The 288,358-nt window shown below is 43.4% G+C and overlaps 5 protein-coding genes and 2 long non-coding RNA genes across 14 annotated transcripts; 4 read left to right on the top strand and 3 right to left on the bottom strand.

Annotated features, from left to right (window-relative positions):
• Window positions 1-74,100: 74,100 nt before the first annotated feature.
• NPAS2 (neuronal PAS domain protein 2) lies at window positions 74,101-173,290 on the top strand. Of its 5 annotated transcripts, XM_084526787.1 has the most exons (22): window positions 74,951-75,080; window positions 104,622-104,720; window positions 122,257-122,310; window positions 127,030-127,178; window positions 130,388-130,479; window positions 133,642-133,731; window positions 139,844-139,964; window positions 140,957-141,070; window positions 149,630-149,748; window positions 151,006-151,088; window positions 151,794-151,900; window positions 153,134-153,281; window positions 153,877-153,958; window positions 154,650-154,791; window positions 155,492-155,598; window positions 155,774-155,866; window positions 161,133-161,279; window positions 167,246-167,440; window positions 168,302-168,474; window positions 169,244-169,336; window positions 170,581-170,767; window positions 171,969-173,290. In XM_084526787.1, the coding sequence occupies exons 3-22, from the start codon at window positions 122,279-122,281 to the stop codon at window positions 172,143-172,145; spliced, it is 2,451 nt and encodes an 816-aa protein (XP_084382913.1). In that variant the 5' UTR covers window positions 74,951-75,080; window positions 104,622-104,720; window positions 122,257-122,278; the 3' UTR covers window positions 172,146-173,290. The 5 variants fall into 5 exon arrangements, with proteins under 5 accessions (XP_084382910.1, XP_084382911.1, XP_084382909.1 ...); XM_084526784.1 differs by lacking the exon at window positions 104,622-104,720 and having other exon boundaries at window positions 74,101-75,080; window positions 130,391-130,479; XM_084526785.1 differs by lacking the exon at window positions 104,622-104,720 and having other exon boundaries at window positions 74,102-75,080; window positions 155,792-155,866.
• Window positions 119,728-120,518, top strand: LOC311440257. Its single transcript, XR_014695285.1, has 2 exons — window positions 119,728-119,786; window positions 119,872-120,518. It is a non-coding gene; the product is annotated as an uncharacterized lncRNA (long non-coding RNA).
• LOC311440256 lies at window positions 138,599-139,595 on the bottom strand. The gene is made up of 2 exons (XR_014695284.1): window positions 139,511-139,595; window positions 138,599-139,336 (listed from the first exon to the last, which is right to left on the bottom strand). It is a non-coding gene; the product is annotated as an uncharacterized lncRNA (long non-coding RNA).
• Window positions 173,291-176,383: 3,093 nt separating the features above from the next.
• Window positions 176,384-180,894, top strand: RPL31 (ribosomal protein L31). The gene is made up of 5 exons (XM_084526880.1): window positions 176,384-176,460; window positions 176,844-176,960; window positions 178,367-178,492; window positions 180,200-180,312; window positions 180,833-180,894. The coding sequence occupies exons 2-5, from the start codon at window positions 176,854-176,856 to the stop codon at window positions 180,862-180,864; spliced, it is 378 nt and encodes a 125-aa protein (XP_084383006.1). The 5' UTR covers window positions 176,384-176,460; window positions 176,844-176,853; the 3' UTR covers window positions 180,865-180,894.
• A 460-nt stretch (window positions 180,895-181,354) lies between these two features.
• TBC1D8 (TBC1 domain family member 8) lies at window positions 181,355-227,707 on the bottom strand. Of its 3 annotated transcripts, none has more exons than XM_084526755.1 (20): window positions 227,551-227,707; window positions 215,603-215,758; window positions 211,540-211,658; window positions 209,269-209,497; window positions 205,598-205,838; window positions 198,082-198,289; window positions 196,684-196,878; window positions 196,211-196,393; window positions 195,636-195,786; window positions 194,528-194,742; window positions 193,533-193,650; window positions 188,019-188,304; window positions 187,381-187,510; window positions 186,964-187,062; window positions 186,358-186,426; window positions 184,728-184,968; window positions 183,640-183,705; window positions 182,930-183,019; window positions 182,665-182,765; window positions 181,355-182,326 (listed from the first exon to the last, which is right to left on the bottom strand). In XM_084526755.1, exons 1-20 carry the CDS (start codon window positions 227,675-227,677, stop codon window positions 181,868-181,870), a joined length of 3,483 nt encoding a protein of 1,160 aa, XP_084382881.1. In that variant the 5' UTR covers window positions 227,678-227,707; the 3' UTR covers window positions 181,355-181,867. The 3 variants fall into 3 exon arrangements, with proteins under 3 accessions (XP_084382881.1, XP_084382882.1, XP_084382883.1); XM_084526756.1 differs by having other exon boundaries at window positions 215,648-215,758; XM_084526757.1 differs by lacking the exons at window positions 211,540-211,658; window positions 215,603-215,758; window positions 227,551-227,707 and having other exon boundaries at window positions 205,598-205,812; window positions 209,269-209,386.
• Window positions 227,708-248,539: 20,832 nt separating this feature from the next.
• On the top strand, window positions 248,540-260,400 carry CNOT11 (CCR4-NOT transcription complex subunit 11). Its single transcript, XM_084526831.1, has 7 exons — window positions 248,540-249,048; window positions 249,327-249,491; window positions 253,874-254,026; window positions 254,579-254,781; window positions 255,540-255,742; window positions 258,064-258,160; window positions 260,058-260,400. Exons 1-7 carry the CDS (start codon window positions 248,571-248,573, stop codon window positions 260,253-260,255), a joined length of 1,497 nt encoding a protein of 498 aa, XP_084382957.1. The 5' UTR covers window positions 248,540-248,570; the 3' UTR covers window positions 260,256-260,400.
• A 1,572-nt stretch (window positions 260,401-261,972) lies between these two features.
• RNF149 (ring finger protein 149) lies at window positions 261,973-283,983 on the bottom strand. Of its 2 annotated transcripts, XM_084526840.1 has the most exons (9): window positions 283,440-283,983; window positions 276,701-276,951; window positions 274,252-274,320; window positions 271,284-271,366; window positions 270,718-270,814; window positions 270,159-270,188; window positions 267,870-268,065; window positions 265,458-267,507; window positions 261,973-262,559 (listed from the first exon to the last, which is right to left on the bottom strand). In XM_084526840.1, exons 1-8 carry the CDS (start codon window positions 283,897-283,899, stop codon window positions 267,449-267,451), a joined length of 1,245 nt encoding a protein of 414 aa, XP_084382966.1. In that variant the 5' UTR covers window positions 283,900-283,983; the 3' UTR covers window positions 261,973-262,559; window positions 265,458-267,448. The 2 variants fall into 2 exon arrangements, with proteins under 2 accessions (XP_084382966.1, XP_084382967.1); XM_084526841.1 differs by lacking the exon at window positions 270,159-270,188 and having other exon boundaries at window positions 283,440-283,979.
• Between the last annotated feature and the right edge of the window lie 4,375 nt (window positions 283,984-288,358).

The following is a 288,358-nucleotide window of genomic DNA, read 5'->3' as shown; positions in this document are numbered from 1 at the left end:
GACTCTCAGGGATGGATCCACGTGTGGCGAAAATGGTCCTGTCCCAGCAAAGCCAACAGTGACTTACAGCAGCTGTCCTCAACTCGGTGCATACTGTACTCGGCAGCCAGAACGCATAGGTTACACGGGGAGAGTAATCTTTGAAAACGAATTCCAAAACAATGCGTTTAACATATGAAAGGCTGGGAATCCTAAATGAAAGTTTTTACATACTTGGCATTCATTTGTAAGTTGGCAGTGACAGCTTTCATCCTACAGAAAACATTTTTTATCTCATGAAAGTTGAAAATAGCTTTGTGCAACATTGGTGCCTCTTGCTAAGATGGGGCTTTTCATCCGTGACCTACTTTGCTTTCTGCACAATATACCTAATGAGTAATAATGACTTCGGAAAGGGCAGCGCTGAAGAAGGAGCTGAAGTTAACGCCTTAAGATGCTGTCTGCGTAAACATCAAACAGAATATTTTTCAGCAGGCTGAATAAGAGAACCCAGTTAAAGCACACACGCCTTTAAGAATTAAATAACGCCGGGCTGTCAGGTGAAGGCTTGTCGTGCTGGCAGCATGGGGCAGGTGGTTGTGCTGCAGCAGCACGGGGTTAGCACTGTTGGGTGCCCCAGGGGCCAAACAGACACAGGCAGCACCATGTCTTACCCACCTTCTATTTCCTCAGCAGTGGGGCTGATGCACTGCTCTGGCTTCTCCTGCCCTCATCCATATCCTTTGCATCCATACCCCTCGAACCCTAGCCCATCAGCCACCCCCTCGCCTGGGAAAAGGATCTGTCCCTTCTCACACCCTGCCCTATTCATCCTACAGCACCCTAGCCCATGTTTAGTTTCATTGCTGCAATCTTGGTTAGACCATACAAGTAATGTTTTACATTTAAAAAAAAATATTATTATTACTACTGTCGTTCTCCTTATCTTTTTTAGACTGGCGTACTTTGATTTTGCTGGAGTAGAAGAAATATGCTTTTCTCTTCTTGGGTTGCTAAAATTTTTCTACTTTGCAAGACTATTTTATTCCTCTCAGGTGAGCTGAGAATATTCTTGGCTGCAAGAGTATTCCTTGCCAAACTGTGTAGGATGTTACGTACCAAAAAATCCGTGTGAGCTGCCATTTCATGCAAGCCACAACCACCTCATTTTTATTTCCTTCTTTCAGCAGGTGCCTGTGAGTTTTCATACCTGCCCCAACTTTGAATTGTGTTTTGCTTCTTTGCTTGTTCAGAATAATCAGAAACCAGGGGGATGATTTTATGGAAAGCACAAAATGCCTCCCCAAGCAATGAGGAGTAAACCAAGATGAATTGTGCGTTACTGCTGGCAGGTGAGGAGAGGACACAGAGGGGAGTTGTTCCTTGCCTCAGACTCAACCCCTGCCTTCAGAAAGAGCTTCCTGCTTCAGGCTTGGCTACGGGTGAAGGTTGATCCAGAGGATTTAATGTAGGGCTGATCAGCAGGTCCAGGCTTGAACATGAATTAAATCCCATACCAATTAGTGTAAATAGGTCCTAAGGAAAAGTGAAAGCCATAAAAGCCATGTAAAGCAGAGAACAACAACTGACTTCCGTCACAATATATCCAGCAACATAAAGCAGTATTAAGATACTGATATTCTCAATGTTCACAGTAGCTGCGAGGCCCCCTTTTAATACTGACATGATCTGAAGGGGTGTTTGTTTAAGTGAAAACCATATCCAGTGTTTTAAGTAGGTCAGGTTCAAAGCCTAGTCAATATTTGAAAAATCTGTGCATGTTAAAGAGGCAATGAGAAAAATTAGCATGTGAGTCAATGAGAGCTTTTCTTCCCAATTGTACTTTGCATAGGGAAAATGAGGACAGTACACAATGAATCGGTATTTGTGTCCCAAATACCCAACTCCTTCTCTGACTCCCATTGGAAAAAAAAAGAATTCTGAAACACTTTTTTTCTGAGCTCTTCCTTGATCAACCCTTTTTCTAAATTGAGAAATGGAAACTTTGATTTCCTATTGTAACTTTGCCAGAAAAATCAAGAGCTAAAAGTGAGTTTTATTTAACCTAAATCCCAAACATACACCCTAATTACAGTATATCACTGTGACTCGGGAAAGCTAGATACCAGAAATATGCATCACAAAATATAGGTTGTGGATGACAGAAGAAGACTTTCAGACCAACAACTAATTCTTTTTTTTTTTTTCTTCATTTACAAAAAGCTGAGATGGAAGAATTATCTAAGCTCTTGGGAAGTTGTAGGGCAGGGCAGGAAGGGAAAAAAATGAAGACAGCTCTTGCCAGCCCTGGCCAGTGACATTTCAGTAGTTTCCCTTACATCCTTCTGTAGCCAGTGGGCTTCCAGAGAGTAGCTCAGAGCAGATGCTATGAGTCATTTTTTTTTGGCAGAGCCACCAGGTGTTTCTGTTCAGATCAGGAGTGTGCTTTATGAGTGATTATCCTGGTCGTCCCCACGTATGGCTGGTTTTCATGGCAGAGCAGCTCTTGGCTTCCTTCGGGGTGAAACCAAGCTGGAGGAGGCACTCCAGGGGCACGCAAACATCTGGAGAGCATAAGGAGCCTTGTCACTGGTTTAGGTATTTTTTCAGAGTTCAATAGCCAAAGACGGGTTGGATAAAGATCCCTCAGTGTACCTGCAGCCCCTCTAAAAGCCAACACCAACTTCTCTGCAGCACCAGAGAAGGACACAGAGCACTGAGAAGGACACATTGCTGAGGGGATGTGTCCACATGTGCAAGCAGAGACTGCATGTGAGCTCTGCCACACTCACGAGGTGCATCAGGAGCCACAGACACTTCACACCTTGGGCACTATTTAAACTTTGACTTGATGTACAGTCACAGCCATGGGCCATCTCTAGGACAAGATGATGGAAATTAATTCATGGTATTAGTTTAAGACCTTGTGGGTTGGTCTTCCATGATTCACCCAGGTACTAAACTCTCACTGAGACACAGCAGCCGAGGTCAGGAAGGGTTTTTGACCTGGTTTTTGAATGCAGATTTATGATTTTCAGACCAGCTGATGGAGAGAAAGATTGAAAAGAACAGTACAGCAGGTGGAAAGACAGCACCTTTACTGTCTGGGTGCTCTTTTGCAAAGCTACATGGAATCTGGATTTTGTGAAGCTAAATGACAAAATTCCCACTGATGTTGATGGGGTCAGAATCTGATTCTTGTCAGTGTGGGATCTGTTAGCCTGGAGCTTTTCATCAGTATTTGATCCAAGTAAACCAGTGGACTGAAAACTGAAACCAGATTGCAGTAAAATTCCACGTTTCTGTGAGCAGTGAGTCAATCAAGTGAACGTAAAAGTCAAACAATATCAATTTATTTAAGATTTGCTTTATTTTATTCTTACAGGAACATAACAGGACTTGACGAGACATTTCTGTGTTCAGCTGTAATTCCAGCAAGTTTCTACCCGAGTTCAGCTGAGAAAAGGAACCAATGAACCCGCCACAAAGTGGAACAGCAGTTTTAAGCTAATGCTATTGGTTACGATTCTAAAAATACTCTGGATATGAGGCCTGTGAAATAGTTTTTTGTTATGTTAAACACTTGCAGTTCAAAAAAAAAAAAAAAAGAGAGTGATACAGAGACAAATTATTTTTCTTGTATTTTATATTAACTTCAGGGACATAAGGACTTTGTCAGTGTCACAGCACAAACAATGGATTATAGTAAAAGCAGGGACAAGGGTGGCAGCCTTTATATAAATTTGAGACACATTTCCTTCTTTCAAAAGAAAAACATGGTGTCAGTACAGTTAAATAATGGCAGTGTTTTGAAAAGTTCATTGTAGTCTTTCATACACAAATCCAGACAAATTCTTGTAAGGGAAGAAGTGAATGCTAACAAATTGTCTTAGCTGCCTCATACTAATTCCTAGGCAACACTGATGTGCTTCAGTTTTGCACTCCACAAAGGATAAACAATGTAAGCAATGCAAACATGGTTTCAGGATTTCATCCACGAGATTTTTGAAAACAATATATATATATATATATATATATATATATATATATATATATATATATATATATATATATTGTTACCTAATGCCCTCGCAAGAGTAAATTTCTCATTACTTTCCTGCCAGCTGGAGAATATCAGTCAAGTGAGAAGAAATAATGAGCTCCATTACAGTGACCAGAAAAAAGAAGATATGAGTAATGCGAAGCATGTCCCACTAACCGGGGTGCAGAAATATTCACCTTCCAGGGAGACAAAAAAAGGTAGCAAGGATGTTTACCCTGCACACACCTGCTCTGACCACACAGCCAAGATTTAAAGACACTTGAGTGCACAACTGCCTGTTGCTTGTAAGCCACTCTCAGATGGTGATGGTAATGTAATGGCTTAATGCTTGTTAAATGAGAAGGAGGGTCTGAAGACAAGGGTAATCCTTTGGCCTCTGGAGAACATGAGTATGTGAGTGGTCTGCCTCCTCTTAAGGAGACCATGGTGTCCTGTGAGCTACTCTTACCTTTGGAGCACCTATAAACCATCCCTAAGCACTTCAAAGACGCGGAGTGCGAGCAGGGCATCATCTCTTGAGCAATTTTCCCTAGCAGGTAAAACCTCCACATTTGTTTTAATCTGCTTGAAAGGAGACTACACATTACTTGGTCTTTCCCGTGCCACAGAGTAGGAATATCCTACTTGTCCTCAGAGTTACACTTACCATGTCCCTGTCTGAAACACCTCTGTGATTGATCTATTCAGGCTACAAAGCCTTAAGCAAGTGCTAAGTCACAAATTTGACTCTGTTCAAGTTATTTAAGTTATATACAGTACAAACAATGCATACCTCTCATTGCAAATTTTCTTGATTCTTAGTGTCATTGCTAGGTAAGAATATTTGGTCTAGGTTGAATAAACAGCCGTGGGAGAGACTTTCATATTCATCTGAGTAAATTTTCAGGCTGTATTATCTCAGGTAGTTTTGATTAAAGAAGGACCCAAGAAACCAGCTAGATTAGAACTGTTTGAGTATTTGGGCAGTTCAGAGAAGGGCTTATAAGATGGGGAGTCTGAAAGGCACACCTAAACATAATCAGTGGGACTCAGATCTGCAAAGATAAGTCAAATTTGGTTGCTGCTGTAAGATTTTAATTGCAAAACTCAGAAGTAGAGAAAAAAGGACACTGAAATGGAGTTAAATATTCACATAAAAACCCAAATCAAGTTTATTTTTTTTTTTTTTCAGCTAGCACATGTTTTTTTCACAATTCTTCTTGCAGCCAGTTTGACAGTGTACCAGTGCAGAACTAACGCTGTCAGAGCCAACTACGTGTACAGCAGCATACAACAAAGTAAGGCACTACTGTGAGAAAGTTTGCCTCAAGGCTGTGTTTCTAATAGACATTAAGGCCATAAGATGGAAACAAAAATCTATGAAAAAAGCATTAAAGAAAAGTATTCAGAGGAGGAAAAAAAATAAACTGAGGGCAACATTTTCAGTGCAAGCAAGGGAGAATACCAAATGCGCTGCACTGAATCAGGTTTCTGGTGTTCCTTAGCTTTAGCTATTAGTCTCTTAGCTATAATGTCTTTCTGCGAGCTCATTTTCTAAAGCTACCCTTTCCTCCTCCCCATTGCAGGGCAGAGCTAAGAGCTTCTTATTTTTTTCTCTTCTCACCCTTTCCCTCATGTCCATATGGGAGCAGGCTTCATCACTATGATGCACCATTGCAGAATAACTAGTTTATGGTAACATTATGCTTCTCCAGATACGGAATAAAGTCCCTGCCCCAAGGAAATGCCAGACTGTGGAAATACAATGTGGGGAATCACTGGGGAGAGAAGGAAAGCTGCATGAATGTGCATATAAGGGGACAGGAGAAGAAGAAAGCTCCCCAGGGCGCAGCTAATAGGGCTATATTTTGGTAGGACAGATGTGTCTTTCTCTCACTTTCACGCAAACACACTGATTTAATGATTGCGGGCAAAGACAAGCACAGCCCTTCTTGCAGGACCAGACAGAAAGAAGAGACTGATTATGAGGATGCTATTGCTACACCTTCGGCTATAGCAAAGGGAATAGTGAAAGCTGCTGGCAAAATAAATTGCTTTTTTGCATCAAAGTTCCCGTATATTAAAAATGTCCCACTGTGCAAATTCCTCTTTGAAAAGGAAGCAAGAAAGACTGAGGTTGGAATTAGCTCTGGTAAACTGTAAAGAACTGAGGCTTTCCAGAATTCAAGTGCTGAGGCGGATGGCAGTGTGAGAAGGATTATGTTTAAAAAAAAAAAAAAAAAAGCAAAGAAACCCACTTTCAATCTAGCACATTTCAATTACTGAAATTATTTAATATTGAACCTAATTTATTTAAGCTTCTTACTTTGACAAGAAGTTACTATACACCAAAAGATTTTGAGCGTACAGTGTTCCTCATGCAACGACTTTGTGTTCGTTGGTATGTGATATGAGGAGCTTCCCATGCTCCCTTATCACTGGGAAATCCACTGGAAAAGAATCATTTTTCAGACATAACTCTCCACAGCAGAAGTGAGATCAGACTCTATGTATTTTGGGGCTGTAGTTAACGAGTAGAATTAATTGCATTACTCTTGTAAAGACCTCATCTTTCCCAACCTTGTATTCACAGTTTAATGATGTTTTATGATGTGAAGTCTTCTGATCTTGAATAGCACCACAGTTTAAAAAAAAAAATACTCCTATTATCACTCTAGCTGTCAGATAACTGGATGCTCAAGACACTTTCACTGGGGAGAAGAAATTGGGGAAGTGATGATAGAAATAAATTATCTGTATGGGTGTCACTTTGCTCGATTAGGTAACTAATAAAAGAGATGTTGGGGAGTCTGTGCTCATACAAATCCAGGCAACTTCACGCGTCCTTAGGAAGTAGAGCTGAATTTCCAGGGTCAGGATACTCTGCATGGGTTCAAGGCACAAGCCCAATCAGGACAGTGCTCATTTGTGGCTGGGTCCCCAGCTGTGAGGGTTTTCCCTGCAGCAGTGGGCTGGGGCTGAGCATCAGGCTGACGTCAGGCTGGTGGGATCTGCCCTCTGTGTGAGCCTCTGCTCAGCCCTTTTCCTCCTCCTGCTTATAAACAGACAACAAAACCACCATGCTCTGCGAAAACAGCTAGCAAGGAAGATCCAAATTGATTGCTCCCAGATTTCGGCCTGAGAGGAATATGTTTTCTATTATCATAAAAAAAATCCAGTCTTTTTGAATTCCAGTTCTTGAATGGTAAAGTGCTTCCAGCTCAGATCCTTCCTTTGTGGCCTTTTTTGGAGGTTTCCCATCTAAGTGGTGTTTCCCAGGGCTCAGTACTGGGGCTGTTTTTGCTTAACTTTTTTATCAGTGACCCTGATGAGGGGATTGAGTGCACCCTCGGTAAATTTGCAGATGACACCAAGTTGGATGGGAGTGTTGGTCTGCTTGAGGCTAGGGAAACTCTGCAGGGGGATCTGTATTGGCTGGACTGATAGGCCACATGCAGCTGTATGGCATTCAATAAGGCTAAATTCTAGGCAGCCCTGTCAGTCTGGATTGGATATTGTGACAGTTCAGTGCATTATTTTTAAAATTCAGCATATATATGGCTTTATATACCTAAGTGCTTGACTAAATCAGGGTACCTTTTCACAGCTCTCACATTCAAGGCAAGGTGAGCCTCAGAGCCCCAGGAAAAGCCCCAGAAGGTGAATGCACTGGTGACTAAGAGACAAATGCTTTCTGAGGCTCCCTGCTTTCCCTGGTGATCTTGCAAGACTGATAAACACTTTTTTTCTTTTTTTCTTTTTTTTTTTTTTTTTTTTCCCCAACGTGGTGGTATGCAGCCTCTCCAGCCAGCTGGCAATTCACTGGGGACAGCTGCATGTGGCAGCCCTTCACCCCACACCACAAGGAGGTAGAAGAATGTGCCAGGTATTCTGCCCACATACAGATGAGAGATGGTGGATGAAGGTAACCTGCAAGCAGGCTGGGAGGGGCACACATGCAGAGAGGTGTCCCAGCAGGCTCCTGTTCTCATGACTGCCTTGTGCTCTCCACTTCTTAACAGGTCTCATCAGCCAACTGTAGCCTGAAGCTGGGGGGATTTCCATTATCTTTCTGCTTACAAACCTCTAATTTGCTGCTATAAAGGGATATTACAGGCTTAGGCGACAGTCCAGACAAAACATGATTTGTTGGACATCATGATTTAAGATACAGAACACCCAAAACAGAGAACAACATATGATGGCCAGGGATGTGGTGGATGGGGAGTGCTGGCAGAGAGTGAGGATCCAACTACAGCTTGGGCAAAATCTAAGAGGAAAAGCACAGCAGGCTGCTGCCATCCATGGCTGCAAAGCCTCTACCTCTTGCAAAACCAGCAGAAGGAGAGGATGTGTACAAGGACAGAGGCATGGCTAGCATCCCTGGCACTGCCAGCCACCAGTGCAGGAGCAAGATGTGGCCCCTGAAATTCAGGTGATCTCTTTCTGCAGTAGGGGAGCAGGGATCCCCTTGTCCCAGCACTGGTTGCCCCTTTCAGTATGCAAGCAACAGCTCTTGCTAAGTGTGAAAAGCCACAAGCCTCTCCCATCTGCAAATATCAGTGTACCTCCTGGCTACAGCACAGAGGTCACTTTCAGAGAGATTTCCCAACATCTCTCAGTATCAAGGTTCATTTGTATGCTTTTTTTTTTTTTTTCTTTTCCCTTTTTAAAGAAGATTGGAACAGTTAAGAGCTTCATCTGAGCTCAAAATGAGCTGGAAACAGAGGAAACAACCAAGCAAAGTTCAAGCTGTGTTTTATTCTTTATCTAGAAGCAATGTTTTCCAAGGAAAATTAAGATGTGTGGAAAGCTCATCTCACTATTGACAGCAGAAGCCTCTGAGGCATTTCAGGAGCTTTATAGTTTTCAGTTAACTCAAACAGGGGAAGTTAACAATAAAACTGTGGCACAGAAATGTTAAGAGTGCCAAACTCCCCCACAGAAATGAAAAGAAGAGAAGTTAACACAGCAGGACATACAGGTAGTTCACAGAAGCTTGCTGTTGCTGTAATGCTTGTTCTAACCAGATGAAGGGACACAAATATTCCTTGAATCTGTGAACTGGAGAGGTGAAATTTCTCTGTACTTGAATCACTTAAATCAGTAATCTTCATAAAGATGTCCAATACGCATGAAGTATATTAAGATACGGGAGATGTCAATGACAGCACTGGCTGCTCTGAGGCATCAATGAGAGCAAAGCCTCATGGACTGTGGCTGCACTTCAGCATGGGAGCATGGTGCAGGCTGGTGTGTAACTTCACAGCAAGTGGGAGGTGAGATGTCAGAGCACGCCGCTCTGACACCCCCAAGTCCCCTCTGGCTCTTTCAGTAACAGGGAGAGCAAAGAAATGGCAACGTTTCAAGCTCAAGATGTGCTACTTCTCAGGAAAAGCAGTGGAGGTACTGATTTGGTAAATACGCACCTTGTGATCTGCTGGGGAACCAAGGAATGGGAGATCTTTAGTCTCCACGAATGAGGTGTTTCTGACAGGTAAATTACATCCTCCTCCAAAAGACAACATATTCAGTTTAGAAAAGAGAAACAGGGGTGTAAAACAATGCCTGCCTTTATTTATGGAGAAAGTCAGCTGAAAATGAGCACATGTCTTTAATAGAAACCAGGCAAAATCAGTTCCAGAAAGCACAGAATATTATTTTTTTTTTCAAGTACAAATGCAGGATTTGGAAATTGAATGCAACCCTGGAAGAAACAGGGTAGCTGCAAACATGCTGTCCAGAACATCATTATCTGTAGTTTTGAAGAGTACAAAACTGCATGTTGCCTTTCCTGCCTACCTAAAAACAGCCCCCAAGAGCCTCAGAGGAACACCTTGACCTAGCCCCTGGACAATGACTATGGAGTATTTGATAAAGTTGCTTCAGAACAGTCCAGAGTTAAAAGTTGTGAATGTGAAATATAACCTAAGAAGACACAGAAGAGCCACAGGCCAACACTACTGTGAGGAAGAAGAAAGTCATAAAGTACTTGGACATCCTGCCAGGATGTGTATGGCATTCTTCTGCCCTCCAAAAGAAAGCTTTTAGCTCTTGAGAGAGCTCTACTTAGAGACGCCAGGATGTTAATCCCCTAAGTATCACAGGAAAAAATGTTTTAAAAAAAATGTTAGGGGTTAATTTAGAGACTTAAAAATCTAAGATACAGTTCTAGTGCATAGTAACACTTAAAAAATCCACTGTTCCCTTGGAAAATGTTAAGCATAGATTATTATTTTTGTATTTGCCTGGAAAAAAAAATACTTATTCTAAACTATTTTGCTCACTCCTTTGATATGATTTTATTAATGGATATTAGAGTCCAAAGACTTCTTTACATGCCAAGTTCATTGTCATTCGACATGTCTGATATGTTGTTTAACAATGGGTTACAATATAATGGCATGAGTTCAAGTGGTTTGCAGTGGAGCAATGGTTTGGACATGAAACCTATGGTCTGTATCACATCAGCCCAGGGAGGCGGTGAATATGGAGTAAAAATAAAGCACCCGGTAAAAGATGGCAGAATCAACCAGTGATCCATATTTTATGTAGTAGAATTACAGGATGTTGCCAATGAAACAGACACTGCCATAAGCTGATGATTTATTTAACAGAAAACTCAGAATCAGAATGCCTATAACATCAGAAATTCATGTCAGTGGAACTGGTATTTGCAAGTGTACAAAGAAACAGATTAGGTCATTCAAGGGAAATCATGAGTGGGGGGTCAATAAATTTGGGCAACTGTCCAGGTGTAACTGGGCATGGACATTAACGTTTGCAAAGAGAGACGTGTCTGTTCGGAGACTGTAAGAAATTGTCAGCCTGCTGGGACATTCAACAGCAGAGGACACTTCTCCTTCTGGAGAGGGTCTCTCTGGATGGCACTGGGCCTACCCTTCTGTCTGGAGGCTCAGACAAGAGCTGTTGGATATGGCTAAGGACAAGAAGCCCTTGGACAAAGTGCTGGGTTGACTGCCTTCAGCCCATAATGTATGAAGAAAGACCCAAAGGTTCACTTGACTATGTAAGCCACCTCCAAGGTTAATCTGACCCTGACATTGATTTTGGTGAGGAGTTTGTCTCTGAGAACTTAGCAGGAGTTGTTATAAACCTTGTTGCCATTAGTATCTTGCTGGGAATGGCAGATGTAGTGTTGCAAACAGCAACTTCAGAGGATGAAAACTGGAGATGAGAAGGGGAAGGGCACAAGATGTCTGGGATGTGCGGAGGCAGGCAGAGGGACATATGCAGAAGAACCCCAGGAAAAGACACCCTTCAGGGCAAATGACTCCTTTCTTCTTCTCAACTAACAGTGATTCTTCTTCTCACGTAACATTATGTTACCGTACAGTTTTTTTTTTTTTTTTTACTGTTTGTCTGGCATGGGGTCAGATGGGTTGAACAAAACCTGGGAGGTCACCCCAGGTTTCTGGTCCCTTTTCTGCCCGAGACTTACATTACTAGTGCTGCCATGCAAGGTGTACCAGCACAAGTCAGAAGGCTGCTTGTACTTTCAAAACCTTAAAATCTTTGGAAGAGTATTCATTTCTTGTGGGTTTACCAATAAGATAAAATACCAAGGACAAGTCAAACAGCAAAGCATGATCTATTTTATTTCTCCCCACTTTCTATTGCTAAAAGAGCATGAGAAACACTCGAGGGCAGTTTGTGGAGTGCATCTACCATCCAATATGACAAGTAGGTTAATTGGAATGAAGTAAAATGTGACCCTTGACTACAACTGCCCCTTAAGGGTATTGAGTTTAATGTTGTTGTTATTGTGTTCTGAAACATTGTGAGGCAAAACACAGTGACGGGCTCTTCTCCGCGTAGGAGCCCTTCTTAACAAATAGAGCTGCACCGAGTGACTCGGATTAAATTTGACTAAATCTTGCCCCGAGAAATCTTTCCCTCGAAAATCCTGTAGCACTCACAAATATTTTAGGAGTGACAATGCTGGTTGTCCAGCTCAGCGGAAAAGCAACGCAATATGCATCTCCTAGGCATGAGAATGCATGGATCACCTGCCGGTTCTGTTGCTGGCTCTGCGTGCAAAGGAATCAGCCCTGTGACTGCATGTTGAGGGGGAAAATAGCTTTTTTTTTTTTTTTTTTTTTAAGAGGGAGAAGGCATTGAAAGAAAATGTGTGCAAATTAATGTTAAAGAATAGTGATTTTTAGTCTAATTCACTTGAATGTTCTGCTCTGTTGAATGCAGACAGTCTCTATGGAAATTCAGACAGTAAGAGTTGGGGCTACATGCATTCAAATTTGAATTGGCCTCATTACAGCTCTGTGTTAAAAGCTGCTACTAATATGGTTGGAGCTTATTCACATAAATTGGCCCTCCAGTTTCTATGGGACTCGTCCTTGGAACCGGATTTTGAAGAAGGAAATAAGTTGCACTCACAGAGCTGGAGGCTGCTGCAAGCCTCACTGGGAAGCATGCAGAAATGCCAGTAAGCACAGGGCAGATTTTGCTCACTGGCTGAGGACCCTGCAGGCTGATGCCACTTCTTCTCCAGTCTTGTCCCCATGCAGCATTGGCACAAGGAGAGCTGCACTGGCCTGGTGCTTGGTGGAGGAGGATGGTGGAAGGTGGGGTACCACTGCTTTTTCCTCCAGGCCTGAGCAACTTCACTTGGTCAGGCTTGTAATTGAGGTCTGTTCTTTGCTGTGTGCTGAACACCACTGGGAGACAGATCTCAGCTCTGGCAGGAGACCCTGCCTGGAAATGCCTTTCTGTGGCAAAGGGTCTGGGTGAGGGCACAGCTGTGGATAGAAAAGCCTCATGCAGGGATTTAGTATTCCTGGCAGAAAAAAAAAAAAAAAAAGAAAGAAAGAAAGAAAAAAAAAAAAAAAGGTTAAATGTCAATAAAAGCAGTATTAACAAAAGGAAGAGAAAAGACCATGGTCTGAGGATGTCCTGAGATCAGCTGGGCTGCGTATACACAGATCTAGCCAGATTGGGCCTGCTCTGGAACTGCTAGTGGGAATTTATTTTTTTTCCAGACAAAGGCTATTTTTAATTGGGGCTTGTGAATACTAATAGAATATAAACATTAAAAAAAAAAAAAAAAAAAAAAAAAAAAAAAAGGCCTCAAGAGCAAGTCATGGGCAAAACTGAAAAGTAAGTTTGTAAACAGAAATCAGTCTAGTTATGTTAGCATTTGCATATTAGCTGTATTATTTCACCTTATACAAAATCTGTTCCACATGTTCAGTCCTACAGGTGCCACTGGCTTCACTGGGAGCAGGATTAGTTTCCTGTCTCGGACTATCTGAACAACAAATAACAAAACTATAAGTGTGTCCTAGACCCAAATCTGTTCTACAGCAGCAGAGAGAGGTTTCAAAAGCCTTCAAGAGGTGAATTATTAAGTGAGAGGAAAGCATTTTTCAAACCATGGTAGAAGTTGACCTGTGACCTGGCGAATGGTGATTTGAATATTTCAAATGATATGAACATTTTTTACATCCTTCTTGGGTTTCTTTGGGATTCATAAACCACTTTGCTGAAGGGTGCAATTGCAGAGGAATGTTAGCAAAAGCACAAAAAGCAATCAGGCACTAGCCACCTGTTGAAATATTACAGGAGGTGCCTGCTTTTCCTCGATGTAGGCTTTAAGGAAACAGACCAGGGATGCTTATTTTTCACACCTCCATAGAGAGCAGTCTGACAGCACAGTCTGATAACCTGTTTATGTTGATGTGGGTTACCTCTTCTGCCCCACTTTAGCTGTATGTTACTCCTTTACTTTCCTGGCCGCACAACACCTCAGTTTTGCTGCTGTAGCTTTGCCCAGTCACTCTCTAAGCCTGTTCTGTTGAATTATCCTGTTTATCAAAAACAAAATAAAAGCCCTTTATATATATAATATATAAATTTATATATAGGAGGCGGCTTTTAAACTTGAGTGTTAATGACACCATCAGAGGAATAATTAAACCAGAACTAATTTGGCAGCCATATCGGATGGTGAGTGGAGTAAAATAATGACTGAACTCATATCACCAGTACTCCACTCTGTCTATACGGGATCCCAAATATTGTGGATGCTACAAGCGAACATGTTCTTGAACTGGTTTCTGCTTGCTCCTTAGCATCTGTCTGACAATACATCTCTGTGAACTTTTCTACCTAGCTGTTGCAAGAATGAGTTTTTGGTTTGATATTTGCAGCATACAAACTGACTGGAAAAAAGAGTGCAAAATAAACTGATTTTTGCTGGTACATGAAGAAAGCAGAAAGGAAAGAAATGTTATTGTTCTTAGATAGACCTGAAAGTAATAGCTTTGTACAGATAAAGAAATATTTGGAAACACATTAGTACTGCAGTATTCCAGCTGGGACATGGAAATAACTTGTCTTGTTGGTGCTCATTTTCAGACAACAGAAATGAAATCATGTCTCCAGCACGGAAAGGTCAGCCAACAAGATTTTGCTAAATTCATCAAACTGTGCTCCCCACTGAGTAGATATCACTGGTGTGCACTAAAGTAACAGAGGGGCTGATGGTGTGTTCACCCAAACAGCACAATGTGTCCAGAATAGAAGCTGAAAAAAAATGCATTGATCTTTTCATTTCCTGTGTACTGAGAAGTAGGATTCCCTAGCTGAAACTTAGCATATATCTTTCTTTCCTCCCCCATCTTCTGTCTGGCAAAAAAACACATAATGGCTTCAGAGAGAAACCATTGTCCCAGCCAGCATCACCTGGCAGTAACAAGATGGAAGAAAGTTCTCCAAGATTTCAGTTTAGTATTTTTTATTGAGCAATAAAAGTCCAACCTGCCTCTTCTCATGAAACAAAGAAGAAAAAAAATCATTCAGTATAAAATTGTGTAAGGATATCTTTACATGTTTTGAAATTGGTTCAAAGCTACAGCCATAATTGTCACAGCATCCACAGATTAGATGACATTTACATCAGTTTTTAATTAAATTTACTTAATTTAGATATTTATCAGCCAGAATCCATTGGCATACTTTCTTCAAGCTTTTTTAAAGGTTAAATGAGCAATATGTGTAATGAGGTCTTTAAGGGAATACAAATTGTGTCAGTCTGAAATTATCCCGAAACCCGGTACTGTACTGAAGGATTTGTAGAGACAAATCCTGGCAGAGTGGAGAGTGTCTCCTGTTAACTCTGCTCACTCTGTTGACACCAGAGTGCAGTGTCTGACCTTCACACTGGCTGCTCCTGTCCAGGTCGGAGCGTGTGATGTGAATGCACTTGTGTGTGGTGGCTCCAGGATTATAACACACCCATGGTTCCAGGTTCTTGTGAATGGCTCTCATATTGCTGCTTCCAGGGATCTTGAAGGTGCTGCAAGGTAGTGGTTTTGTTAAACACTTCTCAGGAGGCACTGAGCTGGGACAGGGCCTTCTGAAGCATGGCAGCGTGGCAACAGTGAAAGAGAAGTGCAAGCCTGGCTGGCTGAGGACGTCCCTTGCGTCTCTGGAATAGCTGAAGTGCTTTGGTGAGGTCAACTTCACGGGGAGAGCAAGGAAAGGAATGTGCTCTCTTCATCCCCAAGCTAAACACCAATCCTCCTCTTCCTTTACATCATAACTGAGCCTTCTATATGCATCTACTGCACCATTCAGCATGGCACTGCTGCACCTTTTAAGGAGTATATGGTGAAGCATGTCTTGGAAAGAACATTATCACAAGCCGGCACAAAGCAGAATGAAATGCACTGCTCTGAAAAGGGCAATTACAGTGAAACTACATATGAGAGCTGCAGATGGACGCAATATGTAGTTGAATGACTAACAAGGAAACACAGTAGATGGCCTCCTAACAGCACATGGACCATATGGTATAGCAAAACTTGGGGAATCATTCTCATCAATGTGGCAGTTTTATAAACGCCAAGGTAAAAAAAAAAAAAAAAAACACATAAGCTCTTTTGAAAATCCCACTGAGTATCTCATCTCAAGCTGACAGATTTTTTTCAAAGCTATCCTTATGGGTTCAGACATCACAGCACTGAATACAATAACAGTAAGATAGGGAAGACCAGAAGACTCCCAGTGAAAGTCCACACAGGATGGTAGACTTCCACTGAATTCAGCATCACTGAGTTTACTAAATCCAGCATCAGCACTGTTTAGATTTTGGTCAAGTTATTTTCAAATTAGCTTTTACTTCTTCACACAATTTGGTGATAAATTGCATCTCAAAACACAGGATACTTAATTACACTATATGCAAAAAATAATCAACCCTGATTCTTTCTGCCTGGCAGCGTATTGCAATTGTGGGGATGATTGAACTGACCTTGGGAGAATTAGTGGTGAAGAATGACTGGGGAAAAGTGAACTTCTTTTTGCAACAACCATCCGTGGGTAAAATCAGAATTACAGGTTTCTGGGCTTTTTAAAGAAAACTTGCAGGCACTATGGATAAAATATAGATGACATATCCTTGTTTTGGTCCCAACTGTAATGAGTGCTAAGCAGCTTTCCTTCCACTCCATCTGCAGAAAGTCCCTGGAACAAGAGAGAAGCATTCGTTCATTCCTTAAGACTGGTGTCAGTAGGATATGATTAAACAAGCAACACACACTAAAAACTAACTTCTGCATTGCTTTTGCTGGGATTTTTCAGAACTCGTGGTAGATCTGGGTCTTCCATCTCATGACACCAGGCTGATTTACGTGCCTCTGCTTGGGCATGCGGGCTGATTGTTGTTGCTCCTGACCATATCTCTGTGACAGTCTGTAGGTGTTATTGCCTGATAGCAGAGTTCTCAGGTGATATTGGGAGCTTCTTGTCAAAAGCTGTGGCTGAAAGATATGAACCGGATCCTTGTGATGGTTTCAGCAGTGCTACCAAGCATCTAAGTCTTTGCTCAGCTTGTCACTTGTCTTTGGCAGTGTCAAACCCACCGCGCTGAGATCTGAGGTCCTGAGCACACCGTGTGTGTCTTATTTGATCCTGATTATCTTAAACAGTCTGACAAGACAGTGGGAAATGGAAACATGACATTTATTATTCTGCAGAATGAAGGATTTTATGTTCTAGCATATTTTTGGCAAAATGCAGCAAAAGAGTCACATTTAGGGATATAGCAGACAGCTCTTAAGCAATATGCTAACTTATTTCTTTCTGTCCAAACCGTAAGCTATATGACAGCTGCCTTTCTAATGAGAAAAATGCAGTAATCATTACTCGTGTGTAGTGGTTGGCAACAGTTGTTTGAATTTCTGGTGAGCATAACTCTCTGATCTGTTTTTCTTGTGGTAGTTTACATACAGCTTCTAAAGTTTGCATTGTTAGTCATACCTATATTTAGAACTTTCATTAGTGATGACTCAATACAAGCAGAAGCAAAAAAAAAATAAGGAGAAAAGATATGACTGTAAAACTCAGTAGTGATGAGAAAAAAAATTGTATCCTAAATTTCACTCTGTGGTAGTGTGCATCTTGATTTCCAATTGGAATTAATTTCAGCAGTCAAAAATGTTTTTAAAATAATTGGCAACGCAGAGAAACTCATTTATAAGCTGATTTTTATACACTGATTTTTGCTTTAATTACTGTAAGTGCTTTCTTTCCCTGATTAAAAAGGAGGTAGGGTAGCTTAAGGCAAATGTATTCAGTTATTTACTTTAAGTAAAGAGATCGGATTTGTCAGGTAGAAGGGGAGATGGGATGTTGGTTCAACTTTTCTTCAGAGAAGAAACAGTAAGTAAAGTTGGGTTGTGCTGAATTGTTAGTGTTTTTGTTGTTGGTGGTGGTGTTTTGTTTTGTTTTGTTTTGTTTGTTTTTGCGAATATCTAACACGCATAGAAAAGAAAATGTATGTTCTTCTCCCCTGCTCTCCTGAATACTCCTGAGAGTGGCCTTTTCACATTGGCTTTGGAAGGCCAGGAAGGTTCATGCTAACAGGTCTTTTCCATTGCTGTCCCAAATATCCCAGCAGCATTCAATCTGAATGAGCCAACACGTATGGATTGAGATCACTGAGACCATAACGAAACTGCAGGTGGGATGACATGTCTGGGACTGTTTGGCCTTAGACCTAGTTCATTGCTAGAAATTGGGTGCCCTGTCCAGAAAACTACCTGTGATCATTTTTGCTTTCCCTTTCCTTGCTAGAAAAGCACCACAGTCCTCCCTGTGGTTGCACTCTCTTGACTCTCCTGTCAAGAGCTGTGACCTCCAACAAATAAATGAAACATAAATGGCTTAAGAAAAGGTTGCAAAGATCTCTCTTGCAGACTCCCAGTCTTTATGTAGCCACCTGGATCTTTGATCTTCTGCATTTCATATTAATCATCAATAAATTATACAGAGTGGTTATTTTATTTTTTATTTTATCCAGAAAGAAATCATCTTTGAAGGGAAGAAAAAAGTTACTGTGATAAGAAGGGAACAGGCAAGGAGAGGAAAGACAGATACTGCCAAAAATACTGTGTCTCCCTCATCTGTATCTTGAAAGCACTGTGGATAAATTATAGTTAGCATGTGGATGATGTAAGACACTGACCTAATTCTGCCCTCATCTTTATTCCAGTTATGCCCTTTGACTTACTCTGTGAGGGCGGAAATGTGAAGTTTCAGCCAATTTCCTAAAAAAGGAGTTCCCCAATTTCTGCATTATTTTGAGGGTGAGATGCTGCCTGGAATAAATTCAATTGGTTGGGTAGTGCAAGGTCACTCCTGGACATATTTCACAAGAAAAGATGAATTTATAGTTGGTCTAAATTAGTGCAGCTTCAGTGAAGTCAATTGAATTACTCTAGCTCCGTTCGGGTCTTGTAGTCGGATTGCCTCTGGAATATGAAGTATATCTCATCTACTATCAGTAGCAAAGCAAATTTAATCTTTCTGGGTGATAAAGAAGAGAGGCCAAGCCTTTCTTTCAAAAGGTAGGAAAAATGAACATGCATTTGGAGGTGCACTGGGGAATATTTAAAAGAGAAAATCCTGCAGAAAACACCGTGACACCGATGTAAGGGAAAATAAAAATGCATCTACTCAGATATCCCAGGGCAGACAATGGGGACTGGAGGTTTTCGCTAGCTGGAGGGCAACAATACCTGGCGCTGGGCTCTGTTACCATCAGGAGTTGCAATGGGGGCAATTGACCACTTCTCTGGGCAGAAAGCTCCCCAGGAGAGGGAAGGGGGAGTACATGGTCACAAACATGCTGGTGCAGAGCAGTGCAAGACCCCGTGGCCTTTTTTTGACCCAGGCAAATATATTTAGAAGGACGTGCTCTCAGGCTCCCCAGTGATTTGTTCATGCAGCTAGCTCAGTTTTCAAGCACTCTTCTCATAGCTGAGGACACACAGTAGACTTGCAAAAACTCACAACTTACGTGAGGTGTCCGAACATTGCCCTTTGCAGACTATTTCTTTTAATGAAATGTATCTGTAGCACAAATATCAAAGTACACAGAGATAGAAGCTGTCATTATCCATCTACCCATCAACAACTTCAGCATTAAAGAGGGACTAAAGGGCTGCATATGTATGCGCACGCAAATCCAGACACAGATGTGAGTGGTGCCTAGCCGAAAGGTCCCAGCTTTACATGTATTTTGTTATCTTAACAGAGGAACAAACACTCTGGGGCACATGAGTGTACTTTCCTGAATATTTTCCTGATCAACTCAGTTTCCTTGAGTGCTAGGCTTTAGTGAAATATCAGTTACTCACCAAGTGCTCTTTGGGAGGGCTGTGTGGCAGAGAGGGAAAACATTTTCCCTTGCATTTATGTATAACAACATTTTCTGGAGATTATGAATGACTTCTGATACTTTTATGCTTATTTCCCTGAGATGGATGAGTGGAATGTGAAATAGTTCCTCATTATAATGTAGTATGTCGCTCCACAAAGCAAGCCAAAAAAAAAGTTTGCCTCACTTTTGAATAGGCTTTAAGACCACCACAGTACACTGTGTTTGCCAGCAAAGGGTACACAAAATAAAAAAGCAAGAAGAATATGCTAGAAATTATTTCACAACATCCAAACCAACTGCAGAAAGCACAAAATGGGCCAAGGGGGTGCCCTGTTTCGTCATGAAGTAAACCTCGCTGTTGGGAATTAAATCCAAATGCCTGTGTTTTCATATGATACATTGCAATTAAACAAAGGAAGAGGTTTTGTGAAATGCTGCACCCAAGGAAATAACTCTGAACAGGAATTTAATGCAAATATCAAAGCTGCATCAGAATGTGTTTCGTCCAAAGTATTTATTTCTTGTGGAAGCACTGTAGGATTTTGACAATGTTGGCAAATCTCAGATTTTGATTTTGAGATCCAAGAAGTGACTAATGAAATTGATAACAGCTGTACATTTGAGTACGCAGACTACCATTACCATTCATTTGTATATTCAAGGTGGACGTATTTGCCCAATGAGTTTCAAATCTCTTTAAAATAGAGTTCATATTAAAAAAAATGGACTTCTATGCTGTTATTCTGGAGCTTCTGCCATGTGATTAACATCTAGATCAAATATATTTTATTTACCTTCAAGAGAAAAAGGTTTCTAGCTACCAGCCTAGACTGGGAGCAAAGTGGTGGCAATGGCAGCGTGCTTGGGTCACCCCTGGGGTCGGTGGCATGTGACAGCTCTAAAACAAACTTTTGCCCCAGGGTAAAGGAAGAAGGTAAAATTCTCAGTTCGTGTAGTTACCAACTTCTCTGATTCCTGCCCTTTGTTTTATGCCGTTTCCATGCAACATAGGATTCAACAAGCTAGAAAGATGTTGCTATCAAAGCACCAGCCCTTTTTTTCAGCAAAGCCACTGGGTGAAGGTCTGTTGCTCAGCTAGCGGTGACTGTGTTTTTTTTTCACAGACATTAAGAAAGAGATTCTTCAAAAGAATAACACTGTTTCTCATTTAGTATTTCTTTAAAAAAAAAAAAAATATTCACATTTACCTCTATTTCTTTGTCACATCACTTGGCTTAACCACACTCCATGTGCCACAATGTCACCTTGCACTGCTCTGCTGAAAAAAAGGGTGAAAAACCAAACTACTCTCTGCTGAGAGAGTCCAAGTGTATCTTTCTCAGCAACAGGGAGAAGGTCCTATCGAAGTAAATCACATCAAACACCAGCAGTGCTACCCCTGCTGGATTTACAAGGTCCTTTTAATCCCAGTTGATGAGACCACCTTGGAGTACATACTGATATGTGCCTGGATACCAACAATGGACTTAAAAGCCAGAAGACTAAATTGTCAAAAAAAAAAAAAAAAAACACAAAAAACACAAACCATAGCACAAAAATAGGGTAAATCTCCCAAGAGGTATTAAATTATTAAATGCCTCTGCAGGTTTGAAGAGGCTGTGTCAACCCATGTGGGCTCCTGGGAGCACCCAGCACTGACTGCTCCTCCTGGGGATTGCTCTGGGATTGGAGCTGTTTTTCTCTTTTTCAGCAAATAATCAATTAATATCTGATTTTGGTAGAAAGTGGGATGCCTTGACATGACTCCAGCCCCATGTATCCTCCCCATGGCCCTGGCGCAAGGCTCCCATTTTCAGCACTGAGCTGGATGCAGCGGCCAGGACCACCGCCACAGAGCTATACACTGTTGTAAGCCCCCAAAACAGCACCACCAGACACCATCATGGCAGAACCACAAGTACTTTCCACGTCTGGTATAAGTTGGCAAGAAGGGGGATGAGAAATTGGGACTTATATTTTAGCCAGCTCAGGCATGCAGCTACCCTGTGTTGCAATTAGCCTTTCCCTTTAAAATCCTTCCAGGCTCCACTGGGGCAAGAGGCAAGCCACTGTGCTGCAGCACGCAGCCGCTGGGGTGGTTTTGGCACATGGCATGTCCCAGAGCTGAGGTTTGCGGGCAACTCCTTCAAAACCATGCATTTTTTAACACAGCAGAGCTGAGACTTCTGGCTCCCCTGGTTGAACCACAGCAGCAAGGACGTGCTGTCGCTGCTCACGCAGCGCTGCGGCCCCGCTCGGTGCAGGCAGGACCGCATTCCTCGCTTGTGCTCCCAGACAGGGTGCCTGTCTTTGAGTGCATAATCTTTGCTCAGTGCCTGGCACCGCTGAATCAAACTGCAATCATGTCTTCCCACTGCGTCGCCGCAGGTTGGTAGCCACAGACCTCGATGCAACGAGGCGTTGCTAATTAGGATGGCTTTCTCCTCTTCGGGCTTAATAAAAATACGCTCCATCCGCGAGTGGAGCTGAGAGAAGCACAATTTGGGTGGGGAGGGGGAAATCTCCTCCCCATTTGACTACCGTCATTGAAAAAAAAAAAAAAAAAAGCAGAACAAAGCCTAGGTAATTAAAAATTGCAAATTATAATACTTTGAAAAGTGTTCATTTCTTATGGACTTGAACCCTCTTCAGCAAGCCAAGAGGATAATATCTCCTCTTCCCAAACTTCTATACATTTGGCGTGTGTCACTGCATATCCAGGAGTGGGCTAATTAAAATTGTTTTGTTGCTAATGATAGTGCATCTTCTTTCACTAAAGAGTTCAAACTACAGCATTCCTCTTGATCTGCTGTGAGATTTTTTAATCTCTAAATTAGAAAAAAAAAAAAAAAAAAGCATATGCCCTTTTAATGCCTATAAGAATTTGAGCTCGTTAATGCAAGAGAAAAAAAAAAAAAAAAAAAGAAAGTAGGATTTCTATTATAGCTGTTCTTTAATTATGGAACAGCATGTGCGAGAAGACTCTTTACTCATAACTGTGTCCTCAATTCTATTACACATTTTAGTGGAGAATGCATGTAATAGAAAAACAGCAATAGACTGTGGAAACTGTCCAGAGCCCTGCTCTCCTAGGGAAAAGATGCCAATGGTATTTTTGTGCTGCTACTCCTCAGCAGCCTCTTTGCACTTTCCTCCAGGTTACATGCACAGCATGACTCACTGCCTGATGGTTTCATTGAAACAGAAAAATATAGACACAGTAATGATTGCATTCAATCATAAACTACAATCAATACAGCAGAGTTTAAATGTTCTGTGCCCTGGCGAGCCACTACAGGGTCCCCCCCTTTCCCAATCTTATTCCCCGAAGAAATGATTTTTCATTTCTAAAGGATAACAGTTGTTCCAAGTGATCTAGCAGATGTAGCCGAGTCTCTCAGAATGAAATATGTAGGTCAGAGCAGAAGGCATTCATTGTTTTCTTTGATGTACCTTCATGTCAGCCTTTCTTTGGGTGGAAAAGCCACTTCGCAATACTTACGGAGTGCCTCGCGGGAGTCCGACTGGAGGAATCTTGCAGTCCCCCCCCACAAGGTTCATCTGAGGGCAGCGGGTGGGCAGGGATGTTTGTGTTCAAACCAGAGACTCCGTGGCCCTTTATTTATGGACACTGGGGCGTAAATCTCAATCTAGTTCTTGAGTGAACACAATTATCTCAACAAAATTGTTTGTGTGTGTGTGTGTGTGTGTGTGTGTACATCTCAGCACCAGTGCAGAGTTTGGCAAGCCCACAGTCTCCGATGAGAAACTGCTCCCAGGAGACCCCGGCGGGACTGAAAGTAGCATGGGGAAGAGGGGGGAGACACAGCCAGGTCAGGATGCAGGGAGCCTCTCCTGGAGAAATAACAAACCTGACTTTTGGCCTGTAGAGCCATCACACATCCCATTGCCAATCACGATTCCCTGGAGGCAATACCCTCTTTTCAATGCCAGTAAAAAAAAATCTGGGTTAGTGTTCAGGATTACCTGCTCTTTTGCAGCATCTTCAAACAAGGGGAGTCCAAAGTAGTCACTTCTTCCCCACAATTCTGGTGCTGTAACGAAAAGGCATGGCGGCAGCATCCCCTTCCCATCGCGGACCGGGAAGCATCTCCCACAACGCTCTGATTCGCACCCCAGCAGGCTCGAATTCCACCTTCCTTAATAACCACGCTGCACTAGGAGCTAACAAAAAGAGGCTTTCCCTTTTCCTGTTAGCAGTGGTAACTGCCTAAAGATGAAAAATAACTCCCAGAAGGCCAGTATAAAATGAAATCATGCCAACAAACCCTAAATAAAGGTTGCACTTCCAACATGTCTTCTGTTACACTTGGGATGTGCGGTAAGTGACAGCTGAATAAATCAAACCCCTGGAGTTCCATCATAACGATCAGGTTAAAAGTGTTATTATCTCATTTTAGCTAAAAGTTCTGATTCACTTTTTTTTTTTTTTTTTTCTTTCCTCAAACCTGGGAGATCTTGGATTGTATGCCACTCATATTAGAGCAGGAAAAGGACTAGTGTAACTTTCTAAAAAACAGCCCTTTTTTTTTTTTTTTCTTTTTCTTTTTTTTTTCTTTTCTTTTTTTTTTTTTTGGTCATAAATCAATGTTCCTACTTTCATTCGGCTGCCTGTCTCCCTTTCTTCCTCTCCCCCTGTTTCCTCCTCCCACTCGTTAGTCTGTTCAGCACCTTCGGTGAGTCACACAGAGCCGGCTGACAAGTGAAGTCAAGTTCGACTCCACATAAAGTTACTGCAGAGCCCTTCTGCCGCGAGGTCTGCTGAGAGCAGCTCAGGCTCCTGCTCCCTCCTCTGAAGCCAGGCTGGGATGGACCTTCACCTCTGAGGATGTTCATTTGGGACCACGAGTCCCCGGCCACACCTGGAAATCTGAACTGTGGGCACCGGTGTGAGTCAGCTAGCTCACAAAGAAGATTGTACGTGGAAAACTGTAATTTACTCCCCTTGCCAAAAGGCTGCGAGTATGGATTGAATTATGTCAGGCTAATTTAAGCTTGAGGGAATGAAGAAAGAGCCCCAGTACTGGTTAACTCTCAGCTCCTGTCTCTCCCCCCCCTACACCCTAGCTGAATTATATACCCTTAAAACTTGCAGAATGGGTCTTCCCCTTGTTACATGGAGTGTCAGAACAGGGCACGATATTTAGGTCATGATAGCTCACTGTACAACAGGTCCTGAAGCAAGGACTAGGAGCCACATTCAGCAACCCCGCTTCAACAAGGTCTCTAAGTGTGTGCCTAACCTTAAGCACACAGTGATCCTTAAAAAAGAAAAACAAAAGGCTATGCCAATCCGTGTGCTAATAGACGAGAGGTTTATGGCAGCCTTACCAGCTGTGTAGAGCTGTCCTAAACTAGATTTTAGTGCATGAGGCAGACTCCGTAATTCTAAGTGTCTGGCTTAGATTTTGTGGCATTTCGACAATAGTTGCCTGGCCTCAGGAGAGGCACCTAGACCACCCAGTTTGGTAACTGGGAATCTGATTCTGTCAGTGGGGTGGGTAACTGGTGCAGAGGAGCACTTCAGAAGTCTTCTATATTGAGCAGGGAGCTGCCACGATGCAGGCAATGGTCTAGAGACCTCCTCTATAGCATGGGGACATGATTCCTGACCACCCTTACCAGCCCCTTTGCCTTGGAGTCCTCTTTTACATCCAAGGCACTGATGTAGGAGCTGGGGAGGTGCTACCCCCTTCGTGGTGGTCATGGGTCTCATCTGGGAAGGTCTTGCTCATTGCATCTCACATGTTTTTTTTCATGTGATGGTTAGTGGGAAAAAATCTTGGGAGCCACTCTGGGGCCTCCCTTCTGCCCCTTTTTCAATGCAGAAGCCCTTACACAAGAGTTACCCACCACAGCATTTTCCTATTGTATTTGCTCTGTTTCCTCTTTAGCCTGGTGCTAAGCCAGAGCTAGTGGATTCAGACCTTTATCCTGGTAATGAAGCAGTCTGGATCTTGCCTTTAGTGCTCAAGCCTTAAACAAATCCAAGTCTATTCTTTCTGCTGCAGAAATGGCAGTTAATCTTCATTTCACTGTTAGCAATGATGTAATTTTATGACTCCTATAGGTACAGCTATTAACAAGGCTTAGAGAAGTCTTAAATACACTCCTTTTTCCACAGACTGGGTAAAGGCTGGTTTGTTACCAGGAAAATAATCTTTTAAGTCTGGGATTGATTACTGCTTGCTCTTTTATGTACATTTAAGTATTAGGTCAGTTCTGAAAGATGCATAAATTACCGAAACCAAACTGTTGAGTTAATAAGAATGATATTTTCAAACTCTTATGGTTCCATTTTAAGTTCCCATGCTATTAATGCCAGCTGAATAGCTTACTGCAACTGAAATGCACCGCATTCAGGGCTAAATTATGCTAAAATAGGTCAAGCAGCAGAGAAGGCAGTTATTTTGACTGAACCAGGGTTAACAAGATGCATGTAACAAATGCCTCAGGAGAACAATCACATGCGCTTGCTGCACATGATACCACAGCAGGATACCCATAGCTTCAGGTTCCAGCTAAATGGCATCATGGTGTGCTCTTTCGGGCAAGAAAATAGTTTTACAATTGTTTGAATATGATCCCCTCCGTTTATGTGATGTAACCTGACAGTTTAAAGGGTCCCGTAAGTACGTTTTCACTGAAGCCTATGCAACTTCTACATACCCAACTAGGCTGTTTTTAACATAAAGCAGAGGGAGAACAAAGAAGTAATTAATGAAAGAGCTGATACCTTCTGAGACTCCTGGCATGACAGCATGCCCAGCTGTCTTTCCACTTCCTTCTGAATAAAGAAAGAAGAAGTCAGAAGGCAGAAATTATCCTGAGGTATTAAAATTGGACACAAGCTGAAGTAGTGCATGTGAACATCCTTGGATTTTATGGTGAAAGTAATGAAATACACATCTAGTATTAGTGAGGAGAGGAGAGGAGAGGAGAGGAGAGGAGAGGAGAGGAGAGGAGAGGAGAGGAGAGGAGAGGAGAGGAGAGGAGAGGAGAGGAGAGGAGAGGAGAGGAGAGGAGAGGAGAGGAGAGGAGAGGAGAGGAGAGGAGAGGAGAGGAGAGGAGAGGAGAGGAGAGGAGAGGAGAGGAGAGGAGAGGAGAGGAGAGGAGAGGAGGTCTTTTCCTGTAATTTCTTTGATTTTTCAGTAGTCAGTTCTATACAACACATATGGAACAATCTACAATGTATATATTCCCTCCCCTCCCCTCCCCCCCTCCCCTCCCCTCCCCTCCCCTCCCCTCCCCTCCCCTCCCCTCCCCTCCCCTCCCCTCCCCTCCCCTCCCCTCCCCTCCCCTCCCCTCCCCTCCCCTCCCCTCCCCTCCCCTCCCCTCCCCTCCCCTCCCCTCCCCTCCCCTCCCCTCCCCTCCCCTCCCCTCCCCTCCCCTCCCCTCCCCTCCCCTCCCCTCCCCTCCCCTCCCCTCCCCTCCCCTCCCCTCCCCTCCCCTCCCCTCCCCTCCCCTTCCCTTCCCTTCCCTTCCCTTCCCTTCCCTTCCCTTCCCTTCCCTTCCCTTCCCTTCCCTTCCCTTCCCTTCCCTTCCCTTCCCTTCCCTTCCCTTCCCTTCCCTTCCCTTCCCTTCCCTTCCCTTCCCTTCCCTTCCCTTCCCTTCCCTTCCCTTCCCTTCCCTTCCCTTCCCTTCCCTTCCCTTCCCTTCCCTTCCCTTCCCTCTCATTCCTTTTTCCTTTTCAAAAAGCCTCTATTATGAATAGCTGCACTTGCATTTTGAATACTTTCACCACATCTCTATGTTAGGGAACAAATACCTTACAGTGGAAAAATGAAGCAGAGAAAAACACACAGACATATTGATTGAGTCTGCTCTCACCAAGCACCTGGGCCTGCATACTTGTATGTATACACTCTGTGCATAAACAAATGCTGCATCTAATATGCCAGATGCACATCCTTTTTCAGAAAGTTGACATGTACACTGAATATTAAATTTAGGAACGTTTATGAATGTGTACTGGAATTTGCTTATCCAAGAGCACTGGATGTTTTTCTGTAAAGCTATTTGCTGATACTAAGTGCCAAAATGTTAAAAATTTCCAGTCTTTACAGCTGTGTCCATTTTTATGAGGGGTTCTGAATTTATTATTTCTCTGAACAGAGAGACAGAAGAGACAGAGGGAACAAACACATGCTCTAGGAAAGTCTCTTAAAGAAACTGATTATACAAAGAAATAAGCTTTCTACTGTAACCATAAAACTGTTTTAATCTGTTTTCTTCACTGAGAGTTTCTGTAGCTTTTTCACATCTGGCCAGGCTGCTTTTAATACAATGTATAGAGAGAGCAAAGAAGGCGTTGATGAACAATCCTTCCAACTCCAGCTTCAAGTGATGAAAATCAATTTCTGAAATCCAACAGAACTGTTTTCCAAACAGAAATGATGACTTTCGGACAAGAGGGGAACTCCAGGGTTTGGACACGGGAAATTCAGGAGGGTGGTTACTGCCTGTGACAGCTTTGTTTAATTTTATTGTTGAAAATAGTTCAGAATGAGGGTTTCAACATTGTCTTCCTATTTCATTCTAGGATCTCACAAAAGACCTTTTTTCTTTCAGTTTAGAAGTTATCTCAGTCTGTCTTTGATGAACCAAACTGGATTCACCTACCTTGAGAAAAAATTCACTTTACCATAAATGAAACATGCAAATTATCTATGATAATTAGACTTGACCCAGTTACTGGATTTGGGAACATCCTTCTACCTTGCCTGGAGATGAATGTCCCTACAGAAAGCAAACCTCACTGTTAAGACAGGGTATAATCAGGGTTAAAAACCTTTCATCGGAGACACAAGAAAAGACGTAACTGAACTAGCACTGTTCCGTTGCCTGACATTGTCTGTTGCTTTTTTTTTCTGCACAGCGAATTATTCATTACTAATGATTTCGTTATCTACATGATGACAACTCCTCACCCCTCCTGCCCCATACACACCCTACCATAACAAGAACATTTATGACAAATAGTGATGTCACATCCTTAAACTTATTTAATAAGTATCAGCTGTGAATCAAAGGGCTCAAGAAATTCTTTCTCACCCATCCTACAACTTCAGTGAGTTGCAGGGTATCAATGGCCGAGTGTTACCACCTTCGCTCGGAGATAAGCCCCGAGTACACTGCAGTGTAATAACGCCTGATGGGAACCACATGCCCAGGAAAACCCCCACAGCAAGATTGCATTGTACTAAGAAATTCCGTTTGTTGGCTGGCTGGCTTCAGAGATGTTATTTATCCCTTTTGAGCTTCCAAGTCAAAATGCAGGGGCTTATCTGCTGGGAGCATAATCTTGTACCGAACCAGTGAGACGCTGAGATTCTGTTGAACTCTCTGAGAGTTTCCATCGTGTTCTTAGCACAGACTTTGGGATTAGCAGACATATGCTCCCTGAACTTTCATTTTAGAGGGTCAGTAGAGGAAAGAAAGCAAATGTTGCTGTGCTACAAAAGAAGGTTTTTTTGCTGTTTTGTTTTACTTTGTAAGAAAACGTCTAATAAATGATAAAATGCAGTTTCTTTCAGTGCAGTATTCTCTGGGAGTTGCAGCAAAATACTAGGATTCTGTCAAAAGCTACAATATTAATGGCCATTGGTATAAAGTGCAGGTTAGGGACATCCTTGTGATAAAATATAAATATTAGTAAATCTCCTACTCTATCTACAGCTTTGCTGTAGATAATGTGAAGAAAATGTGCTTTTACCAATAGAGCTTGTATCAAATTTGTGTTCAAAACCAAATGGCACATCTTCCAAGACAAAAACTGTGGCTATGGAGTGAGATTGTGTTGGCACATGGATGTACCCATACCGGCAAACCCTCTCTGGTGTGGACTAGACTTGACCCCAGAACAGTGTAATGCACACAGGCTTTTATTTACCTATTAATACGACTTTACAATAAGGAGAAAGTGAAATAACTCACATGAATTGGAAATATAATAGTTAGCCTGAAGGAGGGAAAAAAGAAGTGTGTGGTGAAGCTCCTCCAGGCTGGGATGGGTGCTGGGAAGCTGAGACAACCCGCTTTGTTCAGCCAGCTCTTACACCAGATGCTTGGCATTAGTATGCTCTCAAAAGTACAGTTTCAAGCTAAAACTCTATTTTGAGGCCATTGAAGTAAGGAAGCCTCTCAACATTTTTTTTTCATTTATGATTTATGAGGGCAGTTGAGCCCTTGGTACAAAATTAAAGGCTGAATAAGAGAAACTGGAAAGAGGCAGGACAAATGAACTAAGTTCATGATTAAGTGCCAGAAACCTCCTGAAGCCTAATTCCCCTTCTATATTAACATGTCACTTGACCTTGGGCAAGTTTTTTACCTTGTAAAAGTTTGTTTTTATCTGCTGACAAAATTTGCAACACTAAATATGCCCAGGGATGAGGATGCATTCATTTCAATGTGTAAACCATTTTGAAAGCCAAGACCACTTTTTATGTGTATTACACAAGTATTTCAGTCCAATTCTTTATATAGTATTTGAAGAATCATGGGCTTATATTGACTAACCCAGCCATAGTGCCACACTGCAGTAAATTAAACCAAGGCAGCAGTTTGGATCTCCTTTTCAGCTACCTGACGTCCTCACAATCAAATGAAAATGCCACGAACTAATTCATTTACCAGCTGGAGAGATTAATGTAGGAACAGTGATGTCTTTACGCATTAAATCAGGCTGGAGTTTGTCTGTAGGGTCTGAAAAATCTGCGGTCACTGCTTCCACTCCTGGTTTTAGGAAGCTGGAAAAAAAAAATCGAGGTAAATTAACAATACTTCTCCCTTAAAAACATGTCTCTAGGTCGCTTCCTTTGAGGAGACGTTCTTGGAAATTAACTAAATGGAGCAAGATTGCTGGAGATACGTGTTTTTTCCATGAGCAATTAGACTGCAAGCCACACATGAGGCTGGCTCTGCAGCTAGCCAGGCCTCGCCTTTGGGACTCTTGTTTTTCCCAGTCTCCCCGAGCAGCAACCAGCACACAGGGGTGACAAACCATGCCACTCAGGTGCTGGTTGGCAGGGTCAGGATCAGGACCAGCTCCCTTCCAGACGGATGCCCTGGTGTTTGGACTGCGCTGCTGCATGGCCAGCTGGTGGAAGAGAAGCCAGGCCCCGCCATCAGGCGAAGGCTCGAGCCTCTGTCACTGCAGGCTTTTTTGTGATGAATGCAGTCACTTGGGCTTTTCAGCTCCTGGGCTTTCCTTCTTTGAAATAACCAGAGCACCTCGGTTCTTTAAATATTGGTATTTATTCCACCAGCTGATTTGAACACCTCAGGAAGGTGCTTCCCTGGGACAGTCTGGGCACTCGGCTCCCAGGAAGGCATCCTCAGCTGTAATATTACTCTGTGCTTTACATGGTCAGGCTCTCTTTCCAGCCCTCCTGCAAGGCTTAGCACATGGCAGAATCCTCCTGCAACCCCTGTTTCCCCCCACCCCAACGAGGGACCATATAGCAGCTTCCTCCTGCCCTCAGGACCCCTTGGGTGAAGCTTCACTCCTCTGACTGTCCAGGAATGACAGATGAACAGAGAGTGCTTAAACCAAAAGAAAAGAAGCACAAAGCAAAAAAGCATTTACATTTTTTTCATTCAAAATGCAATTTTTTTTTAAAAAAAAAGCCTCATAGAAAACACCTAAGAGTTAACTGCATCAAACCCACTGGCAGGAGAAAAATGATTATATAATCTATATTCTACTATTTAACAGACACTAAATATAGTGCAGCAACTCAGAACAGTACAAAACATAATAATGTGAGAAATGGTGCTGAAGAAGAGAATGCTGCCACTCTACATAGAGGCATTTTTAGTGTTATGTTCCTCAGGAAGAACATCAAATATTTTTCTGAGTGACCTAATTTTCTTTGTCTGATCAAATGTGCCAGATGCTTCCTTATTCAGAGTTGCCACTCTAAGTGAAAAACTGTTTTCTGGCAGCCACTTGAAATCTCGTCTTCAGTTTTCTGTTAGGGATTATTATACAATCATTGCCCGGGCAGACTGAAAGCATATGGTAACGGGGCTGACATTATCTCTGCTATTTCAAAGTTCCCTAAGGATGTGTGGGCACAGCTACAGTCTCAGGTATAAACCAGCCTCCCCAGTGCATTCAAAATGCCACCCAGACTCAGCAGTGACCACACAAGCTGGAATGGAGAGCTCGGCAGCCTGGTTTCCATCCCCCTCTCAGAGGTGGAAGGTTTTTTCTTCCTTTTGCAGGTATGTCCATGACTCCACCAGGAGAAAAGGATAAGGGTGGCTCAGTGCCATTTACCATGCAGGTCCCATGTACAATTATAAATTATACCCTTTGCAACCTGGTTGGAGGTTGAAAACATAGCCTGGTTGAAAGGCTATAGCCACCCAGGTCTTACATACTGTATTTAATTCTTGCTTTACTGATTAACATTTATTGTCTTCTTTCTTGAGGGGCTGTGATGATTATGATGGTTGATTTAGCCTTTCCCAACATTCCTGATGCCTGTGACGGGGAATGAATGTTTGTAGGAATACAGAGCCAAAAGGCTGTGAGCTAGCCACACACATCCTGACTCATGCTGATGAATTTTCCTGACACCCAGGTTACCTGTGGTGGCTTCCAGCATGCTCTGGACCTTCCTGAGCCCTTCTGGTCCTCAGAGGGGGTGTCTGCACCACTAAATAAGATGTACGCAGGCTGAGCTCAGATACTGAGTTTCAGTCTAGATGCTCAACAAATACCTTCAGCTTGTTGCCCAATGGGAAGGCTACATCCATGCGTGTAGATGAATGAGCTTGCACATACCCATACATCAAAAGGTGAAAATTTTGATTTTGCTGTTGTTGTTGTAATTTATTTTGTGCTACCTTGTCCCTGGAGACCCCAAACCCCCACTGCTCAAAAGGCAGCCGCTAAAGTTATATCTACTATGACCAAGAGGGGACCAAGGGCAATGGGCAGCAGCAGAGGGGCATACGGGAGTTCTTAGAAGGGTTGGGCAGGGTAGAGAAGGTAAAACCTGGTGTTTTCTTATTCATACTGATTTTGGGGAGCAGACCTTGGGCTGGCTGGTCCCCCATTTGCAACAGCTCAGCACCAGGCCATGAAGCAACCTAGCAATCAAGCATCCTCCATGACTGGGACGCTCCAACAGGAGGCACGTGGCTACATACATCTCTGGAGTAGTTTAACTACATGTGTAGATTTAAACCAGCATTGGCAAGGGACTAGAACTGTGGATGTTCAATAAACACTTAAGTACTTAAAGCTACTTTATTTCTGCATGGCTAAGTTGATTAGAAATTGATCTAAGATAAAAGAAAATGAGTTGCTTTTAAATTGTAGTATCTACATAGCCAATACATTCCTCTAAGAAAATAAGTAAAAGGTTGTGCATTGACAAAGCCATCATGGAAATTATGTTTCCAAGCCATTTAGATGTTAGTTTCTTTAACTTACTCTGAAGTAACAGCTATTAGTAGTATCTACTGTCTCAACAAAAACAAGTGGATCAAAATCCAATCTCGTTTTGTGAATTCTATGCACAAATATAATTCAACATACATCCTTTTTTTTTTTTTTTCCCTTTCTGACTTAAATTAGCACCTATATACAGCTCAAGGAACCCTGCAGAATTTTAAACAGGCAGTATTGAAATAAATAAATCTGTGAGATAATGCATTCTACAATATTCACAGCTGAGATTGCTCATTTTCTTCTAGACAGTCTGTAATTTTACTGTAACTTAATCATGACCCAGACTGTAGTACCGTTTCTTAACACATCACTACAAGTTGTCCTATTCACACCCCAAATGAAAAGAAAATTCATGCTGAAATGCCAACAACTTGGAACAGAGACGTCATCTCAGTCATACCTGTAGCATCACCAGGCTCTATGAGACAAAGAGAAGAGGTACAGGAAGAAATTTAAAATCTAAGAAGTTCCAACAGTGCTGGTTTTAACAAACTCTATCCTAGGGTAGAAACCCTGGGAGCGTAATGATTTTAATTGCCTAGAAGCATATTAATGGAATTATATTAATAATTCCACTCAGCCCACCAGGTATAATATGAAAATCCTAATAAATGACTCCCGACTGTGAATTTGCCATTTTGCTGTGCCAAATTCCTTACTGGTGTAGGCAATTGGTTTTCCATGTCTCCCCTCAGATCTGTCACCTACTCCTGAGACCCTGGGACCCTACTCAGTGCCTCAACCACCCTTCTTCAGGACCAAGCAAGCAAAGAAAAAGAATCAAGCTGCTCCCAAATGTCACTGCTAAACATCACTCCAGAACTTTAACAAAGTCATTTTCTTTAAAATTACCCATCATTAAAAGTGGCTGTTGGGGTTTATCCTGATTAGCCAGCTGTGCTGCAGAAGCCTGGTGCTACCCCAGCCTACTCCCAGCTGCCTCCTCCCCAAGATAACATTAACTACATGAAAGTCTTCGCCAGACTTTTTGTAACTGTTAGTAATTTGCAGTGCTTTTCTCCACCCAGGGTTTGTCTGAGCAAAGGACGGCAGGGAGGTCTTGGAAGACTTTTTCCCTTTTCAGTTCATTTATTTGTCCAAGTTCAAATCCTTGTTCAAATAGCTTAGTGTCTTTTTTTGTTTGTTTGTTTATTTGTTTTTTGTTTGTTTTTAACATTGGTGTGTAAAATGTAATTTTAGAGAGGAAGCTGGGACCTGCACAGATTCTTCTCCCCTTGCTCACCCCAACCCTGTAGTTGTGGAAAGCTGATATCTTTGTTCTACCCACTGCTTTCCTTTCCATGTGTTAGGCATTCCCTGTAAAATCTAGTATTGTCTTTTTGCTATGTGCTCTGCCCTGTGTTTCATCCCTACTACCTGCTCTTTCCAGCTCCCCTATCAGCTGTGAATCCTCTGTCATCAATAATCCACTACTTTAACTGGCTTAGAGTTTCCTTCTCTCTCTCTCTCCCTGTCCCGGTCAGATGCCAGATTAGAGCCAGCAGAAGCCTGCTACTATCCCTGTTGTATGCATTAATCTTCTTACAAGTGTGGTCTGTTCTGTATTTAACCTCTCCACTCCGCATAGCCAGGTGATACCAAGAGCTCTAGCAAAGTTATTTTCCTTTGCATATTAATGAGTGAAGAACCCATTAGTAACACACAACTGTAATTTTATATAATAGGGTTATCTGAAATTGCTCAAGCCACTAATCCCAGACTACCACTTGGTCTGTTCTTCTCCCAGCAAGCATTGATGCTGTAGGGATTTGAATGATTTGTTTGGTGCTGTGAAGCCAAAATCCATCAGGTGAGCGATTCTTTTGAAATCAGTGAGTTATCTTGCTTAGCCAGGGCAGTAACATTTGACTCTGTGTCTGTGCTGCAGAGCAGTATGAAGCTGCATTAAAAGTGAGATAAATCTTTGATTTTGGATTTTCTTCCCCACATGGATTTCAGCGTACAGCTGGGGATGTGCCTAGTGGTAAGAGAGCAAGACCAGCAACTGGGAGCCCGGTCTTCTATTCCTGGCTCAGCCCCAATTCGCTCTGTGACTGTGCGCAAATCGCTTAAGCTGTCTCTGGGATAATAATCGACACAGCGATTCTAGGACGCTTAATTTTTAAAGTGTCAACTCATATATTTTCTCTGATGTGCCTCAGGAGATGTCCTTTTCCCTTCACTGGGAGCAGGAGCAGGGCCTTAGTACTGACAGCAAGATTTGCAACCCCTGACCCCTTCTTCCTCAGTCTGCCATAACTACTTCATACAAAATGTTTAATAATAATAGTAATGCCAGAAATGCTGTCCCAGAGCTCTGAAAGCCTCTTATTTTCTCTGATCCTAAAGTACAGTGTACAGGATCCTGTGTGATGGTTTTCTTTTCACTACTTTCAGCATTAATTCTTCTTTATAGTTATGTCAACAGATGTGTAATTCTGCTGCTGATGTTTTTGGCTTTGGTCTTGCTGATTGCATGGCATAGTCACAGACCAAAAAAAGTTGGATTTTGTTTTTGTTTTTTTTTTTTCCATTGTATTTCTTTGTGCCTGAAATCCTAAACTTGCAGAAGTGGCAAGTGATGGACTGTAGCTTTTTATGGGGTAGGGATTGCAGTTTACATGCTCTTCTTTGGGGAAGAGCTCACACTGCATGTCCATCTTTTAAAAATCTACTGTCTCAAAGTGGAAGCCCAGGAAAGACTAATCACCTCTGAATATCCAGCACATGGTAGACTCCTTTGAGTTTTTTTTTTACAGGCTGATTCAAATTCAACAGCAAGATATGTAATGGACCATCTCCCCCCATATGGGCTATATTTCCTTCTAGTCATGATGGCAGTGGATCCCTGTGGTAACTATGATGAAGCAATTATTATCACGGGTAAAGAGCAGTTGGAAAGTATTTGGTACGTTTCTCTTACTGTGATTTAACAGCTGGAGATAAGCGAGGGGAGTGGGAACTCATCTCTCTGCAGTTTCAGCAGCAGTGACCAGTGGAGCACAATTTGGAAGTTGTCCTTCTGAGCACCTAGAGCAGGACAGATGCCAACAAAGTCAATGGAAAAGCAGTCATTCAGACTTTGTCAAGCTTTGAGTCAGATCCCTGGCTTCAGCAGCAAAGATTTGTATTTATGTAGTTTGCTACATCACAATATGGTGTCTCAAAATGTCTGCTACCACTCACTTTTAAAGCGTACATATAGCACATACAGTCTTGTCACAGCTGACACCTTTTTTTTTGATTTTGCTACATGAGAGTACTCTGTTGCTGATGAATCAAGCTGTTTTCAAGATTGGTTTACTTCTGAATATTTTGGGGGAGGAAAGCAAAGGAAGAAGACTATTTTTCAAGGAACTATCCCCATCCCTATCTTCTGAGCAATTTTTCTATTGGAGACTTTTCTAATAGTTATAAATGCAGTGTAAGCATCCATTCTTCTGATTACTTATGAAGTAGAAAAAATTTACAGCCAAATGGCTTGGCTCAGGAAAGCATCCTTCTTTAGGACAGCATTTAGTATAGGCCAAGTTCATCAGGTCTCAGCTCAAGGGAAGAGATGCAGTGCTTTATCACCCAGAGTTGGAATGAGCAACAAGTGGTCACCCCTGCCATCACCCCTGACCTACGGCAGTCCCAGTGACATCTCTGTCACTCTTTTCAGAAACATGCTGAGCCCATTTGTCCGGGCTCCAATATGCTCATCTGCAAGAGACATCCCCTTCTTTGCAGGATCCATCTGCAAAAGCATCAATTTAAGCTATTAGAAGAATTGCAGTTTCACTCTTTACCAAAAAAAAGGAAGGAAAAAACTCTGCAGGTCGTCAACTTGCTAAATAATTTAGGCATGGGTTCCTCTCTTGTTGCACAGCACTGCTGTTAGCAGCAGCAAGTGCAATATGCACGCTGCAAGAAGAGAAGAGGCAGGCTAGGCCAAATTCTGCCCTCAGAGGCATACGCACAGTTTCCAATGACATCAGTGGGAATTGTGCGTGTGGATTGAGGGCACAATCTGGCCCTTTATTTTCAGCTGCTGTATTATGATCATGACATGCTAATTTCTAATTCCTTTAGCAAAAATAACACAGGAAGGCTTAAATATTAATGTTGCCAAATGTCAGAAACACCTCTGAATAGTCTTGAGCAAATTCATGAAAACAGATTTCAGGAACCATGGCCATGCTCATTATTGGAACCTGACATCTTCAATCAGTTAAAACTCTCCTTATCTTCACTGGGGTTTTGCCAAGCTAAGAACTGAATAAGGTCTGTGGGATTTATCTCGGTGGTAGCTGCTTTGGACATCGGTCTCCTGACAGCCATGGTCACAGCTTCCCACTCAGAGGGACGGATGTGAAAGCACAGATGTCATTGTGGGATGCTAGACATCGAAGTAGGGCACCTACCTCCTCAAAAGCATAAGCAGAAATCTACCAAATGCAAACCGATAAGATGAAAAGTGCCGGTGGAGATTTACTGGAGCAGGGAAAAAAGAAGAGCTTAGCCCCACAGCAATCCCCAGCACCATTTTCCTGGCCACTGCTCACTTTCATGGGGAGAGAGAGGAGGTGCTGGAGTTAATGGGAAAGGTTGAAACATCTGCTGTGAGCCTGCTGTGTGGAGGACTCACTGATACCCCAGAGGGCTGTGCTGCCATTCAGGGGGCCTGGACAGGCCAGAGGGCTGGGCCGAGAGGAACCTCATGAAGTTCAACAAAGGCAAATGCAAGGTCCTGCACCTAGGGAGGAATAACCCTGTGCACCAGTACAGGATGGGGACTGTCCTGCTGGTCCTGGTGGACAGCAGGTGAACCATGAGCCAGCAATGGGCCCTTGTGGCCGAGTAGGGCAATGGTGTCCTGGGGTGCATTAGGTTGTTGCCAGCAGGTCAAGGGAGGTGATCCTGCCCCTCTACTCAGCCCTGGTGAGGCCACACCTGGAGCATCGTGTCCAGTTCTGGGCTCCCCAGTACAACAGGGATATGGAGCTACTGGGGTGAGTCCAGAGGAGGGCTGTGAAGGTGACTGGGGGACTGGAGCATCTGTCATAGGAAGAGAGGCTGAGAGAGCTGGGACAGTTCAGCCCAGCAACCTGGAGAGGAGAAGGCTGAGAGGGGATCTTATCAGTGTATGTAAATATCCTGAGTGGAGGTGTCAAGAGGATGGAGCCAGACTCTTTTTGGTGGTACTCAGTGATAGGATGAGAAGCAACAAGCACAAACTGAAGCACAAGATGTTGCGGCTGAGTATGAGAGGGCATTTCTTTACTGTGAGGGTGACAGAGCACTGGCACAGGTTGCCCAGAGAGGCTATGGAGTTTCCTTCCATGGAGATATTCAAAACCCGCCTGGATGTGATCCTGCACAATGTGCTCTAGGTGACCCTGCTTGTCAGGGGGTCTGGACCAGATGATCTCCAGAGGTCCCTTCCCACCTCGGCCATTCTGTGATTCTGTAATTATGCTGATTGAATGTGCTGCAGAAATGTGCAGAAAACTATAGAATGCAGCCCAGCAAGCTGGATTACACACAACAGAAAAGGGGCAATAAACCAAAAAGGTCGAGGAAAACAAAGTGGTGGTGGGGGGGGGGGGGTGCAAAATGAGGGATACCACAAGACCCTGCTTTTGAATATTGGTCTAAGTCCTGTGAGCCCTGCTTGCAACCTGGAAGGAAGGGAGGGCTGTCAGCTCTGCACTGCCCACGTCACTCAGCTCCAGCCTGCCCTCGTTTTGCTCTTGACATCCTGTTTCATAAAGGCAACGAGCTGCCGCAGCACGGCACGGCCAGGAGCCCTGCGCCTCCAGCACGAGCTCACAACAGCACTGCCAGCCTGCCATCGTCCTCCAGGACCACGCAGCCTGTCCCCGCTCCTTGCTGGATGCTAAACTGCTTGTTATAAATAAACATGGTCCTAATAATAGCTTGCCTGACCTGGCTCGCTGTAGGAAACGGCCCCAGAAAAGAAGAGGATGACTTTCAAGCACAAGAGTTGTAATTTTGCATGAATAAAAAATGAAAAGGGCAGCTCGGGATAGGCTGGGGGAAAATCTTATCACGGAGAGTTAGAGGTACAATCCCAGGGTGTTAACAGGCTTGTTTGGTTGCTAAATCTGATGCTGTCTCCCCTTGTAAGTTGGCTAGAGTTTGATGGATGGATGTGGAGAAATATTACTTGAATTGTCAGATAACTGTTAGTCACCCAGATTAAAAACAAATTCCATTGACATTGTGTCATACCTTGGGAGCCCAAAACAGATATTGATGTTTTCATCTTGTTGCAGGGAGGAGGGAGATGGGAGTGGGTAAAGTAAGAAATCAAAATTGCCCAGATAGAGCAAGTCTTTCAGCTTTGGTTGAAAAATGACACTGCAGCTAAGTGCACCAAGCTGAGGGTGAGAGAGAACGCAATCCAACCTCTCTCACTTTCTGATGAAGGAGAGACAAAGACAGCATTATCATAAAAAAAAAAAAAATCAATACCTGTGCAGAATTATAAGCAAAAGAGTAGAAAACAGTGGATGTTGCAAGATCCATCCTTCAAAAACACCCTGATGCAAGTGGGATGCATGAGGGCTCAGTCCCCCACTCCCAGAGGGGGAACAGGGTGCTTTTGCTCACCTTCAGGAGATGAAGCAGTGTATTGGCACATGGGGCATAAGGAGCAGGAGGGAGCTGGACTTGCTCAGCCTGGAGAATTGGTTCAGGGGGACCTAATGGCCCACATCAGCAACATCAGCTAGCAGGGGTCGTCAAGAAATGGAGCTAGGCTCCTCAAAAGATTGCACTACAAGAAGGTGAGAGATAATGGGTGTACACAGAAAAAGAGAGGTTCAGGTTGGATATAAGGAGAAGATTTTGCCCATGAGGACAGCCAGGCAGTGGACCTGGTTGCTCCAAGAGGATGTGCCATCTTGGCTATCTTTGTTTTCAAAACCCAACTGGACAAAGCCCTGAGCAACCAGGTCTGAGCTCAGGGCTGGCCCTGCTTTGAGCAGGAGGTTGGACCTGAGACCTCCTGAGGTCCCATCCAATGTGAATTTTCCTATTATTCCTATGATAAATCCACAGGCTGTTTCTGCTCAGTTGACCTCAACAGTGGCTATGCTGATTTACATCCACTGAAGATCTGGTCTTGAGTCTGTAGTTAACTTTCCCAGAATCAAAAATAACACAGGGATGTATTTTGCATGAATTATTAAGTGGTATGAAAATATCCTGAAAGGCCCCTTCACGGTATACTTCTAACAGCAATGAAATGATAAAATACGCCATATACGTCTTGAGACAAGAGAGATTTGAAATGATCTTGTCATTGGTCAGTGTTATGTGTATGTACAATCCTGACTAAGTCTATACAAGCTATAAAGTTCTGGGACACAGACTGAGCCTTTCTTGGCATAGAATTTGGCATCCAAAATTATATATATACATGTCTGGGTGTGTTATTTATGTATCCATGCATACTGTACGTACATTGTAGATGTAGATATAGGTAACATGCACGTAAATGCACTTTTTACACAACTTATAAACAATGTCACACCACCATTACTGGATTTGCAAAATTGGGCAGTCCAAATTTAGGCAATACCTGGTCAATCTCAATATATCTCGCTTAAAAGTGATATGAAAAAGTTGTATACTAAAAAGTCATTGCGCTCTACCAAATGTAATATTGTGTTATAAATGTTTGCATACCTTTTTGTTTTCTCCCCATAGATCACAAGGTAGCTGAGCAGATAACACCTACTCAATTAATGAGAAGCTGTTCTGAACCCTTATAGTCTTCTTGTTCAGTCAGTAGCTCTTTTTCTGATTTAGTCAAAATTTTTCAAACTTCAATATGCATGTGATGTAGGAACAAGTTAAAATTCACAGTGTCCTCATGAAGTGATAACAGACATACCAACAAATGTACAAAGAGGTAACAGTGACAGCTAATTGGAGGGGGGGTGATGTGGGGTGCTCAGTTTCTTTAGCACAGCCCCATAACTTTGGTGCCATCTGATGCTGCTAGTGCTCAGTGTTCCTGGAGGTAAGACCCCAAGGTCTCAAATCAGGGACTTGGTGACCAGACAGCAGGGACTTGCTTGACTTCTCCAGCCATCAGGAGGCTCTCTGAAGAGGCAGGGAGAGAATCCCTGTCCCAGGCAGGATGCAGTTCTCTCACTCATGACAATCTTCCTGTACACCACTGATTTTCCCTGGAGTGGGTTGAATGTATACTAACTGGTGTAGGGACCAGAGAAAACAAACAGTGGCTGATCACATAATTACAGACATTACTGCTGTTCATACTTACAACGAGTCCAAATTAAGTTTGCACAGGGGACCATAATTCTAGTACTAACGTTTGTTTGTTAGATGCTACACCTTACTAATGTTCTTTCTCTATAGTGTGTGTAGGTATGTGTTTTTAATTTCACAAGTTTATAAAAAAGTCAAAGAGGAAGACTGAAATTCCATCCTGGGACATCATATTGATTACAACATGGTTCAGCGCCGCAGTTTGAGCCGATACCCCACACAGACACTCATCATTTGAGATGGCAGAGAAAAAGATATCGGGAGTGACCTGTCATCCAAACCAGGTCCTCATTGACAGATTCACCACATCCTTGGGGAAAGAATGACTTGTTGTTATCCAGTTACCTGAAATCACACTCAGCTCAACCCAGGTTAAGCTAAAAGGCAAATACAGTCACTTATTCATAGCATCCCAAACAGGCAGCACAGTTACAGGTGCATGTAGAAGAGGCAGCCAAGGAAATGAAAGAGGAAGGTGTGCAGCTGTACTGGGAAGTTGCCCCTTGGCCAGCAGACACAGCAAATTTGGCTGGGGCTCCAGGTGCTGTGCATGTCGCTGTTGGGTGCCTCTTCTGGGAGGCCTCTGAAGGATCTTGTCTCAGGGACACCACAGAATGGTTTGGGTTGGAAGGGCCCTGGGATGATTTTTAGGGAAGGGGTGATTTTTAAATCATCTAACTCCAACACCCCCACCATGGGCAGGGACACCTCCCACCAGCCCAGGTTGCCCAAAGCCCCATCCAGCCTGGCCTTGAATACCCCCAGGGATGGGGCACCCACAGCTTCTCTGGGCAGCCTGCTCCAGTGCCTCACCATGCTCTGAGTGAGGGATTTATTCCTAACATCTTATCTAAATCTCCCATCTTTTAGTTTAAAGCCATTTCCCCTTATCCTTTCCCTATGTGTCTGTGTAAAAAGTCACTCTCCAAGAGCCTCCCTTCACCTCAATTCACCTTTCCTTCACCATCAAGTCACTTATTGTTCGCAGTCACATTAGCTTGTCTGTTCAGACTTCACTTTGAGATCTTCCAGGGTCCAGGCAGGTTTAATCGTTCATCCTGAAGCTCACATTATTCCTTCCTTTAGCAAGCTGCATTCTGGACACCTTATAAGTTAAATAACAGATTCTCCTCTCTTAGATATGGAAATGCCTCTCTGTTAGCTGAGAATGATCCCCTGCATTTAACTGGCTAGTGAGCAATGTTGTGTCAGCAGAGTCCCCTTCCCTGAGTGGTTGCTTGGCATTTCTCTGGCTATTATATCCTGTGGCACGCTGTTTGTGTGGCAGGAGCACACGACACAAACACCTCAACAGGATAGCTGCGTACAGCTCTCTGCAGGCTCTTGACTGAAACCAGACATGAACAGTAGTTCATTTTGTTGGGATGCTGACAAATTTCCCTCTGTTAGTCTGGGATGACTTTTGAGCAACACAGAGTTTGATTTTCTCACTAGGCTCTGCCAGGGCTGGGGAAGGGTGACAAGAAAATACAAAGTCTCTCCACACAGAAGAGAGCAGCAAAGGCTCTTCTCAAGGTGGGGTTCAGGTGGCTGTCTCGTGCTATCAAACAGCCAAGAGACAGCCAAAAACACAGAGGCTGGTAGGTGAATACAAAGCAGAAAAAGGCAGTAGGTGTGAAAATAGAATAACTTGTTAAATAATTGAATAGTTCCGTTAAATTAGGTGGAAGAAAGATGTGAACATTTATCTTTCATGTTACCAAAGACAACAGTTCTCATTTTCTGTTGGGGCACAAGGCAAACAGCAGCAGCAGCAGCAGCACTGTGACATACCACATACACCTTCAGCTGCAATGCGAAGCCCAACAAATTCAAAACTGTTATGTGGCTCCGATGTGTGTGCTTGAAATGCCTGCCTACACCATGACAACTGCTTTTCAGGCTAACTCCCTGCCTCCTTTTTGTCTTGGTTTCCTGTTGGAGCAAGATTGCAAATTAAAAGGCAGGCAGGCTACTTTGCCAGATAGCCTTGACTAAGTAACACACAGAGCAGAGAAGTTTTTCCTTGCTTTCTTCTCAAAGCAAATCTGCAGCATCCCCATAAAGGCTTTGCATTGCTGAAACTAATCAGACGTCAAGAAGTTTGGCACCCATTAGTGCCTTTGAAGTCTCAACGAGACCCAAGCAAATATCATAGAACAGAGAAATCACTCCTATATATCTCATGCACATCACACGTCTTATCTTTTTATTTTTATTTTTATTTTTATTTTTATTTTTATTTTTATTTTTATTTTTATTTTTATTTTTATTTTTATTTTTATTTTTATTTTTATTTTTATTTTTATTTTTATTTATTTTTTAATGGGAACCAGGTAGAAATCTACTCTGTAAGTGGACATGAGTATTCTGGCATCAGCAGCGTTACGGAGATATTTCTCTTTGAGCATGGGCTCATCACACTGAACTTGGGGTGTCGGAGAGATCTGAGATGGAGCTAGTCCCTGGGGGGCTTTCTTTATTGTCAGTGGCGAGAGCTGGGCACTCCCCCAGGGCAGCAGCTCTGACCTTGCATTAAACACAGACATGGGGATGAGCAGAACTGCCCTCTGCAGGTGTCGGCCCCTTCCTTTGACTATAAAGGGAGCCTGGGTGACTAAGTCAAACTTAGATGTTTGACTTTCAGATGCCTGAGCTACAGCAGATGTATCCTGCCTAGACAGGGCACGGCTGGAGGGAACCGTATAAAATATGTTGGAAGCTTAATAAGGTTTAGTTCATTTCCAAATTTGGAGCTTAAAAAGCCACAGTGGTGTGTGTCTCCCTGCCCCGGTAGCAATTCATCTTGAGGTAACGCAACTCTCTCTCTTTTCCATGTTTATGTATCTTGTCATTCTATATTCAGGGAGAAGCGCCTTGGGTTTCTTCCACAGTTAGAAGAATTTATGAAAAATAATCATATTTTTCCTAGTAGCTGAAGTAAAACAGGCTTTTTGGAAAAACAATACCTGACTGCTGGCAAGTTCACCTCCTCCTCAGGAATTTCAAGGATCATGGTCCATGTTAGGTGGAGATTGCTTGGTCAATCAAGGAATAACACAGGATGTTCTTTGCTGTGCCATGGGTATAAATATTAATTGTCAGAGCATACATTCTAAACGCTGACTGCAATGGTAAATAAATATCACCTGAGGGCCACAGGAAAGGCCTTGGGACATGACAAAATGTTCCAAGTAAAAAAAAATGAGGACAAATATTAATAATCTCCAAATCACTATTATTTTTGTACCTCTGGCAATATGTTATCCAGCTGTATCCGAAGAAAACAGTCATCTCTTTTTATTAAACTGCACCACTGTTAAACACGAGCACTGTAAATCTTATTTGAAGAGTTCTCCAGAAGGAAAATTTTGAGCTGCTCTGGGGCATCTGTAAACTATGTCGTTTTTAAGCCAGACAATAACATGGTTTTGTAACAGGTCACATGAGCCTGCTCCAGTCACAGGAGCAATGCAGGCGTACAGGAGATGCTCGGGCACCGACCACGGGTGGCTGTAGGCAGGAGCAAGGCTTGGTATGCGGTGATGTGGCAGAGGAAGGAGCAGCAAGGCAGTACATGGAGGGATGGAGAGAGGTGAAATTGCACTGCCCGCATCCCGTCACCAGCACCCTCCCTGCCATAAGATCCACCCCCCTCCGTGTCTGCCTGCACCGCCTGGTGAGCAAGGTCCTCATTCAGGGATAACAGGATGCGTTTGCATCCTTTCCATGCATCCTCGGATTAGCTATGTTAATACATGTCCCAGGAGCATTAACAGAGTGTGCTTGTCGGTCCCTAGAAATACCATCGGGGCCACAGGAAGGAATTATAAGCAGTTTCAGGGCTTTAAATCCAAGCTTACAATCACAGTTTGATGGAACAGAAGTTCTGTGACTGCCAGCCGGAGAGGTAAGCATCCCTCACAACTCAAAAATCATTAATTCAACCAAGAGTAAAGATAGCACCATCTTCCCTTCATTATCCCCTAATTTAATTGTCACAGATTAAAGCCTGGCATAAATCTGGGCACAGATTCCTGTTGTCAGACTTCAAAGAGAGCTCCTGAAGTCTTCTGCCAGAATCAATGATCATCGCTATATCCTTTTCTCATGCAGCATCTGTATCTTCCCTAACATTAATGAACATTATTTTTGCATGCTTCTGAGCAGACTGAAAAATACACTCTTGAATCACATTTCCCATGTGAGGGGAAAAAATGAACCCTTCTACATTTGTTATTCTCCTCTAACAAGGATTAAACCACAGTATGGTTACTAATGAGTGACTTGCAGTTGCCCGCCTCTCACTTTAGTTCAGTCCTCAGGAATATTGAAGATGAAATTTCTCAGCTGAAATCATAATGTGCTCTATGGATTAAATGTTTCAGACCTGTTCTTATAACAAATAATCAAGTTGTTGAGCCTGCTTGCTATGCAGACTTGCAGACCTCTCAGGTCACTGTTGCCAAGGAGTAATTTTCTTTAAAGTAGACTCGCTTGTCCATTTTACGGAAAGGGAAAACAGAAATAGTGGGTTTCAAGGAACTTGGTGCAAATGATACACATTAATTTCACACCAATTTGCCTCCTCTATGTGCTTTTTCAATATGCACTGTAATTGCTAATTACAAAGAGAATTAGGCTCCGGAGCTGAATTAAGGTAGAAAATACCTGGAAGAATTTCTGATGGAGCTGTAACTGATGATAACCTTGCTTCTAAAAGTACGTCTATTGCTGTTCTCATGGCTATACAACAGTGAAAAGTCAATTACTGCCATATTATCATTGTCAAGCAGAGGTCACAGAGATGATTTTCCAGTGTGTATACGTGTATGCATATCAGTGTCAAGGAAGTACAAGATAAATTAATATCTTGTCTTTTTACTGCCCTGTTGATATTCCCCTCAGTACTACGGCAAAGCTCATGCATCTTTATTCCTTTTTCATCCAGTACAGCTTTATTTATGGGGTGGTATATCTACTTCAGTGCCAAACTGGTTGGCCGCAAGGCAGAGGCTATAAACTAAGAGATGTGATTCATTAGATAAGATGTTTTATGCCCCTTTCCAAAAAAATAAAAAATAATGATTTCCAAACCTGCAACTGGCTAGTTAAAGGATCTATTCGTTCAGTATGGAATAACCAAAAGATCCATTGGGTGCAGGTCACCCATTTCTCAGCAGTCCGCCCACTAAATGGGAGAAGCATGGTTCCTATGGTACCAAGTCATCTTGCTTTTGAGGCTCCAAACACCAAAACAACGAAACCTCACTTTTCCAGCAATTAGCCAACAGGACCTAGGAAAATTCTCCAGAAACTTTTTCAATTTTTTCAGGAGGACATTTAAAGCAGCAACAGTGCTACTGGAGGAAACCAGCCACCGTGTTGCCATCAGAACAGAGATCGCCAGGCTCCTTTAAAGTCATGGCTTCTGGGAAAAGTGGCTCTTCAAGAGGATATCAGGAGATCACGAGATCAGCTGATTTGCTCCCTAGGGTGTACCAGAATTGTTTTCCCATCAAGGCACGGTTAAAGGACAGCTGAGGTCAGATAAGGTCGGGCAGGCATCCCTGGCAACTATCTATGAGGGACAGATATATATCTGGTATACGGGCATGCCATTTCCCCTCAGAGCTTGCCAAAAGCTAGAAACACCTCTGGAATAAGACAGCTTCTTCCTGCTTCAAAACCTGTGGTTCATTTCTGGAAAAAGGACTTTGGATCAAATTATAATTCTGGTTTCATTTAATCTCCCTACCGGGGTTATCTACATGTTGGTTTATGACTACCTAAGAACTTGTTTGCAAGCCACAGCACACTGTTAGCATTCGGTCGACCCGTGACTTTGTCATAAACTTGCAGAGGTGCTGCCATGGGCACAGGTCTGTTGGAGCAGAGGTGTTTGGGCAAATAGGTAAAAGGGGCAGGATCCTGGTTACAGAATTCATAAGGAACTCGAGGAGCCCAGCACCAGGGACTGCCGCAGGCACTGGGAACCTAGCACAATGTAAAAAGAGCAGAAAATACAAACATGTATGTTTCAAAAGGAGTTTAAAGCACACACAGACAGTGAAAATGCCAGCAATAGAAAGAGATAAACTATAGGAGGAACAGACACCCTCAAAGTTTAGCATATAAGATAAACACCCAAGCCCTGGAAGAGAGAGTTTCCCTATGGTAGGTCTTTCCATAGTGATCTATTATGTGGTTGCTTACATGTATGCTTTCTTCTGAGGTTCATGTTACCATCAGCATGATCCTCTGTCATTTTTACACGTGAACAAGCAATTGTGTGCAGATTTCAAATGTTCCCAATGGGAGAATTCATTAAGCTCAGGATCCATCTTTAGTTTTTATTCTTCCTCAGGTGTTGCACGAAATAGATGAAAATAAATGGCAATCTCATAACGATACTGCAAAAGTGAACTAAAAATGCTTACAGCTGGACAGGGTATTTGGAAGTGTTAAAAAAGCTAGATAATGATAAAAGACAAGAAACCAACAGGTCTTCCCTGTGTCTTAGCTTCTAATGTCCATGTAACAGTGTTCACATCCAACCATTTCTACAAGTAAATATAGTCACTTTGCATTTTAGCACCAAAATAGACATATCCAGAAACTACAGGAAGTCTGTGTATAATTCAGTTAGATAAGGCAGTCGGTCAAGGTCACAGGAAGCCAAACATTCAATAGAATTACTCATAAAACTGCTCGATAAGGTGGAATGCACAAATAAACTGCCCCTGATAACCCACAGCAGCTGAAAAAGATCTTTGCCCTTACCTCAAAATTATCACAATTAAATCACTAGTTCATCAGAAAAATAATAAAAAAAAAACACCGTATTTTTTAAATGAGGAGACCACAGAGAGAGGATTCTTACAGCAAAATCTAAAGGGGATACTGAAGAAAAATTATAGTTGTTTTTTTGTTTTGTTTTGTTTCTTGTTTGTTGTTTTTTTTTTTCTTCCCCAAAAGCTTTCATACTTTCCCACTGCAACCTGATGAAATGATGTGAGACTTAGGGCTGGTTATCTCAAATTCGGTATTCAGCCCCATAGAAGAGCGCATTGTAGGAGCTGCCTACAATGCTCAATTGCCTTGAATACTATTAATGTTATCCTTAGGGTTAAGTTGTGCTACACGGTTCGTACCAAAAGAGAAGGACTGAGCCATTGCACATTGGGGTGTCTTGGTAAAGGGACCCTGCAAGCTCCAAGAGCAAGTTTCTCTCTGTGGCTCCCTGGCTTTCCTCCCCAGCAGTCTACTTTGTAGTTTTCTGTCTCCTTTACAACTCAGACTGGTGGATGCCTGTGTGGGGGTCACTCCCTACCCACTGATACGGGGATGAGCCGTGCGACATTCGGTATCTGTTACTTTATGCAAGAATAATAAGGAGGAAATGACCAAGCCTCCAGTAACACAGTATGATTAAACCTTAAATATCAGTGGAAACAGTACAAAAATTGTAGTGCTCCAGAGCTGCTTAGTTGTGGGCTCACTGGGAAGAGCAGAGGGCTCAGACTTTCATGCTGCTGAGGGTCTCCTCTAGGAAGCCCAGGGCCTTGACTTCCCTTGCTTGGCTGCTCCCATCCCAACAGCCCAGCGGTGAGCACAGTGCTCGGCTGAGCTCTGAGCCACGTTATGGGAACCATCACCAGGAAAAGGTTTCTGCTCCCATGGCCATCAGGAGGCTGAGCGCATTTTGCCATGGGAGAGGGAAGATTTATCTCTGGGCAACCAGAAATACTCATGCTGGACTACAGACTTCACCCACCGGGATTTAGAGATGCAAGGAGTGCTGCTCAGGGACCGGAGGGTGTGCCAGCACACACGGCACAGGCTCCGTGCACTGGCCTGGGGCTGCCACATCTGCTCCTGCAAATGCTCGGGAGGAAGAGGCTGGCACTGAGCGAAGGACAGCTTCAGCAGACTCAGGGAGGAAGGGGTGGAGGAGAAGAGGTGTGTTTCTATTGCTGTGCTGCACGTTAATGTGACCTGATGGCAGGCACCATTCCTGCTAACTCGGCGGTGGCGGGCAGGGGCAAGTACGTTGTGCAGCACTTCACCAAAGTACTTGATTGCTGCTGTCCTCCTTCATGTCAGCCAGGGTGTTAGGATTCCAGTGACATGACTTCAGGTCCGGGATCTGGCCCAGCTGCTCCTTCAGTTCATAATACAGCATCTGCTGGCTTCAAGTGGCTGCAATATCGTGCTCCAGATAACACAGCGATTAAGTAAAACTTTGCCACCCAAAAGTAACAACTTTCCTTTCTGGATGATCCATTCCTTTCTGGAGTTAGTAAGGAGATAAAAACCATTTTAGTAATCCTTTCTCTCTGTATTCATCTAGTTCTTTTCTTTTTCCTTCTTTTTGCAAGCAGAGATGGACTCTCCAGGTCCTGGTGATCATGGAGGAAACAAACAACCTCCTCGAGAAGAGAAGGTGCAGGTTTGCATAACAAACGTGGTTTGGCTTGTGGCATAGCATGGTGCCTGCCAGACCTCCATCAGATGAGGTTGCAAACCTGCCTTCGATGTGTTTTCCAGAGTCCCTTAGGCAGTCTTTGTAAACAGCTGTAGCTGCTATCTAGATCTGAGGCTGCAGGCAGCTGACGTGGATGATTCCTGCCTCCTTAGGACCGATTATCTCTTCTCTCCTATCCAGCACCATTTACAGATTTGGGGGCTGCTGGAAGGCTGGGAGCCAAAGGTTGCATCCAATGTTGGCTGCTAAAAGGTGGTGGAGAGGGAGGGGATACAAGTCACTGAGCACTTCTGCTCTCTTTTCCCATGGCACCTCCTTGGAGAGGTTTCTCTGACTCTGGGCAGCCCCTTGTGCAGAGAGCGAGCAGCCACGAGCACCAGGCTTTCCTTATCAAAAGAGTTATTTCCGACCCAGAAAGATGAGCATTTTCTGCTGTAGCATATCTCAGTGAGTTCACAGTGCTTCCTGAAATCTTTTTTTCTGGGTAGAGTCCTGTGGGAAGAATGTGCAAGTTCCTCCGCCTCAGCTCTGCAGTTTTATTACAGCTCAGTCAAAACACCGCGGTGCCAATTCTCTTCCATTTTCTTGCTAATTGTTAAAGGAAATATCTTAATTGTGTAGAAGAACGTGCAAGTGTAACATATGACTTATTATCGAGAACCCATTTTTTTATGCACCGTAAAACTCCATCTGTCCTGTCATCTGGAGTTGGCTACTTCTCCTGTAGCACACAAATGCAGATCAAGAATAATAAGTTTTAAATATCCAGTGCATTAACCAAAGCGGGCTCTGATTTTATTTAACAGAAAGTGTTGGAATAGCAGTTTCATTGCTCTGCTGTGAGGGTAGCACGTAGGAGATTCTGTTCCTGACATCAAGTAATTTAACCCCCAAATTTGTGAAACTGTGGACAGTTCTTATGGGATACACGAGCTCCTTTGATTGCTGGCCGGGCACTTCAGGTCCTCACGGTCCCACGTCTGCGCTGCTTGCTGTCCTGGCCCATATTCTGCCATGGGAAGGACCACCTTGACTATGTTATTCTTAACACTTTCTAAGGCTGTGTTTTTAGCCATGCAAGCTCTTTTGTTGCATGCGGGTTTTGATTAGCTGCTAAGGGTTAGAGTGACTTAGATGTTCACGAAGGAGCCAAAATAGTGTCCCACCAGGAAGATCTGCTTAGTCTTGTTACACCATATATCCTCTGATAGGAATCTGAGAGAGAAACAGTGGGAAATGTTTAAGAATAAAAAAAAAAAAACAAGAAAAAAGAACAAACAAACGTTTTATTTATTTTTTTTTTCCTGAGGCTGCACATGTAACACACCTGAAAGACAGCTAATTCTTCTGGTATAAGAAAAAAATAGAAAACAAAACAAGAACACAAAACCTAACTATAGCAACAACAAAACCATAAATAGTTCTGAGCAGTAGAGTACATCGAAGGAAATGTGAGCTCCCTTCAAAGCCAATGTGGGTTTTGCCACTGGCTTGCCCTTACCCGTCTGCTGCTACCCCCCATGCATGGTTGATTTGACCAAGGCTATTTGGGGACAGGCACAGGCGAGGGGACATCCTCCTGGTGCCACCTTGCTTTCACGGGACAGCTCTGGGCATGCACGGCAGCAGTGCTGGGGGCTCCCAGGGGAAGAAGTGACAATGGTAGGAGATCAGATGTATGTCTGTACATATAACAATGAGCAGAAAAACAAACTATTGAGAGAGAAGTGGTGTAGATGGTATAAATACTTTTTTTTTTTTTTTTTTTTTTTTTTTTCCTAGAAGGCTAAATATAGAAGACAAAGATACCAGGGCTAGCAAGGAGAAACGCACCCTCTTTCTCCAAAATGAAGCAAGGATGCGTTCTGCTCAAGGGGCGTGAATTCTCAGACAGACTCAGAAAAGAAAAGTGCTGAGGTCCCAGCCACCACCAGGCGATTCACGCCAGCTGACAGTCGCTCCAACCATTGGAAACCAGCCTGGTGTCTGGGCAGGCTGGCTGGGCTAGTGCTGTCCCAGCTTTTGCTGTGCACCGGTTTGTACCAAAGGACGCAGGGAGGACCCTCTAAGGAAGGAGAGGACTTGCAGGGATAAAAGAAAGGCAAACAGAACCGGAGAGGAGTGTATAAATAAGCACCCAGCGCGATGAAACCATGAATGCAGGCAGTCCCCGGTGTGGAGGTTGTGGAGGGGGCCGGTGAACGCCGGCTGCCCCCGGATTAAGAGCAGCGGGGATCCGTAATCCCGCGTAACTCTCGCAGTCCCTGCCTGCCGGGGTCAGCTGAGGACTGCAGCGGCAGGGAAGCACGGCCGGCATCGCCAGGGTAATTCCACCTTCCTCCTTCCTGCCGTCGCTCTGGGGGCCAGGCGGGTCTGCACGCCTCCAGCCCTGCACATTTTGGGAGGTTCGCCCAGGAAGAGGGGAATTCGGAGGGGATGCATGGGGATGCGAGCCGCGTGAGAGCGGTGACCTGCCACGACCCCTTCCTTTTGCTGCTGTCAGCTTACCGAGCACGGCTTGTCCCCTCGGCTGAACTGACACTGTTCTGTCAGATTTGGGGCTGTTTGATCACGCAGATGTGTGTCCTCGGGATGCGCCCAAAGATCACTCTTCGCTCGTGACTCAAAGGCTTTCAGGAGGAAAAAGTGAGCATTTGAGGCACTGCGGTGCCTAGCTCCAGCTCTTAAATCTGGGTTATTTGTGCTGGAGTGAAACGCTTGCTATAAACTCCAGCAGAAGCTGGATTTGGTCAGCTGGCCCGCACCACACATGCACATGTGTATGTGGAGGTTCCCAAATGCCACAGGATCACTATACAGGGAAATACAAGCAGCAGAGAAGCGTTCATGTGGGGGGGAGTAGCAATCATGGAAAAGAAACAAAATGCAGCTTCCTAGTTCATAAGCTAGCACTAATATATAAATTGGCCATAGCAGGGATTTTTTCTTCTTATTGAGAATAAACAGTGCCAGATCCCATCGTTCCCCCTAGGGGTAGCACCCAGCTCTTGTAGGACTGCCACAATGCAGAGGGTGAGTTTGCAGCTGAAAACCTGCCTCTGCTCATTTCATTTGCTTTGGCGTTTCCTCCTTTCTGCCCATCCCGCCGTGCTGCGTGGAAAGAAAGAGCTAATTTAACATGGCGCTCAGCCGCCCGCCGCCCGCGGAGCCTGGGGGAACGCTTTCCTGGGGGGGTTCTGGGGAGGTGAGCCAAAATTAAGGCGAAATGGTGTGTGCTGCAGCACAGATTCAGCAGGGTTTTCTGCCTCCTAGCAGCCACTCGCAGGGTTCAGCTGCCGGAATTGCACAGGTGAGGGGGATGGAGCTGCCTCTGGTGTTCTGGAATAAATTCTCGGGTGTTATTTTCCCAGCCTGCCCTTTCTCCCCTCTGAAAAGGAATCAGCAAACACCACGCTCACAGTGCTCAGCTGTCAGGAGTGGTTTTCCTGCGGGCTCAGGGATGCAGGCAGCGCTTTCATTTGAAGAAAAACAGAGGTGTTTAGGTGGTAGAGAGACCTTGGCACTGGCTGCCCAGCTCGTCCCTTTGCAGGGAGATGATCCCGCTCTGCTCGGAAGGAAGAAAAGCATAAATTCTCATCATGTTGGGGCCTGCTACATGCATTCTAGTTTTTAGTCCCCCACGGCTGTCCCAGCTCTTATCTTGGGTATGTCTCCTTTGCAAAAGGAAAAAGCATCAGGAACAACTGTCAAAACAAGGCAGAGTTTTGCCTGCAGGAAGATGAGTGATGTTGCTGCAACCCACGGTCTGAATGCCATGTGAAATACCAGTTAAAATAGAATTGTTTGCATAAAATAAAGCACAAAGTTTTCCTAAAGCCTGATGTTATTTACAAATAAACATTCCCTGAATGAAAAACCCTGGGCACATATGATTTGTAAAATGACAAAAAAGTCAAATGATCACACAAGCTTATTTTTCACAGAGGATTTTTGGCTTGCTCACTGTCCCAAGTATTAAATAGCACCTCTGTGCTTCTGAATGTTATCAACTACTGTTTCCTTGACAAAACCATAAGAGAGAAATAAATCTCATAAAGAGATTGCTAGGCAGCTGTTCACCAATGGCTAAATGCTTGCAAGAGTTACGCAGTATTATCTCTGTGTTCGTGCAGCTCAGCACTTGACTAGGAATCAGGGGATCTGAGCTCAGCTTCTGCAGACCACCTGGCTGCCTAGCAAATTTTGGTGCATTTGCCAGCATTAGATCCCTTTTTGAATGATTTACATCACCTGCACCAGCATACAAAACCCAAATCCTTCTGTATCAGGGCAGGAAAGAAAAAGAAAAAAGAACACAGCTAGTAAAATGCAAGTGCCTTTCTGTGCAATAAATGAATAAATTTTATTTGGCGTAAAACTCTCTGTGCCTACCATGGAAAGATGCTACACACTTTCTGCTGTCATGAAGCTGATCTTCCCTCCTACTACCCAGAAAAGACATAGAAACGAGTATAATAGGGCATCTTTTGGTGTGTTTTGTGGTGTTTTGTTTTTTTTTGGTAGCACTCACGAATAATGCCCGCAGAGCTTTAACAATGCTGGCAGTCTGGTGGGACTGGAGAGCCATGCAGATGTAGACACACCTGTGCTGATGGGCTGCAGTGCCCTACAAACGTATGGGGACAGCAGGGCACTCAGCCCACCTCTGGCAGGGAAGGTATCCCTGCTAGCACCAGAGCTGCTGGCAGCAGATCAGCCTCACCATGCACCACGGAACAGACCCACACCTGAAGGGGAGGTCACACCTCTGGGCACACCAGTGCAGCCCCCTGGTGCTGGTGAGGGGACCCAGGAAGAGCACATGGCCAGCAAAACAGCACATTCTTGTGTGGTCATGAAATTGCCCCCACTAAATGAGGGTGCCAGCTCTCATTGTTAATCCAGTGATGGTTGTGAGAGGCCTGGATCTACAGCGTCAGATTGGGATGCTCTGCATGGGGATGCTGTGAATCCCTCTCTCCAGAAAATGTTAAGAGCAGACTACATAAACCTCCATTAAGCTCTGATAAATGGTTAAAACGCTGAGCTGCAGGGTCTGCCTAAGGTGGAGCTACTCCATCCCGGGACTAGAGGTGAAGCTGGATGTCTCCTACAGCCATTCCTTCTGCACTGGAGTCCAACAAAATGTTCATAGAAACAGACAGGGAATGAAAGCACTGTACAAATAATTGTGGTGTGTTACTGTTCCCTTAAAAGCATAGCTGCAAGAGGAGACTTCAAGCAGATTTGGGTTAATCAAGTGAAGCTATGCCAGTCTCATGCTTGACATATGCATGCACTCAGGCATGACTCACCTTTCAAACAATGATTCATCATTAGTTTTTCCTGTGGGTTTGTATGTCTTTTGTCCATCCTCGTTACAGTCTCTTGCCATCATCTCACAAATGCAGTGATGGTTAAAACAACATTAAAATTAGACCTCTAATTGGGGCCGTCTCTGCCGCACACGCAGTGAGGGCAGAGAGGTCGCATGCCTGTTGTTCTGATGAGAAAGGGGGAAGCGGGCTGCCAGTGATTGTTAAAAATGGGGAAAAGGGAGAAGGAAAGGCACTGGGGAGGCTGTAAAAGTGTTGATTCTGGAAGGACAATGTTGCCAAGCAATGTGATCGTACATTCAGTTACTGCATAAGGAGCTGCAGCAGTTGTGTGAGCCTGTGAGGCGTAATCCTGGTTAAAAGCATCAGGGTTTTGCATGAGCATGAGTTTGAAGAGCTGAGGGTCACACCCTCTGCCCCTGCGGTGCTCAAGTGCATGCCTGGTAAGACAGCATTAGAGATGTTGAAGTGTTTGGCTTATTCCTTCCTCAGCACAGCACGGTGTACAGCCTCCTGTGCTGTGCATGGCAGGTAGGAGCATGGAGCCTTCCAGGGAGCTGGAAAGAGGCTGTGCTGCCAACAAGCAGATCTTTCGGGCCACCTTACCACCTGAAGAAGAACTTACCCTCTGCCAAATTGTTCAGTAGTCTTCCACATGCCACTCTGTGGTAGTAAACAGAATAAAATTCTGCATCACAAATAGAGAAGATAAAGGAAAACTATTTTCCTTTTAGGTAGACTTTGCAGCTCGGTGTTTTAGCCCTTTTTACTTTGGGAATTGAAATTTGGCCAGAAGATTGAGGATCTCTGCATGGAAAGAAAGAAAATACAAGTCTGCTTTCATTTCAAGCACCCAGGTCTGTTTGTGTAAGCAGAGGGTAAGAGTTTACAGTGGATTACAGGTCATCATTTGTAATGGCATTTGCTCTTAAACGGTTACCAGCTTTATTATCTGTACCCATTAAAAGCGGATTTGAAGGAAGGGATATTAACAGCAATGCCAGACTGTACATATGTTTCGTTTCATACCGTAGAGGTCTAAGGGGAGAAATGAGCTTGGCAATAAGAATTTTTTTAATCCAACTTTTACTTTTAATGATATTTTAAAACTACATTACTTGACCTGTCTCCCTTTGTTCTACCTGCTTCCTTTTTCTACTTCATTTTCTTTCTCTCTCTATAGTTTATGCCTCTTCTTTTGTATGTCAAGCTTGTAATGTATTTAACGTATTTCTTCAGAATCCAGTACTTTTCTCCCTTTTCAGTCAGTCTGCTCTCATCTCTCTTTCTCTGCAAGGAAGTCTCCTCTTTCTGATTATGTCTTTCTTTAGCTGCTTGTTCCCTATTTCTTCCCTATTTAAAACATTGCTAAGACTTCCTTTTTCTTCCCTTTGTTAAATGTCTTTCTTAAGGCACTGCTCCTCTTCCCGTGCCTATCTGAGCTCGTTCCCTCATTTACCTGCTCTTTCAAATGCTCAGAGCTTCTCCCCTTTGTTCTCGGTTTTCCATCCCTTCCACTCCTCACCTCTCCTTGTTCTCTCCTCACCCAAGCCCCTCCTTCCCCTCTTTTCACCCTTCTCTTGTCTCTTCAGCATTGCATACACTTTTCTGCCCGTTTCTCTACTTTTTTTTTTTTACTTTTTTTTTCTTTCTTTCACTCAAGGGGATGATCAAAGCCTGAAGACTCTTTTTCTGACTCCCTGGGGACTGTTGGGGAATAAATCTCTCTTTCCAGGAGACCCCAGAAAAGAAAAACCGGGAGAGATGGTGGGATCTTCATTGTATTGCCTGAGACCCCAGAAGAGGATAAAAACTTTCGTGCCTTGCAGGGAAATTTTCTTCTCTAGGTCTGTGGTTTGTCAGTGCGAACAAGGTCACGAGCTTCACTGGGCTGGCCCCCTACCCTGTGAGAGCATCCCTCTCCACCAGCTTTGGCCATCCCCTCCATGCTTCCCAGCCAGTGAGGCCAGATCCTAATACCTCCCCTCCAGTGGTGTTGGCACCCCACAGACATCCCTTGGCTCTATCGCTCTTTCTCCTGGAGAAAAGGAGGCTCAGGAGTGACCTTATTGCTCTTTACAGATACCTTAAAGGAGGCTGTAGCGAGGTGGGGGTTGGTCTGTTCTCCCACGTGCCTGGTGACAGGACGAGGGGGAATGGGCTAAAGTTGCACCAGGGGAGTTTTAGGTTGGATCTTAGGAAGAACTTCTTTACTGAAAGGGTTGTGAGGCATTGGAACAGGCTGCCCAGGGAAGTGGTGGAGTCACCATCCCTGGAAGTCTTTAAAAGACGTTTAGATGTAGAGCTTAGGGATATGGTTTAGTGGGGACTGTTAGCGTTAGGTCAGAGGTTGGACTTGATGATCTTGAGGTCTCTTCCAACCTAGAAATTCTGTGATTCTGTGATTCTGTGAATACCACAGCAGGTGTACACCAACACCTGTCATGCCCTGAGCCCTCCTGTGGGGACCAAGCCACTCGAGGCCCATCAGCTTGCCCACTCCCAATGTCTCTTCCAGACTCTGGTCTATGTCTGTAGGCTGCTGGGAGGAAATCTGATTCCCACAGGCCTAGGTCCTTTCTTCAGGGCAGAGATAAGGAGAGGAAGACCTCAGGTTGCCTTGTGTTTATGCATGGGTTGGAACGGACCTTAAAGCTCATCCAGTTCCAACCCCCCGCCATGGGCAGGGACACCTCCCACCAGACCAGGTTGCCCAAGGCCCCATCCAGCCTGGCTTTGAACACCTCCAGGGATGGGGCATCCACAGCTTCTCTGGGCAGCCTGTGCCAGGGACTCAGCACCCTCATAGTAAAGAATTTCTTCCTAATACCTAATCTAACTCCACCCTGTTTTAGTTTAAAGCCATTACCCCCTGTCCTGTCACTACCCTCCCTCATAAAGAGTCTCTTTCCAGAGAGCTGAGGTCTCAAAACAAAGCTGGCAGGCGTTTGGGTGGTAAGGCCCTGGGAAGTGGACACTGGCTCTTGCTCTGTGCTGTGCAGCACACGGGGCATAAACAAGTCTTGGAAGTGTTTCTGTAGTGGTAGTAAGCAGTAATAATTGGGAAAGCAATTGTTTATCACTGCCACGCTGCTAAAGAAATTCACCACACTGAAAGCTCCAGAAGGGACCAAAGAGCAGGAGGGGAGGACTAAAGGAGGGCATGGAGAAGAGAGGCACGTGAGGAGGAGATGCACAGGGCACCACCAGCAGAAGGGCACCTGGCCCTGTACTGCCTGGCCTAGGAGAGACAACACGTGTTAAGACCAAGCAATTGCTGCAGGGCTGAGCCAAGCATGATATGGCATTTAGTTAAGGCCAGCGGTCTCTGGTGCCTGGTGGGGCCTGGAGAGAGCCCTGTCACTGTCTGTGCAAACTGGCCATTCATCACTGGTGTCCTGGTGCATTCAGCCCTTTGGGAGTGGCTGGGAACAGCCCCGTCCCCTCAGCGTTTTTCTGTCAGGCCTGGTGTGAATATTACAAATTAAGCAGAAACACGCAATGAGGTTCCCTGCAGACTCCTAATTAGCCGTTGAGTGGTGGCATTTCTCATCTGACTGCTCGATGCAGTGAACGTGCTGCAACAGGGCTTGCCCTTGACAGGCCATTTGTGGGGTACTACCGGTGCCATCGGGGCTGCCCTTACCTGTGGTCCCCTTCCCGTGCCACCACCTGCTCCCAGGACTGGCTGACGGGTAGAGGGTGGCCCACAGGTGGCTGAAGGAGAAAAGCCAGGTTCTTCAGAGTCTTTTTGACTTACAGGATCAATATTTGTATAATATTCCTGTCAAAGGACTAAATGTTTGTTATGGGATTAAATATTTCGGTGCTGCTGTAGTGACTTCACTAGCCTTCAGCGCCCAGGGCTGCTGGTAATGAGCTGGAGTTGCACACCATGCTGAATTATTATTGCTAACACGTTTAGATGCAGCCTCGTACCTGATGAATGACACCTGCTGTGAAAACTGAGTGATGCTATTTTGGGAAGGTATTTATCTGGTATTTGGAGGGTAGCTTTAGACGTATGCAATTCAAACACATTTCTTTAGGTAGGATAGTGATCCTTACATTATCATATTCGATGAAAGTGTGTCTGCAAGTATGTCTTCTGTATGTGCCGTATGTGTGCAAAATGTGTATCCTAGATACCTAATGGCAATGGCAGATCCAAGCTGTAAATAAACTGATAAGTCAAATGTGTATTATTGGGCCCAGATCAGTAAAATCGGTAGAAGCTGAATCTGGAAAGGAGTGCAAGATTGGATCACCCATAGTAAAGAAAAACACTATTATTTCCTTTTTGGAGATTAAAGCAATATTACAGATTTAAAATTGGATGACATTTTGAGCACCATTTGGAAAATCATGTTACAGATTTGCCAAGGCACTTTCAGCTTAAAAATGCCTTCTGGAAAAGTTCTTGGTATTTCTTCTGAAATCTGCAGGTACTTTCTGCCTCTCCATTCTCCCTTCTTCTATTGCCCTTGCTTTTTCTAATTGTACTCCATGAGAAAAACAAAAGAAACTGATAAAATATTTATGGACAATATTTACACCAGCAGGAGCAGATTTTTTTATTGTTTTTGTTAGCCTGCTTGCTTGTTTGTTTTTACTTTTCCTGACTTGCAGATGAAAGTAGGAATTTATAGAGGGTACAAGTGTGTTTGCACATCTGTCTTGCTTGATCCTTATTGATGTAGACATTACCTGGACAATATTTAGAGAAGGCTTGAAGTTGGATGATGCACATGGCTTTGGGGATTTCTTTTGTCATGAGACACCACCTTTTTTCCCAGTAGTGTCATTTACACATTCAAAACAAACCAATGTAAAAAAAAAAAAAAAAAAAAAAAAAAAAAAAAAAAAAAAACACCTTTCTCTCTCCCATGAAAAACAACTGAAGTTTCCAAACAGCGAGGCTTGGTGTGTCCCAGGGCTTTGTGGCAGGTACATTGCTGCCACTGAAAAGGCGACTGGCACTGTAGTCAGCAGTGTCCTGCTCCAGGACAAGTCAAGGAAGAACCTCGGACCTGCAGCATGCAAGGGACACCACCAGGACTGCATGCTGGCAGGACTATGAACTAAAGGCAAAACAAAGCCAAAGACTAGCCTGGTTCTGAAACTTCAGTTCCTTGTGGTTGCATTCATGATTCTTCTGCCGGTGTCCTGCAGCACATTTCCCAGGCAGGTGCCCAGCTCCTAGGCTGGCTCCCGGCAGCAGTGGAGCTGAGACAGCCAGGTCTGGGTAAAGCTCTTGGGCTCCTCTGTCCCTCTGTCACCAGACACACCAGAGCCACCCAGACTGGGCAAGATGAGAGTGCAGGGGGTGGGAGGGATGTACCTGTGCTGTGCAAGAGCATCTCCCTGGCTTTTGACTGGGGCTGCCTCTCTGCTGCACTCCCAAGAGCAGGCAGAGCCCCTTTGCCTGCAGTGTGATGTATAGGTGCATGTTTAAACCAGCTGTCCAAGGCCATAGTGCTGGCATCCCAATCAGAGCCCATACTCACACTTCTATGCCTAGCAGACCACAGGGTTGTTCTCAGTATTTTACTTGGTAGCACACCTCCAACACTTCTAACTCAACTCATGAGATAGAGTTGCTCATGGGCTAAAATTCATCAGCATGCTTTTGAGATGCACATGGTGCTTTTGCAAACCTCATTTCCTTTTTTCCCTCCAAAAGGCAGCTAGACTTTTAGTCCCTTATAAAAAAAAAAAAAAAAAATCCCATCAGCATAGCTCATGATAATCACTTTCCTCTTCTTAATTAGTAAATTACTTACTAGTAAAGTAAAAATGATTTTACCCAATTCTGTTGCACAATTTCTTCTTCTTAACTTCCAAACTAAGTACCTTGCTTCACAGAACTCTTTTTTACAATACTGTAATGGTGTATTATGGGATCTCAAATTCTCTAAACAGCCTTAGGTGCTTAACACATATATTCTTTAAACAGTGTAATTTTACTCCTCACAGTGGGAAGCAGACATCATTCATAACGTTCCTGTTTCCTCAGGAGATCAGCACTGACTAATGCTCTGCACAATTAAGCATTTTAATTGTATATATGAAATGTTGAACCTGGAGCTTTTTCCAGACCAGGTCATGATTTGAAAAACTATAAGGAAGGCAGGTGCTTCAGGAAGCTAATTTGTTTAAAATGGTTCATTTCCCCATCCCACTTAAAATGTATTGGATAATATAGCATGTCCCAAAAGAAAGGGTTCAGCAAAAAGCTGTGATTCACTGATAGACTGAACATATGCACTGCGCTAGGAGTCATGTGGGAAAAGCAGGGCTTTCGCATTAGCACCCAGAGTTTGAGATCCCAAGTTTTGCTTCAGACATGATAAGGAATCTGTTCTATAGCAAATTGAGTTCTCTGTAATTTATGTTACATTTATTGGTACTAATTTCTCATGCTCATCTATCAGTTTCCAATCTTCCTCTCAGTAATCTGCACTCAATTTTTCAGTCCATATTCCTGTTGATGGTTGAAATTATCTCTCATAAGTACTATTCAGCAGATCTATTAAATACATAAAGAGTATTTACTGTGAAATTCATCTGAAATTCTTCTAGTTAATTTCCCCAGGTTGCGTTAAGCAATGTGTGAATAATGCAACAATAGAAGCAGAGTATCTTCTCCTTATTTTATCACTAAATAACACAATTACCTACTAAAATGACCTAAAATAAGTATACTTCCATCAACATATTAAAAAAGACATGTATACCCTCTATCTAGAACTGCAAGGTAATGACCATTAGGGTTGTGCATTTTATTATGGCTGTATTAAAAACTGCTGTTAAACATGATATTCTGTGGTGACTGAAATATTTATTAATGCTTTAAGATAATGCGAAATATATAGATAAGCTTTATCTAAGCTAGGGGTTCACAATATACATTTGCAAATATTTGTATTTTAAGATGTAAAAATTTCATTCCTAAGTAATGAAAACTGAAGATACCCCTAACAATGCATTTGGCTTGAGGGGTTTTGTGAATGGTAAGGATTTCAAACTTTGGATCTCATGTGAGAATTCAAACAAATGGCGAAAGAGATTCTGCTCATCCTACATCTTATTGTTTTACAGGAACCGACAAACTCATGTACTAAGAATGTCTGGCCAATTCAAAGGACTCTGTTGGGCGAATAGCCAGTATTAGATCTCTAAAGATTTTTTTCTTTTTTTTTCCCAGATATTTTATATTCGTTAGGGACATCTTCCCACACTGAGCTCTCACTCAGGTTCCTGCAGCTGATTCTCGTATACACTAATGTCTCCTCAAACATTTGCAACTCATTATAAATAACATTTGTTCTGGCAGAAATAGAATACAATAGAAAGCTATAAAATCAGAAAAGTGGTGGAGAAATGAGTCCTGAAAGACACTTTACTATTTCTCATGATGCTAGAACAAGGAGACACCTCTGAGAAACACATTTGAAGCAAACCAAAGGAATATCTATTTTTCACAGTTTAAATTGAAATTGTGGAGCTTACTGTCACAGCAGGAGGTCCTGAATTTCACATCTTGAAGAAACACATGTTGAGACCATCCAAAGGATGGACAAATTCCAAAAGGTTTTGAGTAGCTTCATCAAGGAGGGATCCCATAGGGACACAACAAAGAGTTGCCGGGATGTGCCCAGACTTTTGATTGCTGGAAGTTGTAAAGGGCACAGAAAGGGAAGGATCACTTCCTCTTGAACTATTTCCTAATCATCTGTGTTGAAAACTGGGTGTGAGGTTAGATGGACCTTGACCCTGGCCTAATTCAGTCTTCTTGAGCCCCTATGATACATGACGGTGCCAATCAGCCCCACTATTTAAGGCAGGCTATTTCAGGATCATTTTCTTTGGATGGTGCATTCGGGTATTCTGTAGCACATTTAATTTTAGTTCTCGGGAGTCTGAAAGATCAAATACATTTCATCTATATGAAGCATATTCTGAAGCAATTTATTCTGTTTTGAGACCTGTCACTTCAATGTTCAATCCTGACGGAATGAGAAATTCTGCACTGAAGTAACCCACACAGAACAGAAGGCCAGGCACCTGCCCAGATGAGTTTGACCTAATAAGCCTTATAGAGAGGGATTTAATTACTGATACAGACATCTAAATTTCAGGGACTGGAGTAAAGATATCTGTACACAATCTAGGCAGCTAGGCTCCCATTGTAGTCAAGAGAAATTAATCAATAGGTAATGGAGTTCAGAGACACAATTCTTTAAGGGTCATATAAGGCATTATAAGATAAACTCCCACATTTTCCTAGCTGGGTTGCCTCAGGCTCAGCTGACCTTATACATTAGATGTCCAGTGACTATACCAGAAACTCAGACACCCAGCTGACATGTAGACAGCGAAATTTAGAGCTGTTACTGGGAAGACGGACTCATTCATAATTTCAGTTAAACCCTGTGGAGTTATAAATAATTAATCCGTGCTGAATGGATTTGGTATATTCAGGAGCCCCAGATCTCCCTCATACCAGTCAATGGCTCTTTTTTTCCATGGAAAGGAATGGTTATTTCAGGAGAACATGGTGCTTTAAGATGCATACCGTTCATTGGATTTCTTCTGTAACACCAGCTAGGAGCTGGGGTTAAACTCGCCCTTCTTGGTAGATAGAGGGGCTGTACCTTGGCAGCTGGAAGCACCAAATGAGTTCTTGAGATTTGCAGGTAAGTCTCTTTTTCTGACTTTTTAGATGATTTTCAAAGCAATGGATACTTTCTGAAAGATGATACATTATGACTGTGACTACATAGACAGCTTGCAATTTCCAAAGGGCTTGGAGTCATTGTCTCAATGTCTCCAAAACTACTTAAAACTAGACTGACAGCCTTGATATCCACCTCTGAGGGGATGTGGGTGAAGCAAGCTGGACAGGAGTGCCACTTTGTGGGGCCATTTGAGTGGAGACAGTGGTCACGACTCAAGGCTGGGGCTGCAGCACTTCCCCTCTGGGCTGTGCTTATTCCACACTCAGCCTCTGCAGCCACACTTGTGCAAACAAAATAACCCCCTGGTGCGTGATAAGCTGCATCGTCACAGACATGAGAAGTGAAAACAAGTGTGAGTATATCCGTGAGGACACAGCCTATCTGATTTTGATTATTAAAACAAAAAATACTCATTGAGCAGCTCTGGCATGCGTTGCTCCTAGAGCACTCCTACAGAGGCCATTTGGCTCCCTGTGCTCTGCCCCATCACACGGGAGGGGTGGCTGAACACCCTGCCTTTCTTTAGCAGCCAAAGACCAGGAGAACTGAGCTTTATGTAATTCAGCTGTCCTACATTTATCTCTACCTGGCAACGACTTTGCCGTGCTGGCTGCGTGCTGCACGTTCTGTACCTCATCCGTAGCAGCTTTCTCTTTGCATTTAGAGCTGAGAACATAACGATGTCAGATCTTCTGCTTAAGATCTAGCTGAAGGGAGCTGACGTCATCTCTTCTCTTTCCCCTAAACAGCACAGACTCATCTCGCCTTTGTCTCAGACTTGGGCTCTCTGTCCTCATCTTTCAGTACCAGCACAATTTATCTTTCCTCACCCATCTCTTGACTCTTCATCATTGATGGTGATTTGGCAAGCAATGTTTGAAAGAGATGGGCTGAATATTTGAGACGTGGGGAGGTGAAGTGACTTGCCAGAGGCAATAAGGCAGCTCCCTGAATGTCAGACTTATCCTCAAGTCTCCAGGGTCTCATGAAAGTGCCCACATCACTAGGGCACACCAAGTCCCTGCAAGTCTTCGTCCATACCTCCCACCAGCCCTCTGCATCTCATCCTGACTGGTCTCCTTCTCTCCATGCCCCATTCCAGGCATCTGCTGGTGGATTCTTCACCCTCACCTCATGCCTTGCCAATATAGCATCCATACCCTTCTCTCTACCTGCCTTTTCAAGAATTTCCTTCTCTGCCAGGTAAGAAGAAGTGGCTCCATGCCATCTTTCCATGTCCACCTTGCACTGTTGCAATTCTACAACAGGCACAGATTTCTGTTTGAATAGCAAACTGCTACTCAGCTTCCACTGTGAATAGTAGCTGCCTAGGGCAGGCAAGCTCACAGAAAAGATCTTTGCTTTCTCTCTTGCTAAAAATAATCAAAGAAAAGGAAAAGTCAAAAGCTCATCGTGCCCCAAAGAAATGTCTGCATCACCATGGAAAACTTTCAAATATCTAAACCAAGATAGAGTGGCAGGGTAGGAAATTTACAGATCAAAGGTTTAGAAAAATGCAAAGTTCTGTTTGTGTGATGTAGAACCAGAGCTGTTTGCTCTCCTCAGAAGTAGTGAACAGGCCAGTACACTCCTGCCAATATCATGTTGCCATCAGCATTTGAAAGCTGAATGCCTCTCCTGCTTGTTGCAAGCAGAGCTAGGGCAAGGATTATTTTAATTGAAATGAAGCTTTCTGGCTATTTCACTCACTCCCATAAAGCAGCTGGGGATACTTAGGCATAACTTTGGAGAGGCATTCTGAGGTACATGCTAAATATTTGGCCCTGCATACAGCAGCGTGGGACCCCTTGGATCAAATCCTCATCAATGCATCTCCATCACTTTTTTGCAGGCTTTGGCAGGCTCCATCACACTGCCAGACATGTGCTGTGTGTCATGCACAGCGTACGCTCCACAGCGTTTTGGTAGTTTGTTTGGTAAAGCCCAGTGAGAAATATGTTTCCCCGGAAGGAGAAGAGGTCAGTCTGAGACAGCTCAGGCCATTGCTGCTGGTTTTCTGTAGCACCATATCAATCTTACTCAATAGCACCAGCGCAGATTTGTAGGACATAAAGTCATATACCTAGCAAGGATTGCGAAATTAAAAGGAACTGGGTAATTATGATATTTACAACAGTTTTCAAGTAATACAAACATCTGACTACATCTTTAAGGGCAAGGAGGATATTTTTAAATAAACATGCTTCCTTCCTGCAACTAATAGATTGCAATAGCAACTGGCAGAAGGACTCATCTGTTATTTTAATTGTCTTCATGGTTTCATGGGTTTTAGCTCTAACAAAAATATTTAAAAGAAGGTAGTACCTTCTGTTGTAGGGAAATTGTCAGTGCTATTTTTTTATTATTATTACTATTATTTTTCTGGCATACATTTATTTTCAGAAGCCTAGAACGTTTTGAAACATTTCCCTTTTCTATTCAAGTGTTCAGTGATGGATTCCCCTTTCCCCTTCAGAATGGCTATTCTTTTTGTGTACATAACTTAACATAGCCCCTCCAGAAATTTTGGAAGTCACAATGAATAAGAACATATTTTCTCCTTAACAATTTTAGCCATTCCTTTCTTTCCATAAAGCTAAATATGTAGATAAGTTATAACAAATTCTTATTATTTTGGGTTGGATTTAACAGGGTTATTGAAATAAAAATATCTTGAGCTTATGTGGCTGAAATGTACCGTGGATCTGAGATCTTAAAAACACAAGAGCCATTGAACCACATTAGCAATTATTAGGGAAGGAAAAGAAAGTAAAACGGAGGAGAAAAGCAGTGAGGATGATCAAACACATGGAGGAGTTTCCATATGAGGAGCAAAGAAGGGGAGTTTTGGCTCTTCAGCTTGGAAAAGAGATGATGGAGAAGGGATATAGCATGGGTTTATAAAACTGTGAGCAGCGTAATGAGGGTGAAGAGGGACTGAGTATTCCCCTTCCCTTCCAGCACAAGAATGAAGGGATGCCACATAAAACTAGCAGATTCGAAACGAGCAAAACCAGATGGCTCTTCATAAAGTGTATAGTTAAGCTGTGGGGTTCCCTGCAGGAAGATGATGCCCATGGTGGTTACATGGGCATAAGGGGAGCTCCTGAGCATAAACGATTGATGGCTGAGAGAGCACCCCAGGGAAGTGCATTCTTGTGCTGTTCTTACTCACTCCCTCACACATTTCTTTCTGGCCACAGATAGAGGCAGCATACTTTGCTCTGGCCCTGCATAGCTGATCTTATTTTCATAATTGTTTCCTGATAGAGCTATCTAAGTCCCTTTCTTTTCCCCAGCTGCATACACAATCTTAGGTAGAGATAGGGCTGTTGTTGCAGATATGTTTGTAAAGAGGTGCTGATGTCAATGATTTACTCAAATACACACAGCAAATCTAATCAGCAAACTGCTTTGGCATTAAGAACAGGGAAAGATGATAAGAGTGTCAAGAATGAGGGAACAATTCAGTTATTTTAGGGTCTTGCAACAACTGGTACTGCAATAACACACTCTGTGAAACTCTTGTTTTGGAAAGAAAAAGTCTTTTTCCATGTGAAGCTCGGGCCTTGGCAATGTAGATGATGGGCTGCTGTCTTCTTCAGCCCATGCTGGCAGAAATATGTACTTGACCAATGTCAGCATTAAGAAGAGTGAGACTCACTCCTCATCCAGACCACAAAGGAGTAGACTTCCCTGCAGTGACCTGCCTCCGACACGGAGCCTGTACATAGCCCTTCAGAAAATATTTTGCTGTATTTAGCATCTCATTAAGTGCATTGTGTAAAATGAATTCTCCATTACGCCGTGCTGTTCATCTGCATGTAATACCGATGGTAATTGATTTTCTGATGATGCGTGAACTGCTAATGTAAAACCTCGGCGGAAGACTTACAGGTGAAATCTCTTTTCCCTGCAGACAGCCTACTTAATCTGGTTTTATACAGGAGAAGGATGTTTAAAGGAAGTGGAGGGGGCTAAAGGTGAGGCAAGATGGTTCCCCATACCTGTGGGGTGAGTTAGGGCCCTCTGCACAGGATGCAGCCCCAGCCAGGCACTGGTACCAGTTCACCTGTGGCCCTGTCTTCATGCCAGCATGTCTGATGTCATCAGTCAGATTGATGATATCAGAGTGAACCTGTGTCCCACCAAGGGGGAGCAGTGCATGACCTGGCTCCCAGACGTGTGGTACCCACAGCACCACCCGGCCGCAGCTGGGCCGTGAGCTAGAACCCGCCTCGAAGCCTCTTTTCAAGGCCTCTTTTCAACACATTTTTTCAATACGGAGTTGCTAACACAAGCTCGCGGGCAGCTCCGTTAGCTGCATATTCTTCCACTTAGGCAAGAGAAACAAAAGGCGCTGTGTGTTTGTGTCCACACACAGCTGTGTTTTTGTCTCTCCGCCTGCCGCTTCCCCGGCCTGGAAGCCGCCAGGCCTGACGCTGCTCCCGCTTCCAGTCGCATCGACGGCGGGGCGGTGGGCTCACATCTGGGTGTAATTACTGCAGCAGTGTCAGGATCAGGCCCTGCGTGCTGAAACAACTTCGCCTGCTTCGCTGCGAACGCAGCTGAGGGCAAATATTGCCTACAGTATCTGCTGATGCTGGAACACTGCAATTACTTCTGAAATCTAACCTAATTACAGTTGCTGAAGAATTTTCTCCATCCTCTCTGGCTCATTTGCAGCTCTCCCACATTCTCCTTTATGTCTCCTTTCTTTGAGTCAATATTTACCTCCTCAGCGCTCTCTTCCTCTGCTTCCTCCCCTCCCATAAGGCTCTGTGCGAGCAGAACAGCCCAGCCTCTCCCACCAGCCCGCACTGACAGCCGCCGTCAGACACGTACTCCAAGGTTTAAGAGTCAAAGCTTTTGACTTTGCAAAAAAACAACAGAACACCTCACCGGCTTTCACATTGGTGAAGTTGTTTTCTAAGGTTTTTTGTTTGCATTTCAGCACTGTCCCGGAGTACTCACAGTGAAAGCAGAACTGCGTGTTGCATGAGTGTCATGGAGAAGAGCTGACAGTGACAAAAATGAAGGAACCGTCCATGAAGAAGCTTGTTGCCATTGACACAATAAAAAGGAAATGAACTAGTCCAAAGGAAAAAAATAAGTTTTGTAATTTGTATATATATATATTTATATATATACTGATGACAATGCTCAAACCAAGTTTAAAAAAGCAAGGCAATTAGTTTTTAACTGCATGATTAAATTCAATGTACTTGTTTTCTTTGTTTGTTTGTTTTATTACTACCAAGAATTTAGCCTCTCTTTGGGCAGGGGCGAATACCTTGAGGAACATTTCTGTTGTCTCATTGACAGCTAGTACCTACTGGCCTCTGCAGTACAGGCAAAACCAGTCAAAATATTGAAAGAGATGATGAAGAAATGATGCTCGCTTCAGGTAAACAATACGTAATACCTGAACGGATGAATTCAGGGGAAATTCTGTGCCCTGGAGGTGTAGGAGATCAAAATCAATGGCCAAAGTAGTCCTTTCTCACATGTAGGGCCTGTATAAGAGAACATAATGAGAAAGATCTCAGTGTGTATGCTATAAGCATCCTGAAGCAAAATCTTCTGAGATAATTTTTTTCAAGTTAAGCATCTAAATTCAGGCTTACACATTCTCTTGGTACTGATAGCTTCTTAATCCTTTGAAAATCATAGACGGCAGCATTTACATACAAGGGCAGGTCCATATGCCCCTAAGTCTGAAGATTTTTTTACTACTTCTGTTATTTACTTAACTTTCACATTTGAATTTTCCATAGTTTTACTAATTTGCGCTAAATATTTTGAGCTGAAGTTAAGTGCAAGATCAGAGTGTTGCACAGAATCAAAGAAAGCTGAGAAGAATTTGAAAGAACGAGCGTGGCGGTAAGCAGCGTGCCAACAAGGTTGTGAGAAGTACAGTACTCAGAAAAAAGAAAAAGGAAAAAAAAAAAAAAAAGAGAGAGAGAGAGAGCAATTAAGAAAGAATTTGGGGAAATGTGCAGAATCCTGTAAGTGATGATGAGCTACAGGCCTAATCCATCTCCTCCTGAAGTCAGCTGAGAGGGGAACGAGCCTGCAGTTGCAAGGAGAGGGGCAATGGTTTGCTGCACCTTCCTGCTGCTGATCGAGAGCTTCTGGAAGTGGTAGAAGGTCTCTTGAAACCTGCCAGGAATTAAAATATTTGTACAGATCCATAGATCCATTAATGCGGTTACTTTCCTTAGTCAAGGTAAAACTGAAGATGCTGCGTTTGCATTGAGGCTTTGCCCAGCTGTTCTTAATTCAGTTGTGGCACTACAACCCTTTATTATCTTCCGTCTCACTGAGACTTCCAGCGAAAAATAGCCGATCCTTTACTGCTGGCTTTGAGCTTGAACTTCATTTTCTTGAACAGCTCTCAAAGCTAAACAAGCTTGATCAGCCTGATTTCAGACCAAAGCCTTTCTTCCAGGTACAGCTGTGGGGTAATTTCTTGCTCATATGAACCAGCACAGGAACAGGATTTGCTGCAAGATGTGCTCCCAGCCCAGCGTGAGAGCCTTGTATGGGCCAGGAGGAACCAAGGCCACTGCCAACCAGAGGATAAATGGATCATCTTGTCTTTCCCACGCGAGGAAGAATTATTTCCACAGCCTTGAGCTTGGGCTCTCCAGGCTGACACACACATGCCGTTTGCTCTGCAGCAATTGAGTGCATGTGTTCAGCTCACACCGCAGAACAGTTTTGCTTCACAAGAAGGCTGCAAATGCTCAGCCTCAACATTGCCAGGCAGTGCTAGGCTTTAGGGCTTTCTGTACATCCAGCCGCATTTTCAGCCCTTCCAGACATGAAATCTACTCAATGTATAGTCATGTTTTTCAACCCATGCCTTTTTCCTCCCTCCTCCTTGCATTAACCACTTCAAGAAAACCTGCACACCCTCCTTCGAATAAGCTGGAAAAAATCAAACCCTCAGGTAGGTTGTACACGAGGCTGAGCTCTTCCATGAAAACCCTGGGAATGGATCCAGTAGGGTGCATTTGAAGTCCTTTTCTCTGTGGCATCTCTCTGCCTTGCTCTGCTTCAGCAGCAGTGCTGCTGGTTGATAAGTATGCACCACCTCTCCCTCCCTCAGGAAGTTGTAAGCTGCAGAATGAAAAATAATGCTGATGCTCTAAAGACCATTCCTCTCTGCAAGAAATTTCTGCCAAAATTGGTTACAGAGGTGTATTACACAGAGAAGCAGCTCCCCACATCTGCCCCCATGCTCCCACTAGGTTTAGCTGCTGTGCAGTTTTCCCTGGTGCCGTCTCTTTCAGCACAGAGGGCAGGGAGATAAGTGGCCCAAGGTCCATCCTGCCCCTGAATAAATACAAGGGTAGAATTAATTAAATTAATCCTTGCCCATCTCCTTCTTACTGGAAAGCTTAAGAGAATAGCTTCATATTCAGTGTAACTTGGTCTGCTCTTTGAGGGCCCTTCATTCTTTTCCATCATGCCCCCTCTCCCACCATGCCACCCAGGACTGTAGCATCACTTCTGCCATTTATGTTGATAAGAGGATGATTATTTGGGGGATGATTATTTTGGGACCGCTTTTTCCTCCTCCACAAACGCTGATCCAAATCTAGGCTTCACGCATAAGTTATTGGCTGCAGATTGCATCCTACTTCCCCACAACATGTACTGGCACCCACTAGAGGTTAAAAGCAGTGGCACTGCAGAGGCGATGCTTGTGCTTCTGGGGTGTGGTGGCCAGGCTGTGGCTCTGGAGCTTCTACTCCTGCCTTGAGGGTTACACCACGTGGCGGTGGTGGCACTGCATAACCCAAATCCCTGGCAGTGAGAGAAAGCAAAGCCAGCGGGGTTAAGCCCAGCATGCCCCAGCTGAACTCGCACCCAGCCCCACAGCCCTCCCACCGGCTCACCACAATGGAGCAGCAGGGTCCCGGGGGAGCCGCTGTCCTCTCCTGCAGCCCTCCACCCTGGGAGGCACCTATCTTGTGGTCGGCGGCCCATTGAAAACCCCGGCGTGGCATTTCTGGGCCGCGAAGGTTGGCCAGCCCATTCTAGTCGAAACAAAAGGCATTGCGACTCCTGGTGCCTGAGAAGTCATTTACCAATATTTTGCGATTATAAAATGATTTCATTTTCAGAATTGAATGCTGGGCTCTTTCCCCAGAGCCCTTGCGCGTGGCACCCAGCGTAGTCCTTTGGTTAACTGCCAAGCCAAGCACGACACTGATAGCATTCAGTTATTTTCCATTTGCCACTGGACTGGAGGAAGGTCTGCACGCCTCGAGAGGTTGGTGTTTCACAACGGGGCTCAGGTATGCACTGGGAAAACCCTGCCTCACCCTCAGCCAGCCTGCTGGTTGGTGCCCTAATTAAAGTTTACGCTGGTAACCTAGGGAATGAATGAAGAAACACACCTCAGCCAGCTTCACTTGCCCACTTGTGCAATGGAGTCCTTGCACATTCACAGGGAGGGCGTGAAAACACGGTACAGATGTGGTTTTCCACACGCGTCCCAGAGCCTCGCTGATTGCCCCTCATCTCAGTGTTGTCCTCAAGGCAGTCCTCTCCCCAGCTTTTGAGCCTGTGCAACTGTTTCAGGGCAGGGTTTTGGTCCATTTTCAAACGGGCTGGACTATCAAATCCTGTGGTATGTAATCATGGGAAGTTCCTTTTCTCTAACCTTACAAGGCTTGAAGATTTGATGTTATACTTCATTGTGCAACACAAGAAAAATACCTCAGGAACAGAAATGTCTTTTATTCCACTCCCCATGTATCTGATGCTTTATTCCCTCGGGCACTACTTGTTTGCCAGAGGATTGTTTAACCACTGTTTGACAATTTCCAAATGGGAAAAAAAAATAAAAAAAAATCACGCTGGGTTTCATCCAAAGGAAGGGAGGAGCTTTGCAAAGTTTTGTATTTAATCTTGCTTAAAAGTAAACAACTTTACCCTTTCAACATTAGTCACGCCTGCTGGATAGAGCGCGGCGTAAAGGCGCTCGGCAGAAGAGCGCGGCGCTTTTCCGTAGCCTGTAATTGTGAATTAATTATTCGCAGTCGGGACTGAGTGCTCCCAAATAAGCGGCTGCCTGGGCCACAGTGCCCTGCCGGGATGGAGCAGCGGGGATGGAGCAGAGGGGATGGAGCAGAGGGGATGGAGCAGAGGGGATGCCCACAGCAGCCTTCAGCCCACTCCCCGCGAGCCCTCTTTTGTCAGGGCTTTAGAAAGGAAGCAGGACAGCTGGGAAAACCCCACCGCAGGTGGCAAAGGAGCCTGCTCCCGGCATAGCAATGGGACAGGGGGATTTGGGGCCGGGGGCAGTCCCCGTTTCTTGCCTCCTCCCGGGAGCAGGGAGCCCCCAGACCGCTCTCCGAAGCCAGCAGCAGCGAGGCGAAAGCAGCAAAGGGCTGCAGCGCGCTGCCTCCTCTCCCAGTGGCTACTCTTCGGGAGGAGAATTAGGGGAGAAAAATAAAATAAAATAACGTAAAGTGGGGAATAAAAGGCATGACCTACTTTGCAAAAAGGGAAAAAGAGAGAGAGAGCGAGCGAGCTGTGTGTCGAGGCTCTGCTCTAGTTGCCGGTGTGGCGTTGCATAACCGAGCCGGGAGGTACCGCCGGTGCCCGGCGAGGCCGGGAGCCAGCCCGGGGGTCGCCGGGGGTCCCGCTGTCCCCTCACTGTCCCCGCGGGCTGTCGGGCGAGGCCGGGCCGGGCCGGGCCGTGCCGGGCTCCTCCTGGGCGCTGCCCGGCCCGGGTGAACCCTGGTGGCTCCCGGGGTGGCCCCGTGCAAAGCCCCCGCTGCCGGCTGGGGTCGTTGTGCAAGCAGCCCCGATTTCGGGGCTGGGTTTTTCGGTCGAGGTTTTATTTGATTTTTTTTTTTTTTTTTTGGATTTTTTTTTTTTTTTTCCCCTGCTTCCCCTTTCGTTCTCTTTCCAGCTTCTCCTTTTCTTGGATCCTCGCCTGTCTCCTCCCACAGAACGAGAGAGAGAGAGAGAGAGAGAGAGAGAGGAAAAAAAAAAAAAAAAAAAAGGTCACGTATGTTTGGAAAAATATGTAGGTCAGTGGAACATTCCCTGCACTTGTGCAAACGGAGCCGGGGAGGGAGAGCTCCTCCGCAGCCCTCTCGCTCCCCACCTCCCAGCCCGGCCCTCCCCGAAGCCCGGGCGCTCGGCGGCGCGGCGGGGAGGGGGGACCCGGCGGCGGGGGGTCCCCGGTACCCCCCCGGCTCCGCTCCTCGGCGAGCGGCGGAGGGAAACCGGAGCGGGCGAGGAGCCGGGGCCGGGGCCGGGGCCGCCCATGGGCGCGGGGCTCGGGGCTCGCCCCCCCAGCTCCGGCGGCTGAGCGGCTCCGGGGCGGCGGCGGCGGCGGGGGCGGCGATGCGGGGCCGCCGGGGAGGATGCCCCCGCCTCGGCCGCCGGCCTCCAACTTCGCGGCCAACTCCCGGCCCCGCAGCCCCCGCCGCCGCGCGGCCAACTTGATGCCCCAGCGGCAGCCCGAGCCGGCAGCCCCCCCGGCCCCCGGCCTCCTCGCCCCCCCGCGGCAGCCCGGGCTCCCGGCGGCCTCCCGCTGCCGGCGGAGCCCCTGGCCCCGGAGCGCCCGGGTCCCGAGGCGCCCGGGGCGGCGGCAGCAGCGCGGCATGCGGCGGCCCCGCGCACCATGAGACGCGGCACCGGCACCGGCACCGGCACCGGCACCGGCAGCGGCTCCCCGGCGGCGGCGGCGAAGAGTTTGCCGGCTCCCGAGGCCGGCCTCCTGCGCGGCTGGAGCAGCGGCGGCCGCTGCCGCAGCGGCACCGGCAGGCACCGGAGAAGCGGCGGCAGCCAGCCCACCGGCACCGGCACCGGTACCAGCACCGGCAGCGGCTCCGGCGGCGGCTCCCGAGCCCAGGTGGCCACCGCGGACAGCAGCAGCGGCAGCACCGGCAGCGGCACCGGCGGCGGCACCGGCGGCGGCGGCTGGGGCATCCCCGCCGCGCTCCCGCAGCAGCGGCAGCTCAGGTAACGCTGCGGCCCCGGCCCTCCCTCCGCCCACCCGCGACCCCACATCCCACAGCCATAGGTCCCCGTCCCCACGCGTGTCCCCTCCCCGCTCCCAAAGTTTCCACGGGGAGGTAATGCGGGGCTGGCTGTCCCGGTCCCCCCACCTCGACGGGGGTGTCCCCTTTGGGGACACGCGAATGTCCCTCGCCGTGATGTGGGGTCTGGGGATGGGGAAGGTCCCCGGGGGGAGCAGGGGTCGTGACACCCGCTGGAAGAGCCCTGCTGCTGCTGCCGCAGCCCCGAGCCCGGCTCCCGCTTGCTCCCCGTGCTCCCACGAGGGGAGAGGCTCGGATGCGCTGCCCAGAGGCAGCTCAGGACGTCCCCGGCGAGGAGCTGTGCCTCCCCACGGTCACCTTGCTCGGCTGTCAATTAGCAGGCACGCTCGCCCATAATAAACTTTCCTCCGTACTCCTCGGCTGCCTGCAGGATGGCAGTTTACTTTCACTCGAGTGACTCAGAAATAATTAGCGGTTATGAGCGCTGCAGCCAGCAGAGGAACTTTTCATCCTTTCGCCCTGCTAAATCTCCGCGAGTGCTGCAGGGCTCCCCGGGACGGCCACGGCTCACCCCAGCTTTCCGTGCCCACTCAACAAGTGGGCATATTTCACCCTGCCTTTTCTCAAAGCGGAAAACGATCGCCCTCTCCCACGCTGAGCAAACTGTTCCTCTGTGTCCCCTGGTTTTAGTTTGTTCGGTGGTACCGAATAATTACTGTTCACGCTTCCCAGACGTAGCCGGCTCGTGTGCTCAGCCGTGGCTGATTTCCGAAAGCCGGTGGCTGGCGAAGGGCCCGATCCTGCACACACTTCTCTAGGTGAATGTTGACATGGAGGCACCCCACAGGGATGGCCTGGGAACAGGGAATCTCCAGGGGATGTATCTCCACTGAACACGTGAAAGGAAATTAAGGTTTATCCCGATCCAGGTATCTGACTCCAGGGTGATTCCCCAAGCTAGCCACGCTTCTGTGCCCTGCCCCAGATTGTGGAGGCGGTAGGCTTGCCTAAAATTGCTTTCCCTCACAACTAAAGACTCACAGGATCGAACCCATAGACTGCACTTGACAGAATTGCAACTGTTGTCCCATTTTCTAGCCCAGCACTTGAAGGCGTTGCTATTTTATCCTTGGCAGAAATGTTATCTACAGTTAAAATTACCTAGTGCTTTTGAATACAATGCTCCGCTTTCAGGTGCTTATGCATTTGCTAAGCTTAAAACTAGGCTGACATTTTCCGGGTTGAGTATTTGCTGAAGACAGAATCTCTTTGGGAAGTTTCAGATAAAATGGTTCAGCTGTTCCCGAGAATGTGGTGAGAGGAAAATGTGCTCTTTGGCCACGTATCTGACAAAGATGGTTTAGGTATATTTCATCCTACACAGGGAGACCTCAATCTTTGTTTTTCTGTGAATCTGCATTTTTTGGCTCCGTTGAAAACACTTTCATTGAGACTGCTGAATTCTTGTGGCTTTGTGCTTTGGAGCAGGAAAAAGATACTTGGCTTGGGATCAACCTTGTGGCGGGGGTGTGCGTTACGTTGAGCCTACGAAAGCCTTCCAGAATTTGCCTCAGTTATCATTTCATCACGATGCTCAGGTTGCACGCTCGTGGTGGTTGGGTGCTGAGGGTTTGACCATCGCACTCGTACAGAGGATGCTGAATGCCCCCCACTGCTACACATTGAGCTACTGCTCATCCTCCTGGGATGAGTGGACTTTCCACCACAGATCCTCTTTCGACACATTACTGCTGCGGTGAGCGCTGTAGGCAGTGAAGACTGTTTTGGCTGTGTCCTTGGTGGCTGGGTGTGCCTGCTGGCATGGGGACAGTGTGGAGAAGGAAGAGGAAATGGCTTAATTCGCATGCGTCGGGACAAGAAATGGTGGGACTGGAAGGGAGAAGCAGCAGCACTGGTGATGGAGAGGTGGTAAAAGTGAAGAGCAGGGATGTTGGGTTAAGTGAGAGGACTTGAAGGGGTCATTACTTGACAAAGCTTGGGAACAATGTGCAGGGGAAGGGCTGGAACTGTAAACAGAGGTGGAAAACCCAGACCAAGAGAAAGAATGGTTGGCAGAAAAATGTGGTGGGAGCCTTGTGGTGGGTAGGGGCAGGAGATCTGAGCCTGCAAAAACGGCAGTTTCCAAGCTTTCAGCAGTTGAATCGTGGCACTACTGCTTCTTCATCCTTCTCATCTCCCCCCTCACACTGCCCTCCACGGTCCTCAACCCCTTCCTCCCCTTCTTCACCCTTCTCTCCACTCCCCCATAACAACTGTCTTCATCTCCTTGCCATGAGGGGCAATGTTGATGCTTCAGTTGTGCACCTTGAACCTGGAGAAGGGCAAGCTCAGTTGTGGAGCCCAGGAGTCACGCTGAGCCCACGGGGCTGTTCACCTCCTCATTCTCTACCCTGTGATCAGACAGCACCCCAGGGACCCAGCCTGCTGCCTGCCAGCCTTTTTCTGGCACTAGCTTTGCCACAGAGAGGTGGTCACTTCCTATGCCCCACTTAAGTAACACAAGACTTTTGTGCTGTGGACCTCAAGGAGTCAACTGGTGACTCCTGCCAGAAGCTTATATGGGTTTTCCACTTTTTTAACTGGAGGGGGGAATTTATAGCTCACTATATAAAGAATAAATCCAAATAACAAAGTCCTGTGGAAACAAAAAAGTAAATAATCATGTAGCCGGTGTTGCATCATAACTCACTCGCCTAATATAGGAAAATTAAGATCAGCAACTGATTGTTTGTAGCTCTAGCATTTTTTAAGGATAGGACGTTTTGCATAGCAAACATAATAATTTAAACAGTTGCCTATGTTCAGCCTTAAGTTTTGAGCAAACAAATTTCATCACTATACAATTGATAATTGGTAAATATAAAACGATCGAAAATGTTTATTTCAACTGTTTATTTTATGAGTACTTCATTTCTTTCCTTCCTAAGCTGGATGGTATAGAATTTAAGTAACTTTCATTTGTTTATAGTTCTGCTTTCAGGCTCTTAGGGCAGATGCACTTGAGTTGCAAATTTCATAGAGATTGTTATTTGTATAAAAACCAGTCATCTTCCTGAACTTGGCTTAGCTTTCTGTTGATCCTTGGTCTTATTAAGACTTGTTTTTGAAAAACTAGGCTGAGGCCGTGCAAATATTTGTATCTTAGCTAACTTAATTCAGGCTGGAAGTTTAACAGAAATCAGCATCAGCTGAGACTGGCTTTTTTGTTATGAGACTGATACCAAAGTTTGAAAAGGAAATGCCATGCAATACTATTTAAGCAGAACATATAGATGTTTATATAGCAATGCTTTTGACATTACAGAGTGTGGGTTTTTTTTCTGTTTGTTTATTTGTTTGTTTGTTTGGGGATGGGTGGAGGCAGGGGTAAGATCTGCTATGTGCCACATAGGGTATATATCCTAATATATCACTATCTGAATTCAGAAATGCAAGAGTCGTGGTGCAGGAAGGACACTGATGTGATGTGACCCTGTAGGTTTGTGTTAGAAGCATCTGAGAAAGTGCAAGCATGGTTCACTCTCTGCTCCTTGCATTTATCTTGTGGTGGCTCAGGGATCTTGGCAGATGAGGCTGAGGGGTTTGGGGGGACACCTTTATTGGACTCGTACACATAAATTCCATATGCATTTTTGGGGGGCAGGGTTAAGTGCTGTTTTTTATGCTTTACTTCTTGTGTCTCTTGCCCTGAAGGCAAACCATGATGCACACCTCAGTCCAACCCAAATGTTGTGTTTAATAGCACTTTGGTAAAGACACTTCTGTTCCTTTATCCGGGGACCATGGCAGAGACCAGTGTTTCTTGCATGCTGGGGGGAATATCCTTAGGCACCCCTGAAGCTAGGCTGAAAAGCATCAGCCTGACAATTCACTTGTGGCTTCAGAAGAATAAAACTCTCACAACAGTTAGGTCACCAGTGAGCTTGGACCTTTGTCACTAGGAAATAGCATTGCCACAAACTTCGCTCTCTGCTCTCTCGGTACCTGCCTGTTGTTCCTTGTCCTGTTCTTCATCTGCAAGCTCTTTGAGGCAATGCCACTGCTTTCCTCTGTGCATGTACAGCAGGTGCATGCCCAACTCTATGCCAGGTGCTTCAGGATACTCCAGAAATGACCATGCATGTGGTGGGTACAGGGAGGTTCACTCATCTTCTCCTGCTTGGGCACAAGTCTGTAAAACAGGTGGTCTTTTGCTAGCCTGATAATGATAGAAAGTGTATTTCATCTCCGTTACCACTATTCTTAGGGATCTGTGCCTCAAAACCAAAATTGCTAGACAAGTGAAATGATGATATGGAAAAAAAAAAAATCTAAGGATGTTTATATGTGTTTGAGATCAGAATGGAAATTTGGAAGTTCAGGTATGAACCCTCTTTGTTATTTCAAAACGTGGAAGGAGTGCCAGCATGACAAAGCATCATCTACCTGGACATTTCAACCAGCCTTTCTCTCTGAGCATCTTCCTGTCAGGTGAATGTAATATGCATTACATTCATACATAAAGTGTCACGCTGGAAATTAATAAAGTGTGTGTTACTTGAGGCAAAATCATAGAAATTCGTTGCTACAAGTCACTGAAGATGCAAAAAGTTAGATTAAATCTTCCATAAACAACTCAGAAAATATCAATACAATGTTCAGATGTGGGTTTAGGGAAAAAAGCGGGGGGGCAAATAGAACATTAGGAGTTTCTAAGAAAAGAATTGAAATAATAAAAGAAGGAAAATCATTATTTCAATGTATAAACTATGATGTACTCATATCTTCAATACCGTGTGTTGTTGATCCACCCGTTTCAAAAGTGTATGGAGGGAGGAGATTCAGGGAGGGGCAGCAAAGGTGATCAGAGGAACAGCAAGGCTTCTGCACAACTAGTGACAAGGCTGATAAAGCAATGAGAAGCAGGAAAGGCAACAGAAATCTATAAAATTATGCACTGCATGGAGAAGGCAAGCTGGGGATGACTGCTCTCAGAGGGGACATCGGGTGAAGTAGGCAGTTGTTGGGACTGAAACAAAAGGAGGTGGCTCTTCATGCAGCGTGGCCAGGCTGCCGAGCTCCTCGCCACAGGATGTGAATGCTCAGAGGTTACATCAGCTAATGAGGTGACTGGATGAGTTCATGGAAGAGAAATCCATCACGGGCTATTAAACACAAAACCACTGCCTCTGGCTTAGGAAGTTTTGAGCTGCAAATTCTTGGAAGCTTGGTGAGTCTCCTGAGGAAATATCGCTGTTGGTTTGCCTTGTTCTTGTACGCACTCCTTGGCACCCATGGCTGGGCAAGAAGGTCCCCATGGTTGCGTGTGCTCTGCTAAATGAAGTCTGTCGGAGCCTGGCCCCTGTAGGATCCCCAGTCCAAAAGACTTGTGGTGGCATGCATCTTCCTGCTCAGGGCTGGCCCCGTTATAGCATATTTGCCGTGGAAAGAGCTGGTTTGAAGAAACTAGTTGAAGGGCTCCAAAACAGAGCCAGGGGATGAGCTAAAGCTTACGCAGTGATGGAAAAAGCAGGGTACAGGGCTCAAGCTCGCTCCCTGGTGTCCTATTATTTAGCCATGCAGACATGCCAAGCATAGACAGTCTTATCTTCTTGGGTTCAAGTAGGTTCAGAAAGCAATTACATTCACAGAAGCAATCCCACCAAGAGGCATTGAACACTGAGCCACAATGCCTGGCTGAAGAAGTCTCTGCTGGGAGACTGAAATATTGCCACATGCCTGCCCCCTTTGCAAAACCTTCCCAGGCCTTTGCTGCTGCCTGGAGTCAGAGAGAGGATCTGGGGCAAGATGGTTGTTTTTCCTGAGCTGGCAATGTTGTAGCTATAGTTTTATCTGTCTGTATGAGTAGGCTTTGAAATTCCAAATAGAGAATGGGAGCATGTCTTGGAAATTAAATTCTTAACCTATCCACAGTACTTAAAGCACTGGTTCAAACAATAACATCTTGTTGGCTGCTAGTTACTAAACCAGACAATTTTATTAATCATCTGAAAAGCAGATTTGAACGCCCTAGATCAGGAACACCATGGCTGTTCTAAAGCAAAAAACTGTGTATTGCTGATCACTTAATCAACGGTCAAAGTATAATGCATTCACATGTACGTGTATTTCCTTGCTAGCTTTTATGAGATCTAGTGATGTTAAAACAGCAGCAACAATCTGAAACTCAGCAATGTGCAAGTCTTTATGATAATTTTTTAAAAATTTCTGCATGCTAGCTGGTAAGAAACTCAAATGCAGCACATAATTGAACTGCATGAATGCCTATATGTATTTTAGGTCTATCTTATGCAATCAAATGGCAGGCCCTTACACTGAGTGTGTGAGTGGTGTTGCATAAGCAACATACGCCCAGGGAACCAACAGGAGCTCCAAGAGCACTCCTGAATCCTGCATTTCCTGCTGGATCTCATTTAACATTATTTATTAAGCAATATTAACCTCTCTCCCCAAGAGTTATCTTGGAGCAGTGTTACTGATTTCATTTCCCAACAAGCCTTGCTTTTTAGAAACGTCATCAAACTTTTCAGTCAATTGAGCAGTCTAATGTCCTGATAGCCTTGAATTTTCTGTAATCAGCACTCAATCAAGTTAAAAATAAAAACACATTAAAACGAAAACCTTGAGCAGGAAAACACTTGTTTTTCATTCTCATTTCTAATTCGGTACCCATTCTTAAAGCCCATCACTATGATTTGTTCTATCTTGGGAAAAACAAGTTATTATTCAAGCGGCTTTTATTTTCTTTAAAAATAGACAATGCTGTTCCATCGTTAGGAAGAAAACCAGAACAAGAAAATCAACTTTAACAAGCTTACAGATGGCAGTGAATTTCTTTAGCATAATTTTAGTCCTGCAGAAAACAATAATTGAGTTTGATTATTTTTTATCGTTCTGTCATTGATGAACCAAACCAACCATTTTTCTCTTGATTCACTCTTAGGTGTGTCAAATTGTTAAGACGGAGGGCTCTTTTAAGAAGGAAGCTCCCACCCTCCCACCTGTAATCTCTAAATCAACAGGTGAATGTGACTGTGCAATACCTGAGAATTGCTGGCTGGCTGTCCAGTCAGCAGCTGAATGAATCCAGCTTTGAACATGTCCTGGACTTATTGGTTGGGGTGGGATGATTCTTATTAATATGTCAGGGAGAATTGATGCAATATTTCCCATACTGTGGATAAGATTGGTATTCTTGCAAACTCTTGCAGATAATAAGTATTATTACTGTGTGCAATGTGATCAAGTGGAGTCAGGATATCTTTTCTGCTATTCGTAGTTCTCACACAAAATATCTGCTTTGTTGTTTTTATTGGTGATTCTACAGATTTTACTTGTGGTATTTTGTCTGTTCCTGGTTTTGACATCTAAAACAGTAAAAGGTTTTAAATTGGAGGCTTTGCATTTGACATACCCACAGTCCAATTATACTTCCAGTGAAAGCTCCTTTAATTTATGATTTATAAATGGGAAAACAGTTATGTGATTTCTACATGGACCATTAAGGCCACTACTTAGACAAAATCTTCATCCTGTTCACCAGATGAACATCTAGCTTTTAAAATTGGCTTTATTTTTGTTACCAAGGTCGGAAGAATATTTTCAATCTGGTTATTTTATGCTTTGTTTTCAATATTTTAATACAATATCTGTGTAAGATACTTTCTCTGTCTTTCTGCCTGAAAACAGCCTAATCAAAGAATACTTCTGTGAACCACGAGTGCATTTCCAACAATTTCAGCAAGAGCAATACAGATACAGAATAAATAGGTCACTCATATTCACTGTTGTAGTGATAGTATTTTTTTAATAAGAAAGACTGAAGAATCTTATTTGTTTTCTGAGCCATCGTTGAAGTCGATGGAAACTTTCCTGGAATAATTCTGGACCTTTAATTTGATTATTTGCAAGGTGGCATGAGTCTGTTTTTTCATCTTTTCTCTTTCTTTCCAGCACAAAGGGCCTCATTGTCAGCTGATGCACACTGATGTATCTCAGCTGGTTGTGGCAATTACATTTATACTGCCTGGCCCCTAATATCCATATTCCTTCAAAAATGCAGTCTTTCTCAACAACAGAATATCTTGCTATACCTTGCTGTTATTCAAGTATAGGAAATAAAGCTGCATTTGGTGTCTATCCTGCTGTCCTCATTAAGGCAAAACTCCTACTGAAATCAAGAGGAGTTTGGCTTGACAAAGAACTACTGGCTTGAGCTTTTGAAAGAACTAAACTTTCTCCATCCTTTTTTTTTTTTCTTTTTTTTTTTTTTTCTTTTTATTATTTTGTGTCTCACCTTGCATTTTAGCTGTTCCTTCTCCTTCTTTTATAGCTTTTCATCTGTAACTTTCTTCATGAGGATCTTTTTATTTTTATTTTTTTCTTCAGCCAGACCTTAGGACCTTTTGGTTATCACCTTTCCCCCTCTTCCTTTCTTTTTCCCTCTCATTATCTCATTCTCTCTTTCAGGTGTTCTGTTATCGCCACCTTCACTGACTAGGGTACCATAAAAAGTTGGTATACACCACGCACGTGTCACAGAATTTCATTGGCTTCTTTAGGCTACTTCTACATAGAGTTGCCTATATCAGGCACCCTTTTAGGGTGAAATAGCAGACTGGTGATTTAGGCAGAGGTTTATTTGCACAAAATTAATCTCCGTAATCTTTCCTTGTATTCTGGGCAGGATCTTAAAAGTTTCCCTGAAGCATTTGTGCAGGGTTTTAGCCGTAAATTGGGTTTTGAAGTGATAAAGTAAATATTTGGCACAGTACTGCAGTCAGAAGAAAATACTTTATGATTTTAAAGTCCGTGTAAAAAGGGTTTTGTTGATGGCAACAAAACTGGAAATCTAAAAAGAGATAGATTTTGTTCATAATTCTTCTACTGTGCAAATATAAGAGCTTAGACCACATATACAATGTCATTGTGCATCACTTCTCTGATTTACAAACTAGGGCAGCTTTACAGTGTAATGTAAGCTCTGATCAGCTATGGGTGTCATTCAGAGCCAGGTATTTGAGGAGGACACTGAGCAGGAGACTCTGACATGCTAAATACATCACTGGCAGAAAGAGGAGTCACAGTGAAGCCTTTCCTGGGTGTTGATCCATCTTGGAGGTTAGGCTACATTCGGCACATCCTTGTGCACTGCAGGGATGTTGCTTCCAGCTGCACTTGGGCTTCCCTTGGATGCCCAGTCCCCACTGGTTACCTGTCCAATCTCAAGCTTTCCCCCTGCTACCTATTAATTGTTCTCCTTTTTAAGATGGAAAGCATTTTGAAAGTGCCAAGTATTGTTATTTTCTGGCAAGTTTGACTAAAATTAAATTCTTTTCCAGAAAACCTTGTTCATATTTGTGAAGTAAATAGTAAGCATGTGCCTTAATGGATAGCATAGAATTTCAAAATAATGTCACCAGCTTACAGATTCTTAGCATCTGGATCCCTCCAGACATATTTCTTAACGTAAAGGCATAACACTAACGTTGCTTTATTCTTTCTTAAATTAGCAAACACATCTTCTCTTTTTGCAGTAGCTACAAACATTGTTTCATGGTGTCCAAACGTATAAAAAACTACAGGGTATATACAGAGTGTAATGCCAATTAAAAAGACATTATTTCTTTAATGCAATTTCTATTTGTTTTGTTCAATACTGCTTTCTTCCAAAGAACAATTTACACTACATCTGAACAACAGATTTGTTGTTGCTTACCAAATGGGGAATTCAAAAGTTTTTTCCACATCCATTCATATTTTTCAGAGGATCCAAGGATATAAGTTTAGTTTTTAACTTTGAAATACACTTTTTTTTTTTTTCCTGGTCTGTATTATGTATATATTCAAAGTCATAATTGGCATTAGACTTGCCATAGTTCTCTGCAGATTTTTTCCCGCTGTGAAACTACTAGAGGGTCATCATGCTGGTTAATGAAAGAGCGATGACATTCTTTGTAGGTTGTATTTAAATATTCTTCTATGCAAATTTTTCCTTTTCATGAAAAAGTTTAAAGAGACATCTTAAAAGAAATCCCTCCGAGTTTTGAAAAATGCAGGTTAGATTCATTCAAAATCTAGATATCCAGCGGTGGGAGGTAATGAGACATTTCAAAATTGCTACTGTGTAATTGAGAGGGGATTCCAGATATGAGATGCAAGCATAAAAATTGGGTATAGCTCTTCACAATGCCACTCGTTTTGCAGCTGAATTCCTCAGTACTGTTCTTAGAGTGTATAATCAGTTACGCTTGTGCTGATTTAATCAATTATTCTTGTGCACAAACAAACAAACACAAAATCTGGCTAATTTCAGGCTCTCTTTGAAACACCAGACCTAGAGATTTAACTTACAAAGAAAGAAATATTATTTTCAAGCTTCTAGAGTGATTTTAAAAATGGCAAAGTTATATTTGGGAAGTACCATACTTTTTGGTACCGGCAGCTGTGTATCCTTATGCAGAAGTGGATTTGGCTGCAAGACCAATTCATAAATATTGTATCCAAAGACTGCAGCAAGCTTTCATATTTGCAAGAGATAATGTAAAATGTGCAACATTTTTTCTTCACCCGAAGAAGTCTCAGCTTAAACAGCCTGGTCTCCCAAGTATAGTGAGTAATGGCCAACTAACAAAAGTATCCATGGCTTCTTGAATCACATAGACTGGAGAAAATTCTGCCTGCCTCCTCGGTGAGCCAGCACATGCAGGAGAAAAGGTCAGCCTGCAGCGGTTAGTCTGAAATCCCTCCTGCACACTGGGAATCTGTGAAGAGGCTTGGAGGGTGGAGATGTCAATAAATAACTTGACTCCTGCACTCGGCGACTTCCCATCTCTCAGTCTATGAGCTTCCAAGCAAGCAGCACTCGCTGTGTTATGGGCTGCTCGGGGAAAACAAATGGGAGATGGGGTAACCTCTCATGGCTCCTTTAGAAAAAGTCCCTTTTTTCCCCCCTTGTTTCTAGACCTTCGCTTTAATCTGTGGCCTGAGGAAGCGAGGGGTATGGCAGGAGGCAGACGTTATCTTTGGTCTTATGGCTTCTCTCATTTAGGGCTGCTCTCCAGGAAGAAGTTTTCCCCCTTGGGAACACAACAGTTTTCATGGCAGGGGCTCTGTGTGAAAGAATGCCAGGGAAGAGTCTGAGCGTGCCTGATGTATGCTTGACATCTTAGCACAGATTCAGCAGAGCAGCTTTATTCAGGTAAACACTTAGGCACATGCTTTTCATTACCCATTTGCTCAGAACTTCATCCGTCTTCTCCTGAATATGGAAAGACTTAAGCACATATTTAAGGGCTGACTAGGTCCCCGGTTCTGACTCAGACATATACTGCAGCAAGGATGGGCTGGATGGAAAGGAAACAATCACCACAGTGGCACGGCAGCTCAGAAGTGAGGTGTACTGTCTGAAAATCAGCACGCTACCAAATGGCCTCACTTTGGGAGGCATCTTTGTATCTGGATATGGCCCCAAAGAGACAACCTAGCCTGGATTTAATCTCATCTATCCATTTGTTTCCCATTTGTTTCAAATTCCTCTGCATATGGCTTGGACGATCTGAAGTAGGTTTATAATTAAAACTAGTTTGTTCTGCAACCTCACATTCAGTAGTTTTAAAACTCACCCATCCAGCAACCCAAAAAGAGGACAGTGGTCTTCTGCAGAATACTTTGGGTCATCTGTGCATAAAGTTTCCCAGGAGAAGGTGAGGATTTAAGATAAGGATTACTTAGACCGCATGAGCCATGGATGCTTTGTGAAAATTATTAAGTATTTGTCAGCACTGAACACGTACCAAATGCTTTTGGCTCTTTCTAGTTACTGTATTCATGAAAAGCTATGGTTCACAGTTTTGCCTGCAAAATTTAAACTGATTCAGGCACTGATGTAACCTTTTTGCTTCTTTCGAAGGTTCTTTTGAGAATTATGAATCTACATTAACATTTTGCAACACAGAGAGGGAAGGAAAAAGGCACTGAAGAGCTAGTTCACAAATGCTTCTGCAGGTGGATCACTTTTGACTAGGCGGGCATTGTCTGCTGTTAAAGATCTTTGCTGAAAATAATACATGCAGAGGCACAGTGGTAACTTTCTCTAGCAGAGATTGCTAGCAGAATTTATTACAATTTGTATGCAGTTCCTTTACTGGCAGAACTAACAAAGAGGATAAGCTATCCCAGCAAAAAAGATATTCGAGGGGGAGCGTAGTAGTGTCAGCACCAATGTTTTCCACGTAGGGTTCATTAAAGTTTTTCTATATTCCTCACTGACAATGTCCCTTGAAATCTGTAATACAGGCAACACCTAAATCGAAAAGGGATAATCAGTTCCAAAACCTGGTCTGATTAATAGTCTTAATTGTTATTTCTATTCGCCCTTGAATCAGGAGTGTGTCTACAGTAGAAGTAGCATGTGTTTTTCCAAGATTATAATGAATCCAGAGTAGGAAGAAGTTCAGCTCTGGCCAGCCTTTTTTCTGCATTTTAATCTGGAGTTAATAACTTGTTGGATGTTTCTCTCTAGTCTTGTTTCCCAGCTAGTCTCTAGGTTTCTTTTGGAGAAGTCTGTTTCATGCAAAACTCCTCTTACTCTGCCAGAATGCAACACCTCCTGCAAGACAATTGTCTTAGAGAACAAAGTAATAACTGGGGATTTGTGAAATGTTTCTGGAATGAACTCAGGCAGCACGCCAGCATAGCATATTCTTCCATTTAAGACTGATTTTCCATTTCTTTATCAAATGTTACCCATTAGTACTAAAGCCATGGTTGCAAGATTGCTTTAATCCATGTAAGGCTCTGCTGCTACTGCAAAAGATGCTCCTGCCTTACTCCCATGTCTGGACACTCATTTCTGTTATTTCCCTTGTCCTGGAGCATTGGACCAGACCAGGAAGCTGACCTTGCTGAAATTTAACCTTTTCTGTATATGGATGGGTTAATTTTTGGCTGTTCTGTTTTCCTACGTTGGTTGATGGTGCAGCCATACAAATGGTAGTGGTGGGGTTAAAGGAGGAAAGCAGGATTTTCTTTGGAGCTGCTGTGGGTTTAAGCCACTTTACAGTGTTCAAAGAATGTTTTTCATGTGAATGTCCTGGAGGACAAGGGAAATAAGCTGGGTTTTGTCTTGCAGGGAGCTGGTGAGTGAAGAGATGAAGACAATAAGAATATGATAACCAGCAGGAGAGGGAGCACAGAGCGTGAATGAGGAGCAAAGGAGACCAGGAAATTTGAGTTGCAAAGTGTGTCGGTGGGGAGGAGTGTGAGAGAAGGGGTGGAGAAAAAGCCCCCAGTATGAGATGGGTTGAAGAGAGGGTTTGTGGCTAACTGGAAGAAGATAGTGTTGGAAAGGGGATGAGCATGGAGCTGAGCCTGGGAGTAGGAATATCAGGGTGGCAATCTGGATGCAGCAGAGTGGAGAGAAAGAGGCTGGAGGATAAGTCAAGGAGGTCTTTGGGCTGAGCAAAGACTGGAAGTGAGGTTGGAAAGCAGAGTTGCTTGGGAAGTACTTGGGATTTGGAAAGCCAAAACCAGAGATGAACATGTGCTTATCCTGAAGTGCAAGGCTGGACTGGGGGGTCTGAGGTGTGCAAAGACCAGTCAGGATCAGATCAGAGGGACAGGCGGGATGATTGCTCACATAGGCACCTGGGAGGAAAACCTGATGCTGGCAAATTTAGCACACCTCCATTGCCAGCAAATGCCCACAAAGCCCACAGGAGAGCATCTCATCCCTGCATCTCACTGCTTCCCTTGTTCCTACATGCAGCAGAACCCTATGACCACTTCAGAGCTTGTTAGCTGAAGTGACTGGAAGTCTGCTGATATTTTGGAAATGCCAGAACAATGCCAATAATGAAGATTTTCACTTTGTGAAAGACCTAGCAAAATCACATACTCACAGAAGCTGTATTAAATGCTACGGATGCAAAGTCGAGCACTCAGAAATTAGGAAATAGTATAATTAAGTCTGTCTGTGTAATTTTAATTTATTCACTTCCTGCATATTCATTATGATTCACTACTTAATGATTTAATGATCACACTACGCTCAAATAATTTTTTTGTTTCTTGTTACCGGTCATTTTAAGTTAGGTTAATTTGCTGGCAGTTCCCAATCAGTTCCCTGAGGCACTGCTGGCATAAGCTGGGGGACAGGGAGAGGACGGGAACCACTTTTGTGACGGCAATGCTGACTTGTCCTGGCCTAAAATAATTCTGAAATGATGACATTAATCTACATGTAGTAGGGTAAAAAGTTCAGTTTTATTAAATGTCGGCTGTTCCAGGCTGATTTGTAAGTTGGATATCCGTGCTGCGAAGACCATTCTCCTGCAAAGCTGGATGGTCAAACTTTTCTAGAGAAGATAACACCTCTCCTTTTTAAATCTTTTGGCTGATATCAGGAATAATTATAACAATTCCAAGGCAGACACCATATTGGAAACTTTCAGCCCAAGAGGTTTGATTATGGAAGTGTTCTGCGTGACTCTCATAACTGGAGAAATCAAGCAAGGCTGCTTGGACAATGCTGTCCCCAAGTCATTCCCTAGAAAAGGCAAGAAGTAAGGGAGGTCTGACAAGGCTAGCCCTGAATAAAATTTGTATTTCCTGCAGCCAGATACATGAGCCTTAATAAAACCCTCAAGACTTCAGAAGTTCTTGATCATTCTCTAGATGCATTTACTGAGCAAAGCTTTTCTTAGATGAGTTTCTCCCTTTTCTCTTAAAATTATTGCTTCTGTATTTGGGGGAGTGAAAGGAAAAAATGAAAAATTAAGCTCATGCATTGTTCTCAGTTGCAAAATCCACTGGCTACAAGTGGTTATTGTACAAAAATGGGGCTAATGTTGTTTATGCACAACACAGCCAGACTGTGAAGGGTAGTGGCAGTGGCAGCGTACCTAACACAGGTAGGGAGAGGGCAACATCAACAGCCACCACTGCTAGTAGTACTGTCCTGTTCAATTATTTTGGCTGCTGACAGGCCCAGAGATTATTTGGAAGAACAGGATGCGTTCCAGATAAAGATATGAGGCATGACCAGTTCCCTTATATCCTCAGTGCAGTAGCAGGAAGGGAAAGTGGCACATGGTGGCTGGCTGAGCTCTTCACACCGGAGCATTTCGAGTGAATGTCTACTAGGTTCAGATCTACTTTGTACCAAGCAGGCAGCGAAAAGCACATTTCAGATGAAATGCTGACTCCCTTGAGCTCCAACGTGGCCAAAATTTTGCCTTTGTCACCCAGAGTTTTGGGGCTGCAATGAGGCCATTAGATATTGTTGCCTGTCACACTCTGTTCTCTTCAAAACTTTCCACTACTTTGACTCAGTGCACATAATATTTTGGACTCTTTATCTGCTTCAAAATGAGGGCCTTTATGGTTCAGCAAGCTTGCAGTAGGTCAAAAGAGAAAAAAAAATGCATTTTGTTTAATTGAAAATATTTCCCTGGAAACTTTTTTTTTTTTTTTTTTTTTTTTCTAACAGGTGATACAGCTAAAAAGGTAGTTTAAAAGATTAAATTTGACATAGGATTTGTCATTTATACTTTGAAATGTGTGCAACTGAGAAATGATAAATATTGAGCCCACGATGCTACTTTCTTGCTCATTTTCAGATGTTTCTGATGCTGTGATGTGTTGTGGTATGGTTAAGTCAGCCTTTCAAGATTTTAAATTAAAAATGTTAACTGGTTTAAATCGACTAATAAAGATTTTTTCTTACTAATAGCTAAAGTCATCTTTATGACTACCATAATGATACAGTTCTCATTTTAAAGAATTATGCACTATTTTTATATCTGAGAAAATATCAGTTGTACATGTTCAGAGCTATATAAAGCTTCAAAAATTCTTCTGATATGAATTATTTCCAAAATTGTCAGTATGCAACCAAACTCTTGAGATCAAACAGGCTTTTTAATTAGTTTTCTGATCTTCTAATTGCATCTTTTAGGAGCAGATTGACAGGCATTATTGAAGCTTTTTATGTATATTTATAATTTAATCTCTACAAAACCTTGTGCAAAAGGAATTTTATTGTCTATTCACAAACTCCTTAAGGTAAGAAAACACAAACTTTAAGACTCTTGCTGTAACGAAGTTGCTTCTTGCTTGCTGAGCTGGAGTTACATGTGCTGCTTTGTATTGTGTCTGTAATTCGATAAGGTATAAAGCTTGTGCTTCGCTTGGAGGTTATTTTTATTGTTGAAGTGACTTGATTACTCTCATGTGTCAATGTCTTCAGAAGCGCAATAAGCCTTGTTTCTATCATATATTTTTATGCTCCAAACCTATATACATGCAAAATATCATCCTTTAGTTGTGAACTGTTTAAGAACAAAGCCTTACACAATTTTTTTAATATATATATATATTTCTTTTCAAGGCTGGAAAGCTCTGAAAAGAATAATAACATAAACAGTAAGAATAAACACCTTCATGGTGTCCATGCGTCACATCCTGTCAGATTGATGCATTAACTTGTTGGATTAAGGGCTTCAGTCAGCAAAGCACAAAGCGAGCTGATAAATAGAAGTTTGGCCTGTTTTTCCATGTAATTAAAAGAGTCAGTGAATTTAAAACTGATGGAAGGCAGTGGGCATTGCTGAAAGAACAGGTGAAATTTGAAAGCAAATGCAAGTTACCTGTTAGCTCTTCAGTCAAGAGAATCATTCTTTCATTTACTGTGGTATACGGTGAGCAAAAGCACCCCCACGGACTTCCAAGGGACCCAGTTGACATCTGAAGTCCATCCATTATAGCTACAGTAAATACATTGTTGTCATGGTAATGCAGTGATCAAAGTCTGAGGGAAAAACTCGGGCATTTCTCTGGTTCATAGTGTGAGATGAAAGGGAAGCCTGACAAGAAATAAAATAGAATTGATAAGTGTTTGCTTTAGGTTGGCTTCGCAACCCTCCAGAAAGATACTATGATTTTTAATTTAAAATTAGGCCATTTCAATGTATTGATTTTGTATAGCTATTAGGATATTGTTAGTACTGCGAATAATGCTGTGACAGTCATCTGGGTAAAGCGGCTGTATTTGTCCTCAAATCCATTTCCAGTGATATGGGGCAAAATTGACAACTGCCCCTTCTGAAGCCATGCAGAGAAGTAGCTGTGAGCAGCTGGGACACTTCACAGCAGATTTACTGAGGGGTGGGAGGTGGGGTTTCACAACAGACTAAAGCTCATTTAAGCGCACTCTACTACCACATGCCCTTAAACAGTGAAGGACTGCTCCTATTTGCACCCTTAGTTACAAATGGCCTTGAGCCAACTTAGTAGTTGGCTTTGAGCACCCAAGATGCAGAGCCTGGATTTCTTACCGACTGGGCAGGAGAAAGGCATATCCCTGAGGAGCATAGAGGAGAAGGGTGGCTTGAAACCATACCTTACTTAGGGCCATGCGTGAGATAGCAATACAAAGTGCCAACGTCTTCTGCATTTAGGCAGCAAATATTTCACTCTGGGTTGTGAATCCTCCCCCAAGGCGGCCTGCTTCCCCCTTTATATTGCCTGGGAAATTGGGACACCACTTTCAGGTTTCTGATTTCCACTCCAGAAAGAGCTGCTTGAACATCAGGCCTGGCTGCACATAATATTACCCAGCTCTGATCCCATTTCAGAGGAATCATCTCCTTTGCCAACATGCTCACAATGTGTTTCTAGCCCAAGTCTAATATTACTTGCTCACAGTGAATATCTCGTTATTCCAACACTGCGTCCTTCACTTCAGTAGTGTAGCTTAATGGGGTATACGCATGCATGCCCATAAATCTTGACGGATCAAGCTGTGCAAGCTTTAGACCCAGTGAAAGGGGATGACTCACCTGATGAAGTGCTCACTAGTCAAAGCAAAAGCTGCACAAAAGAAATCTTAAGTGTTAAAATAATCTTTTGTCAACAGGGACAGATTCTGACCTTCTTAATCACAGTGACTGCATCTCACAAGTAGTCCCAGTGAATGAACTGAAACTACTTACAGAGTAATAAAGCAGCTCGCCTGGGAGAAAGGGTACCGAATTCCAGCTATAGGTCATCCACCTTGTGTTAAAGTCTCGATCCATTTAGTTGATGTCTCACGGTTAATGTTCCATGACGGCCCTTTAATACACAAGAAAACAGCTTAATCTGAGAGAGCCCTCCTGGCATGTTATAAATTTCATCAGTATTGAAGGGACCATTGAAATTACAATTACAAAAGAAGATGTGAAATGTCATGTGACATGGTGATGATAAAATGCTGATCGCTCTCCTAATTTATTTCCTCAGCACTGGAGGAGGTCCACAGCCCACAGCCCAACAGGCTCAGCTAAAGGCATAAATATGGAAGGAAAGGCAAACACAAGAGGAGATTCAAGGGAAAATGTGCAAAGCTAAAAAGGACAGTAATCAAGAATTTCTCTTCCAAAGCATGTGGTTATCTGAACAGAATTGATAAGAGTGTTGAAATCACAATGGTGGCCTCCATGCAGGATCAAAACTGCTTTCACTGTGTTTTTTTAAACATAAGTAATACAAAAATTGAATGCATGAGAGCCATCATAGATCAAGCAAAAGACCTGTATAAACACCATGACTACAAAAACAGAGCCCTCCCTGTCTTTTTAAGAAAATCCCATCCAGGAAAGAATGGCAAACTTTATATTATTTTATTCAACAATTACAGTGTCAAGAAACAATTTAACTTTGCAAACCTAAATAATAAGAAACTCTTTGTTTTGAGAATATTACTGTCTCATGCAATCTTTAACCTAAACAAAGTAAACAGAAAAATAGTTTTCTCTGAGTAAGGGCTTTATGATATGCCCCAGAGGAATTAAAACTCCAGGAAAGGAAATGGAAAAATCCAGAAAATGAAGAAAAGCAAGTACTACAGTTTAATAGCATGTTTAAACCATACACTTATTTTAGAACATGTGCTCAACAGCTTCCCTTATTGGGTTTTCAGTAAGTACAAGTAAGTAGCAGCTGATGTATATTACTAAATCACAATGGAAGGGTCAATAAACGAATCCGCAAAACTTGCATTTTTTCTTGGGCTGCTGCCTGGATATACACACAAAAAAAAAAAAAAAAAAGAGAGAGCAAACAATGAAATGAAAGTAATAAATGCACTTTTTCACCTCCAAATAGACTGTAAATCAAGCATACAGAAGTTTTCATCAGTCTTAAGGAAGCTCTTGGCTGTATGGAATATCAAGTATCCAAAGGAAAGACCATAACTTCCGAGATGCACTCACTGTTCTCGTTTGTAATCTATCCTGTAAAAGCACAGCAGCAGAATGCTAATGCTCTTTGGTTAGGATTTTAAAACTAGAGAAATACGGAAGCCAAAGGGACATTCTCAATCTGGCAGCCTGCTATTTTTTTAAGAATGAACTCAAAGTGACTTCAGAGACTCCTCATACTCCTGAATGCCCATCTTGTGCTTGTACAATTCTGCTTCTGAGTATTTCACACTTTTTTTTTTTTTTTTTTTTTTTCTGTCTGTTAGGCCCATCCAAGCAGAGAGCAAGCTGAGAAGCCATATATATGAAGGAACAATAAAATAAAGATTAACCAGATATACAAAGTAAATTTTAAAAAGACAATTTTTTCCCTATCAGGGGACCGTCATTGTATATTTTGGAGGTGAAGAGAAGACCTGCTAGCCTGGACAAAGTGGCTGAGGGGAAAGAGGATAGAAGAGGAGTTCAACAAGGCAAATAAAGAAGCATGCACGTGAAAAAGGCTGAGCAAAATAAAGCCTGAGAGTGAACATGATTGCTCTTCAGAGATACATGAGATGATAAGAAAACATGAGGAAGAAAAGTTATTTAAGCTAAAGCACATTACCCACAGAGCAAAATGGTTTAAACTTTCAATGCTTAGATGAAGAAAGTTTAGGCTACCAGGCAGAGGAGGTCCTCTAGCCATCAGTGGAAAATACTGGAGCAGTTTCTTCCATAGGATTCAGGGTGGAGAAACCCAGATACTTATAGGATGGCACCCGTGAGGTTTCTGACAGAGATGCAGTTATGTAGTCTCCTGAGATAGTAGGGGACTAGAGAGAGAGAACAGGGTTAGCTTGAACCTGCTCCTTTGCTCAGGAGCACTTCTCAAGCATGATATATCTGATTGATTTTGATAACCCTCTTAAAAATTGGTTACTCATACCCTAAGAGTTGCTGCACCTCTCCACTGACTACAAAGGTAGTTTTGACAGTTATCTCTGCTGTCAGCATCTGTACTGCGAATACCTCAAGTTAGGTGAGACGAATCACAACCCAGACAACTAAAAGTTAGATGTTGTAACCTCTAATTTTTTTTTGGTTTGTAAATCCTTGCAGGATCCAGTCCTGAAAACTTGCCTGGATTGGGTATTGAGTTAACAACAGTGCTTTTTCTGGCTCATTTTCTTAAGGGAATAAGGATTATTTGGTCATGTTTTTTGTGTGTGTGCATATGTGTGGTTGTGTGTGTGCCTGTCTGGCTATATTTTAAACCTTCTGGCCAATTTCAGTTAAGTTTGAGAGAAAGGTAAGGATCTCAAAGCTATGGAGTATCTTTTTGTGACAATACATATCTGGCCCTACAGACACTGGATAAACTATGCAAGAGCTTTCTGACAAAAAACAGTAAGACATTGGCTGGTATTGGCTTTACTGCCCACAAAACTTCTTTTATTATGTCCTTTTGGATCTAGATTACGTAGCTCACATCTGCAGTGAGTTGTTCTGCACCTGTAAAATTGCTCTGTATGTCAGATTTAGGAATAAAATAAAATGTAAATGCTTGTTGCTAGTGCCTGCGTAAGACCAAGAGTGGCTTTTACCCTGGTGTTGCCACCATGTGGGCTAACTCTTGGACTTGTGCAGGACTTGTCCGAGTCAGACTGCAGGCCAGTCTGCACCTACGGATGCCATGCCTAGCAACACCATGTTTTCTTGTATTTAATTTTAAAAGATAAACATTTTAAATATAAAAAGCAACCAGGAAAGAAATTAAATAGGAGCCATTCAGATATTGGGAAAGGTGGATGGGCTTGGGGCCAGGTTTCCTGAATTCATGGTGGTTGCTCCGGAGAGCTCTTTGTGTGGTGGCTGCACACTTTGTCTCCCCTGGCCACAAAGAAAAGAAATCACAAATGGGAGGGATTACTAATGGGAAATACTGTATTATTTTCATAGGTCTGATAGATGATGTGAAAGGGTGAATTGTCAGGGGAAGCCAAGATCACTCTGAACACTGCAGCATTTAGACCTATCCTTGGCTAATTGCTGTACTAGAGACCTACAAAAAAAAAAAAAAAAATAGAAACACGGTGCTGTTGATTACATCAGCAGGATCCACTGATGTGGGGGCTCTCACACAGCCAGCTGGCTTCTTTTTGAACTTCCTGAGGCCAGCTTTGCCCCTGGCATGTGAGCTGGGTGCAACAGGAGAGAAAGGAAATCGCCATGGAAAGGGAGGAGATAAAGAAACTGCCCGCTGAGCACCAGGACTGCTTCTTGCAGATGAATATCACAGATTTTATCTGGGAGGGCTGAGGTCTTCCCTGCCATGTTTTTGTAATTTCTCTCCTCCTCCACTGCTCAACATTTCAGTGCCTCTCAGAGCAAGCAGGAGCCGGCTACTCGGATTGCCCTAGATGAGTCACTCCTCCAGATAAGCCTGACTGGCTTCAAAACTAAAGTTACTCTGCATCAGGTGTAAAACATTGAGACAGAAGAAAGCAGATTGTAAATGAGGAATTGCTCCTGCCAAATCCCAGTCCCTGTCACATAAAGCCATACTACTTCATGTGTGAGGTGAAGTGCTGTTTTGAACTGACTTCAGCTGATCATAAAACAAAAATTATGTTGTAATTGTCACATAAAGGCTCCTGACATAGCAGGGGAGAAGACTTCAATCTGTCACAACCTGTTCTCTTTGAGGAAGAAAAGGTGACTGAGAGACTGTTATTTGGCACAGAACAGTGAATCAGAAGCAGAAATATAGTCCTCTTTCATTTTTTGGATGCATTTACACTTGCTAATATGCCACTCGGTGCTCTTAAAAACTCAACTCTTCTATCCTACCTGGCAGCAAACTGAGAATCTACTTTCCTAGAAACGTGCCAGAAAAATGCAGCTTCTTCACAACCAAAGATTTCAGTCAAATGTGCAATACATAGGTTGAGACAGTGATTCTTTCACTGCCCTGCAGGCGGGCTGTTCTCCACATGGGATGTTCCAGTCAGGGAATTCCTGCACAGCCCCAGAGCAGAAATATCACCTTTGCATTTTCCCATCTCTGCACTCCTAAAAGTATCCAGTCTGTTGCCAGGAAGCTAGTTTATGTGGCAAACAGGGCTCAAGCAAGGCATAAAGGTGGCTATTCAGACCCTCAGACTTTGGCTGTAACACCTACTTTATCTTTAGGGAGGCTGGGGAATGGCCATGTAGGACTGAGAGTGAATCTCCATAGGAGCTTCTTGTCACAGAGCAAGAGTGCAGTGTAGCCCCCGTAGTCAGACAGCACCAGGCAGCCACCTCGCCATGAAGGATTTTAAAAAGAATTCTCCAATGGGACAATAACTGAGTGGCATTTATTTGATATTTTTGCAGACGAGGAAGAGAAATGAGTTGTATAAAAATCTCTTTCACATTCTAAGCATGGCCATAACCAGACAACAGTATATCATTCTGGATCAGAAGGACGTGCAAGACATAGTAGTAAATTTAGCTCTTCAGTCTCTGTCTTTACTAATCCTGAGCACAGGCCTATCCATAGCTATGTGGCCTTCACCCTCACCATGAACGTCTTACAGCATCTGTCAGTGAACATAACCCACTGAACCCAAATGCTAAAGGCAAGGGGGGCCCAAGTCAACAGAGCATACCATAGAGAAGCTATCAGCCATTTTCTCCACCTGGACCACATCCTTCTGCTCAGCCTTGGGGTAGAGAAACTTAAATCTAGGATTAACATTCAGGCTCTCAGCAATCAGAGAGGCAAAAGAGTTCTGTTTATTGCTACAAGAGATCACTGGTATGTTCTGTAATGCTGGGTGAGGAGAGCAATGATTCCTTACTGACTGAAGCCCATCTTCAGGTGCTGTAGGTGCAGAGCCAGCTGTAGGGGAAAGGAGGAGATACCAGGCAACTTTTACCCAGTATTTGCGGTAAGAGTTACAATTAAATGTTAGATGTGGAAAGGCCAAGTGAGGACAAATATTCCTGGGTTGCACAAGGCCAGCAGGCTGCTATGAAGGAGGACTGGCAGGACCAAAGGCTTTAAGCTGAGTTTTCGCTCCAGGGAAGCTGCTGCAGGACAGATAAAGAAGGCTAGGGGTGCATGTGGAGTGGGGCTGAGTGGTAAGAATTACAGAGATAGACAGTTCAGTTTTCTGCTGGATCCCACAACATCTGTGGGGGCACTGACAGTTGAGGTAAATAGTTTCCATTGGATATTTTATGGGCTAGAAGTTTTCAGGTGATACTTAAAGATAGGCTTAGGATGAGGGTTAGGGTTAAAAACAGCTGGACCTGAGGTGCTTGATCTGAAGCTACCTTCGTATGAATCCTCATTATCTTCCACACGCACACAGCCAGTGCTTGATAGGCCTCACCAGAACACGTATACTTGGCAAGACAGGGAATCCATACTTTTTTCAGGTCACTTTGTCCTGATTTTGTATTGAAGCTTTTCATATCAACAGCAGTTTCGTTTCAGTAAGCTAATAATAGCCCTTAAAAACCCTGTGTATCAGCAAAAAGACTCCCCGCAGCTGCAAATTGAATTGAAGAGTTTATGCTGCACCAGGGTGAGTAAGGAGGAAGCCTGTGTGTTGGCCCAGGCTAAGGCATAGTCCTGGCTTTGCATAAGGAGGCCAACAGCAAATTTTCACCATTGTCTGTAATTGGGATTGCAGTAAGTCCTGTGAGATCCAGTAATAAATTCAGCTCTCTGGATCCGAACTCCATGACATTAAACCTGAGACTAACATAAACCAAAGGGTATTATTCCCTTCTAGCCCTCAAGCTGGTCATGCTTTACTGCACTTCTACTCTCTGAGCTTCCTTAGTCTTGCTCTTCCTGGCAGTACCATTTGCTTTTTATCTCCAGCAGTCCCCTGCCTTAACCTCAGCTCTGGCTGTGTCATCAGCAGACTGGAGCTAAATCTGTAGATTTAGTGAATGTCAACCTAGACCAAATCACAGCCCTGCAGGCCTGGAGGAGCTGTAAATATAAGCCAAGAATGCACCCCTGAATTATAAAAATCCTGTATTATTTTCTAGTTCTTTTTATGCAGCATCAACTGTATGTATGAACCATGAAACATTTGTGGATATAGATTTTTTTCTCAATGTCCCATTGTAAAATGGACACTTCACAGCACAAACAAACTTCATGATATTGTTGGTATTTTGGCACTGAGTCTGAGAAGGTGAGAATACAGTGAGTTTAGTCAAGGTCATTATAGTGGTTCCATTAAGATGATGCACATTTTCCTGGGCGAATAATTGTAGTACTACTTATCTCTAAGCTATGTTTTCACAACAGAGCTGAATCAATGTATCTGATTCCAGTTCACGGGCATTCATTTTACTTACCAGTGGAAACTGATATTACCAGTCTTTGATAAGCACTTAAATTAATTCCTTCCAGACATTTCATTTAATGCCTTTCATCCTGATGGAGTTAAATTAGCAGCACTAACTACTTAAGAGCACAGAAAAAAAGAAAGTAACACATTTTAGGATTAGATATTTGAGACAGCCTTACCCATTAGCATATTAAATCCATACAATACAGGTGTTAGAAAGGACTTCGGTTACCCCTTAATTAGAAGCAAACCTTTGGTATGAGTAGAGCCTACACATTTCAAGACACAGGCTCCCCAGATGGGTGGGAGAAAGTTATGTTACCATTATTTATTTTAAATAGCACCATAATACTATTTGTTGTTGTTGTTTTTTTGGACAAAAGGGTGCATTCTCAATGTAAGTGAAAGTGTAGCAGTATTGTATTCCTCACCTCAGTTTGTTAAGAGCAGTATTCACAGCCTCTTTGCCACTCTCCCTTGGCAGGACCATTTCCCCATGTGAGGCTGGGATGTGGCACCACAGACATGGTGCTGGAAGGTCTCCAGTCACGCCAGGGAGGTCAGGTGTGAAGCATCAACACTATGTGGCTTTACCAGGGCTCTCTTACCAGAAATTATGGGTCTGGTTGGCACCTCAGCATCTCCTGCCAGTACAGGAGAGAAAGCCCAAGAAAGATTTCTGATTAAAAGGTGTGAGCAACCACTCAAGGTCTCTCCATCCTTTGCTGGTCTCCAGAACCAGGAATCTGTGTGAGCAGATAACAGGGGATAACAATCCTTGTTATATTTAAGCATCTCACTGGTAGTTACTTTTTTACAGAAAAAAAAAAAAAGACAGAAAATCTGAATTATTCCAGTAAAGAAAAGTTGAGTTCTGGTTTTCCATAAAGCCAATGTCCCAAAGAATTTTTTAAAAGATTCAAAAAGTGTCTCTGTTTTCTTTAAAAATCAAAATACACAATTTTTCAGGAAAAAAAAAAAAAAAAAAAAAAAAACAAAAAAAAAAACTTATCACATGATTGGCAGTACTTTCCTTAATCCATGATTTATAAATAACACTTCATGCTAATCTTTTTTTTAAATGTGCAAGGCCTAGAGTTATGAAGATTGGGGTACAGGTAATGAAATTTTAACAAAAAGATTTATCTCTGCTCTCCATTCTGTCTTCCTTTTTTTTTTTTTTTTTTTTTCAATGCAAAGTAGGAAAAACAAAATTGGAAATCATGAGAAAAGCTTGAATGTATTTGAGAGATATCTTTTGTCAGAATGAGCAAAAAAAAAGTGCAGCGTTTGAAATAATTGCTGAAACTTTACCCTTCAAAGTACTTTCCACATAATAAAGTATTTCCAGTTAGGTTACTATGAAGTCACTATGCTGTGTTAGCTATATCCTGCATACAAATGTTTAGTTTGCAAACATTTCTTCTAGAAAGATGGGTTTGTGCTTGTATGGCTTTGTGCATTTTGACCTTAAATCTGCTTACGTAGTATCTCTGAAATCTTTGGAACCCTCTTGCTAATGGGCTGGTAATGGTGGTAGTCTCTATTTCTGTCTTACTAGTTATTTACTTATTCATTTTACTACTTTAGAGATTTGTCAACTAGCCAGAAATGTCAAGAAGTACTTTGTGTGCATTACAGCCCTGTCTTTAATACCAGCCCTTTTTGATGGTGTTCAAAAGCCAGGATTTTTTTATTATTTTTTTTTTCAGAGATATGTCTTGAGAATTTTATATGTGCAAACAAAACTAGGCATAATACTTTTCTTATTCATAAAGAGGTAAATAAAATTTAGTTTTAATATGAAAACCATAGATATTTCAGTTTTCCCTTAAAGGGAAAAAATGCCCAGGAAAATCTGATATGTTTTCTTTGTGCAGGTGTTTCCAGAGAATTTAAATCTCTGGTTAGGTTACACTTCTGTAGCAGAAGTCAGAGAGTGCATGGGGCTGGACATGCTGTGGTGGGAGTGTGCATTTGGTCTGGGGAACTTTGTATCCAGCTGTACAAGATCACATCCCTTAAAATATATATATATTTGTATGTGTTCCCCTAAGCATGCATCTATGCTGTCCTGCAGAAACAAAATGCACATATTTGAGCTCTTTGTCATGTTCCCACTTTTCTTTCATGTCTGTTGAGAGTCATCCTCTCTAATTTTCTAAAACATGACAAATGCACACCAGCATGCATGGTGCATGGAAAGGCTCGAGGCAATTTAGGGGTAAAGGAAAAAGAACCACTTCCATGGCATCTTTGTCCTGCAGGAACCCCATATTAAAAATGAGGATAAAACACCAGGAGAAAGTGGTATGATGTCACAGAACTTACTCTTCTATTCCTTTCTGAGCTTTTTGCCTTTCTGCTCTTTCTGGTGAGGAAGAACTCATCACTCAGATTTGTTTCTTTCCAAAAAGGGTCAGAATCGTGCCTGTGTTTGCAGCTAAGGAGCATCCAGCATGCCTTAGTGAGAGGATCTTAGAGCAATTCGGATGCTGATTGATCTCTGGTGCATACAGCAGCTATTCCAAACAGGCTTTGATTTACACCGGAGACGACAGCCAGAAGCATCCCAGGTCCAATTGCTTCTGCCCTGGCTTTGCTCTCTGCCCATGCCCTCAGCAGCCAACACACACAAGAGCCACAGGCTGCTCTGCTTCCCTACGCACTCTGCTGCAGCAGTCTTATGCCTTTCCTCTATAAGGTCCCCAAGGAGTCAGTCTCTGCCTCCCCATCCCTAAACAACAAGCCTCAGAAAGCAGGACGGGCAGAGGGGGCTCCCCCACTGCTTGTGCTATCCTCTTGTTTTGTTTAAAACTTAGCATTCCTCTGAAATGGGGCAAAATGCCTAATTATTTCTCAGCTCTCCTGAGGCTGCATGTTTCAGTGATGGCATTTGCCACCCACCTGGCAGGAGATAAGACAGGGGCAAGGGAGGCAGTGCTTGAATTAGATATTGCATCAACTGAGGTGCTAAAGTTGCTTGTGCATGCTTAAGTAATGACAATGCTGAGGATAGTGGAGAAGAGTCCCCCAGGAACAGAACATGAACATTAATTATAGGGGGGAAAATATATTATTAACATCAGACCGCACACTACAGGAGATCCCAGTGTGACTATTAAGGGAAATTAATTACCACCTCTCTTTACCTTTCAGATCAACTCTTCTTTATAATGAGAATAATTCCTTCATTGTTACCACTAGCATTATCAGCTGTGTGAGAATAGTTTTTCCTGGTACTCCATTCACTGGCATTGTGTATCTGTGTAGTTTGAAAACAAATACTTGCAGCAGATGCATTGCATCCCCTCAGAGGGGAAATCCCAAAGGCTCAGGCTCTGCAAAACAGAGCCACATGCTGAAATCCTGCTTCATCTGCACTGGTAAGTGTGAAATAGCATCAAAGTCATGCTGTGTGGTAAAACCAGGAGCAGGCTTCAGGAGGTAGCATGTCAGCACAGTGCCAGAAACCTCTTTCCCCTACCTGCTCCTCTCTTTCCATCAGCCACATGTGGCTGTCATTTTGGGTTTGTGAATTCTGGGACTGAGGATCCCTAGAAATAAACATCCTTTCAAAAACAGTTAGACTTTGGTTCCTTGGAGACCAAGTTAAAACAATGAATCTAAAGATCCTCAGTCTAAATTATTTATGATGTAGCCTGCTGCCCCAAAATAGAGCAGTTAAAAGCAAGGATATACTCTTTTAAACTAATCGTGCTTCGCAACCCCTTTTACAGATCCCAGTGTATTTTCCAAATACATCTTGCGTAATCTCATACGAGAAATTTTTGCTGGTAAAGTCAGAATTGAGGTCAAAACTGGCCTAAAAGAAAGCTCATTACAACTTCAACATCCGTAATCCACCCTGAGGAGAGAGATGAATGCAGTGAGCAGGCTACGCATGCATTGTTTCCATTGTACTCTTGATTAACTTATAATTCACAAGTGAGGGAGTGTGAAGGAAATTACTGAGTGATGGAAGGTCACCAATTCCAAGAGGAAATAAATGATATATAGGCATCCCATTCATCAATGTATTTGTGTAACAGCATTTTGGAATCTGTCTCTCTGGGGCAAAGCCCATTTAAAATCTTTTAATATTTTGCAAAGACCGGGATGGAAAGCTTGTGTAATCTTAGGGACAAAAGAACCATATACAAAATCCACATCATCCCAGAGCAGCCAGTGCCTTTTTCTTTGAAGAGGGCACTAATTCCCTAAATTCTTCATGGTTTTCCTTGGACAGGGGACAGTAATGATCATGATTCTTACAACCCCATGCGAAGATCTGCCATCATCCTCTTATTTCTAGTACAATAACAATCCTATGCCTTGCTGTAAGGTTCACTTTGCATTCCAAGGAGTGGAATCCTGAAAAAAAAAAAAAAAACTGATTACAGCCATGGCTCTGATTAGTGTCAGGTTCCCAAATTCTGGTATCAAGAAATATTTGAATGTGTATGATCTCCTCATCATATACATTATCACACCCTCATATTTTATGGGAATATATTTATTAATGAACAAAATGATGCAAAGAGTTTGCATCAATTGCTCCCTTTATTTGTAGAAAAGCAGGTACCCTTCAAATATGCAACCAGTTCCTGAACCATTATTTCATTTTATAACATTGAAATGGAAGCAGTGTAGCAGTAGCTGATCTAAATGTGGAAGTAGTAGAAAGAAATCAACATAGTCCATTTGTAAAGGCTATAGAGGGTTTGGCTAAAATTAGAATTAAAAACAAATAGTGGTTCGTAAAACAGGCATCTGCGCCAGACAGAGAAAAGACCTGTGCATATATTCCTATATTTGTTTCTGCTGTTAAAGCAATACGATAGCAATAGGACAGCTGGAAGTGAATGAAATGCTCTCACACTTTATTTTCTTCCACAGTTTATTGCAGAAATAATAAACACACTGTGCTGCACAGAGTCAAATTGACGCATGTGATCGTCTGCATTATTGGTGGCTAATACGGTTGCTCTGGAGCAGGTCAGTGCGCATTCTCACTTTCAGTTACTTTGGACAAATGCAAACTAAGTGTACCATGAAAAATTTCATCACATAACATGGCGCCCAAAAGATGATGTATGTCACTACTGTGATATTTTTATTATGCCTCGGAGAAAACCCATTTTAATGCACGGTTGCAAAAAAAATCACAGGTCTTAGAGCAAAAAAGATACGGAGTAACTGATGTGGGCTAGCATTTTCTTTCACATATATCAGCAGAGCTGCAAAAATGTATGAGACAGGACATCAGCTGCTTCTTTCCACATGTAATTATTTTTTTCTTTTTTTTTTTTTTTTTTTTTTCAGTAGGATACAGGCAAATTTGGGTTGAATTAAATGCTATTGCTAGATTTTGTAATAATGCCTGTTGGGACGGTAGTGAATTGCTAGACAGAGAAACGGGGAAAGCTATGGCATGCATACAGGCTCTTGAGACATGGAGGAATCAAAACATGATATTTAAATAAATTCTTAAACTCTGCAGAGAGCTTCTTTGTTCAGCCCACAAGTACAAGCCATGGTATGGCATAAAATCTCCAGTCAAATTATCACATCTACAACATGCAGGACGGCTGGAGCTGTGTGAGTGGGCAGGCTCCTCATCCGAAACATTGCTCCTCATCAGCAGGAAACCTGTTCGTGGAAGGACAGCAGCTGGTGTGCTGTCTTGTTCCAGCTCTGTTTTAGTGTCTCGGTGTATAGCGCTGGTTTGTAACTCCAGGACAGGTTTGCAGGGTTTTGACCCCACTGGTTTCAAGGGACTTACTGCTGCTCCTCACCGATGGGAGCGAGAGCAGAGAGTGACCTCGTGTCTGCATCCCAGCTGTGTGCTGGAGGGGGCCACATCTGGATGGGGCCATGCCACGGAAGGAGGAGGAGGAAGAGGAAGAAGAAGAGAAAGGGAAGAAGGAGAAGGAGAAAGAGGAGGAGGAGGAAGAGGGGGAAGAAGAGGAGGAGGAGGCGGTGGCTCCCCGGTGAAGAGAGCGGAGGAGAGGGCAGGCTGAATAGCTTCATGCGCACTGGAGTGGGACAAAATCCAGGCTGAGGCATAGATAATTGGTTTGATAGTCTAAGAATAAGGAAGCAGCAGATGTCTTTGAATGCATGATAAGAGCAACAGGTCAGAGACTTGGCTCCTGGTGATTAGGTTTTGAGAGAGCAGGAGAAGAAGCCTGTCTTCTGAAACTTGGCACAAAGCTTGAGTCTTTTTTTGAACATCTCTCTGGGATGACAACCTATGATCCCCCCCTTTTTTTTTTTTTTTCTTCCTCCTATGGTTTCCACATTACAGTGACTGCTTCGGTCTGCAGTTAAGTTCCTCAGGAGCAGACTAGAGAGGGCAAAGCACCTGCGTCTATGAAAAGTATAATATAGGGGAAGGGGTCAGAGAGCCTCTGTTTCCCAGGGAGTCTTCTAAATGTGCCTTACCATTGACTCAAAGATAGATTCCTGTCCGTGGCATAATCAGTGTAATTCCTAGCAGCACCTGCATTTTCTTTCAGGGTTTCCGATACAAGCTTTGCCCAGCCATTTTTACTTATCCTGTATGACTGAAAACCATCCTAGCAGACAGGGAACTGGAATAAAACAAAAAATAACTGAAAGCTAGCCATGAATTTAGGAGCTGTGCTAGCCATTCAGAGATTTCTTCTCTTTTTTTTTTTTTTTTTCTTTTTTTTTTTTTTTTTTCTGGGTAATGGGCAAGTTAGAACCTTTCAATATTTCAAGAAGAGAGCAGTAGAAAATATCCCTGGGGACAGGCTGCATAAGCTCTGATCCTGTATCCGAAGTCCAGTACCAATACTTTTTCTAATGAAAAAAGTAATTCATTCAGCTAAAAGAGAGCAAGTTTGACTTTGAAAATTAAAATCAATGCTTTAATTCAATACACATACAATTACCAGCTGTCAAATAACATGTAATGCACTTTTACTAGGGAAAAAGAAAAAAAAAAAAAATCACACCACCGCCACAAAAGACCAGAAAGGAGGCTTTGACAAATGTTAGTATTCTCATAATGAACATTTTCGGTGGTTTTGAAAGCAACATTGCAAAGTTAAGCACCGCAGATGATAGGGCATTATGCAGAGGGCATAAAAGGACCGATGGTGTTTTTCAGAACACATATCACTGCTTCCTGTAATGCTCTGTTGTCACAAATATATGGTGATTAGCTATTTATCAGAGTGAAAGCACATCGTAAAACATTCCACATATCATTGAGTTTCTAATAATCTGTGTCACTGTAAAGATTAATACATTAAGTCAGTCCACATAACTTCACGAAATACCTTCCTTTGCCAAGATTTGTGTTGATTTTGGCAAACAGCGGATGAAACACTGATGAAATGGGAACATCTACATTTGTTGACTGGTCTGTGAAATAATAGACTTGCTTTTTTGCTCTGGGGCAACACTTTTTTTTTTGAGATGGCAATAAAAATATCCCTGGTAACATTGTCAGCATCTGAATACCTCACCTGCCTGCTTTACTACAGTAAAGCAGTCCTCAATCTATGTTTTGGGATGTGACTTGTCTGCATTGGACCCTTGCAGATCTTTTTGCCATGTTAAGACACACTGAAGACCAGTACTGTGTATCAAGGCCAATATTTTCAATTTTGGGTGCTGAGAGTTCAGCACTGAAATCCATATTTGGTCACATAACTATACTTTCAGGCACCCAGATGTCCTTCAATTCTTGTGATTTATTTCTACCTGCATTTCCACCAATGCTTCCCCAGAGCCCCATGGAGTCTAAGAAGACAGTAGGAGTTGTATTTTAGCAGAAAGATAACTAGTGTCATTATTGATTCTGGGAAGGAAGGAAGGAAGGAAGGAAGGAAGGAAGGAAGGAAGGAAGGAAGGAAGGAAGGAAGGAAGGAAGGAAGGAAGGAAGGAAGGAAGGAAGGAAGGAAGGAAGGAAGGAAGGAAGGAAGGAAGGAAGGAATTCAACCCAAGACCTCTGAAAATCCATCTGCATATCCAAGCAGCTAAACATACTCCCATCACTAGCTTAAAAACCCCATGTTTGAAAATGTTGTCCTGAACCCACTCAGAAATACATGATTTGAAATGAGATTAGTGATGAATCCAAGGGAAATATAACCTTCTCAGGTTGGAGTGTGACTGATGACATGCAGCCCCAGTTCATGGGGGAAAGTGGGAGTTCATTTAGATTGATTCATTAATGTTTTTCACAGAGTCAGTAAAATACTTGATAATTAATAGAAAGAAATATGAGTTCAGCTAAAATCCTCCATAAATTAAAAGTATTTAATTTAATAGTAATTTAGAGGATTTTGCAAAGTGCCAGAGCCAGATAACTGCATTTGCAGAGGAAGCAAGATTGAGAGAACTGCCTGCTGGACTGATGCACATAATATATCTTTACAGCGACGCGGGTCAGAATTCAGCAGCAATATTACTATCCTTCCCATCAATATTTCCATGAAGAGAGAGAAAAAAATATATCAGGCAAAACATTATCTCGCATTTCATTCCTCGCTCTTTAGCTGACTAAAAATTTACTGCATGCCTCACAGTGTAGTTTAAGACTCGGCATTATTTCTCAGGCTAATGTCAGTTTTAAAACAGCCTGGAATTAGACAGTGGATAAACCGAAGCTGCTCATTCCAGTAAAAGGTTTCCAAGTTATGAAGAGATGGGAGCAGATCAAAGGGATCCCAGCCTTTTATTGGCTTTTCTCTTGGGGTTCCCTTCACCAACACCAGCTCAGACCCAGGCAGCCAACCTCCAGCTCCCCATGGCAATGTGTACATCCAGCTTGGAGTGGTGTAGCAGCACTCACGGGCTCCCAGATACCCATCTCCAACACCTGCAATGTGTTATTTATGGCAGTGCTGGTGCACAGCCTCAGACCCACTTAATGGTCCCAGAATAGGGAAGGGGAGTGGGGACAGCGCTGCTTGTGAAGGGGAGAAGGTGCTGGCCAGGGGTGCTGGGTCCCAGATGTGCATCTCAGCCCTTTCAGCTGCCAGGGGTTGGACCAGACAACAGGTTGGTTAGGCATTAATGGAGCAACATGTAAAAAGGTGTGCTCATTAACATTTCTGCGCCATCTTCCCAGGAACCAAGGGAATAGGAAATAAGGGAATAGGGGGTGTTTCACTCAGCAGAGGTAGGTTTCCTCTTTTCTTGCCCCGTGTCCTTGAGAGTGTGGACATTAAAAGCAAAAGATGAGGATTTTCAAAGGAGAGAGCTACAGGGTTGGGACTGAGATTTGGATGAGGATCTCCCCCTTTCTCTCATACCCATTTGAAAAAACCCTGCTCTGCTCTGGGGGATTTGAGAGACTCCCTGCTGCCAATTTTAGGAGTACTGGAACATGTTCAATCATGGACAGAGAGGATAAAGTGTACTTAATTCTCTGCACTTTAGGTGGTTTACATTGGCACAGTCTGAAAGGTTTGGAGTTCTGAAGTTTACACATTCACAAAGTCTTGGTGTTCAGATTTAACATCATGTACTTTTTCTTTAACTTGAAGTAGGAAATAATAGGAACCAGCAGAAAAGTTTTTTCAGGAGCTTGCCTTTTGAATTATCCAAAAGCAGGCAGACGAAGGGGGAAAAAAAACACCCAAGGGGAACCAAATGTTGTTCTGTTTAAAAGAAAAAAATCCCCATACTCAAATACCCCTATAATGGTGTGGCAGTAAAATGTATGATAATAAAGTGAAGTGCTGTGGCATTGGAGTTTATGACATTTTTGTCACAATTTCTATAAATTCTCTTTTCTGCAGACACTAAAGTTGCTGTAGTTTCTATAGACGCCCTTGAGACTGCTTGAAACCCACCAGGCAAGCAGCAGCAATAGCAACTCTCTGACCAAACAGCCTAATCCATCCCATGACAAAAGCTTCTCCTGCCTTCAAGATACATTTTTTTTTTTTTTTTGTGGATTTTAGGAGCTTTCCCTTTTCTCCCCATCTCAAGCCACAGCCCTGCAATTGCCTCTCCTGGGTGTTTCACATGAGGCTGTGAGCCAGAGGGCCTGACCCAGCACCAGCCACAGCACAGGACCCAGCCAGGGCTCTCTGCCAGATGCTTCCTTCTCTTTTCCTCTTTTTTTTGGTGGTACTGGGTAAATATGTAAGCTAGCAGACCTACACTGAACCACATTCCGGTCTCACTGCTTGTTCAAAGCCAGATCAGGTAGGCTGACAAGAGCTGAAGTCACAGCAGAATAGATACACTGTAAAGTATCTTCCTTTCTGTAGAGTAGATAATTTTGATATATATGTATATATGTATATATGTATATATATATATATATATATATATATATATATATATATATTAGATTACCTGCAAAACTCATGGTGTATCAAAGATTCAAGTCCTATTTTTTCCATCTGCGGTGCTCCAGTAATGGCCATGGCACTGTGTTTGAAACAAAATGTGATACAGCATGAGTAGAGATCTAGAATTGTGTCATTTCCCCCCCTCCCTCATGTTTTTTTACCCCTGGTAATTAAGAATGATGTGTAGCAGTGTGCAACAACTCAGGCTTTTTGGGACACGCTCTTAGTGTGTCTGTATGAATATTTGACACAGATGACAAATAAAGTAGTACATCATCCTATCATTCTGACAGCAGATTTTCTTGCAAGTGGAAAGGGTAAATGTACATTCAGAATAGGAAGAAGAAAAAAAAATAAAGCACCCATTGTAGCCAAAACATGCTTTCCTACCATTTGGCACAGAAAAGATAGATTATTTTGCAATTCTAACTTTCACAGTACATGAGCATGAGGTGAATCAGCATATTGCTATTTCACTATGCTTTTCAGAGTGCCTTTATTCTTTCTTTTCAAAGTTAATATCTGGCAGAGGCATAATTTGATGCTTTGTTATGGGGCTTTTAATGACTTCTGTGTTCCTGAAACACAGTAGTTGAGTGAATATGCTAAAATTTAAATGAACTTTACACTCTCTGGACTATGTCCTGCATTTAGCCTGTGTTCAAGAGGACATTAGGCTTGAGACATTTTGAAACCTCGATTCCATTTTAGTCAATAGTGAGAGTTTAATATACAATATGAAGTAGGGAGATGCTTGAGTATGAATAAAAATATAAACAAAAGCAGTTATAGTTTGCTCTCATTCCCCCATTTCATCAATTTAAAGCTGTTTTTATGCTAAGCAGCACCGGGACACTGGAATGCAAAATCAAATCTTCCAAGATATTTCCATGTATAGGATCCACAGGAGGATGTCGCAGTTTCTGAAGCTAGATCCTTTTTGACTGATACTAAATAACCTGATTCAGGACCAGCTATATATTTAAATTAAGTATGTCGGGCTCTGCATGTATATTCAATATACAACTTGACCCATACACAACTTGAGTTGTGTATTCGAGTCTTGAGTGTTGTTCAGGACCCCCCTTTCCCAAATCGCACCCCTCAGAAGAGCTGCCTGGAAGGGGGCTATGCCCTGAGCACCCCGGGAGAGCAGCACTGGCTGCCTTGCGAGCTCCCCATGCAGCACTGCAATGCCACGTCACGCAAGGCAGAGCTGTTCCACCACAAAAATAGAACATCTATCAATTACGGTTGAGGAGACAAAACCTCCCAACGAAATTCAGACAAAATCCCCTGCCAGTGGTGAAGCCGGTAGCAGGAAAAGAGACGCAAGGTGCAGTAAGGTTTGATGAATTAGAAAATTTCCCATGCAGGAAGGCAATGTTGCCCAATAAAGCTGGACTTCCACTGATTATGCAGATATTTTTGTGGTTCTGTACAGGCTTCAGTCCTTTCTCTTCATTGTGTTGTTTGTGTTTGGTTAGAGGGGCTTTTTGTGATTGTTGTTGTTTGTCATGCTGACCCATAAGAGTTATCACTACCCCCCTCCCCCAAAATTAAAAAAGAACAGGAAATGTGATATGCTCAGTACAGAGAAGATTTGAATTTTTCATCTCTTAACATTTTGTTTTTCAAATCACTGTATTCCCAGTAGCACAGCAAAAATCATTTGCTTTAATGCAATTGCTAATAACGATGATATCAACACAAACCTCTGTTTGTTCATATGTTGAGCTCATTGAATAAAGAAGCTTATCATTTATCTGTGTAGAAGATTTTAATTAGTTTTCTGAATTTACTCCAGAGATTAATGGGCAGATAATATTTAATACATGCTTTATTGTTTTCATTTCTTTATTGAGATATCCGAATTTGCATGCTGTTCCACCTTTGATCTTTTACTCTGTGTCAGTAACTGTAAAACACTTGGCTGCAATCGGACATGAAAAAAATCCGCTAGTCCACTGCAACTGGGTGGTAGTAGGTGGTTTATAATGTAGGACGCAGCAAATTCTCCTCTATCAGGGATTATAAACTGCGCTCAGAAAAGGCCATTTATACTGGTGTCACTTGCTGGCACCTTGCAAGATTTCCAGCAGCTGGGTGGGTAGGTGCCTCTTCCAGCTCACGCACTGGATGAATGGTTTGTGGTCTTAGGCATTCCTATTTTATTGAGATTTCTTTTGACCCTTCCCCTCCAGCTGCCACCTTTTCCCCCGGCTCTGAGCATCAATTAAGACCCACAGCTTAATGAAAAAAGAGGAAATAGGTGTATCGGACTTCAGTATTAAATCACACCCCTGCAGTGCATCTGCCTCGCTGATGCTGGCCAATGCCAGATGTTTTCATGGAAGAGGTGAAGCATTTCAGAGCATGCTGGTTGAAGAACTTGACCCAGGGCAGGCACAGGCAGGGCTCCACTGGCTCCTAGCTGCAGCACCACAGAAAGTGATGGGCAGTGGGATGGATGTGGGTGCCGGCAAGGTGCAGGTGGGCTCCCCATGGTTTCTGAACTCCTCTGATTTTTCATTCAGAGGGTGGTGAGACACTGGAACAGGTTGCCCAGAGAAGCTGTGGATGCTCCATCCGTGGAGGTTCACCTGCCCTCTCATTGCCAGGAAGAGAAACTGGGCCCAAGCTGCTGAGTTCATCTTTGCTGCTCTCCTTTATTCCTTGTGTCCTGGGAGAAGGCGTGTGTTCAAAGTGCAGATAAAAGGGAATGGAAGCCCTAAATAAACAGTGCATCATTTTTATTAAAAAGTGCCCTGTGTAAATATAGAGTTCAACATTATGGTTTTGTTGGCCCAGTAGGAGAAGGATTAAAAATGCTTATTAATGGGATTTAAAAGCAGGAGTTCGGTTATATTAGCTACAAAAATATAATTATCATAATTAAGATTGCAAAGCACTAATGAAGCTCTTTAATAATTATCCCTTTTCCTCAGAGATTCATTTTGTAAAACCTGATTTGAATTTTGCATCACGCTAGAGAAACTTTATTGGTGTAAAAACGGGAACCGCTGGTAGCAGGAGCAGGCTGAGAGCAGCGGCGCTTGGCACGTCGGTGGGGACATGCTGGCACTGGGGCTGGAGCTTAGCTCAGCCCATGGTAGGAGAAGCTTAAGGTCACAAAGGCAGGTGACAGTGCAGAACATGGATGCAACCTTGGTCTGATGCCGTGTCTGAACTCTCAGCTGGCTTACGGACTTGGGCATGAAACTATGGGACTGCAACCGGGGTGTATCCAGCTACAGGGTCCATGCAACCAGACAGAGCATGTGTCTCTGGCCTCTTTGTATCTCTACGCTTAGCGGTGCCCAGCCAGACTGAGCCTGGTCTTGTCAGAGATGACCTTAAAACTCGTTAGATTACATGGATCATCTGCAAGGGAGACAGCAGGCGGTACAGGGCAATAGCCTGTATGGTCACAGGCTTACAAGGTCCCTCCTGAGAGAAGAGAGAGACAGCAAGTTTTCAAAATTAAATTACAACAAATCGTCCATTTAAAAATATCTCCCCAAAACAGCTTTTCATGATTCATCTCCCCAGATGATTAAATATTTAGTTCTGCTGACAGGAATATGATAGTTACTACAGAGCAGAAAATTTAGTGCAGCGTGTGAGTTATAAGCAGATATGTTATCAAGCTGTTAACACAAAAGTGGTGGGATTATTGGTGTTGATATCTGTATTTATTTCTTTATATTGTGTAGGGATTTTTTTTCTCCTGTGCAGCAGCAGATTTAGGCCACAGCTTTGCATTGGCACAGGGCAGGGAAGCTGTTGCTTCCTGCATGCTCTCTGCAGTGGTGGTTTTGCCACATGCCTCCCACCTCCAGCCCCTGCAGCTGAGTCCCCGTGGGTGTCACCAGGCTGGGATGTCCATGAAGGTGAGGCCAAGGAGAACACTCACTGCCTGCCTTGAGTCCTAGTCTCCACCTCATGGAGATGGCTCCACTGGTTCTTGATGGTTTGGAAAGCAACCAAGGTGCTACCAAGGCAGGGAGAAGGCAAGGCCACCAACAGAAGATAATATTTCACCACAAGTCCTGCTCAATGGAGAGGGAGCTGCCACATGAGGGTAAACATCTAAGCCTAGAAAGAAATTGGATTTCAAGTTTAATTTCTGGTGTATTTTCCCCTTTCCTTCTGAAATCTCCACAGAAACCTGTGGTTCAACATCTTGTGTGCAGAGAGGACACCATCGTAGCCAGTGTAAATTTTGACAATGCTGTCACAGGTTCAGAATTCCCTTCTAGAGTAAATTTATCCGCTGTTAGTTAGATTTCACCTAGACCCAGAGCCTTTAGCAGAAGAGTAATTTGGTTCTTTGAGAGCCATCCCTAAATAGTTAACAAACAAACAAAAAAACGGGGGGGATAAGACCATCCTATTTCAGCTCCTGGATATTTTGCTTTACACTGTACTGCAACTGTAGCCTGTTTAATTGGATGGAAAAGATTAAAAAGATCTTGTCAAGGCTATTGCTGCTGGGAAAAAAAAACAATTTTTTTTTTTTTTTAAAGAAAAGACTGCAACTTTGACAACAGTCCCATCGAAAAAGGCTGACTTTCTGCTTGTGTTAGTTTTTCTCAGGTAGTTTGTGCCAAACAAAACAACAGTCTTTGAGATTTTGACGAATAAATCTTTGGAGTGTTATCCCCATATATTCTGCCAGTTTGACTGCTTTGGCTGAGCATTTGACCATCAGAAGATCATAGGTCAAATGTTATATTATTCTACTTAAATATTTGCAGAAGCAAATAAACTTTAACAGATTTTTACAACTGAGAATATTTTATAACTGAGTCCATTTTCAAGGGAAGGTCTCAGGGATTTATTTCTTTATTTTTCTAGTTTTATTTATTGCAAAATAATCTGTGCAGATCTACCTCTACATTTAGGCCTGGATTTTGCAAAGATACACTTCCATGAGGGACTTCTTATAGCAGTGTAGAGTTAAGTACATGCTGAAGTCTTTGTACATTTGGGACTTTTGATACTGTGAGGATTAAAGTTTTATAAATACCTAAAACAGATTAAGAACATGAGAAGTAGAGAGAGAGAGAAATAATTTTTTTTCAGTCAAGGGCTGTTCTCATGAGAGGCCTTTTTCTTCTTTTTTTTTTTTCTTTTGTAATTCTATTATAAAGTGAATATTCTTTTAAATCGATGTCTAAAAATGACATGACAGACACATGGCATACAGACATGCAATGTTAAGATGTGTATCTCACATTTTTTTTCTCCTAGATGCCAGGTTTATGAAGCAGGAGAGATGTCAGTGTAGGGGAGACAGTGCACAAGCTATTTGTAGCACAGAAGAGCAAAAACATATTAAAATAGATTTCTGAAACATATGTTTTATAGGAACTTATTCAGGGGGACTGATGTTCCAGATGGTAGCCAGCTCAGTAGATCCAGAATTGCAAGACAGTTCAGGTTGGAAGGGACCTCAGGTAGTGTCCAGTCCGACCTCCTGCTCAAAGCAGACAGCCCTGAGGTCAGGACAGATTGCACAGGGCTGTCCCATTGGGTCTTGACAACCTCCAAGGACTGGAACAGCACAGCCTCTCTGGGCAGCCTGCTCCACTGCCGGGTTGTCCTCATGAGGAGAAGTTTCTCTTCTCTTCTTTCAATTTATGCTCATTATTTCTTGCTCTCCCACCCTGTACCACCATGAAGAGCCTGGCTGTAGCTCCTCATTGACTCCTTGTAGGAACTAGGGGCCTGTTAGATGCCCCAAAGCCATCTCTTCTCCAGACTGAATCAGCCCAACTCCCCCATCCTCTCCTCATGGGGCAAGTGCTTCAGGGCCTACCATCCTGTGTCCCCCGACAGCATCCCTGCCTTTGAGCATGAGGCCAACATAAATGACATCGACTGCTCTCTCTTCATCTTCAGATCCTGTCAGTTATAGCAGGCAATCAAGTTGCTCAGGCTTCTTTTACTCTTGGTAAATCCATTAGTGTGTGTTTGTTTGTTTGAAGGATGGGCATATTTGCTTTTCTCCAGTCATCAGGGACCTCTCCCAGTCTCCACAGCTTCTCAAAGATGAGAGAAATCAGCCCAGTAAGGACACCACCAGCTCTCCCAGCACCAGTGGAGGGTGACCACCAGGCCCCCTGACTTGTATGGGTCAAATTTCCTCAAGCTCCCTCAAGGTCCCTCATCACTTCTGGTCCTTCTGCTCTTCCATGGCCCTGCCTCCAACACAGAGGCCTGGCTGACCTTGCTGGTGCAGGCAAGGACAAAGAAGGGATAGGTACCTCAGACATACCTGTTTGCTTTCACTAATCCACCCACCACTCCAGTTCTGTAGCCGTCTTTCCTTGTTCAGCCTTTTACTACTGGTGTAGCAAAACAAGCTCTTCTTGTTGCCATCGATGTTCCCTGCAAGCGTTAAGGTGAGTTTTGGCTCCTGACACCATCCCTACACACCCAATAAAGTCAACATAGAAAGACAATACCTCCACTCGATGATTTACCATCCTTTGCCACTTTGCCTGAGCACAATCTTTGACAAATATTTGACTGTGCACCCCGGTTTTCTAAAAAATGTCCCATTTTTTCCTACACTTATGGTAGTAACACACTGCCTGACTTTGCACAGTTCTGTAAGAAAAGGGAAATATGCATATGCCAAACTAATAATAATTTAGCCTTTAACTTCCCCGTGCCTTGGTTTCCTTGTTGAAACACACCCATCAAATCCAATGCACCGTCCATGTTTTGCAAAGCCTCCGTTTCTATAAATGTGTTGTCCTTCTGTAAGGGTGCATTCCTCCTCCCCAGGCAAACAGGCTGTCCCTCCTGAGGACTGTGTACCCTGTGATGAGCCCAGGTCCCACTCTGCAGGAGAGTGGGGCTGCGAGCAGACCATTACGATCACGTCCTCCGCTCATCGCACGCAGCAATGTTACCAAACTGACCTACTTTTCCCATCCGCCCACGGAAGGCTAATCCTGTTTAGCATTGCTGGAAGGGGACAGGCACGCAGAGAAATGCTTGGAGTTATACAGATGGCAGTCTTTGCTGATTAATGTTAGTTTAATTTTGTTTGCCTTTCTGTTTGCAGCCGTGTGAGGGGAGAGCAGAGCAGGGTTGAACCCAGGGATTCACTTAGCCTGCTCAGTGAAGTCTGAGTGGCTTTTGCCATTCAGTAACGATCATAACAAGGAAGATAACGAGCATGCATGTACTGATCTCTGTCAGAGACGTCAGGCTCTGCACAAACTTTACGCCTTGCTCACAAGCTAGAGATAAAGGGCGCTTTGCGCTCACCCCAGCTGCCCTCCTTGCATCCTTTGCTGCTGGCATTGGCTGTGTTACTCCTGGCTCAAACAGATGTGAGTCATGCCATGGCCATAGGGATTCACGTGCTGCACACCCCAAAATCTAACCACCACCAGGGTAGTGGGGGGAAGCTCACAGAAATAGGTGCAATGCTTCTGACATTCAGAAAGGAATACCTTTTCCCTCTAAATGGGAAAAATATAATAGATAAAAACAGAGTGCATTATGAGCTTTTACTTCTCATTATAATCTTGTAACACTCAGCTGCATTACCTGTGAGCAGTCTCCTGCCAACCCCGGCTCAGAAGAGCACAGCATTAATTTCTGTCAAATTACATCATTTTCATTGTCTACGTTTGGACTATTTTTTTAATGTCTGTTTTGCTTTAAGCCAGGCACCAGCTAAAGCTACAGTGAAAATGTGTATGAAAAATGGAGAAGCCCATGAGTTTCATGAAGTCCTATCTTTTCTCAAAAAGTTTTCTTCTTTTTTTCTTTCTGTCCTGTACCTTTTTGGGAAACTTATAAACAACCTCTTCTCTAGTGTAAACAAAATGTAGTAAACCACTGAAGGCATGAAGACTGAGCTGCACACTGTCAGACAAAAGCAATCATAACTCTAAAGGTAGACACAATGCTACTGGATTTCTCCTTCGCTCATAAAAACAGCGATTCCCGTAACAATTGCAGCATAACATGACCTCTTGTAACTGCAGACTGCCTTTCTCCCTCTCAAAAGGCACAGTTCCTTCTCAAATAGCAACGTATATCACAAGGAGAGAGGGTTTTTTATTATTATTTTCTTAAGTTTTCTTAAGGCTATTCTGTTTACATTTTCATAAATTTGTTTGGATTGGCAGGGGTGGGATTGTGCTGTACTTAGCTATGGGCCCTAGCACGTTCTTGTAACAGTTCAGAGGTTTACATCTGAAAAATAAATTTGGAGGGGTGCAGATAAGTTCGATGTGCCTGTGAATGTCTCGATTTATTCTGATTTGATACAAATCCTTCCTGTGTGTGTACCCACCATAACCCTCATGGTGGGATGTCTGAGGGCTTCATCCATGTCAAAGAAATGTAGAACAAGACATTTAAAATGTTTAGATTGCCTCTTCTTGCCTGTCTCTCTTTCCTTCCCATGTGCTAGGGGCTCTTTGCCCCCCCAGCACAGGTTGGAAGGGAAATACTCTACTTTTCAGTCCACTTTAGTGCTGTGTAGCCCCCATGGGACAACACTACCATGTGTCCACAGTCAGACCTTGAAGCCATCATCCCGGGCAGGGGACCCAGCAGTGATGCCAGCACAGCAGTGTGGCTGTGCATGCCTGTGATTGCTCACCAGGCTTCCCCAGGCACATCCCAGGGCCTGTAAAGGAGATTTACGTCTCTGTCTTTGTCATCATCAACAGAGAGATTGCCTTCAGCTGAGTTAAACAAAGGTGATTGAAAATTCTTGTTAAATGTCAGGCTGATTTGCAGGAGCTGAGATTAGCTGGCCACGTGGCAACTTATTGGGAAATCAACAGCTGCTTACTTGCATTTGAGTGTCAGTCATTTTACGGTGTATTCTCTTGAGCAGTAGGACAGTAAGGAGGGAAAGCAACCTCCCCAACACAGGAGAGTGATGGTTTAACTCACTAAAAGCCATGTTTCCAGTGCAGCATGAGGTGATTGGGGCCAGAAGAATTTTACAGTGCAAGTTCTGCGTCCACTGGGAATAGGCTGTATCAAAACAAACACATGCAGCCTTTCTTCTGGGGAGTCCCCAAAGTGAGCTGGCACCATGCTTGAATTAATCCTTCCCCAAGCAACTCTTCATAGTATGAATGGGGGGGGAGGAAGATGTTTGTGTTGTGATTCCCCATCTGATAACTAAGCCAGGGGTACATGGTTTAGGAGTTTTAGCCATTCTTTTGTTTCCAGAATGCTGCATTTCTCCACTAGCTGAAGAAGCATTCATCTTGAAAAATAGAGAAAACCTATCCCAAAAAGGAAAACATATGAAATAAAGTATTTCTATACAAGTTTCTATACAGAAGGGGCCCAGCCATCAGCCCATCCAGATGTCCCAGATGTGATGATGGCCTTTATTGCTTGCCTTGCTTCTTATGCTGTACTTTCCCACTTCTTAAAATTAAGCACTTTTGAAGGTAGGAACTTGTCTGAGGAGCACTTCAGGCAACAGCTGAAAAACTTGCCGTTGGTTTGGTTTGCTCTGCTTGTGGGTGTGTCTTTCTGTGTGTCTGTTTGTCTGAGTGCTGTCATGGTAGGAGCATGTGAGCTTTCTCCTCCTTGTTCCAGGTGTTTCCCATCTTCAGGAGTGATAGCTCCTTGATAATGATGGTACTGATGAAGCCCCAAACATAAATGCCACTGTTAAACACTCTGTTGGCAGGAGTTAGATCGTGTAGTGCCATTACCCGTAGGTTTTCCAATTCTCTGTTCGCATGAAAGGACTGTTTTATGAAATCCTGGTGCTACTTGTTTTTTATGTCATGCCTTTGCAGGGGAAGCATGGCAGCGAGCCCTGGAATTCGCTGCCTCCTCCGTCACTGCAGGGAGCCTGCACTGCCTCCTCAGCCAGGCACTGACAGGGATGAAAGAGGAGATTCCCAGTTTGCCACTTGGGACCCTGCTGGCTCCAGGACTGGGAGGATAATGTGAAGCAAGCAGGCTGCCCAAAGCGCATTCCTGAGCCCTATGGCATGGGTTCCTCCTCCTGGTGTTAGCCAGCATCTTATCAGGCTCAGGAGAGGTGTGACAGCACTGGTTAGCAGCAGTTGTACATTCTGCCGGATCCATTTTATTGAGAGCAGTTTTAATTTCATATGGTACATATGTACTGGCAAACACTGATAGCGATGCTTACAATGCTCTGGAGATTTTGCCGTGTGAGCAAACAGAAGCGAAATGACAATTAGATATTGTCTAACACTAGCAACAGCACAGCAGGTCCAGAACTTCATGTCAGTCAGAGAGAAACCTTGTTTACTGGAAGCCGGCCACGCATTGCTGTATAGATCTAGCCAAATCCCTGGCAGAACAGACCAGCTAGACCTGTTGCTCCCTGGTAAGGATAGAGGCTTCCCCGCAGTGCAATTCCTTGACAGTTTGTGGAGTGCAGCTGCAGGAAGCCTCTTCCCATAGGTCTGTCATGCCTGGTGGAAACAGATGGGGCTGAGCAGCATCTCTCCCGAGTGCCCCATCTGCCCCCAACCCTACTCAGAGCCACCCAGAGCTCTGGTCCCCGTATTCCTGCTTTCTGCTGGGAATCTGTTGCAAATAGAAGAGCCTCAGAGGAAGATCTTCAGTGATTCACAGAAAGCGGCGTCCTCTGCTGACGCCGCCCCACCTCACATGTCGTATCCTACATTCAACAGGAGTGCATGTTATGGGGAGTTTTGAGCTCTAGCAAAGAAAGATAACAAAATCCTAAATGCCAAGCCTTGCCATAATAGTGATGCTTTCATTACTCTCAAATAACATAGCAGGACATTTCAGTTCCAATAAGTGAGCAAACAGCAATAAAAAACACTGAATTTTGTCATTACACTTTTTCCTGAATTATTTGAAAACTCACTTGTTGGGCTATCAGCCCAGTTCTTGGGCTGGGGGAATAATCACCTATAGTATTTGTAAAATGAGAGTGGATTTTTATTACAAATTTAACTGTGTCTATACACATTCCTAGTCTAAAATATAGATTTCAATATGGCTGACTTGCCTGTTTTCAAATCAAAGAAGTATCTGAAAAAATATATACACGGTATTATTTTTTATTTTGTTCTGTATAACAGAATTCAGCAATTTAAATTTGCCAGTCCTTCAGCCTTCTTATTTTCTATTTATGCTCCTCCATCAACACGTTGAATCCTGTGAAGCACTAGCTTTACCCTCCAATCACTGACCTGTAGCTTTAATTTTTCATTCCTCTTATATTTGATAAAAAATTACAGGGTAGTTGCATGTTCTTAGCTAACTGTTGAGTAATAAGCAGGTGGAATATGACTGTAAAAGAGCCACTGACAGAAGGAGGGAATTTATCCACTGTTCTTAGCATTGATAACTTTTCACTCCTGTTTTTTAATAAAATGTTCCTTAAACAGGCAAATTCCTGTGTGACTCATATGTGGAAAATACCATGGACTTAAATAATGCACAGCAATTAACTTCCCTCCTCCCCCCTTCAATTTTCTTCATGTCCTACATTTTGAGGAAACATTAAATGAAAAGCTGGTTGTTGAAAACGAGCATTATCATGGCATGTTGTTATACCATCACTTTGGAGATGACACTTTGACCATACCCGGGGCTCACAGCAGCGTTGTGGTGCCCATTCGGAAAATATTTGTGTGGGATGTGGCAGGATTGCAGCTCCTGTGCTGTGGCAGAGGTGTGAGATGTGGTGAGGGGCTGGAGGAAGCGTGCAACCTCCTCCTCCTCCTCCTCAGGGCACCAGGTCTGCTCGGCTTCCCCGGGCTCTGTACCAGTCCAGCCCGTCCATTTTTGGGGAACGTGGGAGGGCTGAAAATGCCTCCTCAACTTGCTCACACCCTGGGGTTCATCTGGCCTGCAAGCTGGCAGAAAGTAACCTTGACACTGAAAATCCCCCAAGAAATGTCTGTTTTTGTACTGTGCTGGCTCACAGTGTTGTGCCTGGGAGCCTTCATCCCTGGCTGCAGCCCCTACAGCTAGCGTGATGCTGAGGAATAATGTTATCTGCGATGGATGTTCCTTAAAATCAAGGACTGTGGCACAGAGCACTGCTGACACATTTATCTGACCTGGATATCATCACTCTGTTATTAGAATGAAATAGCATGACTGAGATTAACCTGCAAGTAGAGCTAACAACATGACGATTCATAATGATTCTTGCATTCCTTCAACAGAAAAAACTGCTTAGACAATCTAATGGATGAAGATGAGAAAGACAGGGCAAAGAGGTGAGCACTTCTTCTTTTATAACTCTGCTTAACTCACGGCGAGCTTAATAGTGTTTGTTGCTGCAGAAGCTGTTTTATCCGTAATCAATTAATCAAAAAGAGAGAGGAAAAGAAAGCCAAGCGCAACTTGAAAAACTGCCATATCACAGATTCCTATTCCTGGCTACCCTGTAAGAGGAAAATAACTTAGCAATGTTTCCTGCAGAAATTGTCAAAAAAGCAGAGGCATTGATCGTTTTTTTCACAGTACTGCAGACCACGAGGATTGAAGAACCAACAACATACTCCTGCTGCTATAGCACATCATCCTAGCTCCCAGAGTGTATGAAATGTGTGTTGGTTTTGGTTGTTTTTTATAAGAAACATCTTGCAATAGACAAGTAACTTTAAAAATGTGGGTTTTTTTATATAATGTGTTGGTCACTTATTCAGCAATGCTTATCTAACAGTGATGGAAACACCCAGAAGTTACCTTCCTGACAGATAAAAACCTTTCAAAGTGCTGTGTCAGCCGGAAAGTGGCAGAAACATTTATTCACATCTCTTCTTCACTCCAGGATAAAGTCCCAGCTGATCCGTGGGCAGGAAATTGTTGTGAGCGCTTTGTGGGCAGGGGAAGGGTGTGCTTCAAGGCAGAAGAACCGTGGCAATCAAACGCTAATAACTGTCCAATCTGGCTGGCATCTGCAGTGTCACTAAAGCTGTTTGGAAGCATTTGTGGTTGTTGATTTTTTTTTCAATTTTATTTTTTTCTGGAAGCATTATCAATACTGCGGCCCACGGTTTAATTGCTTAAGAGGGAGCTGTCAGCTGCATGCATTTTTTCCCTTGGTTCCCCCTAATGAGAGTATTTCCAGTCCAGGCACAACAAGTTGATCCAGTTTCATCTCCTTTGATTCCTTCTCCGCTTCTTCCCTCCCTGCAGCTTTTTCTCACCAATATAGGTCAGCACACACCACTACCAAGCTCAACCACTCTCCTTTGCTCCTACCTCTAATTTGTGCATGCTCCCGGGCCGATTGTGGCCGATGGAGAGTGCACGGGGCCCCAAGGAGTGTATGATACTGGTGCAGGCACCTGGGGTCAAGGAGGTGGTGAGCAGGAGGCAGCCAACCCCTGCCATCACTGCTTGGCACGCTTAAGTCCTGCCCGTTTTCAAGATATTAGCATTGTTGAGGAAAGAAGGTGCTAAATGAATACAGAGAGGACAAAAATAGGATAAGGCATATCCTCACGATCGGCAATTGTCATCACCATCTGGTGTGATTTTCATGCTGTTTGTTCGAGGACGGAATTTTTGTCATGCCCTGGGGCAGGTCTCCTCCAAGGTAGAATAAAAAAATTTATACCTTTTAATATGTAAAAGGGAAATCACTTCTTTAGACAATAATTTAAGTACACTTTGGTATTTAGAAATAAATCTAAATTGGAAATTACATTTAAAATCATGAGAGGCTTCACCACAGTCTAAAGTTACTACAGTATACTAGAACCGCTAAGATTCATTTAAAAGCTACAATGTTTTCTTCCAAAGCTTTAGAGAAAGTCAAACATGGGAGAAGCCACTGGCTGAACATGCTGCTGTTGTGCTCTGAAAACTGAGAGCTCTGATTTCTTCTGCACTGTAGGAGGAAGAGCATCTTTGTTTTATTCTATTCAGCATGAGGAACAGGTCCCTCTAAGTGGAAAAGATAAGAGGGGGCAAAAAAAAAAAAAAAAAAAAAAAAAAAAAAAAAAAAAGCAAGGAAAATTGCTCTCTTCCTCCATTTCTTGAGTAAAAAGTAGGTGAGACTGGAATTTCCTTGACATAACTCACTGAGGGTGGATCCAGGCCAGGAGCTGGGTGTCTCAAGTGAGAAGTGTGAGTAGCTCCCCCCATTTGCTATCAGCTTCGATTTCTTAGGCACATACAATCTGTACCATCCAGACATCCCGCCCATGCTGAGAAGAGTGGCCATCCTCCCTCGAGGACATGCATCTGTACTCTCACCTCTGGGCCAAGTGTTTCTTATTTGGCTGAGCTGCACAGCTCTTCCTTCAGGATACCGGTTATTTTGAGCTCTGCTCTGACTCCCTAAGGCACTACCTAACCTCATTCCAAACACTAAAATGTGGATACAGTGGCACCAAATTTGGCAACATTGAGGACCTCTTCAAGATGTATAGAACATCTTTTCTATTCTATTCTATTCTATTCTATTCTATTCTATTCTATTCTATTCTATTCTATTCTATTCTATTCTATTCTATTCTATTTCTAATTATATAATGCACTGGACAGCAAAGAGGGATGTGAAATTTAATGTAAAGTCACATTTCATTGTAAATCAGCGCAGTGCAACAGCTACTGGTCAACAAGTATCAGCCTCTCTTTAAGACAATAAGCAGCAAGTATACAAGAATAAAAATGGCTATTGAGAACACGTTTTAAATTGGTGGTTTTGATCTTTCTGAATTCAAGCTGTCCTGCATTGCCTTTAGCTGTATTCACTAAAAATCCAGATTTTATTCATACCGTGTCTCCTTCTTCCCCTTGGATATGCCATACATTTTTTCGGAGTAGCGAAGAGGGAGGAGAACTGGGACAAACAGTATGGAATTAAGACACAAACTGTTTTGGCTTACTGTAAATGATATGCCCTAGCAGTGAAGTAAACAAGGCGAGGGAATAATCTTCCAAGGGAAGTGATGAAAACTGCATTATTTAAGACATTTACAACTGGACTGAACAAAAGCATTTACAACTGTTCAGGGATAGTTTAGATGACCTAATTGTGGGTTTTTTCTCTTTTTTAGATTTAACTGTGATCATCGATTCAGATCTTGGTAGAGTTATTTCCACTAGAGCAGGTTTTTTATTTCCTTTGTGAATAAAAAGTCAAGTGTTAAAAATAGATACTTTATATTTCTGTCAAGGCATCTTTATATTTTGGCAAAGCAACCCTTTCCCTATAGATGGTTGGTGCTTTATTTTATTTTCAGGAGGATCAAGACCCTTTGAGCTTAAAATGAACTGAGGATTGAATTATGAGGAAGCAAAATGTTGATGTTCTTTAAGTCCCCTTGAACTGTACAGAAATAGGATAAGGATGGAGCTTTTCACATCTTGTTCTGACAGCCTTTTGCGCTGTAATAAGAGCAGGCTGGAATCAGTCAGGCAGCATCCACCCAATCTCTTGTGTTCCATGCTGTAAAATAATCAAGCATTGGCTTCTATCCAGTGCATCTCCAAGTGTGTTCAGGGTTGAGAGCAAGACAAACAAAAATTACCCCTCTGTCAGTAGTAACATCCAGAAGCCTCTGCAGTGATTTCTCTGCTGAAAATGTTTATTGCCATACTGGTCCTCAGGGGGACGTAAATGCCGGGCTAAATTCTGCTCTGATTTTCACCAGCATGTGTGCAGAGCTCCTTACAAGGTATAGCAGATTTAACTGGGACCGAGACACTCAGAAGGAGAACTGACCTCTTGGCTTTTCTTTCCTGCCTACATGTAACCAGATTTTTAGATCTTTATGTAACTAGCAAAGCAAATATTGTCTGCTTGAGGACCTTTCAGAAGAACAAACAAACCTTCTGGGTCGTATTTATTTCTATTTTCACATGGCTACAGAAGTCCAGGAGATACCCTCCACACAGAGGGATCGTTGTATTCGTAGGGACCATTCAGAAACCTTCCCTTGTGTATAGCTTGATATGCATGTATATTTAAAAAGAAAAAATAAAAAGAAATAATAATTAAAAAGTGCATAAGCTGAAAAGATGACCAACAGCTTAATGATAATATTTTGAAGGTGCCAAAACACCCCAGATGAAGTCAGGTCCTTTCTTTCTATGAGCTCTTGAAATACAGCAGCAGAAGTAGGCTTTCTCAGAGGAGTCAGCAACCAAAGCAGTCAGGACTGGCAGAGAAAGCTGCAGAGCCCCCATTTTACACCTGAGGAGTTGGGCCACCATGACCGTAAGCAATTTGCCCAGTGCCATGCAGACATTATGGGCAAGGGGACCCCTGCTAGCACTTCAGAGCCCCCAGATCTGGGGACACATCCTTGCCCTCACGACCTTGGAGACTGAGCTAGGTGGCACATGAACCAGATGGCAGCTGCTAAGGTCCTTGATCTGAATGACTAGGAGGCAACAGCCCCATGTCTCTCCGTATGCCAACTTAGAGGTAACCAGAGGAGCTGTGCAAAGCAGGCAGGTTGTCCTAGCTGGACCCCATTCCAGTGCAGTGGCTGAGCTGAAGGACTGGGGTCTCTCTCTCCTCTTAAAACTCCACAGATGGCTATGCCCCATAGTTTAATCAGTCCCCACTCTTCTTTATGAATGGTTTGCCCAACTGATAGTGTTGGAAAAGCCCCGTTTCCTCTTGTTTTGTGTGGACTTTCAAGATGCTGTGTGTGCCCAGGAGACAGACAGAGCTCCTTCACCCGCAGGCCTAATGCTGACCTGATAGGCTTGTCCAAACAGCACCCAGAAGAAGCACAGAAGGGTGAGCATCTCCCTGATGGGCTCTAAAAGGGGTATAGAGACAAGAGCAGGAGGTGAGAATCGTTGCCTCCTACTTGTCTCTACAGCTTTGCTAAAGGCCAGCACAGATCTTCACATGGTGAGGCACGCAGCAAGCTAATTTCCATGTGTATACATTGCAAAAAGGACATGCATGAGGATTTTTCTTCTCTCTCTGCTCATCTTTTTTTTTTTTTTTCCCCTGTCTACAGGGCTTCGCGTAACAAGTCTGAGAAGAAGAGGCGTGATCAGTTCAATGTTCTCATCAAAGAGCTCAGCTCCATGCTTCCAGGCAACACCCGCAAAATGGACAAAACTACTGTGCTGGAAAAAGTCATTGGCTTTCTGCAGAAACACAATGGTAAGAGTTACTGCAGCTCGTCACGCGCTTGCCAAACGGCATTACAATATTGTTTCCTTCAGTGATTATCAAAATGGCTCAAGGGGCCTAAAAGTGCCAATGTAAGGTATATTTTTTTCTATCTCATAGCTTCTAAAAAGATAATTTGCAGGCACAGTGCTGCCCAAATCCATCTCTTCAGCTGCTCGTTAGTTGAGAATGGCTCTCAACCTGCTAGGGGAGGAGACAAACGTCAGGAACTGAGGCAGCATATGTGAAGAAGAGAGATGCTTTGAGCAAGAGGGATCTGGGGCCAGAGGGGAGATTCCCTTCCTTGAAAATGGCCATATTGAACAAAACAAAGCATTCACCCCAACTTCTCTAGAGAAAAGTGCCAGGAAGCAATCTGACCAGCCTCCTGCTCCTCAGTGGGCTGTTTGTGACTCAATTTCCACAGAGAGCAGAAGATTCAGGCCATAAAAGCCCCATTTTTTTGAAGTTGGTGTTGGCACATTGCATCCATAGGTAGCTTTACCTGGCTTGCCCAAGCAGAAAGCTATGGCACATTTGCTCAGTGTGCAGTTGCAATGGTCAAGTTTGGCCTTGGAAAACCAGGAGCTTATTTTAAAATGCACACAGCAGTGACAGTGAAGTGTCTTAGAAAGTGCCCTCACCGCAAAGGACATTTCCGGCCCTGCTGCTCTAGTCCCTTTGTTTTAGTTTCCAGTCACTATGAGGAGCACACGCAGCAGGTTTCCTGATGCATGGACATCCTCCAGCAGCAAAAAAAAATAAATAATAATAATAATAAAATAAACAGCTGAAGTGCTTCTTCCCTATAAATCAGAGCTCTGGTTTAAAATGGGGCCCTCTTGCTCTGCTCCCTTGAGGAAGAGGATGAAGCTTCAACCAGTGACTATGGGGAATGTTCCTGGCCCCTCAAAGAAGAGAAGGTTCTTGTCAGCATCATCTGGCTTGCCTTTGCTCATCGGCCTCTCCCACCCTGGAGATGCTCTGGGGGAAATGGAAAAGAACATAAAAACTCATGTATCATGACTCCCAACATAATGGAGTCGCAAATGTCAGACTTACTGAGGAAATAATTATAGTGATTCTGTTGTTAGAGCAAAGTTTCTCTCTAAATGATTTTATTTTTGCCATAGACTAGGTGATTTTATAGGGGAGGGCATGACTAGGACATCTCAAAGTTTGATAATTGTATATACCTATTAAAAAGTGACAGTAATAACATATCTTTTTTTTTTTAGCTGCCCAGGGCAGAGTAAAGGAAAATGTGAATATGTTCAATTATAAGAGCCAGGCAAAGAACAATCTCACAGGGCTTGAAACATTGTAGACAAGTGCAGCTGATAGCCCAAATAATTTACGCCAAAAGGCACTTCACTTCTAGAACAACTAGGTAAAAGAAATCTAACAGTCACAAATCCTGCCACAGCAACTGGGTCAAACTAAGACCGGTTTTGTGCACTTGCTAAAAACAGTAAATGTTGTCTATTTTTAAACTAGATTAGTAGTCACACAATATAATACAAAGCATAACAGTTTAAAGTTGATTATCTGCAGCATAGTTTGGATCTGGTTTATTCAATCATATTTCCCTTTCACTTAGTAGGCTAAACCAAGATTTTAGTTATAACAGAGGAATGGGTCAATTTTTAGTTTTGTTTTGTAAACAGTCTCTTTCTTCATAATCCACAGAATCTCCCAAATCTCCAGTAATTCTTCCAGCAGTTGATGTTTTGTGTATATCAGCTTTTCCAAGCTATGGCCCTGCCGAAAGCAGCCTCTATTTTGAGACTACATAATAAAAATCTGACTGGGGCTGATGGCTCTTTTTCCTTCGCCTGGTTTTGAAATCTCCCTGTAAGACCATCCCAGCAGTGCTGAGCTGCTGTGCTACCCGTGACAGCCCCCAGCAGTGCAGAAAGCGAGCTGAACAAGCTGCGTCTCCACTCAGAAAGCTCAGACGAAGGCTTTCGTTTATTTCTAGGAGATGACATGCACAGGCACTGTTATAAATTTACCGTCTTTAATATCATTGAGCCACTTTCGTTTCTCCGGCCAGTTTGCCTGTGTGCTCAGAATAGGGAGCATTGGGTATTACACGCTCTGTAAGTGTTAATCAATAGGATTAATTAGCAGGCGGCACTGAAAGGAGAAGACAGGCTGCTCTCAGCATCCCTTCCCTACAGTGCTGAATGAGGAAGCACTTTTAGAGAAGCAGAGTGAGCAGTGAATAAAACCCGTGCCAACCTCCCTAAATTATAAGATCTGCCCCCATAACATCGTCTGACAAGTCTGGTAATGCCTTGCTCGGGTAAAGCTAACACAAGTCACCATGTTTTGGAGGAAACGGCTTGCCACAGTACACCCAGCTCTCCCTGGTATGGTGCCAGGTTTCACTGCAAACACATGATGTGTCATGCCAGCGTGCCCACACTCCTCCATGGAAAGCTCTCAGGCTCCAGGTGTCCACTGGCTGCTGCTGGCCAGGCTTGGCCAACAGCTGGGTCATCCTCATGGGCATCCTCCGTGAGCTCATGGAGGACACAGAGGATGCCCATGAGGGCATGAGTACAGGAGACCCCCATCAGACGGGATTTGGGATGAGACACTGCTGATCCATCCCTTCTCCATGCACCATGCAAGGCTGGTGCCAACATCCAGGTATCGCTTGTGTTTTGGAGAATGGAAAAATTCATTTGCTGTATGGGGTTATGAAGCTCTGGGGTTTCTCTGAAAGAGGTTACCTGCTGCTTCTCATTTGGTACAGTAGCTGCAGACTGAACTCTAGCTCTCTGGCATCCTAATCTGGAAAAATCAAATTGTAAATACCAATTTGGCATATGCCAATCCTTGTCTTAATTTTCATTTTCTGCAAACAGTTTTGATCTTTTCTGCAAACTGTTTTTTGATCTTTTTATCAATCCCTAAATAATGCTGATAGAGGCCAATGGCTAGGTGAGTACAAGCTCCCACAGAAGTCAGTTCAAGCTGAGTTGAATAAAAACAGAGGAAAAAGCTCCAGATTTGGGCCCAGCTTAGACAGTCATTATTCTCTCACTCTGTATGCAAAACCCGTGCTCGAAAACTACAATTTTTGAATATAGAGGAGATTTCTATCTTTTCAGCAATTTACATATAGTCTTGCAAGATACAATTTTCTTTGATTTTTTTTTTTTTTTAAATGAAGTGTTTTATTTGTCTAGAAGTCTCGGCACAGACGGAGATTTCTGAAATTCAACAGGACTGGAAGCCTTCATTCCTCAGCAACGAAGAATTCACCCAGCTGATGTTGGAGGTGAGCATGCGTGTAGCTTCACTAATTTTGTCAAGCCATTGTGGAACAAAGCGTGGTTGGCAGTTCCAAGAGGGCAAGCTTCAGTTATCAGTGTTTGACCATCAGGCAAAGCCAGGCGTTGGAGCTGGTGTGTGATGTTGGTTTTCACCCTGGTACCAGCAGCGCCATTGCACCGTGCTGCCGCGGCCTGCAGAGGTGCAGATGGGGCTCCAAGAAATGCAATCCAGAAAGGGGATTCAAAGCACACTTTACATTTTGTTCTTTACAACTAGAGGTGAGGGAAAGGGCAGGCGGCAGTTTTTCCCCTGTTCTCGTAATGCATTATTATTGCCTAATATTTATGCAAGAGTAGCACCTAAAAAGCAGCGGTGTCACGTCCCTTTAGTGCTAGGTGCTGTACAACCAGATAAAAACTGACAGCTCCTGCTGGCTTGATGCGGTTAATACTACCACTGTAATGAATTTCCAGGCCCTTATCAAACACTTTTTATTCTAATAGGGAGCAGGGTTATTTTGCAATGATAGGTTTTAAATTATCTTTAAATTACACCATAGGTGCTTTTAACACTAGCTGTGATTTGAAGGGAGGTGACTCAATGGCGTTTATGCACGTTCGAGATGAAATGCAAATGAGCTGCTAAAATGTGTTTTTCGCTCCTGGTAACAGCCAGAACCTTCTTCTACAATGATCATCTCCCATCCAAACCAGGCAGAGGTTGCCGAGCCCCCTTCCTCAGCCTTTGCATTTGGTGGTGATGAGACCCACAGGTTCAGGGCTGAGGGATTGCTCACGCTGCAACCACAACTGCTGACTCCCATTTCAGTGCACGGGAACCTGATATACATCACTCCTTCAGTTTGCATTAAAACATCTCCCCCAGAAAGCAAGACACTAGCAGATGTCTTGACTCTTGATTGCATTTGTATCAGCCACACAGTTTTAGAGTAAAACTCTTGCTTTTGGTTTTCTAGCTTATAAGCCACCTTCTTACAACTGTGATTTTCCATGCCCTTCATGATAACATTGGGTATTGGGATGTCCTGTTGAGCCAGCTGTTCATTATTTGCTTCTTCTTTTTGCCCTTCCTCTAATCTTATTTTATTAGCAGTTGGACAAGACTGCTTGAAGTTTTTCCTGTTCTGTTATTAAAAACGGGAAGGATTTTTTCAAGCGTTAATTCAAAAGAATCAAAGCACATATAACCACAGTAATAATACAGCAGCTTTCCAGAAAACAGTGTTTTCTTCCTTCATGAAAAGGCTGTCATCAGGTCGTATAGGAGTGGGCACTAGGATCTGTTTGTCCATCTACAACTGTTGCAGTAGTGAAATCTCTGATGAGAGATCTGACGTCTTAGCGTTGGAAGGACTAGTTGCAAGTAAATAAAAATAAAATTATGTACGCATACATTAACTTGATTTTACCACAATATTCTGATGTGAGTCACTTTGTATAATTTGCATTGGATATGAAATAAAGACTTGATTTAAGAAAGAAAAAAAAAAAAAAAGGAAAAAAAAAAAAAGGAAAAGAAAGAAAGAAAAACCTTCACCATAGTAACATGCACAATCCAGCTGCCTTGTGAAACCACTGCTCTCTTCTATGGGTTAACAGCTATCATGCTTTTCAGAAAACAGCTTGAATATACTATACTAAAGGAAAAAAAAAAAAGAAAAAAAAAAAAAAACACATATCCTGTGCACTTAGATTAACAAAATAAAACTAACTATAGCAGCTGGAGGGTTTTCAGAGATGCTAAACACACACTCTTCTGCTGGGGTATAAGTTATTGACCTGCTTTTCAAAGGATTGTAGCACCAGCAGATTCCCATTGACTTAAATAGTTGTGGGTGCTCAGCATTCTCTGGGAAAATGAACATATGTTTGTGTCTTTATTCAAGGCTTTGTGCTTTCCTTTTTTTACGAAACAATTAGCATTTCTAGTGTTCTCTGAATTCCTTCCCTTATTGAAGTCAGTGGGGGGGCAAGATGCTCTATGGCTTGGCTAGAAGGATCAACTTGGGGCCCTGCTTGGAGGGATGCCTGGATTCACAGGCAGGTTTTGTAACTTCATGCCACCCCAGCCAGGCAATACACCTGTCTTAGGAACAGGTATTTCCTCTGGAGCATAACCAAACCCTCTTCTGCTTCAATCATGCTTATGGTGCTTGTACTGCTCAGCTGTGGCAGTCAACACCAACCCCAGGGCCACCAGTAAACCAACAGAAAGGAAACGGGCCTGCTCCACCTGAAGGCACCAGGATCTTCACCTGTGATTCCTTAAGTGCAATGGGAAGGTTTTGGTATCATCTCTGAACACCTAATATTGCCTTTGGTTTTTTATTATTTTATTTTTTTTTGGGGGGGGGGGAGTGTGATTCTGCTCAGAGTAGGTGAGATGTAGCTCAAGATCTGGAAATCTACCTAGATTTAACTTTGAACAAGGTTTAGCTCAAATCCTTGCGGCTCAGAATAAAGAAGAAACTAATTTTGAAGTGAAAGCACTGCCGCGCAGAGCGCTGTCACTCACTGCAGTCCTGGGCGTGAGAGCGCTTACCGCAAGGTGGGACCTAAGCAAGGAAGAAGCTCTGCAGAAGGGGGAATTTCTCTTTGAATGAGTAATCCAATACCATGACCTTTAAAATAAATCACTCAATTAAAAGGCAGGCTAAGGATTATTTGATCATTTGCATTGCTTTTACTTACATGAAAGCCCAGCCATACACAACGTTACATTAATACAAACTGAGATTTATGGGTTTTGCAGAGAACTACCATTTTGAGATAGGGCTGCATCCTTTCATCGTCCTTTGATATTTACACAGAGCTCAAATGTTCATTTTAATAACTTCCAAGGGATCCAGTCTTAGTCATTTTGCATTATTAAAATGTGTGATTAATTTAAAAACTGAGACATGAAATGTTCCTGTGAGCCCTTTGTTGCTTCAATAGTAGGTTTTACTAGACTACAAAGAACGTTGTAAAAGTTAAATCAGACTGTAAAATCAGAGAATTACTGTTCTGCAACTTGAGATAACATTCCTACGACTCAATAACCACACGGCGCTGAAGTAAAACAGGTTTGATCAACATGCGGCGAGACACACTGTTTACACCCCTCTTTCCTCCTAAAGCACTCTCCGCTTGTACGTTTTCCTTAGGCATTAGATGGCTTCATCATCGCAGTAACCACAGGTGGGAGCATCATCTACGTGTCTGACAGCATTACTCCTCTTCTAGGGCACTTGCCGGTGAGTAACTACGGCATAAGCTTTCCTACTAAAAACCATGGGATCGGGCCCTGCAGTTTTTAGAAACGGACACACACAAAAAAAGTGGGGGCTGGGATGGGAAGGATGTTTTCCTGCAAATCCGGAGAGGGTTTTTTTGTCCCTGCGTTATGCCGGTCACCGCTGTTGATCAGCTCTGCTCCCTTTCAGTATGATTCATGCACTTCAGGTTTTTGTTGCTATGAGGCACTTGGGTCTGAATGGAAAAAGCTCTGCGGGAATACTCTGGCCAGGGGAGGGACGGGGTGACCTGGCTGATCTTTTTCCATCTCTGATTTCTAAGCTAGTGAGAACAGCACCAGTGCCTCTGGCAGCCTGGCGAGGAGCGTGGTAAGGGTTTTATTCTGCTCCAGGGAGGCAGAGGACAAAACCCCGCTGAATTCAGAGGGGTGGGAGTTAGCTGGTGGCTGCTGCTCATTGAGGCTGCTCCCCCAGCTACCTTGGGTTTCCCCAGGTGAGCACACCCTGCTCCCAGGTGATGCTTCATGCTGGGATCAGGCACACACAGCTGCTTTATCTGTGGGTCTTGCTCTTGGATACGCTCCTGTGTCTGCTGGGCTGGGCTGCAGGAGCAGCACAGAGGGACTGCTCTGGACCCTGCTCCTGTTGCTAAGGCTGCTCTAGGAGAAATGGCACAGTAATTAAGGATTAATGCAAACGCTCATTTTTTAGTAGCTTGGTCTCAAATAAATGCATGCCCAGGAGAAAAAAATAGCTGCCAAATCATTATTGCACCACCCCCATCCCATGTTCTTAGGAAAATTACAATTATTTTTCTCTCGTTTACTTTTTCACCAAATACGTGCTATGTTTTCCACCCAGCCAAATGTATTTCACACACGCTACCTTGCTGTAATACGAACAAAAATTATTTTCTTCTGAGGCGAAAGGAACTTGATGAAAGGCGGCAGCTCCCGGTAAATGCAAGAATATTGCTATGCAACAACAGATTGAACTGAATCTATCTATTTCAGTTTTCTTTAATCCTCAACAGTTGAGAAGCCCAGTGGTTGACTATTTTCTGACATTTGTCTTCACTTCAAAGGCAGAGAGAGCCCTGTCCTGCATGCAAACTGCTGTGTTTTCATGTGCTTTCTGATTTCCACGGAATTTCTTTGGTTTGGCTTGTGTTTTTTTTCATGGTTTGGGTGTTTCATGCTTCCTTCCAAATATTGATCTTAGTGAACGTGGTAGATCTGCTCAGGAAATGACTGCTCTTCAGGAGGGTCACTTATTTCAGGCCCTGTCCCTAAAACTGCAAGGTTACCTCTGTAACTGCTTCCATCACCTGGCTAAACATGGATGGATTCAGGTCCATAATTCCTGAGTTGAACCATCAAAAACTAGACTGGTTTTCCCTCCCAGAACCATGCCTCATGGTAATCTTGCCCAGTATCCAGCCCAAAATGATGACAAGGATGAGCAGGATTATCTAGTCATGCTGAAGAAGAACACAGGGACCAGCCTGGAGGCAGAGGCAGGAGTCCCCACAGACCTGCTCAGAGCTGATGAAGAAATAATGGCCAAGCACTGCCCCAACAGCTTGTGGAGCACATTGTGCATCCCAGAGACAGCAACTGAGCAAGCAATGATGGCTTCTGCCTGCCCGAGGTGTGCAAATTGCTATGCCCATGGGCAGAGGCCCAACTGAGCGTGCAGTGAGGTGTTCACCAGGCATTTTAATCCTGTGCTGTCCTTTCTATGTGTCTTCTTAAGTTTTAAAGCTGATCAGAGTGCTATCTGGAAAATTTTTATCACTTATTTTGTGTACCTCCAGGATCTATTTGGAAGCTAAATTCAGTCACTGCTTGAGAGACAAAATACCAATTCTTTCTCCTCTGTGGCTGCAGGGAAAAAAAAAAAAAAAAAAAAAAAAAAAAAAAAAAAAAAGAGAAAGAAAGAAAAAAAAAAAAAGATACTCTGCAAATCTGCTGCTTTGAGCCCTGAAAGGAAAGCATAACTGGGCAGAGCATGGAGCAGGGCTCTCTGAGGGCCCCTATCAAGAAATCTGATGTATTTTCTTTCATTAAAATCATGAAAGACTCTGGTGCTGAGAACAAATATATCCAATTCTCTTTAATACAGCTTCCCTAAGTTCCATGGAGCATTTTCAAACACCGGCTGCCTCCGTGGTAATTCTAAATAGTCTGTTATTACAAGATTTGGAGGCTACTCCTAGGGTCGGTTGATGTAAAGAGAGGTTTATCTCATGTGGTAAGACTGACTTTAGCTAAAGTAAAGTGAACTCCTGTAAATCCAGTCACAACTCATGGCATTTAGCAGTCAGATGACATGTTACACCCCCAAAAACAGGCAGATTTCTGAAGGGGGGTCCTCCCTCTTCCCTGCCCGGCTCAGTGAAACAATTAAACACAGGTGTCAGAGTGGCAACTTCCAACATACAGGATGAGACAGCTTTCCCATGGGCATTGCCTGTCCATGGACTCAGCCAGAAGGTGCTGCATCTGCTCATGGACCAGGACAGTGGTGTCCATCTCACCCAGCTTTAGTCCCATAGCTGAGGGACCCCTAATGTTGATCAAGAAGGTGATAGTGCCAAGGCAGGAGTCCTGGCAGGGCTGAGCTCCTACCAAGGGCTCTTTCTCCCCGTTGGCTCCCTGGTGAATTTTTGGCAGCTGCTCTGTTACAGTGGGTGCTTTAGTTAATTGTCAAAAGTAGAGAAACCCAGTGCCTTATAGTGTACAAGAGTTTTGTACACTGTGCTGCTGTTACATAGGGTAGCAATGGGCATCATTGCAAGATATACAGATTGATATAGCAATACAAGAGGTCAAATCCCAGCACACAAGAGAACTATCTTGATTTTTTGGTTGCTGGGAAAGAATCCTGTCCCATTTGCAGTCTTCCCTGTCCTGTTGTGACCCTGTTACACAGTTACCCTGTGTGTTTTTTTCCTACAGCAAAATTATTCATCATATTTCCTCCTTGTCCACCTCCAAAAAAAACAGTGGATATCTGATGAAAGAGCCCCATTTTGGAGTATGGCTATTTTGTTTAAAGTACGGAGACATTTAAGCTGTGCATCAAATGATTACAGAGCTTGGGGCAGATTTATTGTGTATTCTTTTTGGAGCTGACCAGCATCCATTTACACAAAGGTGTTGTTTCTTTTCTGCCATAGCTATCAGGAATAAATTCTTGGAAGTTTCTGTTAGCAGGATCCACAGATTTGAAGGTACAGTGAGGATTCAAAGCTTAGCAGCATAAATATGCATTAATGTAGTTCATGTAACCACTTTACCCACAGTCACTGTAATTTATCATTTACCGGCTTTGCCTGTCTCACTCGGCAATGCTTTGTGCCTATGTCTGCCGGCGGGGCAAGAGCTGCCCATAGCAGAGGAATTAGATAAAATTACAAATGTTACCCCTCCAACTGATGCATTTCTGTCCATGGTGATCCAATGTTGTCCACCTCTCCTGTCACCTGTTTGCCATGACACCAGATGGCTGCACTTTGGGTTTGGTGCAGAATTAACTCTGATTAGCTTGCCTGCTATTTCCTACAGCCCCAGTGAGACTGTAGAATATTTACTTCCTTCTTTATGTTTGATGTGTCAATATATTATTGATTGGCATATTGATCCAAGAATATTGTTGTATTCCTGAGCTGTATGAGCCCCAGAAATTGTTTTGTGCACAGCTCTACAGGAGTGCCTAACCTCTGCAGGGATAGAGTTGTGAAAGACATGAAGAAGTAGATCCCACTTTCCTACCCACAAATAATAATAATAATAATAATAAAATAAAAAAGTTGGCATTTTCCAACAGAAAAGATGCCCAAAAAAAAAATAGAAAAAAAAAAATTGGACATAGTACATGATGGAGGCAAACAGTATAAATGCCAGGACTTGCAAATTAGTGAAATCAATGAATAGATGGTGCTCCTGGCAGCAGATTGCTCTGATGGGTGGGTGGAATGAAAGCCTCCTGCAACTCCTACTGCACACAGAGTCGCAGGCCCCTATGGATATGATCTTAAACAGAAGAGACACTGCAAAACTTGGTCACAATATGGAGACAAAAGGCAGCGCAGAATCACAGCACCACAGAGGGGCTGAGGCCGTGGGGGCCCTCTGGAGGCCACCAGGCCCCAGCCCTGCCCCAGCAGGGCCACCCAGCACAGGCTGCCCAGGCCCATCTCCTGGAGGCTTTGGGAGATCCCCAAGGAGGAGACCCCACAGCCTCTCTGGGCAGCCTGTGCCAGGGCTCCTCACCCGCACAGCACAGAAGTGCTCCTGGGGCTCAGGGGGAGCCTCCTGGGGGCCTGTTTGTGCCCAGTGACCCCTGTCTTAGCGCTGGGCACCTCCAAAAGTACAACCTCAGGTGACTGCCAAAGTGATGGTGAATGTGAGGAGCGGTCACAGCTCACACAGGGTGCAGAGGAGGCCCTGCATACAGCTGCGAGCAGGTCCTTCCAGTCCTCCTGCAGCTACTGCTGAGTGGATGGGAGATTAATTAACCCTCATGACACTTGTGTGAAGCTGGTGGATAAGCATCATTATCTCACATTTACAGGTAGAAAAGGATTGGGAAGGAAAAATTACTTTTCTGATACTGTGCCATAAGCCTTGAACTGCACTCAGCACAGCAGTTTCTCTTCAGGTGCTCTTTCTTCATGTGTCCACAATTACATGGACAATGTAAAATATTTTGTATGAATATAACGTTGATACATATATGTAAAACTGAATCACACACAGTATCAATTGGATGCATATTAAGATATGTACAAAAGTAATGAAAATTATTTTCAAGCATTCTTCACAAAGGGGATATTCAAGTAATGAGCATATGTAATAAATCCTTGCAGTTGAATAAATTAATATATTATTGCATCAAGGTCAGGGTACAAACTGTCACACTGATTTTCCAAGTATACTCACCACATCTCCCCAATCTAAATAGGAAATCCACACAGAACAGCAGGCTTGAGTGGAAAGCAGAGGGAAACCGAAGTGTAATCTTAAGTAAATACATAAATAAATGATGATGATTAATAACTTGCCAGTCTCATACAGAGCTAACACATTTTCAGCATGAACATACAGTCTGAAAGCAGCTGCTCTGATGACACACGAAGCTGTGTCAGTATGCCAGCTCAGCCCGAGGTAGTCTCCAGTGAGATGAATGTGAGTTAATGCCATTAGAGGGTTACTTTATCTCAAAACTTCCTTTCAGATATTCTTTTCTAGCATTAGGTTTGTCACTGTGCTGAATACAGGGAGACTTTTTCTTGGTAACCCGGTGACAGACTCGTCTTCTCCATCATGGGCTGGTCATGGCCTTTTGCACAGATTGTTCTCCTTCTGTTCCCAAATCTCAGTACCAGCGGTATAGCTCCCTCCTAGATGTTGGAAGCATTTCAGGTTCCTACCGGGTGGCTGTGAGGCAGGAGGCACCTGGGCATTCATCCCACAGCTGGCCAGAGGCCTCGTGCTGATGGCACCATGAACTTCCCATACCAGGCGAATTGCACTGCTGAAAAGCAATGTCTGGTGCAGGACATCACCTTCTCTCTGCTCCCAACTGGCTGCCCTGCCACCTAGGATGCAGAAAGGGGAGAGAAAGAGCTGTTGCCCCAGGCTGCAACCAAAGCATCCTGCATCCAAGGGCATCCTGCATCTCCAAGGGCATCATGCTGGCAGGCAGGGTGGAGAGCCAGGCACCCGTTTCCCAGCTCACTCCCAAGACCTGACATTGAATTGTACGGACATACCTCATGCACCTGATGGTCTGAGAAACCTTACAGGAGTGCCATGCTGAGAATTAAGTAGGGACCCAGGCCAAGGAGAAGTGGTTCCCTAAACACAGCAGTTCCCTTGTTCTAGACTTTGTCAGGTGGCCCTAGTCAGTGGACCTAATTTCATCAACCCTTGTTGGCCAACACAGGCTGTGTATCTGCTCTGTTTCATGCTGCTGTGGCCACACATAATCTCCCACAAAACCAGTGTCAGCCAAGGGAGGAAGGAGTTGATACACGATGTGAATGCTGCTGTGCTCTCTGTCGTGACATTTCTGTTTTTTCCTCAAGGTCTTTTTTTCTTTGCAGTGTGATGTCTTGGATCAAAATTTGTTAAACTTCCTCCCGGAACAAGAACATTCAGAAATTTATAAGATGTTATCTTCCTGTATGCTTATGACAGATTCTGCCTCATCGGATTACCTAAAAAGTAAGTTTTATTTTATCTTTCCCAGTAAATCAAAAAGCATGGGCAGGATACAACATTCCTCATAGAAGGAGGTTTTTTTATGTGACATTCAGTACAAAACTTACGTTTGTAGCATTTCAAAAAGATCTTGCCACCTGAAATGACCCTTTGGTACTATTTTTAAATGAAACTGGTTGCATTTATTTTACTAGGCTAAGTCTACTTGCAGTTACGTTAATTATTAAATATTGTATCTTTTGAGACAGCAAAGGAAAATAGGTTATCCAATGGTAACTGGGAGTTTGCCTGAGACAAATCACATCTTAATTGATATTTCAGCCCATTAAAGTAAGATGCTGTTCAGAGATATGCTAATGTTGCATACCTTTGTTTTGCACTACAGTTGAAAAGTAGCTGTAAAATTGTTGTAATTCTTTTTCAAATTGAATTTTATTTTTCTTACAAGTCCTTTTATTTGCCTCATCCTTATTCACTCTGGGAGGTAAGATGTAGGAAACCAGAGAACACACAAATATAAGATGTACAGCTGCTTAATCTACTGTATATATAAAACCTGCAGCTGATAGCTAATATGCCAAAGTTAATTTAATAGATATTTTGAGGTAATTAGGCATAGTTTTCCAACATGAGATGTAGAACAGCTGTGAGTCATGAAGAGCCTAAACAGAAAAAAAAAAAAAAAAAAAAAAGCAGTAACTGAAGGATCCAGTTCTCTGCTTCAATACTCCAATGTTATGTCAGCATAACTCCTATGATGAAGACAGTGTAAGAGAACAAACCCATGTAAATTAGCTGTGTGCAGACCTGTGCATAGCCCTGCACAACCCAGATCCATGCTGGGCACTCCTGCAGAGGTGCTGGCCCTGCCATTTAATGTACCTTGGTGCACAGTGCTCTGGCTCTGCTTCCAGTTGCATGCCTGGGGTTGGAAGGCACTGTTTGTTGTGTTTAGCTTAAATAGTATATTTCTTCTTCTTCTTTTAACAATCCAGCTGACAATGAACTGGAGTTTTATTGTCATCTTCTGAGAGGAAGTTTGAACCCAAAGGAATTTCCAACGTATGAATACATAAAATTTGTAGGAAACTTTCGGTCTTACAGCAATGGTAAGCTTTAATCGTTGTATAAATGTTATTTTAGCTATGTAAAATAAACTGTAAGTGTTGTTCCACTGAACGAGACAGGCTTGTAACCTGAAGGGCTATTTCTAATGTTAAGGGGTAAGTTTCACTTCCCATGGATCTAACAGCTGATTTGCAAAAGCTGGACGAGTAGCGGTGAAGGCTGAAATTGTGTTAGCTCCTATTGTCTGTGCCCTTTGCTTGCCAGCAGATGCCCCAGATGCTGGGTAAGTTCGCAAACACCACCAGGAGGCTTGGACTGTGCTTACTAACACCATGTGCTAAGATGGTACCTATTAGCTAAACAAGAATAGTGCCACCCTATCTAGTGGTTTATGACTTCCAGCCTGTGCCAGCACTGATAATCTACCGGGCCACCACAGCCCCACGCAGCCATTTCACATTCCTCTCCAGCACCACAGTGCCCAATACCCACAACAAAAGGAAAGAAATACACTCAGCACAGCCCTTAATGCAGCACAGTCGTTCTTAGGAAAGCATCTTTCAAGGGACGAGAAGCAGATTTTTACCTCGTGTGTTCCCTAACAAACAGATTGCTCCGTGGCTATTAGTGTCAGAGATGAAATATTCTTTTATTGCTTTCCCTTCTCCTGCCTGCCCAAGTTTGCTTTAGTTACTTGCCTGATTGAACTCCAGAGTGGCATTTCAAAAGTTGCTGGTATTGCTCCAAATAGGTCATCCTCAGCAAAAATTCCCCACCGTGCTTTCCAGAAACCGCACACCACACTGTGAAGAAATGTCCCTGTCCCCATTTAACTTTCTGGTCTTGATCCACGCGACTAGAATAGAAACCTACGTGCAGTATGGAGGCATGTATTCCTCGCTTGGTGCCATACGGTTTGAGGCTTTATTTGTATAAAAATGCAACCGCCTGTATGCTTTCTAGTTTGAATGAAGTGAAATGCGGCCGTGTGGCAGACGCACACACCAAGCTGTTCTGTTTTCTAGAGCAGAAACCGGATTTCAGGTGCTGACTCATAAGGATACATTTCTACCAGGGGAATTTCTGATCCATTTTCTTCAAGGATTTTCAGCCTTTTATTTTTGCGTGACCTTAAAATTGCCCTCTTCCCCGTTAGGATTTCACATCCCAGCATTTGAATCAGTGGCTATTTCTCAGAAGAATGATAAAACTTACATTTTCGCTCTGTTGCTCCCGATATCTCCCCTAGTTTAATGCATACAAACTAAGTGGGAACATTGATTTTAGAAGACACCAAATCATTTTCCAAGGACCCCAGCTTATAGCTTTCAAATAAGACGTGTGCTTTCTACAATTTTTTGCTTTTTCTTTCGTGTGCCACTTTCCTCTAAATCTTCCATTTTATGTGATCTCTTTCAATTTCTTCCCGGCTTGCTGCAGCCAGACCCTTCGGTCAGTACCTTTGTGCATCCATTGCTCCCTTTTTACATTTATATGACATAAATGCCAGTTCCCCAGCCAGCCCCCTGCTGGATGTGAGGCCAGAGCTCCTGAGCCAGGCGGGTGAGAAAGGCAGCAGTGGTAAGGGTGGCAGGGAAGAGATGCATCAATCAGGGCAGTGTTCTTCCTATGTGTTGGCCCCTGCTTCTGCTTTTCAGAGGTGTTTGTGGAGGAAAGAGGCTAAGCCCAAGAGAAGAAAAGAGTTAGCAGATCACACTGTGGAGGGAGAAAGACAGAAATTGCAAATTAAGCTTAATTAGCAGGAGATGTTCATTATGGATGTATTCAGGAATGCTTTTCCCTGTAGCTTTTCACAGCAGTGGAAGTGTGAGCATGTTTTTACGCATGGGAGACGAATACAGGATGTTCCTCTCCAAATACAAATCTCTGCCGTTCCTTTTTAGCCACCCGATGCCAAATTCTACCTTTGTTTTCCACGATTTGCTGAGCATTTCCTGAGCTTGCTATCCCTGTGTGTCCCTGCTATGCCAGCACAGGGTCCCCCACATTAGGCTGTGCCCCCCCCCGAACACTGACCTATCCCATTCCCATTAACCAAGTGTCGTGGCAGTGACAGTCCTAACGGCAGCCTAAACCTTTCCTTCTCAACCTTCATCAAACATTTTGAAGTACTGGTAGGTCTGTTTTTGGCCTCTTTTAACAGAAATGTCACTAGCTTCATTCTCCTTCCACGTAACCTTTTACACAACCTCCCCTGAGTTCTCTCCTTCTCAGGCTCATTTTATTCTTGTTCGCTGCTGGTACAGAAGCAGTGCTTAGGGGAAGAGAGTGACATGTGCTGGGGTCCCGGTGTCCTTTTCCCCTCCCTTCTACCTCCTCTATTAATCGCATTGTGACTTATGGCTGAGAGCATCATATAGGGATGGGTTTGAATGGATTAATTTGAAGGACTGGGACTTAGAAAGTCTTAGGGGCTTAGCTGCTCTCCCTAACTTCAGCGGGAGCTGTGGGGCTAATTCCCCCTTCAGCTTTAAAGGCCATTTTGCTGTAACACTGAGAAGCCAATGAGAATTTATTTATTTATTTAATTATTCATTTAACTGAAGCAGGACAAATACCTGATATCTACAATGGTGACTTGTCACCAGGATTGCTGTCAGGGATCTCACGTGGCCTACACTGAGCTTGTGCTGCTCCCCCAGTGGAGCAGTCGCTGGCAGCTTTCCCCCATCTCAGAAGGGAGATGGTCCAGGGCAGGGAGATGCATGTGCAACCCCCAGAAATTGCCAGAAAAGCTTGCGTTGCTCACGGCATGTGTTCAGTCTTTCAGAAGATCACTGTCCCTAGAGCTCCTGGGCTCAGCTATAGCTGGAGGCGAGAGGAGCTGCACCGGCCCTGAGCCTGGGTTAGCAGCAGCATCCGTGCCGGGGCTGGTCCTGAGGATGGTGCAGTGCTCTGTGACTCCTGCTGCAAGTAATTTCTGCAGCTGTATCTCCACCAGGGATGTGGCACGAGCTGGCTGCACACGAGTGAGCCCCCCTCGAATTATCTGTGCCCAGGCAAGAGGGGCCGACCAGCGAAGCAGCAGTGCAAGCTGTGCGGAGCGACTGCATGAGTCACTGGCTGTGCTAAATCAAATACAAGAGATTTGATTTTCCATTTGGGAGGATTATATAATCATCATTAATTAAGCTTCAATGAGAAAAGCAGGACTGTAACCTGACAAGAAGACTCAGTAGTCCCGGGAGAGGAAGGGAGATGGTCTCCAGGCCACTCAGAATGGGGGTACAGTTCCCTCTCTGTTTTGATGAGAAAGGCCTAGTTGCTCACCAAGCAAAAGATCATTTTATTATTATTATTATTTGTTTGTTTCAAATAAGAACACCTTTTGACATTTTTATATATTTCAGGATCTAAGTGCCTTAATAACAGAATTACAGAATCGTTGATGTTGGAGGAGACCCTCTGGAGGTCATCTTTCCAACCCCTTGCTCAAACAGGGCCACCTTCAGCTGGTTGCTCAGCACCATGTCCATTCCAGTACCATCTCCATTCAATTAATTGAAGCCTTTTCTATAGTCCCTAGAATACATTCAAATACTTGAGGGAACCAAGTGCCACCACTGCACCTGTTGACCAGTAGTATGGGACATGGGGCAGACTCACGTCAGCATCACCAGTGAATACTATAGTAGTTCTCAGCCAGTTTCAGCTGAGGGAGGAGGAACACAGTAAATGTAATCCTCCAAATACTTGAAGGAAATGTTTATCTCCCAGGATGAAATGCCAAATTAAGTGAGAATAAATTATTTTACAAAGCTGCTTAATAGCTCACTCTGATAAGAAAAGATAAGATGGGCTGGATTTATCCTTCCTGTAAAAATTGTTTGCACACTTGTAAACAGAAGAAGATCTCTCACATTATACAACCAAATATAGGCTTTGGTATCATACTCCTGAGGTGACATACTTGTTTAAACACTCCTGAAAGGGACTAAGTCCTTCCTTTCAAAGTGTTCACCAAAAGAGAAAAGGAACAGCAGCATCTTTAAAGGGGCAGATTTATCCTTTTATCCAAAACGCCTGAGGTTTTCCTCTTAAGGGAGGAGATAACTGTTATGTGAAAAGAGTTCACGATCAAGTAATATAAATATAATTAAATATTATAGTGGAATTTAAAACTGTGTGTCTTTGTTCCCAATTATGTGGAAACTTGGGAAGTATCTAGTTACTGGATGCTAATAATAGCAGATAAATCTACTGTTAGCTGATGTGTCTCTTAAGATAAGAATAACCATCAAGGAAATTATTACACTGAGGAGAAAAAAAAAAAAATATTCACTCCCAGAACAATTAACTTAGTCTGAATTCTCTTTTAAAGGAAATAAACAGATTTATGCAGAAGATCCATTGATCTTGAATCTCTGCAAGCATATGCAGAAACATCTGATAACAAGAATATCTCAATCTGAAATGAGTGTTTTGATCAGAACTGACAGCCATGTATTATTATTTACTATTAACGATATAGCAGAATCTGCTGCTAGCAACCTACACCACTTATGCCAGGCTCTCTATGGGCCACCACAGCACCAAGCCAAAAGGCACCACTCCTGTCCTGAAGGGTCTGCATGGGGTTCACATCCATGTAGGATGGCAGGAGGAGGAAGAGAGAGCACTTCCAAACTGATGGTGCAGACACCATCAGTGTTACTCATCCACAGCTATTGAGTGCAGTCTTACTTGCCATTAGCACTTTAGTGTTTTCCATTACATATATTAATCACTGAATCTTCTGTTTTTCTGTGGTCTGAGTTTATTTATATGAAACACTCTTGGTTTTATTCCGGCCTGTTTGGCTTGTGTTTTTTGAAATGGCCATTCAGTTTGTTTGTCAGTCACTAAAGCTAGTTCTTTAAACATTAACATTTGCTGGCAAAATAGGAAGGAGGGATTTCTTCTCTCAAATTGCATAAAGGAGAGGTTTGCTCTTACAGGAGGACTATGTTTTAAACTTCCTGAGTTAAAATAAGATGACCAAACAACTGATGGCTGTACTATTATTAACTGAATACTGTCATCTGTTTTTTGTTTTGTTTTGTTTTTTAAACATGTTTTTATTCATTTCACATGGTATGATTTGTATCCCTAAGGACAAAAACCCTTTTGTATAAGGTGTCTAAGAGCTTGGTTCTCTATATATTACTTATTTTTAACGTCTTGTCCTTAATATACCTGGTCCTTTTATTTTTAAACCCCTCTGTATAGGCAAATCAGTTTCTTCTATCTTGTTACATTTTTGCAGGCAATTTAATACCTCCTCTGCAAAAGAATCATGTTGTAACTCTAGGAGCAGCAGATCTGATAAGTAACCATGAACACTATTAAAACTCATGCTGAGGAGCATGATCAGCTAACTGATATATATGAGACAACCGTTTCACCTTTGACTCTGTATTTAGCTTTCTCAGACAACCTTATAGTTCCCTACTCAGGATGTGTTATCTAGATCATTTAATTGTGAAACATACATGGCCTCCTTTACCTGACCCCACTGGTTATAGCCAGCTCAACATTTTCATCAGACACCTTCTGACAAAAGCACTCCAAGACCTATATTTGACTTACAAAGGTAAATATCATCATAGCCTTAGACTTCATCCTATATTTTGCATTTGACTGTTTTTCTGTTGTGCTCTCAGAAAATTCACTGCTGATCTTTTAACTTAAAGATGTTGTGCGTATTTTTTCTTTCAAAGGGACTTCAAGAATCATATAGCATGATTTTTCAGAAGGCACATTTAAAAGATTATGCCAGGATACATATATTTAATTCATGTGCTGATCTCTTTTTTTTAACTGCACTTTAAAGGTATCAACAAAAAATTTGGAATTTGGAAGAGCAAAACAGGCTGTGAAGATAGACCTGTGCAAAGAACAGATACAAACAAAATAAGTCAGGCAGCAAAAGCAATTCAGAAACAAATCACATGCTTTTGTTTCTTTTTGTTATTGTAGTTGTTATTTTCAGATCGAGATATGTATTTCAGGGTAGTGGTTTCCTGCATGCATTATGGATGCTTTTAATCCTTTGGACTTTGTCAAAGTCAATCAGATATGGAGATGGCACAGTATCGGTTAGAAGACTGGATGACTTTCAGCCAGGCCAGCTCTATCTCATCTCTGCAGGCTTATTCTCTCACTGCCTCTGAGTTTGACATTCTCGGTGATGAAATCCCGAATACCTTACACATCTATACTATATGACAATTATTACCCTTTAAATATTGCATTTACCTCTTGGAAAAATAATCCTATTTTCTAAACACCATGTTCAGTGATGTATTTGGGAATACACTGTCTCATAATCATGTCCATTTACATCAGACAGCTCACATCAAAAAAGCCATCTGCTCTCTTTGGTGCAATTCACTCTCCATTCAGCATTTCTTCTGGAACTAGTGTCATTTGCAAGCCCATGGGTTCACTAAGTAGGTTAATTTATCATACCTGTGCTTTGGAGGCTGAATGTGCTTATCTTATTTCTATTTCTCATGTTATGGAGTGTATTAAACACAGCACAGCCAGTTGGTCAAAAGTGGTGATTCTCCCACCATATCTATCATTGTGTGCAGTTCTGGGCTCCACAATATAAAAGGATGCTAAGGTACTTGAAAGTGGAGAGCAGCGAAGCAGGTAAAAGATCTACAAGGCACATACTGTGAGGAGAGGCTGAGGACACCTGGGTTGTCCAGCCTGGAGAAGAGGAGGCCGAGAGGCGACCTCAGTGCTCTCTGCAGCAGATGTCCTTAATGTGGGTTTATAGCCATACCATTACTTTTTAAACAGGTCTGACTACAGAAATTAACAGACTTGCAGGAAGTAATCGTATCAGAGCAAAAATAATAACACTTTACTCAGACTTCTCCCATTTCCTGCAGCATCTTTCTTCTTTTTTCCACCTCTTGTATTAATAATCCCATAGAAGCCCTTTTATGTGCACATAACCCCAGGATTAGAACCGGAATACATATTCCTAGGAAGTCCCCAGAGCAAGTGAGCTTTGCTGGTGAAAGGAGTTGAATTTTGCCCATATTTTTTATCTTAATATCCAGTCAGCCATGCCCTCAAGACTCAACTGCAAGAGAGGGCTATAATCTCTGTGGATGTTCATGCCTGTGCTGCCTTCTCAGATGAGAAATCTTTCTGCCCCTTCTTGGCGCAAAGTATTGTGCATACAGTGGTCTGAGCCAGTTAATCACGGTTGTGAATTCTCCTCAGAGCATTTCCTGTTCTGTCTCATACCCTGTTATCCTTGGTATCAGCTAGGTATTGTTATGCCAAGGTTTTCAATAGGTTTCTGGCTTCCAAAAGCACATGGGATAGGTAAATTGAGACTTCTTCAATCTCTACAATTTATGTCAGTGAACTAAAGCCCAGTGCAGAAGCACCCCAGAATAAAATTTGCTAGTGAACTCCTCCCCAGACAGATACAAAACTCTTCATTTTCACAAGAACTGATATGCCGATCCTTGCTTTGCCCTATGGAGGAGAAACAAATTATAGAAAACTTCACAAAATTGATTATGGGGGCCTAATGGTAAGGAAAGATATTTTCATGGTACCATTAATCACCATTAGTATTAGATTAACTACTACTAGTGACCTCTGGCTACTGGAGGGGACCCTCTCTGCCTCCGAGGGAGACAGCCAGCTGGGCAAGTCCAGTTCCTACTGCAGCTTAACACAGTTTTCTTTCAGTCCTGTGTGAGTGGGATTATCATCTCTAAACAGCTCAGTTTGGATGAATAATTTGCATTATGTCATTTGAATGTGGGATTATGGACAAACTCAAGGCAACACATTCCTTTGGCAACACATCTTTATGGCAGGACGTGCTAGCAGGTCCTCAAAGCGACACGAGAGCCAAGCGATTACAGAAGACGGATAAAAACCATACATAAAAACTGTAGCCACGCTGCACCCAGTCTTTCCTTCTGGCTAGCATTTCAGGAGCCAGAAGGCCATGTGCAGACCCGTGAGAGATGGCAGCTAGTGCCATACAGTGGATGCTCTTTGCTCTTCTTCAGCAGAAGCAGAAATCAAGCACACTGGGGACGCTTCTTAAACATAGACCAGGAGCACACGCTTCGGCAGCTACAAATCTCAGGCAGGCTCTGCTAGCTCGACGAAGCCTTGCTGGCTTTGGTCCTCAGTGTTTTGCCACTGGTGACTTGAAGAACTGCCTCCAGCCTCTTCCCTTGCCAATCTTTTTTCACTGCCTCACAGGAGGAACACGCTAGGCATGCCGCAGCATATATTTGTATTGTGAGTGGTGAAAAAGAGCAATTGGATGCGTGGGGTTTCTTTCCAGAAAGCTGGTTTATGCTCTGTAATAAGGTTTGGCCTTATTTTTATTAGGATTAACCTCTAAGATTTGTACGTGGAGTTAAGCTCTGATGCCTTTCTGCCTAACATTACTGACTTGGATTTAAATATATGCATATCAGCTTTAAAAGCTTCCAGAGCACTTTATGTGAATAAAATTAGTATTAGGACGTTTCAAGTGTGCAAAACATGCAGGGAGAGCAAATCTCATACGAGGCATGACTCCGGGTCCCACTTTTTTCCTGCCTTAGTGCCTAACTCCACCTGCAATGGCTTTGATGATGCTGTCCCGAGGGCTTACCGAACATCGTCAGGAAAGCAGATCTGCTTTGTTGCTACCGTTCGTTTGGCAACACCTCAGTTTTTAAAGGTAAGAGCATGTCCCAGGTCCCGTTCATTCCAGAAGTTCTCGAAACACTTTCAGAGTGGGTGACGCTCAAAAATCTTAATTTAGCTAGTTGAATGGATTACAGATATCACATTTCATGCACAGAAATCCAGTGAAGAGGATTAGCAGGGTGAGTCGGGATCTGCACAAGTGGTGTCACTCCTGCCCCTCTTGCATGGGTAACCCGAACCCTGGTTGCCCGAGGAACAGCGATGTCACTTTGCAGATAGGTTGTGCACCTTCTGCTCCTGGGATGGGACAGGGCACAGATGGCTACCCATGCTTTCCTTTGTGCCCTGCTCATAGTTTTCCTTCTCCCCAACCTGTTAGTAAAATAGTTGCTTCTGGGAAAAAATAAAAAAATAAAAAATAATAAAAATAAAGGATAGACAACGTAACCTTGTGCCTGACACCGTGGTTCCCTAATGAACAAATGCGAGCTACTGCATCAGGTGTCCCATCCCCAGGGGTGAAGAGATTAAAAAAGCACAGCTGAGACACAGGCTGGATGAAATCACTGCCCTTTGGCCTGGCTCCATTACCGCACAGGGCCCTTGTGGGGCACTTCTGACTGATTCACGGCCCCAACAGGCAACCAGGTCCCTTCTGAGGTGTGTGAGGACACCTCCATTAATCTTAACCATAGTAGTCATGCTAGAAGCAGAGGCTGGAGTTACGGATCTCTGGGAACACAGGAAGCAAATTCCCCCACGTGGGTAACTAGCATCTCAAAGCAAACACGAAAACAAGCGAGCCACTGCGAGGGAGACAGCAGCTGCTGAACCACCAGGGGAAGGTTTTAGCTGCCAGGAAATCCTAAACACAGATCTCTCCAGTTCACCTGGATGAGTCACGTAATGCCCGGTCTCGGCTTTGTCCTCTCAAATGAAGGCAGAAATATGTATCTGACTGGCTGAGCATGGCAGAATCAGCATTTTGGTTTCACATAACAATGCTTGCACATTGCACCTGAGCAGCTACCGACTTGTAGAGTATATTTTTGGCATCAGTGTGGATTTAGGTGTAAACTGGAGAGGGAGAAAGAGGAATTTAAGGTACGCATGAAGGGCCCAGTGACACGGAAACAGATGCAATAGATTGCTCTTTGTAATTAGCAGGAAATGTATTAATCCTCCCTTTTATCTCCTTATCTACTGTGCATTTATAACAAACACAAGCTAGATGAAGCAGAGAGGTGAAGCTACACCTCTCAGTAAGTTGGTTTTCTTCACCATACAGGAGATGTGCATCGTGGAAGAACCTTTAGAGGAATTCACGTCAAGACACAGTCTGGAATGGAAATTTTTATTCCTGGATCACAGGTCGGTGACAAGAAAAGCACTCTTGATTGTGTTTTGTGCTTGTTTACTGCTATTTTCATAAGTGCAATTCTCTCAAATGGTGTTATGTTTCACATCTAAATCACATGAACAGGAGGACTACCACTAAAATTTCTACAAAAGCTGATGTTTACTATTCTACCTTGCATTTATTTTTATCTGTCTTCTAAAAGAAAGCTATCCTGCTTCTCAGGCAGAATTTGTGATTACCTTGTTCTTGTTTGTTTTAAAAAATATCAATGGACTGAAGCCTGTCCCACAGCAAAAATATCTCATTATCATACAGCTGTGGAAATTGTTCTTTCAAAATCCAGCCCATGACTATGTGTGCAGTTCCCACTGAGTTACAACTCCTTTGCTGCAGGTTTTCACGTGAAGGCCCCTTAGAAATAGAGCTGCTTTCCGCCAGCACCTTTTCCTTGAAAAGAAAGGCTTATCACAGGTTTTGTGCTGGAAGCAAGGTGCCCGCAGGCACTGCTGTGCTGGTATGGGTCCCAGATGCAAGGCAAACCCCTGCTGGGCATCCCAGGCACAATGGGGCAAAGCCAGGATCCCGTCCCCTGGCAGCTGGGACTACATGCCTATGAGTGAGAGTAGATTTGGGCTTTTAGCATATCCATGTCAACACGCAGAGATGCTGCCTGTTTCCTGGTTGTGTGAATTCACTTATCTTGTGCCTAAATGCAGAGCACCGCCGATTATAGGATACTTGCCTTTTGAAGTGCTGGGTACTTCTGGCTATGACTATTACCATATAGATGACCTAGAGCTGCTCGCAAGGTGCCACGAACACTGTAAGTATTGCAGAACCCACATTTCCTTTAATTAACCAGGATACCTCCTTTCAGTAAAATGCAGTTTCTGTTAAAATAGGTGTAAACTCAGAAGGTGAGGTTCCAACCCTTGCCTCACAGCCATGTGCCTCAAGTGTAATTATAACAGATCAGGTGCATTGTAGCTGCTCAGCATCTGGACCATATTCCTCTAGCTCTGAAATGAGCACTTTGACCCCCCCTATTCCCAGAAGTAGCCAGTGAGACTCACTGAATGGGTAAAATATGCCAGATTTGACCCCTGCTCTATTAGTGAAGAATATACAGGAACAGATCAAGCAATTTCTGAGGAGATTGTGTTTTGTAAAATTCTTGTAGGTTATTTACTGTAATGTTGCTCACCAAGTATTTGGCATTGATATTACCCGTGATTATTTAAAGATAGACTATTAAGATTTAATTGGAAAGCTCTCTCACTAAGTAAAGAAAATGAGGCAATCCTTTTTAAATATTTACTTATAGACTTGACTGGAATGTCTCAGTCTTCAGGCCTCTGGGTGGCCTGAAAATATCTGGCCAAAATTAGTTTTATATATGTTGACATTAAAATATAGAAAGGCTAAATATGTGCATCTTTGAGATCCCCTTGAAATCGCTGGAACAAAAAGCAGACATTAGATTTGTCTTTGAATCTTTAAAACTTATAACATACCACAGTTTACTGTACTTCAGGTTCCTGTCAGTCTGGGAATTTTCTTTCAGTTTCAAATGATTTTTGTGTTTGCACAATGTTATCTCGTATACTCACTTCATTCTGCAGTCACTAAAATCCATCCATACGGAATACTCATCTTTTCAAGCATTTTTATCCTGTACTTTTCTGCTATAGATCTTCAGATGATCACTCTTAGAAATTAATCCCAGATGCCTCATTAAGCAGTATGTGAGCAGCACATAAACCAAGGAAAGATTTATGTTTAAGTTGTAGCAGACATTAATGCAATTGTGTCTAGCGTTAAAGTTAATTGTACTGTTAAAGAATGTACTGTTCAAGCTGTCAGAAGAAGGCACGTACGGATCGTTATGATCATCTCTATCCTAAGATTCACAGGCCCACACACTCAAAAGGTACTTGGGCTCTGATCTCCCTTGGGAACCAGTGGGGCCGTGGACACCTTTGTAACACTGTTTATATTTCATGTCCTCCTCACGCTGATAACCGTGTGACCAGCTGTGTGTACTCTGTCCTGACAGTGATGCAGTTTGGCAAGGGGAAGTCGTGTTGCTATCGGTTTCTGACCAAAGGACAGCAGTGGATCTGGCTCCAGACCCATTACTACATCACGTACCACCAGTGGAACTCCAAGCCGGAGTTCATTGTGTGCACACACATGGTGGTAAGGTATGGAAACTGCCGTCAGCCAGCGGGGATGTGAAGGACAGTAAGACAAGGGCATCCTCACGACTGCAAATGTTACCTCTTAGAAACATGAGGTGTCTTTTATGCTACAAAAATGAAGCCTGAGCTCTCTGAAGAAAATCTGTGCATTGTAGAAAAATACTCAGACTAAGCCTTACTCTATGCTATGCTTCATTTATTGACCACGAGTTTAGGGGCAGAATAACTATTGCATTTTTTCCATCTTGTGCAAAAATAGGGAATAGACAGCTCCCTCTACTATTCTGTTCCTTAAATCATTTTTTTTTGTTTTTGGTGTGTTTAGTTTTGTTTCAGTGAAGTTGCAGACTAGTTTTAGGATGTGAGCTTGACCTCTATAATACAGTTCTTGATTTCAAAAAGATAGGTAGAGAAAGGAATGAAAATTAAAACGTAATCCCTCAAATGTTGTGCAGTTGCATCTGACGTGATTTTTTTAAGCTGCTCATTTAACCTGTAAAATTTCACAATAATTTCTTCCTCTATTTGCTTGAAGCACATTTTGTGACGGATGTATAACACCACCATGCTGATACATAGAATTATATTTTACATTCAGTTACGCAGATGTTCGGGTAGAGCGGAGACAGGAGATGGGCTTGGAAGAAGTGTCCTCAGAGGTTGTGTCCTCAGCACTAAAGGTACGATGAAACCAAGTCTTTTTTTCCTCATAAATACATGTAGTAATTGCAACTATTTCCTATGCTAACATCACTGAAAATTTCAGCTGTCTTTCTGAGTGGGTTCCCTAACAAGTTCAGAATTCATTGCTCACTTGAATAATTTTGAAGTAAATTGGATAAGTTCATGAAAGGATAAACCTGGAGATCACAGACAGCCACAAATTAAGTGGAGCATGGGCAGGGGCAGTGAGAGATATGTTCATGTTTCCTTGGCAAAGAACTACAGTTCTGACATCCATCTGGACATGTTCTGACAATCCTTCTTGGCTACATCGAGGAGATCTGCTGAGGGAAGAAAGAGAAGCTCCACACAGCTGAGTGTCTCACAGAGGGTGCAGTTGCTGTCAAGTCCAACTCTATGCAAAACACACATTCAGAAAAACATCTGACTGTGCAAAAGGACTATGGCAGTAGCTTCCTATTTATTTCCACCTCAGTGAAACTTCACTGGAAAGAGGATTAATTAGATGCTGTTTGGAAGGGACATCAACACTTGTGCCCAAGTCTTCTGCTGGCCTACCTGGGATTAGTTCTGCTCAAGTAATTTTAGGCCAGCTGAAGAACTGGGTCTGCAAGTATTACTAGATGCATTTCAAGATGTTTTTACCCTGACAGATGCAATAGCTATTCTCTTTTTGGTTTGTTTTAGGACAGTGGCTCCAGCTTGGATCCTGAACAGCACTTTAATGCACTCGATATTGGTGCCTCAATCCTCAGTGCTAGCCGGACACCCTCGGTATCATCCAGGAGCTCACCAAAATCTTCCCACACACCCAAGTCAGACCCAGCGTGTGAGTGGCATTTCTGGGTTACTGTGTTATTTAGCCAAGTTACAGAATGTGTGTCTATATACCATGGCTGCAAATTAAAATGAGGTATTGATATGTGTTAGTCAGTGACAATGAAATGCATCACCTGTGATGGTAATGTATGACACGGAAGGTTCTAGTTCGACCATCCATACACTGGAAAATGGGTAGCAGAACTAGCCATGAGACCTGCTACTTAGATCTGTTATGAAAATAAAGACTTTCATATTCAGATGTGAGGGTGTCAGTATGAGCAATGAGAGGCCCCTCCTGATTTACCTGAGTAATAGCAGCTTAAGGGTGATAACTCTTCTGGCCAAGATTAAGGATGCTCCAGCCATGACTTGCTCTTTCTGCTCCCTGATCTGGAAGAAAATCCAATGAGCTAACCAAAATTTACAGTTATTTGCTCCATAAAAGGGAGTTCCAGCTGCTCTAGAACAGCTCTTGGGTCCTTTTGCTCTGCTCATTGGAATCATGATCTATCACTTTGACTTTTATCTTTGCCCAGACCCTCCTTATGAGTTTAATTTTACTCCCATTGAAGCCAACAAGAACAACCCTGACTCCAGCTGGAATTCAGCCAGACCATAATCATTTCTAGCCAGGTCTCACTTGTAATCCTGACTTCCAAAGGTGATGATTTGCAGTTTGTGAGAACTCACCCACACTTTTCTTGCAGCTACGCCAACAAAGCTGACTGCAGAGGCTAGCACCCCCTTGCAAAGGACACCCAGCACGCAGCAGGACCTGTCTGCACACAGACTCAGCCAACCTACTGCCCTGCAGGTAACTCTCGAGAGCCACAGGAATAGGCAGAAGGTATAAGGCATGTGCCACGTAAGCAATTTGGCAAATCAAATTGACTTGCACAAAAGCCATGGCATTAGAAGAAAGCTAGATTTTAAAGGAGCCAAACTTACAAATAAAGTTTTGTTTTGTTTTTTATTTGTTTTTAACCTAGGCTTCTTTGCCTTCTCAGCCTTCATGTGAGCTTCTTCCACAGCAGCTGCTGCCTCAAGCAACTTTGCCAAGTCAGCCTGCACCACTGGCACAGGTTAGTTGGGGCTTCGGAAGTGGAATAGATCACTTGCCTCTCTCCTGGTGTTTTCTGCCTTCATCTAGTAAATGAATTAATTATGAGAGGCCAGGTCTTCTGGGGCTTTTAGGTTATTTCTTTAGTAGATATAATCCCCAAATCCACCAGCTCTCAAACTCTTAAAATGTTCTAGGAAAGTAATCCGAATCATACACTTGTGTGTTTAAATATTTTTCTGCACACAGACATTCACAGAAGAAGCCCAGGTGCTAATAGGTTCCAAGTGCACACACACATCTACTTCACAGGAGGACAGAAAACAGAGATGGAAAATCAGTTTTCAACTCTGCTTCTACAGAATCAGGTCCCTTCAAAATCAAGGCTACAATGAGAATTAAAAGCAAAAACTAACAAAGACACTCCTAAAACACCCGTTTGGCTTTGCTGAAGCACAACTAGCCAGCAGTAAAAGGCACACAAGTTCCACAACACCTATTCCGTGGGTGTGCTAGCAACAGCGAGGATGTCGCTGGAGACAAAATCCTCCACTGAAATCTGTGAACCCACATTTCAAGTGTGGGTGATGGCCCAAAAAGCCAGTATTTCATTTGCAGTGGATTTTGAAGGAGTAAATTTGAGTACCGTGTTCTCATCTCATTGTTTCTGCCCTGTGGTCGTGTTGTGATGAATATCTATCTCATCATCCTCTGATTTTAGAAATGACAGAGTCCTGGACCTAAGCTGCTTCTATCTCTTGTACACTGTACTCCCTCGCAAGATCTCAGAGTTTCTTCCTGTAGCATAGAAAACATAAAAAGTCCTGAGGATCTCTGCTTTTAAATAACAAATTCTCATTTATCTTTTGTGTTTAATATTCTTTTCACGACTCCACACTGGCATGCAGTTTAGAAACAGCATATCAATTATCTGCTCTGAGCAGTCATTTTCTTTTACAGATATTCCTCTCCTTTATTCATTAATGCATTTCCAAACATCAATTAGTTTATTTATTATAAACCTGGGCATGTTCTGCTTGACTCTCTCCTACTTCCCTCCCTTCTCTATCAAAGCTTTTTCTGGAGAGATGCTTTCCAGTTGTTTACCAAAAACCCCGCTGCCTCACCCCTTCCCAATAAAACACTCTTGTTGATGCTCCGGCTCCGTTTCTTCCCCGTGCTGTTCAGTTGCATGGCCAACCCCTCAGCAATCCTCTTCTTGACCAAAAGCAAAGCTCAGTCACTCAGCAGTGACCTGAAGAAGCCCGAGCTGTAGATTCCCTTCTTGTGAAGCAGGAAAACAGCACCACAAACCCACATCCCACAGACCCGTGGGAAGGCCATGCAGACACAAGAAGAGCCACAGAAGCTGCTGCCCGATGGCTTTTTGCTCCTCACCCTCAGGTGAAGGTCTCACCAGACACACAGATGCCAGAGCCTGTGGACATTTAGGGCCCCTGATAGCACACTGATGAGAGTCCTTGTGGCAAACATCCCACCCTGAGGCAGCAGCATCTGCAGTGAGCAGCCAGCACTCACCCGGGGCTCCATCTGCTTGAACTTTGGTTTGGTTTCAAGCAAACTCTGTGCAGGTTTTGCCTCCGCCAAAATACAGTTTTAGACCCTTACCTGCCTATCTGAACTAACCCTAAAGCACAGTCCTAGGTGCTGCCTGAATGTAAATGGTTTACTTTAAACCGAGTGCTCCCCATTAGAATATTTGTTTGTTTGTCTGCCTCATTGTACTAAATTAAAATCCCCTACAACACAGCGGATGTTGATGACTGAATAATAAGCAGCACTAATAATTCTGTTTGGGATTGCGCAGGTGTTATTCGGAAGACAACAGCCACGAACAAGTTGTTCAGTGAGCTGCAAAACTAATGAAACCTGGTTTCCCAGGGGCTGGCGTGGCAGGAGGGGAACGAGCGGGTCCCTCTCGCTGCTGCTCAACTAGAGGTTTCATGGCATTGCGGCAACCTGGTGCTCTTGAGGCTATCACAACTCTCTTGCATGTCTCTAGCACCAACCAGAAGGATCGGAAGGTGGGAGGTAGAAGGAAATGAAAGGTTCATTCACTTAGGAAACCGAGCTAAAATATAAACAGGGTCTCCCTCCTTTACCCAGCTACCTGTTTTCATGAAACTTGTAGGAACAGAATGTCTTTGAGGTGCCCAACTCTCCTGTTCATCACATCTCTGATGGGGACCGTGCCAAGTGCTCACACCCAACGTGTGCCAGTCCCACTCCCTGGGCTGCATGAAAAACGATTTGGTTATTATTATTTTCCCTGAACTAACAAACCTTGATTAAACTGGTGAGCCTGTGCAATTATAGATATCTCACCAATTGCTTCTTTCCAGTTTGTACCTGGAAAGCTGGGACAGCTATAACATGCACTTTTCTGAGGATCCCACAGAAGTCTGTGAACACCTAAGTGAGACAAATATCAACCTCATCTGATGTTAACGGCAGAGTTAAAGCTGCGCAGTGTTTTCTGTGGAACATTTTGAGTCAAGATCTTATAATTACACAATTACAGATTTCTTCCTTAATTGGTAAAACAGTTAAAGATCTTGAGATAAATACTCTCTTGTGCAGGTCAGTTGCTGTTACTGTCTCATTGTACAAAAACAATAGAAGCTTTGTAATCACAGGGGTCACTGCTAGAATTATCAACAAACTTTGGTTTTGGAGAGGAAAAGGGAAAAAAGTAAAAGAGAGTTCCTTGTCTTCTTCCTTAGCAGCTCTCATTTCACTAGACCAGCTAATTGTTGCTGTCGAGTGTATTATGACAAGAGGAACGTGAAACAGAAAACAAAAAGACAATACTAGATTATATACTGAATATTCAGTATGCATATTCAATATGAATATGCTAAATATAAGAAGGTGCTGAAAAAAATCATGGAATAATGATCTAAAATCAACAGCAATACATTTTTGTGTGCAACATTGCAAAGCAAATCCCTATTTAAAATTAAGGCCTGGACATGGAAATTGTTTCTCATTGAAGTATAAAATTATTATAAAATTATCTCCTATAAAATTCCTTGCATTCATTAATTGAAGAAAACCAGGTTCCTTTCCCAAAGTGTCTTTCAAGGAGTTCACATGTTAATGAGCAGTTTGCCATCAGCAAGCCAGGCAGTCAAAATGAAGCTTTTGGCTGAAATTGTTTTTAATTCCTTTTTGAAAAAGACTCTTTTAACAACTTCAGAGTAGACTTCACTAACAGAGTTCATACAGCGAGAATTAGGTTCCAAGACCTGGCTTTCTAAAAAGTCCTTCTGCACAGACCCACATTAAAGCAGGAACTGGCTGCATTTAACCTAGCCAAGCCATTGCTACATCGCATTATTCCACTCCTAAGACCAGGGTGCCCAGGTCTCTTCTGAAACATGGAGCAAGGGCTCGAGCCAGCAGAGCAGGCAGCCCCTTGGAGTCACTCACCTCCCTTCCCAAACATCAGAGGTTTCCACTCATCCATTACTCGGGTTAATGCTTTCTGCATGGAATAGAGAAAGAGCAAGAACCAGCCCTGAGCTCTCCCCTTTAACACCAGTAAGAAGTAACACCAAGTTCCCATCAGGGGCTTTGACGCTGCTCTGGGAGAGGATGGGGCTGCAGGTGACAGCGCTGCTGACAACAGCGCCAGAGGCAACGTGCTCACATTATCTCCTTGGGTAGATCATGCAAGCTGCGAGCACTCACAGATGTCTTTCCCATCAAAGTGGGCTCTGGGGGCCTCCAGAGCATCTGCATGTGACGCCTTGGTAGCCCTCCTCTCCCCTAACCAGGGCTGGCAACCAGCCTCCCCTCAAAGTGGCCACATGAGGAAACTCTTTGGAGGGTGACCTCCTGAGCTGGGCTGGAAAGACGCCCTCCAGATGTGTACATATAAATAAACCCAATGAAGTTCTCTTCCTTTCTCACCTGAAGGACATTTTCATGAAGATTTCAGCTGTTTGCTGGAAGGAACGTGGAGGTACTTTCATGTATTTAGCTGTTGCAAAGTGGGCAGTGAGATGATACAAATCTGACCTGTCACATTTAGACCCAGAAATTTCATTCATCTGTGCAGTGTTGCTAGCACCAGAGTGCTCCTTATTTCCCTCCTTGTTACCATTTTTGTTTTCCTATTAAAAAAGCAAAAGCCAGCAATGGTGTAAGCAAGTGCAACTCCATTAAGCAGGAAGGCTCCAGCAGCTTGCATCATTTTACCCCCCCAGAACAGAGCTACGAAAGTAACCACGGGAACAATGCGCCATCTTCAAGTCATGCAAGTGAAAGCAAAACATTTTCTTTTATTTTTTTTTGCCTGAATGCTCCCAGCACTGCATGTTTTCAGAGGCCCTTGAATGCCCTGATTAGAGAAATGCTTACAGATTTTTTTTTGAAGTATTACACCATGTTTTTTTCTCAGCTTTTTTTTTTTTTTTTTTTTTTTTTTTTACTTTTGGAATATGAGATCATGCAAAGCAGTGATTCCAAAGCCAATTAAAGCAATAATTAGCATTGGTGGACTTTGAATCGTGCCTGTAAATACCAAATAAAGCTAGGAATTTGTTGCCATGCTAGTCCCCTCCATGCTTATGGGGTGATTCTGCTTCGTGCAAGGCATTGCTGCTACTGGCAGCTGCACTTTCTTCTTGACCCTTATTAGCGATCTCCATTTTGTATTATTATTTAGAATAGCCTTTCTCCCACTGAGCTGGGCTATTTATTTTATGTCATATATAAAAATAGCTTAACGAGTATTTCTTGTACCCTGGCCACTACTCAGTTGCAGAAATGTAGAAAATATTTACTGTGGTCAGCTGTTGCGTGATCACATAGTAAGTAATCGGCGGAATAAACCATCGCAGCACTGCTATTTCTGTGAGGAGCAAGGAAAGTGTTGGTAAAACACACTTGGAATATGCAGCTCTGCCATCCTAAGGGCTCCAAACTACACGCTAATAATAATAATGCTCTCATTTGCCACCCAGTTAAGATGCTCTCGATATTTTAAAGCAGCATACTCTCAAGAACAGGCATTCTGGTAATTCTCTAACTGAACAGGGTCAGTTGTAAGGAGATCACTATAACTGAGGCAATTTAATATATGTGCGTAAAATTGGAAATAGAAAAGATTTATCTCTGCCTAGACATTACTATATTACAAACACGTACTTTATTCCTCTCACTGTGCTTTACAATCAAGAAACCAATAACTTCTTTCAAAATAATGTCATACCGAGGCCTGCTTCTATTATAAAGACTGATTTATCCCCTTTTTCTTTCAGTTTTCGGCGCAGTTTAGCATGTTCCAGACCATCAAGGACCAGCTAGAGCAGCGAACGCGGATCCTGCAGGCCAACATCCGCTGGCAGCAGGAGGAGCTGCAGAAGATACAGGAGCAGCTCTGCCTGGTCCAGGACTCCAGCGTGCAGGTGGGTTACCGCTGGGAGGGGCAGAGCATCCTCTCACCAGGCACTTGATAGGGCTGGCATCTGAAAATTAGCTCCAGGGTCCAGGAGATGAGAAATCTGGCTCATCTGAATGGGGATGCTGTCCTCTGGAAGCCTCTTGAGTAGCAAACATCAAGATTAAGAGCATTATGGAATAAGGGAAGGAAGAAATATCTCAGCCTTATGGAGGTGAGAAGAATTTGGGTCATTTACAGCAGTATTTTAATGCTTTGTCTACCAAGTCTTCAGATTGAGCAGCTGCAATGGAACGGTCTTCACATTTGGACTCAGCACTGATTATGACTCTCCAGTTCATTAGCTTCCATCCGTTTGCTGCGTGCTTGGTGGTGGCATCGCTGATGCTCAGTATCACGTCTGTCCAGCTCTCCCTTAGCCAACAGCCCTCCTTCAGGCACTCCCCAAGTGCTCATCTCTTTTAGATCATTCGCTCCCTGTTTTCCTGGCCTAGACACTCAGCACAGGAGACGAATTCCCATGTCATGTTTAAAAAAAAGAAAAAAAAAAAAAAAAAAAGGCAACAAACCTCTGCTCAAACCTTTGTTCATCTGTTTACACCTGGGAGGCGCCTGAATTTGCTCTTCACAGGACCAGCTCAAGCCTTTAGGGTGAAGCAGCCTGAGGCTCCTGTTCTTGTGTCTTTGATACCTTCTGCACCGTGCTTTGTACTGCCCCTGATGCCTACCGCACCCCATGAGTAAGAGTGAGTGCAATTTAGCACATCTCAGGTTTCATTTAATGACAAATGGAGGAATGATCCAGCTTTATGGAAGTTTTCTAAAAGCTGGGTGATTACTGCTCTGTTCCTCATAATGTAACTATAAATACCGGGTTAAATGACCCTTGCCAGAAATGTTGCATTGGGGACCCACTGTGAGCATTGTACTAACAAGATTTTGTAGAAGACAAGCTCTGTCACATAAATGAGTATCTCAAAGAACATTTTAAGCACAGGATGAAAACCTGGGGCCTGCTGAGGCCAGTGGGAATTTTGTTCCCGACTTCCACAGAAACAGAATCTCACCCATCATCGACGTCGGCGAACACACAGTTCACATATTAAAACAAATTTGGATTGTACTCTTAGGCAATTAAGGGATCAGTGAAGCCAAATTTGAAACTTTTCCACCCAAGTTGCTGCATACGCACTGCTATAAGACAGCACAGCAGTGGTGGGTCCCAAAGCCAGGACTCCCTGCTCCTGGTACCATATAAACCTATAGGTAGGCCAGGTTTAATTTCGGTGTATTTCTTCCATTGGTTCTGCACTGCCTCTGAATAACGGGAAGGGAAAGTCTGCAATTAACTGCCCTTCAGTTCAGAATCATGGTATGTGTCTGAAAGCTATTATTGTTATTATGAATACCAAGAGACGTGATATTCTCACTTCTTCTCCTTTTAATTGGGCAAAAGCCATTGCTCTCTCCTGGTGAAGTCTTCAACGTTCAGATTCACTGATCCACCCAACCCCCCCCCCCTTTTTTTTTTAAATACTTCAGGCAAAAATAGAAAGTCCGAGCACATTCCTATATGTGGGAAAGGGATTTTATTTTTATATAGTCATCTTCCATATGCATTTAATAACCCAAAGACCATGGGACAGACCCTCAGCTGTGCTCACGGGGAGCCCAAGCAGAGAGAAGAGGCCCAGTAGGTAAATGGTGGGCCCTACCCCCTGCTGCTTTGTAGCTCTGGGATTTGGATTCTTTGGATCATTATTTGGGTGATCTGCTCCCCCACAAGGACTGTGCCAGGTTGGACCAAGGAGAATATATTTTCAGGGCACTGCAAGATTTTTTTGATGTCGGTACTGACCATTTCCCTGCAAATGCAGGGGGGCCGGAGGGCAGCTCGGAAATGTGGGGGCTGCCTATCAGCCTGAGGGGGCAAAGCTGGATGGGGAGGATCACTGTCTGTCGTCCAAGTGCCTTTCAGCCCCCCCAGAACAACCACACGAGGCAGTGAGCTGTAAGCAGTCATGCTGACTTGGAGCGGGGCCTTTTCCTTCTCCCGCTTTCTCTAGATTAGGAAAAAAAAAAAAAAAAAAAAAAGAAAAGAAAACCAGAAATTACAGTGCCATTACAGGGAAGGAGTGAGACCAGGAATTAGCTTTGTCTTACTTGGCTAGAGGCAATTTGAAATAAAGCCTCACATTTTCACATGTAGCACTTTTGTGACTCACAAGAGGTTAGGAGTAAACTGTTAAATCAGAAATCTAACCGCATGCTTTGCTGAGCAGATTTCATCATTCAAGGAGCTGGGTGTCTGCAGACATCGATCTGCGTCTATTATCAAGGCTACAAAGCAGAGTGGCAAACAGAAGAGCCTTACTATTGAGCAATTTTTTGTTCCCTTTAATATTCCACATAGAGAATGGGGCTGTGCGGGTTGTAAGCACGGGGGAGTGCCGTGGGCTGGCTGCAAAGGGGGAAGCATTCTCTCCTTTTCCCTCGTTAGCTCATTTATTAGCATATCTTCCCCCCTCCCTGGCTCCTTCCCTTCCACACGGAAGTGTACAGGTAGCTCTGTGGAGAGTTGAGCCCCATTTCCATTTCCTTCAGAGGTCTTCAAAACTGTAGTGCACCAAGAAACGCTTTCCCAACCGGACGGGTGTTGAGCACAGTCGTCTGCATTTGTCACTGTTTCCAAGAGCCTTGCGTGATGAAAGACCGAGCTAGCAGGAGGGCTGGGGGCCCTGAAGAAGAGCGTTCAAAACCCCATTAAATCTCTGGTACTGCTTTCCCTGACAAACGAAAGCATTAAGGGCGGCAGCAGCAAGAGTAACCTCAGAAGTCTGAAGGATGCCGTGCCTGTGCCAGATTTGAGCAGTCTAGCTAATGAATTGCGGATGGAGAGGAGAGCAGAAAGAAGAGCTGAGCCTGACCAGCTTGCGAGAACTGCAAATGAGACCGTCCACAGCCACCCATGATTCACAATCCAGTCTCCCTTCGAAGTCCGTGAACCTCAGGTTCCCAGTGCTGGCATTTTACAGAAGGGGTCTTCCCTTCTCTAACGATGAGCCTGAAGGTTATCACCGCCTGATTGCCCAAGGAGCAGGAAGAGTCAAAGAGCTGTCTCCCCCACCATGTCTTGCCAATGCGATTCACCCATTAGCTGCAGGGACCGTCTATCTCGGGATGAGGGGGCAGCCGTGTCAGAGGGCCCCTTCCCTCCCTCACAGCTTTGCTGTGGATCTTAACAATCTGGCCAATTAAAAAAATATTTATAAGATGCCTCGCTGGCCTTGCCGTCCAGAAAATCAGCCGTGAGACGTGCCGTTACCGGCAGTGCAGTTAGGGGGCTGCTAATTTATCTGCTTGGATTTGCTCAGACTGAGAAAGATTTATTTTTTTTTTTCTTTATTATGGGGTTTCTGCTGCTATTTAAAGCTGCAGCATTTTAGTGCTTCAGAGGAATTCAGGCAGGACTGTCACGAAAGAGACACATAATGAAAAAACACTGTTTTGTACAAATGAAGTACGTTCTTGCTTTCGGGGTTACTTGCAGGTAGCAACTCCCCACTTCGATCCTCTCTTAGGTTAACTCTTTTCTTGATTAGGCATCTTGAGTCTTCCAGTTCTGCGGGGACACGGGTTAAACGGCACCACTGCTTCCTGCCCTGAGCTTGTTTTTCCCCCACATTTGTGTTCTGACAGTAATAATGCTGCTTTGGCCATTACAACACCATGGAGAGCATCCCTAGAAATGAAACGCACGTAGGTCTCTCAGGGTACAAACACATGAATAAAAGAAATTGGTTTACCGTGATAAACTTGGTTGTAAATTTATAGCGTGCTAGCTGCCAACCATTAGTTGTGCTCTTTCCTACCCAGTGGCACACGCTGGTAATTGCAAAGTAGGTTGCTCTGCTTTCTTTCAAGAGTAATCTACTTGGCCTTTGCCTCAAAGTAAGGCATGCACGCAGGCAGCTCCCTGCAGAGTAAGTCATTTGCTGCAGGTTCCCACCCTGCCCAACATTTGCACTGATGGATGGTGGGTTTGCATTGGACGAACTTGGTATTTCGCCAGCACTGTGTGCCTTGTACAGGGAGGATGCTTAAGATATTGCTCCTTCAGGTCTTACTTTGTGCTGATCTTCCAGAAACGGTGGGCTCACATCCCACGTGACATTTCTGAAGCACACCACTTGCTTTACCTATTCTGAATTTTGCATTAAACATTTCATATCAATGGAGACCAATTTCATTGCTAGAGCTAATCAGGTTCATTTACTGAACATGTTCAAAACTTAGCTTCTATATACAGAAAATAAACAAGAAAATGAATTTTCATAACTTCTGCCTTTGATTTATTCATAATAAGACCTATTTACTTGGCAGAAGTTGCAAGACCATCTGTCTTTCTGAAATGTAATGGCTCCAAACTCTGTGAGCACTGTTTTTAAAAGAAAACACTCAGAGCTGGTTTCAGACCTACTGCAAGCAGGCACAGCTCTGTTACTTGACCCATTTATTTCTATCAGACATCTTTGAGGTGTAGTTAGCCTACAGCACCTGAAACAAGACATTGCTTTAGGTCCATTAACATTTTCATTAATTGCCCACCTCTCTCAGCTGATTAATGTAACTGATTAACGTGAGCTTTGTCTGTAACTCAATTCTGAGTCAAATCTTGGCACACAGAGATTCACTGCAAATGTATCATATTAAATTAAAAACTGTGTTTTAATAGCTAGATATATAAGCACAAACATGATGGATCAGCCCATACTTATGCAGAGAAAAGCAATGCCTTGTGCCGGTTCTTTAGAGAAAGATATGGAGCTTTCTTCCAAGAGAAATTACAGGGGACATGATAGTTTAGGGAATTGCTAATACAGCAATAAGTTGCGGAAAGGTGTACTAATTACTGGGTGTACCTCAGCTGTACTGCTAGGCATGAGACTGATGGATGAGTAATGAAGAGAATAATTGTGATTCTGATTTCATTTAAGCCTTGAGTAGCTCCACTTGAAATAATGGAGTTCCACGCTTGTAGAAGTGGTGTGGAATCAGAACCAGAGCCAAAAATGCCTTCAACTACCTGGGAAGTGTCACTTTGTAGAGTCCTTGGTGGCAAGAGGATAGGTTTGAAATACTGCAAAGATAGCTTGTAGCATTAATAATTAATAGTTTTAAAGGATGCCTTTTTTCTTTTGTGTGGCTCTGTTAAAAGAAATAGCCTCTAGAAAAGCAAAAATATTCCAAAGCCCTGCAACTTTTAAAGAAGAAAGACTCTTCTTGCGATGCAAGAATGGAGAGCGTATCATTTACAGAACCACTAACAGAGGGGCTGCTGGCTCTTTTGCACAAGTCAAACGCGCGGCCTGATTAGGAAGAACACCAGGTGACAGCTACCTGACAGGAAATCAGATAAGTGACAGTGACGGTCTGTTTACACATCTTCTCAGTGATAAGGACACAGCCATTCAACACGGTCAACTCTGGCCTGGCTGTGGCCTCATTAAATACGCTCAGTGACCCAACTGTACAGAAGGTGTTGAATTTTCCGAGACAAATTCAAAAGCAGCCTTGCCTGAAAGGCAGGCTGGTTTGTTGAAAAGAGAAATGAAAGGATTGAAAAGACGTGGAGTAACTCCCAGCTCTCTGGTCGGGATGCCCCAGAACACGGTGAATGTACAGCCAACTGCTCTCACGAGGGCTCCGCCTGCCCCATGGAGAGCGGGCTTTTACCTTTAGGACACATTTCACGAGTAATGAGTGCATTTTCAGAAGAAGAAAGAAAGAAACCAGAGACAGCAGAACTGTTAATGTAGGAAAGAAATGTGATTTCCAATTAACAGTACATGTGTGGTGAATTCCGAGCTGTGATGATTTTATTTTAGAACATATCTTTGGATTTAACTGTAACCTTCATTATCCGTGACAGGTGGGCTGTGTCAATAAAATCTCCCCCCCCTTCTTTTCCAGATGTTCCTGCAGCAGCCAACGGTGTCCCTGAGCTTTAGCAATATCCAGCAGCCAGAGCCGCAGCAGCTACAGCAGAGGCCAGGGGTCATTTCTCAGCAGCAGCTTGTCCCCAGTCCTCAGCTCCCTGGGCAAATTGCATCTCCGCAAACACCAAACCAGCAAGTACTGAGAGAAGCAAGTGTGATATCGAGCCAGGTAATCACTTCTTTGACTAGAGGAGCATTTAATATGGAAAGAAGACACTGAGCTGTTACTAAACAAACTAGTGAAGTCATGTTGGTCCTGCACCTTTCCCTTTCCTTCCCTATTCTCCTATGTAAAGGCAGGCTACATAAAGGGTGTCCTTACAGCATTTACTTTACCTTAAATCACTTTTTTAAGACCTCAGCTAGAGGGTTACCTGAGCAGCTGTTCCAGCTCTAAAACAGAGAAGGGCAGGTATGCAAAAAGTGTGGATGGTTCATGTTTATCACAAAAGAAACCTGACAGCACGGTGGAAACCAGCAATAGCAGTGCCAGCAGTGCGATCTCACAAAATGAGCTTCACCCCTGCTCACTCTGCAAATCCAACCAGATGCCATAAAACCTGCTGCCTGCTGCAGTGGCATACTGTTGGGGTTTGTGGAAATTTGTGAGAGATGCCCAGGTTGGGGGTGATACAGGCTCCTGTATAGGGAAATAAAAGAGTTTGGGTTCAGGTATTTGTAACTGAGACCTGTGAAATCAGGTAGGCTTGGCAGAGGATTTTGGTCTTACTGCAGGCTTCTTGGCATTTCCCGTCTTTGCTCCTCCACCCACCTGTTGTGCCTCCCTTCTCAGAAAACCCAGCTCTTATTTCTGAATGTAGCGGTGCCATTAGCTTCAGACCCCTCAGCGTAGCATTTAACCTCCCACACACCCGCATTAGCATGACTATTAAAACAGAAAGTGGATAAATAGGAAAAAAAAAAAAAAGCCCACAGCTTTTCCTTTAGTAAGGTTCATTGCCATCACGGGGCTTTCACAGTGGGGCTAAGCAAGCCTCACCCCAAGCCTCCTCTCCCCGCTCTCTTGCAGGGCCCAAAGGCAGTGAGGAGCGCGGAGCTGGCACCGGGTGGTGGCCGTCCTCTCCGCGCCTCGGCCCCACCATTTGGCCCCACCACGGCCCCTGCAGCCCCACCACCTCGCCGTGGCCCCGGCCCTGGCCCTGGCCCACCCGCCGCCGGCTGCAGCCATGACCAGCAGCTCAGGTAGGGCGGGACATGGAGGGCGCCTGGGTGGCCGCCATTTTGGGCTGCCACCATCTTGGGCTGCCACCATCTTGGGCTGCCCTCAGTGGGTGGGTGAAGGAGGGGGTGAGATGGACGGTAGCATCCATGCCAGCATCAAAAATGGTGTGGCCAGCAGGACGAGGGAAGCGATTGTCCCTCTGTTCTTGGCACTGGTGACACCGCACCTCGGGTGTTGTGTTCAGTTTTGGGCCCCTCGCTAGCAGAAGGACGTGGAGGTGCTGGAATGCACTGAGAGAAGAGCAACTGAAGGGACTTATGAGGAGAGGCTGAGGGAGCTGCGGTTGTTTGGTGTGGAGAAGCCAGGAGTCCTCATCGCTCTGTACAGCCACCTGAAGAGGTTGCAGCGAGGAGGGTGCCGGTCTCTTTTCTCAGGAGACAAGTGATAGGACTTGGGGAAGCAGCACCAAGTTGCTCCAGGGGAGGTTGAGGTTGGATATCAGGAAGAATTTCTTCATGGAGAGGGTGGTCAAGCTTTGGAGCGGGCTGTCCAGGGAGGTGGTGGAGTCACCATCCCTGGAGGCAGTTGAGAGATGTGTGGACATGGCACTGGGGGACATGGTCTAGAAATGAAATTGGTAGTTAGGCAGATGGTTGGACCTTAAAGGTCTTTTCCAACCTAGATGATTCTTTGAACCAAAAAGATGATCCTTTCTCAGTTTTCAGAATGTGGCGTGTGTATGGTCCTTCTCTCACAGCAGTATCCCTTTTTCTTTCTTCCATGTGCAAGACTGTTGCTCAGCCAACCCATTCAGCCAATGATGCCCGGGTCCTGTAATGCAAGACACCCTTCAGACCTCAGCATGGCTGGATCCCAGGCTAAGTACGTGACATCAGAAACACCAAAGTTGCTTTTGAGGAGAAATGGCCTTTTTTAGCAAGATGATTTTAGCAAGTAGTTATAAATAACAGGAGTGCATTACTGGGCCGAGCCTGCCTTCTAGTGTCAGGGTCAGCCTCATCTTTTTTTTTTTTAATCTTTTTTTTTTTTATCTTTTTTTTTCTTTCACTGTCCTTAATTGTGAAATGCCAAAATGATAATGTTTGAACATCATTAAACTGATTCTGTATGTTACCTCAGGAATGTAGGTATTCAGTACTTTTCAAGCATCACTGTTGCTGCTTAAGATTACCTTGAGCTAAAACCTCCAACTTAAAACATACCGATCTGCAGTTGAGATCTTCATTTAAGCTGCTAAATAAAAAAGGCCCAAATTTCAAAGACACATCTCCTGTTCACGTATTCTGCCTGACTCACAGGACCCATTTTTTGGAGCTCACATGCTTGTATAAGTACCCAAATCTTAGCATTTCTGACCAACCCCTAATTTTGAACAGCTGTTTAACAAACACACACCACACTATGATCTCATCACCCTTTACAGGATAAACAGAATTAGGCTGGGTTGGCAGTAGCTTCCTTGTGGTTTTACCCACAGCCTTCCACAAAACAACAAATACTTGGGTTTGGCTGTGCGAAAGCAGGCTAGCAACAGGAGCTGAGTATTTTGTTTCTGGCTCACTCCTCAGTCCAGAGGACTTCTAGAGACTTCTTCTGGTCCTATAATGTGGGTCACAGCTATGGGAACTGCTGACCGTACTTGGCAACGTCTACGAGCAGCTTAAAAAGTAATCAACCCTAGCCATCCTGCAGGAGATTACCAGCCCCACAGGCAGTCGTATAGAAGCACAGGCAGCAGAACGGGGAACGTGTCTACTTCTCAGCTGCTGCAGTTCAGAACTCAGCTTATTAATACAAAATCAAAGGCCGTGTGCTTTAATGAGCCTGGGATGTGAATCAGTGGCTGAAGAGAAGACATGCATAAACCAGAATCTCTAATGAATCTAAAATGTGGTCTGGGTTTTGAGGTGAGATGTATTCTGCCCTCCCAGTCCAGCTCATGTACGGTGTTAAGCAAATGCTGCTCGTTTTCATGCGTGCAGGTCCGATGCCCTGGAAGCCTTTACTTAGAATTATTTATGAAGTTGATGCCCACCCCATATCCTAGGAGAAGACCTTTGTTTCTACACGTTTTTTCTTGATTGTTTTACTTCTTTCTTCCCCAGATACTCTCAAAACCAACAAATGTTTCAAAGTTTGGAAGTGCAGACTTCCAGCAGCGGCTCTCCAATCGTTCTGATGGGACAAGCAGTGTTAAACCAAGGGTTTGCCACGACACCTCCTTCCCAGCCACCCTCTCTGCCACCTATGCAACTCCAGCACCAACAGCATCAGCAACAACGCTACCTGCAGGTAGGGAAGGACAAAGAGGACGATGTATAAAACATGCTCACAGAATAATAAGGCGAACGGGCTGTGCAAACGGGGCCTGCGAGCCTTGACGAGCTGTAAGTTTCAGCGGGAGCCTGATCACGGCAGAGATGGCCATTTCAGAGATAACTGAAATGTGCAAGACACTGATACAGTGTCGTGTGCCCTTCCCGTGTAGCAAGGGAGCAGTGCGAACAGTCAGAATATTTCAAAGGAAATTACTAATCCTGTACATTGGAAACATAATCAGATTATCCTGGATGTATTTAAAGTGTATTTCTAGATGGAGAAAATTGCTGCCTTAGGATTTATTCTGTACTCTTTATTAAGTACAAAATTTGCTTAGTTTACAAGTCAAAAGATGATTTTTAATTACCAGCGCCAACATAAAATAAGATCGGGATCAGATATCCATATCCCTTCCATAAATTAACATACTTCCTCAACTCCACAAGGCAAAGAAGATGAATTGGAGCAGATCACCTGGAAGCACCAGGTGATTTGAAGATATAAAAATACTGATTTTTTTTTTACCTAATTCAGCACACGTAAAGCTAAGGGGAAGGGGGGAAAAGAGGTGTCTATTAACTCAGAAGGAGCTGAACTGAGTCTATAAAACCTGATCACATCTCCACTGGAATCACTGAAAGAGTATCATCGACCTCAAATGATCACACTGAAAAACGAAATCCTTATCATAGCTGAGAATTAACGAAAAACACGGCAGACACCATTCCCAGATGAGCATCTGCAAAATTCACATCGACTTCAACACTGCAATGTCGCACCCTACTGTAAACTCACAAAAAGGAAGGGCTAGAAGGGGCCTTGTGAGGTCCACTAGGATCCCCTGTGTTATTTCTGCTTCGTTTCTGTCACCTAGCCTTGTCATTTCTGCCACATTTGCTCAGCCTGTTCTTAAACAGGCTTTTCAGAATAACCCGCAAATCCTAGGCAGTGCATTCCTACTAGAAAACCTTTCTCAATGCCTAATTGTAATCTTCTTTGCTGCAATTTAAATCTGTTCCTTCTAGCATAGGTAGGCTAACCCCATGCCAAGCACACAGCCCCAGAGATAAAAGCCAGCAGGAGGAGTAATACCTTTAAGCACGCTGTACCTTGAGGAGGACGAGCGCTAGCGTGAAAGAATGAAACAACCCGATGACTTTTATTTTATCTGTAGGTGCAAACACCAAGTTCTTTGCACAATGAGCAAACCGATTCTTTGCTCCTGCCATCTTACTCACCACAGCAAGGGAACATGGGGTATCATCAGGCACAGCAGCAGCAGCAGCAGCAGCGACCAAGAAGAAGCAATAGCTTATCAGAATCATCAAATTTACCACAGCCACTGCGATAAGAGTCCCACCAGCACAATCAATGCACGATTAGCTTTAACCAATGGGCACCTGGGGCAGGAGAGAATGACTCTCTACTTACCGTTTCGGCTTTTGCACAAGCCTTTCTTGCAGAGCCCTGTGACAGAAGGATGCCACAGGGCGCGGACTGCCGCACACAGCGCACGCTCTGCGCGGAGCAGAGCACCGAAGAGCACCGTCCTGTGCGAGCTCCACCGTCAGCGGGTGCACGGGAGGAGGAGTTGGAGCTCGGCGTGCTGCTCAGAAAGCTGTCTGGCAATTCCAAAAGACTGTTGACAGACACTTGAGGTACTTGGCCTTCACTGTTTCAGTTCTTCTTTTGTGTATGAAAAAGCACTGCGTCAAAGGTCTATTGAGGAGAGAACAAGAGATTATTTTTATTATGATTATTGTTATTATTTTGCACAACTGCACAGAGGACAAAACCTAGGCACTTTCTGTAAAGAGAAGTTTGTTTCCTTATTCTTGTGGCCAAATTAGCACATCCAATGGAGAAGAAAGCCTGGTCATTGGTGAAGATGGTCTACAGCTCATAACCCTTGATTTAGAATCTGAAAAGTATTATGCAGCTTATCCTAACTGTTCTTCACGACTAAAAAACAAACAAAAAAAAATCAAAAAAACACTGGACTGTTTTATACATATGAATTGTGATTGCAAAGAAGAACTCGACTTGTAAGCACAATCATGCAACTCTCCCATAATACACGATGGATCCTTCTTCAAGCTAAATAACTCACTCACTGCAAGTCTCTGAGAAATATGCACTGTGTTTTGGCCCACTGACTCGGGATGCTGCAGACTATTACATATCTCTTTCATTATAACATTTAGGATTGAATTTTCCTTTGGGGGGAAAAAAAAAAAGAAAAGAAATGCACTTTTCGCTTTTTTTGTATGTTTTCTGTTGATATGTTTCTAAGAAAGATTTTATGTAATTATTAAATAAAAAGTAGTGTATTGTACAGCTGTTGTAATAATGACCTATTTCTATATAAAATAAAATTATATGGAATTATGTGGAAATTATTTTGTATATGAAATATCAACTCATTTCACAAGTATAAAGATTGTGCTTGTGCTTTTTTGTGAGTGGATATTTTGTAATAAACTAATGAATTAGAAATGTCTCTGTGAAGGGTACTACTGTTTCATGCTATATACGACTCAAACTATTATTTTTTTTCCATATAATGATGGACGGTGTCTTTATTTGTAGAATAAAATAAAATAGCCAAAAGGCTTTATTGCAGGACTTGCACACATTTTCCTGTGGCTGTTCAACTATGTGATTCACCTTAGATTTTATAGCATGAGCTACAGCTTTGCAAGGTGTTTGGCAACCAATTAACCAGCAACAAATATTATCCTACGGGATCTGTGACATGGCATAGGCGATGAGAATGATAGCTTAGGAAATTAAATAAGCTGCTAACCCAGACAGCTTATTTTTCATTCTCTTAAAACTCTGATGGTCTTAGGCAGCTCTGTACTTCCAACCAGATAGTTTGGGACTGGGACGAACATAGGACACGACAGACAGTTTAGAGTGGTTTGACCCAACGTATACCAGGGCTTTGACCCATGTTCACAAAGCAGCAGCTTCACAATTTAAAGACATCGCTGTCCTAAGTTTTCTGATACACCTCTGCTGGATTTGCTCATGTGCCCCCACCACACAGAGCCAAGTTCCCACCTTGGCATCTTTGTGCAGGCACTTTTTCATGTTAAATTCAAATTGACTGCAACTAAATGGAGCAGCCAAGGTACAAATCTGCTTTCCCTCTGCTGATTCTCTGGCAGAAGCAGCAACATCCAACAGAGCACAAGGTGGATAACTGGGTAACATGTTCATCCGTCACAGCAGGATTGAAGGGATGGCTTCCAGAAGCCCCTCAGGGCATCCTGCAGCTGCCTGAGACAGCCTAACCTTGAGGAGAGTGCAAACCGTGCTGTCCTTCTCATGCTTCTGTACCAAGGATCATGTCACAGCCCTGGTTTCCATGCCATAGAGGAACAACGGAGATAATAGGGCGGGGAGCTGGAAGTGATGAAAGTAAACTTTCAGAAAAATATATATATATTAAAAAAAAAAAAAAAAAGGTTCACTTCAGAAAACAGAGTACTGAAAAACCTGGGGAAAAAAAAAAAAAATCTCCCACATAAAACCTGCTGGAAAAATGACCCTGCTGCTTCCACAGTAAGACTGACTGGTAACACTGATTGGTACACAGGTATTTCAGTCCATACAGTCCTTTTACTTTATTTTATTGAAGGAAGATGAGGGGATCAAGTATCTGGTCTCTAGGAAAGTGTTTCTGCCACTAGCTGTAGGCAGCTGTCTTAGATACCTGAGCTAGCAGGCTCGTCTTTAAGTTCTTACATTTGGTGAAGCAAGAGTGACCCCTCCAGATGAGGATTAAAGAACTAAATCCTAAGGTGCTCTCTCACTTGATGTCTGAAGGAAATTCTCTCTTCCATTAACTATAGACAAACCTTAGCACAGACACATCAGCTAAGCAGAGGCTAATTTGACAAATGCCATCCACTTCTGTACAGACTTAGTTTAGGAAAGGGGAAGGGAAATCTGTTCATGCAGGCAAGAGATGACGAAGGCACCTGAGCACCTCAGAAGGAAATACCCATGGCAGTAGCACTTTGTGGGTCTACATTGATATTGATGGCTTGGACTGGCGCACGCTTCGTTGGGTTAGAAACTGGCTGGATAGCCGGGCCCAAAGAGTCGTGGTGAATGGAGCCAAGTCCAGTTGGAGGCCAGTCACTAGTGGCGTCCCCCAGGGCTCGGTGCTGGGGCCGGTCCTCTTTAATATCTTCATCGATGATCTGGACGAGGGCATCGAGTGCACCCTCAGTAAGTTCGCAGATGACACCAAGTTAGGTGCGTGTGTCGATCTGCTTGAGGGTAGGAAAGCTCTGCAGGAGGATCTGGATAGGCTGCACCGATGGGCTGAGGTCAACTGCATGAAGTTTAACAAGGCCAAGTGCCGGGTCCTGCACCTGGGGCGCAATAACCCCAAGCAGAGCTACAGGCTGGGAGATGAATGGTTGGAAAGCTGCCAGGCAGAGAAGGACCTGGGAGTGATGGTGGACAGTCGGCTGAATATGAGCCAGCAGTGTGCTCAGGTGGCCAAGAAGGCCAACGGCATCCTGGCTTGTATTAGGAACAGCGTGACCAGCAGGGCTAGGGAGGTGATCGTCCCCCTGTACTCAGCTCTGGTGAGGCCGCACCTCGAGTACTGTGTTCAGTTTTGGGCCCCTCGCTACAAGAAGGACATCGAGGTGCTTGAGCGGGTGCAGAGAAGGGCGACGAAGCTGGTGAGGGGCCTGGAGAACAAGTCCTACGAGGAGCGGCTGAGGGAGAAGAGGAGGCTCAGGGGCGACCTTATCGCTCTTTTTAGGTACCTCAAGGGAGGCTGTAGCGAGGTGGGGGTTGGCCTGTTCTCCCACGTGCCTGGTGACAGGACGAGGGGGAATGGGTTTAAGTTGAGCCAGGGGAGTTTTAGGCTAGATGTTAGGAAGAACTTCTTCACTGAAAGGGTTGTGAGGCACTGGAACAGGCTGCCCAGGGAAGTGGTGGAGTCACCATCCCTGGAAGTCTTCAAAAGACGTTTAGATGTAGAGCTTAGAGATATGGTTTAGTGGAGGGCTGTTAGCGTTAGGTTGGAGGTTGGACTCGATGACCTTGAGGTCTCTTCCAACCTAGAAAATTCTGTGATTCTGTGATTCTGTGATCACGAAATCATTAGGGTTGGAAAGCCCTCCAACATCACCTGGTCCAACCACCCCCCTGCCACCACTGTCACCCACTAACCCATGTCCCCAAGCACCAGGTCCAACCTCTCCTTGCACACCCCCAGGGACGGTGACTCCACCACCTCCCTGGGCAACCCGTCCCAGTGCCTGACTGCTCCTTCTGAGCAGAAATGACAGAGGACACAGGAAGAAAAGAAAAACTTTGAGGAATCATTTTATTTGTGGGGATGCTTGTGATACACCTCCTGATTTCCAGAGGCTATGTCCAAAACACCTCTTTAAAATCAGCAGTAAAAAACAGCCCCGACCCGTGCCTGAGGCTCCCTCACGGGGCAGACGGCGGGCGCCCACTCTCAGCCGCCTCACGGGGCGCCAACGGCCGCGCCGCGCGCGCCCCCTCTCCCCGCCCGCCCCCCCCGCCCTCCCTTTAGCGCCTGCGCAGTGCGCGCCTGCCGCCACCCGGAAGTGCCCGTTCCTCCCAGCCTGCCCTGCGCCATCCTTTCCGGCCCGCGCCCGGGCAGGGTGAGAGGCGCTGCGGGGCCGTCCGCCGCCATCCGCCGCCATCCGCAGCCATCCGCTGCCATCGGGGACAGCCGCGGGGCCGGGATGGTGGCGGGGGCGGCTGTGGGCGTGGGGAGGGCCGGGGGGCACGGATGGGAGGCGGGGGCCGCCCGCATCGGGCCTGCGAGGAGATGGGGGGGGGGGGTGCGGCCTAGCCGGGGGGGTGCAGGCCTGGCATGGAGATAGGGGACGGGGTGCGGGGTGCTGCTTAAATGCTGAGGGCCCGGCGGTGAGACGCTGCGGCCCGATCCGGGGTAATTTACCGGGTGTGGGAGCTGCGTGACAGCAAGGAGCCGGGGAAAGCCGCGGCGTGTGTGACGGGTGTGTGCCTGGCTGCTTTTCAGCGTCGCTCAAATGGCTCCTGCGAAGAAAGGGGGCGAGAAGAAGAAGGGGCGGTCTGCCATCAACGAGGTGGTCACCAGAGAGTACACCATCAACATCCACAAGCGGATCCATGGCGTGTAAGCGCTGGGGTTTTGTCGGTGAGGTGGGCTGTGTGTAAAGCGGCGTTTGGAAGTGGGCTCGGTGGGTTTTAAGCTGCAGAGGACGAGGTTTCCTGGCCTTAATTTGCAGGTAGAGCTGTTTACCTCTGTGCCTGAGTTGTCATTCCTACCCAGCTGAAGTCTAAAATTTAGCTCATTATAGTAAGTTTTAGAAATTAAATACTGTTGTAATCAAATGGTTGGATTTGTGCTTGGCACTGGTTGTGTGAGTTGTAAATTGGGGTATGAGTTGATGTGAACAGTACTGGCTGGGTTTTGCGTGCTGTTGTGGAGAGGAGAGTAACTTTGCCCCTGACAACGCGCTGAGTCTTGTAGGACCACGTAGCAGCAGCACGGCGCTGGAGAGGGGTTGTGAGAAACTGCCTTGCCCTTTGATTCTCTCCATGTGTATGGTAAAGTCACGTGGAAGAAAACCATATCCAAGTCAGACCAGTTTGAAATTGCTGAAATTAACTTAAAGCAGGAGAGAAGTGAGACAGTGACTGCTGGAGAACTGTGGGTGAGGATGGGAGGCGGTGGTACCCGGACTGCCCATCATGCTAATCCTAATGCTGATGTTCCTGTTCTCAGGCCCTCCTGTGTAGGGGAGGCAGTAAGGGTGAAATATTTTTTGTGTAGTTCTTGTCTCATGTGTAATCACCCAGCCCTGATTTCTAGCAGTAAATATCAAGAGTTGTTTCTAAGTAATGCTGAGTATAACCCGCTGTGGGGCCTGAAGCCTTGTTAACCCTAGTCGTGTGTCCCAGGGTGGGTGTATACAGCAGAACAGTCGCAGTGCAGCTGTAACCATCCCTGTCACTGACAGTCTCACAAAATCTGGCAGTAATGTGCACGAGATGAGCCATGTTTGCACTACAGGTGCGGTGGGGCTTCTGGTGCAGTCCTTACATGGAGAAAATAAACATCAAATCCCATTTAACAGAAGCTGTTCCTGAGAATAGTATCAGTTTTATTTTTGTGCTGCTTATTTCTGTGCTGATAAAAGTTACTTCAAGTTTGTATGACCATTGTCATCCTGCTTTTTTTCTAGGCCTTTTAGTTACAGTCTCTATGAAAGCTCTGATCTCTTCAGTAGTAGTGCCAGAAGTGATAGTGTCAGCGTGCTAGAAATAAGATCTGGGAGTTCTTGCAGCTGCAAAATTTTACAGAGCTCATTCTGTGTAGAGGTGTGTGGTTTCTGTTAGGCGTGGACCTGGAGGTGAGCAGCTACCTCCAGGTCTGGTCAAAATACGATGCAGCCAGGGTTGCTGAACAAAATCATTTGAATCGTATGCTCGGAGAATATCGGTGTTTGACTGCTGCAACGAATGTCCAGTGCTGGCAGATCCCTGAGGTTCAATAAATGGCTCTCTTGTCTGTCCTAGGGGTTTCAAGAAGCGAGCACCGCGTGCTCTCAAGGAAATCCGCAAATTTGCAATGAAAGAAATGGGAACTCCTGACGTCCGCATCGACACCAGGTTGAATAAGGCAGTCTGGGCGAAAGGAATAAGGTAAATCTCGGCGGCTTTTGGGGTCGGAGGGAGAACTTTAATGGGTAGACGAGTGTGTAGCCTTTTTGCTGTGCATGTGTTTTCCTTGCAAATGCTTCCTTTCTTACAGGGTGTGCGCTCTGCAGTTGCTGTGAGGTGTTAAGGCGACCCAAAGGGTTTTAGGAAAAGACTATGAGGAGTGGGACGTCTTACACCATAATGAAAAGTTAATCTGGCAGAGATTTATCCTGTTAGTGGTGAACTGAGCACCCACAGGACCTCGTTTTAAACCACATCTTGTAGGAAACAGATGCCTAGGTCTAGCCTGTGCCATGCTCACAGTCCTTACCTGGAGCTGTGCGCCGTGGCCAACCCTTCCTTCAAAAACAGCAGGAGATGGGCCCAGATGGGGTTGCTGTTCCCTGTCCTCCCTGCTAAGCTGTTCTGGTTCATATGCAGAGAAGTCACAGCTGAGCCAGGTGGCGGCGTAACCAGAGCTCAGCAGTCAGGCAGCGAACTGGGGCTTCTTTGTACGTTCTGTGGAGCGGGGAGCCGTCTCACCTGTCTTCCCACTGAGTTGAACTGCAGTTTTCACTCAGCTGGAATTGCTGATGTATGCAGAGCATCACATCTTACGCTGGGAGAGTTGGGAGGCCAAAATCACAGCTTCAGCCAGCGTGGTGGTCAGGGATCCAAGTGGAGTTGTGAGAAATGCTTTTGATTTAAGAAGGGGGTGACCTGAAGCAAGTTCCTGAGTTATGTATGGATAAAAACACGCTGTGCTAGATCTGATTTAGTAAGTGTGCTCCGAGAAGGAATAGCAAGGAGGAATTTCCTCAGGTTTTGTGAGGTACTCGGAGCAAGACTAGTCCCAAGCCCGGAGTCCATCTCAGGTAGGAGGTTACTCTGGAAACAGTGCAGGCAAATTACTTGGTGCCTGCCCTCAGCATCACGTTTTGTGCAGTGTTAGGGGAGGATGTGAGGCTGTGACTTGGTGTCACAAAACCATTTCAGCGATTCAGTTGTGGTTTCATAGATGTTGTGAGGAAGAAATGTTGATCAATTGTAAATAAATAAGATCTGTGATGAGCTGTGGCGTTTACTAAAATTGCACCCTTACTTGTGGCACACAGAGTGGGCAGTACTCTGACTCTTGACAGGGCACACAGGCTTTTGGGATAGTTGTGGGGTTATTTTTCCCCTCCCTGTTTTCTGTTCAGGAAAGAATGCCGGGCACAGGCACAGACAGGAGCCGAGTGGCTGGGGAGCAGCTCCTCAGAGAGAGGGCCCTGGGGGTGCTGCTGGCAGCGTGACCTTGGCCAGGGGGCAAACCCCATTTTGGGGTGCAATAAACTGCAAATTTTCTCTACCATGAGGGTGGTGAAACCCTGGGACAGGCTTCCTGCAGGCGTGGTTGATGCCCTGTGCCTGTCAGTGTTCAAGAGGCTCTGGTCTTTGAAGGTCCCTTCCGACCAAGCAGCTCTGTTCAGCTGACACAGGCTTGGTAGCAGCAGCTGCTTGCTGGTCACACTCCTGCTGTGCTCTGTGATCAGCTCCCGGATCAGCAGTAGACTGACTCTATGCACCCACTCTGTCATGGATTCATCTTACTCAAGGCTCAGTTAACTCTTAACCTGCTCACAATTCTTTAAGGAATTCTTGAAGAATTTCTTTAAGTACTAAAGAAAGTACTTTATCTATTGAAAATTAATGTCATCTTCATTTTAGGAACGTTCCTTACCGCATCCGTGTGCGTTTGTCCAGAAAACGCAATGAGGATGAAGATTCCCCAAACAAGCTGTACACACTGGTTACCTACGTACCAGTCACAACATTCAAAGGTAAGGTTGCCTGCTGTCTCTTTCTCCACACCAGTTGTAGCGAGCAGCTGGCGGAGTGGGACAGCTCCTCCTGCAGTACAAAACTGGGAGGAAAAGCATGCAGAAGGGGCCGAACAGCTGGCTTAACTTCACTGCAGAGAACAGGACTGCTAGCTAGCCCGATCAGCATTAAAACCCAAACTGAGAATTCAGTGAAATAATAAAAACATAAATTTTGAGAGAATAAAAAACACTGACCATAGTTGTTAGGGTGGCTTAAGGTTTGTGTTCACCTATGTGAAGCACACCTTTATGTTGAAAGCTCAAGCTGGTTAAGCCTTCTGCTTGTCAGCTGAAAAGCATCTTGTTTTCAAAATAATTTAAGGTGGAAATTTTCATTTGTGCCTGTGTAGTTTGTTTTTCTGGAAGTAATAGCCAAACTAGCTTTGAAACTGTTGGGGGACTTCTCTTGGGAAGACTTGAATAAGCATAAAGGGAACTGTTCTTGGAATAGATACTGATACCATTTCTTGTTCTGCAGGCCTACAGACGGTCAACGTGGATGAAAACTAAACTCATTTTAATTAAAATGATAAAAAGAAAGTTTAAGTCTTTTTTTGTGTGTGTTGCCTGGTCTCTTCAAGCTCTCATCGGTAAAGCATTCAATTGAGCAGGTGTCAGGCTCTTCAAACACCTCACGTCACTGGGGCTTGTACGTAATGGTGTAATTTTATTTTTTTGATAACACTAGGCTTCTGCGTGTGAATGTATTAGGGAAGATAAATGTGGGGGGGGCAGAGTCCTAGAGCTTTGTTCCTGGGGGAATAAAGAGCCATCACACCCGTATTTTAACAGCACTTTGTGTATGTAATCTCTTGGGATAGAGTCTGTGGCTGGTCCCCTGCTGGTCTTGGGAGGCTTCTCCCAAACACATCTGCACTGTGCTGTACCACGGGGTTCTGACCAGTCCACTAAAGGCAAACGCCACCTCAGGGACCTTGTTTAATGAAGAGGGACTACAGGCACTCACCTGCCACAAACCAAGAGGTGCTGCCACTGCAAGTCTAGTACAAAAAGGGTTTATTGAAAAGTGCATGTTTTCACAGACCAACATCAGAAGCACAGTCCATGTACACTTAACATCTCGGCAAGACATACAAATTGGAATAGACTCAAATATATTAAAATAGTTTCAATTACCAGCATTGAAACGGTTTTCAGTATTAGTGCAAAAAAGGCAACCCAAACAAACTGCAGACGGTAGCTGAGAATTTTTTCCTGTTTTTTTTCTTTTTTTTTAAAAAAAGGGACAATGAGACAGCTGCCGTACTCCCAGTACGGAAGAGGACTTCAGTGTCTTCACGCTGTAGGCAGATGTTTCCTTTTACATTCAAAACAAGAACATAATAAATCAATGGCACAAAACAACTTGAATGCTCTTTAGCTTTTAAAGCTATTAAACTGAAAACCACAGCCCAACAAATTGTTTATCAAAAGTCCACTGCTAACTGAAAGCCTTTTACAGTATGTGCTTTGGCATAGCGTCAGTGCATTTGGGTTTCTGACAGGTTTGCTGCTACTGGGTGCTTAATTTTGTCTGTTCGCCCCGCGACTGGCAGCTCGTCCCGTTCGTTTTGAGGCTGTACTGATTCAGTTTGGCGTTCTCAAGTTTTGGTTTCAGTTCTAAGGGCTTTTCAAAGAAATTCACTAGCGACTGTTCGGTCAAGAGGGATGCTAAAATATGTTCAAAGGAGACCGTCCAGTCCCCTTCGGTTACCGGTGACGACTGAGAGTCTTTGTGAGGGGTCTTCACAGTGTCAGTAAAAACAGCGTCCTGGTCTGAGGCGGCGGCCTCGGGCTGCAAGTCCTCGGTGAACTCATCCGATCCGCTCCCCAGGCTGATGCTTCTTTGTCCGACCTCGCCGATCTGCAGTAACAGCGTGGTCACGGTGGCTATGGCTTGATACAAGTCGTTCTCCTCCGGATCTTCGTGGAACATGCTGTACAAGGTCTTGCAGAACTGAATGAATTCCCTCTGCAAAGGATGAGACGCCAGCATGAGAACCGCGGGATTCCTTGGGATTGAGGAGGGCTTTTTTCCAGCCTGCTACGCTGCAGGTGAGGGCGAGTCTGAAACTTCTATTCACCAGGCAGTGTGAGGACAGGAAGGTGCTAGAGAGGTGGCTGAGTTTTTAAACGTGATACCTTTTCCCTGGATCAGAGTAACCAAATCCTAGCTATCTAAAGGACTGAATCTAAGCTTGGACTTAAATTAGACTTTATCACAAAGAGCTCAACTGCTGTATTTAGTCAGTTAATTTATGAATGCTCTCCACTTCTTTAAAAGCAGCCCACAACTTCTAATACACATACCTGGCTCATTTTGGGCAATTCTTTTTCAGTTTTAGTATCCTTTTCTTTGGCGAGATCCTTCAGCATCTGTTTCAACTGCTTTTGGTAATCTACTGCATCACCTGTTAAGGAGTAGACAGAAAAATGAGAACTAGTTTTCAAGTCACTGCAATAAATCAACATTCCAAAATAAAAACCAGAGAGCAAAGATAATGGAGCAGGGTTACCAAATGGACAGTTGGTTATCTCATTATGCACAGGGGTTAGAGAACCATTTCTGACATACCGTTTGCTTTTCCAATGACTAGTGGTCTCGAAGTTGACAGCAAAGGATTCTTCAGTGGTGACTGGCTGTCTCTTTCATTTTCTGTGAGAGCTGGCCAAAAATTGAAGTGTAATGGTTAGTCCTTCAAATAATGCGTGACGTCTATTTATGCTTTTAAAATTTACATGCTTGAAGAAAGCTAAATAATAGGGCAAGTATGTTTTTAAGCAGTTACCTCATTAAATCATTATGCAAAATTATCTTAATGTAAGTAAGGCTGGTGCTGCAGGGAGAGAGCAGGACGTTTGCCAAGAATGGCAGATTTAATTTGAAACTTTGCACAGAGGAAGTACCACAAAGTTTTGTCACTTCATCACAAGTGGATCAAGATGTGATAAGGACATTTTTAGTGTAAATCAAGTATAACCGTGCAAAAATGTTTTATCCCAGTTCATATTTGGCCTAGAAGTAACCTTGGAATTGGCTACAGAATATCTCAGGATGCAGCAGATGTGAGCCTTAACATCCTGCATCTATGAATTCCACACAAAAAGGTTTTAACTGAATTCATTTTTGAACTGCAGCAAGCATAATTACACATGCAAATCCTATATATACTCCCAGCTGAAGGAAGCAAGACAGGGTTCTTCGTTAAGCAGCCTTTTCCCAAAAGCTTTAAGCAAGAGTTTTTTGAGGAAACTGAGGTATTCGTTCCCTTTCAAGTTTCTTACCAGGCGGGATATGGAGCTTGTAGAGTAACTTTATCTTCTCATTCATTTCTCCATTATACATGACATCTGCAAGAAGAAAAAAAAAAAAGAAAAAAAAAAAAGAACAATAAGGAAGTGGACTAGAGCATTTATTTTCACAGCTTAAAATAAATCAGCCATCTCTGTGCACAAAAGATAATTGTTTGCACGGACAATGTATGAAAACATATGGCCAGTGTATTACTTTGAAATATTTTAAGTTGTGCCTGTTAATGAGGAACAGCAGGTGACAGCCATCTGGTTTGTTCTTTGTTCTTGTAAGATGGACTGGGAGTACCGAACCCTGTGGAACTTCATCATCGTTTAAAAATATCAAGGAGAACGGCAGGGAAGATAACAAAGGCTGTTTGTTGCCACAGATAAACAGGAACATGAAAGAGGAGAGACAGAAAAATTGTTTCCTTGGGGGCCATCAGATTCTCAGTGTTTCCCCCCTTCAGCCCTTACTGCTGATCTATGTAGAATAAGCCCCAGAGAGATAACTGCTTCACATAGAATATAGCTAATATTTCCAGTGACCAGGAGAAATGAGATTCTAAACTTTCAAAGGGACTGAAAAACTCTGATTTATTATTTTTTAATTGAAAGAATATAAGAACTGAAATCATAAAACAATATAGGTTGATTTTGTTAACATCAAAAAAAAAGTTAAAAAGCTTAAGTGGCAAGAATATGGATTTACTTAATATATTGAAGCTTCTGAGTACTTAATCATTTATTTTTCAGTTGGGATCAGGCAACAGTTGAGTTGCAGCACTGTTCTTCAGCCAGATTTTGGGATGGAAAGCCTCATGTCGTTAGCACAGCTGGTGGCCTTAAGCACCACACTCAGTCCCTGCTGGTCAGATTTTTTTTTTGTTCTGCTTATTGTCAACATGAGGCAAGCAGCAGTCTTATATGATCTTATATAAGAATAAAGTAAGTCTTGAGGAAGCAATTACAGACCGTATATTGCAATTTAAGAGTTATACCGAATGTCCTGTGACATCTGTGTCCCACCCCATCCCACCCAACCCTCGCCCAACTTCCACCCCGTGTGAGAGTGGTACCTAAGCAGCTGGCGAGCCCCTTGAACTCGATCAGACGGTCCATGTTCTCATCCAGGAGCCGGAACGTCCTCTCGGCGAGGACATCGGTGTGCTCCCCGCACGTCCAAGGCGAGACGAGCTTGTACAGGTTGGTGAACTGCTGGGCATCGATTCGGTACTGCTCAGCGTACGGCCTGCTGGGGTCGTGCCGCTCGACGACGGGGCTCGTCGTGTCCCAGTAGCATCTGATGAGGTGTTCCCGCTAGGAGAAATCAAAGGCCAGAGAGGAATTGCAGTCTGCGGTATCAACAGAGCAAGACTGGCAGCAAAAGGCATTCACATCAAAGGAGGCTGGAAATACTCAAAATTCTCTTTGTGTGTGTGGTGTGATGATGATACTGAGACTGTTCCCGTGAGGAAAAGCAAAGTATGGATCTTTAATTAGGGTATCCAAGTGCTCTCATCATTTCCAGTGGATAATTAATAAACTTGAAGAGAAACTGGACAGAATCTTGGAGGAAATTTACTGCTGCTGACACTCATCTGGCCCATGATGTATCTAACCATCCAAAGGTATAGGGGACCATAGAAAAATTAGGGTAAGTGTCACTTATGCCTGACCTGCTCATTTATTCTCTCCCAGACCTCTCTGCTTGGATACTGTTCCTATTAGTCTTCCCCTAGAGACATGCTGATGCAAAACGAAGGGCCCTAACAAAACGAGCTGCCCCAGGGGAACAAAAGAGATAATGAAAAAAGGAACCACAAAGAAACCAAGTAAGGAAAGGGAAGGAGTGCAAGCAAGTTAAAGATCAAAAACGGCAGCAAGGAACAGGGGGGAAGCACCACAGAGCAAGCTCCAGCAGCATCCTCTCGCAACCACTAATGGATCAAGGATACAGCTGCTCTTAGCCACAAAGCTACACAGCACTGAGCACATACCACAATAATATGCTCAGTGCCCAGTATTTATGCATGAACAATACACCTAAGAAATGTCCATTAGAGGTCACAATTGCATACTTGGAGCTCTAAATCAAGTATATCTGCATAATCTTAGTTGTCCCTGTCTCCAAATAACTTTTACAACAGCTCTTTCGAATACCATCCTGACACAGAGGAACTGAAACAGAGACTGCTTTTGATGTAAAAAAATAAAACTATTAGAAAACTGGGAACAGACAGCAAAGACGTAAGTTTCTGTTTTGTTTTTGTTTGTTTGTTTGCTTTCCCATGGAAAACAGAGAGTCTTACCTTTAAAGAGCATTAAGAGAGCAGGACTTAAAAGTACTACAGAGCTCTCAGTGAGAATATCTACAGATTAAGTCTAGTCTGCATGTGGAAATTACCAGAACCTAATTTCTCATGGACTGTTACCTAGCAGCAAGTTAGAAAAGAAATTCTGAAGTCGTTCTCCTTTGAATGATCAGGACGTTAGTACATCTCTTTAACAACTGGACAACCACAGAAAAGACAAATTGACAAGGTCCACCTTCAGATCTCATCCAAACAATATACCCAGGCAGACAGAAGACCTCTCCCAGAAGTCCCAGACACAGCATCTGAGATGGCTCCACTAAGTGAAGGCTGCAGGTTATACCCAGAAGCCTCACTCCAATACCTTCATCCCCTACTTTTCAGGTACACCAACCTTGAACAAGTCATACAATTCCTCTAGATCTTCGGGAAGAATTGAAACATCTGGGATGACAACTCGGAGCTTGAAAAGAAAGAAAAAAATGCATTAGTCATAATGCTTGCTACTGTCGAGCACATGAACCCTCCCAGTGACTGTCCTTATGTGGTACAGCTGAAAACTGGAGTATTGAACGATGTTTGCAATTTTTCCTCCTTTAGGTTCACTGGTTGGACAAATCCGTGAAAAGAGAAATCCCTCAAGGGCTATTAGAAACAAAGACAGGAAGTCCCTAAGCTGCAGGTCACAGGAGGCCGGGGAAGCATCACATCAGGATCGCTCTGTTCTTGCTCTCTTCCCTGGGCATCTGCCTACGGCCACTGGCATTGGGATAAACTATCCTGCAGTTGTTCTTTATGTTATAGCCACCCCTGAAAATAACACACGTGGCTGCAGAACAAAAACACCAGCAACCCAGAAAAGAGGTTCCTTCAGAGTCAGTAATAAGCCTTCCATTTTTCATGATTTGACGCCTTTAAAAAAATGAAAGCTGTCTGCCATATGGCAACAAGGGTGAGGGGAAATGTTACACTACCTCAGCCTAAACAGCATTTTACTCACCACATTTTGCTTGGTTGTATCTTCATGGCTTTGCAGAACACGGATTCTGTGTTTGTAGCGCATGTGCTCGATCTGTTCCACAGAGTGGTCTCCAAATTTCTAGAACAGAGGAACAGAAGTTTATATTTTACAGTATTTTACTATCTTTGCATTTCCAGAAAGTTTTATTTCCATTAGATTGGCAATGCAACTTTTAAAGTGTCATGACTCCCTGAAGATCCCATGGATTAAAGCATATTCAGTCTCTGAGCTGTCTGTTTAGGTAGTTATACTACACTCAGCACCGTGCATTTAAGCACTTACTCAAGGAAAAATTAAGATATGTATTAACTGTCAAAACATCCATGTTGAATTTAAACCTTTTTCTTTTTTAAAATCATGGCTCAACTGACCAGTAGACACCAAGCTGTATTTTACCTCGTAGGAATCATGAATGAGGTTTGCAATTTCAGTCACTGGAGTGGCTTCCTGATCATCGCTGAAAAATGCATGGTGATTACCAATAGGTGGCAGAGGGCTCTCCTCGTTTTTAACATGCTCTAAAAACCTGAAGGGAAAAAATACAAGCAACGCAGATTACTCTGCACTATACTTTTCTCAGTATAAGTAAATTAGTCCTATGGGTCAGACTTAAAAAATACATTTGTTTTTAGGCTGCTACACTTTTCAGAAATGCCTTCAATATTACTCAACCTAGGAACTGCAAATCTGCCAAATGAATAAATGCTGCCCGAGGAAGAAAACTGTCTCCTTGAAGTCTGGAGCAGGAAGCTCGTCACTCTAAGGAAGACACTAAGAGCAACAGTATATATTGCACGCTGACGCAGTCCACGCATGTCTCGGCACCGCCAGGAAATTTCACAGGACACGGATTTGTCAAATTTACAAAGCCCATTGTTTCAGGCAGACACTGCGAAAGCAGCAGGAGCAAGGTAACACAGAGGGGACTGCCTGTGCCTCCAGTTGTTATGACAACGGCACCTAAACGCCTTTGTTTCACAGCAGGATGATCTGCGAGGGAAGCGAAGCTCCCGCAGCCAGATGCGTGACAGTACCTGCTCAGAATCATCAGGGCCTGCCCGTCATCCTTGCTGTTACACAGGTCCACCGCGTTGGCTTCGAGTATGGCCAAGCCAAGCTGGAAGATGGCTTTGATCCCATCGTAGAAAAAGCAGTCGACGACATTCACAGCACTTTCCAGAGGCATGATGCTCAGAAAAAGGGTGAGGAACCACGAGAGAGAAATGGAAGCTAATGGAGTCAGGTCCTTCATATGTTCAGCCAGTTCTGGAAGCTGCTCTTTTATAAGCTCTTCGAACACCGACTGGTCTACCTGAGCACCTGCAAGTCATAAAAAACAGTATTAACCAGGCCCACTGCAGGCAAAATTATTCTTTAAAGTTAATGATTGCTGTCAACTATCAACTGCAAGGCTTCTTTGAAATTTAAACTGACAAGATACGCACACACCTACAATGAAAAATCCCATTATCTTCCTGCTGTGATCTCAGCCCCAACCCTTAAGTCTGTAATCCTTACTAAACAACTTTCTGCAAGAAGACCACGTTGGTTCTGCTAAGTGCCTTTGGGGTGCAATAAAATAGTAATAGCAGCAGCTGTTGTTTTTGGCTAAAAGAGCACATAACAGTTAAGTGATAGCAAAAGCAATCTTAAAGCATTTTATTGTTCAACTTGGGATCTATGCAATGATAATAAAGCAGCACACATTCCTCTCTGGTGTATGTACTCAAGCAAGCAGGCAGCAGAGCCTTCATTCCAGGTAACAAAATATAAAAGACGGCTACATACACTAAGCAAGAAGAAAAATATTTACACACACATATATATGTGTGCATATATATATATATTTATATACAAAAATATACACTAATATTTACACATATGTAAGTGTAAATATGCTTTTTTTTTAAGACAAGATTCCAGCAATGCCCAGATAAAATCTTTCCTAACCATCCCAACCACTATTTCCAAAGGGAGCAGATTAGGGCCCTGTTCCTTCTGTTTCAGCTAGTAGATCAGGTGCAGTCTCATGGGTGCCAAGTACAGAGGGACAATCATGTCCCTCGTCCTGTTGGCCATGCCATTTCTGATGCTGGCCCAGATGCCACTGGCCTTCTTGGCCACCTGAGCACGGTGCTGGCTCATGTTCAGCCAGCTGTTGACCAGCATCCCCAGGTCCTTCTCTGCCAAACAACTTTCCCGGCACTCTTCCCCAAGCCTATCCACCTGCATGGGGTTGTTGTGACCCAGGTGCAGGAGCCAGCATTTAACCTTGCTGAATGCCACAGAGCCGGATGTGGCCCATCAATCCAGCCTATTCATATCCCTCGGCAGAGCCTTCCTACTTTCCAGCAGATGCAGGAAGATAGAGTTTCATATCATTCACGTAGCCTGTCTCTACAAACCAGACCTGACACATCAGGAATCATAGAAAATACTGAGTTGGAAGGGACCCACACGGATCCAACTCCTGGCTCCACACAGGACCACCCAAAAACCAGACCCTGTGTCTGAGCTTTGTCCAAATGCTCCCTGAACTCCAGCAGCTCGGTGCCGTGACCACTGCCCTGGGCAGCCTGTCCTGGTGCCCGACCCCCCTCTGGGTGCAGACTCTTTCCCCAACCCCCATCCTGACCCTCCCCTGTCCCAGCTCCATGCCGTTCCCTCGGGTCCTGTCGCTGTCCCCAGAGAGCAGAGCTCAGCACCTGCCCCTCCGCTCCCCTCGTGAGGGAGCTGCAGGCCACCATGAGGCCTCCCCTCAGCCTGCTCTGCTCGGGGCTGAACAAACAAAGGGACCTCAGCCATTCCTCATACATATTCCCCTCTAGACCCCTCACCGTCTTCATAGCCCTCCTTTGGACACTCTCTAACAGTTTTATGTCCTCATATTGTGACACCCAAATCTGCACACAGTCCTCGAGGTGAGATCTCACCAGCCGAGCAGAGCAGGACAACCACTTCCCTCGGCCAGCTAGCAGTGCTGTGCCTGACACACCCCAGGTTACACACCCCAGGAGCTTTAACCAAAGATACTACAAGTTAATGATGTTCCTCAATACAAAATTTCAATTATTCTATCTTTCCTTTCAAGTTATTTTAGGTAGTTGCTCTTTCTCATAGTCCATATTCTATGGACTACGCTAATACTGGGAGTCAACTTCAATTGCCTTGGTCCTGATACGTATATACCCCTAGCACTCAAAACTTCTGCTGTCCAAAGGCAGAACAGATCCTGGACAAGCTGTGGCAGAGAACTAGCATCTTTTGGTTTTGCATCCAAATCATAAAAAAACAGGTATGATAGTTCTCTGCCTTAGAACTTCTCACATTAAGCCACAAAAAGCTTCTGCCAGTCAGTGAACAAACATTTCAATACCACAAATCGAAAATAAGTACCCAGGGACATGCAAAGGGCTTTTATGAAACATGCTTTGAAGGGACAGCCTTTTCATGTCAGATGATCGTGAATAAGAAGGATAAAGAAAACAGAAGAGAAAACAGACTGCAGTTACTCAACAGAGAGCATTTGTTTTGTTTTAACAATTTTTTTATATTTTTTTTTTTTAACAATTTAATAGCCATAGCTAACAGTTGAAACAAAGCTACGGCAGGTTTTAGCAGTATTTGAAGGAATCTAGAGAGAGATAGACAGACACATAGAAAGATCATTCCAGCCTCAGCATGGGAGAGGCTGACAAAAGCAGACATTTAAAGGGAAGAGGCAATGCTGACCAGATCCTTTGCAGAATATCGCATTATAATTAAATGTTGACATTGTACATGAAAGTCAAGCAGGTGTATTCAAAGTTACTTTTATGCCCACCTTTTCATTAGCCTCCCAGAAACCATGGTATCTGAGCAACTGAATCTCTAGTGTATTAAATCATGAAACCATAGTGAGGTAGGAAAATACCAGGGTATCCATTCAAAAAATGATGACCCAAGGTGCCAACTAAATGACTTCTCCAAGACTGAAAAGGCAAATCAGAGAAATGAAGCGATGTTTTCACTGTTTTAAAAATCATAAAAGCAACATGATGACAATCTAACAGATAAAGAGGAGTAAGAAGGCCTGCTGGTTCATGGAGAGGATGGAAAAGTCTTGGTAACAGGTATGTATGACCCTTGCCTCCACTCTTGACTCAAGTAAAACTTGATTCTATCTTGCAGCTATCTGCTTATAATTTCCTCTAGGCACTGCAGAAGGGATAAGGACTGAGAGGATTCCTGAAGTATGAGATGAGGGGTACCAATGCTGCCTGTTTGCAAGCAGTGAAATGATGAAAATGCTTGTTAAAAGGTAAGAGTCACAGCTGACAAAACCCAAGGAGGGAGATGGTCACATGATAAAAAGGTTGGGTAGGACTGAATTGCCTAAGTTTTAAAAGCAAACATCTATAAAAAAAATACATTGATATTGGATGTCATAAAGAGAGGGTCCCAGAAAAGATTGAGCCACAGAGGCCTGGAATAACCAAGGTCATTAATTCAGTAGCTGTTCTGCCTGTACAAATGACTGACTCACTCTTGAAGAGGAAAAGCACAGTGACGGGTACCAAGGTCAGAGATTACCGAAGTTATAGAGAGATCAAAATCTGGACAACATTTTTGGCAGCATGGATAAAGAGGAAAAGTTGGGTCTTGGAAGTGTTATGCAGGAAAAAAAAAAAAAAAAAAAAAAAAAACAAGACAAAGATTAGACAAGAGCTGGTTGGAAATCAAAAAAAGAAAGTTAAATGAAATGTGAAGCCAAAAATACTAACTCAAGCAACAGGAGCCAGAGGAGGCAGGGTGGGGAAGATCAGTAAGCACTGATTTGGCCACGCTAAGGTCTAGGGTAAATCAAAGGTGCAGAAATAATTACTCAGCAAAGCAACCATGCTGCAAAACTGTACAGCTGCTGTTCTACTAGGGGAAGAATAGGAGGTTCTGAGCTGCCCCCCTGGTCCTTTGCTCAGCAGTATTTCTTCTAGGGTATGGCACTGCTTGTCCTTTTGTGTGGGTGCAGAGGACAGGAAAATAGAGAGGCTGTACAACCAAGACTATCAGCCCTCACACTGTGTAGTCTGTGGCCATAGGGAGTAATGGGTAAGAGAAAAACCCAAAGTTAAGTACAACTCAAGGTAGCAGTACGGTCATCCATGTGGGACCATTCAAGTTTATTTGGGTACAAAGAATTCTACTTTACAGGCAAATGCCCAGCAAGCACTGAAGGTATCAGGAAGTCAAGACAGGCCCTAGGCTGATGATGTCTAGGAATGCAGAAGAACAGATAAAGCTGTGTGTTGTTTTTTTTTTTCCAATCAAGAAAGAAGATGCACAAACATGGGAGTAAGTCATCAAGATGGCAGTTCAAAAACATGCTTGGAGGCAAGAACTGAAGTTCTGACAACTGGGAGAGCTACAGTACCCGATCCACTAGTTGAAAATACCAATGACGTTCAAAACACCACAGAACACCCTGAGCATCCAGTTTACTTTGGAATAATTCTGCTTTAACTTATTGTATCTGCCAGTTCCGTGACACGACAGTGACTGTGCAGTGGCACAGCACCAAGAAGTATTACAAAGCCCATCCTCCAAGAAAAATATTAAAAAATCTCCCCAGACAACTCCTCCTTCTCCCCCCCAGGGAGCAACCGGAGTGCCCACACCATTTCTAGCTGCCAGAACCTTTACTGCCAGGACCTTCCTCCTATCCCCACCTCCTCACAAGAGACCAGATCCCTCTCTTTGCTACAGCAATGGTGTAATGGCAGCCACTAACTAAAAAGTAAGGTTAGCACTGAAGAGGGAAAAGCTATCAGACATTTCTGTAAGAGGGGGAAGTAAAGTGACTGCAAAGAACAAATGCTTTTTTTCTTGTATGCCTACATGCAATTATGGTGTCAAAGAGTTCAGCCTCTCTTTCTGTGCATGAGGCAGGCAGTTGCAAGTTACATGAATATTTTCACAAGTCTTAAAAATAGCTGCATTGCAAAGAAGCGAAAATATGCCACATGCAGTACAAGGCATGCACTGCAGAGTTATTTATTAACACTGCATCTCACATTCAGAGATCTAATATGGCTTTGTAACACCACCCATTAGAAAGAGCCATTTTAGATGCGAGTCTATAATTACTCTAGTGGCCAGGCAATGCAGACACATCTGCTCAGAAATAGCCCAGCAGATCTCTCCTAAGCCTGTCCGAAACAGCTAGAGTCTCTAATATCAAACACTCCTAACCAAGACACACAAGCTCATCTATTTTTACCTAACAGGCAAAAACACTACCTCCTTCTGACCAACAGGAAGAAAATAACAAACTATAAAAGTTGAGCATATGTTTATAGTTCTCGCAGTTCAAACCCTTTGAACCAGAAATAACAGACTGGAACGTACGCAGCCACCACTGCTGTCTGCACAGCACGCAAGCAGATGGACCACTTTGCCCGTGGCTTCTGGACCTCAGAAGAACTGTGAGCACTTACTCGTCCCAATGCCATGCAGCTGCCCCTTCCCAGTGCAGCATGTTAGTGAGAAGAGTGGGAGAGACGTCAGCTCACCTATCACCCGGTGGTTGAAGTAGTCTGGCAGCATTCGCTCACACACAGCAACCAGCAGCCAGAAGGCTTCTTCCTCTTTGGCGTATAACAGCAACACGGAGGTCAAAATGTTCATTGACTTACAAGGGCAAAGAAGAAAATTGGGATTCATTAGCAACAGCAAAACCTACTGGCAAAAGCTAAATGACAGCTAATTTAAAATAAAAAAGTAGCCTAACATGATTTAAACAACTGACAAAAACAGCAAGGGAAAGGTAATAGTGAATGCATAATTGTAACCCTAGAAAGACACAAAGGCATAACAAGTTTTTCCAGCTTACATATGCTGCTTTTCATAAGAGCAATAGGAAACAACTGAGAAAATCAGAGTACTGGATTTGCCCAGATGCAAAGTAGGTAGCTGACAGTGCAAGATGTTTTGGGGCTGCTTTTTCCCCTCCTTGTTTTTGTATTTCAAAACAAGATAGGGGATCTGGAACTTTTGTGAAGTTAATCATAATTCAGGGAGCTGCACTGAATGCAAAAAAAAACCATTAATTTAGGTGACAGCTGGGTAAAGTACTTTATAATTTGTCATCAGTTTTGGAAGAAAGGTGCAGAACTTCATTAAACTTCTGTCCCAGTGCTCTACATGAATCTTGTCTATGCAGGCCAGCTCCCTTTGCACTGTCTCCAAGTATTGCACAAGTAACTCACTCATCTCAGAAAAAACAGAAGCAGCAGAAACATTTTTCCCTTCTCTAGCTCTAAATGCAGTTTGCAGAATGCTGAGGGAGTACTTTAGTTAGGCCAGTGTCCTAATCTGCACACTCGTTTTTCAAAGTAAACCACATTTAATACTCAAAGTTATGCATTTTCCGTAACTAAAAAGACATTAATGTTCAAAAACACTGTTAAATAAACTCCCAAGAGAGCAATAAAGCTGAGAAAGCAGAAAAGAGTTAAAAAAAGGAAGAAAGAAAAAAAGCATCATTATCCCACTGGGAGCTTTTCACCTGGCAGTATCCAATTTTGGGGTTCCTGTGTGCGTACGCAGTCAGCACCCTTCTGAGCGCCGCGATCCCCGTCTCGCTCTGGAAGGCCGGGTGCTCAGGCAGCGAGCGGTGGAGGTCACGCTCGATCTCCTCCGTCGCCATACAGCACTTGCCCATGGAGGCCTCCACTAAATGTATGTAGTAACCAGGATGGGAGGCGAGATCTGTCACAGCGTCTAAAGGCAGCCGAAAGAGAGGAAGAGGAAGATGGATTAGGACAACTTTAAACAGCGTTGTGGGAGTTACTGCTCAAAAGGATGCCAGAAAAAAAATGTTTTTCCCCAAGGTCCATGAATTCAGTGAATCTCCAGACCTAAAAGAAACAAAGTCCCAGCAGAATACATGTCTTGAAAACCCAAACGAGTATTTGCAAAGCCTATATGATGCAACAGAACACAAAACACCTTTATACTGACACTGAGCAGAAAAATTCCCCAGGAGAAAGTCCTGCTGGGAAGGATGTGCTCAGCACCATTCATACCCTCCAAAGTGAAAAAAAAACCTGCAGGAAGGACTACATCTTACAGATATTTGAACATCTCATGAGTCAGATTGAGGCCTAAACTTGAGATCATATTGTAGGAACTTTCTGGCTCTGCCAGATCTATGGACAAAATGAGTTGTTTTTTTTCCATCTTTAGTTTCTATTATTCCTGCCAGCATTCAACGCGAAGCAGGAGCAGAACCGCCGACTTTAAGATGTCATTATTTTGCAGTAATTTGATTTGAGTAGGCTTAAACCAATATTTTTGCTACAATCTAATTGTTCCTCGAAGAAGAACATCATTTCATGAAAACATGACGTTAATTTTAAATTACACAGATGAAGCAGATGTCATTTACATTTTTCTGCACGCCATGTCATCACGCCCTGAGACAAAATTCTTACCAATCTACCTAGGTACTTACTTACTACCCTATTTCAGTACCCGATCAGCTGTCCTCCATAAGCACTACCATAGGCCCCATGCAAAAGACATTTAATTGCCATTGGGAGGTGCCATGCCTAAATGTCTTGCCGTGTTCAGAATCAGATATGGCTAGAGCCAGCGTTTCTAAGAGTGCCCACCTGAAAAGAGCAGCCAGAGTTTGCCTCTTAAGGATTCGGGGATTCCCATGGCAACAAGTTTTCTGATCTTCTCTGTGCGAAACATGCACACTGTCCTGCCATATTCTACAAAATGGTCATTCCACAGGCTCTCTTTGATTTGCTCCCTAGACTGCGAATGAGAAGGTATCTTTTAAAAGAACAAATCGTGTACACGTGAGAACTTGCAAACAGAAACGTCTTACATGTGAGAAATTTTGCAAGATATTTCCATTACCAATGGACACAGGAAGTCTGCTTTAAGAAGTAAAACTTTCCCCATTTTGCTTATGTGATTCACCACACCGGGGAGAGCAGAACTGATCAGACAGGGAGAAAAATGATAAACATTCACCAGAAAGGAATGAAGGGAGGGAGAAGAAAAAACTCCAAGCAAATTGAAAAGCAGCTATTCCCTATTTAGTGCACATGTAACTTCTCCAGCTGTTATGGAGTTTGTTATACTAAAATTACCTGTGTCAATGTCATCACAGTTTTGTTATTTTTTTTAAGAAAGAAAAAAAAAACTCCAACAAATTCCCCCAAATTTTACATACCTTTCCAAAATCAAGGCCTGCCACTCCCGACTGATGAAAGTCTGATCTCAGTGCTTCTGCATTCAGCATGTAACTGCTCTCCTTGTCGCATTCGCTTCTGTCCTTGCTTTGTGCAGCCTCTGTGCCCGGACCCTCAGGCTCACAGTCTCTGAGCACACAGGTGGATGTGAACTCAGGAGTGTTCTGCAATGCAGGACCAAGGAAGGTAACAAATAAGAAGAGTTTAAGAACTGCCTCCCAAACAATGTTCAAGACAAGCAGCAGCCTGCCTGCCCATTCCTCCAGACTGCTGAGGCCTCCGTGAAGGGCAGCCCTGTCCTCCAGCATATCCACTGCTCCCCTCAGTTTGGTGCTGGCCCCAACTGTTCCCTCCACACCACAGCGTTGGTCATTAAAGAAGGCACCAGACCTCACCAGAGCAAAACTGACCCCTCAGGAAGACAAAAAAAAAAAAAAACACAGAAGTTCAGTACCTGCTTCTTATTTTGCAAGTTGTTACACTGCACTGGGTTGCTGGAGTTCACCTCCTTTAGCCTCTGCAGCAAGTTCTCCACCAGCGTATCCCGGTCCTTCAGCTCAATGAACTGAAAGGCAGTCTTACTCCTTATGCTAACAATGATGGGGTTAGGAAGAAGACTTGTGTCCTCCATCTTCTCTATACTGATCACCTTTCCCAGAAACATGACAGAAAACACATTAGGCATCACCTTTACAGAAACGCCTCCAAAATTCTGCAGATACACAATGCACAAAAATGGCACTCACTTGCACACATGTTTTAAATGTGGTTATTCATATTGGCTTTGCTTGGTCAGACACATCCTGCCACCCAAAGTTGATGGTATCTTTACAAGCTCAAAGCAGGCAGCAAAACGTATCCCAGCTGTTTATGTTTTGTTTTGCTTTGCTTTTATTTTGACTTTGCCACTCACTCAGGAGAGCAGATTGAGGGGAAAGATAGGAAAGGGGAATGATGGTTAAAATCAGATTTAGAAAAGGATCAACTTGACTTGGAGGGATGGAGCAGAACATTTACTTTCACACTTTTGAAAAGAGACGAAAACAGTTGTTTTGATGTTTCTGATTAGATATATAACACTGTTCTTTTATTGTTTTCTATTTCTGTAACAGTGGCAGATAAGTTGCTACGGTTAGGATATATATCATTTGGATGGTACTCTGTTATTAGCTGAGGATGAAAGGAAGGCTTTAATTAAGAGATCATAACAGCCTGGTATCCACAGCAGATCAGGTAGGTGTTTACTGACAGCTCCCTTCTCCTCCTCTACTCCCACCATCTTCCCATGCATCCTCCCTTTGTTTAAATAAGTCCTTAATTTCATGGAAATTTGGCAGATCATCAGTGCCTCCGGAATATCCCTGTTTTCTTTCTGCCCTACAGGTTTGCAAAGTACACACGGGTTTACTAGAGTCTGTCTGTGGAGGGAGAGCATCAACACTTCTAAGCATTGATCCCAGGTAAGGATGCTTTCGTATTGATGGATTGGGTCTGAGCTGAAGTCTCCATCAACATCCGAGCTGGATGTATGCGTTTGTGGAGCTGGGAGGGGAGCACTGCCGCAGTCTTGGATGGATCAGACTCTGGCCTTGCAGTGCTCTGTCCTGCTGCATTACCTGCCCATACTTCATTTTGAGGATCATGTTAACTCCCCCAGACATATTTCTAGGAACTCATGGCATCATGAGTCCCAGAATGCACTTTAAACAATCCTGTAGGCATCATATACTTAAGCATCCTGCTCTTTTTCATCAACTGATAGTTTGCAGGTGAATCAAGTGACACAACAGTGGATGCTGAAAGCAGAAGGCGGCAGATACAGACTTGAAATTAAGCAAACAAGCAACTCTACCTCTCTAAGTGGGATGATAACATTGCAGCAGCCGTTTTCTTTGCTGGCAAAACAGATATAACTGTCTGAAGTATACATTCTTCCCGCTGTGTGACAGCGACTAAATGGTGTCCAGAGAGAACAGTCTACAACTTCATGCAGCTTCTCCTTCCTGGGCAATCTGAAGAAGGCCCGAAAGAATTCATTTTGTGCTCTGGCTTCGAGATCCCTTAGGAGAAAACATCAAGAGCAAATCACAGGACCCTGAAAACGAAGGCACCAGGTGCAAAGTTCTTCTTTTTATTCTCACAGAGACCAAGAGATACAGAACAAAAGCAGCATGCACAGAAATCTTCACTGCCTACGTGAGCAGATCAACAAAAGAATAACTTGGAAATAAAAAAATAATCATAATCAACACTTTTTTTTTTATCAATAGATCAAAAGCATCTGCTTGAATCACTAGAAAATGAAAGAACACAAATTAATTTAAAACAGCTGGCTTTGTTGTTGTTATTATTATTACTTAGCCATACATTTTCTCTGGCTGCTCTACCACTTCCCAGCCTCAAAGAGTTACAGGTTTCAGTGCCCAGGAGATAACTAAATCTTTCATCTGATGAACACAGGTTGAGCAACAGAGATTAGCTTTGTGTTCCTGCTTTCCCTTCCCAGTAGCCTTACCAACATCACCCCAGGGACTGACACCTGCATTCAAAAGCGATTCGTTTGCTCGATGAGTGCTACCAAAGTGGTCAGTAAGAGAATAGTTAAGGATTTACATCACTGCATCATTGGCTTGCAGAGGTATCAGCCTCGGAACAGTTATAAATGCAAAGCAATTACAGGTTCCTTAGACTCAGGAGGGAGTAACAGCATCAGCTACAGCCAGTTTGGATTTGGCTTGCTTCCATTCAATTATCCGCATTTATGTTGAGAGAAAGAAGAAAAAAAGTACATTAAGCTTTCATTGCTGAACTATGGTAACACCGACTTGGTTTGGGGGGATTTTTTACCCCTCCATTTTTCATGAGGAGTTCTGCAGTAGTTCATACGCTGAGCTATGCAGTTCCCTTAGAAACAGGCCCTGGCTATTAGCTCACCAGCAGCACTTCCAGAAACTTTAGGACTCCGATTCTATCATTTTCTTTACAAGTAAATTTTTCCAAGCATGACTCACCTTAGGGGGAAAAAATAAAAAGAAAAGAAAATACATATATATAAAAAAGAAGTTTGGCTTTGTTCCACTGCAAGAATTTAAAGCGTGGGCTGAAGTGCAGCAGGGAGTGGTACCTTGTAGCTGTAAATTCCCTCTCTGCTCCTTCCTTTGCCCTCCTCTTCTGCAAACACCCTCCCCTTACCCCATCCCTGCTGGTTAACAGTAAGAAGTTTACACAGATGAGGCCTCTGCTTCAGCAAATAAATCACTTGCGTGTTTTATTTTGGTTTCATTTGCAAAGAAAGCTAAAGCTGTGTGAAAGAGGGAGATCGAGAACAAACTGAGAAGGGAGAGGGGCGGATCTGTCTGTGTGACCAGCAGAACAGACAGACTGCACTTGACCAGCACTCGGCTGTCGTTTCCTTCTGAAGCATTATCTTCCTTCATAAGATTATCCAAGGAAAACAGACAAATAGCCTCCTGTTTTTCACAAAGAACAAAGAGAAACGCTCTTTGTGAAGGAAGACAAAAAGGCCGCTCCGAAGTTAAAATTCCACAGCAAACGAAACTCTGATAAGTGCCTGCAGAGATCTGCTATTGTGACAAACCTAGATCAGGATATGCCTCCTAGTTAACTCAGCACAAAAATATTTTCCATTCCTGCACGGCACAGATGAATGCTGCTGATAGCATCTGCAGTCAGGTCTGCGCGGAGCTGTTCTCTCCTGCTATTGTGCTGGGAAGGTGAGACCCTACCAGAATGTACACCGTTGTTGCGATTTCCATACCTTTATGCCAAAAGATGCATTATACCCAAGGATGGGAGCTCCGTTGAGACAGAGGTTGTCTGTTATTTAGGAGTTGACTCTGATGCTCCAAAATCTGCAGCTTCTGTCCAGTTCTGAGTGTTTAGGATTTTGATGCATGTCTGGAGGCTGCAGGATCCTTTCGGACAAGATCCTAGCTACAGGTTTTTAAACTGAAGCACGACACTTTCCATATTTGAAACCAAGTAAATTCGTCAAGCAACTTTCACCAGGGCGCAGCACCCAACTCCACCTGCCCCAAATCACCTAATGGGGGAAGACTGCCGAGCCCAGCATCCGCAGCATTGCCTGTCCCCCACGACCCATGAAACGGGGTCACCTCAGAGACCTCACTTTACTCCTGAGAAAAGTGCTGAAAGAGGGGCCAGCCTGCTGCAGGGTGGGACCCCAGAAAGAAAAATGGTAGTAGAGGAATGAAATAGTGTCAGCACTTACTGCTGCGGGCTCAAATTAAAGGTTTTTATTATAATGTGACACACCATGACAATATTTCCTGCTGGGCAGACAAATTCTAGGGGGTATCATAATCTGTTGCCTTCAGAAATGGACAAACAATATTAGGGATGGTTTAAAATAAATAAATAAATAAATAAACACTAACAAATTTAGCTCTTAAACGAGACAGCCAATTGCATAAATAGGATAACAGCAAATTCAGCCCAGGTCCCACAACTTCCATTTTGAGTTCCACAATACCTGCGGCACTGAACAGACACACAACTTTTCTACCTGCTGCCCAATCTATCCAAAATTTTATTTCCAGCTTCACCATTTTCAAGGTGGTTTGGTTTTGAAGCAAATGCAGTACCTAAGAAAAGAACGAAAGCTATCCTCACGTAGAAATATGTTGATCAAATGTTTATACACGCATCAGAAGAACAAAAGGCTAAAGGATGCAATTGCTTTGTTCCCTGCTTTTCAGAAAAAAGTCAGCAGTTCTCTCCCAATGCAGTTCCTGACTTGCACACTGTGGGGTTCTCGCACGGCCTCCGCCTCCGGCACTTCAAAGGGACTGCAAGTCTGAACTGCGATAACTCCTCGTGTGTGTGACCCATAAGTTGCCTTCCAAGAGTTTTAAATGAAAGGAAATAGCACGCAAAACTAACAAAACGCCTAAAAGTATCAGGACACTTGAAACGATGTCCTTGCTGTTGCATGTTGTTGGTTTTTTTTTTCTCTGCTTTCAATCCAACAGAAGTCAAGTTGGCAGGATTTTAGCCCTGCTGAGTCACTCGCTGCCTGTTGCCAGACGAAGAATTATATGGCATAAAGTTGAGCAACAAAAACGAGGAAAAAAAAATCTGAACAAACTAGTTGACCTCCTGCTTTTAGAGCACGATTGCTGCCCTGCTCTTGCTATTCAGACTCCAGAAAACTCTTGGGATTTTGAAAGCGACACATCCAGCGATACGCATCTTGTTTGTTGGAGAACCCACTGAATTCGTGTGGCGAGGAAGGCTTCTCACAAGCAAGGCAGGAAAAGTCATCTGACGAATGCCAACGTGGACTTGTCAGGACAAATGTTAAACCAAAGTAATGCCCTGATGTATCAGGAACACTGGACTTGTAAATGGAGATGCAACAGATGTTTTAGCCATGCCTTATGAAACTCTTGATATTTCCTCACACAGGAACTAATAAAACTAGATTGTAGTGAAAAGCTGTTGTACCAAGCCAGCTGAAAAAGAGTGCCCAAAAGGCAGTCCTCAAATGCTCACTGTTGAAGTGGAAGGCTGCATGGAGAGGACCTCCTTGGGCATCTGTCCTGGACTGGCTTCTGCTCAGGATTTTCATTAGCAACCATGGAGCAAAGATCATTGTTATTGCACATGACATGAGCCAGACAGAGACAAATGAGCAAAAGAACAGGATCAGAATTCAGAACGGTGCTCACAAACTGGAGGGATGGTGCAGAAAAAAAAATAGACAGAGGGGTTACGAGGAAACATTAACCAAAGATGAGCCAGCAGCCTCATGCTGCTGGGAGGAAGAGGACCGCTGCACCAGGCTGCAGAGGGAAGTGTTTGGCTCCTGAGAGGCAGCAGGGCAGTCCTGGGGCTACAGCTGGGCCAGGAGCACTCCTGTATCCTGCCATTGCGTGCTTGTAGCACTACAGGATTAATGGCAAATGTCCCGAGAAGAGGGACCAGAAGGGCTAAAGACAGTGTGGGTGACAATCGTCAGGATAAACTACAGCAGAGCAGCTTAAAGAAGGAGAGCAAAAGGAGATGTATAACGAATCTCCAAATGCACAAATGGTTGCAGTAAAGAGAGGAAATCTAATCTCTTCCACAGTACTGGATAGGACAAGAAGCAATGTACTCAAAAACCCACAAGAAAGATCCAAGTAAGAAAAAATGAAAGCTTTTACGATGGTATGGCAGTGAAATACTGCTGTGGGCTCTGGCATTTATGTTTCTGGAAATCCTTAGAAACAGGTTAGGCAAACATCTGTCAGGAATGACATGCAGAGATAATCCAAACCCTGCCTTTGCCAAGCAGATGGAATAAAACAAGATTCTTCCTCAACACATCTTCCGTGTTCCTCAAGGTTTATGGTGTTCGTGGAATTAATGCAGACTGAAGTGATATTCATGATTCAAGATACTTCAAACAGTTTCTGTTCAGCTTAGATCAGTGTTAAAATCCTTCTTTGTTTTCATATAAAGCAAAGCCATCCTTACTGGCAATTCAGTGTCAGACGTGAAGAAAAGAAACCAAGCTGGTTAGAGCCTGGAAAAATGTGTTCTACTTTTGAAACCTTACTGACACCAGCATTAAGCTTTTAAATCTTGTGTTCTGCTCTGGCCAATTTCCTCTTTACATCTGAGAAATGCAATGAATATTCTTATGACCTGCAAGAGATGGAAATAAGAAGCCCAAGAAAAGTATAGCAGAGCTTTTAGATACCTTCTTATTAGGAAGGAAAAACAGTTACTTCATATTCCAGTAAAACTCTATGACACGTTTGAATATGTCTGCAAGAAATGGCATTTACAGTTATCAAACACCTTTACTTCATTCCCTATGGCAATTAATTTAATTGCCATTAATCCCTATGTAATCCATTGTTCCAAGCCTTATTCTTTCATCAAGTGGCATGGAAACTTGTATATTAACTTCTTTGACTGTGGCCATGACACAATTTGTGTCACAGACTGCCAGCCTGATCTGCCAGCCTCTCAGAGTCTTGTCCTCGCACTGCTCAGCAGGATGACCCCAAGAGCCTCAGGGAGAGCAGCAGCTCTGTTTTTCAGAATGTATAATACACAGTCCACAATGACATTAAAATTATATTTTTTAAATGAAGATATTGAGATGAGCCTCTTGCATAAGAAACAAAAGAAATCTAAAGCAACTTGATTAATGTGACACAGCTGGAATAATTTTAATGATGTGTGCATTACTGCTTTCATTTTAATGCACTACTATGTGCTACCTAATCATGCACAAGAATTAGCAAAGATAATTATTAGGGAAAATGTCAAGTGGAAAATAATTGTTCTTGTAGTACTACAATGGTTTCAGAAAAAAAGCAGCAACAAAAACCTCATAGACCAAAAAAAAACTCACTCCCCCAAAATTGTTAGTATTAAAAACCAGTTTATCTACTATTCAAACTACACTCTTGCTTAATCACATCACATCAAAGTAGCTGCTGAAGTGTGACAAAGGGCAGCAGAAACAAGAGCTTATCCAGCCACTACCTCTCTAATTCCCACAGAGGAAATGGGATTTCAACATCTTCCATTTTTTCCTTTCTGCTACCTTCATTAACAGCACATCAGTGTGGTTAAGAAAACTTGCCCTGGAATTCTCCAGCAATCACATTTTCATCCTGTCTTTTCCTATTCCCCATGCCTCTCCTCTTTTTTTTTTTTTTTTTTTCCTTTTAAGTTGGAAGGAAAGAGATAAACCTGTTTGAATAAACGTGTGGGATGGTTTCTGTTGCTTGTTTGCCAATAGACATACAACTTCCCAAAAATCCTATGAGGTACTTACAGGTTGATTCCCTGAGAGCCCCCATATTATTGCAGTTATACTTTTCACTGTAATTGTAACTTTAGGTTGGCGTTGTGTTGTTTGGTTTGGTTTTGTTAGTTTCCTGTTCAGTTAATATATTTGATTCAAAGACTTCTTTGGGAAGAGACAACAATGAGTTAAAATCAGTAGATGATGAAAACACCTCCCTCAGATTGTTACATCTCTTATGGATTTACTTTCCTTCTTTTGTGGTTCTAACTTTTCAGCCCAAAAGCAGGAAGGTGTTGGAACTGTAAGGCATGGAAGTGGGCTTCAATGCAACCTATTACTCAAAGTCATATCTGACATTGCTCAAAGTACATAAACTGCATTTCTTTGGCCAAAAGCCTGCGATGTTAACAATATCCAGTTACACATACATGGTGAAAAACAATGACAGCCCTTGTGTTTTAAAGGAGTCCAAGCTATGAAAAAAAGCCTGTGAGGAAGTTCACGGCTGCTCAAGATTGCATCAGTCTAAGAAATATCTCAAATGATGGTGTATCATGGATGAAACACTGGTGTCAGTCATTTTCCTGACAGTGTGTACGTATGAAATTACAGGGAAAGTAAGTCTAATTGCTTTAAAAGCCTTTATGAACCTTTGCAGAACTGTTTAGCTGAGAAGTACATGCAACACAGCTGCAAAAATGCCCCTCAGAAACGATATAATAGCTACTGGACATGTGTCTGTTTGTTGGGAAATGACACCGTGCATTCCTTGTGTTTTGCCCTGGAAGGAACACCTGGCTAATTCCCTGCACACCTCTGGCAGGATAGGAAGGAAGAGCAGGAAATGGTATGAGTCAGGAGTGGATAAGCACTCCAGACACACTCCATTCAGAAAACACGTATTTCAGACTGACGTGTTGACACTGGTGCCCCAGGCAAATCCCAACTTTGGATATTACATTCTGCCCACCTAAGATTCCTCCCTGCAGTTTCCTTTCACAAAAATATACAACACTCTGTCTTGTGCTGCTGCCAGGGAAACAGTTACTAATCTTCTCCCTGAGCACCCAGTGCATTTCTGCCGTGGGAGGGGAATGCAGAGATGCATTTCAGGGATGCGGCGGGTAGAGCTGGCATCAGCACATTACTCTGTTGCAACAGCCTGGGTCTTTCTGGGTCCTACAACTGCTTGCTAAATCAGCTGTGGCAATCCTAGTAGGATTAGTCCTAGTAGGATGTCCTAGTAGGACATTCCGTGTATCAGGTACCATCAAAAGCAATAATTTTACAATTACTGCCCCTTCTACAAGGAAAAGTAATTTTAAACCAAATAAAAACTACAATGATTTTAAAGGAAGAAAATAAAAATGGGAGAAAAAAAAAAAAAAAAGCATTTTGCACACAAAATTTCATGATATACTGCAGTACAATATAAAATCTGTTGGTTTTTTTTGTTTGTTTGTTTGTTTTTCCCCAATCAGGTAAGCCTTTAAAGCTTTACCCAGCCAACAACGCAATCCACGAAACCCATTCCCGACCCCCTGCTCACACAACAAAGAACAACTTCGCTTTTTACCTCTTGGTAATCTGAGTAGGATCCTGGAGGCCTGGATCCAGCTCGAAGATCTCGTTATCCAGCAGCCTTCGGAGCGTCACATCTGCCAGCTGCTCCATGATGCGGAATGCCTCAGCTATGTTGAGGAACGTGGAGAAATCGCGTTCTTTGTTCGGCGTGGTGACGCGGACGGTGTCGGTCATGAAGACGTTGGAGGTTCTTTCCAGCTTCTGGACCTCAACCCAAGGAATGACAAGTTTCACTGCCGTTGCAGGAAGACCAAAAGCGTGTTAGAAGTTCTGTTTAAATTGATCATATTTGGGAAATAAACAGATTCAGAAGGAAATGCAAACAACAGAGGAGAGAATCATCTTTAAAGACCAAGGAAAAGATGAAACACCTGGTATTACTCTATGCCCATGTGCCTTTATTCCAAAAGACTGCCTTGCTGAGAATCCCCCCCCCCTCAAAATTTCACCTATATTCATAAGAAATGCTAGACTGAGGAGTCCTGTCTGCCAAAAACCTGCTGCAAGCTTTTGCTCTAAAATTCTTACCAAGTCATTTCTGCAGCTTTCTTCTTTACTACCAGAAGGAACAGTGGGTTTCAAAAGTAGGAAGAAAACAGGGAAAGGGTCTGTAATCTTCCAGAAGTCATGTTTTAGGCAGGTGGCAAACCTATTCCAATTACATGGACAGTATTTTAAATTTAAAAGAAAGGTAACTACCATGCAAAAGGAAGTTTTTGCTCATGGACTTTTTATAGGATTTAAGACTACTATAAACAGATCATCAAAGAAAGCCCCATAGGCATTGGGATATTTCCATTCTGCTTATTTTTTCCTTAAAAGGTGTATGGGCAGATTTTGCCCTAAACTTTAAATGCAGTCAGAGTTGTTTATGGAAAAGAAAAAGTAGAGGACACTGTTCTCTATACTTAAACACTCCAGCAAATCAGATAAACACAGACAACTTATTTTACATATCCACTAAAAGACGTGACCTTCCACTCTCCTATGAATCTCTGGACAGAAATTAGGCTGGAAAAGACTTAAAAAGGCTTAGATTAAATTTATACTCAACTGTTGGACGCTTCCCAGTATTCTCTGTGCCAATAAACTTCAAGACTATACTCCCTAACATCCCTGGCTGGTCTCCTGATGCCAATAAAATAATAAAAAGACAGTAATAACAAGCATTGTCATCCGTACATGACACTTATCCATGATCATTAGTTTTATAAGCAGCTACCCTCAGCAAGTTTTTCTGTATTACAAGAACCACAGCTGTCGAGATTATTTGCAGGTTAAATTTCTTCTTACTTAAATAAAGCACAGCTGCGTCAACACCCACAAACTCTTGTGAATGGTCCCAGAGTCATCTGGATCGGCACAGCCAAGGGAAGAAAGATTAACCAGCACTGTAGCAATAGCGCTATTGTTCACGCAGGTCAAAAATGTATAGCCTGTGCAGTGTTTGTCATAGAAACAGCACAGCACGCTGGAACGGGCCCGACTTCTGACAGAAGGTACAAAGTCTTCAAGTTAAAAAAAAAAAAAAGAAGAAGTTTAATGAAAAAAAAAAAATGTAAAGAAACCCTGGCACGTCGTTGGAAGAAATCTGACATTCTAATCCACCCAAGTTCTGCAAATACTTCGAAGCTTAGATAAAAGGGGACTTGTCCTGAAAATATGTTCCATGTAGTCTATGCTCACATAAATTTCATGACAAGCTGAAAACAGGTTCCAGCATTGCATTCCAGGTCATTTCAACATAAAATAAAAACAAGGAGCAGGCAACAGACTTGCCAGAAGCAGGAGATTTAACACTTTGCCTATAAAGAGATTTCAGGCTACAATTTCGGGGAATTTTTATGGAGTTAAAACACATAAAAGAACTATTTTTATTGAAACTCTCATATTGTGGTGGTGTTTTTTTTTTCTTCCCCAAAAAGAAAGGGAAAGAACACAATACATGTGATTTATTAGCAATATTCTCTAAACCAGGTTTAGCCAGATTTAATTTGTGATTGCTACCTGAAAACAAGAAAGATAATAAATCATTCGTTCTACAGATGAGCAGTAGCAGCTTCTCAAATAGCAGTAAGCAGAACTATGGTAAATTGGGAGTATTCAATGTAATACAAGCATTTCATAAATTTGTCAAAATACTGGGTTTCAAACAGAAGCCATCATCTTTATCAGAAGCAGGGAGCTGAGAAGCATCTCAACATGAATGATTCCCAGCAAGCTATGGAGTTTTTTTGGATTTCACATTTCCATGAAAACACACGGAACACAAAGGCAATGCCACTGACTGGAACAGGGAATGAGCAGCTTTTTTTCCATGTTCAGAGTTAGAAGTTGCAAACACTTCGTTTTCTGGGCTTTTCTTTGTGTTTTCATAATGAATTATTATTGAAAGGGATGAGAAGCAATTTCATCTTCAATAACAGAGTGCGATGCTTTACTTCCAGTATCATTTAATGATCTGTGATATTGCATAAACAAAACTTCTGGAACAGTATGAAGGATTTTTCTCCCTACTTCCTCCTTCCCCCATTATCTATCATTAATAAGCATTATTTTTGCTTTGTGTGCTTTGGCAGACTGGCTATCTCCGGTTTAATGAGAAAAAGCCTGCAATGATAACAAGGAGAAACAATTCACAAAGGATATTATTTGAGACTAAACAGAAAACAAGGAGATTAAAAGAGAACTCAGATATCTATAATGTATCAAGAAACTCCACCACAGTCTTGCAAAAAGAAAAGATAAAGCAAAACTCAACTTCTGTATTTATAAGGAATAACAAACTTATCCGTATTTTAAATCTAACTCTGCCACCTTTTGCAGATATGACAAAATAACTGGCCTGAGATAAAATAGGAAGAAAGAACCTCTAACTCTAGCGATGTCCTTGTGTGTTTTAAGTCCTAGAAATGGCCAGTTACTATCTTTCTTACATTTATTTTAGTGCACTTTGGTTTTAAATCTACAGTTTTGTCTAGCCAGCCCCATTTTAAACCTGGCCAGTAAATGGCAATGTTTTCCTAACTGCTATCACTGATTTATAAATTCTTGCTCCACTCACAGTAATAGAGGTTTATATTACCGTCCTCAGTGAAGCTGCAGCAGGATGAAGAGGACTCAGAACAGCACCAATGTCACTGCTGTGCTTCCTGTTCTATTTTCAGTCCCGCAGCTAGCCTCACACATTTCTAGCACCGCGCTCTCTTCCCCAGCCAGCGCTTCCTTTTCTGCCTTGCAGCCTGTCCCTGCGCTCGCAGCAGCGGTGCTGACAGCGGCTGCTGGTGTGTTCCCATCAACGTGGGAGGGACGGTTCCTGACTGACCGTTTTCGGCAGTAAAACTAGCTGTTGGAGAAGATGTAGGAGGTCTGCTACATTTTAAGCCTGCTCCATGTGAAAAGAAAAAGAAATGGAGAGCAACCGTGCCTGCATGTTCTTGCAGTCTCATTTCTACTACTGGATTACTGCTAAAATGTAAACATAAAGGATGAAGTGAAAACCAAATTAAACAAGATCTTTCATCTGAATAATGAAAATCTCAGAAATGAAACTTCAGAGCAGAATTACACTTCTCATAAAAATCCTAATTCTTTTTTGCATTCGAAACCAGTTATGTTTATCTCTCTCCGTAGTGTTAAGATTTCTTACATATTTACACTTACGTTCTTTGCCCAGGAAGAAGGAATAAAAACAGAGATGATTGATACTCAAATAAAGCCAGCCTTGCCGAGGAACTTTTCCTTTCCAACAGCAGCAGGAATAATAGGTGATCAGTTTCTCCGCTTCAGGAAAATTAAATCTGGACTCAAATTTCACCAGGGCTTCTCGGAACTTTTCAGGGTCTTCCTCCTGCTCAGCAAGCTTACTGCTCGTTTCCTCTGCAATCAGAGCCTGATTCAATAATGAGATAACATATGATAAATCTACAGCATTCACATTCAAGCAAGTTACTACAAGCTACTCATTCAAATTTTAATAGCACAGCTCTTTCTGAAAAATAATTTCCAGCAGATTTGCAAATCTCACAAATGGATACATTTCTGCAGTGGTTGCATCTCATACATTTTGAATGCTTCCAAATCAAGACTTTTAGGATTTTGTTTTATTTTGTTTTGTTTGGGGGGAGTTTGTTGTTTTGTTGTTTTTCAGTCTATCTGGCAAAACCACATATTTACCGTTTCATTACAATTTAGGATTGCTGGGTTTTGCTGTATTCAGAGAAAAGATACAGGAACATTTTTGTATGCTGACCAGCACTGTTTTGCTATGAAGAAGCAATGCAGTAAGACATCAATAACTTCTAACATGCTCTAAACCATTATAAATGACTTCAAGAACATCTCCATGGATATTATAATCAAGTGCTGAGAATTTTAATAGCAGTATTACAATAAAAGAGTTAGGCAGAGGACAGAGTCCAAAACCTGGGCTTAAATTAAGTAATGAAACCTGAAGAATTTTAAATATCCACTGTTCTAGGTAATCAGCTGCCACAGCACTACTGAGAGAGATTAATTTTATTCAAGCCTGTCAGTGCACTTAGATCCATGTTCTGTGCCAAGAGCAAGCCTCTGCACCATGAGCAGAAGCAGGCACAGCAAGTTTAACCTTTCAGCAAGGTGCAGCATGCCAAAATTGCTTTTTAAGATAGCAGGATAAAAACTAAGATTTGCACAGCGATGTTTTCTCTCTCCTCCCCAAGTTCAGAACCCACTGAGATCATACATGTAGCAGCAGGGTTGCAATTTGCCGGAAACATTTATGTTCCCATATATTTTCTGGACCAAAACAGTGGGTATAAGAGTGGAGAGCATCTCACTGAATGAAACTCTTACCACGGAGAAGCCTGCAGCAGGACCTGACTTAGAGCAGTGCCCATGAGACTTGCATCACTGCCAGCCACTGACGAGTTCCTCTTGGATCATGTGTTTTCTTAGAAGCAGAACACTGGAGGCCACGCTTTCTAAGTTTTACTGCATGTGCTGGTATTATTTTAAGCCTTATCTTTATCACCCAATTCCCCTACAATTTTTAAATTCTACCTTTACTCTTCTAAAAAGATGCCCACTCAGGCACCATGCAGCTAGCCAGCACCTTCACTGCAGTCCCCAACCGTGACGCCGACACCCTGTGAAGCCCACGACGATTTCAGCCACTTTGGCTAACAATGTTTTGGAGAGGTGAAGGAGCTGAAAGTAGATGCTGAAGAAAGCTCACCTACATACCACAGCCTCTTACAGGGAAGAAAAGAGCACTGAAGCTGTAAAGGGACAGGGAGTGATAAAGACTGAACTAGATAGTTCAGTTTTGAGACCATGCAGCTTCCAAGGAAATACGAGTGGAGATGCAAGGATGCCAGCCACATCAGGTCCAAGTGTCATGGAGAAAAACAAGGTATAACCTATCTCTAACCACTGCACAGAAACTGGCCATACATCTGTTATCCTTCCAGCTGCATGACAGAAAAGGTATTTTTCAGCCACATCAGATCAAAATGAATTGGGTTTACAAGTCACATCATGGGTGAGGTGCCTGCTCAGATGGGAGGTCCTCCTGCTCCCCATGGAGGCACAGCTGGCACTGCAATGCCAACGGTAAGACTTGGCCAAAATAAGATTTAAGAGTCCTTACTGTACAAGAAGCTGCTACCTCTATAGTACTGTATGAAAATGCAGTGGTATAAACATTTTCCTGCTTTGTACGAGTCTGCCTGGAAACAGATTAGTGAGACCACTGATAAAAATCAAACGTGAAGAAGAAAAGTAGATGCTTTTGATGATTAATTGCATTCAGGACGAGCACAGTAGCTAGGTCAGCACACAAAAAAACAACAATATTCAGATGGACAAAACCAAATATGACTGACAATAACTTCCTGACATTATTTCTAAAACATCACAAGTAGTTGGGCAAAAGTGAGGCAGCTTCCTTACCTTTACTTTCCCTTTGACAAAACTAACAATATCTTCTTTATTGTCAAAAACAGACAAAGTATGGAGCAAGTTTTGTTCCAGCCATTCCCAGTGCTGATTTATCTCCTCCGCAGTGGCACCTAGAAAGTTAAAAAGTAACACATTAAAACTCATCCTACAAAATCAAAAGGAAGAAGAAAAAAAAAAAAAAAGAAGTAAAAAATGGACTATTTTGTAAGAGAACATGAGAAACTGAACTTTCAACCTCAAAACTCTTAGTAGCAAACAGGTCAAAAAGGTCTAATTTGTAACAGTATAGCCAGAGAAAAACAGAAACCTTATTGTTTTAGGAAATTAGTTCTAGTGCTTTTTAGTTTTATCTTCTCAAGCGTTCTCAGCCAGCAAACGCTGCATTAAAAGTCGAAGCAGAAAAAACAGCAAAACCTCTTACTGATCGGTTAGAATACAGCTTATTTTGACATGGCATTCCTCAAGCAGCCACCATAAACTGCTCTTTTATGTATTGTTCCCCAAGGTCCCTGATCTTCCTTTCTCCCCCCCTTTGTATGGACATGCACACACACAACTGTCACACAAGCATGCACACGACATAGTTGTAATTTGCATCCTATCTGAAAAGTTTTCTATAATACTTAAGTATCTAAAAATAAAGGAGTTTGGGTCAAGAACACCTAGAAGGTCTGCAAGAGCACAATTTTACAGTTTGGGGGAGAAAAACAATGAACAGAAAATCCCTGAAAAATAAAGATTTTCCAATTTCATGTGTTCACTCTAAGTCCAGGAACACTATTTCAGTCATTTACTGAAATAACCTATTTACTGAAGAAACCTATTTACTTTGGTTGCTTCTGCTTGAACCTGAACTGCTGCTGCATCTCCTTATGACAGAAAAGTTAGTGCAGGAGAGGCAACACGGAGGACAATTAAGGGAAAATCTGAGCACTCTAGCTCTTACCGGTCAGTGGTTAAACATTACACGGGGAAAAAAAGTAAAGGCAGACTAAGTTGTTTATTCTTATGCCTTATTAGTGGAAGAAAGAAGAAAATGAGGTTGACGTAAGAGACATACAAAACGTAGAGGAATATAATTATAAAATTAATCTCAGATAGAAGACCCATTATCTCAAAATCTGATTTGTGTGTCCATCGGAGATGCATCACATTGCTTCACAACACGAAATGATAAATTTAGCTAAGAATTTTCCACCCTCCTCTGCTCCATTTTCCATAAAGAATGCCAAGTGGCAGGGAAACTTTCCAAGCTTTAACTTCCTTGACAGGAAGGTCTTGCGATGGAACTTCATAAATATCATTAATCAAGGTTAGATTTTTAAAAAAATCAAGAAAGAAGAGACGCTTAAATGGCCTCTTTGCAAGGAAATCAGATTATATCAATTGTTAAGGACACCAGAAACAGTTGTTTTGTATTGAAATGGCTGCACAAAGAAAACACTGAGTTGATTGTGTGTGTCTGGGATACCTGAAAGACAACAAATATATGGGAGGGCTGGTGGGCTACCTCTTGGGAAATAAGTAAGACATGGCAGTGTTTGTCCCCCACTGAGGCTCTCTGCCTGCCTTCAGGCACCTCCACAGGTTGTGCTCAGATGCTGAAAGATCTCTTTGCCCCTTTTATTTGGTCATTCTAGCTCCTCAACCTTTTAGGTCCTTTCGTTTCTAATTTACACTTCTTGGCTTACTCTTAAAATTATCCTGTGATTTCACCCAAGCCTTGACAACCTTCTCCTTATTCCTCTGCCCATGCCAATGCTCTGCACAGCATTTTGTTCCACCTTGTATGCACCTTATGTGTCTGTGCCAAATGTGTATTCAGTCTAACCACTGCCTCAACTCCTCATATTCCCTTCTTTAAACCCCTCTGTCAGCAATCCCTTGCTGTCCCTCTCCTAAATGCTACTTCACCTGGCTGTTTCCTGTGGTTCTCCTTTGCCCACAAGCCTTCTGAAAGGAAAGACCTAAGTGCATCTGCACTAGGGCTGGGGTTAAGGTTTTTGTTTCGCCTTGCTGCTGTGGGATGACTAACCATCTGGGCTGAAACAGCTCTGCCAGAACAAGCGTGCTGGGCATGGATCAGGCTTCCTAGCAGCCCTCAGAGACTTGCAAGAGTCTGTAACACAGATATGACCCTTACGCATTAATTATCGTTTCAGTCTGCAGCTCCTGGAACACAGGAGCGCCAACATCCAATTGGAAAATGTCGTTTTAATTAACTGCCTAATGACATGATGGCTATCCCTAATGCAGTTACAGCGGGAGACTGGAAGGAGTTGCTAGAGCTGCTCCTTGTCCTTGCTACATAGCAGGAACTTCATTTGACTCTCTGCCCTTTCCAAATCCAGTAACGAGACCCTAACACTGTGTTTATGCAAAGCAAAGAGCTGGGCAAGCAGCGATGGCCTCTTCTGTGCTGGGGCTCCTGCAGGGCCTCAGGGAGAGGAGAAGTCCCGTGCGGAGCTGCAGCTTTCTAAGAAAAGGGTCAGGTCACGCTGTTCCTCCAACTGCTGCTGCCAAAGCCCGTTCTCCCCTGGATGCTCACGTCAGGGTTTCACAACAGAGATATTACTCAGAAACAGCTCCAGCTATCGTGGTTCTTAATTTCTGTGCAGCTCTGGCAGCGGCGTACATGTCATGCCCTTACGGCATACAAAACAGACCCCTCTGCCTTCCACTCCATTACCGTAAATCTTGTTTTCTCAGTGGTGAGCATTCATTTAAGAGGGCAAAAGAGAATTCTAGAAAACATTAATCAAATAAGTTCATCGCAGCAAAACCCTTAACCGTTCCAGCCAGGCAAGCTTTTGATTTGTAGTTCCTTTAATACAAAAAACCTTTGGGCAAGAAGAATGTGGACAGGGCTAAGATCAGTCCCTGGAAGGAATATTACATACATTCAGATGATTAAGAAGCCCTTGACAGCAACACTTACTTTTACAATGAAAGCCAACCAGCTTCATCAGAAGACTAGAACAGCATGAAGCTCTTAAATTTCTCCAAGAGGTAGCATTATTTTTTTTTAAAAAGGGAGGGGAGGTGGCAAGGGGTGGGGATATCAAGCACAGAGCAATTGCAAAACCAAGAAAACCAAGCCACAACAAAAATAGAGCAAGCAAACTTTACACAAGCTTCTTTACACAATTCTGGCACAGGAAAAAATCCCAATATCAATGGGGAAATGCAGAGGGATCTCTGCTGGAAGCAAGGAACAAATGTTGAATGAGCTTGTACAGGGGCAGGGTGCAAATACACAGATTGCCCCTATCATTTGAAGGGCTACTGTGCCAAACAGCTTCAACAGCATGTCAGCATGTCTATTAGCTAACTATTTCGTGGCTAGATCCATGCAAGACAGGAAAGGAAAACCTGCTCTAAATTTCAATGCTGGGATTTTGCAGACTGGAGAAGAAGGGATGAGAACTGCAAATTGGTCAAATAAGGACTGTAAAGTGTTCATTCAGGTGACCTTTAACATGCCCCAGTAAGGTTGCTGCAGTTCCCATCCACATCAATTTCCTGAAGATGGGTTTGACTTCCAAAAGTTGCAGAAAAGGAATTAGTGCAGAACAGACCCAGCAGTTAGACATTCTCCCCTGCCAACTCCATTTATCACCTACCTCACGTAAGATCTTCTAAGCGTTCCAGTTATACTTGATTATAATCAAATGTTGCAAGGCATTTCACAGTTAGCAAGCAAAAGACAAGACTGATGAAAGCCAAGACTAAATAGCTGCTTGCTGTAAGGAACTTTCACTGCCGTACAAAAAGATAAGCATACGAGCAGCACCGCACCATTTTGCAACAGACGGAAGATTAACGCTAACACCCTCACCTAAACAGGCTTTCTATCGAAACTTCATTTTCCCAGCTAACGTTTTCTCATGATGAATACTTGGGACTCTAACCAAAGGTTAATTTGGTTGTTAAACGAGCTATAGCCGAGAGCTTCACACCAGCACACCACCAGCTGGGGTTACCTTGAGCTTCTTGGACATGCAGGTGCTGAGCATGCTCAGAATCGGTTCGGGTTTTTTCGTGTGTGACTCACCAATAGCTATGGCCCAGTAAACTTCTGATCCGCTCAATAACTCACCACAAGCAATGGCAGAGTAAACCTGCGAGCCTGGGACTTGCAGCAAAATTCGGAAGGGCGCGACGCGCGCGTTCGAATCCAGCACGGCATCCAGGGCTCCCACCAGGCGACCTGCGGCCACGCACAGAGCAAAAGGGGGAGAGGAAAAAAAAAAAGAGAATTAGAGCCAGTTTTCACTGCCATCAGTTCTGCAGCCCTCCAGTCTTTTCGCACCTCAGACCAGCAAATTAAAATAGAGAACTTAACAATAGCTCTGTCCCTGGTCGGTGTGGCAATTCACACAGGCTCAAAAGGCAAGAGGCAAACCAGATCTGAAGATCAAAAGCAGAACAAGCGATTTTGTGTTTCCTGTTTTGCCTCATGTGTACGTACATACAGCCACAGAACTGCAGCCTTCCTAGGGGAACCGGAGAGGTTACCGTGCCGGCCCCTGCTCTGGAGCTGGATCAACGCACCTGTGCCATAAACCGTGTTCATCTAACCTGTTCTTCAAAACCTCCCACAGCCGAGATGCAACCACCTCCCAGCAAGCCCCTTCCACTATTGCCATGAGGTATTCTCACAGCAAAAACAAACAAACAAGGCAACCACCACAATCCTGCACTGTCTCACTGGAAATGAATCCTGCTCCCTGGAACACGGAGAGCAATTGGCCACGGATGTTTTTGATGTTAATACTCGACGTACTGAAAGAGTATCAACATCATTCCCCGCTGTTTGATGCTTTCTCTTGTCCTAAAGAAACCCCAGTTGCCTCTCGTCTTCCTTATGGGTCATGCCTGTGAACCAGCTCATTGTTCCTGAGCTTATCTCTAAGCATGCAGCTCAGAACTGGACGTGATGCTGTGCAAAGAGCACGCACCACCTCCTGTATCTCGCGTACCTGTAACTGTATCCAAGAAAGCTTGTAGGAGTATCCCACTGCAACCTGGCACTTGACTTAAAGAGTGTAAACTGATTTCTGAGAGTTGGAGCAACTGCAACCAGCCAGCTGGAGCTGCTGGCCTTTCCCCTTACCTCCTCCAGCAGGCAGAACCAAGGTATGCAAGGAAAAGTCACTCAAGTGCCACGATTTGCAAGCTGGCATATTAAAGTAACACAGCATTGGCTATTGGCTCCCATCACTTACAAAAATTGATTTAATCTACAACTTTTCATCAATACTGCACTTTTTCTTTGCACGTTTCATTTTTCCAACCTAAACACTGTATTTACAGCTGTAGTTTTGCTCCTTTGCCATCGATTCAACACCAAATGAACCGGCCAAAAGTTTTGCCAGCCCCTGGCGTCACTTTCAGTTTTTATAATTGCATTCAACCAGCCCATTATCTAAGTGATTAATGGGAACAATAAAATGAGACCCACAAAGTCCTGGTGTGCAATGCCTCCTCACCTGGACAACAAGCCACTGGTAATTAATTTGAGTACAGCACAAGAAAGCAGCAGTGTAACCACTTTCTGGTCTAGGAGGTGTACGAATCGCATGCGAATGGCACCAAAAACCTTCCAAAAGCAGAGGTAATTACATCACCTACTTCCTCCCTGCATTCACACACCCTGGTCATGCCTTCAAAGCCAGACAGACGTTGGATACGAAAACGTTTTAGAAGTAGACCGTGAGATATTCAGCAACAACTTGCTTCTCAGCTAAATGCTCGTCGAGATGTAACACCCATCTGTTCAAAATGGGGACCCGAATTTGGAGAAAAGTACCTTATAAGACACCAGAAAATGCTACATGCCCTTCTGTAACTGCAAGACCAAAAAACAAATAAAACCATCCAAGTACAAAAGGTAGCAAATTATCCGTGCTCACAGAAAACACAGCATCAGCTTCGGTGCACAGTCTTGAAAATAGCTGGATGAAAGCCTGTAGGATAGGATCAAAGGATGCAGAGCGCAAAACTCTGGTCTACCTTTCAAATTGCAAAAAACTTGAGACATTACAAGAAAGAAAAAGAAATTTACAAAGTGCTGTTCATGATTTCCCCTGATGATAGTGCTAGGAGAAAGATTTCTTTTTAATTTCCCTAAAGTCACTGAAAAAAAAGTCAGCTAATAGGTAGTGCTATGAAAATCCTGTAAGAACACTTAATGAACATCTGATTCATGAAGAACTTGTTTTCAGAAATTACAAATTATTGAATCAAAGTACAGAAGGAGCTGCTAAATTTGTTTTTACTTCTTAGCCTGTGCAAAATTAATTCCCTTTTCTGTTCCTGAATAACTGACACGAAAAACCAATTCCTCTTCTCATTGTTTACTTCTGCTTACAATTTCCATCTTGCTTATCAACTATTACCAAAAAAAAAGAAAAAGCTTCCTCCTTCAACCAAGAACCATGCAAATAAAAAATTGTGTCCCTTGCATAAATTACCCATAGCTACAACATGAACCAAGGTCTGTGTTACTCTGCTGCTTCTGCATCCAGAATAGAGCCCAAGCAGCAAGCTGGTTCAGTACAGCCTCATGACTACAGTTGAGCATCCTCACTTCTACAGGGGGTCAGCCTCATGTGGAATTGGTGTACAAGTGTCAAAACCTAAAGGAGAGACTGAGAGAAGCAGAGTGGGGGAACAAGACCTTCCAAGACTGTATTTGCAAGGGCATAAAAAGGATTCAACACTAATGAATACATCCAGGCTGACCATAATTTACAGAATCACAGAATCATCTAGGTTGGAAGAGACCTCCAAGACCATCAAGTCCAACCTCTGACCTAACGTTAACCAGTCCTCCACTAAACCATATCCCTAAGCTCTACATCTAAACGTCTTTTAAAGACCTCCAGGGATGGTGACTCCACCACTTCCCTGGGCAGCCCACTCCAATGCCTAAGAGCCCTTTTGGTAAAGAAGTTTTTCCTAATACCCAACCTAAACCTCCCCTGGCACAACTTTAGCCCATTTCCCCTCGTCCTGTCACCAGGCACGTGGGAGAACAGGCCAACCCCCACCTCGCTACAGCCTCCTTTAAGGTACCTGTGAAGTGCGATAAGGTCACCCCTGATCCTAATTTAGTGGAAACTGAAGTAGAATGAAAATGACTAAAACTAGAGGCAAAATTTTGCCTCATATTCACTTGGAGTAACACCAAAGCATTAAACGACCAAAAAATCCCTGGAAAAACACACAAGAAACTTGATACAATTCACTGACTTTGAAACATGCTTTGAAAAATACCTAGCCTGTGAGCAAGCACCTTTCTCGTTCAGTGTCCTAACAGCTTCTTCCATGGAAGGGCCTCTTATAAAATATATACAGGGTCTCTTGCTCACGGATACACATAAATTATACAAAGGTTTTCTGGTGCACATGCTGATGCATTTGTATGCCTTCAGCTAGGCTGAAGCAGACAAGTGACAAGTGACAGTGAAACCCGTTATACCTATAGGCTAGTCAAAAACTAAAAGGATTCAGAAGCAGAGGGCATAAAGAAAGAAAGACTGCTACATGGGTTTCTTTCGCAAAGCTCCCACTGATTTTTGTTTTGTGGGACAAGGCTTGTGGCAGGAACTTAAACTTCCAAGTACCTCTTTCCCCTTACATACCACTCTACCAACTTCTCGTCAGCTTTTTGACCTCCCAAGATGCAGAACTATTTCAGGGAAGCAGTTAACTGTGCAAGGACTGCATTTCGGGAAGCCGCAGACACAGGTTTGAAAGGACGTCTGCTAAAGAATACCAAGAGAACATCGCAGGTTCCTCAAAAGGGGCAAGGTTCTTCACACCTAAAGAACACCCCCAGGATAAAATTCCTACATACATCTCAGGCCTAATGTATGCTGCTGACAAATATGGAGGAGGGGACAGAAGATGTGGAAAAGGAAATAGCTTTATTGAAATGACATGTTTTGCCTCAATATATCAATCACTCTAGCTGCAAGCTGGATTTCAGACAGAGGGAATGTCTGCCTGTATCTTTTCAGAAGAGAGCCTATCAATCAGAACTGAAAAACTTAAATAAACTCAAGTTTAAAAATTAGCAAGGAACCATTCTGTAACAGGTAGGTAGTGTCTCCCTTGTACAGAGGTCAATCTGTAACTAAGTGGAATGCCAGCAGGATTTCGTGCACCGTATAATCAGATTTTGCTATCCAAGGAAATACCAACTGAGTGATGTAGAACAAACTTGTTGAGCATTTTTTCACTGACAAAAAAAAAAAAAAAAGTCAAGGTTATTTTATAAAGAACTGGCTCTCAGATGCATCAACAAAAGTGCTTCACACTTCTTTTCATCTTTAAAGACAAATTTCCTTATACCCCCACAGAAAGATAAGAGATCCCATTACAAGTTATTCCGTGTCATGCCCATAACTAATCTAGACAAAGGAACATGCATACAGTAAATTAATCAGCTGAAACTGGTTTATGAAATGGTTTGTGTTGGAAGGGACCTTAAAGCCCATCTAATTCCACCCCCTGCCATGGGCAGGGACACCTCCCACCAGACCAGGTTGTCCAAAGCCCCATCCAGCCTGGCCTTGAACACCTCCAGGGATGGGGCATCCACAGCTTCTCTGGGCAGCCTGTGCCAGGGCCTCACCACTCTCTGAGTGAAGAAATTCCTCCTTATATCTAATCTAAATCCACCCCTTTTTTTTTAGTTTAAAACCATTATCCCTTGTCCTATCACCACACTCCCCAACAAAGAGTCCCTAGACTATCCCTCTTACAGGCCCCCTTTAGGCACTGGAAGACTGCTATAAGGCCCTATAGATATAAAATATAAGATATATAGATGTAAAATATAAGTCCCTGTAGATATAAAATATCTATTACTTCCACCTTTTAGGACAATGCTCAAGAGACAACCCAAGACACTAAGAGTTATGCCTAGCCGAACAGCACACAAGTAAAGGTACCCCCCCACACACAGAACAAGGAGACCATTTCTGCATGCCTCCATCATATTTTAAAGACCTTAAAGGGAAACTTTTCAGAACTACTCGAATGCCTTCCCATACATGGGGTGGTCACTTCAGCAGTGAGACAGAGGGACTTGGACTGATCATTTAGGAGTCTAGGACCCATATTATAATAAAGTCCTCAAAAAAAAAAAAAAAAAGGCAAAAGAGCAAAGCCACTACTGTTTATTTGCAAAACAAACAAATAAATAAATAAATAAATAAATCCGAGTTAAAAATCCGAGTTAAATCAAAGGCTAAGTCACAAGCAAGATCGCAGTACCACCATACTGTGCTATGGTTTTACTTTGTTTTTAAGTATCTGGTCCCCAAGGCCATTTGCTTAACACAAACTTGGACAACCATCACAAAGCAGGGGGTGAAATGTAGTTCAAAGGCAAAGTAACATGCAGGACCTCCAGATGGCTGGTAAGAAACCCTGACAGTGCTTTTAAAATGTAGGGTGCAGCATGCACGTGGCAAGGAGGCACCTCTTCCACCCATGTGCCACAGTGCTGAACCTCCCCAAAAGCAGGTGCTTACACCCACTCTCCTAAAACCAGACAGGTCACACAGCAGTCAGGGTCCAACCTGCACTTTCAGCATTTTCAGTAATGGCTTAGGCCACCCTACAAGCAAACAGGCCACAGCCAAAATTTGAAGCAGAGAGAAAACTGCCCTTCCAGCTCTCCTTGGTCTGCTTGAAAGAAAAAGAAGACTTGACCAGCACAGTTGGACAGGTGTGCCTTAGCGTATCTGCCAAATCAAGGCTTCCAGAGAAAATGGGCAGAGGATTACCACAGCACCTGGACCCAAATCCTCCAGCGGAGATGCCCAGCACCTCCCCAGCGGATGTTCATCTCGGTTGGCACAGAAGCTGCAGGCAGCTGGGGCTCCGTCAGAAAAATGATAACATCAGGATGTCTCTGGGGACTGTGATGACTGGTGGCTGCTCTGGAGGACTGCTCAGAAGAGGACCACCTATATTATGTCAAAGCCCTGCGTTAAGTACTTGCTCTCTTTATTGAATCAGGCTGGGTTATTTTTATTAGACACAACCACCACCGATGCTGGATTCAAGGATTTACGACAGCAACAGGCTCTCACCCCAGCACAAAGCTATAAAGCATGATGCATGCCTCTGAATGCATCCTCGAGAGCTCAGCGCTGCCTTTTACTGCTGCTCACTACCTCTGCTCCCCCAGCAGAAACATGGAGGCAAAAAGAAAAAGAAGTCTGGGAAATAAAAGCAGCAGCTTGGCAAAATGCATACTCTACTCAACAGGACGAAGTTCTTAGAAAGAAGTGGAAAGAGCTAATGGTGCAGGTTGCTTCCCAGCAGATGCAGCTTTGCAGTGAGAGTTAGTAGCTACAAGTGGCACTCTTGGCTGCTCAGGCATGAGAATTTAGAAGGAAAAAAAAAAAAAAACAAAACTGTAGAAGAAGGGTAGTTTTCTTGCCCAGGGCAGGACTAGGAGATGAAATACCCTGAGGAACCCCTTGGCACATCTTCATCCTGATCTCCTGCATCTTGGCAGGGCAGCCACTCATCCCATAGAGGCTGGACACAGCCCAGGGCACTGGGTAGGGAGCTGATGCTTGCCAGAGGTGGCTGCTCCCAGCAGAAACATCTGAGGCCTTCTCTACATCTTGATACGATCTTAAAGTTCAAACCACAGGTGTTTAGCAGGTTGTTACTTTCACTCAGGCCTCCCTAAAAGCTATGTTTATGTTAGATAAGAGCACCACGAGCTGTGAAGGCCACCAACTGGCTTAACGCCTTGGCTTGACACCGGACATTGTCTTGTTGGATTCTGCTAAATTATATAAACAGCTTTTGATACAATGCAGCTTCCAGACAGAGCATCTCTCAAGAGGCTTTCTTCCACCCTCCAAAATAAAAGCTACCAAACTTTTTTTGTGTAAGGACGTAAGAAATTTCGGCGTAATGGCCTAACACTCCGAGCATTTATTAACCTGGGGAAACACAGACACTCAGGCCCTTCAATTCCTTTCAGTCTGTGCTTTGTCAGATCAAACACTGCCACTACATAATTTTTTTATTATTACTTTATTTATTTTTAAATCTTGAACTTAATGGAGATACATGGTTTAATCACTGTCCCCAGCCTGCATGCTGGGCGAGAGCGTGGCCTGGCCTGGCTCCTGCGCCATGGCGACGCAGGCCACGCTTGCAGCATGCCAGGCCAAACGCCTCGCTTCTCTCCTCGCAACAAGTGTGCATGGTTTTCTACCTGAAAACCTACAGGAATTTGGACATGCAAGCTCGCAGCTCCGTAAATTACCCGACACGGGACACTGCTCCAGGCACTGTGATAAAAAACCATGCCTCGCACTGTTGGCAGGTGGCATAAATAACACTAAAGGGAACGGGCCAGCATTACTTCAACTCTGCCACCACACACACTCAATGATTTTCCTGTCTTTTTGTGGGCCATTTGGACTCCACAAGAGGAAAATAAAGAGCTGCTGTAGCTGTTGACTGGCTTACAGCATTGCACAGGCTGGTGGTCTAAGCAGATGGGGCCCAGATCCCCCTCTCCATACACAGGTGCATCCCCACCTTTAAAACAAGGAGGCTGAAATACAGATAAAAACAGGCAGGCAGAAGGAGCCAGAGCAGCGCACAGTCAGGTGCAAAGCTGGGGGTCAGAAACATGAGTGCTGAGCTTTGCAGGATGAAGCCTGGCCTCCCCGTTGCAACCCCTGCTGCAGGAGGCAGCCCCCAGGCCAAGCACTCTGCTGGGGAGAAGCCACCGGCATGGGAAAAGAGCTTGTAGCATGTTACTGGAAACACAAGGAAAAAAAAAAAAAAGGAAAGGGTAGAGGGAAAAAACCTGCCGATCTGAATTCCAGCTGTGGGCAAGGCTAGATAACGTTTTGATGAGAGTTCAAGCTTTCAGTAAACTATTTGCATTTCCCCCTGTCCTTGTGCAAGGTTCCAAATAGCTCACCCTTAAAATACAAAGTCATAAATACAGACATTGAGCACTGATAACTATCCTTTATTAGCATTGTTGATGTGTCATCTTCCTTTCCTCAATCTACTGCATCCAAAATACAAGTTGTTTTTTTTTTTTTTTTGGTAATTAGAACTCAAATTTAACCTTCATCTATCAGTAGATACCAACATGCTTTGGTATCTTATATATTTTAAACTGAAGGCAACTTCCCCTGATGTTGGTAGATGTACAGTTTGGGGGTTGTATCAGGACAGATCTTTCAATACACTACTCACTTTGCCTTTTACCCCTCCAGAAGTTTGAAAAAATATATATAATGTATTTGCTTTCTCTACTAAAAACCCAAGCCTTGACTGCATTTTTGACCCTCTCCTGTTAAGAATGCAATAGATGGGAACAATCAAGCTGGGATTCCTGCCTTAGCCATGGGAACCTTCAACTTCTGTGGTCTCCCTCCTGCCTTTCTCTGAATGTACGATTTATTTTTTAGCCTGACCTTGGGAGATGAACAGGACTAATAAAAGCTGATGTATACAAGACAATTACAGTATTATTTGGACTGATGAGTATGAAAGAGGAGCAAAACATCTTTTGCTTTTTAATTCCCCCCTCAAAAAAGGGCAGAAAGCTTACCAAGAGTCGTCTTGTTGTGTGCATTAAGATTTCAAAATCCAATCAAGGGGAAAACAAGGAACAGAGCTCTTACCATGTAATTAGTCAAGATCTCTACTCACAAGCAAGATGTGCTCTATAGATCAGTTTGAAAAACAGCACCCTGCAAGAACGCTATTTAGAAGATAAAATAAAATAAAGATGGTGGGGGTACTCAACTACTGGCAATAGCTTAAGTGTATTTACTATGCCTACCACATTTATTTTTATTAAAGGAATAATAAGGTTCAGATTCATACACAGAAGATGTTTCTTTTTGCCAGGATATGATTTGATATTTAAGGTTGTGAACTGTAAGGGCTTATAAGACCTCAAGGAGAAACAGATTTCTCTGGAAAACGTTCATCTTCTGAGAAATAAAAAACATTTAGGACCATATCCATCTTGGAAAATGCCCTGAGATGAAAACAGTTGGAGGTTGGAAGAATATCTGGGGGAAATATCATAACTGAATTTAAAAAATGGGTAGAACAAGAACAAAATATAATCTTTTATTGATCTATTTCAAGCAAGAAGTTGAAGAAGCACCGTATCTCAAAAAATAAAGACAAAAAGCTGCTTGAAACAGTTTACAGACTTCAGAGTTTATTTTAAAATTTTATTTAGCATTATTTATAAAAGGAAAAAATCACAATTACTTAGAAGGATCTTGAGTGCTTTTTATATACTAAGAGTGTGCATTGTGAAGTACTATGTAAACAAACTGCAAAGTTAGCTGCTTGGAAAGAGTGAAAAGCTACTCTTAATCCAGTTCCCACAATGAAAACATTCCCAACAAGTCTCAGAACATGCAGCTTTGCTGTCAAAATGCACAAAATGAACCTGATCAAACAGGAAGGTGAGTGAAGCTTTCAGCACCCCCCAATAAAAACAGAAGTAGTGATTCACTTACACGCTGAGCCATCGTGCACTGTTCTACCAGAAAGGATTTGACTACTGATAGCATCCGAAGCTTATCATTAACACGTAACCTTGGAGCTAACAACATTGGCAAGTACCAGATCCAGCTAACTTAGACTTATTAATCGTGGCCTAATGACAAGTCTTTTTGTCATTATCTAGGGAGGTTTCCAGTAATGGTGAAAAAAAGAAAAAATAAAAATCTATAATCAACACAAATTAATGAGCAAATTATTTCAGAAAAAAAAAATCTCTGATTTCAAATTAATTTAAAAATTAGTTGCTAATTAAAAAATATAATTCAGTTTCTCTACAGTATTTCTAAAACATTAGCAATTTCCTTCTTGAGTCTCTAATCCAACAAAAGTCTCAAGTAGAGATCCAGGCTAACTGGCAAGTTAAACATTTACTCAAAAAACATATCCCTCAGAAGACATGAAAAGAATTACTCCAGTCAGGTAATGAACAGTTAAACACCGCCTCCATCATTTTTTGTACCTACTGTTTGCAAACCTGCTGTACATTCAGCAACTGCCCTAGAAGACAAATCAAATAATAGTAGCAAATATAGTCTCTCTCTTACCAACATCTGCTCAGAGTCCGAGTGACACACACTACTCAAAGAAACAAAGGCAGATATGGAAGGAAAGCACTTTCCTGTGACAGATCTCCTCTAGTCCATCCTTCAGGAATTAAATGCATATAAAATATACCCTGCAGCTGTGCTAACTTGCTCTTATGTAAGGGATAAAATGCCCTGGGTAAGGAGAGAGAAGCGTCCTAGAGAAAAAAAAAAGTGCAACCATGAGAATAGGGCAATAAAACAGATGTCCTCTCGTAGGTTGAGGGAAAACATCAGGTTGCAGTAACAAGTAGAAGGGCAGCTCAGGTATGGCACAATCCTGGCACTGCCATTTCACTCTGCTTACAGCAAGTTACGTCGGGTGGTCCACAGCACCATCTGCACACTGCTTATGAAATCTAAGTCTCCTCATTGTTTTTTTTTACCTTGTTGATCCCGGATGGACTGAAACACAGCTTGAGCATATGCAGCCCCAATGCAGGAGCTGAGAGACCCTCTCTGATGGAGTCACCTGCTTTCATGACACATACAGGGTCTTTGCCTCTTTCAAACACCTACCCTTCTGTCAAGCCTCGCTGCAACTGGCCAAGGCTCAAGTGACTGAAGGACTGAAGGGAAAAGAAAACAGATAACATTCTCGCTTAAGCTTTGTTTCACCAGCAAAGCAAACAAAATCCAAGTTATGGCTCTCCAGCTTGGCAGACCATATTCTGAAATACAGAAACATTTCACTGACCTTCGTCTCCGTCACTCTGAGCAGGTACCAGCAAGCTGGCTCTATGTTCACGTACAGCAAGAATTGAGACCCAAGCTCGGCACCAAAAGGAAACAGACTGAGCAGCCAAGCCAAACTGTTTCTCAGTACAGGTCTCCATTTTGATTGTCCCAAGTAAAGAATTGGGAAAAAATAGAAATAAAATAAAAAATAAAATCAGCTGCCTACCTCTAGCTATGCTTAACGCGCCTACACACTTGCTCTTTTGTTACAGGACTCTAATTTCTAATCCCTTCTTAAATACTGATATTTCCAAACCGTTTCACAGACTGTCAGAACTTACAGCTCCCTCAGTAAATGTTTTCCGAGGCAGGAGGGGCTCGGCTCTGCCAGCCAAAAGAGGTTTGTGCAAGCAAATTCAGTAAAACGATTCACCTGGACGCGAAGCGGCGAGCGAAGCCGTGTGTTTTGGTGTACGCTCGCGAGCCCCTGCCGCGAGGAGTTAACAGTTGTGGGTCTGAGACTCATGACCGCTCCTGGACCCAAATCAAGCAGCTGTAAAAGGTTATTTTTAACTCTGGAAGCTAACCCACGATCACCAAGGGGTGGCCTGCGGGTTCCTGGCTTTGGAGGGGGGGCCGGGGAAAATCGGGAGGGCAGGCGTTTGCCTGAGGGTCCCGTCCACTTTAGCAGGGCTGGCGTTTTGTTGGGTATCTACTGCTAACCTGGGACCTAGGGGGCCAGAACAAAGTTTTTAGGAAGCTGCGCTTGGGACAAACTGATAGAAAGTAACAGCGACAGTGCGGGAAGCGGCACCAGGGGCAGCGAGAGGTTGCGGGAACACCACAATCACACCCGGTAACTCGGGCTCGTTTCACCCGCCGTGCAAAACACCCACCGTGCACACCCGGGAGCAGCCCCCCGGGTCCCCAAACCTCCCTAAAAAACCCGATTTCTCCCCAAAAAAACCCGGAGCAGCCTCGGGCAGGGGCTCTCCAGCAGTGCCTCGGGACCAGCCGAGCCCGAACAAAGAGGCCGCTCCCGCCTCCCCGCAGCCTGCCCCGGCCCCGCCGGCACCGGGCACCCCTCGCAGCCCCCTGCCCGTGCCCGCAGCCCCCTGCCCGTGCCCGTGCCCCGAGGTACCCGTGAAGCGCCCTCCGGCGTCGCCGTGCCCCCGACGGCGCTGCAGCACGAAGTAGCCGCTGCTCTTCTGCGTGACCCAGAGCTTCAGGGCGTTTTTCAGCAGCACCTCCTCGGGCTTCAGCCACATGGCGACCACCCCACGGCCCCGGGTCCTCAGTCCGGGACCCCCCCCGCCCCCAAAAAAAAAAAAAAAAAAAGCCGCTCTCACATCGCCCCCCGCGGGCTGCGCCGCGCCGGCTGCCTCCGAGCGGGCCCGGCCGCCGGGGAGGGGCCGGAGGAGGAGCCCAGGGGCCGGGGGCGGGGACCCCCGCTTCCATATTCAGCGTTTGGGCAGCTGGGATCCCCCCCAAAAATGGGATTTAACCCAAAATCCCCAATCTGAGAGGGCTCGGGAGGCTGTGCTCTGATTTTCTGAGCGCCCTGTTCCCTGTGTCTGGGCGGTGGGAGGTGGGTGTGTGGACTCGCGTCCGGCTGCCAGTGGAGATATTGGGCAGGCAAAAGTGTGGCTTTTACCAGATTACCCCAATCTGATAAACACGGCGGAGTCTGCATCTTTTTACGATTTCAGTGTGAAGCATTGCTTTCGTCTCCACAGCCAGCGAGCGTTGCGAGCGTCCTACTTGTCAGACATAAAAATAAAGGCTATTAGACGGAGGGAGGAGATGATGGGCGTCCACGTTACAAAGTCTTTAAAAATTAATGGGAGTGGAAGAAGGGGTTATTTCAAAGGCTCTTGCAGGATAAGAATAGCTCAAGAGTTTCCCCTTCCCCCAAAACTATCTTGAAGACATGTAACTTGGCATTTTAATGCCCAGTGAGCTATTTCTTCCCTTTTCAGATAGTTGATTATTAACTTCCATTCTTGTTTTGTTTTGTTTTGTTTTTTACATTCAGCTCTGTTTTTTGAGCACACTGGTTTGAGTCCTAAATGGGAAGGGGACCAAGAGGACTGCTGACCTTTGAGTTGCTTTAGACCTCGAGAGCTACACAGCATGTTTCAGCATCCCACGTCACGCATGTTGCCTTCAGTAACGCCGTCGTGAGATATGCCGAGCACTTCTTCAAAGCCACAGGCTCTGTAACCACATCAAAGTCGGCCTGACGATCGTTCGTGGAAGGAGGTTGACAAAGAACCTCTCAGAGATGGCTTAGGAGAGGGGAAAAAGGGGGTGGATGCTGATGCTCCTGAGCCACGCCAGCCTGAAGTCGTACAGCGCTTAGCAGCTGCCGTGAACTGCCAGCTCAGGGGTTTTGAGCAGTCCCCGGCCCTTGTTGTGGCACGGCCCAGGTTTGTTCACACATGCTGCTCCTTGGGCTCTTTCCTGCCTCTCGTGACCTCTGGCAGAAGGGCAGCCGCAGACGGGGGAGCAGAAGCACAGCCGCCTTGGCACTGAACCGGGGCCAGCAACCTCGAGGTCAGCGGGGGTTGCGGGAAGGAGCTGAGCATGCTATTTGTAATATTTAACCAAGAACCTGCAAGGAAAAAGCCCACACACATGTACGTCCCTCATCACCAAATGACGCAGCCTCTACCTGCTAAATGGAAAGCCTTTGGCAAAAGCTGATGGCAGGTTAGTGTCCGTGGAGAAAGCCCTGCAGTCATGCACTGGCTCTTTCCATTCATTTCCAAATTCATTTCCATGGATTTGGGCCTGAGGCTCCCCTGAAATCTCACGTGGAGCAATAGCTTTATATCGCTGGTGACTGGAGAAGTAAACAAAACCAGAGAGGATGGGAATCTGGTAGATTAGACACAAAACTGCATGCTGTGAAGATATACACCTTGCTCTGCATTTTATTACACAGTCTAGGAGAGAACGGAGCTATCTCACACTGCATTACTCAATTGCCCAAAGGTACTTAAGCTTAGCAGGCTGAAAAAAATAACTTCAGAAATAAATTAAGATGTAACTGAAAGGAAAGAACTGAAATAAAATGAGGTTTCTGGCCTGCATTCGGTTTATTTATAATGCTGCGTATCGCTGCTAGATTTAAGCCACAATAGCAAAAGACAGGGAGTCTGCCTTTCCGACTGCACTGGAGCAAATAATCAATCGCACCTGAAATAAACTGCAGCTTCAGAGGGAGCATCATAAACTGCATAGCTCCCGAGGGTCTGAGACAGCGTACAAAGGGAGCAGAGGGAAGTCACGGGGAAAACGTTGCCTTCTCCTCCTGCTTCTTTCACTGAATTCCTTCCTAACCCCTCTTGGCTCATCTTTTTCATCCATAAAGCACACGTATTACTTTTTCTCTCAATATTACCAAGGTGCTCAGAGGAGGTGGATTCCTTGCACGTGTAAAATGAGCTGTGCATCTGTGGGCAGGAAACAAGCAGCCACCACGGTCTGGCTCTCCTGTTTGTCTGGCCACCGTGGAGAGTCCCAAAGCATCTGGACATTGGTGGGTGCTGACTCTGGCAGACCAGTTGTCAGCAGGCATCTTGCTTTTCATAGTCACGTCCCCTGGAAGCCACACGCCAATTTGGACATTCAGAGCCCTGCGGCTGAAACCATTTGGCTCCCAGACAGCAGAAAAGAGATTTTTCTGAAGGACTGAACCACATCTCTTCAGATTCTCCGTATTAGTACTTGGCTGGGTTTGGAAAAGACCTTATCTCCCTGAAGTAAGGAGCAGCCATACACACTTGGTCAGCACCCAGCAGCAGTTGTAAGCACTCAGCACCTTTAAGCTCTCAGGGTCACCTTCGAAAGGACCCTCAAAATCCATCCCCAGTGCTAAGACTGCCAGGCTTTCCACGTAAATTGAGATTGTGTTTCCTGCGTTGTAGAGCCAAAGCGCCTTCACAGACTGGGCAGATAGCAATCCTCTTCTACCCAAGTCTGAAGGGACCGTGCTTGATATATCATATTAATTTCAGAGTACTTCAGTGCTTGAACGACGTAGATCTAGTGGAGACAGATTAAGAAAAGAACAACAGAAGTGATTAAAGGTTCAAAGCTGACTTGTGAGCTCAGGCTGGGTGTGTTTGATGTATGTGCACCTTGGCTGAAAGTGACAACTGAAGTGTAGCACAAAATAGCTGCCTAAAGTATCAGTGTGTTAAACACAAAGACAGAAGATGATGTATTTACTGTGTTTAAAATACAACTCACTGAAGCAGTAAGAGAGATGGTTTTTTTTTGAAAAGGAAAGGTTAAATACTACGAAAATCCTGCTGACCGTAATTTTTTATTTTTTCTTACTGCACTGAATAGTGTACCAAGGGACCAGAGTAATTTTAGAAATAGTAAAAGATGGATCATTCTCTCTAATGCAACTCAGGGATCAGATAGATTAGGCAACTGAGTAAAAGCCTCCCATGCCCAGCTAATGACTTCCTTCACTACAAGAAATCCCCTACAGGAGGGGATTTTTTAAGATGCTCTGAAAGGCCTCTGCAAGGTTTTTCTCATCAGACACCCTCCCAGACATCATCCTGTTGGAAAGGGGCCATGTTTGCTTCTCACTTGCAGAAAGTCCACTTCAAATTTGGCAGAAACAAGAGGGCCTGAAGGGAAATCACAGTCATTCACATAGAGCTCCCATCTCCTGGCAGCGGGCCTCCATCGAAACCATACAGCAAAGACCCTTCCTTCTGGACATATCAGATCCTAGGAATATGCAAAAAAAAATAATTCTTGAGCTTAGATCCATTAAAAAGATTCAAACACAAGACACACTTGAGTTTGAAAGGATCCAGGAGATGGCAAAGGTACTCCAGGTCTTCTGCACCGAGGACTGCTGTGGAAATGCTGGAGCAGTCTCAGCTGCAATGTCCTGTAACAACGGGATTGCAGGAGCCTGCTCATGGTTATGGGTGCACGTGTTTTTGTCTTCCCACCTCTTCTGATAAAGTAGCAAACTGTTATGGCCTGTAATTAGAGGCTTATTTTATTATCTCTGATTAAATTAATGCCCGTGCAATAATGAAGACATAAGGAGATGTATACGCTCTCAGGAGCAAGGGTAATTAAGCTACAGGCTACACTGCAAAAACAGATTAGAGGTCTTGACTCACGGTTTTGTGCAACAATATTTCATGTTTTTTTCCTTGTCAACAACATCGTAGGGAGCATTTTTATATTTCAGCTGGCAAAATTCATTCCAAAATCTTTCGATGAGCAACTTAGGTCAAAACCACCCAATGTGTTTTTGGTGCTGATTCCACGTCTTGTCTTACTTCCAGCTTCGCTCCCTGACTTCCAGTTGCAGATCCCACTTCTGCAATTTAGGACTGCCAAGCCTCTTCTGGGAAGAAGGTGATTAAGGGGAAACCCGAGCAGCGGTTTCACGACACCCCTTCTGCAAAGGAGAGCACGGAGAGGATCTCTCTTCACCATAGCTTGCCAAACACCGCTGGTAAATGACCAAGAGAAGAGACAGTCGGTGGTATGATGGAAAGAAGAGGGTACTTCTCATATTCCCACCCAGGACACCCTCCTTGCCTGTCTTGCAGGGGCCCAACCCCTTGTCTCAGAGTTATCTTCATTCTCAAGGACATAGCTATGGACAGACCCATCTTCACGGGACTTTTCTATATTGCCCACTTTGACACTGAAATAAGATGCTGAAATTGTGCTGGAACGAAAGGACAGGAATGCCCAGCCCCAAAAAAAGAAACTGCATTCCAAGAATACCATTTGCTTTCGGCACAGGATAGTCACTGTATTGCAGTGGGAAGGGGAGAGCTCGCCTCCCAGAATATGTCAGCACTCCTTAAGGAAAATGAAACAAGCAGAAAATATTTTTGATAAATAAGCTGTGCTAAGCACGAGGGTGGCAGAATCAGAGGTGAAGGTGTTAAGGCTCTGTGAGCCGTGACAAGGTGAAAAGCCCAGAGCAAAACCCCACAAACTGTGTTTCTGATTGCTGTTTTTCTAATTGCAATTTTCTGCGTAGAAGTGGTGGTTTAGCCGGGAAAGCAAATGACCTTGATAAGAAAAGGTACTGCTGAGCTAACACGCCACTTAAAGCGTGGCTGCTGGCATTCACTCGTGCGGTACAGTCTCAAAGGAAGCCTGAAGTGGAGAGGCCAGGCTTAATAGCAACTTCCTCCAGGGCTGTTTCCTGATCCAAAATCCCTGTACTGTTTCAGCGGTCAAGATCAAAAAGTCTTCGGGGGTTCACCAACAGATAGGTGGTTCTGGGGAAAAAAAAAATAAATAAATAAAGGAAAAAAAAAAAAAGATTAACATTCACCAGAGTATCATTCATGTGGACAGCCTTTTTGAAGCCCTGAAATAGCCGTGCCTTTCTCTCAGCCAGCCATGGCTCCAGGCACACGATGGTGACAGAGCTGGAGGATGAGAGCTGACGGTCTCGCCTACAGTCACTGCGGTCTCCATCCCGCCTGTACCAGCAGGGCCCGATGCTGCGCTACTCCATGGGATTTCCCATCACCTTGTGGGAGCTGACAAACAGCTTTAAGACTGGCTGAAACTCTACAGCTTTCCATTTTCTCTGATCCCTTTTGGCAGCCGTGGAGGAAATGGTATCTCCAGTGCAGAGCTTGGTGCCGTGCTACAACCTGAGTAATCCCAGGGTGACCGTGGTGGTAGAAGCCACCACTTCTGCTCACCCCGGAGCATTTCAACCCACCCATAGGGAAAAACACTTCAAGAACAGCAAAACCGTGCTGCAACGCAAACCCCAGATCACACAAGTGTCAGTGCTCTGCGACAGGCTTTAAAATGTGTATGCGAGTGCCTTTCAGATACACTTCAAGGTAATTTTTCAGGCAATTTTTCCCTCGCTTTTGCACATGAGGGGATCCCCAGAGGAGCATTTCTGTTTTGATTCTGACGTCCTCCACTGATCTGCTGTGATATCTGAGGCTGTGCTGAGACTTCTCGCAGCCCGTTCTCAGTATTGCTGGGAAGGAAGCGTGCTGCACAGGCCTAGGACGGGGTTTGGACTGGTTGTCTTTGATCAGCACCATATTTCTGCTCCTAGCTGACATTATTACATACTGTGGCTTTTCTTTGCATGAAAACTCCGTGATTTCCTCCTGTTCCAGCTGCCGACTAATTTAAATGATGCTCTCTCCATTTTCACATAACTCAAGGGTAGGCAAACAAGACATTAGTCTTCGAAGCAAACATGGCCACAAAGCAATTAAAAGTGAGAATGCACAATCCCAATGAACATAGCTAACTCTCTCTTCCTTTTTTATTGCACTGCTGTATTTTTATTTTATACTGCTATTTCTTTTTTTCCACTGGATTACCATTTCCCATCATTTCTAACGAAGCCCTGTGTTGTTTCCTCCTCACTTCAGCAAAGCTACAAACTATACACACATATATTCTTATATTCTTATATTCTTCGCAGGAATAAAATATTCATCACACACTTAGAGAAATGCATCCAAACCACCTGCCTGGCCTTTATGGGAGATGTGGAAAGATTTGAAAACATGCTCTGCTTCCCTTCCCATTTGCACAGATGAATGGGTTCACTTGGGAAGTCTTTTTTTTTAACCTTGGTTCCTCTTTGCCCTCTTTGTAAGCACCTTAAGCCCACACAACCTCTATTTCCACTCTTGCCATGGTGCAATGGTGACAAATTAAAATGTTTTCATGTATTTATTTCTCTCGCAAACCAGCGTGTCCCTAAACATGTTGTGGAAACCCAGCGAGCCAACAAAGCCTGAACCTTCAGCAGCTATTGTTGCTTTCAGCCTGCGGGTTCAGACCTACCTTTGCAGAACTAATTGGCGTCCCGTTGACAACGATGGCAAACGTGCAATCAGTCCCTCTGGAGTTCTGGTGCCGAGCAGCAAGTGGAGCTCTTAAAAGTAGTTTCTGCTTTTGAAAACTCTGGCCTTCAGCCAGAGCTTTCATCTCCTTATCTATAAAAACGGAATGCGGCTTAAATACCTCTCCAGCAGCTCGTGAAGATTCATTAATGTTTATAAAACACTTGGAACTGAAAAGCACCGAGTACTCCTGATTATTTATTAATTCCCGTTGTCTTGCCCCTTTGCATTCCTTTCGCACGTCAAAGGGGGTTTTGCAAGCAGCAGAACCAGCAAAACCTGTAGCAACCTCCACTCTCCTCCATGGTGCTTTCGTCCCCATAGCCTTCTCCCCATACCCTCGTCCCCAAACCCCCTTGTGGCCTTTGGGTGGTCCAGGGCTCCCTGCCAGGCCCCGTGTGGGGGCAGTGGGTGCAAGAGAAGTGGCTGAATCAGGAGGCCACCCAGCAGAAGTGACGGCAGGCCCCCCAGCACGGCCCTTCTCCTCTGCTGAAGCAGTGGCCTCGGGTCTCCTGAAGCTGGATCTCCTGCAGGCCTCTGTCCCTCTCCACGCGAGATGCTTTGGGAGGGTGGTGAGGACTTCAAAGCCCCGCTAGCACGAACCACCAAGGGAACTGCCTCATTGTGTGTTGCGGAAGGACGTGTTTGCCTTTCCTCAGCTCCTGCTCACAAACGTTCCTCGCCCGTTATTAAATCACCAAAAATAAAAGGCTTCTGGTTCAGCGTTTTCCCCCATGTGTCCCCTCTAGCTGCTGCCCAGGCAGAGATGCTGCACCAGTGACCGCGCTGTTCCTGTTTTGGGCTGTGATGTTATCTCCATGGGATGCGCACAGAAGGCTCTGCCCATGAAGGGCATTTCAGCAGTGTTATTTTTTTAACCCTTACTTGACGGCGGTAGCCCAAAGAAATTGGCAAAGAAATCACGCTGACATAGCAGAGAGGAGACAGCTCTTGTTCGCATCCGCCCTCACCGGCTGAGGTCTCTGGTGCCACGGGGTTGTGAAATCAATACCTACAGAAGGTGATGAGCAGCAACCGTGGAGTTATTGCACAGGGAGAGCCACCCTCGGGGAGCCCTCTGAAGAGCTCCCTCTGACACGAGAGGTGCTGTAATAAAGCAGGGAGAGGGGGCAGCGCGTGAATGAGCCTTCACTGCTGCCTGGGGTGGCTGTGCCAGACCCAGGTAACCGCTTCCACGTTGATTAGGGAAGTTTTAATGCTGTGATAGCAAGATGTCTGTGCTGTGGTCTCTGATGCCAAACCACAGGCTCCGGTGGCTAACACACATGAAATAATAGCTGGCTGGGGGAGGCTGCACTTTTCCGAGAGCGTGGGTGTCCTTGGTGTGATCTCTGCAGGAAACACAGGAATGACTGGCAGGCAGGGGCAGGGCTGGATGGGTCTGCAGATGGTGGCTGAGCACAGGGACACAAGCATGAAACAAGGATCCTGAGAAGAGCCAATGTTTCCCTTTTGGACAAGACACTCAGTTTAATTCCAATATCATATTTATAAATAGGAGGTTTCTGCCCAGTGTCACATTATTTGACCCACCTTACCATCTTCTGTCCCGGCACGCAAAGTTGTGTGCTGAGGTCAGAACACCTGCTGGGAAAAAAAGGTTTAATTACGTACGAAATACTTGCAGAATGGTTTCAGCTGCTGAAGGCAAAATTGCCCAGCCTTCTGACTTGTTGGGATGCCAGTGTGCTCCGTGCTTTTTGTGTTAACACCACACTCTGCTCCTTCACAGCTTCTTCGAGGGTGTTAGTTAAGAACACTGGTCTTCTGTGAGAGGTGGGAAGAGCAAGAGAAACCAGGGATGCCAGGTGGCCTCCTGTCTCTGCACTGCAAGGGGCATGCTTGTGTGCATCTGGATTTCTGTGTGTGAGTTTTATGCTGTAGGGACTTCTTGACCATTCTTTCTTTCCCGTGCACTCCAAGGCCAAACACATTAAAAAAAAAAAAAAGAGAATTGTGCCTGTGTCCAAAATCACTAAGTATCTGCAGAACAGGGAACCTTTATTCTTCCCCAGGAAATTCCTGCCAGGTAATCTTATCTAAGAAGAAAATGGTATTCTACTCCCTTGGGTAAAAAAGCTTCTTTTTTCTTAGTTGGGGAAAAAAAAAAATGAGAATTTTCTTATTTACATAAAAAGCAAATCTGTTTTTCCGTTTTCATGTGTGCCTTTCTTCCAAAATGCGAGCATCACACTACATATCTCCAAGGTGTTGATGCAATTCCATTGCCACTGAGACTTAAAACACCAGCCACGGGGGACAGTGCTGTGATACTGAAATATAAGAGCATGTTATGTCACAGTGGAAATACAAACTTAGGTCACTAGGCCTATAGTCATGGCTTCGTTTTAAGACTGTTTTCCAGACATCACTGAGAACACAGGTAAATAGATGATTGTGCTACATGCATGTTTCATGCTTTTCTCCAGCACAGAAACACACAGACCCTGCTCAGTACCAAACCCTTCAGTGCAGCAGAGCAGTGGTCAGGCAGCAGAGGAACAGGCTGGGCTTTGCCTTGACCTGCACATACTTGATATGCTCAACAGGTAAGGGTCAACCAACAGTGACACTGAAAACACTCAGATTGTCCACAACTTAATTAATAAATGCACTCTTTATTTGAGGTAACACATGCACGTGCAAGAGTTTTACCAAAGGCCTGGTTAGATGTGGACCTACCCCTGTTTCCTCAGTGCACGTTACTCTCCATAGCAGGAATTACCTGGGAAACCCTTGCCAACTAATGACAAAAAGGTGGTGACCACTTCTTTAGTGCTGGTTTGGCATTTCTTTCCCTGAGCCACCATTTAGAAGCTCCCTAGAACTTCACCTTGAAACTCAGTCACTTTGGGATATAAAGGAAAACTGGAAGCATTCCCTGACCAACACTCCAACACATCCAACAGCCCCAGCTGCTTCCCTTCTTGTCTCCTCTCATCCCTAAAATGCTGCCACGTGCCCAGGACAGCCCCTCCAGGAACACCTCCGAGCTGCCTCTCCAGCCCCTCTCATCCTTCCAGGAGACAGCACGCACCATGGCAGTGATGTGACTGCACACAAGGTGACTTGCCAACACATCGCTGCCTACCAGCTGAATTCAGCCAGGACTGGGGAGGGAACGGATGAGGTCTCTTTGGCCCAGCCACTGATTTTCATAAAACTTGCACGTGTTTAATATTTTTGAAAGAATTTTGCCTTTTGGTCAGATCTGGCTGGAAAAAAAAAAAAAAAAAAAAAAAAAGATTAATGGTCAGAAGTCGATGGGGGGAGGGAAGAGGGTTGATTTGATAGACTGACATATAGACAATGTGATTGCATCAGTCTCATTTCCTTAGGAAACTGGGCTAAAAATAAAAGGCTTTATTTGCCCCTGGGAATAAAGTAGAATGTCTCTCACATCTTTACAAAACATTTGTTTCCATGTATACTTATAAATAGGCAGGATGGGAGAGGAAGTTTGCACTGGGTTTTGAGCAGAGAACTACAAGGAAGAGCAAGAGGTGTGTGAATTTTAAAACCTGAGACCCCTTTAGACACGACAGCACAGCAACGAACGTGGGGTCTTGTACAATAACGCCACGTTACCCATGTGTAAATTGTTGGCCTGAAAATAAAACTACCTGTGGGGCAATTTTTGGCCCCACCACAGAATGAATGCACTTCTCTCGCAGTGAAGATGGATGATGTGCCTTCGACCAAATCCTTCATGCACCTTGAAGTCAGCAGACTCTCACAGGTGTAAGTGAGCAACACAGAGGTTTCTGTGTTTGATCAGATTTATGGTCCAAAGATTCCTGTCTGACAGCGACCAAGACTAGCTGCTTCAGAGGAAATACTCCCCCAGAAGTCTCATCCATCATTAGTGGATTGTGTAAGTTGAAGAAGCACTTAAATACCTTTTAAAATTCTCCTTTCTTCATTAACTAGATATTTTTATGTTTGAAAACATCTTATTTTTTTTCTCCCAGCCTCAGCCTTGGCGATAGACTGTGGCAGTAGGTTCTTTTTATGTATGCTGTAGAGAAAATGCTTATTGTTTACAAAGTCTGAAAGTGCTACTTTTCAGTTTCATTGAACTGGCAGCACTTTGGAGATATGCTTTAATAGTCATTCTTAACAGACAGGGAACAAAGCAGTTCCGCATCCTCCACAAACCTCTGAATGCTGCGAGACACGAGCGCCAACACAACGTTGAAGAAGAGAAAAGAGCTTGTACAAAAGGAGCTGAGGGGGACTTCCATCATGAAGCATAAGCTGGCAGTGTAGAAGCATTTGTATTGTCCATCTCCTTTGCTTGTGCGCTACCTTTTCGTTTTTGCTGCAATGACCTATGCACGGAAGCCCCTTCTTCCTGAGACATGCAATTATTTCCATTACAGGAATCCTTAACAAATACTGTAGGGCCATGTAAACGTAATTAGAGGTGGTCCTTATCCTGAAAAACTTAAGTTCAAAATACGAAAGACCAGCACAGTCTGGGAAAAAAGGATGCAACACACTGCTAGAAGACAAGAAAAGGAACATATATTTTGCCTGCAGGTATAACCAGGGCTCTTGGCAGGAATTACCTTCAACTCAGCTTCCAACTTGTTCTTGCTCCTCCAGAAGATTCAGCTTGACTTTGGGGACGGGGCTGATCTGTCCACAAAGAGGTCAAAACATGAGACATCTGAGCTTATCCTTCTACAGACTCTCTGCAGTCAGCCAAGAGAATTAGGTACTTGCAGAAGACTGTTCATGGGACCTGTTTTAAATAAAAAGATAGCAGCCATTTCTTTTGTCTTTGATTACATGCATTTGAAATTTCTTCTCAGACTGCTTTAAAGCCCATTCTCTACTGCTCTCAGCAGTCACTCATTGCTACCACCGTCTACTAAAGATAAACTATTTTTTTCTATTTCCCTATTTGTGAATGAATTTAAGATCATCTCCTTTACCATTTCTGTTGCTAGTTAGAGGTCAGCGTCTCTGGTATGGGCAGAAATAGAGCTTCACCTACATTTTAATGTATGACACGACACATTTGCCTAAGTCTGTCTCAGGTACCTTATCTGTTGAATGTTTTAGGATTTCTTATGTCACTTTTTAGAATTGGGTACGGCATCTTAATTTAAGCCTAACTTGCACACTGGCAACTGCTACTAATTTTCAAAAAGCTTCTTAGACTTCAGACTCACACATTCTCGTGAGTTTTGCTCCTGAGCTCCCATGCATATGATCTTGAATGAAAAGCACAAGGATTGGAAAGGAATCTGAAGAAATGTTAATCAAAGCAGCTGATTTTTTTTTTTTAGCTCAACAGCAAAAACCCTGCATACTTACACTTCACTGCAATAACATCTGAGTTGTGACTTGTCAGATGACCCTGTTAGTTGATGTGGTTATGAACAAACAGCTATGTATTGGGAAAGCAAGCAAGCTGAAGACATTATAAAAGCAGATGCCTCACACTTATGGCTGGTCCTTGGCTTTTTTTTCCTTATTTTTTTTTTATTTTTATTTTTAATTGATGTGTAATGCATATGAGTGAAGCTGTGAAAAACAAACAAACAAAACAAAGCAAAACAAAACAAAACAAAAAACAAAAAAGCAGGAGGATAAGACTTATATTTGATATCAAGTTCACTTTTATTCATTCATTATAAACAGTCCCTGAAAAAAAAATACATCACAACACTGGATGAAGAAGGTCTCTAACTATAAGACAAGGAGCCACAGCAACATATATGGCTGGTGCAGCCTGACAACACTGCTGTTAGCATTACCTCCGTGTAGCCACACATGCAGGTAATTCTCAGACACCTCTCCTGAAAACATCGTTCTCCTTAGGATGTAACTGCTGAGTTATTCCGCAAAAGGGACCCGTGGTCTTATCTTATGGTGATGTGCATGTTTGCCAGTTTCATTTTTCTGTTTGTTTTTCTTAACCTGAGTTAGGGTATCCCAGAACTCCACCAGCTCCTGTCTAGAGAGCATCCTCAGGCAGCTCTCTTCACTCTGGAGCTGACAGCACTGCCTGGATCTGCATCACTAATTCCTTAATGCAGTGATCTGGTGTTTTCCCCTTTTGTTTCCTTGTACCAAGGATTACACGTTGTTTGTTTTAAGACACTGAAAACGAGATGCTTCTAATGCAGCTGATTGCAACAACTGGATTGTGGGTGAGGATGGGGGTGGATTCAGTAGATAGAGGCTGTGGACTTTTTTTAGTAGACAGATCTTGTGGTCCATTTGCCTTGTCTTTGAATCGCATTAAATATACACGCTGCTAAAAGGCTATTGAAATGTTCAAATGTCAGTGTTTCAAATGAAAATCAATAGCATGCTATTAGGCTCATTATATTCCTGTTATGCATCATTAAAATGCATTTAAAAGCTTTCAGCATAAAATGGGAGACGGGATGAATAACAAGACGCTCTGAGAATGTGCAGCATACTTAGACGGCAATAAAGAGTCAGTCACAAGAGAAACTTTGTAGGCAGTTGGAAAGAAAGCCCTGCAAGGAGCTCACTGGATGCTGGAAACATATGGGAATGTTATAAAATGAATGAGGCAGAGCTCTGAGGATACAGGTGAATCAGTAGGGCTGCACCACTGGTGGAGGAAAACAGAATCATCACATATTTTTAAGATAATTTCATAAATGGGTCTTTGCAATTTGAGGTTCTCTCATTGTCTAGTCTATAAATATCACTTTACCACAGTGCTTCATAACACACCTAAAAATATGTTTTACCTTCTTGCACAAAGGGAATGTGTTAGGTCCTAAAAGCACACTTAAAAATTAGTATTTCCAAGCCTCTTTCTAGTCAAACATTATGTGGAAACGTGTCATGTCATCAGATACCCCAGCCAACTTCATCCCTATCTGAAAGAGATTTCTAATGAAAAACTTTTGGTCTGATTTTAAATGTGCACATATGGTTATAAATGAACAAGTGTGTACACACGCAATTATATACACGTGTGAGAAAGAGTGCTTCCTTTCTAAATTGTTGAAATTTTCTTTCTAAAGGGGAAGAATGGGGAGAAGTGACTCTCCCAATGGCTGTGACTTTAAACAGGCAAGAGGAACAACAGATTTCCAGTCCCGACACACATATTTTTATGCTTTCATACCTGACTGTCATTGAATGCATGCTTGTCTTGCTCCTGGCACAGGACCAGAACACAAACCACCATCCTGCATCTCACCAAGCACGTTCTCACTGAAACCATCCGATTCTGCTTTTCTCCTTTTCCTTCCAGTGAATCCTCAATTCCTGCAAACAGAGCGATGTAACTTTAGCCAGAGATGAATGTTCCCCTCTGCTCCTAATAGCCACTGCCTGGATTTCAGTTTAAAACCCTACAGGCAGAGGAAGAAACAGAACCCAAAAGTCCCACTTCCTGGACAAGAGCTCTACTCGGCTCTGAATTATTGAACACTTTTTCAGAAAGCAGACTTCGAATTTGTAGCTTAAGCATAAAGGCCTTCCTCCTGCAGTGCTATCTGCAGAGGCAAAGATTCAGCTGAAATTGATTTTAGATGAAAACAGAAACAAGGCATAAATCGAGCCATCGAGCCAGGGAACAGAAATAGTGCCATTTGGGGCAGGCGTGCAGTCGCATAGCTCGAATTATAAATGCTGAGCACTCAGAGTTCACAGCAATGCATATACTGAATGTTTTCGCATAAAACACATGCTCAGCTATTTTCAAAGTGCGGACAGATTTTAAAATATCTCTGATTAAACAGTAAGAAATAAAAAAAAAAAAAAGAAAGACAAATGAAAAGATCATTTTGCTTCAAATCATTTGCCAAGGAGAAAATGCTTCAGAGTTATCACAGATGGGTTTCCTACCCAGAATAGGGATCTATGCACAGGTATATGTGCACAAATCCATACTGTGTGCTGTTTTTATGTGTTAGTATGACCCTGCTGAGTTTCACGATTTTAACTGGGGCCAAAATCCCATCTCTTCTGGAAGTGTCCGACACACTCGAGAAACCAAGTAATTGCACTAACATGAGTTCACGTGGATGAGCAGCTGACATTTCAAAACTGGCTTAAAATGCAGAGGTATCAGTAAAATTCGCAGTAGCTAAAGAATTTGTCATCAGTCACATTTGTTTCTAAACCACCCAGGGTTCAGCACTTACGAAGCCAATGTAAAATGATATTTTAGGTGTTTCCTGAGTGCTCTTCGAGTTATATCCAAGAATCCCTTGGCAGCTTTGAGGTCTGACGAACAAGTGAAGATGCATTCTCCTACAGTTGCTCAGGAAGGCTTTTAGGCATTGTTAGCAAGCCAACACCGCTGATTGCTCCAGGAATAACAAAACCTGTTTCTGCGTTGGTGGTCTCATCTCATGTTTTGAATCAGAGACAAACTAGGCAGGATAACGTGGTTATCACACGGTCACTGGGAATCTGCAGTTGAACAGAGGCACACAAAACACACCTTCTCCCTCCCCTTTTGTAAATGTAGCTGTTTAAAATACACTGTGGATGGGCTGGGTCACTTAAATTATTGAGGGAAGGAATATGTGTACAGGAGAGAAGCCTTGTGAGAGTAAACAAAACAATCTGGAAGTGCTTTAATTTCCCCTTTGACTTTGAGGTGTGACTTAATTCCTTCCTAACACGTTCTTCCCAAATGAAATGTGGGATAAAAAAAAATATTCTGGTGGGAGTTGTTTCCCAGCCTAAGTACTCAGCCTCTTTGCTAGAGGAAACTCAAATACTTGCTGTAGAGTGAGTCTATTTAATACATTTTCTTTGCATTTTTTCTTTCTTCTTCCTAATACTGTCTTTTTTTATTGCTTCTTCATTAGTAGTTCTTTTTTTTTCTTTTTCCTAGTGCCCATCATGCAGTTCTTGTTCCGTATTGTTTTCTAAAATACAACAGCAAACAATAACATAATCAATTTTAATTTTATTTTTTTATTTTTTTCCTGCTATTAGGAAATCAAATCAAACCAATACGAATGTGCTCCTTTGCTTGGGGATCTAATGTTCCAGCAACAATTACAATTTTCTCAAATGGTGGTGTCCATTTAAATCATAAAACTATTTCATACATGTACTAGTCAAATAATTTGTAATGTTTATCTGTACTGGTAAAGGATTATCTGCCAGAGCAGTTTGTCTGTGTTACTTTTAACCTGAAATCTGTGCATCCACATTAGCAGTTATGAGTCAATAGGACAGAGTTAGAAACGGAACCTGAGTCAGTAAATTCAGCCCCAATCCCTTTATCCCTCTTCAGGAACTCAAAGCATGATGTTTACTGAGGTCCTTACGCACGAGATAAAGATGATGGGTATATTTCAAGCTTTTATTGAGTCTCTAATGGCTCTTCGATGAGCCATCTAAAAGAAGTGGAATATGCTCAGCCTGGTCCCGGAGGAGCTGCTGTGCAGAGGCAGCAAGCTGGACCTGTCCCTTGGCACCAGGAGGCTGCACAGTGGTGATGGACCTGCTGTGGATCCTCAGCTGCCCTGTGCCCACTGCAGTAGCTGGGGCCCTGGCCTTCCTCCCAGGGTGAAACGTTTTAGAAAGTTGATTTCAGAAATTAAATGTGCCTTTGTTGACCGATGCTTGTGCCCATCCCACCTCCTACAAAATATTCCACCTCCTGAGCTGTTAGCTCTCCTGCTCTGACCAGAAACCCTTTAATTTGCAGAGAATAATTTCAGACGGCTGCATTAGCCACGTGTAAGCCACGTTCTTTTTGCTATCTCAGTCACTGGGGCGACGTTTTTATTGCTCTAAGGGCCATTTCTGCAGTTCTACAGCCATTGTTCCAGTAAGTACGTTATCCAAGAGCAGCTTGGGTTTCTGAAATTTATAGGAAAAGAAGAGACAGATGTCTCTTTCTTAGCATTTTTCTCCTTTTTGCAACAAATTCCCTGCTCTGCTGTCTTCAGCAAAGCTTGTGTTAGCAGCAGGCTGAACAAAACAGACCACCTGGACAGAAGGACCACGGGTCCATTTCAGTGTGTATTAGCACCCAGCAAACTGCCCTTTGTTTAATGCCCAATCTTAGGCATGGTCATTCCTAACCAAAAACTTCATCCCCACAAATGAACAAAGAAAAGTTTTGCCAGCCCACCAGAAGCAGAAAATCTGCTGACCGGTCTCAGGCCAGCAGATGAGCACAATATACAAAAGTATCGAGGGAAAGAGGCTATAGGGGAAAAGCTACATGAATTCTTTGCATCTCTGCGTGGGATCTTGGAGTTGTTCCCAGACAAGAACCTTTACTGGCAGGGTACAAGGCAAGAGAACTGCCTCACAGTGGAGTAAGAGATGTAAGAGATGTGCAATGAAATGCACGAAATAAGGCATTACTCATCACCGGGATCTGATGGGGTTCACTCGAGAGATGTGTATCAGCTGAAGGATGAAGATGCTAAACTGCTGTGTGCAACCTGCTCATCAGAACGGTCTCAGTAGCGAAGAAATGGTGTGACACCAATCTTTAGAAAGGCCAAAGGGATAACCCGAGACCCTGTAAACCTTCAAGCCCAATTTCTGTACTGAGGAAATGACATGAAAGTACAGCAGTGACCACAACTTGTGCACGCACAGGCGAGACTGAGGAGTAAACCCTGTGTCTGTGCACCTTTCCCAGGTACACACTCAGTTTCCTGGTGAGACACAATCATTCAGGGCCGTAAAAAATAAAGCCGGCAGGAAGAATTCATAATGTTGAACGTGTAAATTAGACGGCAGAGAAGTCAAATATTTGATAAATGCAAAACAAAATGCTGCAATGAGGGTGGGCTGGAAAGAGAGGGAAACTGCCCCTTTTGTAGTGGTGGGTGCTACCTAATTACTGCTAATTATAGGAAAGAAGAGCAAAGTCACTCAGGACAGTTCTTTTATAGCATCAGGTCAATGTTCATGGCCCAGGAGATCAAACAACATGAAAAAGGAACAGAGAAATAAATAGAGCTCGTTGTAAAAAGGTGTACAAATGTATAAATCTATGGGACGCTCACAGCTGAATACTGGACACAAGTTTAATCCCCACTTCTTGAAAGGGTTACAGCAGGATTGGAAAAAGCAGAAAAGGGCAACAAGGATGACAGAAGTAGGAGTCCACACAGGGTGGCTTTATCTTAGAGGGGAACAACTGAGGTGTGGCATGGCAGGACATGCACAGAGTGAAGAGCAACGGAGTGGAGAAGGAAGCACTGTTTTGCACAGCATGGCTCCCAGACTGCAGAACTCATTGCCACGGTGCTTTACGCATGCCAAAAATACAAGCAGGTTCATAAATCACTGACAACAAGCTGAAGGAAGAAAAGTTCATCGGGGCTGGGAACTGCCACAATGAGCATTCAACCTGCGACTCGGGAAGTACCTAAACCTCAGAGGGACAGAAGCCAAGAGCCCACAGGGAATGAGTCACTCTGTGCTTTCCCTGCTAGACCCTTTCTCTAGGCTTCTGCTACCAGTCATGGGCAAGGCACTGAGCTAGGTGAACACCATCCTATTTGCTGTAATAAGCTGTCACTCTCCACGTCTATTCTATCCTTGTTTCAAACCTTGTCCCTTTGTCTCTGTAGGAAGTTTAAAAGAGACGTAGAAACAGTGACCAGAGTCTTTTCCACTCTGGAGACCACTGAGATGGTTACTACAACTTCCCAATCTATTGCAATAGTTCTTCAGCCCCACAAAACCAAAACCCTGACAGGAACAAAGAACTGCAACAATTTCTCTACAGCTCAGCAGGACAGGGCTGGAGCACATCTCCTATGAAGATGGGCTGAGAGAGCTGGGGATGTTCAGCCTGAAGAAGAGAAGGCTCCAGGGTGACCTCATTGCAGCTTTTCAATACTTAATGGGGGCTTATAAAAAAAAAGATGGGAGAACTACTTTTTGCTTGGGCAGATAATGACAGGACAAGAGGGAATGGTTTTAAACCAAAACAGGACAGATTTAGATTAGATGTTATGATGAAATTCTTCAGCCTGAGGGTGGCGAGGCACTGGCACAGGCTGCCCAGAGAAGCTGTGGCTGCCCCATCCCTGGAGGTGTTCAAAGCCAGGCTGGATGGGGCTTTGGGCAACCTGGTCTGGTGGGAGGTGTCCCTGCCCATGGCAGGGGGTTGGAATTAGGTGGGCTTTAAGGTCCCTTCCAACCCGAGCCGTTCTGTGATATGATATGACACAAGGGAAGACAAAGTTGGCCAGGTCTGCATGTCCTCAGCTCCCCTGTAATCTGAAATGTCTACCCAAAGACTGAGCGTTAAGGTCAGCTTGAAGTTCATCTTTCTACCTATTTTTCCATAAATCAGTTTGAGTTATGAAGAACTTTCCTCTCCTACAGTGTTTTCCTCTCTAAAGTACTGAGCTTTCACATTTTTTGACTGAAGACCTCTTCTCTCTATGCATTGCAAGTAAGGGTGGAAAGTTCTTGTATGTGTTCATGCTTTCCCAAGTTCTCCTGCCAGCCCTACTACACACCTACACAAATTACTTCCTCATCAATTTGCAATCGTTTGATCTTCTGCCCAAATGTTATAACATAAGTCCTTGCTGCAGTTTAGTAAAATCCCAAATTCCAAGGACTCCTCTCTTTCCTGGAACACGCTGTCCACGGCAGCAAGCTCACTGGCATCCTCTATTTTTTGCTTTATTATCCTAGGCATGTATTTTGCTGTGTGATCCAGTGAACTAGTGAACAGATGCTCTAACAGGAAGGTTTTTAGATCATCCCTCACATGGCTGAAGACCCTGTGTTTTTGGTGTTGCTTTTTGTGTCTGTGTGTGTTTCTTTCCAAAGCAATCACTTCTTTATCTTCTATATGTGTGTGAAGCCTTTACACCTCTCATATCTTGCTTTCCTTCCCATCTATGACTTGCTTTGTATTCAGAACCCTACCCTTCAATTTATTTTATGTTATAAGCTGAGTCCCATCTCTTATATCAGAATGGCTAACTAGAAAGACTTGGGAGGTGTATATCTGAGGGCACCCAGTCGCTGATACCACAGGAATTCACAGCAGAAGCGGTGGCTGTTCTCAGGACCTGCCAAGCCCTTCTCCTCTCAGCGTGCACCACAGAAAGCTCTTCCTCCAGGCCATACCCTCAGCACTTCACGCTATGCCTCATAGCGCATCTCTGGGCTGCTGTCTCTCAAGACGCACTTCCACAAGTCAGGCTGGTAAAGCCAAACACTGCACTTCAAAGGGATGTTCCTCCGTCCCCTGCTTCCAGCCACACTGCTGCAGCTCGTCTTCCTTCAGCTCTGCCAAGAACCCCACCAGCAAAGTGGTTGGATCTCAATTAAACCGGATCATAAAAGAAACAGATGAACACTACCTCCAGGACGCCCCGTAGGCAGGGAAAGGAGGAGAACGACACCTCCTGCTCTTAGCAGCGGAGGCAAGGGAAGGTTGCAGGGCTGCTGGCTGAGCTTCTTGGCTCAATCCTAATCCGGGGACATGCTGGCTCGCTGGGCAGCGTGTGCCTGGAGCTGCCTTTGCTCCCGTGTGGGTGCTGGTGCGGGAATGGGATCCGAGGGGATGGCATGGAGCTGGGACAGGGGAGAGTCAGGCTGGGGGTTAGGGAAAGGGTCTGCACCCAGAGGGGGGTCGGGCACTGGGACAGGCTGCCCAGGGCAGTGGGCACAGCACTGAGCCTGAGGGAGTTCAAGGAGCATTTGTGCAGTGCTTTTAGACACAGGGGCTGGTTTTTGGGTGGCACTGTGTGGTTGGGCTCAGCGTCCCTTGCGGGTCCCTCACAGCTCGGGATACTGTGTGCTTGTGATACACTTGAGGTGGAAGCTTATCGAGGAGCTTATTTTCTCTCAAAAACCACCAGATATGAGGAGATGTCACTAGAGGTGTACCAGTTGTTTGCCCAAAGAGCCGTGACAGGACACCCCACGGCAGCACAAGCCCCCATGTCCCACATCAGGCGAGGCGCACCGCCCCCGCCATCTCCTCCCCTCAGCCGCTCGGGGCGGGGCCAACCCCAGCCACCGCGCGCGCGCACCCCGCCGGGCTCCCCCTACCGGCCCTAACGCCCCTAACGGCCGCGGAGGCCCCGCCCCCCAAGGCACCCACCAGCCAATCCCGTTCCGCCGCCGCGCCGCTCGGACCAATCCGCTCCCGCTCCCCCGTCCCGGTCCCCGTGCCCCCGCCCCGTTTCGCTCAGTCGCGGCCGCGCCGTAAAGCGCGCAGCGGGCGCCGCGGCCTGGCGGCGGGGCCGGGGCCGGGCCGGGCTCCGTGAGGCGGATGCCCGGGGGCGGGGGCAGCCCGGCGGAGGCGGCCGGCGAGGCGGCGGCGGCGGCGGCTGCTGCTGGCGGAGGAGGAGGTGGAGGAGGAGGAGGAGGAAGCAGCAGCAGCGGTGGGGGGGTGGCGGCGCCGCCGGCGGTGTCCGGCAGGATGAGCCTGTCGCCCAAGGAGCTGTCGAGCCTGCTGAGCATCGTGTCGGAGGAGGCGGGCGGCAGCACGTTCGAGGGCCTGTCGAGCGCCTTCCACCACTACTTCGGCAAGGCCGAGCACTTCCGCCTGGGCTCCGTCCTCGTCCTGCTGCTGCAGCAGCCCGACCTGCTGCCCAGCCCCGCGCAGCGCCTCACCGCCCTCTACCTGCTCTGGGAGATGTACCGCACCGAGCCGCTGGCCGCCAACCCCTTCGCCGCCGTCTTCGCCCACCTGCTCAACCCCGCGCCCGAGCGCGGCGGGGATGAGGCGGAGCGGACGCCGCTCTCCGGTGAGAGCCGGCCCGGTAGGGGGGGAGGGGGGCAGGGCCGTGACACTGGGAACCCAGGGGACATTTCTGCTCGGAAAGAGCAGTCAGGCACTGGGACGGGTTGCCCAGGGAAGTGGTGGAGTCACCGTCCCTGGGGGTGTGCAAGGAGAGGTTGGGCCTGGTGCTTGGGGACATGGGTTAGTGAGTGACAGTGGCGGTAGGAAATTGGACCAGGTGATCTTGGAGGTCTCTTGCTGCCTTAAAAATCACGGAGTTGTTTCTTCCTTCTGTCTCCACAGGCTTCTTACCTCCCATAACTCCCCCAGAGAAATTCTTTCTCTCTCAGCTGATGTTGGCCCCCCCTAGAGAGCTGTTCAAGAAGACTCCTCGACAGATCGCGTCCATGGATGTAGGAAACATGGCCCAGTCGGTGGATATAAGCGGCCTTCAGCTGGCGTTAGCAGGTAAGAAAGAGCTGTGGTTCAGCTGTGAATGGAAGTGTGAACTGTCATTTGGCTTTGAGTTACTTGAGAAAGCACTTATCTATCCTAAATAGGGAAAAAGCTGGACTAAGCTCTAGAGTTTTCAAGTACCAATTATGTCTTAGCTATCTTATTGTACTTAGCAAGCTGCTTTTTAAGCACATATGTCACTGCCTTAAAATGAGAAAAATATGCAAGTTTTGGAAGACTTTCATCTAAAATTAGTTTAGGTTTTGGTGTATTTTTTCCCTTTTCTCCTATGTAGTACTTTTGGTATGAAACTGGCTACTGCAATTGCATCTTTGCTGTTCTAAAATTAACTTAGATCTTACAGTGTTAGCTCAGGAGTGGTAAGTGGTCTGCTTTTATCACAGAATCACAGCATGGTTTGGGTTAGAAGAGACTTTAAAGCCCACCCAGTTCCAACCCCCCGCCATGGGCAGGGACACCTCCCATCAGACCAGGTTGCCCAAGGCCCCATCCAGCCTGGCCTTGAGCACCTCCAGGGATGGGGCACCCACAGCTTCTCTGGGCAGCCTGTGCGAGGGCCTCACCACCCTCTGGGTGAAGAGTTTCTTCCTAACACCTAATCTGCCTTGTTTTAGTTTTAAACCATTACCCTTTGTCTTATCACTACACTCCCTGACAAAGAGACCCTTTCCTAAGTGACAAGGTAGCACGATGTGATGCTTATCCTTTGACAGAAGAAGAAAAGGACCAGGAACATGATTGTTCTGATTGTGTTGACTGGGGAGTCACATCTGGGGCCACTCTAAAACAGAAAATATTGTCAGGGACAAGTTGTCGGTTCAGAAGGAGGAGGATTCCTAGGCATGTGCAAATGGAACTACTTCAAAAATGGCCATCCCACTTCTGTTCCTGAACCCCGTGGCTTGCATCTTTGAGGTCAGGCACTAACTAGGCTTTTCTGCCGGGCACTCATATCTTGGTCTTGTCATTTTCATGTAGAATTTGTCACTGATTTTTTTTTTTTTTTTATGCTCAGACACACTGTCCCATCTTCACAGTGTACAGATCTGCAGCGTCCTCCTCAGTTGCTATTTCTATACTGCAGGATCTTTTGAAAATGGAAATTGAGTACCCTAGCATACTGTCAAGAGGGAAAACAAACCCTTCTGGTTCTTCTGTTCATCCTGGCTGTGTTTTCAAGGACATTTCTGTCCATTCAGAGTCTTGAAATTTCAGATTACTTGTGACTTCAACATAAGGCATACATCATGCCTGAACAAAACCTGGATGTTTTTCATCTGTTTTTGTTTGTTGTTTTTTTTTTTTTTTTTTTGTTCTTGATTCTGTGGTTGCATTTTGTCATATTAAAGCTAAAACATGCAGAGAACCTCAAAACTGTATCTGTAGGGATGGTTGCTTTAGGGCATGCATTTTATTCTGTCCTTTTTCTATAAATACCATTCACTGATGGCTTTAAGTACAGTACAGAGCCATTAATAATGCTTGGCAAAATCGAGCCCTGTGAGATGTGCTTGTATCATTATTTACATACTCAGTAAACAGCATGCATCACTAACTGTTTATGAGCCATTGCAGGAGTTGTGTAACAAAACAAACTGCATCTGAAAAAAATAAAATCTGTGTTTCTCAGACTTCTAGCTCCCTAGAAGAAATGCCTGCTTTCTAGTCACTTTCTTAGAGGACAGCTTTTTTTTTCCTTTTCTTTTAATAATTGTGACGTTTCCTGTCTGTCTATCTGTAATGCTTCAGAAAGTCTGTAAAGTTTTCACAAGTCTTCAGTGCATGTCACCTATTAATGCAGGATGCAGTGATGCTGTTTACAGTGTGTAAACATGTTGTATTATGATAGATGCTTAGATACAATGTTTGGAGTGGAGTATTTGTGTTGTTTTCCCATGCATTTCATCAAATTTAACAGCTGTAAGTTGTGGTAGCACCTCAAAATTGTGGCCCTGAGATGAATTTCAGGCTGTTTAGAACTGGATGAATTTGAGCTGCTTTAGAATATAGTTGCCAAATCAAATTATTTAGAAGGCATAAACATTTTTCAAAGAGTGTATTTATCTTTTTTTCTTTTTCTTTTTTGTAAAGCATGGGGGGGGGAAAGCACTTGGCTTGTTTTCTGAATTTAATTGTGACAACTTTGCTTGGAGCAAAAAAATTTTTTTTTCTTTTGAACGTACAATGTTGGCATAGAGCACCTTGGGAATCAGCTTTAAAACTTGCTTTGTTCTATTCTCCCTCTGGTTTGCAGGGTGTTCACTCAGGCTTTGTGTCTGTAACTTGATTTTGTTCATCTAGTGTGTTACTGTATCAAAACTGACATCCCTGCAGCTAGTAGAAAGTGACTTTGGGGAAGTGCTCAGGAGCGTTTGTTTCCTAACCCTTATTTAATGGAAGGGTAATTATCCTGTACTGAAAGTTGGGTTTGTAATACACTGTAGGGCTTTCTGTTGAGAATCAGACGGTTTGTTGTTACTTGTTTAAATAGGGGAAAAAAAGTGGGGGGGGGAGGGTAGACGAGACATGACACCTCCATTATAGGAACCTATGTGACTGTATTCAGATTAGGTTGTGGTTGGTTTTGGTTTGTTTTTAATTTGATGTATTAGTTCAAGTTGCTGGATTTGTTCCTGTTAAATAAGCATGTTCCAATTTACTGATCTCAGGTCATGTTTTTGCTTACCTGAAACTAATTTTTGAAGCAGTGAGGGCTAGACTTTTAAACTTAGATGTATAAAAAGGGCTCATAGAGGCTTCTAACACCTGTGAATTAAAGGAGGGTGTCTTAAACTTTTGGTTTTCTAATTAAGCATCATTAGTGGTTTAAGATTATGGGGATACAAACAAATCAGTGATTTTTATTGCCTGATATATTTAAGTTCTAGATTATAAAAGACAAAAAAGGCACACAATAAGCTTTTTTTTTTTTTTTTTTCCAGAGAATTTGATTTGTTGAATCAACTAATCTGTTTGGTGGCTGAATGAAAGCTGGAATTTGAAACAATTTATAAAGTAGATGTATTTTATAGACCAGTTCATTTTTACTTCAAAAATGTTTGTTTGAAAACAGGTGAAAAGCATGCTAGCTGGATTTAACAGAAAAACATACCGTGCTTTGCTACTTCAGTGAGCATATATTGAAATGTTTGCATGGTCTGAAATAACTTGATAAAATAGGACAGAAAGCCCTGAAAGAAACTAGCAATAGGTGATGCTTTCTTTTGATGATCACTCTGACACTCGCAGGAATTTCACTTCAAACATTTCTCAAGGATTTGGTCACAGTCACATGAAGTAGAGCTCATGTGGGTGGGAAGCTGTGAAGGGTCTTGTGGCTGCACGAGAAGAAGCAAGCACACTTTGCTTGAAATAGATAAGGACCCTGTGCAGAATCTGTCAGCACTGTGCTCAGTTAGGATAAGAAGCAGTGTCTAATTTCATGTGGGACCAGCGATTTTGGACTTCCAATTACTTGAGGGTTAATCTGCTGTTTAATATCCTCTATGGAGGGTGAGAGGGAAGGAACGCAAGGTGGAATTGTGTAGTGGAGTTGTTGGCTTCCTTTGTGTGTATTATTTTTGCTAAAGTGTTAGAAAACATGGTTTCTTGGAAATACAGAGAATACAGAAGGTAAGCTTTTAAGCTTTTGGATGCAGAAGAGTGATAGGCTGTGCCAGAAGAACACCTAAAATCTGGCAGTTCAAGTATTGAGCCCCCTAGTTTCTCTTAGGCAATTTTTTTCATGTTTTTGGTAAATTTTTCTATAAGTTGCTTAAGTTCTGCAATTTGGGCTTTAAACAGACCCTTTCACAGGATTGCTTTGTAATTCCTGTTTGTGTAGAATCCTGCATCAATTGAACTCCATCTTTTTTGAGCACTTGCTGCAACTTGACAGCAAATGCAAAAGTAGCTTATGTGATGCCAGTGAGATGTGTTGGCTAAATCTGAATAGCTGACTTCAGTTCTAGTGTGCCCCTTATCACTGCAGCGTGTAAATGTAGCTCTGCAGATCTTTTCACTTCCCAGCTCTGAGAAGTGATGGCAAAACTAGATATGTTATCTGAACTCTTTCAGGAGTATCACGTGAATCCACTCATTAGCTTTTAAAAGCAGATTACATCAGTAACTTACCTTTCTGAAGTCAAGACTACATTTCACGTTCATTTCTATTTCATCTTTATCACTGCTGCATGCTTCTGTCCCTCTCCTGTCAGATTGGCATTCTGAGTACCAGTGTTGAACTTCATGTTGTTCCCTCTTACTTTTAAGCTAGCTCTGCTCTAAAGCTGATTGTTTCAGACTACTTTTAGTATTCCAGGCATCTCCGTTTCAATTTTATGCTTTAATATTGTGGCCTGACCTTCTTCCAGAACGCCAGTCCGAGTTGCCAACGCAGAGCAAGGCCAGCTTCCCCAGCATCCTCAGCGATCCTGACCCAGATTCTTCCAACTCCGGTTTCGACAGCTCTGTTGCCTCCCAGATCACTGAAGCCTTAGTGAGTGGGCCAAAGCCTCCTATAGAAAGTATGCGCATTTTCACATCTTTGTGGTTGTAACTCATGACGTGCTGTGTCCTTATGCTTCTCCAGATGAAACGTAGTATGATTCAAAAGTATTTTCCAAGTATAAAATGGGGATGAAGATGAATGAAATAGCACAGAACTGCATCAAACTATTTTCAGATCACTCCATGACGTTCATATTTCCAGGTTTTTCAAAATCTGGAGTGTGTCTTCAAGCTGTTTCCTGTGTTGGCTAAAAAACTGGCTCTGATGCCCCTCAGCTCTTAGTGCCCTACACTAAGATCTGCATTCCTGCTCCAGGAAGCAGTTAGTGGGGAAGGGAAAAAGACCATGCCTTGATGGCAAAAGCAGTAATTTAGTGATCTGATCCAAGAGGAAAACCACTGATGTAACAGCATCTCTAAAAATGAGGAATAAATGTTTGTCAGGAAGATCACAATGCTCTTCCCAGTGTTACAGCTTAAAGAAAGGTGGGCTTTGGGGGCTTTCTTGTACTGAAATAAAACTGAATACCTGAAGTTTAAAAAAACGTTTTACATTGTTGCCTTTTTAGGTCACTTTCGACCAGAGTTTATTCGACCGCCGCCTCCACTCCATATATGTGAGGATGAATTGGCCTGGTTAAATCCAATAGAACCAGATCACACAATTCAGTGGGATAAATCAATGTGTGTGAAAAACAGCACTGGAGTTGAGATAAAAAGAATCATGGCAAAAGCTTTCAAAAGTCCCTTAACTTCCCCACAGCAGACGCAGGTAAGTATCACGCGATTAATCTGTTTAAATTAATTTTTCTAACAAGTTGTTTGTTAGATTATGTGTTTTTAATTAAAAAGTGATCCACATTTTCTAACTTAGATCTGTGTTCTGATTCAGTGCTTTTAATTGTCAAAACCCAAGAGTTTTGACTTGGGTTTGTACGAATGAGAGGAATCTTTAAACTTCATAGCATTGGCTGGATGTAGCTAAGCTGATCAGTGGTACCAATATTTTTCTGCATTGGAAGTCTTTTGATAACAAAGTTGTTTCTGCTTCCGTGGAAGCTTCCAGTGAGAAATGAGTTCAGAAATGCTAACACTGAATCTTTGCTCAATTTACTAGTATTATTCCCTTTATTTCAGTGGGCTGTTCTTATATTCATTATGCAGCGCTACAAAATATGCTTTATTTACAGAGTTCTTTCTGATGTTCTGACAACAATAAACTTGAAATTGAGATTTCTTCTGCTGGACAGAAAACTAAAGAAGGATGAATTTATTTTTTTTTACCCCTACCTTCCTTGCCACCCACTGATCAAAGACTATTAAAGCCTTAGTGAAGGCTTTGTTGGCACTGTTGTCTTTAAATAGAAGTGTTAAGGAAATACACGTGCAGTGTATTTCAGTAGAGATGCCTAAAGGTTTATAGTTCTGTAGTTTACATATATTAGAGCTGTTACTTCAAGCAGCAGTGTGAATAGTTAAGAAGAAAAAACAATTCAGAGTTGTTGTGTTTTTATTTTTTTTTCTTTATAGCTCCTTGGAGAACTGGAAAAGGACCCCAAGCTCGTTTACCATATTGGTCTTACTCCTGCCAAATTGCCAGACCTCGTTGAAAACAATCCTTTAGTAGCTATAGAAATGCTGCTCAAACTGATGCAGTCTAGTCAGATAACAGAGTATTTTTCTGTGTTGGTCAATATGGACATGTCCTTACATTCAATGGAAGTTGTAAATCGGTAAGTACTCCCTCAAATCTAACGTGCTTCAGGAAACTTATCAAATAAAGACAATCTGCTGAACAGTTCTTAAGTGACTGTGGGGCTGGCTGCAGGGCTGTAGGTGGATGCATTCCAAGCACTACCAGAAGAAACATAAATAACAGAAATGAACAGGAATCAGTTAGATTAAAGTGAAAGAAATGAGCATCAGCATCATTTCCTTTTCAATTTCTGTGTTGTCTCACCTTTTTAATGCTCTTACTTTTTAAAGATAGTAAGAGTTAGTGCGCTCTAACTATTCCTGCAGAGGAAGGCAGTGCTGTGGAGTTGTAGCTTTCTGCAACTTCTGGCTTTTCTAAATCTGTTTCTTTCATAAAAGTTATACTTGTATTTTGTCTTTAGATAAAAAAGAAGAACACAGCTTCAATTTGTAGGTAGCTTTGGGTTAGTCATAAAGAACTGAACCTCTCGAACATCCTCAGTGCAGAGAAAGCTGCCAATTTCCAAGTTCCTTTTTTACTGTGGTGCTGTTTGAGAATATTACTGTAATACCATTTCCTGTTAGCATCATCAAAACTGTAATTTAATAGGAAAAAAATGCTACTTCCCAGCAGAAAGAATAAATTAGATGTTGGAGATGCATATTAAATTTTATATCAGTTATATATTAACATACTGTATTTTACAGCACGTTTCTTGCACAGATGCTATTCTAGTTTAATTTTTCAGCCCCTGCTCCAAGAATGGAGAGACTTAGTCAAAAGAAAAAAAAAAAAAGGCAGTGTTACTCTTGATCTTAGCAAAGTGTTTCTACATGGAGATGAATGGGGAAATAAATATTGTAGTGTAGGTAGCTTCAACTGGAGGTGGTAATTATTAGAAAGTAATTTTACTACACTGTTTGATATGTTCAATTCCAAACAGTATTTAAAGGAGGCATTTGCTTAAAAAGAACTTGTGTTCTTGATGCAGATTAAGTGAACAAAAGGTGGCATTGTTAAATAGCCATCCTGCTTTATGCTCTTGCCCTCTCTTCGTTGGAAATAACTTCTGCACATAGATATACCTCATTTTCTTAATGAATGCTGGCACTTTGAACAGGGGAACTTCTCAGACATCTAATCCCACAAACTGCCAGAGAACATCGTTCCTACTTCCTTCCATTTCTTGGCAATTACTGAATGCGAACTGCCAAATCAGCCTTGTTCCGCGGTCCCTTTGCAGCAGAGCTGAATTGTACCTCAAATATTTGACAACAGGAACACACACACCTCCCCAGTGGTGCAGACTTAAGCGGTTACTACCCTGAATGTTGGGGTAGTGGTTGCAACAGGGAGAAAGGGTAGTAAGAAAAGCGTTCTTGCTCCTGTCTGGGGTAGCTGAAGCACCAGTCAGGCATGCTGGTTTTCCCAGAGCGGAACTACCATAGGAAAAACCTCTCAAACTGCAAAATGATTACTAGAGGTACTGATTTTTAAGTGAAAGAAGACAAAAATTTGGAACAAATGTCTAAAATTTCCCTGTTGCCAGGCCTTTTACTGCTTGAGATGGGACTGGTTAGAGTTTTGGTCTAATTCTGTTGTAATTTTATGACAGCTTTACTATATATCACTGTAACTTATGAGCTGTAGTACTTCAAAAAGCAGTGGTATCAGATATTTCAGCAGTCAGCACTGTCAAACAGCAATAGGAGTCCTTTCTGTTAACCCTTAAAATAGATGAACACCATTCTTTGATGCAGTAGTTCTCCAATTGTTCTGCAGTAAGAAGCTTCTGAGATCATTGTGCATCGTGAATCTCATTCATCCAGTCAGGGTCTCCTGTATTTGAGCTCCAGATATTCAAGCTGTTTCAGTTTTTAGGACTACAATCTGGATCTGAAAGAACTAATGAAATACATCTTTTGACACACACAAAAGTCACATGGGTTGTGTACTTCAGGAAGGAGCTCAGCATCCAGATTCACTCTCTGGAGTTCAGATATGGATAAACCAAATCCTATTGCAGAAGAATCCTGGCATTCAGACAGCTTAAGGCCTTCCTCTTAAATTTGAAGTTACATAATAGACTCGTTTGCGTAACATGTCTTTGTAGGTATGTCAAACACCCTAAGAACCAGATCTAATTTAGCTTCTGTACTGTGTTGGGTTTAAAATAAAAAGGTTTTGACCCCTAAGAAATCTAAATGTTTAGAATTATGTCTGTGAAGGTTTTTAGAAATCAGCTCTGTATGACATGATCAGGAATAAACTAGTATCACTGGTCTAACTTATCTGCTCTACAACAGAATCATAATATTTCTGGCTACATAAACTATTGGATATTTTTAATTTGAACAGGCTTACTACTGCAGTTGATCTCCCTCCTGAGTTTATTCATCTTTATATCTCCAACTGTATCTCTACCTGCGAACAGATTAAAGACAAATACATGCAGGTGAGTACTCTGCTCAACTGGTCAGGAAAAAGGGTCCAGTGTCTTGCTCTGTGTAACATGTGCTGAGACTTTATCAGGGTGATAGCATTAAAGAAGCAGTAAGACAGAATAATTTATTTCAGAGGTACTTTTTTTTTTTTCCTTAATGCACTACGCAGTTCCTTAGTGTTTAACAATTACTGTTTCACCTTTCTACAAGACTCCACAGGTAACTACTGTTTTGTTTTGCTGTAGATATCATACACTTCTCCCTAGCAAAACCACAGTTTTATGACTCAGGTGCCTAAGTGTGAAAAGCTTATCTGTCATTCAGTGTGACTTCTCTTTACTTCTAGCATGAGATGTTTGTTTTCTACTTAGTTTTGAGCTTTTTTTCACTCCACAAGTGTCTCCACCAGTTCCATGCTTTGAGGTGATGTTATAAAACTCCTGTGGGAATTTTGCCCTTCAATTTTCTCTATTACTGACCCATAGTAGCTTTCAGATCTCCTTTAAACCCTAAAAACCCTTTTCTTTTCTGCTTTCATAATGCCATAATCTCTTCTTCCCAAGCCAGTCTTAATTCCTCAGTACCAGCATGCAAGTTGTAGCCACTTCAAGGATCTTTAACCCTCCTTGTAGCTGTTACCTGCATGTTGTATGAAGCACTTCCCTTTTTTCCTAAAATTATTTGAGTTTCACCAAGTAGGTCTTGTTTTCTTGGGTATGTTTTTGGTGAAGGACAGTTCCATGTTCAGTTCACACAAGGCTTTATGAGTCCTGACCAATTCCTCCCTCAGCTTTCTCCTCTCTATACTGGATTGCAGCCTATTTAGATTTGTGCATTTGTGCATTTTAGATTTCCCTTAAGCTTTTTGGCTTCCTTCTCTAGCTCTGCTACATCCTTAAGCTGCAGAGGCCAAAACTGCACGTAGTGAACAGGATGTAGGTTCAGTGTGGTTTTGGACAGCAGGAAAATTCCCTCTGTCTTGTTCTAAGTACCTTTCCAGATGCTGACTAACCACTTGTTAGTTTTTGCTGCTGATGGTTTTCTGCTTTGGGACTTGGCCAGAAATGCATGGATGCATTGATCTGTGACTTGCTGAATAGCAGGGGAGAAAAATAGCAGAGCTGAGAACATGCTCACAGAGTGGGTGGGCACTGCTGAGATCATAGAGCAGCTGTGCTTCTGGCACACAGGACAAAACAAAAAGAAGAGGGTCAAGGAAGACATACTGATCAGCAAGGAGCGTGCAAGGCATGTGAGATCTGACATTCGTTAATACTACCTAATGAGGTCTCACAGCAGCTGAAACACAAGATGTTTTGTTTGAGAAGCACCATTCAAAAACACTCCTATCAGAAGTAAACGAAGCACAATCCTCAGAGTTTGGGAACCAGCCAACACCTTGCAGTTGTACTCTTGTTCTGAGTTTCATATTAACCGAAGTTATTCCTGTACCTAGTCCTGGTGCTGCAGAGAACACATGATGCCTTTTGACTGTAGCAAGGGAAACAACTTGTTCAGTTCCTGAATTTCCTTGGTGTAGGTAGGAAATTTGAGAGAGCTTAATTCCTCTAAAAAACTGGGAAGTTTTGAGATTGAAGCTTGTTAATTTTTCTTTACAGTGTTACTTGTAGAAAATGAGACTAAGCAAGAACTGTGTCCATAGTGATGACAAGTCTCTTGGGGTTTTATTCATAGATTTACATGTGTACATGTGCTCTGTACTTTCATATATATATATAATGCAATCTGGTACCTTATTTGTGCATGTACAGAGCTTGGGGAAAAGATTACTGCTGTAGCTGAAGTTCTGCTGAAATGCCTCAGTTAAGAGGGTTGTGCTGCTCAGGGCCAACAAACGTGGTTGCCAACTTTTATGTGGATTATGAAACCGCCTCTCTTCTGTTTCAGAACCGCCTGGTACGTCTTGTTTGCGTCTTTCTTCAGTCTTTAATCAGAAACAAGATTATTAATGTACAGGACTTGTTTATTGAAGTGCAAGCGTTCTGCATTGAGTTCAGCCGGATAAGAGAAGCAGCTGGCCTCTTCAGATTGCTGAAGACACTAGACACTGGGGAAAACCCATCAGAGACAAAAACTTCCAAATAAAACCACTTGGTCACTGGGGGGAGGGGTGGAATATGAGTGTTCTATACCAATTAATTGTATATTTTAAACCAAAATCACTGGATAAATAATGTAATACACTATAAATAGCATTTTATGCATTTAAACAATAAATGTTTTTCTGATATGTGTGCTTGAGTTTGAAACGTTAGGCCTTACCCTTAAGCTTTCTTTGACTACAGGTCTTGAGTATAGGCTCTGTTCCCAGAGAGCCTCTATTCACAAACAGCTTTGGATAACTGAAGTCAACTGCTATCCAAATAAGTAATTTAAATTCATGTTGGCTCTTTCTGTACTCTGTAAGGCCTCCTAAAAGCTGGAACCACCTTCTGTTAATGATGTTCCCTCTTCTCACTGGGAAAGGGAAAGTCTGTCTTGATGCTTAGAATAAGCTTAAGGATTACCTTTAATGTTTATGATGATGAAGTGTTGACTGTAATGTTTAAAACTGTATGCTCTCCTCCTCCACATCACTGACTCTTTCCACAGTGCTGGCTTCATACCACCACTAGTTGGAGTACCACAATTATTTCATGACTTTGAGAATGATCCACTGTGGAAAAATGGTCCCCTTTCTTTCTTCGTAGAACTCAGTCATAGGACTCTTCTTACTTCAAAAGTTGCACAAGCACTTCCTTTGTGGCTACCAATGATTAAAATAGCCTCTTCAGTTGTAAGCATGTAATCAGTACCACGCTATGTTAGACTAGGGGTAGGGGAGAGAGTAGGCTGAAATACCACTGAAGTTGACAGTTAAATAATTGCTGCTATTTAAACTCTCAACTTTAAAAGAAAAATAATTTGATGAGTTAGCCATTCTAATGCAAGGCTGTTTGATAAACAAAAGCTGTTTTCAGTCTGCAGCTCCTGCTTAATTTTTTATGAGGCAGAAGATCAATAATGCAAGGTCAAGATTTTCTTTTGACTTCATCTTTGTAAGTAAGGTAAACTGATAAATTACTTGGATAATAAGTAACAATGACTTGTATAAAATCCCCTCAATCTCGTCTTCTGCAGCATGATCTTTTTTTAAGATGCCCTGGAGGAAGTGTTCTCCAGGCATTAGAGGATTAGGCTTGTACAACTTCCCAAAGTTATAATGTGTTAAGTCAACTAAAGTAGAATTTATTTTAGATCTGCTCTAAGTCTAGAAATTCCTGCTCTATAAATTCCTTCTAAAACCTAGCCCTGTGCTATGTCACTGTTAGCAGTAGCAGTTAACACAGCTTGTGCTTGGAATTTGCACCTTGCCTGCTTCATGTCTACTAACGTTGACATACAATGTAACTACGGCATATTCATCTTTTCCCTGTTCATCTCTCTTCAAAAAGTGGGTTTTAAGAAAAAAAAAAAAAAAAAAACAAACCTTAAAAGCTCTATACTTTGTTTGGAGCTTCCTTCTTGAGCCTTAAATGAAGTAATGAAGGAGGAGCAGAAATAAAAGCCTTACACACTGAATGTTGGCCCCACAGCCCTTAGCTGCTCAGCACAGCTCAACCCACCACAGCTCCACAGGAGTTACACAGAAAGCACTACAACATCCAGAAAGGATGTGAGCTACTGAAGACAATGCCCCCTTGCTACCCAACACAAAGTTTGTGCTTGTTTTGAGTGTCCCAGATCTGTTTATGAGGGTTTTCTTTACACAAGTGTGACAAAGAAAACCCTCAAGCTTCTACAAAGCATTTTCTACAAAGTGTTGCTTTTTAAAAGGTCTGTATAATTTATTATGGAAATTGAGCTTTTAGCCATTAAGTTACATCAACAATGCATAACTTGACATCCTTACACTTGTACATACACAATGGAAAGAGTAGTTCAGTGCTTGATGCAATCAATGCAACCGAGTTAGTACAAGGTTACCGTAAGAGTTGATGGTGAATAGTTGTTGACAGAGACTAGCAAGTTCAAGAGGTTATTTGCAGTTTTGTTTAAGCAGAAGAGAATACAGAGTTTGGACTTAAGCCTCAGACTAATGAAATGATGGAAACTCATTAATTAGCTGTTCTCAATTCAGAAGGATATGCTCGTTTAAAAATACAGAATCATTACCATGTTTCAGGTGGTGAAAACTAGCTTCAGGCCCAGTGGAAGCATAACGGACAGTTTCCAGGCAATGCATTCTTCACACAAACACATGCAATTATAGAGACATTCTACTTTTAAACTTTCTCAAACCAAGTTTCGCAATACAGCAGGATATCTGAGGAGAGAGATCAGGACCCATACTGAACAAAAACAAAAGCCTCCAGCTTGATTTGTGCATGTTTAATCTTCACATACCACCTGTGAGAGAAAAAGAGCACTTAGTAAAGATCAGCCTCAAGGACAGAAAATACATTACTATTTCTCTTTTTATAACCAGAATTGGTGAAAAAGTTGCTGCTGCCATCTTTCATTTCAGTAGTTTCAGTTCAGCACAGCACTATTATAAAACTGCATCTCCCAGTCTTGCTCTTCCCTCCTCCTCCACCCCAGCTCCTCGTTCCCTGAGCCCAGCTCTAAGGCTCATCCAGTCGCACAGTCAGGATACTCAGCTTCCTACCTTGACAATATTCAACTTGGAGGAATTTAGTTTTCTGCCATGTAAGCTGAGTTTGTCACATACTCATAATTCAGATGTGAGAACCAGAACAAAGTAAGTAATTGATAGTTGGCATGGAAAATTGGAAAGGACGACTCTCTCGTGGAACAGCAAGCTACTGAATTGGATTGAGCCATCCTGTGAAGTCTCACTCAGGCTGGTGGAAGAGAACAGTCTCCTGTCAAGCTGCCCACACCAACAGCTCCATTCTCTCCAGGTTAAGCTGACAAAATATTTCCAGCTGATTCCTTTACTAAATTCCAGTATCAGCTCTCCTTACAGAGCAGCAGAGCCAGTACTTCCTTAACAGCCTCAGTACAGAAACACCAAGACCAAATACCCACACAATTTCCACAACAGTATCACTCCTGCAGTGACACAGAGCCCTTAAGGTTCTGTTGAGCAAGAGTTCCACCTTTTACTGCACGCTGGAATGCCGATGTGCACCAAACCCATGCATTTATTAAGTATTTGCAGCCTTGGCAACAACTGAAAAAGTATTCTGCCAATTCACACTGCCCTTCTTAACCTACTGGTGTATACTTCCACGTGACAACTGCTAACAGTAGTTGCATGTCTGTACTTGCCTAGACATGAGAATTTTGCTTTTGGGAGGAGCTAAATAATCAGCCCAATGCACTTTCACTTCTGATGGAGCTCATCAAAACCCATGAGCACAGACCCTGCTGTCTCGAGCATTCTCATACCACAGGGCATAAGAGGTGAGACAATGATCACCACCATCTGCTCTCTGGGCTCCTGTCTGCACAACTACTACCAGCTTGTCTTAGAGAAAGCTTAGTGTGCTGGAAGGAAAACCAGGATGACCACTCCTAAATCAAAAGCTGTTAAAAAAAAAAAAACCTTGGCCTTAAAAAAAAAAAAAAAAAAAAAAAGTGTAACAGTTTCTCTGAGCCCAATTACATCCTGGCACAGGACAGGAATTACCCAAGAATATTCCTACCAAAGCTGGGCTTTTATAATACCCAGTGCCCAATTTATTAGTTTAATAAGAGTTAAAAACATTCTCGCTGTAATTAAACCATCTCTGACATACTTCCTCTGAAGAATCTAGCACCGATTCCTGGCAACAGGCAACCAGATGACATGCATACATTGGTGAGCAAGGAGTCTGGGGAAGGAGTTACTGCTATCTAATTATTTTTTCCTACTACTGTAGAGATTCTCATCCAAGCATTGCTTCAAGCCCATTTCTGCTTAGGGTCAAAAAAAAGAAGAATCTGGTCTTTATTAGGGGTAATTAGTGAAAACAATCCCAATAGTCTAGTTAAACTGGTACCATTGCTAATGAAAGCCATTGTTAACATGCAGTTAGATCTGAAATGTTCAAATGTTTGTTTTTTGTTTGTTTTTTTTTTTTTTTGCTAACAGGTCTGAAAGCTGAAGCTAATTTTAAAAGTTATTTAATAATAAATTTATTCTTCAACTTGACTATTAATAAGCTAAGATTTTTGATCAAAGAGGAGGCTTTTGCCTCATTTTAAACACCAGTCCACTTGGAGATGTCTACAGCTCCTTCTTCCATCTTTTGCACTTCACAAATTTTTTCCCCAACATCACAATTAATGATGCCTACAAATGAAACTCATCATTGTGCAGTAACATCCCTCAATTCTGCTGGGGATTTGCTTTTATTTCTTTATTCAACACTGCCACTGGGGGGCTCTCTACTTTATGCTAGCACTGGGCTTTTGCTTTTTTATTTTATATATATGCTTGCTTTAAGAAGCCCTCTGGGAGACTTCAGCAAAATCTGACAAAGGGACCTATCTCAGAGAGAGGCTCCTACATGCTTGATGAAAAACGTGCAGCTAGGAAGAGAACCCACAGCGCACAGACCATCAGCTCCCACATTAGGCAGGAAATAACCCAAGCAGAAAGGCAGATTACAGATCCTCCAAACGGTGAGGAAGACTCTGTTCTGCTCTTCATAGGAGCTGTTGGTAGTTCGAGTGCTAGGAACTAGAAATACAGGTCTGATCCAACAAAGTCAGTCCTGATCAGCAAAAACCTGTACCTACCTCGAGCTGCCTACACCCACATACTCTAAAAGTTACTTAAGTGAGTTCTAACAGTAGGTGATACACTTCATGTTTCTAAGCCTCTTGCTTTTGCTTTAAGCTCCACAGCTGGCCTCTTTCCTGTTCTGTATTTTCACACTGCCACTCTTTTTGCTAATGCACATAATAAGCTTTCTGACTGAGGTCAGACCAATGTTCGCTTCGGAAGATTTTGTCATCGTGCTTCCAAGGAGAGCAAACTGCTTGTTGGAGGCACTGCAATTCGGCCTTTTATTGTCATCATTCCTCAGCAGCACAGCTGGCCTTACAGGACCTAAATATATCACAAATTACGTGCAAACTGTTCTTCTGAAAGCTTAAATGAAACAGGTATGGAGACAGCAGAAGACGTGTTCTAGCAATCCTCATACTTAGTCATTTTTCTAAATTGTTACCACATCAGATTTTATAGGCACTCTCGTCAGTCTGCAGGTTCTCTAGCTTTTCATCCAGCTCTGAGCTTCAGTTCTGAAGAAAGGCGTTTTGTTTTAAGTATGACTTAAAAGTTGATGTACTTACCACAGTTCTCCCCTCCAGCATGAATATTGCACTGCAGGTATCAGCAAGACACAATCCACAGATTGACAAGACTTCTCTCGATAACTCGTTTTGGTTCCTCCTTGAGCTAGAGTTTAAACCCTCTCAACGTTTACTAAAAATCAATGTTCAGTTTTGTGTTAAGGAAGAGGGAGAAGACTTAGTTTTTAATATTGAAGAGATAGTTAAAAAGGCAGTTCTGGAAATGTTGGTAGGCTTCTTTTGGAGACAAGCGTCCCTATACATTGTTTTAGTTGTGGGTTGTTTTTTATTTGTTCAGTGTTGGAGATGCTTGGTCAGTCATATTCCATTCTCGTGTGCTTCTTGTAAGATAAAGGCATCACAGAAACTTGCACCTGCTGGTGACATCAGAACTACAACCTGACAATTTTCCAGTAAACCTAAAAGTTACACTCCTACAGGGAAGAGGCAGATTTATTTAAGTAGGCATTAGGAAGAATATTTCAAAAGGAAATTTAGGATGAAACGTCTGCTCTGCAAAGTAGAAGTTTAGATTATATTTCCCCAGCTGAAACCTCTCATTTCTGGAACATTCATTCTAAAATTAAAAAAAAAAGTTATTGCTTCTACTGAAGCTCAATATAAGTTAGAAAAAGAATTGCATATTTTCTTAAAAACATTCCAAATATACATTTTAAAAACAAAATACACTCTAAAACAAATGTCTAGTAAGAGACCTTGTTTTAAGCAACCTGTAATAACAGCTTTACCAAAACAAACTGAGGAACAGAGCACATTTATAACATGACAACGCTAAAATCCTAAACAATTCATTTAACACTCTTAGTTAAGTAGTGTCTTAAATATACATATTTCTTTACAAAACAGTTTAGCAATTCCTTATACCACTTACAGTATATAAATATTTGAATAAGAGGTCATAATGGGAGATGCCAGGGTTTATATTCACTCTCAGATGCTTCAGGTTTCGTAGGTGTTTTGCTATAAGGCACAATACTGCTAATCTAAAAGAAAGGAATAAAAGCGAGTGACGAACCCAGCGGAAACTCCTACCATGGAGTCTCCAGGAGAAGATTTCTAGCGTCTCTATGCAAAGAAAAAATAAATTCAAACCTTGTATACTCTAAGAAACAGTTCCAATTTCTTACATAAAGTGGGACAGGATGGGTGCAGGAATAAGAAGGAATTAAGTAAAATTTTATAAATAGACTAATAAATATTTTAGCCATAGTTAGCCCTTCACCTCTGTTCTACTGAGTTTAAGACTGAAAGAGGTAACCAGTGTGCATATACCGAAACAAGTCTACATGCTCAGCACGTGAAGACCACCTTGCATAACCTATTACTGCCAAATTCAGTATCAAAAGCTAGCGAGGTGGAGAAAGTCTCCTTTTCTCTTAGCATCCACTCGGAGTGGAACACATTACAAGATCAAATTTGTATTTGTTACACGTAAGGAAAGTTGCAACTGGTGATTTTTTCCATCACCAAAGAGGATATGTAACATATCCATGAAGTTATTTGATTCCTTCAAAGGTTAGATTGTGTCTTTTACGTATATCCATCTCCAATTACAACAGGACTTTCAGAACATTTTAATAGTTGTAGCCTTGTAAGTGTTCTCCATATATACACATATGGATCATGAATAGTGCTTCCAAAGTATTTATCCATTAGACGTTCTACATTGTTTCACTGCCTAGTCTTCAACTTTGTTACAGCCCTCTGGAACACAACGACATTGTAATAATGCTTACAGAAAAAGGGTTATTGCATCTTTTCATAGGATGAGACATCCAGAGGAAGTTTTATAAAATCCTCTTGTGTACAAAATTCTTAGTTATTAGCCCTTTTGGAACACCAGCTAGAAAAGTTTGAAAGGTAAAATAATTTACATTGTTATTTTTCCATTAACCAGACGAGTTCATACTACTTAAATAAAAAATAATAGTTCTTCAACAGTCTGTTCAAGGTATCTTCCGTGAAGCAGTTCAGTGGGAATTTCCATTAGATAGATGCTCTCCATGTCGGTTATTACTGACATCCACATCTAGAAGCCAGGAATTAGAAGAAAATTTGTTTCTAGGTTCACCTTTTTAAATTAACATATAAAGCACAATAATCTAAAGTCTGGAAACAAATCAAATATTCATGTATATGTTCTATCTCTAGGTAAGAAATCCTCCCAAAACACTATTTACATCTTTTTTTCCTTTTAAGACCAATTTTCTTCATCTTGATGGGATTCCCTCAAAATCTACCTGCTTCTGTTTTTTGAACATCAGCAGTAACACCACTCAATCTGGTCTGCACTGCAATACTAAGACCGCCAAAATCCCTTGGAGAAAGTCTCCTTCTAATGCAATTAATGGCATCAAGGATCGTCAAGTGATAAACCAATGTATTACTTACCAAGTAATGCTGTGGTTTCGCCTGCATCCTCTTTTAGACTGGTACACTGCAACACAGATTCACTGGTGGAAGAAGCTGACAATTCGCTCACTTCATTTCTGTCGTCTTCTTGTAGAGCGATACTCAGGCTTCCAACTGAAACACTGCCACTTATTGATTCAGGTATTGGAACTTCAAGTGCGTCTTCAGAGTCCCCCTTCAAAATTAAAACACATTAACTGACACCTCTGCCCACCCACAGGCCTCCATATTACCACTTTATAACCTCACGTTAATAGAAAATGGCCTTTTTTTTTCCATTTAGTATTACTTATTACAGGTGACCTCATGGGCACAGTATTAAATATCATCTATTTCCAACCAATATCCTAATATCCATCTATTTCCATCAGAAACCAAAGAAACAGAATAAGCTGAGAGTGGCAGGAATCAACCCAGCCAGCCTTTCAGATGGAGTATGTCAACACTTCGGAGCAGTTTTGCTGCAGACTGGTTATGAGCATGCTCAGCACATATCAAGTCTTCACTGAGCAAACCTATCGATCCTTTACACATCTGTAGAAATCGTTGTTTTTCCATGATAGTAGTTTGGCAAGTTTAGATTTGTTTACTGGGGTGAACAAACATTTGACATGAGAAAGTTTCCCTCCTCTCCTTCCTCCAGTCTAACTTTAAAAACCTGTCCTCAAAATACAAATGCGACAGCTTCTCACTTTGCAGGAACATATGCAGCATGAGCAAAGGAACTTATTTCACCTGTTGTACATCATGAGCTATTTGTAATAATCCGATTTTTAGAATAACTCCTATATGCACAATTCTGTTCCTAAAATTGAACCTTAAGCCATTGCCATTAACACACTAATATAATTTAAACATAAGCAAGTACACTACAGTAGAAATAACTCTTCTGTGGCTTCATGATGAACCTTTTCCCCCACCTCCTCATTTATCAAAGGCCCATCCTAAGAAATTCCACGCTGATCCTTTCGTTAGCATCAAAACATTAATTCCAAATAAGCTACAGAACTACATTTGAATGCAAGTTAAGACACAAGCGATACTAACCTCCAGGTGTGTGTGTGTACTGGGGAAAGGATTAATGATTTTGTTTCCAAAATTTCAGCAGCTAAATAAGCAAAGATACGAGATTCAACAATGCTCTCCTAAGTCAGTAAGTCAGACGTGGTGAAATACAGTTCTCTTTTTTCCCCTAGGAAGTAGTAACTAGATCACTGAAGACTGCAGTCTAGAAGCCTGCTGTTTGCAGGATACAAGGCAGGTACCTGGGCTTCCTGCCTTCCCTCTACCTTGAGCTCTTTGAAAAAGCTGCAGCAGCGAAGTTGTTTACCATAAAATCGAGGTCAGCCTTCAGACTCTTTGCAGAGTTCAGCAGCCTTCTTTAACAAGGCTGCATGCTCGTGTCTGCCGTTGCGTCACTCAGCCAGCACACTCCTGAAAGAACTGCCTTGCTCTTCACACTTGTCCTCACATCAACAAGATGTTCACACAAACACTTTACAAATCAGGTGGGGCAACCTGGATCAGGCTGAAAACTGAGCCAGAAAACCTGAATGACTTCTCGCGTTGCTAATTTCAGCATGACTTGAACGGTTGACACATAAGCAAGACATTTCCCCCATTCCATCAGAAAAGAGAACAGAGCTTCTGTACTTAACATAACCCTGCTCGACTTGCTTCCTACATTCTTTTCACCTACCAAGCAGAGGAGACATTACTCCTCTTGGTTAGAGCTGGTATCAGTACGAGTTCAGGGGATAGAAGTGTTTTAAAGTGTCTCAGCTTTGGGACTGTATACAGAGGGATATATCCTTTCATCGCATAGAACACAAGTTATATTAGCGCCAAGAATTGAAAATGAGCTAACAGTAAGCCATTAACGTACCAATATTGATGTGGTAAGTTATTTCACATGAGAACACTGCAATTCTTGGATAAAGCCTTACTACACAGAGCCACCGTAATTTGGTGCATGTATATGTGTATATATAGAGACAAGACATGCCTACATACACGCTACGTAGCAAGAGTATTGTCACTTCTCACAAAACAAAACGTTAGTCATCCACGGACTTGATAAGTCTCTAATGAAGTAAGAGAACAGCTACTCAAAATGCAAACCTAGCCAAGGAAAGGAAGCCTGAAACCAAGGAATGCCTCTGTTTTCTGAAGACCTCTATAGATCAGTAGAAGAGAAGAGGTACGTTCATGCCTATGGCATTTTAGTGAAACTCGAGACTATTTATCAACAGTGACCAAGTAACCTACCGCATGTGTCTTCATCTCTCTTTTCTGGTGCTGTCAGGAAGAAATGAGAGCACATCATTTTCTCTATTTAACCAATTTCTGATGAATGTCTTTAGGAAGGTTCTCAGTACTGGCCCACTTACAGGGATAAAGCACTTAGCATATGTGGAAGCATACACAAATACACTTAAACTATAGGAAAAAAAATCACTATTTCCTTTGAATCACAGTTCTCAGCAAGATCAAGTATATACACAAGACCTACTGAATTTATAGTTTTGTAGCTTGGGCAAATTGCCTCACCTTTGCTTAAACTTCACTACTATTGTTGGTTGTTGATAGAAAAAAAAGGCTATCACAAGACAGTACACTGAGGATTCATAAGCTCTTCCACACTAAGCTCCTACCCAAAAGCCTCGCTTTTTCCAGTTCTTATCAAAAATTCATTTCTTTGCCCAGCTTCTTCAGTCTAGCCAAGTAACAACTGTAACAACTGTTGTCATTCTGAACAGTTACACAAAGCCGTGCTTCCTGCACTGTGCTTTTTTTCTTGAAGATTAAAGGTAAGCGTGCAACATACCCAGTATCCCAAAGCTTTGATAACATCTAGTTTACACATTGGACAAGTTCGGTGGTCCAAAAGCCAAGGGTCAATGCACGTTCTATGGAAGATGTGCCTAAAGAAAACAAACACCCTTTAGAACTCGTAATGAAATATCCAACATTACTCTTTTAGAAGATGTGCAAGTTACTACCTTAATAGGTAACCCAATTCCTCTGTAACTTTGACATTTAAGCACTGCTTAAATTAATAGGACAGACATAACAATAAGTTCTGGAAATGTCTTTATCTGCAATGCTAACCCAAAATAAAAGATGCTACTAACTACAATGACACTACTGAGCTACCTTCAAGTGTACAATTCAAACAATATTAAGAAAGCTCTACTTCATTTTTACACTTCTCCCAACTGCTCCTTTTCCCCCACTAACATGGGGTGGTGTATTGTCTCCTAGTGCCCTTCAACATGTAACAGGCCATACAAATGGCACAGCTTCAGCTCTGCCAGCATTTTCAGAAGGCTCATCGAGTTTTTCGTTGGGAAAACATAGTACAAAGAGAAGAGAATAATTACGGTGACTTACTTGCATGGCAGAATTCGAACAGTATCTTTCAGTTTATAGTTCTCGATGCACACAGCACAGTTTTCCACATCAACATCTAAACCCTGAAGATAACACATTTAAATGTGCAAATTACATTCACATGTAATTACAGAACAAGCTTTGAGTAATATATAATTTCACAAAACGTGGTATAAATTGGCTTAGGAAATAAAAATGTCTCCCTCGTTTAAATCAAGATTCAATCAAGAGGCAATTTGATCAAGTGATACCTAATATTAAAAACTAGCCCAATTCAGATTTTCTAATTTAAATAACTACACATAGTATCTTAAGCCATTTGTTATACCTCAAATGCTGTCTTTAAGATTTTACTCTGCTCCCAATGAACAACAGATAATGAAAATCAAGAAATTTTACAAGAGATCACAGATAAAATAAAATAGTGTGCTGCGCTTTCATTTTATTTTTACTGATGGTCCCAAAGACTTGCAAGAGATTAAGTAGGAGGAGATTCTTAGGGTTAAGTACTACAAGCCTCCTCTTCCAATATATTTTTTTTGTTGTTTTGTTTTGTTTTTGTTTTTTTCCTTCTACCACATCCTAGTAAATATCCTTTGGAAGCTAGAGGAGGAGAACTGAAGTAACAATTCAGGATGATTTTTAGAACATCTCTCCAAGCTCACACCAGAGAAGTCAAATCATACCATTTTTGCCCCCCAGCTTATTTCTTCTTAAGGGCTATGTATCTTCCCTAACAGGTCTTTCTGCCATCTTAAACCATACTTATCCTTACAGTGCAAGTATGATGGCTACCTCCTGATAAGTAATTCAGTGTTAATTGAGTTGTATAAAACAAATGTTAGAAGAATACAAAGCAGACCAACTTCCCTTTCATCTCCCACAAGTATATTTCATGTTTACTGCTGACTGAAGCAGTTAAAAATCATCTCAAACATTCAAATGAATTAAGTACTGCAAATGAACTTTCAAGTTCAAGGGAAGTTTTTCCCTCCTTCACATGCTATCATTTTACATACTTAATGCTTCAAATTCCTAAGTAAATCTTTTTGTTAAAAAATAAGCAAAGTTAAAATAAGATACACATTTATTCTGTAATATTTTTTTGTATTCCTCGGGAGACAAAATCCAAGCATGCAGCACATAACCAAATGTGTGCATCTCGCAATAATCCCATAAGCTTCTCAGAAAGATCTACGTGATAGCAAATACAATTTTTAAATGTTGACCTATTTTTAGTTAAACACCTCAACTCCGAAAGAAGTGATAATGAAAGGCTGTACTGTATCACAACAGTGGCACTCTTTCAAACCTAACGACTGAAATACGTTTTGCCTTTATATAGAGACAGGACTGTCTTTTCTGATAAGTTCTCTGATAAGTTCATGAAGGTACATTTGCGTCAGTAAGTTCCTGAAATTTGCTGACAGTTTGATGATTCAAATCAAATGGTAAACCATGGTTTACAAAGCAGAAAACCTTTATTTTAGATGTTTTAATCTAATTTCATTCTACTTTGCTTAATCAACATGACATTCATAGTTACTACCAGCATACTGTACAATAACCTAGTTCAAATTTTACTTTTTTTTTTTTTTAAATAAGTTTTTACATTTTTTTTTTCCTCATGGGTATATTGATGGAAAGGAAATTCCTGATGCAAAATCTCCTAAAAAAATCCTTTTTAGAGGCTGACTGAATGTCAACTTAAAAGCAATTAACAGCTTCACTGTGGTCCTCACCACAGAATTCATCATGACTCTCTTACATCCATTTCTTCTTATGCTGATGTTATGCTGTGATACTGCTTCATGCAAGTTTTGATTCAGCTCCATCCTCCTTTCTCTCCAGTTTCACCATTGTATAAACAGAAGTATGTACATCCTTCTGTTCAGAGCTTGAAATTCGTTATTTTTTGATGGAATTTACAATTTAATTAAAATAACACATACATTTAAAATGCTAAGCATGCTGAATGCATAAAAGGGAAAAAAAGGCAAGCTCTGAGACAGCTTGTTTTAACATCAAACTAGTTTACTCCATGAAGTACATACACTCTGTAGCATGTCACTTGAGCCAAATAGCTTCTGTTGAAACACATTTTTGAAGTTGTGTCCTCTCTCACCTTAATTGCATTAATCAATTTAAAAGAAAATCCTTGGTTTTCCATCGCTAAGTGAGTCAGTCCTTAAGTAAAAGTTAATCAAATAAGACAAATAAGGGTAAGAAAAAAAAAAAAAAACCAACTATATGGTACCAGAAGTCTAGTCAGAAGCTAATGTAGCATCTAGGTACATAGATGCCTAAGAAGAGAATAAAATAGTATTTTCTTTCAAAACCTTGGATTTTTTTTTCTAATTCATATAGTTGTTCAAATAGTTGCAAGTTTAGGCCTTATGCTCAAAGAGTTAACTTTCTGAAAGTTGTGCTAAAACTTTAGAATAGTTTTATCCTAATATAAAAAATATATTTCTTTAAATATTTATACTTCAAGCCGATACTGCTCCTTAATGTATTGTAAGTTTAAAAAAAAAGATTAAACCAAGTGTTTCATTTTCAAAGCTTTAGATTACCAAGGCTTTCTTATCAATAAGAAGATGGATGTTCTCTTAAATGAAAAGAAAACATTACATCAGCTGTACAAACTGTGCAGTCAATAGGTCCTAGGAAGTATTTCACAATCCACCTGTTCATGTTTTCAAGTGCTGATAAGATCAGTATTTCCTCATCTTTACAGCATCAGCCCTTTTTAGTTTCCTGCAACATTCTGCAAAACAGCTTTACATTTCATAAACGGTTAAATGTTGACTCTTCGATTTTAAGATCAGCCTTCTAGGCAAAGCCAGTAAAATGAACCTAAAATTGTAAGTCACACTGTGGTCATCTTGCAATAAATTCAGTTTCAACTCTATAAAGGCATTACAACAGATTTCAAATCATTCGACAGTAATGAAAGCCACCATGTTACCTTGTCTCCACGTTTCACAGTATGCAGCTGAAGCTGGCTGATTGCTTTCTTGGTTTCTTTCCTATGTCCCTTGAATAAAATGTGAAGTATTAGTACAGAATCTAGTTTTAGGAGTTACACTTCAAAGCTTAAATATTTTTTTTTTATGGGGATTATTAAGTCTTCTGAATGCTAGATAATCTGTTTACAAAATACTTCCAGCCAGCAGATGCTGAGGGACTGCAAGTTTTGCATTCTTGAGGCACAATAGAAAACATTATCTGTAGGCACACTGCTCGAACAATAGGCTCAACTGGCGCACAACTATGCGGGCCAAACTGACGCATGTAGCCCTGTACAGTAAGCGCCTGCACCAAGGGCCTTCCCACACTGGAAAACTGAAGCTAATTTGCACTTTAGAGGCGCTCAGAGCTGAAACAACAGCAGTATAACCAGACCTTCTTGTTCAGCAAAGCCGTGAGCAAGCAGGCTGTACGTAGGTTTAAGACGAGCTGGAGAGAAGGTGGAATCCTGCCGAGTAGCCTACAGCTGGGCTACCAGGTCAAAAGGCTGCTTGTAGCTATTAATACCGCCCCTCGGTTAAACACTGCCTAACACATTATACAAAGCTTTACACTGAAAGGACACATTATGCAAAGGAGACGACAAGAAAGGCTTAACAGACGTGAGGCACCATATTGGACTTCTATACAGTAACAGCCCTAATTATGCTTGGAGGGGAAGCAAGAAAATAAAGCAGTACTGTATTCCCAGACAAAGAGACAGCTACTGCTAGAAACTGAACGCTCCCAATTAGAGTTTGATCTGTCTAGCAGGGTCCCTCACTGATGAAACACCATAAGGGAATCAAAAAAAAAAAAAACTTAATGGCAGCTTCCCCCTTTAACAATACTTCAATGACTTGTATCCTTTATAAAATAAAAAATAAGAAAATCAATACTGTAAATCAGTAAGTGATGCTAAAAAGCTGTCCAACAATTCCCTCTAAGTGAACTTGACCAGCAGCAGCCTAGTCCACCTTTGCTGCCAGCTCAGGATCTCCTATATGGTCCTGTTTTATCTTCTGTAGCAAGGAGTTCTTCCAAAGATTTACTGTTAAACTAATTTTAGAATAAATCATAAGATACCCTTCTTCACCTTCACTCAGCAGCCACATAGTAGCTTGTTTTAATGCATACCATAACTGACTTCCAAGGTTTAATTACTCTGAATTCAGTAAGCCAAACAAATAAAATTTGGGTTAGAAAAGTAAGTTTTTGTTTCCCAAATTCACTGCAAGACTTCTAACAATGTATTTAGTCCAAGATATACATAGGTTTTTTTTCTTTCAACAGTAGTTTTAAAAGAAGAAGAACTAAGGAAAGCGATACAGCCTTCTAATGTTAGACTACTTAATTAAGAGGCATTTAGATGACAAACTATTATGAGTTTGTGGCACTTATTTTGGGAAACATCACATTCAATCTAAATAACACAAACTATTTGAAGTCCCCCTAGTGCGAATTGTATCAAAGCCAATGTAACAGGAAGAAATACCTTTCTTCACCGGAGAGTTTGTGTGTTCTAATGCCCTCTCTTTTTCTGTAAAAACTTCTCAAATTTTATTTTCTTGAAAATATTCCCAGAATACAAATGTTAAAACTTAAATATTAATAAAAAAGCACTAAAGGGAATCAACACCTCAAGTAGACTACAAATTTCTTTTCCTAAGAGAGTCCTGTAAGTTATGATCAGAGCTCAGACTCCTGAAGTCAAAATCCTTTGTTTTGTGTTTTTTGATGTTGCTTTGTTCTCCCCTAAAACTATCTCGGACAAAAATGTGGATTTGGAAGGGGCAAAGAAAGTAAGACCAAAGTTCTCTCTTCCTGATCTTTCCAGTACTCCCACCACTCTCTGAACTTCTGACAGTCTGAAAGAGCTGAATCTCGCCACACATGCTCCTTGCAGTCTGCTGCAGTTCAAGTTACAGGTATGACAAGCATTTTTCATAAAGCTTTAGAAACAAAAATTTTAGCCCCAATTACTTGCAACTTATGAAAAAAGTTACCATGGTCTTTCTCCATTAAAAAAAAATTATTCTGGTTAGTAAAATCTGTACTTTCAGAATGAAAATTACATAAGAATGCAAATAGCTTCTGTCCTTTTGACACCAGAAATTAACTTAGGTGACAAACCACATAAGAAGCTGCCTTTACTCAGTTTTTGATGATGACTGGCTAAATATATTTCCTATTACTTCATACTGGTATCTAATAATTACCATTAGTCAAGCTTGCGGTGCCAATTAGCTCATTATTTATTAGCCTCACCAACTACTATTGAGTAGTGTTCATAGATCATACAGCAGCAAGGAGGTACAGGTCTTCAAGAATGCTTCAATAAAAAAAAGCGTTAGGCAATTGATCTGACACAAAGACTGCAAATGCTTTAAAGCCTCATCCACAATTACCTGGTTTCCAAATTGTGACCCCGTATACAGGAAACGCTGTATGTAGTAAAATATGAGCCAGGCGAGCGATATAATCATCATGGTGATGAAGGCGATGGCGACGAACACAACCGACTGACCGCTGATGTATTCCTGCACGTGACGCGTGCCAACGACAATCGTCATTTTCACCGGGATGCCTCTTCGTACTGGCTCCAGTATCTCGATGCCTTTTGGGTAGCCAACCATTATCACCACTGTGTTTCCTGTTCCTGTTGGAGAGGGGAAAAATAGAAAGAGTGAGAATTTTGGCATTCCGGTTTGACAGTAATTTGGGTCTCTTTAGTTAAGAACAGGAATTAAAACTAGAAAAGAAAAATCCTGTTGTTTTTTTTTTCAGGCATAGAAGAACTTGAGTTGAATAAAGAACCCTTTACTTACATTATGAAACTCTCAAGTGGATGAGACGTTTCAGCAGACACCCTTTTACTCTTACCAAAGCCCTATACTCCTCATTCCATACAGCAAAACGGGGCATAGATGCCACGCAGAAGGCAGGCAAGTTATACACCACTCATCTGGAATTTGCTAAAGTCCTAACGTGCAACCCGAGCGCAGCTGGTCTTTGTTAGTGTAAGAATTTTAGCTGCAGCTGGAGACAGTATATGAACTGCCACAAAAAGCGACGCGTTCAATTCAGTTTGAATTGGAAGCCACAGCACAATTAGGCTGGATATGTGAACAACAACAAAAAATTAGATAATATTCAGCTACATTAAACATTTAAAGACTTAATTCTTTAGTCCTAAATATTCAGATTTTAATGAGACTTCAAGACAAGGACTTGTAAAGAAGCATTTTGGGACCCTTCTGGGAGCATGCAACCAAATAACTTTTTTGAAAAAATGTATTTAAACTCAAAAGCACTCAAACCATATGGGGAGAAAAGCACCTAACTCCAAGAGAAGACTTTAAGCACCACCGTACCACAGCCAAACAAGTTAAGATACTGTCAGGACCACCAAGCAGAAACAAAGATCTCTTGCAACTAGAGCCTTGTTCAGTTTTGTCTAGCAGCATCTCCAGTACTTGTCTCGGAAACACCTGACAAGTCTTGCAAAATAAATGGCAAGCAAACATACTTATTAAAATGTCACCTTTTCACCGGTCTGTGCCATTTGTATTCAAATCGTTCTCACTTTCGTGTGTACCAACACTGCTATACGCCCTGGGTAAATTATGGCTTTCTAGTTTACTTTGCTCTCCTATCTCTGAGAAAGTGAAACTAAGCTTGATTTGAGGAGAAAGTCAAGGAAGAAGGAGGGGGTTTCCTAACAGAGCAGCTAAAGCTGTAACGTCATGGCTACCTTTCCAAATTCTACCTACTTGCAGCAAAACCTCCCACTGAAGAGGAAGCCCTTTGCCTTCCCAGCCATGTCAAAACACACGGTTGCCTAATTTGCAGCATTATGTCAAGAGGGGTTTTGAAAACAACAATAAAAAAAAAAAAAAAAAAAAAAAAACATTTTGGACTCATCTACTTCCTTCAACAGCACAAAGCTATCTGCTTTAAGCATTTCAAACAACCCCTCCAGCTGGGACTGCTCCGCCAGCCACACCGCTCTGCTGCCACACAAAGGGCAGCTGGCAGGAGCTGCGGAAGGTACAGATGGCTGTGGATGAAACGCTGAAAGACCCAGTTAGGAGCCAAATAATCCCCCGATCTGAACGCCAGGCAGCCTTTTTCAGCTCCACCTTACGCAACCAGCCCACTTGTGCTCACCTCCTGTAAGAGCTATTACACCCGCCGGCCGCGTTCAGACCTGGCACAGGGGCAGGGTTCCCAAACAGGGCTGGGTTTCTCCAAGTTTTGAGGATCACGGGGAAAAAAGTGCTAGTGGAGAAAGGCCCAGCACAGGTCTCCACTCAGCCACCCTGCATCTGCTCGCCGGCAGCTCTCACCTAGCTCTCAGCATGTGTTGTCTTGTCCAGCGGGTTTCGTACGAGGCACAAAGCAGTGAAGTTGAAGGCAAACAGGACAAATCCACAAGCAACTCGCTTCCTAATTAGCCCTACTCACCAGCAACGTGCTTATTCACATGATCCCACAAGTCCAAGCACACTCAGAATTGGTTAGTGAGCATTGTTCTCCTCCCTAAGCCAGCCCAGAAGCATTACCGGAGAGGCTAAGGAATCCTGCAGAGAGCTGGGTGAAGCTTTCCTTGCTTTCTGTCCTTGCGCTGCACCTTTACGAATTACCAAGAAAAAAAAAAAAAAACACATTAAAGCAGAAGCACATCCCACATCAACAAGAGTTTTCTCCCCAAGAGCCAAGATCCTGATTTACATAGGAGTTTAAGCAATTGCAAGACTTACAAATACCAGGATGGGGGCTTGAGGACAGTTTATGCACGGTGCCAGGAGTCTCAGAGAAAGGCTTTGGTTATTTCACTCTGCCTTGGAGAAGAAATGACTGGAAGCAGCCTGGATTTTTCGATCAGTACAGACTTCCTCCTCAAACCCCAAATCTAGAGCTGGTTTAAACCTGCTGCATAGCTCTCTCCACAACTCCTAACACCAAAACGACTTTAAAACCCACAACAACCAGCAATGCCTACTTCTGTTTTGTCAGTAGCACGTCCACCTCTCAGCCGGTTATTTACTTGCACAGGAAGGCAGGGTATTTTTGTGCAACAGCTTCTAGAGACTGCGACACCTTCCCGTTTGAAGAACCTAACCCAAGTAATGCATACGTTTTTAAGCAAATTTCCATTAAAAGCATCTGAACAGTTTTAAAGACTCGTGATCAATCTGTCAGAGAGACACTCAGTTCAACATGATGGCCCTGAAGGTCACGAGACACAAGGAGGGGAAGAAAAAAAAATTGATGCCCACTGTTACAAAAGCAGCCTCAGAGAAGCAGTTGCCCTGAGCAGCCTGTAAGACTAAGGACTTTAACTCATTCCTCGCTCTAATTTTAGACTTCTGTTCTGAAAACGCATTATTCAAAGACAAATGCTGTTGAGTCATCCCATCAGCTTCAACTGCAACACAACTAGCAGCCCATAAATCACACCTATAAAAATCGCAGTGCCACATACATGCCTCGAGAGCATGCTTTCGTGGCCTTACTGTTACACACCTGCTTCTAACCCCGCAGTAAGCAGACACATTCATACCCTAAATACCCCCTTACTTTATTTTTTTAAGATATTCTTGATGCTTCAGTGGTATTGGGTAGATTTGAGATCTGGTATGTGCTTTTTTTTTTAACCGTTATCATCCAAATAGAGCGGTGAGAGCTGGCAAATCCTTCGGATACCTGGAAATAAGGACAAGTCTGAAGCTCTGGAGATGAAGGTACGTTTCCTGCTAGCACGCCAAGGTCAGTTTTACTGCTCGTATTGTTACAGCCTTCTCCTGCAGATGAAGTCATCACTCCTGACATGGAGAGTGCCATATAGATTAAAATCCTGATTTCGGGCAACTTGAACTGGCACATTCATTTCTGTCCAGTCCTACATATACCTTAAAGATCATTTTTAATCATCCAGAAAGCAACTGCAGCCAAAGTCCTTTTTCTTTTTTTTTTTGTCCTGAGGAGAAACATCAGAAAGCTCTCCAGGTTTGAGCACCATGGTAAAACGCTGGAGGTCAGCCCTTAGATCTATTTAGGCATCCTACTTAAATCACCACAATTACCTTCGGACATGCTCTTCGGCTCCCGGTTGCCAAACGAAGCCTGTGATCTCCACCGAGGCTTAGCAGCACAACAGCCATCAGGTGACGAGCTGGTCCTCAGCCACCCAACCCAGCGTCCTCCCCCCTCAGCCCAGGTTCGTGTTGTGTTTCCACCTGCCTGAAGGCGCAGGACGTGCAACCAGAAGAGTCAAGTGGTTGAGCAACCGGTACAGGTAGGCATCCTTCTTTCCACACAGGTTTCCAACGCGCCTGTCCTTTTACATACAGAATAACACAGCAGCATTTTGAAGCCACTTCTGTGTCTTCAGAACAGTTTAGCAGGTCACCATGACTGTCCAAGTTCAGCAAGCCGCTGATTTCAGTTCTGCCCTCTTAGCAGAAGAGCACCAGAAGCCTTCAGCAGAAAGCATCGGTAACACAGAAGTTATGCACCACTCGAGAATCCCGAGCAGCACTCCGGTCTCCGAAAGAAATGTGGCAAAGAGTTGAAACAGATGCCAAAATAACCCTAACCCTGCCTCTTGGGAGTTGGCAAGAGCTTTTCAAAACGTCATTATAACAGAAAATACAGAACCGACAGACCCCTTCTTCTTTCCACTGCAATATACCTCTGCCTCCCCCTAATTTCTCAACCAGCCCAGCACCTCTAACTCATTCTGCTCTCCACAACACCCCACACCTTGCCTCTTCAGATTCCTCTCCAACCCACTGCCAGCTAGTATTTGTATACGATATTTATTTTCCTTCTGGAAAGGAATCTGAAGCCTCTGTATCACATTAAGTTCCCACACCACCAGCACCAAAAATAAACAGTTAAAAATGTCCATATTCCTTTGAAACTGAAACTGGAGTTTGTACTGCTCAGATTCAGTAACAAGTGCAACTGCTCGAGTCATTCAGGTAAAATAAATACGTTCCACTGGAAAAAACCTCCTCAGGCACACGTGAAGTTGTTGCATTGCTTCCCTCAAGGAGACAAGACTTCCAACATTTCAATTCAGACAGAGACCAAAGACCTGGAATACATGAGACATTAGTAAAAAGTCATATTTGAAGGACTTTCTTCTAGAAAAAAGGAGCAGGATTGCAAGGTTTTACATTCAAACTCTTGGCTCTACTGCTCCAGAACTGTAATTAAAATCCCTACTCGCTGCACTCATGAAGCACACAAAGTACCAACAAAAGGAAAAACTAAACTGCAGAATTTGTCCTTCACCAAATGCTCTGACAACAGCTTGAGCGAATCACCTCTAACATCTGCCTATTCAAGAATCTTCACACTCCAGCAGGAATAAGCCTAAAAACACCAAATCTGGAAAGTTACCAACTTATCATCCGCATGTAAGTCAGGCTGCACCTCTATCAGCGTGAATGACTGCTCCATCTCACACCGTTTCCAGTGCCACCAACTGCAGATCCACTCAGTGGATGTTCTTCGTGCCTGCAGCTCCACTCCTCAGTTACAGCACTGCAGTTTTCCTACAGTATTTATTCCGAGCACTCCTCTCACAAGCAGGGTTTCCTTCTATGTCAGTTCACAAATCCTTTCAGAGGAATGGCAAGCTTGAATGCTGTAAAAACACTGCTTTATATTCCATATGCTCCCTTGCCTTCTACAGCCTTTTTCTTCAAACAATCCAAGATTTAAAACACTAGCAGCAATTCTTCCCTCTGTTTCCAGCAAAGTGCACTGAAAATTTTAGTAGCCAGTTAGTTTAAACACTTACACGTTTGAAAGTTCCCACCATAAAGCAAAAATCTGTTACTCACAGACAGTGCTGATATTTTTACACGGTATATTCCCACCCCCTCCAAACCATCCTGAGGTCCAACCTGCATTTGTGGAGTCAGTATAAATAAGTACAAACGTATGCTTGTACATACGCTATGCTAAAACACACTTTTTTTTACATAGGGAGAGCTTTTGTCATCAGAATTCTGTCAGTTTACAAAGAAAAATGCTAACAGCAGCAGCAGTAGGGGAGGACTTCTCTTCATACCACTGATACATGTAACTACAGCAGCATGTCTGAACTGAAGCATCAACACAAGAAGGTCATCTGCAGAACAGAGATGACAAAAAAAAAGAGAAAATAAGATAAGGAAGAAGAGATTTCATGGAAAAGCAAATAATAGCTAGGAGAGGCTATGACGGGGCATGGGGTGGAATGTGGGAAAATTCCACCCGAGAGGAAAAAAAGAAAAAAAACTTGTACCGGTTGATCAACATAGAGTGGCAACAAGGGGGAAAAAAGTAAAAAAGTTACAAAAAGAATAATCTTAATTGCCACACAAAACCAAAACCGAAGGTACATCTTATCTAGCACCTCCTCTCCGCTTTCACAGTGGATTAAGAAAGCAAGAAGCGGGCCACGCCAATACATCCAGTATATTATACATGCTATGGAAGCTACAGCTCCAAGAGATTTTCAGCTCGCTATACTAAAGAAAGCAAGTTTATTTTCTTTACAAGTGCCTTATAGCTCTACTTCAACCAAATCGCTGGTCTTCCCCCTCCTCACCACCAAGAGATGATCTGGGCATTAGCAAACTCCCTGCACCAGTACCACGCACTATCAATGTTTCTGATGGTGTGCTTTGCCTTTTTGTCCTTCCCTGAAGGCCTTCCAGCTCCTCGGCAGCCTGCAAACGCTAACAGATTTTTACAGCAGGGTTTTGAGGCGTTCCTCCCCCTTTAGGGTACGGGTTTGATCCAGACACATTCACTGCACCCAGCCACACAGCCTGAGCAGGGGCTGCGGCGACAGAGCGGGGAGCCCCATGATATCTGCAGGAATCGCGGATCCTTCCTGCAGGCGACAGATAAGCATGCTCAGACGAGCCCCGGCAACATTTTTTTTTCTTTCCTCTAGCCGCCAGCTCCCCTACCTCACAGCTACCTGGCGCTCCCATCTCCCTCACAGCCCTGCACGGGGGATGGTGCCACAAAGCTGTCCCCACACAGCTCCAGCTGCAGGAGGCATCTGGGGGCGACCTGCGCCAGACAAAGCCGCCTCCTCCTCCTCCTCCTCGTCCTCCTCGCCCCGGCCCCGCTCACCCAGGTGGGACATGGAGACGGTGCTGTTGCCGAAGCGGGCCTCGTTGTAGATGACCACGGCCGCCGCCCGCTTCCTCGCCGCGTTGGTGATCTTGTCCTTGAAGGTGCAGCCGCCGCGGGCCACCAGCGCGATCCAGGCCGGCGGCTCCCCCTCGGGGGCCGGGCGGCCGCCGGGCGGCAGGGGCACGTCGTAGTCGGTGTCGGCGGCGCAGCCCTCCATGTGGCGGGGCGAGGCGCCGCGGGGGATGCCCACCAAGCCCTGGGCGCTCTCCTTGGGCGAGCTGTCGCCGTAGCGGCCGCTCTCGGTGTTGCCCCGCACCGTGCGGTTGCTGAGCGGCTCCACGTAGGCCGTGCTCACCCACGCCGTGTACCACTCCAGCGCCCGCGCCCCCTGCCCGCACGGCGCCCCCAGCGCCACCAGCGCCGCCGCCACCAGCGCCAGCCGGGCGCGACGCACCATGGCCCGGCCGCCGCCGCCACCACCACCCCGAGGCGAGGCGAGCACGGGAGAAGCCGAGCAGCAGGAGGAGGAGGAGGAGGAGGAGGAGGAAGCCCCGCCACCTCCTCGCCCCGCTCCGCTCCCCGCCCCGGGAGGAGCCGCGGCGCAGCGCCGGCTAATGGCGAAGGGGAGGCAGGGCTGCCCGCCCGCCCGCCCGCCTCACGTAATGGCGGCGGCGCTGCCACAGCTCCTCACAGGGCTGCTGAGGCACCGCTCGTGTCTGGTCGAGGCAAAGCGCAGCCGTCTTCAAGCAGCTCCCTCTGTGGGGTGAACACAAGCTCTCCACACACCAGCCCCCCCCCCCCCCCCCAAATGTGCCAGCACAAAAATCACAAAAAAACACAAAATCGAACCCCTTCAACTCCATCCCCACCCTCCCCAAAATCGAGCCCCTTCAACGTTGTTTGTGTGTTGGCCCTCCAGCTGTTTAGCTGTTTTTAAGTCCTGTCCGCCCCATGACACACGCGTGGACCCACTGAGTCATCGCTTCTGGCCTTCGGAGCGCTCCTCGCCCATGTTGAAGGGCGAAATGAGTGTCCTCCCCCGGGATGGGTGGGCTGCAGCACAGGGAAATGGGGTGAGGGGGGAGAAGGTATGGGCAGAGGGCAGCCAGAAATAGAGCATGAAGCAGGAGAAAGGGAACAGTCACCGATGCTAAAGGTTCAAATAAAGGCGTGCTTGTGCTATTGTACTGAGGGAGGCTCAGTTAAGAACAAAGAAAAGTGGCAAGAAGGTCAACGCTTTGCTAAAAAAAGGAGTACTGGATGACCAAAAGATGACCATTTTATGGATTCCTTTTCCATTAAGCAGATATTTTCGCTCTGTACCTCTTAAATTAACAAACTCTAAGGCCTGATCTGTTTCCTCACCCAAGGCATCTGCGTATGAATCATGTTTTCACCAGCCACCAGGCTTTTTTGTGTGGTCTCACACACGTGTTTTTCCTTGAAAAGTCAACAGTTGTCTGATCGCGTATTGTTGCACGTCTTGTCAAACTACACTGTCAAACTTGCGTAACATCCTTTTCTTCCTAATCGTGATTACAGCTTGTGCAGCCAGGGCCTGGTAGCGCCCAGCATACTTTGTGTGGAAGGTGTCCTCGGACAAAAGCCTTGAGCTCAGGAAGCCCGTCATACCAGCAGGACTGCTCAGCTCTGTCAGCATCAAGGCCAGGATTCTCCAAGTTCTGTTGCAGAGTTGATGTTACAATAAATCTGTTTAAAAAAAATAAAATAAAATCTTAGAACCTAAAGTATTCGTTCAAGTAACTCGAGCATTCTCCCCACACTTGCCAGTGAAGTTCAAGGGCTCTCTCCAAGGGTGCTGAGCATTGTGAGAAGAAGATCAAAGTAGCAAAGTCAAGGTGACAGCCAAGACACATCTATGGAGCAATGTGAAGGACTGGGGAGAAGGAATCCGAACAGCAGAACTGGGGTTGGTGAAGAAAATAAGAAGGAAAAGAGGTTAAGGGAATAGAAGAGCAAGAGCATGTTAGATGGGAGAGGGTCAATGGAGTCAGTGGCAGAGCAGAGGCAGATAAAGGCTGAACAGCGTTGAAAACCATCAAGTGACAGGATTTGGAAGAAGAGAGAATTCAGTGTTTGGCAAAAAGCAGACTGAAAAAAGTGACAGTATTTTTAGTGAGTCCAAAAATGTAGCTCAAGAGAGAGGGTTTTTTTTGGAAAAAAAAAAAAAAAAAAAAAAAAAAAAAAAAAAAAAAAAGTGGAAGACTGTAATCAGAATAGATAACACCTCGGAAATGGGGTAAAAGTAAAAATAGTTAGTAAAAATGAACAGCTACAAGAAATGTTCTTTTAAGAGTATGGAGTCACTCGAAACAGGAAAATGATGTTGACTTTGATTTGTACACGCTAGGAAGCTATTGTCCTCATCTTCACACAGAATGAAGACCAGACAGCAAGACTGTAAAGTGTAAATAGGAAACATAAGCTGTTTCCCATACCCTTTTTTTTTTTTTTATTGGTTATGAAGTGAAGATTTTAGTGGAGAAGCTTGAATTTTCTTGAAAAGAGATAGTGTGGGAAAGCAAGATGAAAAGGTAAATTGTCAGCCTTGGCCTAAGATAACTTCCAGAGGAAAGCAGACAGAAAAGAACAAGCTATAACAAGAACTTGTAAGAGCAAGGCTAGCAGAGGAAGAAATAGCACTTAGGAAATTTCCAAAACACCATTACTGCACACCTGATTGGTGTGGGTTCAGTCTCAGAGCAGAAAGGAACAGCAAACGTTAAGAACAACAATTAACTGCCATGCTGGCTGCAGAGCTGATAGCAATGGGAAGACGAAGCAAAGATAAAAGGTGCCTGGCTAGATGTTTCTCCCCAGAGAAAAGCTAAGCTACACCAAGACAGATCAGAGTCTCAATGCCCAGAAGGACTTTGGAAGAAATTAGCTTGGTTCAGGTAAACTGAAAAAAGCAGATGTTCAGATCAGACAAGGAATTCTAAGGGCTGTCAACAAAAGGTCAGTTACCCAAGCTAACAGCGTACTGCAGACGTAAGGACATTCTAACCTCTGTTCCCCTTTGAAATCTGTTTTATTTGCGTTTTGTCCCTTGATAGGCACTTTGTTAACAACATTCAATATCTTTAGAAATCAGAATACGTTGCAGATTGCAGTACACTTCCAGAAACAAGACAGACTGAATTTCATCCAGCTAAATAATGAAAATTTCATCAGTAATGGAGTGTTCTTTGGCTAAATTAGAGCAGCAGTTAAAGCTAGCTGTGCTTCAACCCTGTGCATGCATGATGTTTGCACAAATTAGCAAAAAGTGTGAACCTAAGTTTCAGAACTTTATCTTCCTTTTTTTTTTTTTTTTTTTTAGCTAATATACAGACATGATTCAATGCATCTCTTAAATATTGCAAAACCACAGCTAAAGTTTTAAATAATATCCGTTGCTCAACAAATGTTTTTGGGGAAGCTACAGAAATAACTAAAATACAGAACACATGGCAATAAATTGCACATCAACTATTTGAAATGTTTAGTAAGTTCATTAGGGCTTATCAAGACCTTTTCTAAAAGAGGTCTTAAAGGTCTAAGAGGTTTCCTTGATCTAGCAATCGAAGCTCAATAAATAAATAGGAGTTCTGCTATCAACTTGAGTTGAAGCAAGATGAGACCTTTTACAGTCTCAAGGAACTTTACAGTCTTTATTGTGCTATCTTGATAACACTCTTTGGATTAAAAGCTTTAACAAACATCACCGGGCATGTGATGATCAATATCACTCGAGACATTTGCCACTTTAAAGAAAACTTGGAAGCGGTATGTAATTAATAATGTAAAGCCCAGTTAAACAAACTATTGACTATGTCCTCCCTATTTGTGCTCCAGAAAATTCCACCCAAAATCTGCAGCTCATATTTTTGATGAATTTCTACAGACTTTCAAGAACTTTTATGGAAGGTATTCTTTGGGAGAAGAAAGCGTGAAATGAGAGCAGGTGATTTACGACAGCCTTTCTTTATGAAGCCCCTTTTTGTCACTTTACGTGCCATTGCCGTTTCATGTTCTGAGGCTGTCAGGAGTCTCAAGGCTTGTCCGTACAGAAAAGCTGCTTGATGAATGTGTCAATTTATAATACAGTAGCTACTGCAATTAATCTAACCGTGCAGGGAAACAGCAGATAGCAGGCAGTGTACAGTAAATCCAAAACCTTTCTTGGAGCACACTGGTTTCTTAAACAGTTACAGCTCTGTGAAATATTGCTGGTACAATGCCTCGCTGCTTTAAGGCAAGACTGTTAATAAGTAGTGGATAGTATACAGTAGGACCGTGTTTCTGTTATCGAGCTGTCTAAGAATGCAAGTGAAACTGAAAGTAGAGTTAACATTTCTGAAATTCCTATCCTGTTCTTCAGCCTGTTTAAAGATCAAGCTCCTACACTGGATTTGCTCAATCTGTGTGTTTGGGGCATGGAGGGAGGAGAATAAGATTAGTTCAGGTTTCTCTGGGAACAGCAGAGAACTAGGATGATACACTGTGTAATTAAATTGCACGGAAATGTGTAGTTTGCACCTGTGGAGATTCCCTTCCAGGGCCTAATACTCTGCACACAAAGTGTCTGTGTTTGTTCCATAGCGGACAAAGATCTCCATGGAAAAAATAGAAGAATCCAGGAGGATTTCACGTAATGGCAATCAATACATCTGTACAGGGCCAGCCATTTTGTTTCGGTCGTACATGGTACCAGATCTAGGGGCAAAGTCGGATGGGAGAATGCTGCTCATCTGCCAAGAAAATAAAGGAAACAGATTCAGGCAGGACGCTACCTCCTCTTGCATAATTACCTCCGCAAAAGATCCTCACTGCTAACAGACGCACTGGCAATGAGACAGGAAAACAAAAGGCTTAGCAAATGTCTAAATAAAGCCTTCCCCCCACATTTTCCT

The sequence above is a fragment of the Aythya ferina genome (genome assembly GCF_964211825.1).
Source record: "Aythya ferina genome assembly, chromosome: 1".
NCBI classification, from domain to species: Eukaryota; Metazoa; Chordata; class Aves; order Anseriformes; family Anatidae; genus Aythya; species Aythya ferina.
The sequence above is the reverse complement of the archived record's forward strand: the minus strand, read 5'-3'. Positions and strand labels throughout refer to the sequence as shown.

What these genes read in the sequence shown, in the direction of transcription:
- NPAS2 (XM_084526783.1), top strand. Translation starts at nt 74,740, where the DNA reads ATGAGACGCGGCACCGGCACCGGCACCGGCACCGGCACCGGCAGCGGC. An exon ending in GAGAAAGACAGGGCAAAGAG is followed by an intron (nt 122,311 to 127,029) that starts GTGAGCACTTCT and finishes CCCTGTCTACAG; the next exon opens with GGCTTCGCGTAACAAGTCTG. An exon ending in CTTTCGGTCTTACAGCAATG is followed by an intron (nt 141,071 to 149,629) that starts GTAAGCTTTAAT and finishes TTCCTGCCTTAG; the next exon opens with TGCCTAACTCCACCTGCAAT.
- TBC1D8 (XM_084526755.1), bottom strand. Translation starts at nt 227,677, where the DNA reads ATGTGGCTGAAGCCCGAGGAGGTGCTGCTGAAAAACGCCCTGAAGCTC. An exon ending in TTATCATCCCACTTAGAGAG is followed by an intron (nt 196,879 to 198,081) that starts GTAGAGTTGCTT and finishes TTTCTGGGAAAG; the next exon opens with GTGATCAGTATAGAGAAGAT. An exon ending in CAGGCCTTGATTTTGGAAAG is followed by an intron (nt 195,787 to 196,210) that starts GTATGTAAAATT and finishes TCTCATTCGCAG; the next exon opens with TCTAGGGAGCAAATCAAAGA.
- RNF149 (XM_084526840.1), bottom strand. Translation starts at nt 283,899, where the DNA reads ATGGTGCGTCGCGCCCGGCTGGCGCTGGTGGCGGCGGCGCTGGTGGCG. An exon ending in CGTCTCCATGTCCCACCTGG is followed by an intron (nt 276,952 to 283,439) that starts GTGAGCGGGGCC and finishes CCTCTCCAACAG; the next exon opens with GAACAGGAAACACAGTGGTG. An exon ending in CTGTGAAACGTGGAGACAAG is followed by an intron (nt 271,367 to 274,251) that starts GTAACATGGTGG and finishes TGTTATCTTCAG; the next exon opens with GGTTTAGATGTTGATGTGGA.
- CNOT11 (XM_084526831.1), top strand. Translation starts at nt 248,571, where the DNA reads ATGCCCGGGGGCGGGGGCAGCCCGGCGGAGGCGGCCGGCGAGGCGGCG. An exon ending in GCCAAAGCCTCCTATAGAAA is followed by an intron (nt 254,027 to 254,578) that starts GTATGCGCATTT and finishes TTGCCTTTTTAG; the next exon opens with GTCACTTTCGACCAGAGTTT. An exon ending in TCAATGGAAGTTGTAAATCG is followed by an intron (nt 255,743 to 258,063) that starts GTAAGTACTCCC and finishes TAATTTGAACAG; the next exon opens with GCTTACTACTGCAGTTGATC.
- RPL31 (XM_084526880.1), top strand. Translation starts at nt 176,854, where the DNA reads ATGGCTCCTGCGAAGAAAGGGGGCGAGAAGAAGAAGGGGCGGTCTGCC. An exon ending in GTCTGGGCGAAAGGAATAAG is followed by an intron (nt 178,493 to 180,199) that starts GTAAATCTCGGC and finishes TCTTCATTTTAG; the next exon opens with GAACGTTCCTTACCGCATCC. An exon ending in ACCAGTCACAACATTCAAAG is followed by an intron (nt 180,313 to 180,832) that starts GTAAGGTTGCCT and finishes CTTGTTCTGCAG; the next exon opens with GCCTACAGACGGTCAACGTG.